General features: G+C 41.0%; 3 protein-coding genes across 4 annotated transcripts; 1 reads left to right on the top strand and 2 right to left on the bottom strand.

The window, feature by feature from the left end:
* Positions 1–13,520: 13,520 nt before the first annotated feature.
* On the bottom strand, positions 13,521–64,905 carry ABCD2 (ATP binding cassette subfamily D member 2). 2 transcript variants are annotated; one of them, XM_054838760.1, is made up of 10 exons: positions 63,460–64,905; positions 61,929–62,109; positions 56,440–56,561; positions 53,323–53,491; positions 48,953–49,047; positions 47,421–47,566; positions 29,246–29,391; positions 22,004–22,088; positions 21,151–21,276; positions 13,521–17,958 (listed from the first exon to the last, which is right to left on the bottom strand). In XM_054838760.1, exons 1-10 carry the CDS (start codon positions 64,408–64,410, stop codon positions 17,748–17,750), a joined length of 2,232 nt encoding a protein of 743 aa, XP_054694735.1. In that variant the 5' UTR covers positions 64,411–64,905; the 3' UTR covers positions 13,521–17,747. The 2 variants fall into 2 exon arrangements, with proteins under 2 accessions (XP_054694735.1, XP_054694745.1); XM_054838770.1 differs by having other exon boundaries at positions 61,932–62,109.
* A 12,857-nt stretch (positions 64,906–77,762) lies between these two features.
* C1H12orf40 (chromosome 1 C12orf40 homolog) lies at positions 77,763–98,414 on the top strand. Its single transcript, XM_054804993.1, has 14 exons — positions 77,763–77,856; positions 78,814–78,961; positions 79,691–79,724; positions 81,819–81,954; positions 82,715–82,847; positions 83,349–83,415; positions 85,211–85,411; positions 89,289–89,395; positions 93,437–93,960; positions 94,202–94,274; positions 94,940–95,000; positions 95,564–95,630; positions 96,869–96,951; positions 97,561–98,414. Exons 1-14 carry the CDS (start codon positions 77,763–77,765, stop codon positions 98,182–98,184), a joined length of 2,352 nt encoding a protein of 783 aa, XP_054660968.1. The 3' UTR covers positions 98,185–98,414.
* Positions 98,415–109,164: 10,750 nt separating this feature from the next.
* Positions 109,165–282,179, bottom strand: SLC2A13 (solute carrier family 2 member 13). The gene is made up of 10 exons (XM_054843980.1): positions 281,289–282,179; positions 251,793–251,952; positions 245,008–245,216; positions 203,140–203,248; positions 161,526–161,689; positions 156,517–156,637; positions 141,001–141,126; positions 116,995–117,116; positions 116,709–116,861; positions 109,165–115,556 (listed from the first exon to the last, which is right to left on the bottom strand). Exons 1-10 carry the CDS (start codon positions 281,842–281,844, stop codon positions 115,330–115,332), a joined length of 1,947 nt encoding a protein of 648 aa, XP_054699955.1. The 5' UTR covers positions 281,845–282,179; the 3' UTR covers positions 109,165–115,329.
* Between the last annotated feature and the right edge of the window lie 6,179 nt (positions 282,180–288,358).

Genomic DNA, 288,358 nt, shown 5'->3' with positions numbered 1-288,358 from the left:
TCATTTTTAGCAGACATCTAATAAACCCTTCTTTTCATGTTTGGGCAGGGAAAAGTACCCATCTTGCAGATTTTGAGCCGTCATCGTATTTCAGTTTAGCCCTTAGATTATTCTGTTACAGAAGTCTTTCATGAAGACATCCTGAAGGCTTCAACATGCAAGGTGATTTTAAAATGATGATGCTGTCAAAAACTAAAGCAAAGAGCAAATCTTTGACTGAAATGCTCCGTAGCAGAGCATGCTGGTAGACTGAGCTCACCTGTCTGGAAATCAGTGCTGTTGCTCAAGCCAAAGAAAGAAGTAACTGATGATCTTTATAGGCATAGGACTAAAATATATAGAGGATATATGTTCATACTATACTTATTTCTGCAAAGACCTACTCAGTCTGATTTTCCAATTAGGTTGATACAGCAGTGATTTAGAAGTTTGTCTGAGAACTTGTTATGGTTACTATTTGTGCTCCTTGCTGATAAAGCAAAACGCAGTAATCCAAGGTGCTGGCTATGCAGCGGTTAGCTCGGGTGGTAGATGGGGGCAGGACATGAAGAAGGCCCAGGCCTGTATACAGAGGATTTCCAGACTGATTTCAACTCCTCTGTCTTTCACTACTGGAGTTAAGATTTTCAGATTGAAGACCTTAAGACAGTTTTTGTACTCTGAACTAGCCTATTTACCTGGTAAAACAGTGACCATGTTTCACTGCTTGATGAACTGCGGGACAAAGTCCTTCCTCGCTTTCTTTTTTGTTCAAGTTGAAGTGCATGATGTACATGCAGGCCTGGAAACGGGAAACGTGTCCAGCTGAACTGTGAAACTCCCTGCCATGAGACAGAATCAGACCAAAATCCCCAGTGACATTCAGAAGAGACCAAGATCTGTGTCCTTGTGCAAGGTGCTCCTCCGTTGTACAAGCAGATGAGTGGTGCTAGTGGGTTGTACTTTGCAATGCAAAGTGATAATTAACAATGATAAATAAACCCTTCACATACCAAAGTCCAAGCCATGTAGTGAATAACTGGGACTATGGGAAACTTCCCCTATAGGCAAATTTTTATGTAATTGTCCACTACAGGGACCTGTCCATGCAGCTCTGAACTGTCTTTCAAACTCAAGCTAAACCACTCAGACACTGACTAAATTCAGTACAGCAGCTCATTCACCTGGCAAACCCTCTTGAGATCCATGGAAAGTTTGGTCTGAAGTGGAGTAAAAACCAGAGCAATTGACATAATACTGCTTTTAACTTAGGAGGCAATTCCTGCCTTGCCTTGGCCAGGCAGCAATGTGGGCAGCCTTTTCATTAGAAAGACAGGATTTGCCATGAAAGCCCTTTGTGCTGCCTTTTCCCTCTGACCCTCAAGTTGGGAGGCAACAAGAATAATCAATGAGTTGTGCCAGAGAGGCCTGTAGACCCAGAATCCAGCTACATACTAATACACGTCACCTCCTCCAAGCTCAGGAGCGATGCATCCCAACAAAGAGCAAGTCAAGCAAAAACACCAAGAGGCCCCTGTGGATGAACAAGGAGCTCCTTGGCAAAGTCAAACACAAAAAGGAAGCCTACAGAGGGTGGAAGCAAGGGCAGGTAGCCTGGGAAGAATACAGAGAAACTGTCCGAGCAGCCAGGGAGCAGGTGAGGAAAGCCAAAGCCCTGATAGAAATCAGTCTGGCCAGGGATGTCAAGGACAACAAGAAAAGCTTCTATAGGTGTGTCAGTGATAAAAGGAGGACAAAGGAAAATGTGAGTCCCCTCCGGAATGAAATGGGTGACCTGGTTACCCAGGATATGGAGAAGGCTGAGGTACTCAATGACTTCTTTGCCTCAGTCTTCGCTGGCAAATGCTCCAGCCACACTGCCCAAGTTGCAGAAGGCAGGGACTGGGAGAACGCAGAACCGCCCACTGTAGGAGAAGATCAGGTTCGAGAATATCTGAGGAATCTGAAGGTGCACAAGTCCATGGGACCTGATGAGTTGCATCCGCGGGTCTTGAGGGAACTGGTGGATGAAGTGGCCAGGCCACTCACCATCATATTTGAGAAGTCCTGGCAGTCCGGCAAAGTTCCCGCCAACTGGAAGAGGGGGAACATAACTCCCATTTTCAAGAAGGGTAAAAAGGAACATCCAGGGAACTACAGGCCAGTTAGTCTCCCCTCCGTGCCTGGCAAGATTATGGAGCAGACCCTCCTGGAGACTATGCTCAGGCACATGGAAGATAAGGAGGTGATTGGTGACAGCCAACACGGCTTCACTAAGGGCAAATCGTGCCTGACAAATTTGGTGGCTTTCTATGATGGGGTTACAGCGTCGGTGGATAAGGGAAGGGCAACTGATGTCATCTACCTGGACTTGTGCAAGGCATTTGACACTGTCCCGCACGACATCCTTGTCTCTAAATTGGAGAGACATGGATTCGATGGATGGACCACTCGGTGGATAAGGAATTGGCTGGATGGTCGCACTCAAAGAGTTGTGGTCAACGGCTCAATGTCCATGTGGAGAACAGGGACGAGTGGCGTTCCTCAGGGGTCGGTACTGGGACCGGCACTGTTCAACATCTTTGTCGGCGACATGGACAATGGGATTGAGTGCACCCTCAGCAAGTTTGCCGACGACACCAAGCTGTGTGGTGGGGTTGACATGCTGGAGGGAAAGGATGCCATCCAGAGGGATCTTGACAGGCTGGAGAGGTGGGTCCATGCAAATCACATGAAGTTCAACAAGGCCAAGTGCAAGGTCCTGCATGTGGGTCGGCGCAATCCCAAGAACAGCTATAGGCTGGGCGGGGAACGGATTGAAAGCAGCCCCGAGATGAAGGACTGGGGGGTATTGATTGATGAGAAGCTCAACACGAGCTGGCAGTATGCGCTTGCAGCCCAGAAAGCCAACCGTGTCCTGGGCTGCATCAAAAGAGGTGTGACCAGTAAATCGAGGGAGGTGATCCTGCCCCTCTACTCCACTCTTGTGAGACCCCACCTGGAGTACTGCGTCCAGCTCTGGGGGCCCCAGTACAAGACAGACATCGAGCTGTTGGAGAGAGTCCAGAGGAGGGCCACAAAGCTGATCAGAGGGCTGGAGCACCTCTGCTATGAGGACAGGCTGAGAGAGTTGGGGTTGTTCAGCCTGGAGAAGAGAAGGCTCTGGGGAGATCTAATTGCGGCTTACCAATATCTGAAGGGGCCTGCAGGAAAGATGGTGAGGGACTGTTTATCAGGGAGTGTAGTGACAGGACAAGGGGTAATGGGTTTAAGCGGAAGGAGGGTCGATTTAGATTAGATGTTAGAAAGAAATTCTTTACTGTTAGAGTGCTGAGGCACTGGAACAGGTTGCCCAGAGAGGTTGTGGAGGCCCCCTCCCTGGAAGTGTTGAAGGCCAGGTTGGATGGGGCTTTGGGCAACGTGGTCTAGTGGAGGGTGTCCCTGCCTGCAGCAGGGGGGTTGGAACTAGATGATCTTTAAGGTCCCTTCCAACCCAAACCATTCTATGATTCTATGATTCTATGTTAATATCCACCACTATTTAATTCACTGTTCGGTCTTTAGCATAACTACATATATTTCTCAAGAATGTTCAATTAAGTAGTCTGACCTTCCTGTATGTTTTCTTACTGCACTGCTTTTTATAGTATTTTAACCTGTGGATTGTATTCTTTCAAATGAATCTGAACTTTAACCTGTGTTACTTTCACCAGCTGCATGCTGAGCTATCTTCTGTTACCCACAATGTTTTTGTCCTGGTTTCAGCTGAGATAGAGTTAATTTTTCCTTCTAGTAGCCAGTATAGTGCTGCGCTTTGGATTTAATATGGGAATAATGTTGATATCACACTGATGTTTTCAGTTGTTGCTGGGTAGTTGTAGTGTCTACACTAAGTCAAGGACTTTTCAGCTTCTCACACCCTGCCAGGTGCACAAGAAGCTGGGAGAGCACAGCCAGGAGAGCTGACCCAGCCTGGCCAGAGGGATATTCCCGACCACATAACACCATGCTCCAGATATAACTGGGGAGGCTAGCCGGGAGGTGGGATCGCTGCTTGGAAACAGACTGGGCACTGAGTTGTTTTATTTTCCTTTCATATGTGGTGAGCAATTGCATTTGTGCATCACTTGGTTTTATCATCATCATCATCATCATCATCTTATCATCATCATCTTCCTTTATTATCCTATTAAAATGTTTTTATCTCAACCTATAAGGTTTTTTTTCCATTCTCCTCCCCATCCCTTTGGGGTGGGGGAGGAGTGAGCGAGTGGCTGCGTGGTGCTCAGTAACCGGCTGAGGCTAAACCATGACAGTTTTATAAATTGATTTTTGGGTAGCAAATACTATGATTTATGTAGTATGATATAACACCCATTTTAGTTACTAATAAAATCTTGTGAAATCTTTTCTGGGAGGACTGACATTTTCCAGGCTTGGCTCAGTTCAAAGATATGCACATAAAAGAAAAAAAATATACATATAAAATAATTTCTTTTTGTTAGATGAAATAAAGATAAAAGATTTTTTTTTAATTTTATAAAACATCAGTGTTGCCAGTTCTTGTAATTTGATTAAGAATTTCAAAGATTTGATGTTTTCCATAATGCCTGAGCTCCTGCACACCCATAATTACGCAAGAGTAAAATCCTTTTTTAATAAGAAAGTATCCAGCACTCATATTCACAAAGAAAATAGGAAAAGTTAGATTAACCATATCCTAAAGGCTCATAAATCAGAAACACAAATATAACAACAGTCCAATATTTGTTGTTTTGCAAAAACATCACTATTTTTAAGCAAAGCTGCTTGAGGTGTGGCGTTAGCAAACATGAAACCTTGCTCCATTCTTCTTCATGTAAGAATCAGAAATGTTTGAACTCTGTCACTGGAAACAGATTATGCAAGTCGTCCCCAGCATGTAGTACCTAGTTTTGAAGCATGAAGAAACAGGTTTTGAATCACCAGGGAAATGGAACTGAAATATCTCTCAGTAAGAACAGGCAGGGAAACATTTCATCACGTTCCGTAACTCGTAGGTCCAGCTGGCTGTGGCACGTGCAGCAGTGTTCCTCAGAAAACATGTTTTCCTGTATGTGGCATGCCTTGACAGCCATATCAAGGCGATGTCTACTGGATGCAGAGAGAAGACTATGCCAAAAAGGCACAAACACCATAAAACTTTACCCACGTATTTCCCAGGCTACAGCAATCAGCAGTTTAGGAGAATTCTGGTCTTGCCATTGCATTCAGGACATGTTTGATAATCACCGGGGAATACCTAAAGATGTACATGGGTGTAACACAGTGCTGGCAACGTTGAGTGGTGCTGCATCCACATGAGGCATAACAATAGCTCTCAAAAATCTTGACTACACTGGAAGTAAAGAATAATTTCACATCCATGTGAGTTGGTTGGCAGTCCACCAACAGCCTTCACAAACTGCTTTGTGTCTCACCCACACAACAGTGACCCAGTTTGGCAATTCTCCTACTCTGGGACAGAGTCCCCTCCTCAGGGCGATGGAGCGCTGGCCGCTGTGGGTACTTGTGTCAGCATATGCCACACACAAAGCATTAGATGGCCCTTGCAGTCTGTCTCTGTGCCCCACATGCTCATCGCACTTATCACAGGTCCCAGGTGGTGGCTTGGGACGAGTGTCTTCTAGCATGACAGGAGGGTGCTGGGAGTGCTGGTATCCAGGCAGAGAAACCATAGCATGCCAGAAAGGCATTCACATGGTCATGGTCGAATGTGGCCAGATGTTCTTGAAGGCATCTGGTGTCCCATAAGGACCAGGGATTTAAAGATGTTCTATAAATGGGTTAAAAAAGCAGCAATTAAACTATGTTTGGCTCATACAACGCTGGCTCATGGTCCAGGGGCTGGAAGTAAGCTTGGCTCTAACAATTTGCTACAGCTGGGCACCAACTTCCCTGCCTGTGGGCAGGCTCCTTTAGGGTGGGAATGAGGTGTCTCCGCAGTGGGAGGCGTGGTTTTCCAGCTGTTCCATCTCACCCTTGCAGTTAGTTGGGGAGTGAGCCCCTGGCCAGCAGTCCCACCTCTCTGCTCCAGCCGGGGAGCGGCTCCTCAGCCTCATTCTTGGTTGACTTCATAGCAACCCTTGCACAATCCCTGGAACTACCGCCAGGCATCTCTGTTATGTGAACACCCCCAGAGCACTTATGTGCTCAGCTTGAAACAGACTTCAAAGATGAGCTCACTGCTTCTGGTCTTCAAAAGAAAGTTGCTGCTGCCCCCAGAGGGAAAGCATTCCCTGGCTTTCCCTTTCCTCTGCCGCACCGCTCGCTTTTCTCTCCTCCAAAGTGCAGCTGTCCTTTCAGCCTCCGAGTCTTTAACCTCAGCGTGAGGTAAGGACTGACATATTCCTGTTTTCCAGTTGTGCCCGCCACGGCAGGGAGCTTTAGCAGAGAGGCAGGGTGCATTGGCAAGGTCTCCTCACCCAGAAGCCCTGTCCCCAGAAGGACACCCCGCTATTGCCGCTGGCCTCTGCCCCGCTCCTTCGCTGGGGCCAGGAGGACGTGGTGTTTGGGGCAGCCAGGCTGGTGGCTGTGTTTCCAATACAGAACAAACGTTTAAGCTGGAAGGGGAGGGCGGGGGTGTGTGTGTGTGTGTGTGTGTAACCTCTTTTCTCAGAAAAGCAAATTTTCACCTTTTTTACCACAATCTGCTAACAGCTGGATTTCCACCTCCCCTACAATTGCAGTTTTGTGGAGGTAAGTAAGAGAAGGTGGCCACAGCTTTTTTTAAAAAATAAAATAAATAAAAGCTATTTCTAGCTTCATGGCCAGAGAGTAAAGCCTGAAAATATGAATCACAGGCAAAGCCAAACGCAAAGCGGTGCCGTGGGTGTGTACAGCAGCCAGGCACTGCCAGCGTTGTGTGGCAGCCCCCTGTCCTGGGGACCTCCCCTGGCAGCTCCTCTTGAGAAAGCCAGCCCGGGGTGTAAGTGATTGTGCTCAAAACTCAGCGAATAAATAGAAGCACAAGCACAAGGGGAAAAAAATCTAAAATTTTCAGAAAGATCTGCCCCCCCCTCTTTTCACCATGGAAGGATAGGGTTGCAAGTGTGTCCCTCTAATCCCGTCTGTCATCTTCAAACTCTCCGGACCATGCACAGACAGGCAATGTCAGCGATCCGTGCAGTGGAAACGTGCCTGAAAGTGAGCTCTGACAGCCTCAGATCTGCTTTCTCTGGAAGCCTCCCTGGGCTAACCTCTTCAAAGTGCAGGAGGGAAGCACCATCTGCCTGCTGGATCAGAGGAAGAGTGAATGAGATTTAATTAAGATGATTTTTGCCTTCCAGTCAGGTTGTTTAAAAATTAATTTTAGCTCTCCTACCCCTTCAATTAAACTCGTAAGCTAGAGGGAGCAATGCACCCTGAAATATTGATTCTGCCTCTCAGATGGCAGTGACCTACATTTGCGGGTGCTCGGCCCATGAGCGAATGCCCGGGATTGTTGCTGCCCTGCCACACTGCACACAGGAGGAATGATCAAGGTGCTGGTTTGGATCAGAGTCAGAGTTTGACGTGAATCCTTTAATTTCTTTTAAATTCATCATGATTCATTATCTCAGGCAGGATCCCATATCAGGTGCATGAAAAAAGCTTTGTGAGAGGCAAGCTGAGGTTGTTTGATCAAAGCCATGCCCTAGGCAACGTGAGAGCGCTTCCCAGCCTACTACAGCTGGTTTCTGTAAAGGCAGACAGCACCGGTTTGAGTGCTGGAATTGGCTGGAAGGAAGCTTAGATGTGCTTCATTTTTCCCCCAATATTTTTCCACCTCAGCTTATCAGTCATGTCAGTCCTACACAGCAAGGAATAACTAAAGGCCAAATTCAATTCCGCTTTCATCTACACCTGCAAAGCTTACATCATCTTCACTGAAGGCTTCCTAAGTGTGGCAGATGAGTGTTCAGCTACTAAAATGTCAGCCTGGCAGATAAAGTCATGAAACTCTTGGGAAATGCTGTGGTTACCAAGCCCTGCCCATAGCAGTGCTGATCAGCATGAAGATCTGCTCCAATTAAGTAATGTAGCATGCAAACAGCGGGGAAAAGAGTTTGGGAAGCAATTTAAGATCTGTGAATAATTTTGACTTCAACTTTCACCAATTATATATTCCACGGTGTACTGAATAGTCAGTCACTTCCAAGAGCTGCTGAGCACCTTAAAATTATATTCATACAAAACACACCCTTAAATGCCTTCATAACGTTACAGATCATGAATGCAGTTGCTATTTTGTGTGTTGTGCCTGAAAGTAATGGCAATTTCTTAGCCCACTAGTAGCAAAAGGAGTTGCATATGTCATCATCAGAACGCACTCACTATCAATAATCTGTACAGGAGATGCTTGCCAATAAAATTACTCTAGCTATCGCATGAAGGGAGCAAGCCTGGCTCGGGAGCAAACCTTGGCAATGCTACGCTGATATGAGTCTGCAAACTCAGCAGTAACGTGGGCTTTTGCAAGTTCCTCTCTAATAATCTAATCAGCGTCATTAAGGAAACCTTTTAAGAACAGCTAGAGATGCCTGGTGACTCTAAGCTTCACAGACAAAACATTTCTTTGCTTAGCTTCCCTGACATGCCCTGTGTTTCACTGGGAATAAGTTTGGGTCCACTGCTCAAGGTGGTGTTTAAGTTGGCATCACCTTTCTTTCCTGCCAGAAGCCCACTGGACTGGAGTTTTAGCAGCACTTTCCAAACAGGATTCCCGAGGTTTAGCATTACATGCGGAACAGAAAATCTGAGCCTAAAAGACCGCACAAAAGCTTGTGTATTTGTGCCTGGATCTGGTGCTCAGCCAACTGCAGGAAAAACTGACTGAGGGAAATGAAGGAAGACATAGGTGATGAAGAGCTCTCCCACCTCTTAAGTATTCCTGCACGCTGATGAAGTGCATTTGTAGTGAAACTCTAGGACCGTAAGGTCTCCACAGCATGCGGCAGAGCTGTGTTCTCACCCCCACCCGAGCCCACTCTGGATGAGGACTCAGCTTCAAGTGCAGCAAAGCAAATAGTTTCCGCTCACGCACGCCTCGCTCTTCAGGAGAGCGTGCGGCCATGCCTTTTCTGCCTCCACCCACAAGAAATCCAAAAAAACTTGAAAAGATTGTGACAGTCAGATGGGATTAGAGCGCAAACCCAGATTACAGCCCGTTTGAGACCTGTTTGGGCAGGTAGATGCAGACAGCAGAGGTCTTCTGCCCATGCTCCAAGCTGGCACGGCAGGGAGCCTGCTCTGATCTGGAGCAGCCCAGCGCTGCGTGCAGTGCAGCCCAGCTTCGTGTTCAGCCCAGCACTGGGTAACGCAGGGCAGCTCCTGCGTGAAGAAATGAAGTGCCTTTTTGAGGTGGGCAGTGCTGGCTAAACGTGCTTTCATGGGTGCCGGGGCAGGGCAGCTTGGGTCTGTCTGTACTTGCCCACCTACAAACGCAGGAAAAGAGCTGGAGAGACTCATCCTTTGCGGCTCCAGGTCTTCAGTCCTTCCCTCCCAAACTCACGAGCAGCCTTTCTCAGCATGCTGGCTGAGGTGTCTGTGAAAGCATGGGGCGCTGCAGCCCTGTTGACTCCAGCAGCACTGGAGTTCCCGCTTTCATAATGACCTGTCGGCCAGGAGGGGCTGTTTTGGTACTGCGTAGCATGAGCCATAGATGCCATCGAACAACGCCTTGTGCCAAACAGGCACTTTCTGCTGGAGCACCCCAGCACCTATCAGAAGCAAAACCTGTCCTGGCTTCGTTCAAGCTTGAATTTGTCTACTTCCAACTTCTGCATCTCATTTATGCCTTTTGCATCAGCTTAAGTCTCTGAATTAGCAAAGTAAACACACATCTTCAAGCATGGCTTTAACAAAACAAACCAAAGGGCTTTGAACATGGCCTTACACTTCATGGCAGGCTAGGCAGGTATTTGATGATACACCCTTGAACTATGTCCTAGGTAAGAGCATCTGATTTGGTTTGTCTTTAATGTGCCCCTGGAAACTCTAGCCTCCACTGGAAACTTTGACAGGCAGAACAGGAGTTAAAGCCAAGAGAGTGAGAAGATTATTTTTTAGGAAATAATCCTTGGTTGGAGGGGAAGGGGTTTGGAAAGGTTGGAGCCCATGCTGGTGCATTAACCTCGGGTTTCCCAGAGGCACTCAGTGGGGCGGAGGAGCAGGCGCTGTGGGGATCCCGTGCGGAGCTGGGATGTGCAGCCCTCACCGGCACAGCTCCATCCTCCCGGAGCAGCCCAGCGCCAGAGCAGGGCGAGCGGGTCACAGGAGACTGACAAAGCCAGATCGGATTGATTAAGGGAACGTCTAGCAGACATTTTTTAATACCTTTAAAACTGATGATGCCACCAGGGGTTTTTTCCTGGTTGTTAATTAAAACCTCTCTCAGACACGCAGTTTTCAAACCTTGACTTGAAAGAGGAATTGAACCTCCCCTCAGAAGTCCCTGGAAGTAAGTCCTTACAAAGGAAGAGCAGTCCTTCTCCCAGGCCGGCATACCTTGCCTCTGCTTTCTTCTTGGCATGAAATGCATTAATCGCTCTCTTTTGCACCCATAACAATGTAAGCAAGAAGAGTCTAATAAACAGAGTCCTCATCCTCTCATGCTCAGCAATGAGCCATATGGCACATATATAAGTGAAGATTAGCGATTAGACAGGGGCTGAATTCTCTGTAACATGATTACAGTGTAAAAATAGGCTAGCAAGGGACTGCGACAGCACCTCCCTGTATGCTCATTTTGCACTAACAAGGAAATGAAGGTTTTCATAATTTTGCTTGTGGCTGCCATTTCATACCGGCTATAAAGGGATTTTGGTTTGAATAGCAGAGGTCAGACAAGGCATGCCATTATTTAAGAATTGATTATATTTTTGGGTTACCTATAAATACTCCAAAGGACATTATGAAAAGCAGTTGTGTGCTTCTGATGACCACTTGCTAGGGCTAAAAGAGGATTATTTGTTTTTCACAAGTATGGGCTATATAACTTTTTAACCACCCTGGTATTGCCAGTATAAACTGATACCAGGAAGTATTTGCTCAGTGCAAGAATGTCCTATTACCATGAGCATACACGTAGCAAAGCCCAGCTTTATTACTACTAGTTGTTGCACTTTAGTACCTTGCATTAGTACCTTGTTAGCTACCAATCACTTTAGTTGTGCAGACATTATTTCTGAAGACTTTTCCTAAAAGCATTTGCTGACTACCTATAAAAAAAAAAAACCAAAACAGATGCATTTGACCACCCACCACCCTGCTCTCTCTCTCCCACCTCCTGCCATCGCATGCAGAGCCCCGGGGCGCCAGCCCACGAGGATGCTGTCTGTCTCACTGGGAAGCATCCGGAAGGTCTGGCCATGAAATGCTCAGAGACTTCAACTCACACGCACGTTTGTGCCTTGTATTTCCTGGGGAGGAGAGCACCAGCACCCGGCCATCTCAGCACTGCACCATCCCGGCAGGAAGACTTGGTGCAACCCATAGAACAGAGATTTCCAAACACACCGGCATGGGAAACACCAACTGATAGAGAAGTCTCTCATAAACTTCCTGTATTTATAGCACAGCATAGCTAAAATTGAGAAGAACATTTTAACCGAGACACAAAGGACAAGAATATTAGAATCACTGAGTGCAATTTTTTTGGTTGCTTTAAATATTAAATAGGTTGGGTTTGCTTCAATATCTTGCTTATCATTTATGGTGAGAATAATTTTTACTTCCCAAAGACCCAAATCTTTATGACAAGCATCGTGAATCCGATCTTTTTGAAATGCAGCTCTAAAACACAAAAATATAAACTCTCTTTCAAAGACATTTCAATTGAAATAACTTTTATGACAATTTTCATGCTAAAATTGATCAATAAATAAACATCTTCCCCTTGTTGTTTGTGTTACCCTACACATGCTGTGTCAAGGCCAGCTTGTCTCTCTGTTTGATGACGACAGAAGAAAAGTAACATGATATTGTATAATTATTTTATGTCCAAGACAGGTTTCATTATTCCTTGTTTCCAATTCCTGGCTCCTCCCACAGGCTCTCTTGGACGTGATTTTCCCAGACCTCATCGCAGCCTGGTTTCTCACTGGGGCTCAGTCCCAGGACCCAGCTGGGTCCTCAGCCCTCCATCAGCCACCATCACATTCTATTTCTCCCTCTTTTAATTACCCACTTATAAACAGATTGTTCATACACAGCAAACTTGCATTGGGTGGGTGCAGTACTTTTAATATGCCACTGTTACCCTCTCATAGATGGTCTCATTTACATGAGGTTAAAGACACTAATTTAAACAATACAAAGCAGGAGCTGCAAAATGAGCCATAATCAGAAATAAGGCCATAGCGAGACAGCGTGAGGTTCTTCCAGATATTCCCCACCTACCAGAACATTTTAGCTGTGGGAAGCCTTTGAACACCTCGGGTCTGAATATTTCCTGAGTCCACTTTGCCCTGTGATACGAGCGTTGCTGTCCCGTCTTCTGGGAATACTTAACTCTTGGGCAGAGGCTCAGGGGTCCAGCACTTCACAGCGAAGGCATGGCGCCAGTCATGGTGGCCTCATCAGAAAGCAGGAATGTTCTCCAGAGAGCAGACACCAAAGCGTGTCTTACCAAAATAAGTGAAGCTCAGGTGCAACCTTGCAGCTCTCAGCTACCTCCCCCACTACAAGACAGCCTGTCTCCTCCTGATGCATGAGCCCCAGCGTGGTCCTACAGCCCCCAGAGAGCCCCCCAGGTGCTCGAATCCTGGACTTTGTTCTCATCGGTGCTCTCCCTCTGAGTGGTTGCAGCAGCTGGAGGGGAGGCACGGGGGACAGGCCTTCAGTCGCTCCTGGGGATTTAGTTCTCAAGTGCCCACCATTGCCGTGGGCTCCTCGGCTGCACAACCCAGGCCCTGCGCCACCACACGGTACCTCACCATCCCCAGCCACGCAGCTGGCTCTGGGTGCTGAGGAGTCAACCGGTGTCCTTAGGGTCCTCACAGTCCTGTTAGTCTGCAGGGCTAAAGAGACTGTATTTGTGGATCTTAATCCCTAAGAAAAAAAAATATTCTGCTATTCTGGGCCAACATGGGCACTTGTTGGTAATATTTGTGACACTGATGCTGTAGGCATAACTTTATCTTACAAAGACCATAATAGCAACCCTTGGGAGTGATGTTGGTGAGGCCACCTGATATTGTGCTCCTGACACCATCCTCGGGCACACAGCTGGGTGCCCGGCCTCTCTGCTGAGCTCCCCAGCAAGTGGTGGCAGCTCTTGTCACCTTCTTGTCGTGAATCAGGTCCACACTGAAGAGGATGGGCATGAGACATGAGAAACCTCACAGCAGCCTTTGACGCCAGCCTGATCTAGGAACAAAACACTTGTTTTAACTTGCAAACACGCAACACCCACCCCAAACTTTCCTACCCCACCACAGAAATGAGGGATGGGAAGGGGCTCCCAGAGCAGGCAGGTCCTGACTGCTTTCCGAATGATTCATAAGGAACGTCGTAAACTCAAAGTAAATGCAACATGTTTTATTTGAGGTTGGAATAAATTACAACTGTAAAGCATAATTTATTGCTTTATAAATTGTCTGCTCTTAAAAGGCATTAATATCAAACATAAACAAAACAAAGACACATTCAATTAGCAGTTCAGTTCTCTTAAGCTTCATGAACAGCTCAGTAGGGGGATTTCATTCTACATACGATTGAAATCTCTTGATCACAGGCTCATAAACTGGACTTTGACATGCATTATCATCATTCAGACATGTTGAGGGGACTGTAGACGTGTTCATTTGCTTTAGGATATAATTTTTATTGCAATTTTCCCTAAAATATCCCATTGAATACCTAGTCCTTCATTCCTCATCGAAATACAAATCCCACTGGTTTCAAAAAACTCCTTTAAAAGATACGTGGGGTTTTCTACCCCTGCAGAAGGAGGGCTTCCAAGTCTAAAACAGGAATGAGTCTGGTCCCCAAATTAAGTGAAAAACAAACTCCTCCTAGGTTAAAATACTTGAAATCCCATGTACCAAAAAAAAAAAAAAGTTTCTGCCCATTCTGAAGATTGAAAAAAATCCCAACATTATCTGAATGAACTGATGTGGATCCTTCATATTTTTACCGTACAGTTACTCCATGCCTGAGACTGGTATGAATTTTGCTCAGCACCTGTACTCCCCCAGGATGCAGACCAGGCAAGTCCAGTCTGCCCTGAGTCCTGGGGGATGGGAGGGTGCTCCCGGGAGGCTTTGCACCATGCAGCCCTGCATGCATAGACGCCGTGACACAACGGGATGCATCTGACCAGCTAGATATGGATATGACAGGCAGAAGGAAGCCCAAAAAGCCACTTCCTCAGCCTGCCGGGGAGTCACAGCTCCTGAACGCCAGAAAGGGAATGAGCATTGATGAGCAGCTCTCACTGCACCAGGAAAAAGGATCCCACCAAGGCACCCTGCCCTGCTTGGACCCCCTCCCACTGCAAGGGCCACCCCCTCCCACTGCAAGGGCCACGTGCTCCCCGTGCCTCGGCTCCCGAACAGCGTCTCCCTGAGCTATGCCTTGAGCAGGGAGCATGCACCTCTGCTCTGGCCTTCCCAGCTGGGTCCGGAGCAGCACAAAATGAGCTGGCCTATGCCCTGTATTACACCAGAGGTAAAACTCTCCAGAAACAGAACTGGAGACTCCCATCTCAATTAGCCCTTGGAACAACTAAGAAAGTTTGCAGAGAAAATCTCCAGGGCAGCTTCTCTTCCAGCCACAAAACTAACTTCAAAAATAATAAGCCACCAGTACAGAAAATCCTTCTAAAACTGGCTCAGTATTACTCAGAAAGTTCCTATTTAGACAAGCCTTCTCAGACCAGCCTCTAATATTCTTGTCATGCCTCAAGAATGTAAATAGCTGAGTGAGATGCTAGGGATACTTTATGCTATGTTACTGAATGGGAATGGTTAAGTCTATTACTGGATCCAAGAAATTGATATCGATCTTCAAGGAAAATACTATTACATTGATCTTAGTGCAATTTCAGTTTTCATTAAAATTTCATCAGTAATGTCTGTATCTTTTGTATGTTTTATGCATAATCTCATTTAAAAAAAAAACTGCAAGCAAACTTTCTTCTTCTAAACACGGTTTCCTCAGAAGATGTGTTTCTGTTGTGCCACGAGGGATGGCCAGCTCTGATCTCTGTGAGGTGGTACAGCAGATTCCAGGCGCTGCACTTGCCCATAATGGCTCCCAACAAGTCAAGCGCCATGGCAGAGCTTTGGTGGGAGGCTGGGAGCGTGCAGAACCATACCTGGGGCTGAGCACTTTTCAGTGTCCTCCTCGTTCAGGGACTGGACAACCCTGGTTTAGCTCCAAGCCACGTGGTAAAGTGTTTAATGGAGAGGTGGGGAACACTAATGCCCCTTTCTCCACCTCAGCTGCTGCCTTGGGAGAGGCTTGTGGAAAGGCAGCATTGTGGAGCTTTGCACTAGCAGAAGGATACACTGCCGCTGGGACAAGGGCATGCATATGCTGCCTGCCGGATTCATCACCATCTTAAAGAAATGTAATTCAGAAATGTGCAAGCCTTTAAAATCATCAGTCATCTCATTTATGCTCACCAAGAACAGATTCTTGGCTGACTTCTTTTTTTCCTTAGCAGTTCTGAATTTTTCTTTGAAGATGAGAAGGAGGAAAGCTAGCCTTCAGGGAGAGGGACAAGCAGAGACACTTGCAAATTAAAATGCATGCACATGAATCCACCACAGCAGTGACCTCCAGTCTGCACTTTACAACACAAACATCTTATTATCTTGAACCTTAATTTCTCCTCCCTTTCAAAGGTTCCCAAGAGCATTCCTTTCTGTGTCAGTGAGATATCCCAGGGGACTCTACAGAAAAAAACTAATGAGAGGAACAAACTGTTGTCACCAGGACAAGTACGGGGTTACATTCAAGTCACAGACTTTGGAGGAGCAGGACAGAGAGCAGCCTTATTCCATTTTCTAGTGCAAGTGCCATTGGGGATCTGTAAAACCAGCAAGACGAGCACACAGTGAGAAGGAAGATGAGCACTGAACTGGTATTTGGCAGGTGGAGTTAATTCACCTTCCCCTTGTTTGTGAAGTGATCAGAAAAAGGAAACAGTTTCTATTAACTTCAGGGTGCTCAAACATTCCCGGCTCAGCAAATACCCCCAAAATATTTCTCCTCTTCTAACAGCATTGCCCCTCTCAGACTAAGCATACCAGACAGGAAACCTTTAAGGAATCATACTTCTTCCAGGAAAAAAAGAACCAACAAACTTTGGTATTGCTACATTTCGGCTAAGGCTCATTTATCCATCAGCAAAGGCTCTCACCCGCCCTGATCTTCACTCCCCAGCTGCCCAGTTGCAGTGCGGTGCACTTGTAGTCAAAGAGAGCAGATCAGGAACTCTTAAATCCATTCCCACCTTTATTCTAATTCACCCGTTTTGCCTCCGGCAAGGCACTCAGGCCAGCACCGCCTTTGGGGTTTCCATTTAATGCACCTTCTGAGTGACTGGGGACCAGGTTCCTACTGAACTGAGAAGCAGATGGGACAATCAGCGAGTGCGTCTGAAAGCAAAGCTGTTAACTGGTGCCTTTGCTCACGAGGAGGGCAGTGCTCAGCCACTCTAACGAAATATGGCAGGCATATTAATTAGTGGTTACAAAATGCTCTAACTTTTCACAGACCTTTATAAGTGCTGAGCATTTTAATTGGCAGGACAGCCATGCCTGAGAATTCAGTGTATTGTTAGAAACTCACATTTTCCTCCGCTACGGTCCTTCCTGTCACAAAGTGTCTCATGGAACAAACAAGCGTCTACATTGTGATTTCACCAACGGAGGAACTGGGTCAGAGATGGACGCCGGCTGGATCAGACCCATAGAGTAGATGAATGACTCAGTCAAGCGAAAACTAAGTCATTTCATGCCAGGACCTGTGCTCCATCCCCCCCACCAGAGGTTACTAAATAGGGGACATAAATAATCCCCCAAAGAAAGTGATGTATCATGAAGGGCAAAGAGCGTCTGAAGCTACGCATAATGGCATAAAGTACAGCACAAGTATATTACATATTTAGCTCTATCTCTGCTTCTCTGTCGCGAGGGCAATGGGTTGCTCGGACAGCTGTCTTCTGGTCAGCCTATTATGTTATTTCCTATGGAAATGCAGGTAAAGGTATGTATGCGATTCAGTAGTAGAACAGGAGTTTGGTTTTACGTGGGCTGAAAGAATGTTTCTTATACCCAAATGAGATTTTTGCATGCATCTGCATACTCACCCAGATGCTGCCTCTGCCGTGCTCCATGCCTGAGTTTCATGCCGGGTTTGCTCTGCGTAGCAGGCATATCATACGCACACAGTGACCTGGTACAAGAGCACATTCTGCAGGCCAAGTCTCAGGCAAAAATTCACCTACAAAACCTAAGTGTGTCGGTAGTTTTTTGCAGTGAATCGGGCTTTCACTAGGAATTAACATAAGCTGCAATGACTAATCTTATACTCTGTGCACTTGCTTATTTTCTTTTCACAGTTCAACCACTTTCTTCCTTAAGACTAAAACGCTAAAGTCTTACATACCATTATTTTCTGCTGGCTGTGTTTCTCTATGCTCTAAGCCTCTATCACAATGCATGCAGAGGATAATGGCTAAATTTGCAATGCTTTTAACTAAAAAAATACTTTTAAAAACAGAAAACATAAATTATTTATTCTTCTTCATCCATTGTTTTAAGCACTGAGTCTTCTCCTAAGATTTTACACAGTTCATTCAGTCTCTGCTGCATTTTAGGAATTCCTGCAAGCTGGGATTCCAGTCTCTGTTTTTCCTCACTCAGTGATAAACGGATAGCGGTGTCCAACTGCTCGAAACGCCAGCCGCCCTGTCCGTCAAACTGCAGCAAGTGAGTGTGGTACTTCCTGCAGTAGAAATTAAAACATTAGTAATGGTTCAGGGAACAGATGGCTCATTTTTGCACACAAATTTGGATGTCTGTGTCTATTTTCCACAGTGCCTCTCAGGAAGTTGAGAGCTGTCCAGTTTTGGATCACCAGGTAAGACTTTTATTCAGTGACTCATAATCCCAGGGCACTTTTTTGTAAGGGATTTGAGTATTTCAAAGCCTGTCGCCAGGACCTGCCTAGGCCACCAAGTGAAATTCAGCAGCGAGGTGCCAGCTGGAAGCTATCGGCACTGGTGTGGGCTCCCCAGCTGCGGCGGTCACCGCCTGGAGCAGCCTTCATGGGCTCATCGAGGCCCTCCCCTGCAGTGACACTGGCAGGAGCAGGCAGCAGGGCTGTGGAGAGTCCCCACCATCTTCTGCTGTCCCTGGGCAAGGTGGCGGCCTCCCTCTTTCTCCCTCCCTCTTAGAAACATTGTCTGTGGCTGCAGTTGCCTCCACGGCAACACCATCAGACTCCTCTTTCTCCAGGAGCCTGATGAGGAGCAGCAAACAAGGCTCCCTTCTTCCTCAGGAATGCTAGTCCCAGTTAATTTTATTTACCTCACTTTCTGAGAGACATTTTACCTCCTTAGCAGAAAGTACATTCAAGCAGGCACGGTGCACCTGACACTACCGATAGAACTCTAGTTTGTTCGAATTACCCCTCAGTTTGTTCCCCTCCATCCTATAAGGCTGGATAAAGAAACCTCCAGTCCTAAAACATGGTTCAGTTTTCAAGGATCAAAATAAAGAAGTCTGTGTAGGAGTCACAGATCTGTCAGTGAGTTTCAGGGTGTGTGCACGGAAAATATTCAAAGGTGTACATGTGGAGGTTGTCAAGACCTGACAAGGCATTTATCAGGAGGTGCAAGAGGAAGACCAGAGAGTTCCCTCAGAGCTGCTGGTATGACTGTGTAATTTATCACTATAAATTATAGAACATGAGATGCATCATAAAATAGTGATTATAAATCCCATCCAGGGAATGTGACAGTTTAATAAACTCAATAGCTTATGACATGGGACTGAAAAGAGATTAAATTCCAGGCTTATATTCACCACTTCTTGCATATTATTCTTTGTGACACCAAATGCTTAACCTATCCTTCCATTTTTCCCCCACCGAAAAAAAGAAAAACCCAGGAAACTAAGATAGCTGACCGAGACATCCAATGTTTGTGGTCTAGGAAAGCAGCCAATATTTTGATTAAAAGACCAAATATTTCCTGGTATAATCTTGAGAAGGAGAAAAAAACACGTGAACCTGTTCTTTGTCTATGCAGTGCAATCCCTGTGGAAGCATACCTAAGTTTAAGTTAAAGGCATTTGATTCTTATTTCTGAACACTCAGCACTTCTGTTTACTTCTCCAGAACCCCACAAATCACCAGATTTCTGATAATGTCAGTAGTACTGTGGAGGTTACGACAACAATCCTAAGCCTTCCTGAATAGCACTAGTACTAGAAAACAAGAAATGTCAGTAGGAAACCGAACTCTAAAGGTCTTCCTCACAAGTTCTTTTGCAGAACTTTCTCCCTCTGCATCACAGAATCAAAACAGAATCATAGAATGGTTTGGGTTGGAAGGGACCTCAAAGATCATCTAATTCCAACCCTCCCTGTAATGAGCAGAGACATCTTCCCCTAGATCAGATTGCCCAAAGCCCCATCCAACCTGGCCTTGAACACTTCCAGGGAGAGGGCATCCACAACTTCTCTGGGCAACCTGTTCCAGTGCCTCACCACCCTCACAGTAAAGAATTTCTTCCTAATATCTAATCTAAATCGACTCTCCTTCAGCTTAAGGCCATTACCCCTTGTCCTGTCACTGCATGCCCTTGTAAACAGTCCCTCTCCAGCTTTCCTGTAGGCCCCTTCAGGTACTGGAAGGCTGCTCTGAGGTCTTCCTGGAGCCTTCTCTTCTCCAGGCTGAACAATCCCAACTCTCTCAGCCTGTCTTCACAGGAGAGGTGCTCCAGCCCTCTGATCATCTTTGTGGCCCTTCTCTGGACTTGCTCCAACAGCTCCATGTCCTTCTTGCACTGGGCACCCCAGAGCTGGACGCAGTACTCCAGGTGGGGTCTCACAAGAGCAGAGTAAAGGGGCAGAATCACCTCCCTTGACCTGCTGGCCAATGCTCTCAAATACGCGTTTTCTTTGGTGGTTTTAAAATAATGCTAAACTTAAAGAAAAATAAAGTAATATCTTTCTTTTTAAGTGTAATTTAAATTATTTTAAAAACAAATATCTATGCAACATTTTTTCCTTATCAGAATACCCATTTTTTCTTAATATTTTGGTCCTGATCCAACGAAAGACTTTTCCTGTCACTGTCTCCACAAAGGAAGGAGGAATGATGGGGAAATTGTTCTTCTTCAGAGAAGCAGACACTGGTACAATTTCTTTCCCTTGAGGCAATGAATTGGTAATGGATTTTTTGTCATCAGCTTAAAAAACTAAGCACTCTGGCAGTAGAGATCAAGGACTTCAGAACAAATAGTCTCTGCTAATGTCAGCTTATACCTTCTTGATCTCCTTTTGCCCTTTAAAGTATTTGGTTGTTTTATGCATTCAGTAACTACATTTATTCCCTTTGAGGGACTCCTGCATACTTAGTACTCCCTCACTAGAATGATGTTTCTCAGAATTCTAATATGTCTTTTTTAATAGACAATCAAATTTTGAAAGCTCACAACCTCTGCAGATAAAGGACACAACTGAAGTTAAAACAACAGATGTATTATTCCAATGGAAGGACAAAGAGCAGGTTAATCACTTGTCATGTTTCCCATCTTCTCCTAAGCACTGGTAAACTTCCCCAGGACAGCTCATGTATCTTGTCACCTTTACAGAACAATGTGGTGATATCTGTTGTGGCTGTGGTGTGGTGGACTAATTAATTGTCTCTTAGATACCTGCATGTTGCTAATAACAGTTAATAACTGAAACACATTTTAAAAAATAAGAGGGAGGAAAAAATATGTGTCAAAGAATGAAAAAAAAAATCAATGCTAAATGCATTTACATCACTATTAATGTAGACACGTTATCTTAGAAAGTGCAGTAGATATTGATTGAACAAGTGCCCTAATACAAAGAATAAAGGCCAATCCGCTGCCTGTCAGAAAGCTAAAAGCAAGCACCATGATAAATCCCTGAACATACTTACCAAAGAGAAGGTCTGTGTGTTATAGAAAGCAGGGATATCCCAGCAGCTTTTGCAGCTTGGAATATCTTTCCTTCAACATCAATGCTTACAGCACTCGTGCATTCGTCCAGCAATGCGTATTTTGGCCTTTCAAAAGCAGATAAAGAACATTACTCTTCTATGTTTTGGACAGTATTCCCATGTACGATGTTTAATTCAAAGAACAACGGAAAGGAGAGAGCTATTTTTGCCAGATAGCTGTCTCTCATCTACAGCTGGAAGCTGGCTAGCAAAAACATAAAGTTTCCATGCATTATTCAGGTGCAGAGCCAGCTTCCAGGAAAAGCAAGGGGGTTTTTCCTGGTCCATCTGAGTACACAGTGATCTAACTTCTATGTTCTAGTTTGACCTAGTATTATTCTGTCCTGTCATCAAGTCATGCGGTAGCTACAGCCAACTCAGAAACTTTCTATCCACAGCTATGTATGGACTGGGCTGCCTTTGTGTGCTTGCAGTCTCCAAACCAAAAAGCTTGGCTTTCAAACTCCCATAGCCTCTGCAACAGTCCATCAGAATTCTGCAATAGTTGTAGGACAGATGCAGGGAAGTTTGTGCCAAGATTTAACAAAGAAAGTAACATCTGGAGAATGTAATGCTATGTTGCCAAAAGCAAAACTTAAGTAAGAAGCATTGCCTAAACTAAAAGCAGAGCTTGTATGAATAAACGACAAGGTCTGCGATCCTATGCAACCATCTAGTAGTATTGCATATTGCATGGAGATTAGAGCCTACTACTGCTCAAACTATGACAGCAAACCTGCAAAACTCTTCCTCATTTTCAGATGCTACTTAAAGAACAAATCAAAATGCTTACTTATGGTAAAACATCCGAGCCATGCCCATCCTTTGTTTTTCTCCTCCTGATAGGACATCTTTCCAATCCATGACGGCATCCCAGCCTTTAAAAAAAATGCAAACAAAATGTGTCAGGACAATGTAAGTTTGTGAAGGAAATGCAGCTTCACTTGCAACATCTCTGCAATCTGCAACCGAAATCATAAAGATCATTTCCATTGCAGAAGAGACAGCTCAGGGTTCTGGATCACATCTTCTGAAACACCTCAATGCTTTTCACTGGCACTCAATTGGAAAAATGTCCCAAATATCATGTCAATTTTGAAAGTGAAATTTAACCCTCTTGGTCATGTAGGTATTGTCAGAAACTTTACTTACCATGTCTTTGAAAAAACTTTTACCTGTGTATAGCTAATTGTTTTATTCCATCGTGTTTGTTTTATAGAACAATTTGCTATTCCTTCTTGAAAGGTGTGAGCAGAAATTTAAAAACAAATTCAAAGAAATAAAGCGTAAAAAACATAAAGAGCAGTGCCGGACTCCGCTCACTACTGTAGGCAAAGGATAACTGCCAGCAAACTCAACAGAAACACAGATGCAGACCCAGGCATGCATTCTGTGTGCGCAGACAAGAAGCTCACATACAAAACTGCAAACAGACAGGAGGATTTTCTATACAAACTTCCCACTACCTTGTATTTAGAAATGACCCACAACTGTTATAACACTGGGTATCCTTATTTAATATTCTGCATGGCTTCTAACTGATTTTTTTCTTCATCACTTTCAGAGACATGCAACGGGAGCGTGATGCATTTTATCTGCGATCTCTCGGTGGACTGGGGTTTCTGTGACTACTCTGGCATGATTCATTCCCACTAATGAAAAACATCAAATACCAAATTACCCTATCGAAAAAGTTTTCAGTCAAACAATCCAGATGGATAGAGTAGCAAAATAGATGAGTTTTGAAAATGGCAAGTGTGGATGTAGAGAAAATCTGATAAGACATTTCTCTCAATAGATCATCTATTCATGACACAGGCAGCTGGAGTGGGGCCGAGCGAGGAAGAGAACATTTTTCCAAATCAGCCCAGAAGCACTGTAACTAAAAAATCACCACCACAACCAAAAACTCTTTTCTGCCACTGTCCAACTGAACATAAACATTTGCCAGAAAAGACTATAAACAGGGTCAAGCAAGGAGGGTGGGCTGTGTCATTTCTGATACCTGAACAAAGGTGGGCCGAGTGGGGCTTGTGAAGGTGCAGGAGGCCTGGGAGTGCTCTGCCCGTGCTCGGTGCTACACTAGGGCTTGGTAGGTCTGAACAAAACCTCAGTGAAGCATCTGGTGAGAGGTTGTGTGACTGAAAACAGGAATTGATAATGCTAGAGACTGAATTCCAAGCATTTTCTCTATGTAAATTTGTAAAATAGAATGTAATAATTTTTTAATATCTGTGTATATAGTTAAATTTAAAAACCAGGCATGCACACAGCAGAAATACATCACCCTTAGTGATCCTATTGTTCTTCCTTAGTTTTCTTCTATTCTCATTTAAGGATCCCAGTGGGCACCCCCCTGGGGACACATACAGCGCCTTCTATCAGCAGGCTCCTAGCAAAGACGGAGTTGTGTAATGATTAACTGAATCACCAGGTGGACGAACTCTGGTAAAGGGAGCAGATACACAGAGGCTGCTGCTGCTGAGCAGTCCTGGTGCTGGGACCACACAGAGAGTTGGAGGAGTGCTGTTCCACCAACACCTTCAGCTTCCAAAAAAGACTGTAAAGCACCCAGAGCGCTCCTTTTTGGCAAAGGGTTCTAGGGCAAGGGATGGGAATGGTCCTTCATGAAAACCACAGAAACATCTATGCTTCTGAACACAATGTTCAGGCTGCTGCTTATATTTTGTTATTTTTAAGCTGAGAATACAGATGAGCTCCAGGGATCTGGATCTGAGCTAGGGGGTGGGTGGGTGTGCATGTGTGCACCTGTGCCTGCGTTCATACCGTTTCTTCCTGACCAGTTGCTTCGTAAGGACTTATTAAAAGACAAAAAAGGAATGAAGTTCAAGAAGAAGCGTCATCTTATCAGTAAATCATTCTATTATTTCCTCTAAAGGTGCAAGATTTAGCCTTTGTTTACCAGGATACAATGGTCATCTCTGTGGTCACTTCAACTTACATTCTAACTGAATATTAGAAGTGCGTCTTGTCTCTTCCCGCCTAGCGCCCTCCCTGAACTTTCCTGTTTGCCACTTGGAATGTCTCAATCAACAGATAAGGAAGGACCCATTCTAATATTACCCCTTTTAAAAATTATTTTCTAAGGTCTGAACAATTTCCTCTGAACACTTAGGCATTGTAACTCACAATAAACTGACTCCCTACTGGGCATTAACAATAACGCACCTCTTGTTTCTTTTTTCTTCCTGCTGACATGGCACAGGTCAGTGAAGGTTGTTAGTGTTCTGAAAATATCTGCCAAGTCTACGGCTTACATCACCCACTGCTACATCCACTACACAAATGAAGAAATGAAATGGCTTGTCTATGAACGCAGCACAAATCTCTCAGTGGTTACAAACATAATCCTGGCTTTCAGAGTCCAAATTCCTTGCCCAGCTTCTTGTTACACATAGCCCTTGATTGCACATGGTATGAGGTAGGTGTGATGAACATTAGACGTCACAGAAATGCTTTTTGCAACCAGTAAGACAAAGAGCATGTGTAATCTGCTGGGGCAGAGTAACAGCAGTAGAAATACATACAGATGTCAGCAGCAACTAGTGATAGCCTCATGATAGCAGCATTTCATTTTCTTGCATGGTATCTTTTATAATTCCTTTTACCTCAATTTTTTGAAGGAAAAAGCAAGCTAAATTTGACAACAAAAAATGGGTTATGCCCAGGGTCTGCAGCGCTGTGAATCTTCATTCTCGTGAATCCTCACACACGCAAGACAAAGCATTCAGCTGCCATAAACCGATACGCTTAAAAGTTCCTTTTCTAGATCGACATTACAATGCACCTCATCTGACATGGACTGGAGTGGTACAGCTTCATGACAGAAGAAAGGCCACCACAGCAAACTACTGCCAGAGAATCCACCCCTGGTGAGCTTTTGAACATGGAGGCCTCTTGCACAGCGTACGTCCCCAGGCAGTTGTCAAAATGGAAGACAGCCTGGGTGCTGTGCAGGATGAATATGCAAGGGCAATCCTTAGCTGAGGAAGGAACAAAGAGACCATCAGCTGTGTGAGCCCCAGCTCAGCATGACGCTGCAGGGATTTGTGTCTCCAGATTTCAGAGCCACTGGAAAAGCTGGCAGAGCACTCCAGAGTTCCAGCTGGTACCAGTAACCAAAGCAAAACCAGGGCTAAAATGATCAGATGAAAAAATCCCAGAGAAAGGAAATGTGCTTGGCTGTGTGTTTATAGGTGGCCTAGCACAAAGGTTCCCTGGACAAGACCCAAAGATATGACAAATGTGCAAAATAATGAGGAATAATTATAATCTGGGGTGCTGAGAAACCATGAACAGGTTGAACTTGTTGAGTAACGTCATCAGCCCCAACCTGACAGGCCCAGTCATGCATTCAGCGTGCTGCTACACGTACTCATGGCTCCTCTCATGTGACAGGCTATCAGCAGCCTAAGGCTGCCACATGATGATTGACACTTGCTAAATATACACAGATTTTCAAAGCAGATCAAAAAGGAACCATGTTATGTATATCCACTGCACATCTCCATGCTCTCACTCAAGACTTCTGGACATGCCTTTTCACCATCCGTGCTGAATACAACCTTCTTTGCTACCCACATTTGGTATGAAATTATTGTTCTGGTAGAGCAAGCAATTTTGCAGGTGTCGATGGGGGCACCTTATTGATGATATAAAGGTAAGTAACAAAATGGCACTCCTCTGACATCCAGCTGGTGAGAAAAATATCAGTGTGGGTTTCAGTAGGAAGGAAATTTTGCCCCTGGCAGCAAGGGGTGCTACTGCCAACAGCAATTGCACTGGGTTCTTCTAGGGCTTGGGCTCAGGGACATCCAGAGTGGTGGTGGTGAGGAGGGGGATTGCTATTTTGGTGGTTTTGATGGATTCTGTTGGTACGGACTGTTTCATGAGGGTAACACAGAAGCTAAATGCCAAACTGGGCTACTTATTCCTGTAACCATTCTATTTACTTCTAACTGGGTCAAATCTTATTGCTAGAAAAAAGAGAGGAATTTCTGCCATTGGCAGCAACAAGAACAATGTCAGGCTCTTGTTGGCTACTTTACACTTGGAATCTGGTGACCCTTGTACTGATGCAATGTGGAAGTAATTCAGCTAAAGACAATAAAGTTATACCAGGACAAATAAATTGAGTCAGAGTTGCACACTTCTGGCTCAATCTGGCTTTTTCATAACTGCCCACAGGGAGCAGAACACAAAACTGCAAGGCATTATATTATACACGCATGACATTTGTGGTCAATTAAAGCACAACAGGGTCATGCCCTAAGGAGCCTGCTGTCCAGTAAAAGCTTAATTCTGCAGGGGATGGGTGAAAGGGGAGAAGACAGAGGTAAGGCTCTGAAGGAGAAGTTCTATAGAAAAAAATATTGAATAATGATTGATAGATAGCTAGCTCCATTCTTAGAACAGTTTATGGAAACAGTTCAAAATAGCGTGGACATATCCCATATATCCACAAGAATCTGAATAACTAAAAATTGTTTCATTCATTTTTCTTTCAGATATAGTACATTTTCAAAAAGTGTATACAATATATAAGTAGAAACTTGCTGGGAATTTTTCAGTAAAACTTTTTTTCTATTGTCAACCATCAAAGCAGTTTGCAAAAAGGAAAAAGATGGTTTGGGGCAAATCCCTTGTTCTACAAGCTTTATATGGGATTTTTCATTATTTTGCAAAGAAAAAAGTTCCAATTTTAATAGAAATGATTTTAAGTAAAAGAATAAAGTAAAAATTAGAATTAAAAAATAATTCAGCTATGTATAAACAAAAATTTCAATTGTTCATTTTCAACAAGTATTTCTCTGGCTTGCTGGTTCAAAAAAACCAGAATATGAGTCTTTGTCCCAGACTGGGGGAGCTCTAAAGAATATGTAAGCAGATGAAATCCATGCAACGTGTCAAATCATATGTCACGGATTTCCTCTCTGCTCCTACCTTGGCACTTGTCTCCTGTAAAAGTCCAAGGAGAAAAGGGAACAAGTAAGTGTATTATGGTCCTAAAAACTTCCTGGTATGTGGTAATCTCTCCCCCTGTTTTCCGGCTTTGCCCGCTTCTGTCATTTTAGATCGCAAAGTACCTAAGACATTTTTTTTAACATTTGTTTGTGCAGACTTTTGCACAGTGTGTCCTTATCCCGAGTGGAGTTTCAATAGAGCACCAGTGAACATTAACAGTATCCTCTAGACTTTTTTATAGATTGTGTGTGTCTTGCCTGTGCAGTCAGACAGGCAGAAGAGCAAGAATGGGGTCAGCAATAAATACTTTCTTTGGCAGGGAAAGTAGAGCGAGACTGATCCAAACCTGGGGTTTCAGTTTAGCAACACAGAACACTGACCCTAGCCAACGGCATCTCGTACGTGGAGCAGTTACACGCTCCAGCTGCGGGGTTATAAACCACAATGATGTGCATTCAGAGACTGCTGGGGATATGGTTTTGGCCGCTGAGGGTCATGTGTTGTTCAGTACATCTACAAGTACCAGCAGGCTATGAACGCACACTCCGCAGTGGCTTCTCACCACTGACAATTAAACTACTCCTCCTTTTCCAGCTCCCCATTCCAACACATCTGTTTGTTCTTCTGCAAACTGGGCACTTCGCTTAGTGAGGTGACTCAGGAATACTAACATGAATAATGTCAGTGCAAGGAGTAGAGGCCTTCTCTGCAATTATTCTGGTCACTGAGTTTAGCTCTCTGCCCACTTTTTCAGTCCTTGTGTCATAGTATCAGATCTGAATAGTAATATGAATCAGAATGATAGCAGATTCTTATTTTCTATTGCAACTTGAGGGCCAACAGTCATTATTACATTCTTAAAGAAGCACTAACACATGGAAAGATAAGAGTCTATCAACAGGATTGTGAGGTGGAGAAGTATTTGTAGGTATACAATTGTTGCTGTAAATGTTACCACTCCCCACTCTAAAATGTGCAGAAATCAGATGAGTGTCCATGCATACTTCAAAAGTAAAATACACCTTCTGCCTTTTGAACAGAGCAACAGGCTGCCATCCAGGAATGGGAATCTAGATATTGCCTTTGGGTTCCCAATGGCTGAAGCACTACTTTCTATCGTCAGACTGATCCTGAGAGCACACATGCAAGCACACACATTACAAGGCAATGCACCCAAAGTACCCTCTCAAAAAGGAGCACTGACAGCTGGCAGAGTGAGGCAGGGTGCACCCAGCACTCCTAATGTCAGCTCCTTAAAGGGCACTGAAGATCCTCCTTCTTCTCTCTAAATGTTACCGACCTTGTCCTATGCCTGTTTTAAAAGCATAATGATGGGGAGGAAATTCAAACCAGAGATTAGTGGCTGGTGGGAGCAAAAGGATGAAAATTATTGCTATGTTTGGGAAAAAAAATCTCCAGTTCCTTAGACACAAGAGAAGCCTTTAGTATCTTTAACCATTAGCACTGTGCCAGTGCATTTACACTGTCTCCTACTCTTAGGACAAACAACACTGAGAACACATGGCAACTTAAACAGCAAGTGATAGGTGGCAACGCTCTACTGCCAGCCGGTGTTGTTTGGTTATTTTTAACTTGTTCACCTTGGTGGTGTGGTATCAGACATTCCTTCTCATGGCACATAGTCCTGCTGATCCCACAAACCAGGGAGGTGAAAGCAGACCTGACTCTTTTCATTCACATGCTTTCGAGTTCATGTAGTCAGTGACATTACAACGTTTTAAGACAGGTTACATTTTCTAAGAAAATGAAGGAAGGCCAGTGATCTCACAGTACCATGAAAAGACTGGCCATTTCAAGAGAAGGATCATTTTCAAGGATGTTCAGCTTGATCATGGATTTAATGGGGAGGAGAGCCCTTAGCTCTTCTTCTGTTAGCATCAGGAGCAACAGCCATGTGGTTGTGCAGCTCCCACAAACACAAAAGGTCTGGATTCAGTCTTGCCAGTTCAGTAAGTAAAGGTCAGTCACACTAAGACACACATGCAAGGAACGGATTTTGTAAAGCTTTTTAGAAAAATATGGAATTTACCTCCTTCTCTTTGAACTATGTGGTACAGATGAACCATATGCAGGATACACTCCAGATCTTGATCTTGGTAGCCTTTCTCGTGCATGTCATCCACTGAGTCTGGATAAATTACTTGATCACGTAGCGTTCCAATGGACATGTAGGGTCTGAGAAACAATACAGAGAAACGGGTAATCTGGAGCTGGCTCCAAGCAAGCGCATCTTGCTGATGCTCTATGAGCAGAGTATAATGCTTTAAACACCATGTTGCTAAAACTGGAGTTATCTGTGGGTGCATTGTGGGTGAATGTTTTTCTAAATTTACCCTAGGGACAATGTATTGCTTCCATAACAGTAGATTACAGGGTAGCAACAGGGGTAGTATTAGCATGAAAACAAAATGACAGATCAGGCAGAATAAACATCCACTTCACAGCCCATTCTGAATGCTTTCACTTGGAATCAGGGAAACTCTATGCTGTATTCAAGGTTTGGTATGCTCAGAGATTTAGAAATTGAATTAAACACTCACATGTTAAAAGCAAATTGTAACAAGAGCATTGCAGCTCAAACTGGGAAAGACTTCCATGGCGCAGCAGGAGATGCTCAAGTCAGGCAGGAGAGCATTGAAAGCCTCCTTTGCACCCTACTATTCTGGACTGCCGAACTGGGACCGGGTGTAACCTAGCTGGTGCTAGAAGCCAGAGAAACACTTCTGAGTTGCAAAAAAACATACATTAGAGGTGATCAGTTTAAAACTCCCACCACCAGCCTCCCTTTGCCAAGCACAAGGCTGAGCTGTATGTGAAGCAGCTTCTGAACCACCGTGTTCCCAGACCAAGTATTACCATCCATCTTACTAATATAAGCTGCCCCCACTTTGGAGACAGAGTCCTCAATCATGGACGTGTCCCTGGTATGGCTACAGACAGTCTCCACAATGTGATGAGCTGTGCCCAGCCTCTGGTACAGCCCAGGTGCCCACAATCCTCCTAGAACAGTTTTGCAGCTCTCTAAAAGATACCAGGCCTTTCAGGCTAGAATAGCAAAGGCAATCTATCACACATCTATTTGACCATCTCTTTTGCTGCTCTAGTTCTAAGGATTTCTTGCAAAGGACAAATACCCATCCTGTCCCACAGACACTGCTGATAGTTCTTGGAAGCTGGAAACACCCTGGGAATGATCTGTGAGATTTTGAGTTTGGAAGGGAAGGCCGGAGCCAAAGAACAAACAGGCTCCGGACTCTGTCCTGCTCTCTGTGCCAAGAGTTACACTAAGTCCCTCTGGGTTCATCTGCCAAAACAATGCTGGTCTTGTTAAAGCTGTGGTGCCAGGGGATGATGACAGAGAGGAGCAGTTAAAATTGGGCCAGAAACAAGGAGGCTTCCAGGCAGCTTGCTTCCAACAACTTCACGGTGTGTTGATGAGGGGTCAGTTTTCTTCCCTGAAGAGCTCTGGACCTGCGTGGTGGGAAGGTCTCAGCCATGCAGAGGCTTTTCCTGACAGAAATGTGCAATACCTTAGTAGATGTCTTCCCTTCCCTTGGAGGTGTCTCTGCAGAAGGAGTGGATCTACCCATTGTTAAAATATACCACAGAGTAATTTGAAGGAATTCATAATGCAACAGATGTACAATTCCAGAACTAAAGCTACAACATGAACTGAAAGTCCCATTCAAACTGGCATCAGCTGCATTGGCTTTAGCACTGCAGACAGCCATGGTGAACTGCCTGTTCCTGCCTGGAGTTACACTACTTTCACCTCCAGCTGGGTGAGGGTGGGAAGGGCAGGGGAGCTGAACTGCTCACAAATATTTGGTCATCTCCCTGCTGTGGGCAGGCACCCAAATGGAGCAAAACCAGAACCACAAGTCAAATACAAGCATTGCTGCTCCTCTTTGCTCATTGTTATGCTTTCTGCTTATTGTGGGAAGAGTGCTGCTCTGGGCTGCTGCATGAACACTAGCATCAAGTGCAGTAAACCATTTACATTAATGGGGATATTGCAAAATCTCAACTCTAAACATTATGTAACTTCATGAAGTAATGACATATTACATTTCCATAGTGCTCTCCATCTAAAATCCCAAAGGGCTTTACTTCTTACATATGTAGAAATCACTTCCTTCGCTCCAGACTGCTGCCATCTCTGGGACAGAAGACAGCAACTCCACCTGGGCTCAGAAAAGTTTAAATCAGGTTGTGCATAAGACTGTGCAATTTAGGTGAAGCTGCAGGTAAGGGCAAGGAGGACAGATTTACCTATCATATAATTTGTCTGGGGTTTAATACCTTACTCTTGTGAAGTATGATACTGTAATGACTAGCAGCCCTGAGATTTAACCTACAGCACAACCGGGAAGGCAATGCTCAAAAGCACCGTGCCAGGACACTTGTTGCCATGCTGTTTATTGAGTCACCAGCACTCCTTCCTGGTACAACTGGATTTTCTTTGCGGCATCCCATCTAAACACACCTGTACTACCAAGCACACCTCTCCCCACCTAGTTTGTAAAAATTAAAGAAAAGCCCAGCCTGCAGTGGAATAGCAAATCCCATCAATTACTGACTAGCAGAGAGGAAGAATGGCTTATGGTTACGGGTCTGTCCTGGGAAGTGGGAGAGTACATTCTGCTTCTTCCATCCTTTGGGGAGCCACTCATGTCCCTGAGCGGACACTCATCTTGCTTGGCATGAGATGTCTCGTTTGGAGCCCCAACTCTTGATAACAAAGAGAGGCACCTCTGTGGTTGGTTTATCCCATTTATTTTAGGGTGGGGATAGATTGCCTCCTGAGGGTGTCTTCTCCGTCCATGGGGGACAGAGCCCAGACAACTAACTTAGATAACTAACTTCTAAAGTGCTAAAGTTAGATGAGATCTCATCTAACTCATACCCTCATAATCTCATACTAAACCAGATTTCTCTACCCATAACTTGAAGACAATAACCTCATTACCTACTGCGAGTGCCACAAAGTCAAACACACTAAAACCTGTTAAACATCAGACGTTATTGCAATTGAGGTTACATACGTGTGATAGTGAGACATTAAGGAGTATAAAATATGGGTAACTGGATACAGCAACAGTGAAATTTTGGCTTTGCCAGTAAGTTCCTTGTTAAAATACTGTTTTCATTAAATATTTAGCAGTTCAAACAGCAAAAAGAATCTTTTTGTCCTGAAGCAATACTTGAGTTTAACTGGACTTAATTGACTTCTGATGGGGTTTTTCCTTTCAGCCAGAGTGTCTGGGTTCCAGTCTCAAAGAAAGCACTCTTACAGACCCAGAAAGCAACTCCTCTGCTGTGCAGAGGTCATGTCTTTGACAGTAATAGCTCTGCAGCTCTCTTTCTTCTCTTCTCTTCTCTTCTCTTCTCTTCTCTTCTCTTCTCTTCTCTTCTCTTCTCTTCTCTTCTCTTCTCTTCTCTTCTCTTCTCTTCTCTTTTCTCTTCTCTTCTCTTCTCTTCTTCTCTTCTTCTCTTCTCTCTTCTCTCTTCTCTCTTCTCTCTTCTCTCTTCTCTCTTCTCTCTTCTCTCTTCTCTCTTCTCTCTTTTCTCTTTTCTTTTCTTTTCTTTCTCTGCTCTCTGAAAAAAGATTCCTACACTGTTTTTGAGAGACAGGATTTAAGATCAGTAATCTTTTTTTAAAGCTTTGGTATCAAACCTCCAGAAAGCTAAGAAAACTTACTGATTCTTGCCTGGTTTTCTGGAATGTCAAGGCATTTATTGGAAGAGATACTTTCAGTTCTCACAAACTGATCTTTTTTTAGTTAGTTTGATAGTTTTATTGCATCACCAGTTTTTGTTTGGTGCACTTAGTGCTTCACTATGCAGAGTGGTAACTTCATTCTGCTAGTAACAAGCCATCATCCCTAAGGCTTATGGCTTCTCCCTTGCAGTGCAGGTTTTAAAGAAAGATAATATCAAGATGTGCTGCAATCTGAAGCCTGTGGGATGAACAATTCCCCAGTGCCCTATTGACACATGACATCATTGTGTAGAATGTTGGCAAAATATTAGAGAAATCATATGGGGAGGAAGGGCAAGTGTTGCCGATGATGTGGTCTCTTTACTGCAGTTAGCTTTGGCGAGGGAGAAGGGGGCAGGTGCTACAAAACATATTGGAGCACATACCAGTCACTTCCCTTTCCAAACAGAGGACTTACACGCTGGAGCTGTGAGGCATAGAGAGGTATAATGCCAATTCAAAGGGACTGTGGATTAACACTGCATGCTGTAACCAGGCAGTACTAACATCTAGTAATTCTCTGATGTCTTGAAAAGCAGAGGGCTTCACTCTTTTGGTTAGCAAATTCAGGAAGATGACTTCCTTAGATGTCAAGAAATTTCTGTTCCAAAATCAGATCAAGCCATATCCACTTGAAATGTTTACAAATACCTTCTGAATGTATTCAAAGGTATTTTCATCTTCTATGCAAAATAAACTGTGCTGACAGAACTGATAACCTGTTCTGACATCTGCAATATTATTTTAAAGATTTATAGCAACTAATCAATATGCACTCTGAGAGTCTATAAAGCAATCTGAATGGTCAGAGCCTTAGTTGTAAGCACCCTGGAATAAGAAAGGGACCAAAATATATCTAATTAAGCAGCTGGCATCAGAAGTGAAGGGATATTAGTCCAATGTAAGTGCCCAAGGAACTGCTTCCAGGTACAGTCTGAGGCTCACTTCACGTTCCCTGGCACACGCTATGATTAACGCTTCCTCCATGGAAGGTCAAGTCTAAAAACATGTGGCTTGTGATTCTGGAATCCACCTGCATGCCCAAAACTGACAATCAGGACCTGACTTGCCATTTGCTGTTCAAGTATGTTTACAGTTATTATTGTACTATTATTCTCAGATATATGCAAAGTTATGTGGGAAAATTATGTGTAATGCAACTATAAACTCTTGACTGACCCATCTTTTAAGTTTCCATCTCTGGCTGACACAATGTGTCTCCAATAAACCCAAGTAGGAGAGAGAAAGGGGAACACTACACCTGGGATTCTCCTTTTTGGAGAAACTGCAGCTTGGATTTTCAAAGGAGATTGGGGCGGCTTCAGAGTGCAATTCAGATTGCTTGCTTTGACATCTAACATAAAATGTATTCCAAATTTAGGCACCTCTATTCAAGAAGATGATATTGGAGCCCAAACTCCAGCCATGGAGTCATCTTCCCAGGAAACTTGGAAGATCTTAAGGAGTCAGTGCTTGCACTGAAGAATCTCCAGTCCAGAAAGCCAAGGGCATGGCTCGCACCTACAGCTGTGCCCAAATGCTGTCTAATTCCCCAGAAGGTCCAGTACAGCATGGAATATGAAAGGAACAGTTTTAAGTCCAGCACAAAACACTGCAGCTACTAGAGATGCAAGAGGAGGGGCTGTATGATGAACTAGTGGTTAGCAAATCTCTTCCAAGAACTGGGTTCAGCTAAGTTATTCTCACCTTGCAGGGCATCAGATTCCCATTTTTCTAGGCTAGTGTCCAGGCTAAAGAGGAGTCAAAGGGAGGGCACCTTCTAATCTTCCCACTGAAGCAAGGAAACTGCATCTAAGAGGCAGAAATCATGTGTCTGAAGAGAGAGTTATTGGAAAGAGCCTAATTATACCACACCAATCAGAGTCCTCAGTTGGAAGGAGGGACACTTTAGTACCACTCCTTCTGCCATATATTATTTATGCTATTTCTTTTTTTCCCCAATGCTCTTTAATATAAAATGCAGTAACTATCCTAATCCTTCAGTGGCATTGTAAAAACATATTAAAGGGTGTTCTAATCTTATTTAGGTGCCTGCTCTAAGGAGAGAGCTTGTTATAGATATAGAGGTTTAATGTTTAGCTCTCAGTTTGCCACCTAAACTTCAGTAAGAGGCAGGAGTTCAAACATACATTTATATTTAGATATTCCCGTGGATTAACTCTAGGTGGCTCCCTTTACCTACTAAAAAAATTTTGTGCATAATTTTCCAAAAGCCCTAAATCTCTGCCTGACTATCTAGGGAATCCACCTAAATTTAGAACTTTCCATCACCTTGCTGGTGCCAAGATCCTAATTTTTAGGTGCTGTAATACCTCAGCTGGAATCACCTCAGCAGAACTCCACCTCTTGCCATGTTCCTGATTTAGGTCAATAGTAAAAACTCCATGGTTTTCAACAGCAGCAAAGCTTGATCAACAGTGATGCTCAAGAAATGCCAACCTCCACTAAGTAAAGTGATGTGGATGTTGTCTACCTCAACTAGAGGTAGTTGATAGCGAATGCTGTCTACCTCGACTTCAGCAAGGCTTTTGACACTGTGTCCCATAACATCCTCATAGACAAGATTAGGAAGTGTGGGTTAGATGAGTGGACAGTGAGGTGGGTTGAGAACTGGCTGAATGGCAGGGCTCAGAGGGTTGTGATAAGCGGTGCAGAGTCTAGTTAGAGGCCTGTAGCTAGTGGTGCGCCCCAGGGGTCAGTTCTGGGTCCGGTCTTGTTCAACATATTCATCAATGACCTGGATGAGGGGACAGAGTGTGCCTTCAGCAAGTTTGCTGATGATGCAAAACTGGGAGAAGTGGCTGATACACCAGAAGTCTGCACTGCCATTCAGCGAGATCTGGACAGACTGAAGAGCTGTGTGGAGAGGAACCATATGAAATTCAACAAGGGCAAGTGTAGGGTCCTGCATCTAGGGAGAAATAACCCCAGGCACCAGTACAGGTTACAGGTTGACCTGCTGGGAAGCAGCTCTGCAAAGAAGGACCTGGGAGTCCTGGTGGACAACAAGCTCTCCATGAGCCAGCAATGTGCCCTTGCAGCCAAGAAGATCAATGGATCCCAGAATGCATTAAGAAGAGCGTGGCCAGCAGGTCGAGGGAGGTTATCCTCCCCCTCTACTCTGCCCTGGTGAGGCCACATCTGGAGTTCTGTGTCCAGTTCTGGGCTCCCCAGTTCAAGAAAGACAGGGACCTACTGGATAGAGTCCAGCGGAGGGCTATGAGGATGATGAGCGGACTGGAGCATCTCTCTGATGAGGAAAGGCTGAGAGAGCTGGGTCTGTTTAGCCTGGAGAAGAGAAGACTGAGAGGGGATCTCATCAATGCTTATAAATATCTAAAGGGTGGGTGTCAAGAGGAAGGGGCCAGACTCTTTTCAGTGGTGCCCAGCGACAGGACAAGGGGCAACGGGCACAAACTGGAACACAGGACATTCCAGCTCAGCATGAGGAAAAACCTTCTTCATTCTGAGGGTGACCAAGCACTGGGACAGGCTGCCCAGAGAGGTTGTGGAATCTCCTTCTCTGGAGATATTCAAAACCCACCTGGACACAATCCTGTGCAACCTGCTCTAGGTGATCCTGTTTTAGCCAGGGGGTTTGGACTAGATGATCTGCAGAGGTCCCTTCCAACCCCTACCATTCTGTGATTCTGTGATCTAGATTCCTAATAGTTCTTTGATGACATTAATAAAATAAACAGCAAAAAACTAATGATGGCACCACCACTACAACTTTGAGAAAGTAAAATGTTCTGAATGAATGTGAATTAAATTATTTTTAAGTAGTGTTGTATCCACTACTCTCACACACAAGGTGGTACACCAAAGAGTTAGAAAATAATAAATAATATAATATTTAGCAAAATGTTAAAAAAGCATCAGGCTCAGTTTATTGCACTCTATCTAGTTCAAGGGATTTTAGGGCCAGCTAAAGTTTCAGCAACCCTTCTAAAGATATAAATAATTGATGTCTCTTTAAAATACCCTACATTGAACTCTCCTCTCCACTCACACAGAACTAGCCATGAACATCCTCTAAATATTTCAGATAGATCAGTTACCAGAGTGGAACGTAATCAGTTTATAGCCATTAACATAGTTAACAGGAAGTGAAATGTGCAGTATGAAAGGCTGAATTCTCAAGGCATATAATTAGAATCTGATATCAAAGGCTGAAAAAATCACACTAATCACTCTGTGGCTTTCTTTGCAAAGAAGCTATGTACATCCCTGCAAGAAAATAATGTGGGAGGAAATAATAACCAGAAAGGTAAAAGAAGCCTTTAATTTAAAGCACTATTCATGCTCAGGTACCATCTCATCTCATGATTTACTTATTCACCATTACCAAGATCACTTACAATATAAATAGAACTGGTCAGATGGCACAGAACTTTAAGGTGAACAATTCACAAAATTATCCAGTTCAGTCTATTTGTATCTTGTGATAGGCAGAGACAACAGAAAGAACATATGTATAATTAAAAACAAACCCCAGACAATTTCTGAAAAATATGAGCAGCTAATGCAATCTGAAATAATTATCCCTCCTCCAATGAATCAAATCAACCAGCCAGACAAATGAAGGAAAAACACTCTCCTTTTCTTAAACATCCAGTTTTTGCAGGCCCAGTCTTTTCATACCTCTGGCAGTCCTAATGATAAAAGGGTTATTTGGATGATCATGAAGATCAATGAATTGAAGAAAGAACAACGAGCTGTTCTGGACAAGAGTCTAGCTGCCAGTCCCACCAGGCATACCCCAGCCTAAGAGGTGTTTCTGATTTTTATCACAGCAATGTAATACAATGAGCAAGGCAGTTTCCCTCTTTTAGAAAGATCTCAAATTATTCATGGTTTTGCAGATGCGAAGTGATGCTTTACTTCGAGGAGAGGAAGTGTAGACACGTGAAGCCTGTAGAGCACAGGCTGCTTTTGCTCTGGGTTTCTGCAATGCTTAGTTGTTCGTGGTATCATTTTTCCATGCACTGGGATATGAATATGCAAGCAATACCAGAGCAATAGTGCGTCTCCAGTGAAACACCCTGCCAACAAGTGAGAAGTCACACACTGCGCTGACTTCCCCCTCTAATCCTCTGAGAAATACTGCATTATATGGGACAGAACATGACAGCGCAGAATACAGAGACACACCACGTATATATATGGAACATTATTATAGACATTTTATAAGTGCAATAGGTACCTGAAGTGGCCACAAGGGAGCTGTAGTAATCTCTAGCAGAAACTAAAATTGATAGGGTATAATTAATGCAAAACATTAGGTAGATAAACAAGCCTGGAAAAGTCTTCCCTCTTGGGAAAGACACGCTCCTATCCAAGCTAGGCTGGTGCACACATGCTGAACTGCAGAAAAAACCCACCTGCTAAATGCTCCCATGAGACCATGACATAATTAATGACTCAGGAACAAAGAACTGAAAATCCAGAGTTCTGGGGACTACTCAGCATTACTTGCAGAAGAGACTCATGTCACCTAAAAGTTACTCATCCAGGTCTGAGATAGTGACCCCAAGCTCTCTTTGTAGTCAACAGAGTCCTCTAGTGAACTGGTACCTCCTGTAGGTCTCATGCTTCTTAGATGTTTGTCCTAGGACACAGGACAAACAGCTGCAGTGGTCTGAACTGGAAGACTATTGTGCATTGAGGAGTTAGCGATCCGCAGAACAGTTGACCTGAATGTGCATGGGCTTGTGCTATACTTTGCTGCACCGTGTTGGGCTGTGCTGCACATGTACCTTGGCCTTCAGCCTGTGCTGTGCTGCACTTATCACTTGGCTGTAGGATAAACTTTGCCAACTAATCATAACGGAGGAGCCTGCAAGCAGCTCCCCCTTGGCACCAGCAATTACACCACCTTGCGTGTCCTTGTCTTTATCTTGAAGTGAAGCAGTATGTTCTCATGCAAACATCCTCTTGTTTGATAGTAGAAATAATAACTGAAATTGTTTACTTCTAAGAAAATCCTATCAGAGCACTAAAGGCCATAACGCCAATGAACCTTAGCATGGATGGGATCAAGTACAGCATGCCATGCTGTGACCAGAGGCCTGTTTGATGCTGCACAATGCTGGGTTCCTAACATCTGATGGGATGTAAGTGCCACAAAGGTGCTGAAAGGACTGGAGCATCTCTCCTATGAGGAAAGGCTGAGAGCTGGGACTGTTCAGCCTGGAGAAGACTCAAAGGGATCTCATCAATGTATATAAATACCTGACAGGAGGGTGCAAAGAAGGTGGAGCCAGGCTCTCTCCAGTGGTGCCCAGTGACAGGACCAGATGCAATGGGCACAAACCAAAACAGGAGATGCCATCTGAGCATCAGGAATCAATCTTTCACTGTGAGGGTGGTCAAGCACTGGAACAAGTTGCCCAGAAAGGCTGTGGAGTCTCAAGCCTTAGAGATATTCAAAAGCCATCTAGACATGGCCCTGGGGAAACAGCTTTAGGTGACTCTGCTTGAGCACAGGAGTTGGACCAGATGACCTCCAGAGGTCCCTTCCAACTTCAACAATTCTGTGATTTTGTAATTATCTATGCTATCAACTTATTCCTTATCTCTAATAAAAGGAATTTTAATTCATGCAGTACAGACTTTGAATACCTTTCTTACTGACATCAACAATGAACACTTCCGTTGGTGCACTGCAACAGCGAATCACCCTCCAGAGGTAGACAGTTCACTCATTATAAAGCTCACACAAGAACATCTAACTTTTAGCTGCCTAAATGAACGTAGACGAATTCTACCTTTGATGTATGAGTTGACGGTTTATTGTTTTAGCTTGTTGGGGGTTGAAAACTTGTATAAAAAAATGGCTAATAATCTTCTCTCTGGAAGGTGGGTAGTTACCAGTGAATACTGCATTGTCTCCAAGAAATGCAGAATAGTATCACCGTGCTGAATAAAACTTACATTTACCTTGGAAACCACAGTGAGTTGGAGGAGGGACAGAGTGTGAGATGCTCAGCCTGCAGGCAGGCAAACATGGGACTAGACCCTAAGAAATGTGTCTGAGTGAGCAGACCATGGAGAGGCTGGCGGTCCAGTTCACCTTGGAGCTGGGACACAGTTCTGGAGCCCAGGACACAGGGGCAGGCAAAAGTCAGAGCCTATACTGCATGGGAAGGACTACCACTTTCTCTTCAAGACGACAGTGTTGGCTATGTCTACTATCTGGATATTTAAAAGAGTACGGCACTGTAATGACAGCTTCTGTTTGCAAACTATAGTAAGGAGCAGGAGAAAGGACTTCTTCCCAGAGAAGATGATATAGTTGTCATTAGAGCTTTCGGCTGTCCTCCCCTCACAAAAGACAGCATCCTTTCAGTCTTTTCATATCAAGCATTTTATGTCAGGCAGGTTTGTAGTTTATTTTTCCCAGTGCTTCCTAATGTTATGTCACCAAGTTGTTTCTCATAATCTGACATGCATAAGGCGTTTGAAGCATGGTTTTTTGACATTCCTAGGTAAAATATTATTGAAATAATAAACATTTGCCATCTGTCAAAGATCCTTTGTTGCACAGTTGCAATGCAGGGCATTAAGCTGGAGGTACCTGCTCAAGCTAGACACAGTAATGGCACTTCTCTGCAGAAACTAGGTCATGTAAATGCAACCACCAGATTAGTCCCTAACATGCAAGTTTGTCCACACACTGCTAAGTTACACAGCGATCGCACTTAACCTGTAGGTGAATTTGTTCCCCTGACACTGCTATCAAAACTGAATTTTAAAGGCAAGTGAGCTGTTTGTCTCAGAAAAATAAACCTACCACAGATTAAATAGATTGTCAGTTGCTTTGCTGGATGGATCCTATAAATACCAGCCATGTATTTGGTTCTTATAATCTATTTAGTGACTTCATATTTATAAAATGTTTGTCAAGCTTAACCTGACAATGTACTTAAAAAAAATTTCAAAGCCTACTTCTTCCAGTTTTTAAATGAAGTTACATAAACAGTCTGTCACATACGTGGATGCCTGGAAAGGTGGTACAGGCAACATGTAATTATTGGTGCTGAATGAGGACTTTTGATATTCAAAAGAAGCAAGCGGGGGTGGAGGCATTGCAAACTCATGCTGGCAAGAACATGGTGTCCAAAATACATTATGAAACACAAAGCAGCTGATTGCCAGAGATCCTAGTAGAAATATTCCTCCAACTGGGCATGCTCGCATATAAAAATTTAGCTCTTCTGTAACAATGAAGAAAACATCTCAAAAGAATGTAAATGGAGGAAGCCGTGCATATTAGTGACCCTCACTTTTGTGCAGGAGCCCAAACAAGATTTATATGCTTAGTACGGAAGCAATACTCAAAACAAGAGGGATGCTGCTTTGATTACAAGAATGGATTTCACCTTTTAGTTGCATACACACCATGGTATTTAATCAGACATGCAGCTGACAGCATTTTGCATTATACTTCTGTGTGGACCATAATCCTCTGAATGATCAAGTTCTTGTATGAATCACAAATAAAGGGGGCTTGGCTTGCACCAAGTTAAGTGACCACATTGTGCTTTAAGTGAGACATCTCCATGAGTCTAGAGAATGAAGTCTCTCCATCCATCTATACAGAGGGTGGTAATAATAGAACCTCCTTCAACTGAAAAGACCACCAATAGATAAGAGCCGATACTGAAATCTCTGTACCAAATCAAGCCTGGACTTCCCTGGTGATTCAAACTTGTCAATGAGAGTCTTCATTTGTATCAAATGTGATACTGGCTTCTGTGCTTCAGACAACTGCCCACTAGCAAATGCACTGGTCTCCATATGGAGTAAAAGTTGAGTATGTATCAACACACCTCAATTCCTCACCCATGTTTAGCCCTCTTGGTATCTCCCATAGGCACAGCTTGCTCCAGGCATTCCCCCAGTCTGAAGCGAGTGAGGGACCAAAACCCCAGAGCATGATGAAGTCCTTCACAAACATCAGGTTAGCTATAGCCTTTAAGATTGGTGTTGGATTTATGTAAATACATTTTAAATCTAAACTGAACCTCAATGCAGCAAGCTGACTGAAGCCTTTGGTCTGGGATTTCTGCAACACTTCGCTTAATAATAGAAAAGACTTGTAAGCTGTGCTTTAATTAGCTGACTCTTGTGTCTGGCCAGTAAGGAAAGCACCTTGCATGGCTTGAGAGGGAGTAGAAGCTAATCCATAAAGCCATTTTCCACCTCTGACTATGAGCATAGGTGACTCTTGTTCACAATGTGCTGTCAAGAGGTACTGTCATTACTTGTCATCAGTCAACACATAGATCTAATTAAAAGCCTTCAAACTTTACAGCTGTGAGTTAGCCTTCAGTGGAAACAGAGAGGTCTCCCAGTGATCCTGGCAGAAAAGCTTCAGCTAACCTACAGGGCAGCAAGACAAGAACTTTTCTGTTCTATGTGAGACAAGACTGGACTTCCTTCAATCAAGGAGGAGAAGTGCAAGCATTTCTGTATGAGTCCCAGGAAGATGAAATGGGGAAAGCTGTGCCCTGGCTGAGCCTAACAGCCCTCTCAGATGCAAGGCCATGTTTTTTTAATGAACAGCAGAATACTGAGTTAACCTGTCTTGAATAGATTCATGTCGAGAAACAAAAAAGAAGACACAAAGTAGCAGCCAATTTGTTAAAGCAAACCTATATCAAAATAGTATGCATAACTGAAGTATGTTATGTTTTGTGTTACCACTATCTACCACAGACCTTGTTCTCATCTGTCAGATAAATGGTGAACTTTGGAAAGGAGCACCATGAACTTGATAACAATAAGTACAACAGACAGATGCAGTGTGCAAGGGAGTAGATATCTATATAGCATGACATGAACTGATGGCAAAGTACTGAAGGAACAAGTCAATGTGGCAGTGTACTATCAGCAAAATGCTGAAGGGCAATGACAATTGTCAGTGCGGTGCTGGCATGTGCAGTCACAGTACAGTTTAAGTCCAGCTGACCCCCACAAAAGGGATCATAAAGACAGAGCAGTATGAGCTGACAAGAAATTAGGATGTGCAAAATACAATATAGCATAGAGACATCCAAGCCAATGTAAATGAGGTGAGGCAACAGAACTCGCATAGGCATATTTGCACAGCGCTTCACTTGGGCTAGTGCTCTCACCAACATATATGTGTTGCGCTAGGAAGACTCGAGAGTCATGACAGAAGGTTATGGAACCAACAGAGACTGCATGAGACATTCCTCAATGCAAATAAGACAATAAGACACAGCTGGCAGAAAATTATGAATAATTTATATCAATAACCCAGTGGTGATTACAGCTTTACTGCAGCTTTACGGTGCAGAGATATTGAGGAATATTCCTGTGGTGTTGTCAAGGTAACCTGCAAGTATGTAGGTGTGCAATTCTGCTGGCGTTTATATCAGATGAGGGAGAACTGAGGAAATGAGAGCAAACATGTACAGAATCTGTGTTTCCTGACAACTGAAAAAGCTGAGACTCTTAGTTGGAGAGCAAGAAGAGCTGGAGAAAATGTTAGGAGGAGTTACACGCAAGAGCTCACTAATTCCACAGAGATGGAGTCTCCTCCCATGTTTAAGAACAACAGACTAGGAACAGGGCACAGGTGGGAGAAATCAGGCTACCTTCAGATACACTGCTGATATACTATGAAAGGTTTGACTGCTTCTTTAATTCCCTAAGTGCTACATATACCTCTTGTCATATCTTTAGCATCTGTACTCATGCTACCCACTACGTATTTTTGTTAATTATTTATTATTTAAAATGATGATTCTGAATTCTGATTTGAATCACGATTCCTTACCAACCAGAGCACCCACAAGCATTCCTTTTTTCATTCATGCTACCTTCTTCACCAGTTCATTGAGAGGAATGCAAAGAAGTGGTTAACACAAATGAATTTTACTTTGCAAAAGAGGGACAGAGAAGTAGAAGAAGGGGTAAGAGCACACACTCTGCCAGTTACTGAGCCTCCAATGAGATGTGACAACTTGTTGTGCTGTGACCAGCTCCTAGCACTGATCCATCCTTGAAAACAAGCTGCTTTTGGCACCAGTGTGATGTTGGACTGCTTAGAGCCTCTTAAAGCCTGCTTCTCTTCTGCCCACCCTCCTCTTTTACAGGCATGTCACAGCCAGCAGCAGAACCACACTCACAGAAATTCCTGGGCTTCTCTCTCCCTGCCCTCCAAAAGGGCAGTTTGTCCCATCAGTATGTGCCAGAACTGTGACTGATTAAGGAGAAATTCTGCATGGCCTGGCCCTATTTAAGGGGAGGAAAAAAAAATTAAATTTCACAATGATTCACAAGGGTAAAATCTAAAAAAAGTAGTATAATGATGCTAAGCAATCTAAAAAGTTAAAAAGATAGGCACTCTTAAGGTTCTGCTTTAAAACCTACATACTGCTAAGTAAAGATAACTACAAAGTGTTTGCAGTGCTGATGAAATTTGGAGAATACAATGAGATAATTCATTTTTTAATAAATAATACTTTTGTGTGTAGCTTTTGAACTCGGCAAAGACACACGATTTCCCACTCATTTCTGGAATACTACACTGGAACATTACAAACAGAGATGACAAAATAATCTTTTCAGCGAGCTTCTATTTACTGTGGGGTATTTTGTTACCTAGTAGTCACTGTGTTCTCCACCATTCACCATATGCAGATAAGGTTCCTACATTTGACTCAAAGACGCAAAAGGGCTGATGCAGAATTAAATCCAGCCACAGGCACACAGGAGTAAGCTCTTACCAGGCTCAATGGTAACTGTGTCCACTCATGGAGAGCCATCTCCCATGTTCTTAGACCAGAGATGTAATGTGTACACTTAAACACAGTGATGTCATTCTAATTCACCGCTCTGACAGACATCCACCAATTCAAGAGCCTTTTGCTATACCACGGTTTTCACCTACCCACCAAACAAAAAAGCGAGGGAGGCTGAATCCAGGTGATACCATCCTACCACCTCTCAGATCCTCTCAGTCCAGAACATAAATTTTCCCTAAAGTTATGCTGAAATATATACATGATGAAATGTAGGCAGGGCACTATCTTTACCAGTCTGAAGTTTTAGAATTACGTCTAAAAAAATAAACAAACAGAAGGTAATCCTGACTGAGCAGCAATTTCACAGGGTTAATAAGCAACATGGTTACACCAGCAGGACCTTCCAAAACAAGCTGCTTTAATTTCAGGACTTCAGAACAATTTACAAACCACTACAGAAATTCTGAATCTATTCTAGAGCCAGGGGCAGACAAAAACCTCAATGAATGTGTAATTTATTTACACCATAAATAAATGAACTGTTAAAACACTCAGAAGTGCAACACAGGCAGAAAAAAAAATGCCTGAACCACATAAGGCAATCCACACAAAAACCCTAAAAATTCAGCAGATCTGTTGCAAATCTGGTCCAGAAATGTGAAAACTTCAACTTAGAACTGAATCTCCTTCAAGTCATGCTTAGTATCTCAGATATTCATCTAACACTCTGTAAGCCCAAAGAACAAATACACTGGACAAAAAAGCAACTCAGGATCATCCTGAGGACATCCTAACAAACAAATCCGATTGATTTCTGTCCTATATCAACTCCTTCAGCCACATTCACCCACAAATCCCTACAAGACTCAGTCTCACATTCCCTTTCCAAATACAAGACACTTATAAGTGACAGGCCACACTTCCGAGCCTACAGAACCCATATTGACACAGCTGAACTGTCCCCCAAAGTAGACTTCAAAATCTTCAGACACAGCCAAGCTACAGAACCCTTGCAGAAGAGCCCTCTCTGTCCCCCACTGTTGCCCCATTTACCCAGACACCGCTCTTTCCCTTTGGAAGTACCTCTGCATTGCCTAAAAACCCCTCCAGGAGCAGAGAGTTCTCACAGAGCTGCAAAGCCAAGCCATGCCAATGTCACTTAGATGTCCCAATGACATCATGGCAGCACCCCTTCACCTGGCGAATGCTATTAGGATGGACTGCAATATGAGTGACACCTTCAGGGTGCACTGCAAAGATGATACGCCAATCCCTACATGGCTTCGGTCACAGAGGCTGCAAAGACGCTGGTTGAATCTCCGTTTGTGACCAAAAGTTTTGAAACGTTCTGAAGGTCTGCTGGACAAACTCACCCAGCACTGCAAAGTTAGGGGTAACAGCTAACAAAGAACTGTGTTTATGGAAATGAAACCACAGCAGATGTGATTCAATCCCCTCAACCAGCACCTTGGCCAATCTGCCTGAACGCAATGTGAATCTGTTTACTGTCACAGAATAAAGGGGACACAAGTAAAGGGGAAGAGCTGTAGGCAAGCCAGCCTCAGATGTTGATCTTGAGAAGAGGCTGAGATCTCACAAAGGACAGAATTGGCAGAAACTCAAGATTTTATGCCAGAAAAAAATTCAGAATAGCTTTTGTTCTGCCTAAGAATAAAACTGATTTTAAGAATGTCCCACTCAATGGGAATTCTGAAATATTGTTTTGAAAAACATTTAATAAAGCATTTTGCTCCAAATTGCTGAATGAAACCTTCACATGGCTCAGAAAAATGACAATGGCTAGCAATAAATTATACATATGTTTGAAAATAATTTTAGATAAATGTTCTTTGTTACCTTCACCTGCAGCAAGGAAAATCTACTCATACATACAAAATCTACTCTACATAATATTTTCTGTTCAACTTAATAGCTTGTACTTTTTAAACAAGACTACAAACTGTACCATGCGTACTTCTTTTACCCATGGGAAGAAATGAACTACAGAAAGCAATCAAAGATTCTCAGTGTTTGATTTTGCTTTTGCAAAACAACCTAGTTAGAGGTCTCGAAGGAGATATTCTAGAATCAATTGCATTAAATTATGTTCTGAGAGTCCAACAGCAAGTTAGAATACAAACGAAGCACAAAAAAGCCATGTTTCCTTTAGTGAAATGACACATATTATAAAAAAAGGCAATTTGCAGTAAATATTGGATACTGGTTTTGCAGTGTAAAAGTTGAAGTTTTGAAAATTATTTTGAACAATTCAACATTTAGGAACCAAAACACTCTCACTTGTTTTGATCTTTGGTTTTAAAGTGAAATCAGAATTAAGATCTATTATGTCTATTTCAAATTTCTTTCTGATTCTAGCCTGTTCCCATGACCCCAATCATTCAGGACTTTAGCCACCGGGGAGCATAGGCTCTGTCACGAGGGTATGTGAACCCTTTCCAATGACTGAAGATTTGCATCACCAACAAGAAGGGATCTTTTTTTTTTTTAGCGCTCTCCACACAGCTGAGGTTGTGCTTACTACCTTTTAACTTGGCTGTACATATCACAGATTGAAAATGAGAGAAGTAGGATCAAAATTCCTGTAACCAGAGAAAAGGTATCACCTTGAGCAAAACACATACCTTTGTGGTATATAAAACATGTGCTGCGGAGGGGGTTTGTAGAGAACTCCTTCATACACAGGCCATAAACCACTTAAAATTCTGAAAAGTGAACTCTTTCCACAGCCATTGGGTCCAGTGATTAAAAGATTCATCCCCTCCTGGACCTATAAGAGCAATGAAAATGCAAAGATGTTACTATGCAGTATATATGGCACAAGACAGTCTAAGACCCCTAGAGGGAGTTACATGAGCATTTATATCAAATTATCAACCCATTTCATCGATTATCTGCACATATTTATGCAACTATTCTGGAAACAGTGGCATTAGATATAATATGTGAGCTGAAATAATGAAAATAATTTCTATAATGTCTGAGTATTTCTATAAACTCCACTGATTATATCACAATGTCCATACACCACAGTCAATTATTCTAATGCAGATTAGATCCAAAGGTGTTAACGACGTACACAGCAGTGCTATGACCATCAGTGATATTAATTTAAGCTCTGGGAGCCTGATCAAATGATTTAGAAATCTTACTTCACATTCCCTTTCCTGCTTAATTACAAGTGTTATTTTGGGTGTGATGCACATGGTTTTATTCATTTGAATATTACCCTGTGTACATATGGTGTATATTTATGCATAATCACAATATCATTGTCTATGTTTTACATAAATATATTAACTCTGTTGTATTTTCTATTGGTTTTGTCTCCTGAGCCAAATGAATAAATATAACTGTCTCCTTGACCATAAAGCTGTAATTTTACAAATCTGAAATTCCTACACTGAAGCCATTGCAAGCTATCTAGGACCCTGTCCTCCTAGTTGCTAATTCCTATACCAATACAGGTGGCAAGAGGAACACCCTGCTTTAGCTAAATTAAAGGACCTGCTGGAATTATTCATGTTGGCGTTCTGATAAATTCAACTATCTTTAAAAATAATAATATCTGCACTAGAATCTGCATAATAGCATCTGCACCGGATGAATCTGCATCAGGATATATAATGGGAGTAATTCAGTCAAGGTCACCATTAAAATTGTGAGCAGGTACCAAGTGGTACCTGCAATAGCTTTTTAAAAACAATACAAGTGTTTAATGAGTAGAGTCCACACTTGGGGTTGTGAACTATGCTGTCAACTATTAGTTAATACTGGTTTCTGTGGTGATCAAGCAAAACTACAGACTGAATTTTTTCACTGTTGCTGTGAACTCAAGACTTTTAAAGGAGCCTATGTGAATCAAGCATCCCAATTTTATTGAAATTAAGTAAAGATGGATGCAGACTCCCATATACACCTTTGAAAATCTCAGGTTGGTTTTTCACCTGGCAACAGCACCAGAAATCCTCTCTTCTCTTTCTTTGAGCAGGATAAACTATGTATGTCTGCCTCTATTGAGCTACTATGCCTACCTTTCTGGACTTCCCCTTTTATCCATATGCTCCTCCAAGTACTTAACATAAGGTACATGAATTCTGTGCTGTTTATGTTAATGTGATGGCAACAATCAGAAGATTCTTGCATATCATCTTACTTTGAAGTTTAGTCTGGAAACCACCACATCGCCATTCGGAGTAATAATAGGAACATTTTCACAAATAATTCCATGATCAACATCAATAACTTTCCCTAGAAAGAAAAAAAAATAAAAAAATTAGAGTTTGTGAAACCTTCCATTAAGTGATGATATGTGACAGTTTTTGTGCACGGCTGAGAAGTATAAATTGGGGAATTTCAAACAACTCTTTTATGTGCTCCAGATTCCCTTAGTGGGAAATCTGGACAATAAATCTTAGCTAGTCAGAAAGACGCTGTCAGCAGTAGCCAAGAGTGTGCAATGAATCCTAAATTTGATCATAAATATAATGCACAATATGCATCATAAATATATAATGCACTATAAAGACACATTTATTCATATCCTACCTGTATTTACTGTATTTTTTTTTAAATAGGTGGTCAATATCAAGCAGTAAAAAAGTTCAAGGACAGCCTTAGCCACCAGCAGACCAGTTTAGCTTCTCTTGAGGATTTAATTAGAAAATGGAATATTTTCACTACCAGCTCTGAAGCTCGGAGCCCAGTTCAGTCTCCTCCAGCAACGACAGCAAAGGAGAAAACATTTAATGGCTTGCTTTCATCTCTTTTTGAAGCCACAGACACTGTAAACGTGTCTTGTAAGTATTTGCGGAAACCCATATAAAGTTTCACTCCAGTAGCTACACTTACTATTTCGATTGCTAGCAAATTTAAATATACAATCTCAGTCCGATATTTGGATACTCTGTAACACAAGAACTTTGAAACAAATTCTTCTGGAAACAGTAAAAAAAAAAAAAAAAAGAAACCAACTCTAACTCCTCAGTTGCCTGTTAAAGGGCTTCTCTAGCAGAACCCAAACAGCTGGGCTCCAAGGCAAACCCCAGAAATTACCTTTACAGATGCAAAGGAAAGAGATTTCTCTTTGTATTAGAAGGCTGCTTCTGTTATAACTTAGACTAATCTGTACAAAGAAAAACAGAACTAAGTTGATTTTATTATAAAAGGATCTGGTAGCTTTCCTTCAGTTTAGGTTAGTTAATTTTCCATTAAGAGTTTCTTTGTTCAATTGCTTCTGATTTTGCCAAACTATAACAATCTGGGCAAAAATTTCTGTGCCATGTATGAGCCCAAGCATTCTTTTATTTCCTGAAATAAGTTTTATTTAAAACAATTCTCTGGTGTCCAACATGAGATTATGGAAAACGAAAGTGGTTTGCTGTTAAAAACCAAAATGATTGCAGCTTTCTCGTCACACTGAGGCTCTATTGCCTTCAGACTCCTACAAAGGCACCTGATATGCAATTGGGAGCTCAACCACACCACACCAGGCGTGTGGTTTTTGATGGGTTCACAAAAATGCTAACAAATTTGGCCAAGACATGCTTTTGTGAAAAAGGCTCATACCAGTCACTCCAACCACATGAACACTTGCAAAGGACTTGGCGTTCATCTGACTATGTCTCTACAGAAAATTATCCTTCACAATCTCAAGCAAATTCTGCAAAATTCATTCATGTTTTTGAAGCACTTGGATAGAGTGGAGAAATTCTAGTTAAAATAAATCTATGATAAAAAATAGTAAGCTGAGTAAGTATAAAGTATAATACTCATTTCCTGACTTTGCAGTGTTTGCAAGTTTAGCATGCTTTTAAAGCTTATTTATGTGTAATCAGAAATACAATTTGACAGTATTTGTACAAGATGTAAAAAATTCTATTATTATCTGTTAAAAATATTCTAATAGTTTTCATATCAAGTTTTTCATTATCAAGTGCCCCCTCAGTAAGTTTGCAGATGACACCAAATTGTGTGGGAGTGTTGATCTGCTGGAGGGTAGGAAGGCTCTACAGAGGGATCTGGACAGGCTGGATCCATGGGCCGAGGCCAACTGTATGAGGTTCAACAAGGCCAAGTGCCGCGTCCTGCACTTGGGTCACAACAACCCCAGGCAACGCTACAGGCTTGGGCAAGAGTGGCTGGAAAGCTGCTCGGTGGAAAAGGATGTGGGGGTGTTGGTCGACAGCTGGCTGAATATGAGCCAGCAGTGTGCCCAGGTGGCCCAGAAGGCCAACAGCATCCTGGCTTATATCAGCCATAGTGTGGCCAGCAGGACTAGGGCAGTGATCGTCCCCCTGTACTCGGCCCTGGTGAGGCCACACCTCGAGAGCCGTGTTCAGTTTTGGGCCCCTCACTACAAGAAACACACTGAGGTGCTGGAGCGTGTCCAGAGAAGGGCAATGAAGCTGGTGAAGGGTCTGGAGCCCAAGTCTGATGAGGAGTGGCTGAGGGAACTGGGGTTGTTTAGCCTGGAGAAAAGGAGGCTGAGGGGAGCCCTGATCGCTCTCTACAACTGCCTGAAAGGAGGCTGTAGCCAGGTGGCTGTTGGTCTCTTCTCCCAAGTAACAGGTGACAGGACAAGAGGAAACAGCCTCAAGTTGTGCCCGGGGAGGTTTAGCTTGGATATTAGGAAAAATTTCTTCACTGACAGACTTGTCAAGCACAGGAACAGGCTGCCCAGGGAAGTGGTGGAGTCACCATCCCTGGAGGTATTTAAAAGACGTGTAGGTGTGGTGCTTAGGGACATGGTTTAGTGGTGGACTTGGCAGTGCTAGGTTAATGGTTGGACTTGATATTAAAGGTCTTTTCCAAGCAAAACGATTCTATGATTCTATATTTTCACAATGCTCTTATTGACAACAGTAAATGCAAGGCACAAAACAGACATCCTATAGTTACATAAACTTATATTGGATGATTCAAAAGTAAATATGTTGTATGTGTTCAAAGAGTCTTTGGGGAAGCTGAATATTCAGATTTTTCTTTTCTAACAATGCAGACACTTATACGTATGTGAGCACGTGTACTTTTATCCACACACAAATCCACTCTGCAGGGATTTCTGAGGTATCAAGACCAAAAGAAAGGAGGAAAAACAGTATTATAATGGGACTTGTCATAAAAAGTGTGGAGCCTGTGGCCTAGATTCATGTGGCCTAAATTCTGCGTAAGTCCTTGTGCACAATCTTTGGCTTTGGCCAATTGCCTCTGAGAGCCTATAACCACTCAGGAGCAAACGCTAGTCACTATGACTTAGGAGGAATTCAGGCTGGATGAAATGTGTTACTGTAGTGGAATCAAATCTTGGGAAAAGGCTGCAGAGAAAAAAGGAGTGGGGTATAAGACCAAAAGGGAACATGAACAGCATACTTTCATATCTGAACTGTATTTGGTTTTGTTTTTAAAATACAGTTCTCTAAAAAGAGCCCCAAAATTACTCTGTTGCTCCAGGAACTACAAACCTTTTCTCTTGTAAATGAGAAAATGTAACAGCTATAAAATGCCACTTCTTTTGTCAGCCAAATATTAGCAAGATCTACAAGATTAAGACATTAGCTATTTCCACAGCTATCCACCATGCCACGTCAGACTGTTTGTTATGAAGAACCTTGTCAGAGGACCTTTGAGAAATCCGTGCTGAAGGGCAGCACTGTTGAAATTGTTGAAAGTTATTTCATGAAGAGCACTGCGGTGCCTTCAACTCTGCTGAGGTTTAAGTTTTCAGAGGCCAAAGGGAGGGAATGAGGCTTTTCAACAGCACATAGGGGAGAAGCAGAAGGGGTCTGTTGGGAAAATTGGGGAAAGCCCATTGCAAAAGCTGCCTTTTAAGTACCTCAGAGAGAAGTTGGATGCAAGAGGGAGAGAGAGGTGGCACATAATGTAGCACGATAAGGAATAATGTACACAGAAAGTGATTTCGGGAGGGTGGAGACAGAAAGGTAGTGGCACCAGAAAGATACAGGATAGAGATGGGAGGGACAAGGTATATATTGATCAGATCATTAGGGAGGCGAGGGGAAGGGTAAAGTTGTCAGCCCATTTTCAGTTGAAATTTCCCACTATGAAAAAATGAGCATAGGCTGATTTTCAGTTGCTGAAAACAAAGTAGCATTTTTGTCAAAAACTACTGAAACCATCTGTCTTTCCCTCCTACCCCAAACAAAATAATGTGGTGTTTGAAGATGACAATGTTATAGTCTCAATTCTCTGAAAAAAATTAAGTGTCAGAGGAAAGCTGGCACTGTCCATGTAAGAATAGTAATACCACCACCAATAATATAGTTTAAATGCTTTTTTTCATTGAAAGCTTTCACAGAAAACATTTGAGCAATTTTGTGTATTAGAAAAGCACTGCATAAGGACAGAGTTACAAAATAGCATGAGTTTAAAATGGAAGGCAACATGGTCCCTGGGGTATTAAGGCTGAGAGGCTGATTTGTTGTAGAAACAAAATCTCTGTTCACCTCCTGTCCCGCTGCACTGGTCCCGCACACAGGGAAATACATACAAATATGAATTAATTACCTTTGATTTCTAAGGGCCCATTGATGTGTAATTCTGCTTTATCTTCATTCTTGCTGTTGTTTTCAGACCCCTGAATAACAGCAGTTCTTTTGTAGATGCCTCTCTTCACCTCATCGAAGACCGAAAACATGTTGTAGACACGAGCAGTGTAGCCTGCTAGCTCAGTAACCTGAGAAACAACAAATGCCTCATTTCAGATACACTTCACAGATCGTATAAATGAAATGCTTGGCCAAAGATTCACAAAAAACATTCCCAGCTATTCTGAGTCAGTACTTCTCAAATGTTACACTGAAAAGATCAACGATGCATCTTTCAACACCTATGAATTTGCATTCCTTGAGATTCTGTGCTAACCCGTATGCCACCCACAGCTCCTACCAGCCAGCAGAGATGGTTTGAGGGGGACAGATTTCAGCCTATGTAAGCTATAACAGCTGCAGTAAATGAGGAGGTTGCAGGGACTGCTCTTTTCCATGGATCAGTAGAGTCTTCAACTGGCAGAGAATAGCTATTAGCATATCTGAAAATAGAGAGCCTATCATACAAGAGAAAAACAAAATCTCTGCATTTCCCAGCAAAATAAAGGTCCACAGAAGTGAGAAAAATTGGCTTCTGTAATTATTTATATTTACTTCCCTGTATTACTGAAACCTCCTGTGGGAAAGGTGTGCTTTTCTGTCTAAAACAGGCAGCACCAGGGCATCCTAACCTAAAACATGGTACTAAAAAGAAATTACTCTTCTGTCAACTGCATGCTAAAGTACCAGAACTAAATCTGAGTTCTTGGATTACAACTGGGCATTTTTAAGATGGTGAGGTCTCTTAAAAGGATTTCTCCTGGGCTTGGTCCTTTTGTCACAATTTCCACCTGGTGAAGAGAGAAACAACAGGCATCTGGACCTGACAGCTTCCTGTTTGTGGGCAGCGACACCACCAAGAGCTCCCAAAGAACTGCCTCCATCTGCTGGCAGCAAAGGGTTAAACCCAGGCATCTTATTACGAATGTATTATTAGATGGTTTTAAAAGAATGAATTTGTATACTAAATGCAGAGAGCAAGACAAGAATAGCAAGAAAATAAGTTCAAGATTATAAAATCATTAGCCGGCTGTGGTTAAACATACATCCCATGATTGAGTTCACCTACTATGGATGTACATTATTCCAACATAAAATCCTCTACAAATTTCACTGTTTGTGCCAGATTCAGAAGTGAGTGCTAGTTCTGGCCACAAGACCATCACTCCACTGAAGGTTAAGAAGTATACAACTTCTTGAAAAAATCAGTTTAAAAAGAGTAATCACTCAATGTTTCAACTCCATCAGCTGTACATTGTTTTGCACTATTGGTTAATTGCATTAACAGCTGTGAAAAGTATTGGGCTAACAGCACTTGAGGCAGTAGGTAGCATATAGGAGCTGTAACATCATTCTCCACGCTGGAGTCTTTCTAGCAATTTCAGCAGGAGCTTGTGCCAGGACTGAGCACTCCGTACAGCGTCGGCAACGGCATTTGATGGAGAGAATCCTGCATGTGATGAATGAAACTTGTACCAACGGTGCCCCAGAAGAAACATAACTTGTAGTAAGTTTCTGAACCATGACCCTACAAACTTGCAAAACACAAAATACTACCATCTAAACTATTGCCCTGCAAAAAAATGTTGAGCCCACCTCATCTGCACACTGAATTACATTGACTAGAAAGGGATGGCTTTGGTGGGCCAGGTGGGCAAGAACTGCAACTTCACTACCACTTGAAGTAGATTGAAGTACACTGTCCTGCTTTGGAAACTCCTGAATCATGAAATGGGAATGACAATGTGATTAAAGTACCGCAGCGTCTCTGGAAGAGAAATATAAATGTAAAAATAAGATGGAAATTCATAGAACTGGTCTTTGATCTCATGCTATCTGGATTAAAATCTCACCATGTTATAAACAAAGTGAGTTTGTTCAGTTGTTCCTAGTACTGCATGGGAATTTTTGTTTCCAAAAAATAAAACCACAATGTTTCTAAGTCCTCATGTACATTATATAAATGACTTGAATGTTGAAAATGAAATAGAAATGACATCAGTGTATAATAGGTTATCTGGCAGTATCTTTGGAGCAGAGGCCAAGCTGGGCAACAGCTAAAGGAGCATAGGCCAAAATCACAGTCCATTAGAAGAAGAACTCCTGAAAAAAGCACAGACTTTGGTTTTGTCAGAGTCCATATCTGAAGGCACCAAACTACCCCTCCTCTTCCAACTTACAAAGCTGTAGCTGTTATGGCTGAATTCCAAGTAACGGAATCCATAGTCTTTGATTAGCTGCCTAGCTAATGCGTGCCTCCTCGCACTGCACTGGGAAAAGGGGTCCTCACCAAAGGGATGAGCAAAAACCAGTTAAACAAATGTAGAACCAACACTCAGAGAGAATTATTGGAGAGAATAACAGTGCTGCCTCACTTTTCTTTAACAGCCGGCACCTAGAGAAATCCCCAAGAGAGACCACAGATAAAAGCCCAGCTTTACTGGAATTTGAGTAAGGACCTGAAACAACATCTCTGATCTTCCAGATGAACATCCTGTACTTCTAGACTATCTGCTGTCCCAAAGTGGATTTTTTCCTGCTAAAATTTCTCTACTTTGCAAAATTACTTACCATTTAACAGGTTCACAAGACACCAAAAAGAGGTCTACAGTTTAGGCACCCAGGAAATAAGCATTCAATTCTCTTTGTATTTTATACAAATCATGACACTGCCAACAGAAGAGTCCCAATACACTGGAGACAGACAACCTGAATTCAGGTCTGTGCTCCAAAGAGAGGAGGAATTTGAATTTTTATCACACACATTCCAGGAACTTCTATTGCTTTCTGAAGGCACCTGAACACAGGTATTAAAAATGACATTTACATGTTGCACCACACTGGCAGCTGTACACTTTAGACTCTTTGCGGACTTAACTCTAAAGATCAAACTATCAGTTCAAAGATCTCTGTGGATTTAGTTGCAATAGAATTTGCCTTAAAAAATTGCATGCTTTTTTTTTACATTTTATATTAAATGTAAATTCTGTTTTACTTTTTTTTCTTTTCTGTTTAGTGCACGACTGATATACAGTACCTCTTTGTATGAAGACATAATCCTTTCAATAGCATCTGCTCCAGAGATCAGCAGGTTTCGTGATGTAGTAAAAGCTTCTGTTCTTTCACTAACCATTGCCTGTTTCTGGCCATCTTCCAACTCTAAAAGTAAAAAAAAAGTTTTCTGTTAAAACATCCTTCTGAAAATTATCTCTACAAAATTAAATTATGATTAGAATGTACGCCATTACAGATCAGCTTTTAAATTAAAAAAAAAATTAACTCTACAAAGACAACCTTTCAAAAATAATTGGTGAATGTAACTAGCATAGATAGCTTGGTAACAAAAAAAAGTGTAACAAAGAATATGGAATTCATCTTGTTATGCAAAACTTACTATTTTATACTATTTGTCCACATATATAATTTTCCTTTTAATATACCATTATTCAACCTATTTTTTTTAAAACATGAAAAAAGTGAAACCTAAGCACAGACTTTTAATAGCATTTTTACTACTTTTGCAATTATTCGATTTCAGCCTTACTTATTTACTGACGTCATATAAAAGGAAACATTCATATTGATAGAAATTTGGCAACATGATTATATTTCTATAAGAAAACAATAAGCTCTTTTCTTATCAAAGGTACAGTTTAAGCACAATACCTCTCTCTCACAACAAAGTTTCTGTCTTCATCTGAACAAAGTTGTGATGCTTTGTTTATGACTCTGCATCCTATTAGCAAGAAAACTCTTGCTCCAAAGAAAGTTGTTGTCTCATAAGAACATGTCAGCAGCAGCAGGCAAGGACAAAACAGCAGCAGAAATTACAGAAGATACATGAGAAATAAATATGTTTACATTTAACATATCTACGTATACTCTTGGTACCATGTGACCTACAGATTTATACAGCACAGTCAACTTGCAATGTGTGCTTCTTGAAGGAATGATGATTTAAAAAGAAGCCGCTGAGTATTTTAAGACAATGTCATTTCAGTGTTAATAGTTGCATCTACAGAAAAGAAGACAACAACGTGTAGTAAACCACTCTTAAAGATTTTTCAAGAAAGGTCTCAAGGGTTTCCTGCATTAGAGAACTTTATATCTCTCTTCATATATTGTTTAAGTCTGAACAGGGTCCGGATATTATCATTTTTTCTTAAGTTTGTAAAGTGTTTTTTTTAAAGCTTCTTTTTTAAGCTAAGCTGCTGCTAGGCATCAGGCTGGGCAGGGTAACAGGTGGATCCAGTGTGGCAACTCCTGTATTAGCAAGTGTTATGAACGTCCACCATGATGTTTGCACAGTGCTTATGGTCAATAAAATCTAGGAGGAATTCTCTGCAGGTGTGATGTGACTCTGAATTTTATGGGCTAAGTCAAGCAATGCAAAAGCATAACAAACAATATTTTTTTACTTTGTAACTGTCTCGCCTCCCTGACAAGATCAGATTCTAGAAATCTGGTGTCTAGAATCTACATGCAGTACCAAAGCCAGATGTATATTTCTGGTTTTGTTAGTTAAATCTAAATATTATTTTGTTTTCATTTACACATCCATAAAGGTATCCCTATGTAATTACATCTGAACCACTGAAATATACTATGGGTAATTTAGGAAAAACTTTTAAAAAATTCTTACATCATAATTTTGCATATATATATATATATACACACACACCATCTATATGTTACTCTTTCTGGCCTCAGAAGTTTTTTATAACAATTTTAATTGAGATACATGTTCAAATTTTTTAGCTTAAATTATACAACATCAGTATACTGTCAACTAGTTGTACGTAATCTAGCCACCCGGGACACAATGAGAGGCATGTTTAAAAAAAAAAAAAAAAAAGGACAGAAAACCTCTTGCAAAGAGAGTGATTACAAAACTCTTGCTCATGTAGTCCTCACTTATTTTAAAAAGTCATTTCCAGTCCAAGAAGAATAAACTTAGGGGACAGAGAGAATTCAGTTAATTCATTAGTAAAAAATAAATTGAAAATTGTTTGTCACTTCTCAGAGAACCAATTTTTACTAATGGGATTATAGCCCATGCAGCCCATGCTACGCAGAACCACCAAAATTAAACCATTCAGGAGTCAGGTATGGTTTAACTACACTAATGCAGCATTCCTCCTGTATGTAAATGCAGAATTTACTGACGGCTGCTTCCAGCACCCAGGCTAGCTCATCTAGCAAGAGTTTGGAGATCTCTGCCAGCCACTGCATCGGTCATTGTGGGCATACTTCTAGGGGTTTCTGAAAAATTAAAATTATATACAATTTATGAGAGTTTCACCATTGCGAAACACAAGCTCTTATATTACATGCCTAACCCACCAAGATTACTTTTCTTGAGCTTTTCATCCAAAGCATTTTTCATATGGCTGGCCTCCTGTGTTTGAAGAAGTGGTGCATTGTACCAGGGCAGACAGGCTGTCTCTGTTTCACACAGAATCTAACATTTCCCTTTTCATTTTCATTTATGTAATTGATAGTCATACTTGTTTTATAAACAAAGATAAGTGTTCACTGTGTCTAGAGAAATCAAAGTCTTGTTTCCAAAAATAGTTACTTTCCAGAAACTGATGAGAAACACGACATTTGGAATGACAATTGTTTAATACAAAAAGAATGAGAAATGTTATCAAATATCTTGGCTTTGCCAGTTAATTTCTTCCCTGAAATATGTAACAGAATTAGCAAATTTCAGTCAGAAATATCACCATCATAAAAGATTCTTTTTTTTTATTGCAGGATTATTTTTTCCTTTTTTTTCTTTTATTTTTTTTCCCTGAATAAGTGTACAAAATCTATTGCTTTACACTTTAGTCTCAGATCTGGTCATGGTGCCAGTTTTGTGAATATCTCTGATTCTGGTGATTTATCCTAAAGTAATAAATCCACTACCTGTTTCTTCAGATATGAACAAACTTGCATCTGACCTGCTGAGGCACAAAGCACTGTTCTCTCAAGCAGATCACTGGTAAGTTCAAGTCCGCTTGATTCTTCGAATACCTGTTACACTTTGAATTGGTCTTGACAGTGTTGATTTGTCAGTATTATGTTTGCAATCCATCATGACAGACCTCAGGTCTCCATAATAAGCCCTGTGCTTTATTTGGCTGGAACTCAGGGAAAAAAGGAGTTTATGACCTTTGGAAGAAGGGACAGGCAACTCAGGGAGACTATAAGGATGTCGTGACGCTATACAGGGAAAAAATTAGAAGGGCCAAAGTCCAACTAGAACTTAATCTGGTTACTGCCATAAAAGACAATAAAAAATGTTTCTATAAATACATTAACAACATAAGGATAGCTAAGGAGAATCTCCATCCTTTATTTGTTGGGGGGGGAAACATAGTGGCAAAGGATGAGGAAAAGGATGAGGTACTTAATGATGCCTTTGCCTCAGTCTTTAATAGTAAGATGAGTTGTCCTCTGGGTACCCAGCCTCCTGAGCTGGAAGACAGAGATGGGGAGCAGAATCAAGTCCCCATAACCCAAGGGGAAGTGGTTAGCGACCTGCTGCACCACTTAGACACACACAAGTCTATGGGGCTGGATGGGATCCACCCAAGGGTGCTGAGGGAGCTGGTGGGAGTGCTCACCAAGCCACTTTCCGTCATTTATCAGCAGTCCTGGCTAACCGGGGAGGACCCAGTTGACTGGAGGTTAGCCAACGTGACACCCATCCACAAGAAGGGCTGGAAGGAGTATCTGGGGAACTATAGGTCTGGCAGTCTCACCTCACTGCAGGGAAGGTTATGGAGATGATCATCCTGAGTGCCATCATGCGGGATGTACAGGACAACCAGGTGATCAGGCCCAGTCAGCATGGGTTTATGAAAGGCAGGTCCTGCTTGACCAACCTGATCTTCTTCTGTGACAAGGCGATCCACTTAGTGGACGAGGGAAAGGCTGTGGATGTTGTCTACCTGGACTTCAGTAAAGCCTTTGACACCGTTTCCCACAGCATTCTCCTGGAGAAGCTGGCTGCTCACAGCTTGGATGGGTGTGTTCTTCGCTGGGTAAAAAACTGTCTGGATGGCTGGGCCCAGAGTTGTGGTGAATGGAGTTAAATCCAGTTGGTGGCCAGTCACAAGTGGTGTTCCCCAGGGACCAGGACTGGGGCCAGTTCTCTTTAATGTCGTTATCAATGACCTGGACGAGGGGATCGAGTGCCCCCTCAGTAACTTTGCAGATGACACCAAATTGCGTGGCAGTGTTGATCTGCTGGAGGGTAGGAAGGCTCTGCAGAGGGATCTGGACAGGCTGGATCCATGGGCCGAGGCCAACTGTATGAGGTTCAACAAGGCCAAGTGCCGCGTCCTGCACTTGGGTCACAACAACCCCAGGCAATGCTACAGGCTTGGGCAAGAGTGGCTGGAAAGCTGCCCGGCAGAAAAGGACGTGGGGGTGTTGGTTGACAGCCGGCTGAATATGAGCCAGCAGTGTGCCCAGGTGGCCCAGAAGGCCAACAGCATCCTGGCTTGTATCAGCCATAGTGTGGCCAGCAGGACTAGGGCAGTGATCATCCCCCTGATCTTGATATAGTGCCCTCCAGAGCCACGCGATGGGCAGTGGCTCAGACAGCTGAACACCCAGCCATGTACTGACACCACTGCAAGTAAGCTAAATCATGTAGGGGCTGCACAAAGTCATCCTACAGGTCAAATCAAGCTTGTCCAGTTGGATAGCCCTGATTTGGAATATAATTACCAAGACCTGCACTGAAAGTAATTCACTCATTCCTGATTAAATGTACCCAACTTAGAACTGATCCTTCCACAGACATTGTAGGACTTGTGCTTAAAGAATCCTATGGAATTTGTAATACATTCTATGTTTCTAACCGCACATAAGGAAACCTGTTGAGGCAAACTTTCCCACTTGCCTTTCACTACCCCTCCTTAATTACTTTTCTTTCTGCTCTCTCCCTCTTTTTTTTTTTTTTTTAATAGCATCTGCAATAACAACACTACTTGAGTGTCCTTTCACTTCCTGGAAAGTTGTGATAGGATGTCAAAAATTACACAATCCAAGCCTGGAATCTGAATTTCACCTTCTCTTCTCCCAGGGAGTCAGGGAAAACCAGTGGTTCCTAACAGGTCAACACATAGGTAAATAATTACCTATAATTACACCATGGTTTATGGAAGGAGATAAGCACTCTAAGTTAATAGTATCATTTTGTAAAGTAGCAGAAGATGCTGCAAAAATCAGTCTGTCACCCCAACAGTGGCTAGTGAAAAAGGACTGCAATTATCATTATAATCTCATGTGACATGAGGATCCTCTAAGACCTGAACTCACGCTGTTTATCAGGCTTATGTTCAAAGCTGGATCTTTTGTATTGCTCTTTCCTTAGCTGACTTGCTATGCTTGAAAGTTACGCACAAGACACGGACACCGTAATAAAGTCTGTGAATAATAAATATGAATGGCATTCAGGAGAAGTACAGTTTTTTGAGAACATAACTTTAAAGAAACATCTAGAAATTAAGTCAAAAATGGTATTACCGCCATCTGCAAATCCCGTTGCAGTGATGATGGGCACAGCGACCATAATCATACCACAGCTACTCCACACATACTTCATCAGGAACTGCTCTATCATGATGTACCATAAACGTTTGGACAAAATGAGATTCATTTGATCTGCCAAAGCCTTGTAGCTTTTTTGCAGTTGTTTCATTTCTACCTGCAGGTAAAAAATAAAACATTTATACAATGCAACAAAGATGCACACGTCATACAAGATCACATATGTGCATGAAATAACTGGGTACTGTGACTTCTGAGTCACATCTGCTGCGTTGTACTTTATTTCCACGGTGCTGCAGTCTCACAGCAAAAGCGCACAGCTTTATGGAAGTCAGTGGACTTGGTTCTTATTTACACCATTGTCCCTTGATAACACTTTGGCAGGTTTTCAGCTTTTTTTAAGATCTCTGATATATACAAGAACAACATACCAGGCAGTTACAACAGCTGATTCTAACAACTAAAATAAAATTGATTCCACATCCTTTTAATGAAGTTGCAGCTGTAGAGTTTCACAGCAACTGAAATTCCTCGTACTGGAAAGTGTTTGGGGATCAATTATCTTCAATGACTTAAAGTTGCAGAGCTGATCCCCAAACTGCAATGCTGCTTGTTTTTACAAGAAGTCTGGAGGAAGACAGAACTATCCCAAGAGGTTTAACAAGTCAAAGACAGTTGCAAGGCAATATGATATAATGCATTCAGTTCAAGCCAGTATATGTGGGAATTGAAAAAATGTTTAATTCAGTTGCACTTAAAACATTGGTATAGGCATCTTTTGAGAACAATTGGTTCTACCAAAATAAACCATTTACATTACATAATCATTGATTGGACTGAAGGCGTAATACTTCAGGCTGGTTTCCAGCTTTCATTTTCACTTTACATGAAATGACTTTTTTTTCCATATTGTGTTTGAGAGGTGTTACAGCCAAAATTCACTTCTAATAAAAATATGAAGAGTTCCTTGATAAGGTGGCTTTAAAACAAGCCTTTAGTTTATGTAACTGTGACTGCTGAAGTACTGTACTTAAGCTATTTTAAGACTCTGATGACTACATCTTTGCTTAGCTATGTAAAAGAGTGTCAAAGGTTGTAGTGCTCTCTGTGCTATCACAGTTTTCCCCTAGACTCTCTGGTGTGCCTGGTTGCTGTTTCTGCAGCATTAAATCTGGTAGTTCATAAACATTGGTGAAAAAAAAAAAGCATGGAAAAGTTAAATGGAATGAACTGGTTGGGGAAAAAACAAGAACCGAGATTAGCTTTCTAGAAAAGCATAGGATCCACTGCAAACAGGAACATTGTTAGAGCACAAGGGAACTACGGTCCGGTCCCCCAGATACCGCCCCTGAGACAGCATTTTCCTAGGAAACGGGAAGTGCTAGCTGTAAACAGGTTTAAATGTCAGAAGGACCCAAAGTGCTCAGGGAAGGCAGCAGGGGAAGCGCAGGTCAGCTCTGGCACTGCAGAGGCAACCCCAACACCCTCCAATTTCTCTCCTCCTTACCTTGTGCCCTCGGTAAAAGGCGATTTCCTCCACATTGGCAATGATGCGCGAATGCATGAAGCGCAGATAGCCCTTCTTGTGTGCCTCCTCAGCCACCAGCTTGCCAAACTTGGGCGAGCAGGCTTTGAGCACACGGGCCGTAGCGTAGACGACGAGCCCAGCCAGTAGCGTGGGCCCGATGGGGTTAGCGCCCCGGGACCGTGCTGTGCGGATGAGGGTGTAGGAGGTGAGCACAACATCCAGGATGGGCTTGGTGAGGTTGGAGTAGAGATGCGCCACGGACTGTGAGAACATCATGATGTCCTCAGTGAGGGACTGGTCAGGGTTGGCCAGCCGCCCGTCCATGCTGATCACTCTGTAGTAAGTCTGGTTGGCAAAGTAGGTCTCATAGGCGTGATCCACCAGGCGCGTGCGGAAGGCGAGGGCCAGCTTGCACTCCAGGTACCGTATGGTGCTGTTCACGAAAGTGGCCGGGATTGCAATCATCAGCCATTTGATTAATTTGAAGACAAAGCTCCTGGGCTTTTTTTCCACAATGCTTTTCACAATCTTCCCATCGAGGGCGGCCACATAGATGGAGAGGAAGGTCCTGGAAACCAGAGCGACCGAGTGGAGGCAGAGCAAGCCCAGCTCGGCGCTCACCAGCTTTGGGAAGAATAGCTTGCGAAGTTCCAGCAGCTGCTTGAAAAATTCCGCGTTGACCGCCGGAGAGGCTCTGCTCCGGCTGCCGGCGCGGTGCGGCGCCTCCCGGCCCCCTTCAGCCCGGCCCCCTTCAGCCCGGCCGGCATCCTGCGAGCCGCCTTTGCAGCCCGCCCGCTTCATGCGCCTGCGGATGATGGGATAGAGGATTCTGAGCCCGTACGCCGCAGCCAGCAGGCACGCAGCCCTCTTCGCGGCTCCCGCCCTGCTCCATTGCACCCTCCGGGCCGCCGCATGCAGCATGTGGGTCATCCTGCCCCCGCCGGAGGCACCGCTTCGCGCCGGTCCTAGCGGGGGTGGCTCATGCCCAGCGGGAAGGTCGGCCCCGCCGGGTCTTCTTCATCGGGCCGCCGGGGTTCCCGGCTCCCTGCCGGCCGCCCTGCCGTGACAGATGCCGAATGAGCCCTGCCTCCCAGGGGTGATGGTTGCCTTCAAAGCGCGGCGCGTTGCACAACGCAACCCGGCGCCGCGCAGCCCGCCCCGCCGACCACCATTGGCTGCGCGGCGTGGGGCGGCACCGGCAGTGGCCCGGTTCCCCCGGCCCCGGCCGCTTGCTCGGGGCCTGACCGCGGCAGCAGCAGTGCAGGTCCTCCGGCGGTTGGCCCCGGGTTCACAGCGGGTTCCCCGGAGCTCGGCCCCAGCTGCACCGTTGATCCCCCGGAGCTCGGCCCGGCTGCGCGGCGGATCCCCGGAGCTCGGCCCGGCAGCGCCCCGGCTCGCCTCAGGCCGCGGCCGGCCCTTTCCTTCCGCCTGCCCTGCGGAGCAGGCACCGCCTCCGGCCCCGGCCCCGCCAGCGGCGCGGGCCCTGGCGGGGTGGGCGGGTGGACGGCGACGGGAGCTCGGGCCCTGCGGCAGCCCCAGCGGCGGCGGGCACCGCGTCACCCCCGGCGCTCGCCCGAGCCCTCCCCCGGGGCCGGGGGGGGCTGTAACGTCGCCGTGGCGGGGGGCGCCCGGTGCGGGGCGAGCGGCGGCCCGGAGCGACGCGGGCGAGGGAAGCGAGCACTCGGGGCCGGTGGCTGAGGGACAGCCTCGGGTCGGAAATGTGGCTGGGCAGCGCGGCGTCTCCAGGGCAGCGCTTTCAAAATAACGCGTAATTTATTTCCTGTCCTCTCGTCAAAAGGAAGCCGGTATTGTGCTGTTGCAGCGTTATTGGACAAAAACAACCCCGACCGATTTGCACGGTCCCTGCAGCAAAACCAGGCTAAGTTCGCACAAAGGAATTAACAGTAAAGGGAGCTGTCTTGCTGCTTTTTTTTTTTTTTCTTCCCCTAATTTGTTATTCCTACTTCTTCATTTACTTGGAAAAGGTACTGTATTTGAAATCCCAGGAAGAGAATCAGAGGACTTCAGATATTTTACATTCTTTAACACTTTGAAGATTAAGTAATAAGCTACCAGCTTTATTGTATACCAGCATCAGCTGATAGATACTTTATCAGTATATACTTTATCTATCAGCTGATACCATATCAATATAAGATAAAGCATTCGTTTAGGATGTGTATGTAAAAGCAGATTTGAAAAATGTGCTATTAGACATTTGCAGGAGTGCTGAAGAGTCCAGCCCTCCCCTAGAAATGGAAAGTGAGGCCACCTGCCTCGCTGTAACGTGGCATACGCAGAGTTAAATGAAGTCACATTACTGTTATAAAACAGCTCCCTTTGGATAGAGTGCAATGATGATGATGGCGACACAAGCTTCAGGATGAAGAAATAATATCTTTGATTCGAGAGAGAGTGCTTTGTTTGTAAAAATCAGGCACCACCTATCAAAACATCGAGGTGCCTTCCAAACAAACCCAGAAAGCCAAGACCAGTAAGACAAGACCAAGTAATACCTATTTCTCACTTCTTCCTAGGAGGTTGCACAAACTATGTTCACAATGGACTGCTGGAAAGTTACATAGAGAAGATGTGGGGTAATCTTGGAGTTTATTAGACTCTGGTGGGTTGACCATGGCTGGATGCTGGGTGCCTACCAAAGCTGCTCTGTCACTGCCCTCCTCAGCTGGACAGGGGAGAGAGAATGAAAGGCTCATGGGTCAAGATAAGGACAGGGAGAGATCACTCACCAGTTACCATCACAGGCAAAACAGACTTGACGTAGAAAAAATTAATCCGATTTATTACCAAGCAAAACAGAGGAGAGTCATGAGAAATAAAATCAAATCTTAAAACACCTCCTCCCACCCCTCCCTCCTTCCTGGGCTCAGCTTCACTCCCGACGTCTCTCCCTCCTCCCCCCCCCCCCGAGCGGCACAGGGGGACAGGGAATGGGGGTTGTGGTCAGTTAGTCACACCTTGTCTCTGCCGCTCCTTCCTCCTCAGGGGGAGGACTCCTCGCACTCTTGCCCTACTCCAGTGTGGGGTCCCTCCCATGGGAGACAGTCCTCCACCAACTTCTCCAGACTGAGTCTTTCCCACGGGCTGCAGTTCTTCACCAACTGCTCCAGCGTGGGTCCCTTCCATGGGGTGCAGTCCTTCAGGAACAGACTGGTCCAGTGTGGGTCCCCCACGGGGTGACAAGTCCTGCCAGCAAACCTGCTCCAGCATGGGCTCCTCTCTCCATGGGGCCACAGGTCCTGCCAGGAGCCTGCTCCAGTGCAAGCTTCCCATGGGGTCACAGCCTCCTTCAGGTACATCCCCCTGCTCCAGCGTGGGGTCCTCCACAGGCTGTAGGTGGATATCTGCTCCACCATCATAGAATCATAGAATGGTTTGGGTTGGAAGGGACTTCAAAGATCATCTAGTTCCAACCCCCCTGCTGTGGGCAGGGACACCCTCCACTAGATCACGTTGCCCAAAGCTTCATACAACCTGGCCTTAAACACTTCCAGGGAGGGGGCATCCACAACCTCTCTGGGCAACCTGTTCCAGTGCCTCAGCACTCTAACAGTAAAGAATTTCTTTCTAACATCTGATCTAAATCGACCCTCCTTCAGCTTAAACCCATTACCCCTTGTCCTGTCACTACACTCCCTGATAAACAGTCCCTCACCATCTTTCCTGTAGGCCCCCTTCAGGTACTGGAAGGCCACAATTAGATCTCCCTGGACCCTTCTCTTCTCCAGGCTGAACAACCCCAACTCTCTCAGCCTGTCCTCATAGGAGAGGTGCTCCAGCCCTCCGATCAGCTTTGTGGCCCTCCTCTGGACTCTCTCCAACAGCTCCGTGTCTCTCCTGTACTGGGGCCCCCAGAGCTGGACGCAGTACTCCAGGTGGGGTCTCATGAGAGTGGAGGGGCAGGATCACCTCCCTCGACCTGCTGGTCCCACCTCTTTTGATGCAGCCCAGGACACGGTTGGCTTTCTGGGCTGCAAGCGCACACTGCTGGCTCATGTTGAGCTTCTCATCAATCAATACCCCCAAGTCCTTCACCTTGGGGCTGCTTTCAATCCATTCCCCGCCCAGCCTGTAGTCGTGCTTGGGATTGCGCCGACCCACGTGCAGGACCTTGCACTTGGCCTTGTTGAACTTCATGCGATTTGCATGGACCTACCTCTCCAGCCTGTCAAGGTCCCTCTGGATGGCATCCCTTCCCTCCAGCATGTGGACCACACCACACAGCTTGGTGTTGTTGGCAAAACAAGCCATCATCCTCCATGTGCTGCAGGGAGACAGCCTGCCTCACCATGGTCTTCTCCACGGGCTGCAGGGGAATTTCTGCTCAGGTGCCTGGAGCACCTCCTCCCCCTCCTTCTTCACTGACCTTGGTGTCTGCAGAGTTGTTCCTCTCACATATTCTCACTCCTCTCTCTAGCTGCAAATGGTGCTGCTAGTTTGTTGGGTTTTTTCCTGATAGGCTTGGCCTTGGCCAGCAGCAAGTCCATCCTGGAGCTGGGTGGCATTGGCTCTGTCAGATGTAGGGGAAGCTTCTAGCAGCTTCGCACGAAGCCACCCCTGTAGCCCCCCTTGCTAGCAAAACCTTGCCATGTGAACCCAAAACATTGACTTTCTACCGGGGGACAGGATAGAGATCAGGATAGAGGTCCTTCAAGTGTTTTGCATTTTTTTAATACACAAAATAAAGCTAGAAAAATGTCTAAATATGACCTAGTGCAGTACAGCTAGTGTTCAGTTAGCAGGTAGGCCTGGTGTCACTGCAGATTATTTTGTCAGTAAAACAGCTTTTTCAGCGCACAAAGACACTGACGAGATACGCTGGCTAAGAAATTGCTTTGCTTAGGGTTTGTTCTTTTTTAACCATGATCTCCAGTTGGAAACTACCCATTCTGGCTTGTGTGTATCACAGCATACTCTTAGATTTTGCCAAACCACAGTTATTTGCAATATTCCATTACTGCAGCATTTTCTTACCAAGGGGAAAGTTCACAGATCTTTTTCGGTTCTGCATTATCTGCTGACCTTTCACTTCACAAGATGCTGGAGGACTGAAGCTTTTGGTGACTTGGCGGTTAAGTGCAGACGTACACCCCACAGTCAGCTCTGTGGGAACATTTAAGTAAAGCAAATCTGACCGTGCAGTGTTTCAGTCAATAAAAGCAATGTATTTTCTTCTTTTGAAGGTATGGAAAAAAGCCTAAACTGTTGTCTTAAATACACACTTTCTTCTGTTCTTGCTGCCTTAAGATTTTTGCTCTGCCACAGTCCTGCTCTGTAGTTCATGCACAAACTCCTCTTTGTGGAACATGGCCTTAGGTGGTAAACTTATTTTTTTTTTTAGTGGTCAAGGCAGCAATTTTGCTACATTTAGTCATGATAAAATTTCTCAGTATTACTGGAAAAATAATTACCAAAGCCGCAGTAATATTGGTGTAGTGTTCAGTGCTCTGTTGTCTCCACAATTTCTACTGCCTTTAATAAACTTTTGAAGATAAGTGCAATCAAATAAGTTCAAGTAACGTAGGCTATGGGTTTGGGGGGATGTTGATATTAGAACCAGAATATTTTGGGAGTTATCCTCTCTTAAGAACAACCAGATACTTTCTTTTTTAGTGCCAAGTGATTGTTTTTAAGTCATATGGTAAGTTTTCATCAAACATATTAAAATGACTTGTGTGCATTTTCGGAATATAGGAACCAATAACTGAGGAGGAAGAAGTAAGAGGAGCTTATCCTATTTTTATAATTATTTAATATTCTGTAGAATTTTTTTCACTATTTTAAGTCAATATTGTAGCAGAACAGAATGCCATAATTCTGCTCCCAGCTACAAAAATAAAAATGTTTATTATCCAGACAGTGCTCCTCTGATGACTGAAGTAACAGAATCGCTGTCTATAGAAATGATTTGTACTTGTATACAACCACAAAGCAGAAATGGCAACAATGCATATCAGGCTGACTAAACTCCATGAATGTTTGAACATGTAGGAAATTGAGTGTAATCATGGCAACACTAATGCCTCTTTTTTTCTCTTCTGTTTTATGCCCACTGGCTGCCACTCCAACACTTCGTCCTTGCACAACTTTGTGACCGTGATAGAGATAGTGGAATTGGAACATGCAGGTTATGTGAGAGATACCAGTCAGTCTTACTCAATGATCATTTTTGAAAACCTTTTGATTTAATGTTTGAAAAAATAAAATGTGCAGGTTTTGAAGCAAAAGGCTGCTTACCTGATACCTTATATGCTCCTAACACAGAGCCCAAAGGCTGTGACATCAATCTTTGCAGAAAACTAGAATTTTCGCACTGCTTACAGTTATCCACTGTGTCATAAAGACATACAAAATTAAAAGTAAAGGTACTGAAAATAGATATAAATTATGCCTTTTGTATCACTGCTATTTGGGATATTTAACATTCAAATACATGTATATCGTACATCAAGTACATAGCTGTTTATATGTTGATTAACTATATGTGAAATACGTAAAATATGAATCCACACAGTGCCCGTTATTTTCAATTACATACTAATACTGAGCTGTAAATAATTTCTAAAATACGATGTACTGTAATATGGTGAGCTAGGAATTCCTGGGTTTTTTCTTTAATTTTGAGCTGTATGTTTACACACTGGTGTGGGAATAGTAGGCCTTGATTTGAGCCAAATTCAACAGAGGATGATCATACAAGCCCTTATTCAAGTAAATACCTTACTCTGAAGTACTTCCAAAATTTCTATTGACTTTAATGTAATCGCTTACATAAGTACAGAAATACACCCACAGAATTAGTTTGCAACATCAAGGCAAACCAATGACAAATTAGACCTTTTCATCAGAAAAGGGCGATAAGGTATCTGACCTTTGATTTCAAATTCATAGTAGCAGAAATTGTCTTATTCTGCCTGGTTTAGAGAAGCTATTGGTTATAACCATATACCTCAGTAGAACAGCCAGACAGTGTAATTCGTTTAGGATCTGGAGATCTAAGCCAAGCGAGAAGCTTCAGTTTTAACATGACAGATGTGGGAAATTGTTGAAGAAGTGTCACTGTGGCGAGACTGGCCTGATCCTACCAAGCAGCTGGTTCCAACTTTTTTAGTCCTGAAGTGGCTGTGTGGTACCCAGACCAGGCAGAGATGTGCTATGGCAAAAGGGTAGAGAGGAGAGGGAAAAGGGGAAGGTCCTGCTCTGTTATTTGACTCCAGAGTATAGGCACCACAGAGATGGTGTAAATGGCGGGCATTCCTTAACCAGTAGTCCTCTTCCCCTTATTATGTCTTCTGTAAATTTAAATCCTGCCTGTCTTGTAGGTTATGAGAATTTATCCATAAGGCATTTGAGTAGTCTCTGGCTGATGGTACGATCAATAGCAGAACCAATCACAAACAGTTCTGACTTCTGAGAACAGCATGATTCTAGACAGAATACAGCTCTAGAAAGAAGTGCAGAAGTTGTTTTCCCTTTGCAGAGAGAGAGAGAGAGGGAAAAAGGCCAAGGATAGAGAAGGTCAGTGTCAGCTGCTCCAACCACAGTGAACTGCTGACTAATGATCTTGGACAAAGGATTACACTTTTAATATTTAGGCTTTAATACTTAAAAACTTTAATATCTGGATTTTTAAGACATATTACTCTTGTTAAATTTATTTCTTATTTCATACAGAAAACTCAGCTGAACCCAGCAATTCCAGGAAAATGCAATTATGGGAAGCATGTGTCTATTTTATGCCTTCAGAAGTCTCAAATATGTTATGTTTTTCAGTTTTTTATTTAAATCTCTAAGGGTTTCTGCTCTCAGATCATCTGAAGAAATGCTAACATTTCTTTATTAATCCTTTGCTCAAGTGCATTGTAAACACTTGGTTTTGGCAGGGATACAGTTAATTTTCTTCCTAGCAGCTGGTATAGTGCTGTGTTTTGGATTTAGAATGAGAATAATGTTGATTACACACTGATGTTTTTAGTTGTTGCCAAGCAGTCAAGGACTTTTCAGCTTCTCATACTGCCCTGCCAACGAGAAGGCAGGGAGCACCCAAGAAGCTGTGAGAGGACATAGCCAGGACAGCTGACACAAACTGGCCAAAGGGATACTGCATACCATATGACATCATGCTGTGTATATAACTGGAAGGTCAGCCAGGAGGCAGGGCAGCTCAAGAACTAGCTGAGTATTGGCTTTGGGTGGTGAGAAATTGTGCTGTGCATCACTTGTTTTATATATTCTATTATTATTGTTATTGTTGTTGTTGTTGTTATTATTATTATTATTATATCTTCCTTTTCTGTCCTATTGAACTGTCTTTATCTCAACCCATGCGTTTTACTTTTTCCTTTTTTCTTTTTCTACTTTTCCTTTTTCCTTTTCAACTCTCTCCCCCATCCCACTGGGACAGGGGGAGTGAGCGAACGGCTGTGTGGTTGTTTTAGCTGCTGGCCAGTTTAAACCACAACAACAAGCTTCATGCCAAGTGCCATAGTACAGGTATAACTGGTAAAATCATGTAGCTGGCATCAATTAGCAATGGTTATATTGGCATTGCCTGCTGCAGAGCCAGTGCTCTACTCTGCAAAAGTGCAGGCAGGAATAAATCCACGAGAATAATCTATCCTACTCATGCACCCCAAACATGAGATCTGCTGCCATCCTTTTGTCATGCCTCAAGAATTTATTTGAGGGGTTGCATCTGGTAGGTATGACAACAAAAAGATCACCTACTTCAATTTGTTCATTAACTCTTACTTGGGAGACTTCTAAATCTTAAGAATAAACAAACTGGTTCAGGCCAGTGCTCCACCTAGCACAGTATTCCATCTCTAACAGTAGCTCTAAGCAGATACCCAGGAAGAAAAAGAATTGCAGTTATGTGTGATGCTACCTCCCCTGCTGTAGCTTCATACTCTCCCAACCTCTGGCCATTTTCAGCTGTAATAATTTCATGAGACTGGGAGGTTTTTCTGTGAAATATTCCACTCTTACAAGTACTTGTCCAGTCTCTCTTCAACTCATGTAAACTCTTACATAAATAATAACATCTTTTATAAGCAGTTCCTCAGATCTACCATCGCATACATGAAGAACCACTCCTTTCTGCTTGCTTTGACCCTGGCTGCCACAAACTCCACTTGATGGCCACCTATATCTGTTCTGGAAGAGGCATTCAACAGCAGAGCTCGCTCACTCTCCAACTTCCCCATACCAGTCATGAATTTGTCAGCCTTTATCCCATATTCCCCTCATCCCCAGCCCTTGAGTGCACAGATGCAAGAACCAAATATTCGCTTCACCTTCTGTATTTTAGCCAATGGCGGGACCTTCTCTTTTATTTCACGGCTTCTTAGTTTCCTTAAAACCTTCACTAAAAGAAGTTGTCGACAGCCTTAGTTAAATCCATCAAGACTGCAGCAGTCATTCTTTTCTACATGCTTACGAGACAGTACTTCTACCTATAGAATCCGTGCTGGCTCTTCACATGCTGGCCTACATTATAGGTCCTGCTATTTTTAGTGATACAGAAGTAGGCTTTCTCAATTGCCACAGAATTTTTTTTTTTTAATATTGTGTCACATTCGCTGCCCTCTAGTCTGCAAAACCAAGGAAGTTTTAAGTGGCTCGTTACACACTGCTGCGTGAGTGAACTTTTCAGTGAATACCATTTAGCCTTAGTGCTATGCTCATGTTCATTCTGTCTTGATAAGATCATTTTGGCCCATTCTATTGTTATTTCCACTTTGGACAGATCCTCTGCTGAGTTGCCCAGAAACGATTCCTGCATAAAGTTCTCCCCAGTTTCCTCATCAGTGAATACTGATGCAAAACACCTGACTTACCTTTTCTGTAATATCCATGTCTCCTCTGAGCACCAATGTTGTACCAGTCATCAACTGGCCCTGTAGACTTTCTGGCAGGCTTTTGCTCCCAGTTGATGTGTAAGAAGAATGACTTAGACACTTGGTTCCTTTGTCTAGTTGTTTCTCAAATTCTTTTTGGCCTATGTAATTGTATTTTTGTGTTTATCAAAGTTCATGTTCCTTTCAGTTATCTTCTTTTGAATGCACTGCAGGGTTTTGCTATGGTTCAGACTGCTGCTTTGTTTCAAGTTTGGTATCCTTCAGCTTTCTCCTAGCCATGTGTAAGGATTTAATTCTTTTAGCTCCCTCTCCTAACTACTTTGTAACATGCTTCACATATTGTTCCCTTACTGGAGTTCAGCACAACTATAGAGGACTCTTTGGTCTTGTTGCTCTTTGTAGAGCACTTGTTTTTATAAAGTGGGGATTCCAGTGGAGACTCTGAGCCAGATCTTGTACATTGTTCTCCATCAAGGCAAGGACTGCACTTCATCTTGAGGGCTCATTCTGTGAAAAATAATTCCATTAGATAATACTGTCTAAGGATATAACCTCTGCTTCATATAGAAATGTGTCAATGTACTGTTGTCAATGGTAGTGTCCTGGCTGGTGGTCTGACATGTAGACCCAATTCCATGTTCTTCCAAACTTTTAATTTCAACCCACGCAGATTATGTGCTTCTTTCTGAGGTAGCTGGTTTGCTGTGTTTGGAAACTACATAGGCTTTTTACTACCTAGTCTTTGGACTAGTGTCATTATCCCTTTCCATTTATGCTCCCTCCTAACTCCTTCAAACCTAATGTAATGAATCCAGCTCAGCAAGGAGTGCATAGCAGGAGAAACAACCAGAAGAGGTGGTCTCTCATCGCACTATTTCCAATACAGCAGGGCCAAAACTGGTCTTCCATTGTATGCATGGATAGTCATTGATTCCAATATATGTTATAAGTATTTAAACCAGTGTTGATTTTCATTCTCACCACATATTCTTCCAGTGTGTGTTGCACACCTTTATATCTCCCAAATACCAAACAAATGCTACACATCTTATAGAGCAATTTGCTGTCATTTTTCTAATCTAATGCTGAGACCTCATACATGAACATAAGGAAGTCCACTGTGGTTTTCTTTAAATGTTTGGCTGAAGATTAGTGTTTTGTCATAGAATATAAAAATCCTTGGGCGTTCTGCAATTCCTAGAATTCTTTGAACTAATGCCTTCAAAGTAAATAAAAAAAGAGCTTCTGCCCCTTAAAGGTGAATGGGGGAAGGGCTTTTCATCAAATGAATTGAAAGAGAATTTGTCATTCAAGAGGAACTAATTTTTAAAGGGCAAACTTTGTTTTTAAAACAAGTTTTGCCTTCCTTTTTAAACCTCCTCAGACTCTCTCATGACTTTGCAATATCACAGAAATATTTTAAAAAGAACTCTTTTAGGGCAAAACCACCAACCAGGTTAGGATAAAACACCCCAAGGATAGTACTACTTTATTTCTCCATAAGCTGGAATGGGCAGAGGAGCATTGACTGGGAGAAGACTGTGCAACTCTCTAAACAAAGTTTAAGTGCTGGGATTGCCAAACAAAAACTTTCCTTTGGAACAGACTTGGGGTTTTTTCAGTCATGCATTCCTAGCATTAGATAATTAGGTCAATATTTAGGCATCTAAATAAGTGCATCTTGGTATTTAAAAGTACCAGAAACTCCCACCCTGGACCGAGAATTCAAAACCATTTCAGTTACTCTGCATCTTTTACATAGTTATCTACAGATGGATTTAGTTACCTAATGCTAAATATCAAGATCAAACATTTTAGGCAAAAATCAAAGTTAAAATATGTTAAATTAACACCAAAAAAACCCCAGTAATGCGGTAAAATATTTAAACCCAACTGTGAGAATCCCCAGGGCTTTTTTTACTACACATTCATCTGCTTAGTAATCCCTTCTTTTGTTATAATGAGCATTAGAGGAGGACACTTGCTGGGAAGTAATGTTACAATGGAACATTAATTAAGAAACATGAGAACCATTTCCAGTTAGTTCTAAGGAATTGTTTGGAAACACATCTTTTCTCTCTTTCTCTCTCGCTGTCTCCAGTGAGCAGGAGATTTTACATCAGCAGTATTGGTTCACTCAAGGGAAAGAAGGGTATTAAAATCATCAGGGTACAACAACACTGCAGACAGTGGCACACACTTTCCCTTCACGTAGTTTCAGTTATCTAACTTAGCTTCTTCCTCTCTGGGTGTTGGGACATAGAGTAGGAGCCAGATGAGGTGGTCCGAGTCACCCATCAGCAGATCCCCCTCTCTCTTATCTGATTATGGAGGAGTTCTGTGAGGACTTAGTCAAAGCTAGGTGCCAAAAGTTGTACGGTCAACGTTTCAACATCAGCCTTCATGGAGAAATGCGGTCTTACATCAGATAGATAGTTCACTGCTTTGTACTGCTTTGTTACGTCATTTGTATTTAGAGCTGATCTGATAATGAAGCAGCATGTCAGAGGGAAAAACTCAAGTGCTGAAGGACTACAGCTGCAACAGTTATTTTAGTTGGAAAGCTGTTCTGAAAAAGATCCTGTTTAATATTTTCTTAACAAAGGAACATGAGATGTAGTTATTCTGAACAGTGGCTGTTTAAAAGTTACAAAAAAGGGAAATCTTCAAGACTTTTTTCTTCCTTAAACTTCAGTTTCTGATGCATGGAGGAAGTCTCCTTGTTCTATATTTACTTCACTTCCCAGAGAATCAACTAAGCTTCATGAAACTCATTCGTATGGCCTTTTAAAAATTAAGGATAATGTCCTGCAATTCTTTGAAGTATGGCAATGCTCAAAAATTCAAATCAATTATTTCAAAGTGTTGACAGTCAAGGTGCAATATTTAGACAATGGAAATCTAGAGTTATGTGCATCTCAGGTCTTATTTCACTGTTTACTTGGCCTTCGGTGAAGAAAGAACTGATTCTTTATTTTATGACTATTTGAAAGGTATTTTAGCTTTATCTGCAGAAAATAATTTGAGGAGGGGAAGTTTTCTTATATTGAAAAATAATTTATTGAAGCTACCACGTCAGTTTTTCTGGATTCTATGAGCTACTGCTGTCTAATAGATTCAATAAATCAAATGTAAAGAAAAGTGCAGTCTTTTCCTTTAAATCCAGATAATGCCATGGAAGAGTAAGATTAAGGGTGGTATAGAAAATATCAATACTATGCTAGAAAAACAAAAGTAAAAGGGATTGGATTATGTCATGCCTGAAACTACCTTTTATACATAGTATTAACAAGTTAAACATTTACACTAGATGGAAATGCAAACAAAATAGAAAGGATTATTTCAAGTCATGAAATGGGTTAAATAATCTTTCAGTCTGTCATCTGTCATATTAGCTGTAGAGGCACACATACTTAAAATATAGATATATTTTACTGTGAACATTTTAATACAGTGTTGTTTGTTAGAAGAAGCAATTATCAGAAATACAGGGGATATCACAACACTGAAACACTCTGTCCAATAAGTTTATTCAGTTTAATTGTTAATCTTTTAGAGCAGCAGATGTTTTCACTTTTATAATCTTTTAGCTGTGGATTCTATAAACACCGTAGTGAAATTAAAAGTATTAGAAAGGAAAAAACTGGGGTCACTTTAGTATTAGGCACCTAATATCTGCTCTGAGCACTCTCCACATTGTTGTACTAATGGCAGTTGAGCATTGGTACCCTGAAAAATGTTAGGCTAAAGATAAGTCAGTAAGGAAACACTGCAGGAAAAGATTTATATAGAATTTTAATGGTTGTTTTTTAAACGGGTGCCTTCACTTGCTGCAAGGCTGGCAGTGAGTCACAGGGAAGGGAGCAAGGGGAGCTGCGGTGCTGCAGAGATGCCCCAGAGCACAGGGAGCACCCGCAGATCCATGTCCCTCCCTGAGGGTTTGTCACTATTTGCACACAGGAGCTCATCAGGCAGCTCCAAGGGACACAATGCCTACTAGTAGAAAATGCTCATTGATTCCCTTGTTGTCCCTAAAATACCTGACGAAGAGCAGGATGGGGAGGAAGGTGCTTCTCTTTTGCCCTAAAAATGATGGCGATTATAGCAATGATGCCACAAGCTGGGCCTGAAAGACAAAACATCAACAGCTGTGTAACACATTCCAGTAAGTGTGGATTTGATTCACTTGGGACAGCAAGAAACTTGAGATGCCCTTGCAAAAGGGCAATGGCTTCTGGCAGCAGCCTGTATGAAAATGCCTGTGGTAGAGAAGGGGTGGCAGTAACCAGAGCATCACCTCTGCCCTGTCACCCTGCTCCGCTTGGCTTTCTGCATCCTTCTCCTTTTGCTGCCTGTGCCTGTACCACCCTCTTCTCTGCCAGCGCTGGGCAGTGTGGGGGCATGGAGAGCAGCTGCCCTGGCGCTGCCAGGGAGGAGGAGGAGGAAGAAGAGGAGGTGGCCCTGCAGGAGGGCTTTGGGGCCCTGCCAGGAGGCGGCAAACTGTCCCTGTGGTGACCATTGCCTCCCCTCTCCATCCCCAGCACCACACACGGCTGCCTTCCCTGCTTCCTCGGTGGCAGAAAATGAACTGGGTCGGCGGCAGCCGGTGAGTGAAACTCTTCAAAGTCTGTCAGAAATGGCTCCGTGCTGAGCTAGTGTCCCTTCACAGAGAGGGCATAGCCATTTGCGTGACAGCCGCACTGTCCCCTCACAGACTGGGCACAGCCACGGTGCATGTGACAGACCCGGTGTGTCTTCGCAGACAGCCCCAGTGTTCCCTCACAGAGTGGCAGGGCCACAGTGCGTGTTTCAGGCCTGGTGTCCCCTCACAGACCAGGCCCGGGTGCCCCCCTGGAGCCAGACTGCGTGAAGAGATGCAGGCACCCCCCATACCAGGTAGGGTGGGTCATGTTTGGGCCCAGTGCCTCCCCTCACACTGGGGCTGGCCGGGCCTCCCCTGCCTGCACCTGTCCTCACAAATGGCAGTGATTACCATTTGGGGAAAAAGATGTATAATTACTGAGATTCACTGAAATAGTAAAATAATTACAAACTGAGTTGTAACATTTTCATATAAAAAAAGGATAATATTCAGGCTTTTTAGGTGCTATGCCATCTGCCTAGCTACTAGACTTTTTGTCAGCCATTTGAAAGTAGCTCTGCTAAACACAGCTTTATAATCAACCTGACTCTATGCAGAATCAAACTAAAATAATGCTGTACCCATCTGGAAGTCTTCCCAGCAAAATGAGGTTTCTGAAAGTTGCCTATGTGAAGCAGGAGGGAGAGCTTCAGTCTGAAAAAAAAAAAACCAGACCAAAATGAACCCCAACTTTGTCCTAAATGCCTATCATACTATTCTGTCCGTAATAAAAAGCAGCGTGTAGGAGTATTGCACTCACTTACAGCAAAATCCTCCTGCTGCTTTCTGCTGCTGTTAATTATCTGTCAGGATTCCTCGGGAGTCTGGGATTTACATTTAAGGTGTCAGAAAAACTACACGTTACTGGGGCTTCTATCCACTGCAAGATGGAATGTTATGTGCATATGTTTAGAAAGTGTGTTCTAACTTTAAGCACAGTTAATAAAAAAAGAAAAAAGTGATTCCAAGGGGATACTCCATATTTTTAACTCTCAGAAAAAAGTCCTGATCTTACTGATCCAAGGATTGCAGCCATCCTCACCCTGCTCACGGCAGAGCTCCAATTTTATGCACCATGTCCTGTCGGCAGTTCATTTAAGACTATGTTTAACAAGTGAGATATGTAGTTTAAAGTATAACTGTCTCCTATATTGCACAGACAACAGCAGCTCAATAAAACTTGTAGCGACAATCTATTTTTCTTAACTTTTTTACGAAATGTTCACAATATTCTGTAAAGTCCCAAAAAGGTAGAAACTTGTACTGTGCTCCTTTGTTTTCTTTGCTAATATGGTTTTGTAACTATGTTGCAGCATGACAAAGAAAATTAGGAGAACTGACTATATTGAGAAAGATTTCTTATAATGTTTTAAGAAATTAAGGCTTGATGAAATGTTGCATTACAGGTGAAATGCCTAAAAGCTTTTCCTTCAGAATGTTCGATGTATTTGGTAGCCCTAGAATGTGGTCCTATCCTTACCTGAGTAAACCAGGATCAGTCAAAGTGGCTTCAATAGAAAGATGTTGATTTTATCACCTGAGGGTTTGATCCAACATGACATGATGTGACATGACATGACATATTTGTGTTCTAAATTCTCAATACCATTGATGAGAAATTCAAGCCATGACTGAAGATTATACTCTTAAAATTAAAACAACAATTATTTCCATCTTTCAGGAGCAGAATCATATTAAAGCAGGAAAGGAGAAAGCAAAAGGTAAATAGTTGTAGCCATCTTGGATTTTATATTGTTATATAAATGCTTTAGTTGATTCACTTAGGAAAAACTTTCAAAGCATTTGGAGTGAGACTCAAAACCATAGTGTAACACTTGTAATCTGTTTGCCTGACTGCATGTAACTTTTAGGGCAGAAGTCTTGTTCTAGGTTTACTACGCTGAATTCCAGCAGGAAGAGGAGAGAGTAGGAGAAGGCATGACTGAGTGAATGAATGAATGTGCCCAATTTAAGTTTTACTGAATTACTTCTGTTACTATATTTTGTTGGTATGCGCTGGCACATGGGATTGCCTGAAGCCTCACAGTGACAACCACGTGGTCAGCTGGCCTAACACACATATACACAGCTATTTTTCTGGGCTACATAGAAGAATGTTAGGCTCACTGAAGTACTTTATTCCTGCATTTACAAAAGTAGGGCAGCTTATTTGTATTTTGAATCTGAAATAATAGAACCAAATTAATCCCTGGCATAGCAGAAGACATTTCAAACAGGAAAGAGAAAGAAAATGGTAGGAAAAGATAGTTATAACCATAGAGAAGTCTGTTTTCTCCTCAGCAGCTGGGAAAAGAGACAGTATAGGGAAGCTCCACCACTGCAGCTGGTACCCCTCAATGCCCAGAGCAGACACACTGGCATATACAGGAGGAGCTAAACCAGGCTGTCAGTATGGAGACAATCTCTGAAGTGAAAACCTTAACCTTAACCTAAGGGAATGTGGGAGCAACCAGCATCGCATTGCCTCCATCAGTTTCCCAGTCTCCTGGAGGCCTGTGAGTTCTCAAAATACCTGTTTTCTCAGGGATTTATTGGTCTAAGATACGTAATTTATTTTACAACTATGTAATTTGCTTCTGTGGAGGACAGAAAACAGGAAAGGATCCAAGACAGGATTGTGTTTAATAATTTAGTACTAAATTACTAAATTACTAAACACAGTAGTAATTTTGTAATTGCTATTGCACCATTAATAATAATTTAGTAATTTAGAGGTGATGGGAAGAAAATATCTGGGACATTGAAGGGACATGGATACATTTTGGTGTGTGGACTCCAACGGAATATGAATTTTGAAGTGTTGATTTGTACACAGGCTGAATTTACAGTATTGCAGTTATTCTTCTTAACAGATGAACAGGTATTTTCCATAGATGATAACATCCTAGAAAGCTAAAGATTGCAATATAATAAATTATACTGGAAGATAGTTATGAATGAACATATTAGGTATATTAGTTACATGTAACCTGCAATCATGAGGGGAATTACATTTCAGAAGAAAAGCCAATGCTATTTTGTGGTTTGGCGTAGCCTTCAGCCTTCAATATCCTTCTTGTGGTTAAAATAAAGAAATCTTACTGTTTTGATTTATCCATCTGCTGTGCTTGATGCTAATGATTTTAGGATAATTATTAATAATCTCCTATAAAATGGAGATTTTTGTTTTCTAAATTTTCTGGAATTATCTGCCTGATATGTTCAAAGTGTCAGTCATATCTCTTTTTGTTCCTTGCAACAAAAAGCCTTTCCGAAGCCCCAGTCTTAGAGTTTTTTCTTCTTTACTTTTTTCTCTTTTTTTTTTGTCACAAGACAAGAAAGAAAAAATTGGAGAACAACCAACTCTTTGTGTCATTACAGATGGTCGTGTGTATGTAATCTTGCTGAATTATTTGCCTACTAGCTTTTAAGCTGCCTAAAAAGCCCAAGTTTAAATTTTTTAAAGACTTTTTCCTTGCAGCATTTTGGTATGTCTTTTATTTTAAATAAATATTTTTAATAATCGTACACAAATTTTGAGGCATCAGTGTTTAAGGACTAAGTTTTTGGCATCAAGAGAACAATAACTTATTTTGAATATGACCAAATTATACTTGCAGGCTTTTTCAAGGTAATGAAAGTAAACTAAATAACAGTAGACAAAGTGTGAGAATTCAGAGGGATTTAATCATGTGCTTTTATTAGTAGTAATTGTTTACTAAGTCTTGTATGCTAATTTCAAAAGAATTTTGTATGCTGCTAATGTGCTGTTGAAGTTTCTATCAAAAATCTATTCTCTCTTTTAAAAAAATTAGGAATTCTTTGAAAAGAAGAAACTTAAATCAAAGATGAAGCTTCTGGGAGTATCATCTCCTAAAAGTTCAGCAGTCAGCTTAGATCTCCTCAATCTATATGTTGTTAACCAGATCTCAACCAAAAAAGACACCACTGGTGAGTTTAGTGTAACAGTATTCTGACTTTGCATTTGACAGAACCAGTTATCCTTAACTATTACTGCTATTATTTTAGTTCTTGCTCTTCTACTTATAACTTAATGCTAAAATAACTGTTGTTCTATTTTTAAAATAAAAAATTGTGAGTAAATACAAAAATTATGATTGAATAAAAAGTCAGGACATAAGAGGAATCAAATAACATTGTCTACTGCCTACTTCACCTTGAAAGCCTTGTACACTTATGCACCTTCCTCATTCCATTCATTAATTTTACCATTCATCCATTTCTTTTTCCCTTTGCCATTGAATGGGTCCATTTGTATTCCAATTCATAACTTTTTGGGGGCATCTGGAATAGTCTGACAGTTCTACCCAGAGTATCTTTCTTAAAATCCATCATTAAGTTCCTAAAAAACATCTCTACAACTTGAGTCCTAACTCTTATCCTCTGTGACATATTCATAAACCAGATTATGGATAATTTGTTGTCCTGTGCTCAGGAAGATTAGAAGGTGACTGAGGAGGGCAACAGAGCCTGTCTACACACAACAACTGACCGTAAATAATTTTATAATATAATGCCATTTAGAATAGAGCTCCTGCATTGCCAATAACAAAGAAAGCAAAAAAAAAAAAAAAAGGCTTTAAATGGATTAAGAAACTTAAAAGAACAGCTTTTGTACTCTAATGAAAATTCAGGAAGCTCAAAACTTTCTCCAAGCCCAGCGCTGAATTCCCAAATACTTTCATTGCAGAGAAGATGAGGAAGCCAGTCCACATTGATATCTCTGAAGATGTTAGAATACCAGTTAGGAGGCACAACATAGAGCTTCCCGTGTCACCATTACGTACACAACATATATCAAACTTAGATGACACCCAGAACAGGTACTTGTATAAAATAGGCAGTAGTTAAGCTATAGCAAAGTTCTGGAAAAGGTATTTCATAATGGTCTTATATTTGGGGTATTAAGTAAACATAAATATACCATTCTAAGACAAAGAAGTTTCACAATCACTCCTGGCATTCCAGTGATACTCTTACTATAAGAGAGTAAATAAATGTATTCTAAGTAAAAAAACCCTGTACATGAAGCTGAGAGATTTTTAAAAAAATAATGTTTCTTTACTCATGTCATGTACATAAACTAAGTTTATCTCACAGAGCAGGCTATTCAAACAGCATTTTCCACATACACTGTTTTCCCATCCAGCTTCAGACACACTAAAGTGACTGACTCACACAGTGGCTGCTCATAACTGCTTAAGAATCAGGCCTTTTTAAGATATGTGGAAAAATATTCTTAAATTATTTTGAAATTCATACTCAGAATGTTTTTAATCATATAGATGTTGTACTTCATAGGTTGTTTTTATTCATTTTACAAGGTTACAAAAGCAAGTATTGGACAGCAGAAGGCAGCATCTCTCAGAGAAAGTAAAATACCAACATAATGTAAGTAAGTTTACTGTTCTCACTGATGTAAAGCTAAAAATGAGCAGCAATGACTGTATATTTAAGTGATTTTTCAAAGAATGACTAAATCTCATGGATACTGAAACATATGAAGTCCTCTTCTTTAAGGCTATGCTGATATATTATTTGCCAGTCATATTTTGTATTTGTTCCTGTTATTTCTTACATATTTCTTGAAAGGCTTAACTTGGTTTAGACATTTTCCAAAATACTTAAGAATATCTGTGCTCTAAGCTAGTCACAAAGGGCAGAGATTGTGGGAAAGAGACTGAGGCCAACGGCAGGTAAATTAAAAACAGTATGCAGAAATGTGAAATGATGGAATGTGAGAAGCAGAGACAGAAGTGAGTCTTTAAGAGGAACTTGAGTAGAAAACTCAGTGGATGCAACTGGGAAGTTCATACACTTACTGAGGTTACAGTGAAAAACATTCTCTGGATGGAATTTAGGTGCTTTTTTATGACCCGTTCCACTGTTGTGTAAAAAACCAACCAACCAAAAACTCCCAATCAAGTTAGTAAATCTGTTAGAAGACACTTAGTTTAGGTTACTCATATCTGCTTAATACTATAGGTCCACTGACTCCTGCTATTCATATCAGACAGGACTCTGAGGAAAAGATGCTTGCAGAAGATGTTCGCACAGTATTGTTCTGTATGTTCTTGGCCCATTCATATTGCCAAAGCATGTTTTGCTAGAGTGAGAAAGATGGATATTCTTCTAGTGTTAGAAGTTCCTTTCTTTTGAGTCAGGAAGAATTACTTAGTATGGGTGAAAAGTTTAGCTGTCTAATGTGTTTTAGACAAGATCACCATGAGTTGCCACTGCTTTTTGGGATATCACATTAAGTCAGCCTTCTTTTATGTCTCTTTTTCATCTGTTTCTTGAAGATGGAGAGAACATATTTCAGATTTAGCATGGCCAGAAATAATGGATCAAAACGATAGCTAAGTTTCTCCTCAACTTCCATTTGTATGGATAGATTTACATCAGTTCATCAAAACACATGATAATGCAGTGTGCACACACAGAAAGCTAATTTAATATATGGATCAAAAAATAAAGTCTAAGGCCCGTCTGTTGCAAAGAAAAGTTTTTAAAACTTCATAAGTTGAAGTATAGCCAAGTTAAGTAATTAAGATATATCCATTTTATTAAGCAGAAAGAGGAGCTATAAAATTAATAATTTTCAGCTTTCTGGGAAAATACAGTTTTGTGGTACAAAGATTTTGTGCAATTAATGTACAAGGCTTTTGCACTCCATTAGTATTTCATGCTGCTTTCATTGGATAAACTGGATTACCGGCATTACTTCCATGTAGCTGTGGATACAGTGACATTTCATGAGTTTTGCCTTCAAATTTCTCCTTGTGGTCTGATCTGCTTGAGATAGCGTTGTTGATCTCAAGATGTGCTGGAGTTCTCTCCTCAATGGAGTAAAATATTTTTCATTTTACTACTTAAAACCCAAGTCAGCAGATCATTTACCTACATGTCTAAAGCTAAAAATGAATGTATACCCATCTGTTCTCAGGATAACATTTGTGTGCATGCTTTAACTTAAGTAGGTACTTATGTGTTTCCCTGAAATAAGTCCTTATTACCTTAGGGTTTTGATGAAAAAATCATGTCAGAATACACGAAAATTTTCTCTTACATGTGGTATATGTGCAGAGATGTAAAAGATATAGAAAAGTTTGATTACTTTGAACTTCATGCTTACATCAAAACAGTTTTAGATAAATAAAATATCTCTTTGCTATGTTTTGTCTAGTTATCACAAGCAACAGAATTAGCGTATGCCAACTCTAGTATGGAACATGAAGACAACATAGCAAGAGCATTTATTGCCTGTCCATTGTCCTCTTCTGTTTCTTGGTCCTCTAATTGTACACAATTTTCAGAAGAAAATTTCAACACAAACCTAATGGGCAACACCTGGGAACATATCTATGAAGAGAAGCTGCAAAACCAGGTTTGATTAATATTTTGTCATTTCTGCAGAATTATTTTAAACTAACTTTCATTTATTTGGGGTGTAGAATTAGTGTAACAGTGAAGATAATTATGAATGATCAACATTTCTTGTAGGCTCGTGACGATTAATATTCCATATATACGAATATATTTCTTTTATTGTTGTGAGATATGCTTAACTTGAGCTTTAGTTCACTGAGCTCTCAGTATCACTGATATCTGCAGAGAGTTTGTCACATACCACTGGCTTTCTTTTGTTTCTGGCTTGTAAAGTTGGTTAAAGAAAGCTGAAATGTATTACAGTTATAAATACAACTTTCTTAAATGTACAATCAATATAACTGGGTATTGTATGATCCCAGGTGATCATACAGTGTCTCAGTGAGTAACTTAGTTCTTACAGTATTCTCAATGCTCCTAAAAGGATTGAGAAAAGCTTGCTGTTTAATTCAAGTTAAATTTAAGAAATTATTTGAAGTTATTTGTTCTGATGCATGTTTTAAGAACCCCAAAGTTAACAGAAAGACGAAAAGAATCATCCTTAGAAAAGTAATAGCAAATATAATGGGGCTCTCATAATATGCTTTATTTTTAGAAAAAAATATTATTTATTTTATTATTTATTGAAAATAATAAAACTAATTCTGTGTGCATTGGCAATGGTATTTTAAAATCTTGAGGTAAGTGAGGAAGGATTATGTCAGGGCTTCAGAAGGGGACATGTTGGGTTGTTCAGGGAATGGGTAGGCCGAAACCCACAAGAAGCTGACCAGGACAAAGGAGCCCAAGAAAGATGTTTTCAAAACACAAGGACAGTCCACCTCAATGTGCAAGAGAATGAGTAGGTCCTGGAGGCCAGTTTGGCTGAATCAGGGAACTCTTGACTAAGCTCAAATGCAAAAAGGAAGTGTACAAGGAGGAATGGGCCACCCAGGAAGGCTACAGAAGCATCCCCTGAACTTGGAGGGGTGACATTAGGATGGCCACTGCTGAAACTCACAACAGGTAAGAAGGGAAGCAAGGAGGACTTCTGTAAGTATGTCATCAGCAAAAGGAAACCAAGGAAACAACGTGGTTCTCAAGCACAACTACAGGCAGGGCGGAGAATGGATTGAGAGCAGCCCTGAGGAGAAGGATTTGGAGGTGTTGGTAGATGAGAAGCTCAACATGAGCTGGCAGCGTGTGCTTGCAGCTCAGAAAGCCAACCATATCCTACATTGCATCAGAAGAAGCGTGACCAGCAGGTCGAGAGAGGTGATTCTGCCCCTCTACTCCACTCTCATGAGACCCCACCTGGAGTACTGCATCCAGCTCTGGGGTGCCCAGTGCAAGAAGGACATGGTGCTGTTGGAGAGAGTCCAGAGCAGGGTCATGAAGATGCTCAGAGGGCTGGAACACCTCTCCTATGAGGACAGGCTGAGAGAGTTGGGATTGTTCAGCCTGGAGAAGAGCAGGCTCCAGGGAGACCTCAGAGCAGCCTTCCAGTACCTGAAGGGGGCCTACAGGAAAGCTGGAGAGGGACTGTTTACAAGGGCAAATAGTGATAGGACAAGGGGTAATGGCCTGGAGCTGAAGGAGGGTAGGTTTAGATTGGATACTAGGAAAAAATTCTTCCCTGTGAGGTTGGTGAGGCACTGGAATAGGTTGCCCAGAGAAGTTGTGGATGCCCTCTCCATGGAAGTGTTGAAGGCCAGGTTGGATGGGGCTTTGGTCAACCTGGTCTAGTGGAGGGTGTCCCTGCCCATGACAGGGGGTTGGAACTAGATGATCTTTGAGGTCCCTTCAAACCCAAACCAGTCTATGAAAATGCTGTCTACTGCTAAATAGAGTTGATGACCCAGTGACAAAGGACATGGAAAAGTCCGAGGCACTTCAGACCTACTTTGCTTCAGGCTTTTCTGACAAGGTCTGCTCTCTGGTACATCTTCAAGCTCAGTAGAGAGTATGGGGGAGACTGGTACAACATAATAGTGAAGGAACAAGTTAGGGAATCCTTAGTAACCTGGACGTAAAGAAATGCATGGCACTGGACAGGGTGCATCCAAGTATATTGAGGGAGTTGGATGACACCACTGCAGGGCAGATATCTGTTATTTTTGAGAAACTGTGGTGATCAGGAAAGCTTCTCAGTGACAAGAAATACACAAATGTTATGCCTATCTACAAAAACTTAAGCATGGTCTGGGGAAATATCATCTCACCTCTGTCCCTGAAAGGATTATGGAACTAGACCTCCTGGAGGCAATTCCAAGGTACATGAAGAACAAGAAGGTGACTGGGAATAACCATCATGCCAACCTCTGTCCCTGAAAGGATTATGGAACTAGACCTCCTGGAGGCAATTCCAAGGTACATGAAGAACAAGAAGGTGACTGGGAATAACCATCATGCCAAGGCCATGCTGTTCCTGAGGAACCTGATTGCCTTCTGTGATGAAATTACTAGCTCTATGAATAAGGGAGAGCAGCACATACCATTTACCTTGATTCTAGGAAGGCTTTTGACAAGGTTTCCCTTGGTATCCTAGTAGCCAAAGTGGGGAGGTATGAACCAGATGAGTGACGATAAGATGGGTGAAAAACTGGCTGTTACCATCATACAAAAGTAGTTGTTTGTGGGCTAAAGTCTAATTGGCAACAGGTCAGTAATGGCAGGGATCCCCAGAGATTAATACCAAGTCCTGTACATCTTCATTAGAGAGTTGGACAATGGGACAGAATGCACCCTCAGCACCTCAGCAGGTTCATGCATGACACCAAATTGGTAGTGAGCATTACAGTGGCAGGGCTGCTATTCAGAGGGATCTTGACAAGCAGAAGGCCACTAGAAACTTCACAGAGTTTAACACAGATAAATACAAAGCACTCACCTCAGGAGAAGTAACCCCCTGCATCAGTGCAGGTGGAGACTGACTGGGCAGGCAACAATTTTGCAGTGAAGGACCTGAGGGTGCTGGTGGACAGCAAATTGTACATGAGTCAACAGTGCACCCTTGTAGCAGTGAAGGCCAACTACATAGAGGGCTGTATTAGAAAGAGCATAGCCAGCAGTCAAAGGCAAATGATTATCTCCCTCTGAGCAGCATATGTGAGAACACATCTGAAATACTGTGTCCAGTTTTGGGACCCCCAGTACAAGAGAGAGATTAACAAACTGTAGCAACAGCAGTGAAGGACCAGAGAAATTGTTAGGGGATTGGCGCACATGATGAATGTGCAGAGACTGAGCAAAGAGGGTTTTCATAGCCTGGGAAAGAGAAGGCTATGGGAGCGTGGGGTGGACTAACTGCTGTCTTCCACAGTCTAAACAGACTTACAGACAGGACAGAGCCAGAAGTACACAGTAAAATGGCAAGAAGTAAAGGTCACAAGTTTAAACAATGGAAAGTCTGTTTGTATAAGGAAAAATATATTGTCACAAAAGTAGCTAAGCACCAGAACAGGCCATCCAAACAGGTTGTGGAATCTCAGTCCTGGACAGTCCTGAGCAATCTGGCCTAACCTTGAAGCTGGTCGTGCTTTGAGCAGGTTGGACTAGATACCTCTTGACATCCCTTCCAGACAACAGCTTTCTATGATTATGCGATCTTCAGTGGAACTTCAGCTTGTAACAGTCTATCAATCAACCTTGTTCATACTATGGGAGGATGAGATGCTAAAAGGACATTTTGCATATCAACAGTTATAGACAAATACAGAAAAGTATGAGTTACACAGAATCTAGATGGGGTGTAAGGACGTTTTGGCTTCTACTGTAAAGATAAAAAGAAGTAAAAATAGTGGGAAAACATATATGTTGTTTGCAAACACAACTTTAAAGTTTAAAACACTGTAACTATTATGTCCAGAGTTTGACAGCTTCTACTGTTTTCTCAGCCAGGAAATAGTTCTGATCAAGACACTTGGATTACAAAACCTCCAACTGAGTGTATTTTCAGGAGGTCTGATACAGTGCCTCAGGAACTGTTTAATCCGTCGCATAGGTAGGCAGTGATTTTACATTAAAGGGAGAAATAACAGTCATGTTTAAGTAAGAAAAATACTAAGATAATCTGAAACTTATTGTTACTTGATTTTCATTGATTTTTGGTGCTTTTCAAATGGAAATTCAAATTAAATGGAAAGACTGAACATACTGAGCTATTTAAATTTGCTGAAAGGCAGCAAAATGTGAATTTTAGGTAGGTGCTTGGAACTATGATCTATTTTTTGCAACATCACAAACATGATGGTGTTACAGAATTCACCCTGAGAAGCACAGATTTACTAAGAGGCCACAGGGACGGTAGCTGCCCCAGCTCTCGTTAGTTCTGGTCACTGTTGCAAGTGCTTGTCTGATGACCTTGATGCTGTAGCAATGGAGCAACTTCACCTACATTGTTTACACTTAGGCTTCCAGGAACAAAGCATTTTTTTCCTTCTCTTTCATATGGGATCCTACTATAGCTTTTTTTTTTTTTAGAATTGGTTCAATAGTACTTTTATGAGAATATACACTTTTAAAAAAAAGAATGGATAGAAATCTAGCATATATTTCTTTTTGTATGTGCTGATTAAAAATCTTTTTAATCACAGAGGGCTTAGGGCCAGACTCATTTATACTGAACATTTTACTTCAGTTTCTTTCCAGGGGCTCTTGCCTTGGATCTAAGGGTCTTAAAGGGCTAATCTTCCTTTACTCTTTTCATTCTGTAAGTCTGCCATCTGGTTGGAAGTTCCTATCAGTCTGTAGTTTGGGCTGGATAGAGCCATAAAAAGGCCATATATTATTTTGTGGTTCCTGAAGTACATATGGCCTGTTTGCCTGCAAGTCAAGTGACTGATAAGCTCACTGACCACATGATAACTACATGAACACATCAACTTCCAGTCTTAGCCACCTTAACTTTCTCTTCTGGCTTAAACTCTTCCAGCATAACTTAAAATGAGGATAACATTCACCTTGCTGTATATCTTGGTGAATTCCCAATTAATATCTTTACATTAAAGCTCTACCTAGCCTTATCTTGCCTACATCTCCCCTTTCATCTCTCCACAGGCCCTCAGGCCTGCACTTGCCTGCTTATGGCACCTCCCTTAGTTCTCTGCCCATTCATGGCTCACTGACGTAGAATCATAGAATGGTTTGGGTTGGAAGGGACCTCAAAGATCATCTAGTTCCAACCTCCCCTGCTACGGGCAAGGACACCCTCCACTAGACCACGTTGCCCAAAGCCTCATCCAACCTGATCTTAAACACTTCCAGAGAAGGAGCATCCACAACCTCTCTGGGCAACCTGTTCCAGTGCCTCAGCACTCTAACAGTAAAGAATTTCTTTCTAACATCTAATCTAAATCGACCCTCCTTCAGCTTAAACCCATTCCCCCTTGTCCTGTCACTACACTCCCTGATAAACAGTCCCTCACCAGCTTTCCTGTAGGCCCCTTCAGGTACTGGTAAGCCACAATTAGATCTCCCCAGAGCCTTCTCTTCTCCAGGCTGAACAACCCCAACTCTCTCAGCCTGTCCTCATAGCAGAGGTGCTCCAGCCCTCTGATCAGCTTTGTGGCCCTCCTCTGGACTCTCTCCAACAGCTCCATGTCTGTCTTGTACTGGGGCCCCCAGAGCTGGATGCAGTATTCCAGGTGGGGTCTCACCAGAGTGGAGTAGAGGGGCAGGATCACCTCCCTCGACCTGCTGGTCCTGCCTCTTTTGATGCAGCCCAGGACATGGTTGGCTTTCTGGGCTGCAAGCGCACACTGCCGGCTCATGTTGAGCTTCTCATCAATCAATACCCCCAAGTCCTTCACCTTGGGGCTGCTTTGAATCCATTCCTCGCCCAGCCTGTAGTCGTGCTTGGGATTGCGCCAACCCACGTGCAGGACCTTGCACTTGGCCTTGTTGAACTTCATGCGATTTGCATGGACCTACCTCTCCAGCCTGTTAAGGTCCCTCTGGATGGCATCCCTTCCCTCCAGCATGTCGACCACACCACACAGCTTGGTGTCATCGGCAAACTTGCTGAGGGTGCACTCGATCCCTTTGTCCATGTCGCCGACAAAGATGTTGAACAGTGCCGGTCCCAGTACCGACCCCTGAGGGACGCCACTCATCACCGTTCTCCACTTGGACATTGAGCCGTTGACCACAACTCTTTGAGTGCGACCATCCAGCCAATTCCTTATCCACCGAGTGGTCCATCCATCAAATCCATGTCTCTCCAATTTAGAGACAAGGATGTCGTGCAGGACAGCGTCAAATGCCTTGCACAAGTCCAGGTAGATGACATCAGTTGCCCTTCCTTATCCACCGACGCTGTAACCCCATCATAGAAGGCCACCAAATTTGTCAGGCATGATTTGCCCTTAGTGAAGCCATGTTGGCTGTCACCAATCACCTCCTTATTTTCCATGTGCCTGAGCATAGTCTCCAGGAGGGTCTGCTCCATAATCTTGCCAGGCACGGAGGTGAGACTGACCGGCCTGTAGTTCCCTGGGTCTTTCTTTTTACCCTTCCTAAAAATGGGGGTTATGTTCCCCCTCTTCCAGTTGGCAGGAACTTTGCCGGACTGCCAGGACTTCTCAAATATGATGGCGAGTGGCCTGGCCACTTCATCCACCAATTCCCTGAAGACCCGCAAGACATCTCCTTTCCAACTGTTCTTCAAATCCATTTCTTCGTATTGTCCTTCTTTTGTTTTCATCCATTATATCCATAAATTCTTATACCTCAAGAGCTGGCAGTTCTCCTGGGAAGGGAGTTTCTTTCACTCTGTGTGAAAAGTAGAGTATAAACTTATATAATCGTTTAATGTAATTGTAACATACTGGTGACGTAATCAATGTGCATACATCTGAGAGCTGTGGCACCTCAAGTTCGTTAAATATTAACTAAAATTTTTAGATGTCTTATAAAAATAGCAGATGTCTTTCACTCTGAATAGTGCTTAGCTATTTCCTCATCTCCTATTAACTTTTACTTAGCATTACAAAATGTTCAGCTGGAGTGAAGAAGGAGCCTCTCAATTGCTTCACAAAATGTTTTTACCTTCCTCACATAGATCTATCCAAGCTTCTCCAGAAACAAACTCTAGTGTGTTTAGCCTTTTAAAACTCTTTGGGGGTGTGTCCATAAGTAGAGGATACTAGTCTCTCATTTAAGTTCTCTAGGATCTTCATCCAATTCCAAAACATTACAGAATTTTTCTCCAGTAAGAGTTTTCTCTACTACATCTCAGTTTTCAAGTTCCATTGATAGCATTGCTCAAATTTTTTTAAAGAAAGGGCATTTTTGAATGGCTGCCTTTACCAATTTTCTGTGCTTCAGAAGCCTCTCAAGTTTTTGCTCAGATTTTGAAAGGTCAGTCAGCAGATCAAGCCTAGAAAGAAGCAGCAAAAATGCTAGATTAAGAGCCAAGTGAAAGCATGATAGCTTTCATGCTAATGATGCTAGCATGACAGCATCTTCAAAACCACTACTATCAGAAGTAGGGTAGGGAAGTATGGGCAAAACAAAATGTCTGACTGGCCTCCTGACAGTGGAATAGAAAAATTCTGGAATTCAGTAATTAAGCAGTACACAGAGCTTATTATGGGCTTTCAGTACAGGAGAGAGCTGTGGTCTTAAAGAACAAACTATTTTTATGAACAGAAGAAGCTGTCTTCCTCCTTTTTTTTTTTTTTTTTTTTCCCCAAAGTGGCCTTCTTTGGCCAGCTGGTGGAGCAGCAGTGACATACTGTGGCTGATTTTATAAATCACAGTTCCCTAGTCAGGAGGATGTGCTCCACGTCATCATGAAATGTCTCTAAATCCCTTTTAAATCAACCTTATTTATTCCTCAAGTGGGAATAAAATACAGCACTCTTTTTCAGTTGAAATAAGGTACATTTGGGACAAAAGCAAGTGTGATGAGCAGTAAAGTCTTTGAGATTTTTTTATCATCAAGTTATCATAATTTGTTGTATTAGCAGTTAGTATTTTGATTATTTATGTACTGAGCAAACTTCTTTTCTTTTCTACCCTCCCCACCCCACCTCACCCCCAGTCTAGACTATATGAATTCTGCCAGGAAAAATCCAGTCATAATGACCAGTAACGAGTCAGAAAACAGTCAAGGATTAAAAGAACCATTGTTTGATGTAGTGAAAGAAGCTGCAGAATTGAAAGCTCCCCAAGATGGGAGTGATTGTTCTTTTCTGGCACTGTTTGAAGATGAGAGCCAACCAATCCATAATAATCCTTCCACAAAACATTTTAATCCTTTTGTTAACCAAAGCAGTACTGCCATTTTTTTCATTGATCCTGATGATAGAAATCAAATGACCAACAGAAATTATCTTTACGATACTGGAGAAGCTTATCCTGCAATCCATGCAAAAACAAATTCTGTAGACAGACATCTTGAAGGCATTTTCACAGCTCCAGAACAGGTTTTACTTCAAAGTAACAGTGCCTCAAGTGCAAGCTACAAGAAAACCAGTGGACTTCATAAAACCCACCTGCAGGACTGTCATGAGAGACAACACTACTTCATACCCTCTGAAAAACCTGCAAACCTTGATAAAATTGGTAAGTGTCAATATTTTAAGGACATATATTCTGGGTTTTATTCTCCTTTTAAAGACATATGTTTTTATAACCAGGAGTGTGTCAGGTCTGACCAAAAACATGTCATGAATCTTCAGAATGCAGTAATTTAATTTTAAATCCAATTATTAAAATTATTTTTAAAAATTGACAGAAGAATTTATTTTCAAATCACATTTATGCTATTGCATTTTAAAATCAAGATTTACTTTTTTTATTTTAGAGACATTTGCTTATCACCATGATCAGTGGGTTAACTTAAAGGAGAATGTGCAGAACTATTCAATAAAAAAATGGTGAGTACGATAGAACTTATCAGTCTATTAAGTAGTAATGACTGCAGAGACCTTGCTGAATTGGAGAAGTCCTGCTAAGAGGACATGAAGGCAAAATTCTAAACAGTATTACTGAAGACCCAGGTTTTCCCAGTGAAAACAATAGTGAATAAACTTTTGTGCATGTAAGCCCTTTGCACCATAATGGGTACAGAGAAAAGCTGCTTCATGGGACAATTCTGAGTCCCTGAAGTTAAGCTGCTTCTCTGACTTGCCCTCTAAAAGGCCCTGTCTGCTTCTACTGACTACAGAGGAAGTTAGTGTCTTCCTTGGGCTAAAGTTAGCATATGTGAGTGCCTCATGTTTTACAAAAGATGGTTTTATCAAAGGCTCTGATCCATAACACCTTCTGTTTTACAAAGCAGCACTATCTTCTGTCATCTCTCATATTATATTTTGCATTTCAACAGAAATGAAGTTTGTGAAAAAACAGATTCTCGGTGTTAAATCTCAGGGTCAGAAATAAGTTCAGTGATCTCAATAGTGTAAAGCATTTTATGTTTACTGAAGACAAAATAAAAATCGAAGACAAAAAAGTCACCAGTAATTACTTTAATTCAGAAAGAAAATAAAAGTACAGGGTGGGGAAGTCACTTATCAGAGAACTCTGTGTTTGTATCCCTCAGTGATGACAAGTCTGTGAAAGAATCAGCCTGGAAACAGAACCAGCTCTTTGGATTTGAAGAGGTAACTTTTTAAAGAGACATATTTTTTTCAAAACTATTGTTTGTCTCATTCATTTGAAGTGGAGAAGGAATGCCCACAACAGTTAGAAACTGAATTTAGCTTCTCTGAATTAACCTCTGTGGGAGCTTCTTTTCTCCATGGTTTACATAGGGAATCCAAAGGAACAGCTTCTAGTTCAGTGGTTCAGATAGACAGTCCTTTCAGGTCCATGATTCACATGGTTTGATTCACACCTAAGCTGATTCCTGAAATATATTGTGTAAATTACCCATTAACCCTTAAGATTGGATTCTGCAGGCAGTGCCCAGACACTATATGCAGGATACTTCAGTATTATAAAGGAGCTTTATGCTACTATGCATATAAAGAATCTTGTAGATATTTTGCCCGTAGAAGTCACCCAGGTACATAGAGTATTTCTCAGGGGTTTTGTACCTCTTAAAATAATTCATGGTACAGTGCAGTGACTCCTTTATGTAATATAGAAACTGAATGTTCCTCACTTAACCTGAGGTGCTGATCCAGGTGAACCCTCACTATTAACACTTATTTATTTTTAAAAGTTCACAACAGCACAAGAGAAAGAGTATAAGTTTGGCGTGAGTTCAAATCTTCACGAGATGGAGAAGGGTTAGTACCATTTATACATTCTTAAGTCAAAAAACAGATGTTTGTCTACATGTAAAACTGAAACAGTTACTTTTGAAGCCAGGGAGAAGTGTTTTGATCTTTTTAGGATGTTACATTTGATGAAGGCTTGTATTTTTGATTCATGCAGCACTGTGTAAAGAAGCCTAACATTATGAGGTAATTAAGAATTATCTGTATTTGCTTTTCCTTGAAGAGACAAATTCAGGTTAACTTCTCTCTGGTGAGTATTACACACATATTTTTCATTGTCCCATTTCCTCCAAAGTTGTCCCCTAAACTGAAAATCCAGCTCTGAAATTAGGGGAAACTGCTAAAAAAATAATAATAAAAAAAAATCCACAAAAGAGGTCAAGAGTATTAATCTGAACACAACTCAAGTTTACCAACATTACCACATATTAAAAGTGTCAAGCAAATGCAGTCATTTTCTTTCTTTCTATTCCTGTACACCTCTGTTGGAAAAAATCTTGGACATGTTTTCTGTATTAATTAATATCTTCATTAGATGTTTGACATGTGCCATTTTATTGGTCTAATCTTTACTAGTCTCTGTTCTCTTCCACTAGACTATATGCTGTCAGTCCACACATGGGCAGAGAGAGGGGCATCAGCAGAGAGATCCTACATCCTTTTTGCTGCATCAGTAGCTGTAGGGGTCAACTCTGCTGGCTGCGTTTCAGAGCTGAGGATCTCTCAAGGGCCTCTAAGGAAAAAACATCGCCATGAGCCCATGTAGTTGTATGGCAGCTGATGTGTGCAGGGAGTTTGCTGTGTTTCTCTCTGCTTCTCTCTCACTGTAGAATCCTTCCTTCTTTTCACAGAATCATGGAATAATTTGGGTTGGAAGGGACCTTTACAGGCCATCTAGTCCAACCCTCCTTCAATGAGCAAGGACATCTTTAACTAGAGCAGGTTGCTCAGAGCCCCGTCCAACCTGACCTTGCTTTTGGGTAGCACAGTTCTGCTGCTGGTGCAGACTGCTGATTAACAGCATAGCAGAAGCTTTGGAGCACCCATCTCATGCTTTGTGTTGAGTTGTCCTGAGAGGAGAAGAATTGCCTATTGCCAAGACCTAGATTGACCTTGCTAACACTTTATTCATTAAACAATATCTTAAAACTGCATCAGAAGTAGTAATGTTTAATTCTACATGTTGTACTTTAGAGTTGGAGGTTTTTGGTGAGTAACCTCTCTTTCCTCTTCATCTCGTTTTTCAGATGTGGAGTCATCCCTCAGCAGCCAGTCTCCCAGCTACTCCCCAAGGCAGACAGAGAGCTGTTTCAGCTCTAGTCCTGACACGGTGAGTACTGCCCCTCTCTGGGTTTGCACAGCTTCGTTTGAATGACATCGGTACGCCTGAGTGTATCTATGGGTGGATGTAGCTGGAATTGTCTTTATGGTTTGGTTTTGTACAAGGCAACTTCATGTGTCAGGAAAACAAGAAATGATTAGCTGTAAATTTTCCTAAGTAGTTTAACAGACATGTGGTCTGGTCTCTTGATAACACCAGGCCCTGTGGAATTACAATAACATGACTGTGGGAAGATGCTAAACAAGCGTCTGCTCTCTTCCTTGATGTACAGCTGCCTTACATTACGTGCCTGTAAGGGAGGAGGATTGGACACACTGGGTGTTTTCAGCCATTCTTGAACACAAAAACCCCACGATGTAAGAATTTATAAATTCTGTGTGAGAGTGAAGGTCTGCCTTACCCACCTTCTCTTCAACAATGGCCAGAAATACACTCCCAGAGAAAGAATGAAAAAACCCAAACAACCCAAACAACTAAAACCAGTCAGTTCTGGCCTTTCTCTTTATTTCATTAACTTAGTTATTGGTTAGTCATTAACTTAGTACTTAGTTACTGAACAATTTTAACAGTTGCATTCACACAATTCTGTTCAAACAGTCTGAAGAGGAAGACACAGCCAAAAAGAAGGAATATCTGAAGGAACAGTCCCTGAAGATAGACGGTGCCAACCCAGTCTCAGCCTCAGGGAGTACAGAGCCCCCCAGGACCTCTCACACCAGACTCGTACCTCTCCAGCCCAGCAGTATTTTGACTAGAGAAGCAGCAAACCGTCTTCAGGAGAAAGACTCTATTTTATGTGCCACGGAGGAGGAAAATAAAGACCATGCTGCCCCATCTGAGGGCAGCTTGTTACACCAAACCCTTAAGAAAGAATGCGTCACTCACAGTACCAGGCGCGATGGTTGGTCGCAGACTGAGAGCTCTGTTACAGAAGTAGAGAAAGTGGATGTTGCCACCCAGTGTGACCCCACACCGCTGTGCAGCTGCCAGAGCTCCCTGCCCTCTGCCTGCAGCCCGGGGGAGGTCCCCCCACCCAGCGCCACGGGCACCACTGGAGGGCACAAAATGCCAGCACATGAGGCGCTGCAACCTGCAGGCACCAGCAGCGCAGCGGGAATAGTGGCGTGTTCTCCCGAAGGCGAGTATCTGAGTTTGGCTGGCAGAAGGACTCTAGAGGTGCTGAACTACATCGATATAATGAAGGTGAGAGAGAAGCAGTGACCAGCTAGACTGGCACGTAAGCAATAGAGGAGCTTTGTCCTGTTCTCTGTGTTTCTCTTAATTGGCATATTTTGATTTTTCTAGCCTGGTTAGACAAAATAATTTGTTGCTGTTTGTTTGCTTTAAATCATTATTAACTCTGGATCTCTATCTAACTATTGCTGTCTCTAACTATGGATTTCTATAGATCTCCAACTGTTAACATAGGATTTTACTATAGCTTAGTAAATAAACTTTAGGAATTAGATTGGCTTTCCCACCATATATCCATGGGATTCTGTAGTTTGGGATTGACTTTGCTTCTTTTGAAGATAGTGGAAAGATTCTGTTTCACTTCAAAACATATTTGGTGTGGCTCTTCAGAACTATTGTCTGATTCTTATCCATTTTAAAAGGCAAACAAGTCTTTGCCATATGTTTGTACTAAATATAAAAATGGGAAACAAGAGAAAACGCATATCTGCACACAGAGAATAAAATGCAGTATTAAAAGAATTAATTTATTAATTTTTACCAAAAAAACCCCACCCGAAGCTTAGTCTTCCTTCCACAGCAGATCTATTGATTCATTCTCTGGCTGTTAATACTGACAAATCTTTTATGTATTTCTGTATTTTGCTTGCAGATTAAAAATCTGAAATGCTTTCCTCTTCATTTCAATATTTGTGTGAAGCTACATATCACAACAAACAAAAGTTTCTGATAATACTGTTTCTAGGTTATATTCTTTCCTTCTAAAAATGTTCCTAGTAAAGCTGGCAGGGAGACTCACCCTGTTACTGACATCTTCTACTTAAATATCTGTATACCTTTACTTATATATACATATCTATATCTCTTGTTTGTGTATATATATGTGTGCCTGCATGCAGGGATTCTGTTCATTACAAACTGGCCTTGTGCAAATGCTCTGCTGGAGACTATTCCTTAAACAGTGCAGGAAATTTGCTTTTATGAGGTTAATATGTTGTGCTTTCTCCCCTGGAGACAGCTGTTAAAAGATTCACTGCCCTTATTCCGACCAGGTCAGTTTCTTTTATTTCTACATTTTGTAATAAAAGGTTTTGCAGATGAAGGGCTGTGAATCGCCCAGCCCTGATGAGACCCGTTGTCATTCTTTGTCTCCATTCTCATCATGAAACTAGTGGCTGTGTTTTCTGCTGGCTTTTATTTCTGAAGCTAAGAGCCATTTTTGAAAGAAAGTCTACATAAAAATAGCACCTCAGAAATGTCAGTGGACTTTTCTGTACTTGGAAGAAAATAGCATTGTCTTTTATATATACGAATTGCATATATGGGAAGTGGTTCGCACAGCCAGACCTGTGAAATGCGTGACTATCATTTAGCCTATTCACTGCCCACTTCCTAAGGCTTGACATAAGCAGATTTTCTTTTTTAGGTTGCCTCAATTTATTGTCAAAGCAAGCTCCCTAGTCATTTTTTTTAATCTGAAACTGCGTTGTTCATCTTCTTCACAGGACCTATAATTTATTTGAATAGCAGCTATGATTTGCTGCAAGCTCAGCCATTACTGGTGGTTTGTAAGGCAGAGTTGTTCATTCAGCATGATGAAGCCCATTCAGATTGTGCCACACCAGCAGCAGCGCGTGCTGGCCTGAATTAGGACATCTCTAAGGCGGGCGTTTTCCCAGCAATCCTCCATACCTGGTATGGACCTGTCGGCCGTTCCACTGGTGCGTGTCCAGCTTCACGGCCCTCCCCACAGCCAACGCTGCTCAAACTTGCTTGGTCTGCAGGCCTCCTGCAATATGCCATGGCAGGGGCCAGTAAACCGTGTTACAGCTAAAAGTTCTGGCCCTGCATACTGTAGATTTGAGACTTTTTTATTAGACTGGCAGATGTAAAATTGCCACATGGCCTGAGAGCTCTCTGGTGGCTGTGCTTAGGGAGATGCTGAAGTGGCCCAACCCAAGGTAAACTGCCATTAACTTTATGTAAGTTATACTCCTGATTTCTGTGAGAGTGGCATCATTGCTGGGACTTTTAAGTTTTATAGCATCATGGAATCATAGAATCATTTAAGTTGGAAAAGACCCTTAAGATCGAGTCCAACCATTAACCTAGCACTGCCAAGTCCATCACTAAACCATGTCCCTAAGCACCACACCTACACGTCTTTTAAATACCTCCAGGGATGGTGACTCCACCACTTCCCTGGGCAGCCTGTTCCAGTGCTTGACAACCCTGTCAGTGAAGAAATTTTTCCTAATATCCAAACTAAACCTCCCCGGGCACAACTTGAGGCCTTTTCCTCTTGTCCTATCACTTGTTACTTGGGAGAAGAGACCAACAGCCACCTGGCTACAGCCTCCTTTCAGGCAGTTGTAGAGAGCAATCAGGGCTCCCCTCAGCCTCCTTTTCTCCAGGCTACACAACCCCAGTTCCCTCAGCCACTCCTCATCAGACTTGTGCTCCAGACCCTTCACCAGCTTCGTTGCCCTTCTCTGGACACGCTCCAGCACCTCAATGTCGGTCTTGTAGTGAGGGGCCCAAAACTGAACACAGTTCTCGAGGTGCAGCCTCACCAGGGCCGAGTACAGGGGGACGATCACTGCCCTAGTCCTGCTGGCCACACTATGGCTGATACAAGCCAGGATGCTGTTGGCCTTCTGGGCCACCTGGGCACACTGCTGGCTCATATTCAGCCGGCTGTCGACCAACACCCCCAGGTCCTTTTCCACCGAGCAGCTTTCCAGCCACTCTTGCCCAAGCCTGTAGCGTTGCCTGGGGTTGTTGTGACCCAAGTGCAGGACGCGGCACTTGGCCTTGTTGAACCTCATACAGTTGGCCTCGGCCCATGGATCCAGCCTGTCCAGATCCCTCTGTAGACCCTTCCTACCCTCCAGCAGATCAACACTGCCACGCAATTTGGTGTCATCTGCAAACTTACTGAGGGGGCACTCGATCCCCTCGTCCAGGTCATTGATAACGACATTAAAGAGAACTGGCCCCCGTCCTGGTCCCTGGGGAACACCACTTGTGACCGGCCGCCAACTGGATTTAACTCCATGCACCACAACTCTTTGGGCCCAGCCATCCAGCCAGTTTTTTACCCAGTGAAGAGTACACCCATCCAAGCCATGAGCAGCCAGTTTCTCCAGGAGAATGGTATGGGAAACAGTGTCAAAGGCTTTACTGAAGTCCAGGTAGACAACATCCACAGCCTTTCCCTCATCCACTACCTAAGTGTTTTGTTTTACAGAGAAGCAAGCTGCCCCAGTTCAGGCAGATACTCCTGATCCCCAGAGCCACCCTCTGAGTGGGACAGATTCCCAGTTTGTTCCTGTGAACCAACTGGACAAGGAGTGCAGGTCAGAACTGGGAAAAGAGAACTGGTTGCATCATATGGACATCTGGGTGTAGGGCGGGGGTATGAAGCAATACGTCTTTATTAAGTTGCCTCTCATATTTCTCATAACGTAGAGCCTTCCAGTGGTTATAGCTTATTTTCACTGCAGCCACTAATACAGAAACTCTCCAAATCTGTCTGGTCCCAGCCAGTTCTCAGCCCAGACTGCGCCATTTCCCAGTAAGGACTGAAGCTAGGCAGCTCAGTGCCAGGCACACATTTTCTGACTGGCTCTACGTAAGAGCTGCATACATGTCTAATGCAATAATTCACCACTTGGGATATGTCAATCACCATAGATAATCATGTTCCAAAGCCTTTGGATGAGAGTGTATAAAATCCAATTACCTTACAATTTTTACCTGTAATTGCAAAGCAATCAGAAGAAAGAAAACTATCTTTGTCGTATGGGTGCTGGCAATGATGGTGTGGGATAAGGTGGTGTGCTCTTTTTAGCCCCTAGAGAAGGATTTTAAAGTATGTGCATTATTATTATTATTATTGTGATAAAAGAATCGTGCTTCCTCCTTACCTCAGTGCCAGTTTCCCCTTCTGCTCTGGTGCTTTCTTTCAATTTTTTTTTTTTTTTTTTGTGACTTTCAGGAAGAGCTGATTTTTTTTTGGTTTAATAGGAATCTCCTCTCTCTCTCAGGGGTAATCTCAAATTGTGCTTTCTTCAGCTGATACTTCAGCAGCTGATGCTATTTAAGCCTCTGGCATTTGTAGCCTGCAGTAATGACCACATCCAGGGACCACAAGCTTTCCCTGAGGCAATGGCACAGGCAGAGACCATCCTTGTTCATCCATGTTGATCTTCCTGGAAGCGTGGGGAGGCCACAGAAATGTATATGCTTTTAACTGTGTTTGGTAAGAATTAGAGATAAGTTGAGTTTTGCTGGGGAAAAGGACAGAAGGGTTCCTGGTTTTAACCAAAAACCGGGAGCATTGGTTTAGCATTGGCACTCGAATGCTTCTAAATATAGATGGACAGAAAGAGTCTCTCATTGAAAATGTTACCCTAAGCTTCAGTCAGAAGCAGTTTTAATACGCAGCTGGTAACCCTTTTCTCCTATGAAAGCATCTCTAATTACAGTAACCTACAAGGTAAAGACTTGGGCACAGTTTCTGGGCAAGCACCAACAGAAGTTTTGTTTTGTTAATGGGGCAGTTTGTTGCTGGATGTAATTATGCCAAGAGCCTCCACAGACTTTGCAGAAATCCTTATTTCATTTTTGTGAAGGATTATCATTGTGAGAAATGAGATGCTTAAATCTTCATACAAGTGATTACTTCTCAGGTGGAAACTGTTTGTGAATAGGCTTTTTAATGGTTTTTAGCAGAGAGCAGATTCAGGAAGGATGAAAATATTCAGCTCTCTGCATCCAACCCCTCATCTGTCCCCACAAAAGCGAATGACCTTCCTGCAACGCTGCTTCAGCCGCTCCTCGTGGACAGCCTCCGGTGAGTTAGAGGTGACAGTCCCAGTTACCCCAATCAGAGCTCCCTTCTCCAGGGCTGGTGATACTGAACTCCAACAAGGTCTCATACCTCTGTGATCAGAATACTAAACACTTCCTCTCACCTAGCCACACTGCTGGAAATTCACATCCTACAACTTGACAGTGCTGCAGCTCTCTGGATGTGAAACCCGACAGAGACCAGCTTGCTCACACACAGCACACAGATGGCTGCAGAGGATGCTCATACACCAGCTCCACATGAGGCAATGGGGAATCTTGGGCCAAAAGACAGAGGGATGGAGAGTTAATGAAGAGAAGGCAGGAGGCTGCAAGAGGAACGTTGTATTATTTCATAGAGCTGGCATAAAACATTTCCAAATCAACTGTGTTTGCGCATGCTTGCAGAGAGAGGGCTGTGATTTACCACTGCTGCGCCATGCTCAGCACACAGGCGCTGGCCGGGCCAAAGGAACCAGTACTGTGGCCGTTCATAGGCCAAGCCAGTATGTCATATTGCAGAAGATTTACTCTGCTCCCCGGGCTGGAGTAATTCTCAGGAAACAGGAGGTCTGTAAGGAGATTTGCTCTGAGAGAAGCTGCATTCCCTGCAAACGGATGAATTTTTGGAGCACCCCGGACCAGCTGAAACCGTCAGGGATCTTTGAGCTTGCCCAGTCCTCAGTGGGAGCAGGATGCTCCGGGCCACTGCCATCACAGCCCCAGGCTGGGGGGACAAACCACGGCAGCTGGGTGACCCCAGAGAAGCTGCGCCTGCTCACAGTGGCTGCTGCAGACGGAGGCAGTGGTTTCTTCCCTGTGCTGTGAGCAAGGCAGGAGCCTGGGGCTGGAGGAAGGGGATGTAGGCGCGTGAGGAACAAGGCTGGGTGCTGCTGCCCTGCTCTGCCCCCACCTCCTCAGAGCACATCTCCTGCCTCTGCTCACCCACGTTTCCCTACAGCAATGAAGAGCAGTAGCCTTTCACCCCAATGCCAGCTCGTCCCTGGGCGCCACAGCCGCAGTGCCTTGTCCGTGGCAGCGCCTCAGGGCTGGGCTAGCAACAGGCTCCAGTCGCTCTCCCACCAGAGACCTAGGGGGTCCCAATGCCCTCAGTGTCTCCCTGTGAATCCCACCCACCATAATCAAACTTGACATATAGAGATAACGTAAAGCTATGTCAGCTGGTACTAGGCTGGGGGTGGCAGTCAGCCACCACCCAGCTTACAAAAACTTTGCTTGCTCTTGATTTTTCTCATAATTTTTAGCAGCCCATGAGAGGAAAGTGGCAGGGAAACCAGCACGAGCCCCAACGTGGCTCCAGTGCAACATGGTGCAGCTGCCTCCTCCTCTCCCCTGGCCAGCCAGGGGGGTTACGGGTACCCTAAACACCGGGGAGAGCACGGGAGAAGCCACGTAGCATCGGAGAGCGGCTCTGACTGCAGTCACATCTCAGGACAGTCCAGTAACGGGGCACACTGTTGTATCAGATGTCCTGGTGAAACAAAGGAGCTCATTGGGAGCAGTCAGAGAGGGTTGGATCCATCATGCTGTGAAAAGATTAAAACAAGTTTAACAGCAAGGCTGTAACTCCAAAGCACCACTTCCCAGCAGGGGCCGGGTCACTCGCTGCAGGCCACGACTGCCACTTTGGGGATGAAGAAGTCATCTGGTGTTTGCAGGGCAGCACGTTACGTGACTGCCAACAACCTCCCCTTCCACAACTACAGTGATGCTGAGCAAAGGCTTTGGACAGACAGACAACCTGCGGGGGGGATTGGGTGACTGCTGCCCGGGGACACGGGGTCTGACCAGCCTCAGCTGTGGAAATGGCCTTGAGAACAAGGAAAAGCTGCAGGGCAGGAAGGCTGCAAATGCCGCAGCACTGCCCAAGGGGACCAGAGACGCGCATAAGACGGGTCCGGTGGGGCAGCATCAGCCCTGAGCACTGTAATGCAACCTCCCCTACAAATTTGGAGGTTTAAAACAAACGCAGGTCAGGTGCACTATGGCTGCCTGTTCCGTACCTGTGCTTTGTGCTTCCTCCTTCGTATGAGGAAAGGCTGAGAGAGCTGGGTCTGTTTAGCCTGGAGAAGAGAAGACTGAAGAGATCTCATCAATGCTTATAAAAATCCAGAAGGTGGGTGTCAAGAGGATGGGGCCAGACTCTTTTCAGTGGTGCCCAGTGACAGGACAAGGGGCAATGGGCACAAACTGGAATGCAGGAAGTTCCAGCTCAGTATGAGGAAAGACTTCTTCATTCTGAGGGTGACCAAGCACTGGGACAGGCTGCCCAGAGAGGTTGTGGAATCTCTTCCCCTGGAGATATTCAAAACCCACCTGGATGCCATCCTGTGCAACCGCTCTAGGTGATCTTGCTCTAGCTGGGGGGGGGAGGGGAGGGCAAGTTGTTGGACTAGATGATCTCCAGAGGTCCCTTCCAACCCCTACTGTTCCGTGATTCTGTGATTTGCCTGGTGGAGTCTGAACCAAACCAGTCCACACCCCTCACTGGGGCTTCTGGCTGTGCTGGGAGCCTGTGTCACACTGCCGGGGAGCTGCTATCCCCGCTGATGCTCCAGGAGCTTCATGGTGCTCCTCCCTTGAGGGATGTATGACTACTGCAGCAGCTGGGGTAGGGCTTTGCATGGGGCTCCTGGTGGGGACCTCTTCCCTAGGAGACTGGAGGATTCTTTCATCAAAGGTCTGGGCATGATGATAACATCAGTAACACGAGGGAGCTGGTGAGGAACAATACTGACAGAGGCTACAAGCAAATGACCAGCGATTGAGTCCATTTAAACACAATGCACCCAAATGTCCTCAAGCGTGAGGGCGCCCTGGTAAGAAGGAGAAGGGCAGGACGTGTGGCAGAGCAGGGCTCGGCCTGGAGCGTGGTGCTGAGGGCTCACCCTGCACCTGCCCCTTGCCACCAGGCACAAACGGGCAAGTACAGCTGGGGACGGGGAGCTGAGCATGGGGACGGGGGTAACTCTCTCACTATATGTGGTCTTAATAGATTAAGCAGTGAACGAACTGCAGTGTAGTTGCTAAGAAATGTTAAAAAATAATAATTATTGAAGAACAAACCTGTGAATATCTGAGATGCTGGAAAGAACCCACCTTTTAGGAAAAATTTAGACTATTCAATCTGCTTATCTAAAGACCAAAAGGAAACCCAATTACTGCGTAAAGGCGGCACCGCAGGGAGCAAACACAGGCACTAAAGGACTCCAGTGTGGTTGATCTACCAGAGGGTGACAGTGCCCAGTGCCTCCTGTCCTCCCGCCCTCAGAGGGGAAGGAGGGGGCAGCGAACAAGCATCACTGGTTCGCAGGTTGAGACATCCCGGCTCTGTTCTCACTCCGGCACGGCAGGACTAGCTCTGGAAAGCACCACTGCATCCCGGCTTGCTCGGGTGCTGCGATCCATGTCAAGGTGCTCATGCAGAAGCCGCTGCGTCCTCAGCCCAGTGCCCACCTTCCGTCTTCCCTTCCCTCCACCTGGGATGGTTTGACCACGTCCCCTGCCATCAAGCGGCGGTGTAGCAGAGGTGCCATGTCCCACACTCTTGCCTCACTAACCATCCCCCATACCTTATGCCCTGCTTCCTTTCGCCAGCTCCTGCTAGGGATTTGCTCCTTGCTCTTTCTGCCCATGTTTTCTCAGCAACCTGATGCAACCTCAGTTTCAGGTATCATCTTCATTATGAAGTTTAGTTAATCCAGCCCCCTCTGCCCTCAAACTGCTGGTGCATCTCCAACCACCTCCCCAAAACCCTCACTGATCCTTCAGGCATGAACCTCTCCATCCCCCTTTCACCACCTTTGATGAAATTTAAGCAAAGCATAAACTCCCTTTCCAATAGGGCACATGGTTCACCGCTTTGCTGAAGGGGAGGACTTAATTTTTCCTTCTCACACCCGAGGCCCCCCAAGGGATGTACTCCCCAGCACCAGTGCACTGCAGCTTCTGCTCTCCTTACGCTATGCGCAACTCCTGCCTCCTTGTGCAGATCTGTTTATTCAACATGATCTTTTTCTGAAGAATAATCCACAGAATAGGGTTTTCTTGGAAGTTTTTCATCTCCCTGGCCCCTTTTCTCATTGCACTAAAATGCACCTAAGCTTGGTGGTATTCTAAACATCTTCTGGGTCATTTTGTATGCATGCTTCTCTTTCTTCCTTCATACAATACACATCTTACTGCTCTGTATAAGACACCCTGATTTTCTTTCCAGCATTATGGATTCTATTAGCACTTCCGTGGGATATAATGGTACCAAACATCAGAGCGTACTAGCTAAGGCAGAGGTCGCACTCATCTGAAAACCGGACAGATCCCTGTATCTTCCTGAAACCTAGACCCAAACATCTCCTAAAACCCATCTAACCAACCAAAAGCCCCACCTCCAAGGGTCTCAGAGGGGATTTGTTGGCTTTTTTCCTATCAAAATCAAGATGCAGAAAACACATCTGGTAGTTCTGCAGTTAGGTCTCAAAAGGCAAAAGCTTTCATCGTATCAGCTCTATGCAGAGCTTCTCCATCACATGCACAGGTATTGGGTAGGTGACATGAGTCGAACCTGCCCTGGAGACCAGCTAATGAACAGCCCCACAACGAGACTGGTGGAACTGCTTACAGCAAATGTGCGTGACTGTTTCCCTGTGGCTTTCGGCTAGCGGCTTGATGGCTTGAATGGGTTAATCTCTGTGTCAGGGATAAGGGCTGAGAAACCATTCATTTCGGGTCAAGCAAATGTGCTGGAAGTGAAACTGCAGGAGCTGAGAGTCCGAGAATGCTCATGCAGGTAGCTCTGCATGGGCAGGGGGTGGCTGGAAGGACGCCAGCTCAGGGGATGATCACTGGCAGGTCTCTTCAACCAGCCCAGTGTGACAGCAAGGGACCACTGAGATCAGAGAAAAAGGACTTTTTTTTTTTTAAGTTTGTCTTTAACTTCCCCAGCTGCTTCCTACAAACTGCAGCAGCCATGAAAGCAAGCACTTCTCGCGCGCACAAAGCAAAGGCCGTGCAGGACCGTAAGGATGATTTTGGTTCGGATGCAGCACCACCCGGCCTGGATGCCTGGGAGGTCTGACCCTGAAAATGCTCACAAAGATTTGAGAGCAAGTACTGCTGCTGCCTGCAGGTCAGTTCTGCAGGTGGCAGAATCCATTCAGCAGAAATCCATCCATCAGTAGTTGTTTTGTGACAGTAGCTGGAGCAGAGGGGAATGGGAGAAGGCAAAATATTGGAGCATTTGACAGCAGCTTTTCATTATCCCACAAAGCCGCTGGTGTGGTTTTGGTGACAAGCAATATCTGAGCTGCAACCACTCATGACCTTTATAAGCACTATCAGCCAGAAACCTAAAAACACCACCTGTCAGTGCAAAATGATCAGCTTCCTCTCTCCCCTCTCGGAGATAAGCTCTGCCACAGATACAGGTTTGCCAAGCAGACTCCTGCTGCCAGCATCTCCCCATCAGCTGTACTGCCGTGCTCTCTGCATCCTGGACCAAAAGGCTACAGCTCTGCCAGAGGCAACTCTGGATCTTGCAAGGGTTTGATCCTGTTGCCTGTGGCAGGTGGAGGGAACGGGACCCACTTCCACCCCAACTAGCGGGTGCGATTCCTCTGCCACCCGGGGGAGCACAGCCAGGGCAGCCCCAGCACGGCACGGCCACGGTCCTGCTGCTCTTCGCTAATCATCAAACCAGTTTAGGCAATTCTCTCAATAGAACACACAGAGTTAGGACACTTCCCCATTAGAAAATAGCAACTTCTGCCCTTTCCCCAGTCGCTAACCAAGTCTGAAGGTATAAATTGCTGTCACAAAACTGGTCTGTGTTTGGGCAGGGAACATTGAAAACCCATGGGGGGACATCGGGACAGTCGGCAGCTCTGCGTAGCTACGTTCAGCTCTTCAAACAAACCCTCCGGGAAGGAAGGGACACTTGTCCACTGTGCCATCATCACAGAAACAGGCTCTGGTTTGAAACCCATCATATTAAGATCATATTCAAAGTTATTCTTACCCTTCACTTATTTTAGACAAGCCCACGGGCTATTTTAGCTCATTTTCCTGAGCAATGCAATTTTGCAACTCTAAAAGGTGACCCAAATACCCAAACAAAGGAAACCTTGAGAAAGATTCTGTAATTAAGTATCTCACCTTTTATTTTGTTCATTTACACTTCTGGCACTGACAATTCTTTGAAGATATTTATTTTTATGTAAAGACCAAACTTAATTAAAGCAATCAGAACTCAATTAAATAATTTTACATCACTTAAGTTTCAGGAAATGTACAACACTTTCATACATTATAGGCTTGACTGGTTGCAAAAGGAAATGGCACGTTTGACATGGTTAAGAAATAACTTGGACAACCTGACAATTAGTTTTGCCAAAACCTGTTTTGTACCGAATACCGTAACATGCGCCCAGGGATCACAGTGTGCCTGATGGCGTCATGTGCATGTCAATATTCAACATGGAAGTATTACTGTCAATTTGGTCTCCAATAATGTCTCAAATATTCTACATGGAATTTGTCACAGGAAGATCCGGTTAACACTTTTGTAGGGCTGCGAGATTCCCGATGGAAAGCAGAGATGCGACTCGTGCCACTCCCCAGCCATGCCCTGGACCAGCAGGACACCGAGCACATGGAGAATATCAAGCGTATGAACAACCCTATCGATTTCATGGGGACTACTCGAACACTTAAAATCGAACAGATGGCAGGTGGGCCTGCGGTGTAACGCAGCATCCCAGCACCACGAAACCACCTCGTTTCACATCTGCTGAGGATCCATGAAGTTTCTCCTGCAGAAGTCACGACGATGGTCATACATTCAGTCCTCTCCAAAGTCTGTGTGAAGTTTAAGGCAGCCAGAGAAATTTGCCTTTATTTTAACACTTCAGAAACCGATGTTTCCTTTAGAAATAGGTGGACGTTATTCATAATTAATCAGTGCGCCCCATATTTATATAAATGTAGTAAAAGGCCAAACCAAATTTTGACAAACTGTATCTCAACAGAATCAAGGAGTGTAACAGAACCAGAGTTGAAGCTTTGTAATTACACGTGCCCGATCATTCACATGTGACATACTGTCTAGGGACAATGTGAAGAAGCGGGGATTTGGATAAACTCTGTGTTCTTGAGGCCTGATGCTGGTCAAACTTCCCCTGGCGTGAGTGAGCTCTACTGAAGCCGATGAGTGAGCACCTCTGACGAGAGGTGTGAGTAAGATTAAAAACATGCCGCTGGTTCACACTAACAGGTCATTGTGGCTAAAGTATATTCTCATATACAGAACTCTGGAACACCATTAACACCCATTTACAAAACACTACAGTGATGGTTATTGGCACATAAAAAACTCCTTCTCTATATGAAAACATACACAAAATAGATAAGAACTGCCATTTTTTTCAGACTTTTAAAATCTATATATAGTTGCCTTTAAGGAGGTTTTACCCCCAGGATCACAAACAACAATATTTCTTTAACAATGTTCACCTAGATTTTACTGTGCTGACATTTGTAACACTGTCACAACCTAGACCACTTTGTGGATTATGCTTAACTGTACTGTACACAAGGCGATGAAGATCGATAGAAAACCACTAAGATTTTTGCACAAAAATGTGACTTGTTAAAATCCAGAGAACGATGGAGTCACTTTATAGGCAGCAGCTACATGTAAGCTGTAAATGTTACCCGCAATAAAAACACATTTTGCCATAAAGCACATATTGTGGCATTATCTGCTTCTGGCCTGGTACACAAAGTTCGATTTTCTTCCCAATGCAGAGGAATGGGTTTGGTTAGCTCGACTCTCTCAGAAAAAAAGTGCACAAATATCTTACTCTTTAAAGTGCTTTGCAGAACTGTCTCTTCTGCCTTGATTTCTACCCCGAGATCTCTCGATGCTATGAAGGCTCTGCCTTTCTCACTTAGTGATGTTCGGCTAACAAAGCCTCTTACGCAAGTACAAGTAAAATTTCAAGACCAAGTTAGAAGAGTGTTGACGTTGAGAAGTAGAAAGTTGGGTATAAAGCTGAGAAGTACAGGGTCTATCTTTAATTAGCCCATTGCCTGTGGCACTGCACCCAACACCCTCACGGCAGAAGGAAAGGTCCTCGCTCAGGGCCTGTCGCAGGCCCTGAAAGTCAAAACTTCTCCCCAGTGCCCAACACGAGTGACTAAGAAGAGCAAAAGAGATTTCACTGAGGAAAAAAGTACTAGCTTTGCAAACTCAGTTGCCATCTTCTCACTTCCGGGTGGGCATGGGAGAGGAGCACTTGCGTGCTTTTTCCCCCCCGTTCCCACCCAAGGGACCAAGTACAGTCCCTTGGTCCCACCATCCTTCTCCTGCATGGGAGAGAAGTCAGAGATGGCTCCTTTTGGCTACGACATCCATCTCTACCGAAACGTGATTTCGTGGGGTTTTTGATGCATCATTTCTTTCTTTTCCTCTCCCAACCCTAACTCCTACATCAGTAAAATGCTGCATTTTCCAACTCATGCAAAAAGAAGCTGGCGTTGGAACAATGTTCCTTGGAATGTATCCTCTCTTGTCCCAAAATTTCTGACACGGCTGTCACTGCAACTCACAAGGTAGCAACATCTATGAGAGCGATCTAAGGTGCATGCGTAGCAATGCAACTTCAGCCCCCCAAATGAGTCCTGGGGCCTTGCTTTGTGTCTATCTCTATTTTCAAAACAGGTTTGCTCCTCTTGTTAAAAACCAGTTTTGATCAGAAAAGTGACAAGGGGAAGAAAGAAGTGGCAAATTCTCTCAACCCCCTCAACACTTCAGATTTGCAACATGGTGAACAAACTACTGTGGGTGAATTAAATTTAAAAAGATTAAAAATGCATCAGGACTTGTTTCTTTTATACTTGCTCTTAGACCAAAACGTGTAGAGTCAGTAGATTAATCAGAATTAAAATATCTCAAATTGTTGTGTATAATCAATATGCCCAACTCTACCAGCAGTATTACTCTAGCATTCCTGATGCACAGAATACCTGAATTAAGTGTGCAGTCCTTGTGAAGAAACTATTTCACATCTTCTGCAGAAAGCTTTCAATAAAATGATATTGTGCTTAGACATACTATTTATGCTACCTAATAAATTAAAATCCCATCATAAGAAATTATTCAGCTACACTGTATTTTTATTCTTTTATCTGGAATGTTACTAAGTCTACCTTTAGCAAAAATCTCTTAAAACTTAAAATATGCACAAATATAAAAAATCTTTGCAAAATAGAAACATTTTATTTAATCTTCTTCATACATTATAAATGTTCACAGATTCTAAAAATAAAACCCTAATTGCGTAAGATTAATTTCAAGTATTTGATCTCATTTTTATTACACATGACGCTTGGTACTAGGTTCACGTTTCTAAGGTATGGAATGTTGTCTTGGTGTAAAGCAACCCTGAAAGAAAGACTTAAACCCAACTCTTTGCGGGTGGGAAAGGGGGAGTGACAATAAAGAAGCTGAAATATTTTGCACCCTCACAGCCAGTAGCAATGATGAATAAAATGCACGTGTTTCAATTGTTTTGCCTTGGGATGCGAACCTTCAGAAAACTGCTTTTAGTAAGTGTTGCATGAGAAAACAAATCCAGTGCCGTACGCAACTGAGCGCCACTTTTGAGAACGCCTGTGAAACAAGGCTGGCAGAGAAAGATGGTCTGCTGCTGCTAAAAAGCCCCAGCACTGCCTGCAAAACAAGAGAGACTGATCTTGTGACAGCGATCTTTCCAGTGACTTTGCTTTGGTTACGCCCAATAAATGCAGCAGTTTCCTCTACCTGTGGACACAAGGGCAACGAAGCGTGAGGTCAGCACCGACACTGTGCTGGCGCAGGGACACCCTCCCTGGCTTACACCCCGCTCCAGCAAAACACGTCAAGTAAGGGAACGTTCATAAGTGTAATGCTGAGCACGGGCTTATGCTTTTGGGGGCATTAGAGCCGTAAATCCCTGTTCTGAAAAGCCAGTAAACACCTACTCAAACCTATCTCTACGTAGGATACCACATAAGCACAGATTAGGTGTTATACACCTATTCACATGCTGTTCTGGATGACAAAACTGTTCCAAATAAGGGTCTTCAAACACTCATTTTTCAGTTTAGGAAGAAACCAATTTGCCCTTAAAACTATTTTGTTCTCATCTGCGCCAAGTATCACTTTTTCTCATTTCAGGTACTGCACCTTCAGTGAAGGTTTCAAAGAGGTGACAGCCTAACGGAGACATCCCGCGCGGGTGCATTGGAAGATAGGTCTGGAGACCCGAGCATTTTCAACAGCTGATGCTTTCAAGCATAAAAATATTGTGCGCTTAAAGGGGAGGCAAGATGGAAGGCGTGAGAATCCAGCCCTCTCACCGCACCAGGAGGTGTTCAAGGTCGGATCACTCTTCGCAATGATTCGTTTGAAATTCCCTCTGTCCACTATGCTTTCCCCTTTTAGTCCCAGTCAAGTCACAGAAGGATGCTTTAAAACGTTTTCTTTCCAAAAATATTTCTTTGATTAATGAAGTAAAAAAGAAAATAACGCAAAATACACCCAATTGCTGAAGTTCAATAATTGGAGAGTAAGAACTCCCACCACAGAAGATCAGATAACAGAATGTCAGACTTCTTTACAACAACAAACCCCCATGTTATCCAATAAAAATAATTTAGTAACAAATGTCCAGTCTCAGTTTTGATAGTAATCCTGCATTCAAAATATTTTTCAACCCAAGAAAAGCCCACAAAGCAAATCTATAAAAGCTAATGAACCCAACAACTTCGTTAATCTTTACACAATGAAAAAGAAATGTATTTTTACCAAATAAATGGGGGGCAGCCCACAGGCAGAGGAGGTTTTCCACATTCTTTCATGAAGCAAATGTTTCAAAGATAAGAATTTGAATTGTTGATGCTTTCAAACTCTATCTCTGAAGACTTTAAGCAGTCAAGGGCAAGGAAAAACAATAACATAGTATTTTTCTGTAGCTGCATAAAATTCAATTTGCCAAGACAAGAAATCATGGCAGGTGAATAAAATACCATTCATATTTTCATTACCAGGCTGAAGGCAGCCAAGCTGATTTTTGTGCTTGACATTTTCGTGACAATTTTGCAATGCTTCGGTAAGGCAATTAATATGAGATGTAGGCTTCTGCCCATTGCTAATATTTTTCTTTAAATCCAGCAAGACACCGGTTGACTAAGGGCATTTGAAGGAAAAATGCACTGGGATTCATTTAATCTGCACACATGAAGGTAAGCTGAAGGCAACATGATTATTCACGAGCAAAAGGCGCAGGAGGGATGACCACTGTGCATTTAGCAACACAAAACCTCTCCCCCTCTTTTCTTTCTTTTAGCTAAACATATTTTGTTTTCAAAACTAGGCATGAGCCTGAACATTCAAATGCAAAAAAGGAAAACAAAATTATTTTTTTTTCCAACTAACTGAAGCCTCTACTTTGTACCTAGCACTATATACCAGTTCATTTGTATGTGCGGCCACATACTTAGTTCTGCTTTCCTGCTGTCAGGCAGTTAATTTTGGCAGTTTCTCACACAAATACCAACTCCTGACTGTAGTGTGTACTCAAGAGCAGCAGTGGCTACACAACCTGGTGTAACACAGACATACACCACCCTAATGAACCTCCGCCCAAGTGACTATGGCTCTCTACTTGTTATCTCAAATAAATAAAAATGGCAATTCTCTTCAGATAAATTTGGGAAATGTTCCCTTTGATAGATATAGCAGATATTTGTATTTTCCTAATGAATTAAACCTTTTAAATGGCTACCGTTACTGCAGCTTATGCATTCATCATTTGTCGTAGTGCACAGCAGAGCTCCTTGCTAGGCTGCTATGGGATGGGGATCTGACAGATGTTGGCTGCTTTCTGATTAGCTACTCTATTATTTTATCTTTTGTCAGTATTGAAGACAAGGACAACCACTGACCATCTAGGATAGCCTTCTGCATTCATCTGGTACAGTGCACCCTACTAAATACCTTGGGACGGTGCAGTGTCGCGCACGTTTGGTGAATTCACATAATTGTGGAATGCAATCTCTTTTGGAAGCCATTGCTTTCAGTTATCGAGAAAACACTAGCATATTGAATTTCCTCCCAAATGGAGCATTTTTGAACATGAAGGCATTTTTAACTAGACAGTAGAAAGGAGAACCAGACCAGAAGCAGGGCAGTGAGGTCATCAGAGAGCTGCTTTTCCCCCAGAAGGCCTTTAAATGATTAAATACATCAGCAGCTGAAACTTATTCCACATCAGAAGCATCATTGTCAGAAAGATGGTAATTACTTCCCTTCACCCGAATATACTCGATATACCTCCCCTCATCAGAATCTGACATACCACATGTACATAGCCTGTTTTCAAACAAAGATTCAATTTCCTCTAGCTTTTTCCCTTTAGTCTCAGGAAGGCAGCCGTAGATGAAAACCAGTCCCAAGGCAGCAAACCCTGCGTAGAGGAAGAAGGCTCCTGCAATGTAAAACAACATGCACAGTTGGTTACAGAAGTTCCCATCCCTTCCCTGCTCCGGAGCAGAGGGAGCGGCAGAAGCAGCACGCTGCGAATATCAAAGGGGTGCGTAAAAGCAACGGTTGGAGCGGTATCGTTAAAACAACAAGCTGCGGGGCCGTGGGTGTAGAAGAAGGCTGCTTTATTGCATGAGTAAATCAACAAAAGCACTTTCATGTCACGTGGAAGATACTACACATCTTTTCTGGGCTAGTCGTTCTGCTGTTAAAATAAACAGCAATTAAACGGCTGCATACCCAATAAAAAAAGCAGCTATGAAAGGCAAGAACTTTCTTAACTAACCTTAACAGTGAAGGGCACTCTGAGACAACCCCCCAAAATGAGAAACTTTACCAAAAAAGAAATAGCCAGGATTAAAATAGTGCTTGTGACTCTTGCACCTAATTATTATTTAAAAGTCCTCTGCAGAGACAATTAACAGTGAGAAAGAGCTTGTTCCCCCTGCCACCCACCTTACCTAGGGGGGCAGAGAAGGTACCAAAGGACCAACAAACATTTACCTGCCATGTGTTTCTAGACTGATGACTCAAAGGAATGACAAGTAGAGCTGCAAGGCTCTGTACTAGTAATGATGTGAAGGTCACAACAACTCCCTAGCAGCTTAATGTAATTTAAATGACTTGTACTGGAGTGGCTGAGCAGTAATCTGACAAACTCTCTGCAGGCTCCAGCAGACAGGATTTAATCAACAGCTAGGAGCGAGGCAGTAGCATCTTACACGGCTATTTCTGCAAGGACTATCTGATATTGGCCTTGGATGCCATCATAAACTGGAAAATGGCAGATGCTGGCTCCTTAAGTTGGAATCAGCATATTTCACTAAGTCAAAAGGGTTTTTCTTCTAGCTTCCCTCTTCTAATCAACTGTCTATGTTCTCAGTTAAGGACAGACAGAAACGTTTCTTATGAAAGCTGGACTAAACTCTATCATCCAGGCAGGTTGTATCAGGTCTCTAGTCTTACTAAACCACTGTGGGTTGAGAACACTGCATTCACAGTTGACATTTCATAACAAAACTGAGTGATCCAGAATCAGTAGAAAACCTACGTGCCAACAGTAGTGCTGCATCTATGAACGCATACTGTTTCTTACCATAGTACGTCAGGTATTCAGCCGTATGCAGAAATGTCAGTGACACGAGCACGTTGAAAACCCAGTTGATTCCAGAGGAACACGCATTTCCTGTACTTCTAGCCCAAAGTGGGTAAATTTCAGAATTGATGGTCCAGGGCATAGGACCCATCCCTAAGAATTAGGAAAAAAGATCAATCTCAGTTTAATGGCTGGACTCAAAAGTAAATTTAACACGTAGTCTCACTATTCAACATTTTACCTTTACAATTTTTTAACTTATATTCAAAAACAAATGTTTGCTTACCAGGTGCAAAGAAAACCAAGTACAAAATAAGGCCCAGAAGTGCTGTCCAAGAGTATGGAGTGGGGCAGAAATTGTATGCCCAAAACAAATCTTCCTTTTTGAATATGGTTTCATTTGAACACCTGAAAAATAACAAAAAAACTTCATATTAAAGAATTTTCAGGGAAATGGGTGACATCTCAATATAAACATGGCACGTAATATCTTATGAAAAGCTGTCAAATGTACAATTAAGATGAAAAAACTCCATCCCTGTTAATTTATCAAGATCTTTGAGCTAAGTCCTACATTCAGAAATGTGCTTTTTCCCTAGCCTGGTCTTAGAAAGAGTAACCAGCAGAACATTCCTGAATTTAATGACTTGGCTTGTATCTACAGATCTTCTACAAATGACTAGTTTTCACTACACAAGTGGTCATACCAAAGCCAACAAGACCATTCACATGAATATTGCACAATGCAAAAAATGCCGCAGCAGCAGGACTTTGAGCTAAAGATGCTGCACGCAAGGATTTCAGGCCAAATAGTTAGTCCTTACATCACTGATGAACTAACTATATGCTGCACACGTTGGTTGTAATCAGTAATGCCTATGGAGTGTACCAAGGTCAAGTGGAGTTATAAGGAAAAGAGGCATATACTTTCTCCTCTACACAGTGAAATAATTTAGAAGGCGGCAGTATTTCTAATTAGACAATAAAAATAAGAACCAGACCAGAGGTAAATTGTACCTGAGCTACTGAAAGAAAAAGTGTCTCTATTCAAAGGACTATGAGGAAATTACATTATTTCTAGGAATAGATACAAAATCAGATATTTCCATCTGACTGCCAACAACATAATACATTTTAAAGGAATACTGGCAACTATATTTTTTGTTATACATCGGTTTTAGGGTTTTTTTAAATTAGCATTTGTTTAAAGGGACAACAAGTCATAACTGTAACTAGAGAAACTTTTCAGCTGCAACCACATCAATTGCTACAGTTGAAAAACTGTACGTTTGGGACAGAAGACAGGCAGACACCACCCTTTCATATGCAAACAATGTTAATTACTTGAAGAGAAGAAATCGCAGTCAGCTGAACATCCATCTGGGTTACAGTTTCCAGATCAGCTGAGCGCTTATGTGAAGGATATGACCCACTTGACAGTAGGAAAACCAGAATGAAGATGCCTGCAATGGGTCACAGCTGGGCTACAAGTAGCAGGATGGCAGAGCAACAGAGATCCTGAAACGTTTCAGAGGACCTACCACCACTGCAGTCAACTTTCCAAAGCAACTTTCTGTAAAACATTTGTCCTCTAACTTTTCTGTTAAGAAATGACCAGCCAGTACTAGGTTGAACAGGAATGTGCTAAGCACTGGTGGCCAACTTAACCACTACCGGGCAGAAATCTTCCTTATGTCAGCATGGATGTACCAACAGGACAACATTCAAAGCAGGATATATCACCGTGAACTCCCAAACCCTATTTCAGGACAGCTAGAAATCCAAAGTTCAAATACACTTAAAAGAGAGAGGTTAACCCAACGTATCCTGGAAAAATTCACATCTGAAACCCCAGCCAAACCCTAATGCTGCTTTAATGGCAGTAAGCTGTAAGATTTGCAGTTCCACCTTGCACTTGAGCAGAACCAGACCAAGTGGAGTCAGCAGCCCCCAGAGAAATGCCAAGCCCTTGACATGCTGCCAGCAAAGCAGCAGTGCTGGCATGCACCCTTCCATCCTGCCGCAGCCCTGCCTTGCCAAGGTCCCCCAGAAAGCCCATCTCATCCAGCGCATACAGAGTCACTTGATGCAAAACACATAGAAAACAGGCCAACTGAGCATCCCTCTCAAAGATACGTTCCTCGTGCCTGGATACAATAGGCTCATGGCCCCAGCTGCTATCTGACCACTGGAGCACCCATCAGCCTAAGACACCAGCAGCTTCCATGACAGAAATTTTTCATCTTTTCTCAGCTGACAGTACTGTTGCCATCCTTGCTGCTGCTGCTTCTTGCTTCTAAGCATCACCCCAGTTCCTTCTTATCTCACTTTGCTCTTTCACGGCTCGGCTCAGCTCAGCTCAGCATTTCTTTTTATGTTACGAGTGTGAGACACGGATCACTCCCTGTTAGTGTCCACCCTGATGCCTCCCTACCGTTCTATGTACCCCTCACTGTGTGCAGGTTAAATCAGGCCCAGGTACAAGACGTACAGAAGTCTGAAATGTGCTGGAGAGCTATCCATATGTTTAAACCAGCAGTTCCTTACACGTTAAGGAAATGGTGTTTGAAAGATTAATTACTGAACACCTGCCTCTCACTCAGCCCCGCGTAGCTGCCCACTGCATCTGCCCCACTGCGAGACCACAGGATGGCTCAGTTTCATACCATTTTAACAACATCAGGTTTGCTGCTTTCGCTGTTACTCTAATTTCATTTGCAGGTGTTTGGTAATGAATACAAGCTGATTAGCATTTTAAAACATCTTGATGCTGAGATTGGTTTCTCCATTCTGCCCAGCCAGATCGGCAGCTCCTCAGAGAGGAGCCTCATGCTTTCTCTCAAAGACATACTTGGTTTATTATCTTGCATCCATCTCCATCAGCGCAAACCAACCTGCTGATTCACACAGACACAACCGCCGGGAGGTCTGGATATTTCCTTCCCCTACTATCTTTCCCCAGATGTGTCCTACTTTTGACAGAGTGGAACACAAATGATACAAGGGAAAACCAGACGTCTCCAAAGCCTCCTATGGCTGAAGCCACTCATCTATGCTCCGCTCTCGGCCCATAACTGAGAGGAAATTCTGTTGCAAGAAAGCAGATTCAGTGCATTGAAAAAGGAAAAATAGCACTCCAGACTAGATTTAACAGAAACCTTGCAGTAATAAACTGTGCTTTGCTTATCCTTCGGTACTAAACCAGCATGGCACACAAAGTAAAAGCAAAGATATCTGCATTTGCTGGCATCTTGCAGTGCTGGGTACATACAAAAATAACACTCTTTCAAGGCTGGGGATTTGTTCAAGCTCTGTTACTGTGCTGATTCTACTGCAAATTTGCTATTTCTACAAGATCTCTTATTTTGCTGAAGCATATATTAATAATGACTGTATAATGTACTATCAGATAAAATTCTGAATTTTGTCCTGCATGGAGAAAGCATCTATGATGGAAAGCAGATGAGCAGCTACCCATCACTTCACAAGCTGAAACGCACAGAGGAAAATGCCATGTAAACAGCTTACCAGGGAAATGATGCAGTCAGATACCAGTGCAAAGAGTCTGTAAATACCAATATGCTGGGTAATTGTCATATCAGTACAAACAGTGCAGACGCACTGTATCATTTCCTCTGAAATTGCCACCAAAGTGAAAACATGATAGTGCTACATTGAAAATCTTTACCATGAATTTCTTTCGTTATATATTTTCCACAGATAATTTAAGACACACATCTGTTCTAATTAGTGAAAACCTAACCTTCCAACAATTGATAAGAACAATTCGACTTACTGGAAATAAATCAGAACAGCAGTAGACTTCTACATGACAGGCATTATATGCTTGGTTTCATAATCACAGAATCCATCCTTTATCTGATATGGTCTGTAGTTCAGAAGATCTAAAGCTTTGCTCTCCACCTCCTTAAATTACCTTTATACAGCACATAAAAAAGGTATGAGAAGAAGGGCTGGTGTGGGTGGTCTAAAATGCTGTTGCTAACAAGGGGATCAAACAGGATAAGAGCACTTCCTTGATAATCATTCTAATTTTTCCTAATAATTGAGCCAATTTGGCTGCAGAATAATTTTCAAGCACAACACTGAAAACCTCAGATAGGGACATAGCACATAGCACAGGCACGTGAGCACAGCACAAGACAGAGACCCTGCTGATTTTCTCCTCAAATCTCCATTCATTTTTGCTTTGCTGTAGAGCGAGGACTGCGTAGCCTTAAAGATATGGCTTTTGTGGGAATTAAATGTTTCATTCTGAACAGTTCATATATTTTTAATATGAAAGCTGCTGACTTCTCATTGTCTTTTAAGCCCTTCAGAAGCATCTTAAATGGATTTAGATCAAAAGTCTTAAAAGGTCAAAATTCAAATCAAATCAGGCTAAGGAAGTAAATTACTTCTAAAAAAAAAATCACTAATGTGATCATTCATCTCCTTAAAATGCTTGTTGGAACAGGCATATTTCAAAATTACACATTCTGCTCTGAGATAAACTTTAACATCAGGTGCTGATGGTACAGAAAGATTTTAGACCTAATTCACAGTTTCACTAATCTCCTATTTCTTTGTTCTAACAAGAGTAAAACTACTTAAGGACTACTCTTATGCCAGACTTTTGTGTCTGGGTTATCAAGAAGATGCTAATCTACAATTTACCAACTTAGTCTCCAGTGTTACAGAAATCTATTGGATTAAAAAAATCTCCTTTAAAGAGATTTTTAAAGTCTCCTTGTGTAGAGTGCTGGCGTTTATATCATGCCTCTCCAACTGAACAATACAAATTTATGCCAAGCTTATTGAGTCTTTTTTTTCACCAGAAGCCTGGTCATGGAAAGAAAAGGGGACCAAACAGAAGTAATGTAGAGTAGCTGCTTCTTGGACTGAGAAAACCTTTTTGTGGAAGGTGCTTGGGAACAACTAAAATTCTTTATCCACAAGCAATTACTCATCCTGTGGAAGAATCTGGACCTTGACATTTGGGTTAGTTCTCAAAATTTCAAGCCCCCTTTTTTCTGCTAAATATATTTAGTTGTCTGAACAGATGCCTAACTATCTTTAAATTACTTAAAAGACAGAATTTAGCAAGGTACTAGATTAAATATAATAATTTCTTTGTAGTCAGACATGTAACTAAGGAGAACTTTGGAAACCACCTCTATCCTGTCCATCAAGTGGTCTCTCTAATCCACCCATATACATTCAAAATAGTTACATTAGCACAACCCATAGAAACCAGTGAAACCATAAAGTATAGTTTCACTATATATCTATATATTCTGATTTAAAGAAAAATCTCTGCTCCTTTCAGTGCTTAATTTTATATACACATACATAAGATGCTATCTGAAGTATAAAGCAAAGTGTAATTCTTTCCTGAAGGTGAACAGATTAATTTACACCTGACTAATGTCTGAATCAATACGTCCTAAGCTTTCTCACAGTTCCTTAGCTACTGGCTTCTGTGCCTCAGAGAAGACGCACTGTAGCTCCACGCCTCTCCGGAGAAGTTTGCTTCCACCCCTTTTGACTTTGTAGTCTACACGGAGAAATAACTCATCCATTAAACCAGATGTTGCTAAAAATATGCAGATGAAACTTCTTACGCCAGATGATGGCAATTGAAAAAACACAGAAAAGAACAAACAGATGCAGCCTTGAAAAAATGTACCCATAAAATTTCATGGTATTCAGCTAGACATTGCTTAACCTTCATTACATAAAAATACCAGCCACGTTTTGGGACACTCATTGAAGCCTTTTGCTATAACTGGCAAAGATTTTTTAAAATATTAGCACGCACTTCAAAAACTTGAAAAAATAGTTTAGTTCACAGCAAGAAAGCAAATTGCACCTCAGCAGATTGCTGATGCATTTGCACATGACTGAAAAACAGTCTTTACCATGCTGAGGCCCCCTGCTATAGGATCTATCTGTTGTACCTATTGAGCTGTGGGTGATACCCTGCACAAAAACCAGCAACCAGGGCTCTTTAATGGATAACAGCTATAGTAATTGCCGCTGTCCAAAATATGTCAAGAAATCTTAAACTAAAGAGACACAGACAGTTCCTTTCTCTATGCAACGCTTTCCATGCCAAGAAAGTTTAGTGGCAGCTACCAGGGCTACAACAATACAATACAACAGGAAAATTATTTTCCTCAAGCTGAATGACTGGCACTTCATACTCTGCATCTGGGAAATTGAAAACACATATTCAAAGACAAATAAAAAAAAAATAAAACCCAGAAGCTTAGTTGCTTTGCCCATTACAGAGCCAAAGAGTTTAGAGATGCCTTCTTTACTGTGTGCTGTAGAGTAAGAACTGAATTTCTAATAAGGTTTAAATCAGCATTTCTTACAGATCTGCTTGCAGGCAGCACATAACATATATAGAAATAACTGTCAATTATTCACACTGAGCATCTTTTCCCTTACTGGCTGTTATCTTCTGATCCCTCTTTTATCTTCTTTCTTCGAAAAGAAACAGAGACTCGACAGACTGCTAAAGTCTCCTAAAATCAATCACAAGGAATATTTCACTATAGCCCATACACACTGTTAAATTAAAAAATTACTTAATATTTCATTTACCCAAGCAGAAGAACTTACTGAAACAATTATTTCCTAGAAACACCTGTCTCTAAGACAAAACTGCATTTCTTCACGCTTGGATGGGTGTACTCTTTGCTGGGTAAAAAATTGGCTGGATGGCCGGGCCCAAAGAGTTGTGGTGAATGGAGTTAAATCCAGTTGGTGGCCGGTCACAAGTGGTGTTCCCCAGGGACCAGGACTGGGGCCAGTTCTCTTTAATGTCATTATCAATGACCTGGACGAGGGGATCGAGTGCCCCCTCAGTAACTTTGCAGATGACACCAAATTGCGTGGGAGTGTTGATCTGCTGGAGGGTAGGAAGGCTCTACAGAGGGATCTGGACAGGCTGGATCCATGGGCCGAGGCCAACTGTATGAGGTTCAACAAGGCCAAGTGCCGCATCCTGCACTTGGGTCACAACAACCCCAGGCAATGCTACAGGCTTGGGCTGTAAAGCTGCCCGGCAGAAATGGACCTGGGGGTGTTGGTCAACAGCCAGCTGAATATGAGCCAGCAATGTGCCCAGGTGGCCCAGAAGGCCAACAGCATCCTGGCTTGTATCAGCCATAGTGTGGCCAGCAGGACTAGGGCAGTGATCGTCCCCCTGTACTCAGCCCTGGTGAGGCTGCACCTCGAGAACTGTGTTCAGTTTTGGGCCCTTCACTACAAGACAGACACTGAGGTGCTGGAGCGTGTCCAGAGAAGGGCACGAGAATTCTGAGATTCTCAGTCATGTCAGAATGCACATGTGTATGAGACTTAGTACACTGTTCTGATTTACCTCTGTTCCTGGCCACCTGGTCACAGATCAATATAATTTTTTTTTATATATTATTATTTATTTAGCTAAAAATCTTTAGAGAGTTTGAATTCAAAGACTTCCATTTTCCCAAACTGAGAAATTTCTGCTTTGTAACTGCATCTGAATTTGCCCAATAAATAGAGTGCTGGAGCTGTTATTCAATCTGAATAGACTGAGCAATAGAGTACCAAATGACTGAAAACAGGAACAATTTTTCCCCATGACAAATAGTTCTCCAATATTAATCACATGAAAAGGGTTCTTAACTGTTTGTCGTTCTGGATGTTTCACTATTTGTAACCACTGATCAGTGGATTCTGAAGGGCGGACAACACACTTCCTGTGTCTCTTGCCAAAGGAAGAAGTTCAACTGTCTGAAAGTGCCTGTTAAGATGTTCGTTAGCAGTGGGTCTGAGCAAGCAGCTTTTGTGTGATTAGATAACTCTAATCTCCCAATGAAAGTTGTTCAGTTTTGGATTTGTTTCTGGACTGAAGGTTCTCCTTCATACTGCTGTATCCTACTCCTGTCCTCACAAAGTTCAGCCTGCTACTCCATAGACTTCTTTTGTCCTGTACTGGAGCCTTCCAAGTCCTGCTGGCCACTTCCAGGCCGTTGGCTACAATTTCCCACTCCGCTGTCACACCACAAGTGTTTCAAGCTTCATTTTTCACCATATATACCAGGAATGGAGAGAAACAAATCTCTGCTACTACCAGAACACTGTCTGACAAGCTTCTCTCATTGTCCTTCACACTCTCCTTACCTTGAGAAATGGACTCAAACCAGGAAAAGGCAGAATAACATTTATGTTAGTGTTAAAGTCCAACCGTAATGATTTCACAACAGCTGACAGCACCCATTAAGTACATATGTAGACTACTCCCAGCTACAGCACACTTAAAAACTGGGAGCAGAAATAAGCAAATACTTGGGGTTTTGTTATAGGACATAGAATTACCTTAATCACACAACACATAGATTGACTTATTTTTCTTCCCAAGCTTTCTCCTACTCTTCCAAAGTATCAGACAAAAACAAAAATATCAGGAAACATCTGATGTATCTATGCTCTATAGAGTACCCTATCCTAGTCCTAATTCTGATCCTGACTCGACACACTGTTTACTCCCGTATAAATTAAAATTAACAAGTAATAATTAAATTGTACACTTTCATAATCATGAGAAAATCATAAATAATTCAAATAATATATTAATAATGTGTAAACTACGAAAAATAATTATCTGTTCATTTAAACAACTAGCAGTCATGCCTCTAGAATTTTAATGGGCACAATTCAAATCAAAACCTAATGAAAATGCAAAACCTTCATTAGTTTTGTGAATAAGCATCTTAGCTTAATATCACCGTCCTTCATGCATTTCTACCTATGATAATTTTAACTACTTTAATCATTGGACAATGGGTCAGAGTTTCAAAATATGGTATTTTGTGTTTCTTTTAAACATTGGACACTTCCAGCTATTGAGCAGTTAATAGTACAAAGTTAGCTGTTCAGGCAAGAAAAACAATGAAGGAAAACAGCAACTTTGTTTCATTTTTTTGTGAAAAGCTTCAAAATTGCCCCATTTTTCAACCAAAAAAAAATCCAATTATAAAAAAAAGGAACAGAAAGATCATAAAATAAAATGTTTTGGTTTTGTTTAAAGAAATAATTTTTTGCATGTTTTGTGGAAAAGGATTATTAAATATATATATATTTAAAGACAATGAGCATCTTATAAAAGTACTTTTATTAAAAAACTCAAATATCTAAATATATTACTGCACAAACTAAGTGCACAGAGGTCCATTCTATATCCATTTATATCCAAGTTTAAGACTATACTCAGAAAACAGCTGGCAGATGACTTAGTTAACACTCAGCGAAGGAGTTCACAGATTGAAATCATAGCTGTAAAAATTAGATGTGGTATTCTCAAGTTAGGAAGCCATGACAAAAATGAGTTTATTATGTATACCGGTAGTTATTTCCGGATAGATTCTTCATCAAACTGAGTAAATGGTTTAAAGATACTTTTTTTTGTAAAGACAGAGATTTTTTTTTTAATATATATTTGGAAGAGCTTTTTCTCAATTTAAAGTATGACATACTTAATAGCTTGATATGTTGATATTTAGTTGCAGAAAATACTTACCCAGAATATCAGAGAAAGCTTCACTGGAACTAGAGGTCATACAAGGTTAAAGTTACAGCAAGGTAACGTTAAAGGAGAAGCAGAGCCCACATCTGCTAAATGTTTTTATGAGAAGACACAAGAATATATTTTTGCAACTTTGAATATCATTTTGTTTGTTTGCAAGCTAACAAAGAGAATGAAAAAGCAGCAGTGAAAGAGTGCGATGCTTCCAGTAAGGCTCAGAAGGCAACAGCAGGCAATGTAAGATTTTTGCCCTTTTCCCCTCCTCTGAAGGATGTACTCTAATGGTTTACAGTCTCTTACACCCATGTACTTTAAAGACCAAGACCTTCAGTAATTTTTCCTGCTTTTGCATTTGCAGAATACAAACTCTGATCTCAAACCACCACCCCCTACCCCCCAAACCCCCCCCCCCAAACCAAACCAGAACCAAAAAGAAAACAATCACAATGTATCACAAGCACAAAACCATCTGGCAATCCTTACTGAAACATTCTTAGAATGCACAAAAAGCTTGGGTTTGTCCCTTTTATTGACAGGCATACCCTGTTGATAAAGTTTGTGCCTCTACAAGAGATTGTGCATGCTGGTCCACTGAAATTTCATCTCTCACCACAAAACTTTATTTGTTCATGTTCTCGAACAACTTTACTAACCCTAAATCTTATATCTCTCTTGTTCCTCCTTTAAGACAGATTTTACTGTTTCTTGCAGCTTCCAACCTAATGATGTGATGAAAACTCTAACCACTTTAAAAACACAAAGGTGGGCTCCAGTAGAGTGCCATCAGCAGGTCATGAAGCCTCCCAGATTCCAGTGCTGTATTTAAGAAGTCTAAGACAATCCTCACAAAGAGCAAGATCCGGTAAGAGACAGAGAAACAGTTAGTTCAATCCTAATTCTCATACTGAAAATTTTTGTTGGGTTAAATGTTGTAGTTTTCACTAATTCTTTCTTTCAAGTATCACTGACTCTCGAAGAACTTCACTGAGGTACAGATAAGAAAAGAATGTTTAGAAATTTGGGTAAATACGATGGAGGTGATACTGCCCAACATTTTTAAGCCTTTGTCATGATCTATAGATATTTTAGTACTACAGTAGTATCAAGAAATGTAAGAAAAACACTGCATTCTACCAAACAGAGTGGAAAAAACACCATAATGTGGTAAAGGGCAAGACCCACTGCTGTAACACCTAAAGCATCACACATTTGTGTGCAGGTCTGGATGGAGATGTGATGTGTGTGATGGGGCTGTGACTCAATGACGTGACTTCCACGTGCAGCAGTCGGGGGAACAAGAGAATTATTGCTACCACTGCCTCGGCAACTGCCGTAAATCCTCTCTGCCCCTTCCACCCTGTTCACAGCAATCAAGCACCAAACTGGAAAGAAACGTCTCATGCCACAGCATGGGTGCAGGCACACGGCAAGCTCTTGCAAGAAATGGCATCTGGGAATATTTAATTGATCATGAAATAAATGCCATTTCACAAATTTTAAACACCATGAGCACAAAGCCATCTCCACATGACAACCAGCAAAAAGGTAGCGCAGAGGCATTCTGGAAACAGAATGGGCTATTATTTCCCTCCCAGCAGCCGTCAGGGTTGAGAAAGACTTGTGGACTCCCTGTGACCCCAGAATGTACTTTACAGTTTGTCTAGTTGCTTTTCTGTGGTTATACAGAAATAGTTCACTTTTGGAACAACCAGCTTCAGCAGTGAGCACACATATGCAACCCGTGCCTTCAACCAGTCATGGCCGGCTTCCCTTATTTCTCTGGGAGGAGGAGTGCTCATTAATAATTTGGTCTTTTTTTTTCTGATAGACGAACTTTTGGGGGATCTCACGGAGCTAACCATGGTCACACGATGCTTTCCACTGAAAACCAGATAGATTTGGCCACTCTCTGTTATTCACAGGTGCCAGGCAGGAGGGCTTCATTCTCTTTGAGCTCTTTCAGGCCAAAATGCTCAGAAATGTAGGACTCATAGGTATTTTTTGTTAAAGATAGACTGGCATGATAGACCAGTATATTAAACATTTTGGTTGTGTGCAAACCCCTCTCCATAGCTCAGCGCTCCTGGTCTCACCCCAGAGCAGTACTGCTGCTCCCAGCAGTTTTGTGAGCAAGTTCTGGGTCATCCTTGCTCTTCCAGTTTTGAGAATTTATGGATGGAGCACCAGTCTCCAGCCAAATTACTGACAGAACTGGGATAATCAAATTGGAGAATTTCTAGCTTCTGTTTCCAAAACTAAAAGCATTTAGTCTTTCCAATTGTATCTCCTCGCAGCATGAATATTTAATGATTAGATTACTGAAACAAATTGGTCTGAAAATTATGATGTCAAATGCAGCATTTTAGAATTTCATGTAAGTTTACTATCAAATGAATCTCTACCTAATGTTTAACCTTGTTTGTCTTTTCACCTGATTTTACATTTAATTTACTTAATAATCAGCATTTGTAAAGTTCTTTTGTGACAACATAAATATGAACCAGCTGCCTATTCACCGCAGAAGTATCAATTCTCCCAGGCGACACCTCTTTCCTATGGTATATGAAGACAGATCACCTCAATGAATACCGGTGGAAATGGCTGAGCGTAGGGCTTATTAATAACAAGTATCAATATTTTAATATTAAAGTATTATTAACAGAACAATGTGCAAGAATTGCCAGCATGACGCAACAAATTCTATTCCATAAAACACAGGCAAAGGCCAGCTGCAAATAAGGAACAATAAGGAACAGCATCTCTTCTCCATCAGTCAGAGAACTACAAGACAGCTGAAGGTCAAAATTTTAGACTTCTGAAGTTGACTAAGACAAACCCTAGCCAGACTTCTTGTTCTTACTTGTGCTTACAAGTAACCTTTATTGATGCCTGTGCTGCTCATGGTGTGTCAGCAGTATTATCAAAGGAACGTCATCAGCATTTCAAAAGCATCACTTGAGTTACAATTGCCAAAAGGAATTCTAAGCCCATGGTCAAAAAAGAGCAAAGACAAAGAAATCAGGGTGGTGGTTGTAACTCGGGATGAAGGTAACTTAGCAGAAATACTGACTGGAAGTTCAACCTCCAAATGAAATACGTTCTATTTCAGTCTTACAGTCCTGTTTTTTCCAAATGCTTCCAAATACTCCAGAAAACAATAAAGAATCAGAACAAAATTTATTGCTTTTAATTATCCCAAAGTTTTAGACATGGAAAGTTATTGTACAAAACATGCTCTTAGATTGAAACCTGGAATATCAAGTTAGTAGGGAATGACAAGATTTTATAGTTCGATTCAGAAAAACAAAGCAAATCCCACCCAAACCCCAAACTCAAAACACAGATGCGACATGCTGACACAATTATAACAAGTTACCAGATGTGGCACTGAATGGTGAGCATTACCGATTCAATTCATCATCCAAATAACTTATTTGCCAAGTTCCAGTCCTGAAGCCCCCGAAAGGCTGCCTGCCCTGCAAGCAGGGAGCCCAGCAGGCAGCCCGGGTCAGGCTCCGCTGCTGCAGGCACACTGCTGAGATTTTACAGCTACTTCATTTACTGCTTATACCACGCAGCAGTCCCCGTGTCTTAGAGTCTGCCAAACTGGCTCTGCGCAGAAATGATTTTCCGTAGAGCTGGTAAAACCTCAGAATCGCAATCAGCCATGTATTTCAATGGGAAGCGAAGAGAGAACAAAATATTTATCCTTCTGAAATCAAAAGGAAAATGTGTGGGGGTAAAAATAATTTTATGAAATTGCTTTTTTGTTGTACTTGAGACAAAAAACTATAAGGACAAGGAGTTTAAAATATAGATCAATACTACATGTATTAGCATACCTTTTTTAGCGCTTCCCTGCTCTATTTAATTTCTAGTTGTTGACATACAAATAAAGTTTATATTTTAATAGTTCTAACAATAACCTTTTGACCAACTTAACCTTCCATCTGAAGTACTGAACTGTTACATTCAATTTCCGTAACAGCAATTTAGACACAAATACTACATTTTAACTATAGCCAGCAACAGTCTTTCTGCCATTACAACTGAAATGTACCCAGACTAAAAATTTGAGATCTTGCATTCATCGTTTTAAACAGATGACAGAAGAGTATTTTTAAAAAGGAGCTGTTCCTTGATTCCAGTAGGTGGCAATAGCTGGTGCTTCAGAAGGAGAATGAAGCATCGCATCCCTGCTCACACAGCCTGTACTGGGCAGGATCTGAATTAAATCGACCAACAGAGCTATCCAAAAACCGATTCTTCCGCTGTCAGCCCTAAAATTCACTGGAAATAATTTATGTCATAACTGAAAATGGAGCCCCAAGGAGATTTAGATAATACTCTAAGGCTACTTATAACAAGATAATTATTTCACACCTGATTTATAAGAGTGAGCACTTAACAGAGAGTGCCGCTCTGCTTTGATTTGTGCATGCAGGTGCAATACCTATGCCAAATCTAAGGAATTTTATAAAATACAGACATTATAAGTGGTTACACTATCTCTAGTTTATAACATTTGTAAACATCGGGTACCAAAGTCTTCATTGCTACATGAAACTCAAAAGTTTGGGATCTGGCAGTAGAAGAACTCAGCAGAAATCAAAGTAATCATCTATTTTCCATGGCTTCATGACAACTAAAAAGAACTTTACATAAATAAGTGTTTTTTAACAATAGTTATTTTGCCAAGAAAATATGCTAAATGGGAACATACATCATCTGAATCACAGGTCTGAACAACTAAATAATCATGCAGAGCCTCAAACTCATCTCTCATTATCATCTCTGCAAAGCTAATCTGACAGCTGTGGAAAGCTACAGGAAAAAAGAAAGTCTATACATCCTACAAGCAAGAAGAAATGCCCAAAGTGCTGCTGTTCAGACGTACAACCTGCCGTCCAACAGACTGCCCATTTCCTAGCCTGTGCTAACCAACAAGCTGAGTTAAAATGAGGTCACGACTTTAAATGAAATGAATCAATAATTCCAGCTCATCTTGTGCCAGTGAGGGATTGATCTTACTGCCTCTATTCTCAAGGAAATGAACCACACATGCAGACAGCACATACAATAATTTATATGAATTAAACTCATCAAACATATTGAATTATTCAACACTCCTAATGCAGAAATGTGTTAATTTATTGTCCCTCAAAAAGAAAAAAAATACTCTGAAAAATTCATCCTTTTAAGAAGGGAAGAGATTGTAATTTTACTATAACAGATGATGTGATTATTGAAGAATTACTTATTGTGAATAAAGGTGCACAGGATTTGCATTAGGGATGCTGTTAAAGGTACATGCTGCTGTATGAAGGGCTGGGTTCAACCCTGCTTAATGTTATAGAATCATAGAATGGTTTGGGTTGGAAGGGACTTCAAAGATCATCTAGTTCCAACCCCCCTGCCATGGGCAGGGACACCCTCCACTAGACCACGTTGCCCAAAGCCTCATCCAACCTGGCCTTGAACACTTCCATGGGGCATCCACAACCTCTCTGGGCAACCTGTTCCAGTGCCTCAGCACTCTAACAGTAAAGAATTTCTTTCTAACATCTGATCTAAATCGACCCTCCTTCAGCTTAAACCCATTACCCCTTGTCCTGTCACTACACTCCCTGATAAACAGTCCCTCTGAAGCTTTCCTGTAGGCCCCTTCAGGTACTGGAAGGCCGCAATTAGATCTCCCCGGAGCCTTCTCTTCTCCAGGCTGAACAACCCCAGCTCTCTAAGCCTGTCCTCATAGCAGAGCTGCTCCAGCTCTCTGATCAGCTTCGTGGCCTCCTCTGGACTCGCTCCAACAGCTCCATGTCTGTCTTGTACTGGGGCCCCCAGAGCTGGACGCAGTACTCCAGGTGGGGTCTCACCAGAGCGGAGTAGAGGGGCAGGATCACCTCCCTCGACCTGCTGGTCCCACCTCTTTTGATGCAGCCCAGGACACGGTTGGCTTTCTGGGCTGCAAGCGCACACTGCCAGCTCATGTTTAGCTTCTCATCAATCGATACCCCCAAGTCCTTCTCCTCAGGGCTGCAATAAAAAATTTCCAACCACGTGCATCTTTTGAAAATATTTTCTGCCCCAAAACAAAGAAAATTTCAATTTGGTAAATTAATTTCACAGTGTAAAAACCTAAAGGAATCTGCTGAGACAACTTTCACCACGGTTTTTTATTTAAATCTGAACCTGAGAGTCAATAACCAAATACATGTGAAAAACAACTATTGGAAATAGTCCCCTCAGAAAAAAATAAAATAAAATCCACATGCTCCCAAATATGAGTCAGTTCCTTTTGCTTTGGCTCCAATGCAGAAGGGGAAATCCCCAGCTCTCTCCTAGCAGTAGCTCCCTGCATGTTCATGCTCTCTGGTGAGGCATCCTGCTCTGCTCCTTGGTCTGATTCCCTTGGTAGGGGAGAGCACTGGGGCCATGCTCTGCCCCTGCTGCCACACTGCTGCGGGGAGAACCCCCTGGGTGAGGCACGGAGGCCTTTCAATCTGTCCCTAAAAAGATGAGCAGCTGAAGAAGCTAATCAGCAGCAGGCTCCTCTGGTCATTAAAAGACTCTTCTTGAATGTACATTCTGTAAAAGAGGGAGAAAAAACCTGCAAGAATTACCCATATAGCCTAAGCACACTGACAAGAGAATGCCAATTCTCTGATATATGTTGGCATTTATTTTTCTTCACTTTCCTGCCTATCTCCTTCATCATCTAAAAGCAAACATGTTTTTTAAATGGCAAACAAGATCAGTGTATTCTAGTCCCATCTCAGCTGACCACAGAATGACTGAAATGAGCAGAAAGCTTGCTCCTTCAACAGGATGCAAATTCAAATTTTAAACACCACAGCATCTTCTTCCTTGGACCACTTTTAAGTGGTGAAGAGCATTGACTCAAACAGTTTTCCATTTAAACAACACAATTTTTCCTGACACAAACCAGCATTTGGAAATGTTTTAGCTCAAGGGCCACTTCTGCTTTTCTACTGCAGTTACCTCAATGCTATAGCACCTGAAGTAGTTGTTACAACAACTAACACAAACAGCTGTCAGCATCTGTCTCTTCATCACTCTACCGGAATGCCTTTTAAATAGTAACTTAGAGTAAGATCCCAAAGCAGTGTTCAGCAGCAAAGTGCAATACAAACAGGTAGAGAACAACACAAACTATTTTCCAACTAACCAGACCTGCTTTAAAATCCTATTTTGTGCTGGGTGTCTCTAACAAATAAATTTTGACTTCAGCATATAAACTAAAAGTTTCCAGAGTCAGAATACATTCACTTCATAACAGGACTGACTAGGAGTATATTTTGTCCTTCTTTTCAAGCATCCAGAATTTGCCATTGGTTGAGTAGATATAATGAGTTAGATCTATTAATAGCAATACCTAAGCAATTACCCTAAAGGAATGTAAATAGTTTCAGTTTAGATTATCATGTTGGTCTGCTCATTTTTTTGGACCTAAAATGCAGAGCACCTTAATTGTTCAGGCATTAGATTCAAAAATAAAATAATACAAAATAGGTTTTCTTCCCCTTAAAAATGAATATGAAGGGACTGTATCATCTGTTAATGTTACAAAAAAAATCCATCCTCAATTTAAATTATTTAAGTACATATATAGATTGTACCACATTTTTAAATACTTAAAAGAGATCTTATCATGGTTATCAGTCCAGCCGTGTAATAATTTCCTTTTAAAAGAAGAACTTAAAAACCTGATGCCTCAAAGACTTGAGCAGAAAGAGTGGCAGAAAGGATCAGAACATTAAAATTGCACTTATTTTGCTACCTACTCCTGCATCACTGAGAGCACAGGCTTCATCTATGAGGATACAATATTCTGCATCACTTTACCCTTCTATTCTTCCTATTTGCTCTTACTAGTTAGCAGAGACGGCATTAAAATATGCACAGAAGATTTCTTAAGTTCCTCCTCTACCTCCCCAGCTCTCCAGAATCACACCGGTATTTGCAACAATTAGACTGTGATACACTGGCTAATATCCTTCTCCTAGAAAAGACCTTGTGCCTTAGATTTTAGGCTGACAAAGTCTGTAATCAGTATCAGATCTTTCTTTTATTTCTTTTTTTTGCATACTTCGCTAACATATATTAGATATACTGAAGTACGTACTCCTAATCAAATAGCACAAATAGCATTGCGTCCTGCCACCCAGCTACTGCAGGTTTCCATACTTAGTGGCAATGGGGAACATAATCAGAATTTAATTGTATTTGAATCATAGAATGGTTTGGGTTGGAAGGGACCTCAAAGATCATCTAGTTCCAACCCCCCTGCCATGGGCAGGGACACCCTCCACTAGACCACGTTGCCCAAAGCCCCATCCAACCTGGCCTTGAACACTTCCACGGAGAGGGCATCCACAACTGCTCTGGGCAACCTGTTCCAGGGCCTCACCACCCTCACAGGGAAGAATTTCTTCCTAACATCTCATCTAAATCTACCCTCTGTCAGTTTAAAGCCATTACCCCTTGTCCTATAACTATAAACCCTTGTAAACAGTCCCTCTCCAGATTTCCTGTAGGCCCCTTTGGGTACTGGAAGGCTGCTTTAAGTTGTCCCTGGAGCCTTCTCTTCTCCGGGCTGAACAACCCCAGCTCTCTAAGCCTGTCTTCACAGGAGAGGTGCTCCAGCCTTCTGAGCATCTTTGTGGCCCTCCTCTGGACTCGTTTCTTGAAAACAGAAATATTTTGGTTTTCTTTTCTAAACGATCCTGGAGGGGAGATTCTGTGTTCTGGTTTCTACTTAAGTGATGAATATTTCAATTTACCAAACATTTAGCATATTGTCCAGACAGAAATTTTGCTTAGACCACTGATTATAATCGCAGCTTTTCTGAGTGCTGCCAATATACATGCAGATATAAATATTCTGTAGATCCTGCTACTTTCCTGAATCATTTACTCTCCCTCTACTACATTTCTACTTTACAAATGTAAGAACCATAATCCTATGTAAAATCTTCATCTATCAATCTGAACAACTAGCAAGAGAAATGCTAGTTTCTGCTCTTAATTGCTGCTGCATTTAGAAGCACTTTTCAATGCAGGCCCTTGTAGAAAGATTCCAAATCATCATTTTAGCATAAAATCTTCTACCAATACTTCCTGCATGACAAAACGAGCAATGTCTACTCACGGACAGAAGAGTACTTCATTCCTGGAAGGCTGCTCTGGTGCTAGCCTTTCTGTGGTAACAGGAAAGGTTTGTAGACTCGTTCCCCACGACATACTGAAAATAGATTCTCAGTCTTTAAATGTGTGAATACACACATACATTTTTGGTGTCAGTAAAGCAATCACAGCATTTTTTACAAATGTACTTGTCACGTAGCAAAAGCATCTTTATAAGACAGTGATTAGCAAAACAAGTGTAATGAACTTATTTATGTCTGTCTGTATTTACAAGTGGCAAAAGGAACCTGACATTTGTACACAAATCTAATGTTGCTAGAAAGAAAAAGTATTCTGATCACTTTAGCAGTCTCATCTGCTATGCATTAGACAACAGGCAGCACTGTATGAATGTAAAGCTCCCCAGAATACTCCCGAGGCTGTGACAGGCACTGGCATGTCCCCCGTTGGACATAAACCAGGCTGTTGTCTGAGAATCCAGCTAATGAACTCCCATGTTGTTTTTTTTAACCAATGGAATCTAGTTAGCGTCCAGGCTCGAATGCCAAGGTCAAATGCCAAGGTCATTAGGCACATTCCTGTGGTAGAAACTCTCCTGAAGCTGGGAACCAGGGTTTGACTGCCTGCCTGACCTGCTGCCTCACATTGCTGGGTAATTTAAACCAAATTTTTCCCGGAAGAGGTTTCTGAGATACAGCTAAGCTCCTCAGCAAGCTGATGGATACAAGCAACAGGCGCACAGTGACACATAACAGCATTACTGAGCATCTGTAAACATGCCATTAATTTTACATGGAAGGAAGGAGCTGAGGAGAGCACTGGCCAGAGGAAAATTAAGAGCTTTCCAAATGCAGAGCTCTTCTTGCACTCAGCTTTGCAATGAATGCCCTGAGAGAAGGGAATGCTTCTTTATATCGATGAGAGCAGGATTCTTCATGAAGCATTAAACTCCCATGGCAGGAAGATGTTCCTTTAATGAAATTAATAAAAATGGCTGAAGAAAGCAAATCACTCAGTTCCTCTCCCTTTATAGATTTCTGTTCCCAATCGTCCTCCTTTGGGGACTGTGGAGACCTGCCAGCTAATTTTGTGGACAGGATGGCTTCTAGGCTTGCCTCTGATCTGCAGATGATGTTATTATTTCTTCATAATTGTTTACTGTATAAAGTCAACATCTTTCCCTCCAGAGGGAGATTGCTCAGAGTCATTCATAAGAGCCTTTTAGCTCACAGTTGTGGGCCTACTGTGGTCTTGACAACATACGTCAAGGTTAATGTCATGTCAAGGCACTATTAGTAGCTCCTTTCCTTGCATGGTTATTCTTTCAACTGTAAGAATATTAATGCAATTTAAAGTTACTTCTAGAACATTCTTGGCTGGCCTTTAGGGTTACTGCAATTACACGGATAGAAGTTTCAAGGTTTCTGAGAGTAGTGTGGGAGTAATTGCAACTGTGGGGAAAAAAATCAGATCTCGGTTTGTGCTCTGAAAGCAATCACCTCCACGTTCAGTCCTGCCTGAGAGACGGACTCTGCCTGTGACCTCTGTCATGCCACCTGAGCTTCATATTGGAAATTTCCCATTGCATCCCCATCTGTACAAGCGAGATAATGCTTTTTATCAACTTTATGGGGATTTTATAATTTGATGTTCATGAAGAGAAGAGAACTGCCAGCCTTTCTGCACTACAGCTAAATGCAAAACTTCCCTAAATCTTGGAGAACAGAATCCCAACGCAGAACCCTCAGACCACAGAAGGCACAGCTCTTCTTCTTTTATTACAAAGTGAATAATTTAAGAATATTCTTGCTCACTGTCTTGAAACCATCCTTTATACATCCCTGGAAGCAGAGCTGGAAGCAGCAAGGTTTGCATGTCAACAGTCGTGGTGTTAACTGGTGCAGTAATACCAAGGGCTGCAAAACACCTGACTGTGCTGGTGCCCTGGGCAAGACGCTCCTCTCCATATTATTCCAATACCAGTCAGGCTTATGTAATTGATTAAATAAATTTAAAAAAAAAAATCTGTATTTTTTGCCTTACATCTATGATCTTACAAGTGCACCCGCTGCACATTACCCATGCTGCTTCAAGGCCTGAGTTGGACTTGGTCAGATTTATTCTTATGTGATCTCCCTCCCCAAGGCCACTGCTAGCCACTGAGTTCCATATATTCAAAAGAACTAAAATGCTATACTCTTCTTGAAAAACATTTGGACGCTCTGATTGTCTCCCTAGGTTTCTATGACAACCACAGCAACATAAACAGCCTTGCTGGCAGTCACAGAAGACCAAAATCTCTGCTCTCCCCTCTCCTCTCCCCAGAACTTCTCAATTTAGAACATACCGTAACTGAATAAATATGATTAACAATAAACATAGAGGTGGTGTCTAGTACACCAGGCTGGCACTGGGGAAACTTCTTGCAAATAGAAATACATTACAGTATTTTATGATAACAGTCAAAACGTTGCTCGTTACATCTGCGTTATCGAAGTACCTTGGGATCAACTGTGAAGAGCAGTGCAAAGCTATAAATATATAAACAGGAAGGTTTTCTATGTCAGCTTGCGCGGCTGCAGAGTTTTAAAAAAATATGACAAGGGCTTCTCTGTCAGTGCCTCTAAGCACCTCTCACCTTGCTGGTAGGTTACACATCAGCCCCTGAGCGAATGTCAGGACGGTTGGGGTTAAGACGGCTGCAGAGCTATGTGGCTGCGCGCACATCATGCGATGTGACCGTAGGCACCTCTCCATGGCTGCAGCTCCCAGCTTTCCAGCAGGAAATTCATAAACAAAATGTGATCGCAGCAGCAGTGAAATGCTCTGCATGGCACCGTCAATGCAAGCCCAGCAGAAGTCGTTTCTCTGAACCTCCTGCATCAGGCAGAATAGTCAGAGCTGCTGCTTTTGCTAACACTCAGGCAAGCTGAGGTCCAACAAATCCCAAATAAATAGCTCAGGTCTTCCTGCTCTCCTGAGCAAAATGGCAAAATAAATTGGCCATATGAGGTCAGTGCAACTCTGGAGGTTTTAAGCCATTAAAACCCATTCAGCCAATACTGGATGGGATGAAGCCATCAGAATACACAGGAGGTATGAAGAGACTGCATGGTTATCAGATGTCCATAGATCACAAAATCATCTTTCAAATTGTTAAACCAGTTTCTGATCATAAAAATGCCACGTATTTTTAAAAGAACTGCCACTGTACATCTAACACGTGACAAAGTAACTTTGTGAAATGAAGAGATGTAATTTCAAGCATCAGCACAGACGTAATTTCTTCACCAGTGCTGTTACTTTGTCTGAGGCACTTGTTCTCTCTGTTGCTGCCAAAAAGACACAGATGATTCCTGCTGCTCTGAGACACAACCACGGATGTAACCACCCCGTTTTCACTGCAGCAATCTTCTCACTTGGAGAGGAAATCCTACGGCTTTGTGGGACCGATTTTGCTGTAAAGCAGACTCAGGATTTGAGGAAGGAAAGCTGGGGGGGTATGTGGCTGTGAACCCTTGGAAGCCAAAATCTATGGGGATTCCCTGTGGACCAGTATGCAGAAATACACGGATCTGTGAGGAGGAGTGAAACTCTTGCCTGTTCCACAGGGCTTGGAAGGCACAGCAGGTGCCGCCTGACATTCCACAGCTTGAAGGACCGGCTTTTAGAAAACTGCCTGATTACACAGACCAGGTGGAGGTGAGAGAAGAAATTAATGAAACAAACACTAGAAATGGGGATGAACATACAATCTTTGGAAAAAGAAATGTGGATATTTCATTGGTTTTCCTTCTTAAGGCAGGACTTTGACTCTAGTGACTACCAATATAACAAATTTAAAATTGTTTTGTTTTCTCTTGACAGATTTTGAACAGGGCCCTTACGCTACGGAATTATTGTACATATGGAAATACTGTATTTCGCAATACAGCAAGGAAATATTTCTTCTTTCCTATCCAGTTTGCGCCAATAGGCTGTACAGCAAGGAGTGCTATGTGAGTGAATCGTGAATATAAAAGGATTACTGATGCCCGCAATTACTACATGTAAACAATAACACGGCCTAATAGTTTGATTTTATCTATCGACTATTCATAACAAGTTTATGTTTCCATTTATGTCTTCCTGTATGCTAGTATGATTTTACTAACTACAGACGTGCTACTTAAAACTACAGCATATGTGAAATGAATGTTAACTTTGGAATACAAAGAGAGATCTGTTACCTTACAAATATGAGAGTCCAAGTGCTGGTGAGCGCATCACGATATTAGGTAATAGGCAAGGTATGTTGCATAATGCGCCATTCAAGATAGTCACAGAACAAGCAAGAGGGATGAGATTTTGTAGTTTTCACAGTTAGTTATTAATAAAGATTAATAGCCTCAAAATATCACAGTGCTTTTAAATGATGATTACAAAGAATATAAGCTACCCGTTCCCGCATCTGGAATGAACTACTAGGCCTAACATTCTAATAGTACTGAAACCAAAAGGAGAGCAAATTTAGAGCCACTTGAAATTAATGATTTTACAATTAGTAGGTATTTTCATACTTCCAACCTCTGTCCAATATGACTCTCTGCCACTAAGGCACTTGGTTTTAACTTCCAAGAAATACACATGAAAGTTAAAAAAAAATAAATAAAAAAGCCCAAACCGCCACATGGAATCTTTGCATATTTCCCAAGCATGTTTATGGCATGTGGGTGGCATAGATGAATTATGGCGAGGAGGTCTCATCAGCAGTAATTACACATTTTATCACCAGTAATTATATAATTCCCTTGTGGCACTGAACCATTCTAAACTCTAATCAAAGCCCTAATCATTATTAAAGTATTGATAAAGCCCTTACAGTCCATTGTTTCAACTCATAAAGCTATTCCTTAAGAATAGTCAATACCAAAAAACTTGAAGATTGCTGTGACTTCACAGGAAATGTTTGTGCTGCTTAAGAAAAAGAGGTGTGATGTATTTTGCAGTTGCATCAGGACTTTTCTATGAATGCACGCATTCTTACACCCCAAGTGCAATGTATGGCATGATGCTGCTTTTCAGGACAGGAACACAGAAATCTGTGGCCACAAACCATGCTTTTGACAATTTGACTTTTCAGATTTTTATCATTTTAGATTATTCAGCTGAGCAACTCAGTTTCTTTAGTAAGTCAATATTAAAAGTGTGGTTTAATTAAAGCATTTAAAAAGAAAATTAATTCAGAGGCCTTTAAATGTATACCTAGGGAATATGCCCCTCAAATGAAGATATCAGGGAAAAGTAATTTTCATAATTGCTAGTGTACTTTTGCCATTCTTTCTAAGTGGCAGACTATACCGAATTGCTGCATACATCAGCGCCAAGGCTTTTATTTAGAACAGTTGTTAGAATGTAATCACCCATTTTTGACAACACCAAGTTGGTTTTTTCTTCCAGAACATCCTAAGAGTAACATTTTATGTAAAAGCAAAAGTGTTCTCAATAGCATAAAATACACCATCAGTAGAGCACAAGACTAGAAAATCTTGAAGAGTGACATACCTGCCCCACGCTGCTTTCATTGTAGAATCTTTATTGACAGGAATGCATGAGGACTCAATAACACTTGATTTATTCAATTTGTAGCAGAGACCACAGTCTGGATCTAACATACATCCATTACAATAACTGAAAGAGAAAGAAATAAATACTTAAGCAACACTTTATTCATTTGTACATGTCAAAACCAGCACCTCCTCATCAATCTTGGGATGCACATAGTCAAGTTGTCAGTGTTGGAAACAAGATAATAGAAACTGCCCAAAACCTACTACAGATTGCTTTCACCTTCTAACACCATTTTGGTGGCCCAGTTGTAAACCTCCCAGTGACACCTCATCAGGCTGTAGAACTCACTCATGGAATGAATTTTAATTATAAAAAGACAAATTGGGGTTGAAAAGAAAGAATCTTCTACTTCTGTGTCAAAGTAACCTGCTCATTGATGTGGGGCGAGCAGTGGACATTGTCTACCTGGATTTCTCCAAGGCTTTCAATACAGTTCCCCACAGCCCCCTCCTAGAGAAACTGATGCATTATGGTCTAGACAAGTGGTCTATGTGGTGGGTGGGGAACTGGCTGACGGGACGTACCCAGAGGGTAGTGGTAAATAGTTCTTTTTCAAACTGGCAACCTGTCATAAGTGGGGTTTCCCAGGAATCAATCCTGGGTCCAACGCTGTTTAATATTTTCATGAGTGATCTGGGTGATGGGATCAACTGCACCTTGATGAAGTTTGTGGATGATGCCAAACTGAGTGGGGAAGCAGACACTTCAGAAGGGAGAGCCATCCTGCAGGAAGACCTAGATAGGCTGGAAAAGTGGGCTAACAAGAACCTTATGAGGTTCAACAAGGACAAGTGTAAGGTCTTGCACCTGGGAAAACATAATCCAGGAGTGTAGCACAGACTGGGATCCGCCTGGCTGGAGTGCAGCTCTGTGGAAAGGGACCTGAAGGTCCTAGTGGACAAGCAGCTCAATATGAGTGAACGGTGTGCTGCAGTGGCAAAGAAAGCCAACAGGATGCTGGGTTGCATCAACAAGGGCATCACCGGCAGAGATAAAGAAGTCATTGTCCCACTCTACTCAGCACTTGTCAGGCCACACCTGGAATACTGTGTTCAGTTTTGGTACCCAGTATGCAAAAAGATGTGGACTGGCTGGAGAGGGTCCAGAGAAGGGCCACCAGGATGATCCAAGGACTGGGAAGCCTGGCATATGAGGAAAGGCTAAGAGAATTGGGTTTGTTCAGCCTTGAGAAAATAAGGCTTAGGGGTGACCTCATCACCATGTTCAGTACTTAAAGAGTGGCTACAAGGAAGATGGAGACTCCCTGGAGTTATGTGGAAAAGCTGAGGGTTAATGCATGCAAGTTGCTCCTGGAGAGATTCCAAGTGGACTCTAGAGGAAAATTTTCATAATGACAACAATCAGCCATTGGAATAATCTCCCCATGGAAGTGGTGAATTCCCCAACACTGGACACTTAAGATTTGGCTGGATGGAGTGCTGGGCACATGCAAGTATGTAGTGCCAAAAAATACTTCACCTGCCCTTCAGGCAGTGCCTTATAGGCATCTAGTGCCCAAAAATACTTCTGCCACTATAGCGTGTGCAGGGCTCTTGCAGATCATTCCTGTGCATCACACTTGCTAGCTCCATACAGATATCTCTGATTTCCTTGGTAGTCTCAAAGAGCAAAAGATGCTTACATTTAGGCAAAGTTTCTTCAATGCCATCGTGCAAGCTATTCAAGTGACTAGAGAGTAAAACTGTTCTCTAGATTCCACTGGTTGCATTGATCACATCCCTACTGACCACTGGAAGCCCAGACATCAAATGTCCTACAGATACTTCTCTTAGGTGTCAGTCTAAAACCTGCCCCTGAGAACAAACTGAGTGGGATTTGGGCATGCGAGCTATGAAGATATTTCAAAACCCTTCATGCAGTGCAAGTTATCTGAAAGCTTCTAGCACAAGCTTCCCTAGATCTTGCTCAAGACCATTGCTACTGTGGTTAAACTACCCAGGTATTTACCTTCCCTGGAAGCCATTCAGAGACACATTCTCATCGGTAAAGCCCCTGATATATTCTAAGGGATAACTTTAGGAGTTAAAAATAGGAGAATGAAAAATGGTAAAACATGAAGTCTGGAAATTTGAAATTAAAATTAAACTTTGAAATGTAACATCTGGAAATGCATAATTAAGGTGACCAAAATAGCTTCAACATATATCCCTGTAACCACAAAACCAAAGAAATAATCCTTTCTGAGTGTGTATCTTTTTCATAATAATGACTTAGTGAATGAAGAAATAATCTGCTTAAGCTACTATATCATTATGAGAAAAAGTAAAAGTATATCAAAGTATAAAGTATAACAAAGTCCCAAAAAACTGAATCAGTAAAGCAGATTACATGGATTTAAAAAGTCAGAAAGTACATGCTTAAAATCCAGTCATTCAAACTTTTCTTACTGTGATGTTTCTGAAAGAGTTATAATGGGGTCAATTCACATGGTAATTGGAAAAAAGATGGCTGGGAAAGTCTTAAAAACAATGTACTCATTTGCATTTTCCTATTTCTCCCAAGTTTCAGAAATGTGTGCTCTTTGTTATTGTATGCTTTGTAAATTATCAAATTACTGCAGAATTTCCATGTTGTCTACTTTTTAGAAAATAAATGTATTTTAAGTACACCTTCCTCTTGCTTAACTGATAGGTCAAATTCAGGTTTGAACAGCTTTTGTTTGTTTTATATTAGGAAAGCTGCATTAAATCAGCTCTTTAGATAGAGATATAAACTGCAGAAAGCATTTTTTCAACAGAGATGAAATAAAACTTTCAGGTAGAAGTCAATCATCTCACTGTAGGAAGCATTTCTTCTCTTGTAAAGATAAATGAGAAAATGATAACTCTGCAATTATCAATTATGAAAGGAAAAGACAATTCCAATATTACATTAGCGAGATTTAGTTACATTTTTTTAATCAATATTGGGATAGAAGACAGTAGATGAATAAAAATAGTTTTATAAATCACAAGTGTGTTTAAGTATGTAATAATAATATTAAAATAACTAAAAAATTATATCATTTTCTAGTTAAAAGAATCCTATGATATCAAACAGGATGCTGATATATGATTTGTAAATTTTGAAATTGTAGAACATCTTCCACTCAAATTATGTTGTATATCAAAGTACCTTTCAACAACAAGAATTTCTAAGAAGACCCGGGGTACTCGCACATCCAGCATGGCAGCCTGGCATAGAAAGCAGACATTTCCAAATGCTACATGCTATCAGGTGCAGCAGTGGATTTTTAAGTCAACTATATGGAAATCATAGTCGATGTGAACACCACGTGCAAAATTTAACAAAATAAAGGGGACTTTAGGCAACAATTCTCTTTAGAAAATTTCAGGATTCAAGTTTTCACTGTATTCTTTTTAGGCTTTACTTCAAGTAGAAATATAGTCAAATACCCAACACCAGCCAGAACATCAGCAGGACACAGGAATGCAGAGGAATGACAATTAGACACAGCGATGAGTGTCATCTTTATAGTATTGCCAGCAGAGGACAGGATGGGGACTGGATGCCTTATCATTTCCCTCAATGTCCTCACAAAAATCGATACATGAGATGAATGACAGAACTGAACCGTGCATTGCCAGTTCTGTCCTACTGGGCTCACTCTTTGGATCACTCCACATAATCGCATATGGTGCTGGGTATCAGTAACCAGTCAGCTGGGAAGCAGAAGGTACCTTAATTCTTCCTCCCTCCCCATCCAGAAAAAAATTGAGAGATATGATTACTGATTACAGTGTCTGCCTACATGGCTGTTAATTCAGCTGTTCCTCGGGCTTTATTGGGTATGCACAACTGTGTCTTCCAGTTGGCATTCAAGATAATAAAGGCTGCTGGATTTCATGTCATGCCAAATGTCAGAGGTTATAGTTACTCATAACAGTTTAAATAATTTAAAATTATTATTTTTCACAGCTTTTCTGAAGCTTGTCTTTCAGGTTGAAAAGTTAAATAACGAATATTTAAAAACCCTTTGCCTTTGGGTTAGGATTTTCTGCCATTTGCTATACAGTGAGTTCATACAATCAGACTTTTGACTTTAGCTTTTAGAGACAAGAACAATTTGTGTCAGAGGAAACCCAGAAATTCAATATACAAGACTTAAAGCCCTTTCAAATCTAACTCCCAGCAGACTTAGGGTAGGCGGTTGCTGTTCAGACCATCTAGCATTCTTCTGTGCCCCGTTTTATCGCTGATATAAAATTTTTATGTTGACTTTGATGAGGTAGGTAGTCATTGCTTTTTCCAAGATGAAGATCAATGCTTTTTTCCTCAGAAATTCCAACATATACACATTAAAACTGTTTCATAACACAATAAAGCAATCTGTATTGGTTAATAAAGACTAATGATCACTGAAGATGCAGCATGAAATAAGAAAGGAAGATATTGTTTAATAAGCAGCAATTTAAAAACAACCAAAAAAAATCATGTGCTGAGGCTCTTTAAATTTCTCTCTCAAAAAATGGAAGTAAAATATATAGTAGTTTCAGGCTTCTGCTCTTCTGCACTCTAGCCCTGTTATTATTTGTCAAACAAAAATAGTTACACAATTTGAAATTGAGCTCTGTATTGGCTTTTGTGTGGCAAGGTTTTGGTAGCTGGAGGGGCTACAGGGGTGGCTTCTGTGAGAAGTTGCTAGAAGCTTCCCCTGTGCCTGATAGAGCCAATGCCAGCCGGCTCTAAGACAGGCCCGCCCCTGGCCAAGGCCAAGCCAATCAGCGCCTCTGTGATAACATATTTAAGAAGGAAAACAAAAGAGTTAAAAAAAAAAGCTTTTGCAACCGGAGAGAGGAGCGAGAAGATGTAAGAAACTCTGCAGACACTAAGGTCAGTGAGGAAGGAGGGAGAGGAGGCGCTCCAGACACCAGAGCAAAGATCCCCCTGCAGCCCGTGGTGAAAACCAGGGTGAGGCAGGCTGTCCCCTGCAGCCCATGGAGGAGGGGTGAGGGGGTGTAGAGATTCCACCTGCAGCCCGTGGAGGACCCCACGCTGGAGCAGGTGGAGGCACCTGAAGGAGGCTGTGGCCCGTGGGAAGCCCACGCTGGAGCAAGTCCGGGCCGGACCGGTTGCCCCTTGAAAAGGGGATCCCACGCCAGGGCAGGTTTGCTGGCAGGACTTGTGACCCTGTGGGAGGGACCCCACGCTGGAGCAGTCTGCTCCTGAAGGTCTGCACCCTGTGGGAGGGACCCCACGCTGGAGCAGTCTGCTCCTGAAGGTCTGCACCCTGTGGGAGAGGCTACGCTGGAGCGGTTCGTGAAGGACTGTAGCCCGTGGGAGAGACTCCATGTTGGAGCGGGGGAATGTTGAGAGGAGTCCTCCCCCTGAGGCCAAAGAAGCGGCAGAGACAATGTGTGCTGAACTGACCGCAACCCCCATTCCCTGTCCCCTTGTGCCGCTGAGGGGGGAGGAGGTTGAAGCCGGGAGTGAAGTTGAGCCCGAGAAGATGGGAGGGGTGGGGGGAGGTGTTTTAAGACTTGATTGTATTTTCTCATTGCTCTACTCTGTTTTGCCTAGTAATAAATTAGATGAATCTCCTCTCTACGTTCAGTCTGTTTTGCTCGTGACGGTAATTAGCGAGTGATCTCCCCCTGTCCTTATCTCGACCCAAGCCTTTTGTTAGACTTCTCCTCTCCCATCCCGCTGGGGGAGGGGTGAGTGAGCGGCCGCGTGGCACCCAGCTACCGGCTGGGCCTAAACCACGACAAGCTCATATTCTTACATACATGCTCATAGTGATGTAAATAAATTAGGACACACAATATACCAGGAAAATAAATGCCCAATATAATACTTAGGGACATGTAACTATCCACTACAGCTCTCCTTCCTGTCCTCAAACGTACCTTCTTATTAGTCCTACCCAGATATACCCAAATATATGTCAGAATATAAATCTATAAAAATACTGATACTTCTTCAAATCTGCACCAGAGATCAGTTATGGCCTTGAAAGCTCTATACCAGAATACTTCAGGATGTCTATGTTAAGAAGGAAACTTGCATCCAATTATAAATGGGAGATATGTTTCTTGTACTTTATAATGAAATATTTATATCCATGCTAAGGTTATGAGCTAGTGTCTTGGAAACAGGTTCCTCTGTGAAGAGCCAGTTGAAAATTCCCAGGCAGGATGGTTCTCAATCAGAGACTGACGAGTCATCAAGATTGAAATACCTGAGAGAGATTATTTGATTTTGATGAAACCAGGCAACATTACAGCAGAAAGGTTTTACAATGTGCCTAGTTCCCTCCCCGCTTACCAGCTGGGCTCCTAGGCAACCCAATGAGAAGGCAAGCATCTAGACTTCAGATGCTTCAGCCCATGTAGCAGAATAAGAACAACCTGGAATGTGAGGCTCCAGAAGCCCAAAGGTGCCCAGCTTCTTTGCAGCTCAGTGGCATGAAGTCTACACAAAAGTCTCAGTAGCTTGGCCCCTCAGTTTATTGGGAACTGCGATGGAATGGGATTTTGGGGTTCCTGCCTTGTTGTCAGACCACGTTTATTGACAAGCTGATGGACCATTAGGGGACTAGATATCCCCAAATCTGCAATTCCCAACTCCGATTCTGCCAACTCAATCGAGGCTTCCATGCTTTTATGTCGTCTTCATCTGACCAAATGGGAATATCTGATGTCTGCACAGCCTGACAGCACTAACTTCAAGGTCCCTTGCTAGCAATTTCTTGCCAGCCTGAGTACCACTAACTTTCAGGATGCTCTGCTCTGGAGCAGCCTGCCCAATTAACTGTTCCTGAGGTTACAGGTTGATCCCAAAGGTCACAATTCCTTCCTCTTTCACAAAGAAGTTAAAGTATATAGATGAGTTATTAATTTGGTAGCTGTGCACATTTTTCTTGATACCAAAATTACTGGGGTTTTTTTCTTCCTAAGGGTGTAGTTTACTAACCTCTAGTGCCATCTCTAAAAAGATCGAATAAAATCTCTGACCTGCTAAACTGACCCTCCAGATGCCAATGAAAAGTTCACAATTGCTTCTTCCCCTGCTTTCTCCCCTCTGCTTAGAATACTCTATCCTTACACTTGGTTTGTCATTATATTTTGTGCTTTAAATTTGTAAAATGACCTTGTAAGTAATGACTTTCCTACAACTCTCAGGAGTCTCTTAATTTGAGCTGCAAATTGTACCTTGCCACTTTTTGTCGAGTGATTTAGCAGTAAAAGGCCTTTGCCCAGTGCCCTTGCTCTGCAAGTGCTGTGTCTCTTTTTGTCTGATTATTTTGTCTTTTTCAGGCTGAACCTCAATTTCTGAATTGTTCATTTCAAAGCATTTCATCAATTCTCACTTTTGCCACATTTTAAGAAACTTTCAATTTTGCCTTCTATATTCTGTTATCCAATTATAAAACTACATTAATAAGTTACTATCATCCAATTACAGTAATACAAACTGAGCTTGATAATATATTATGAACTGTGTAATTCTTTTCCAGAATGTAACACCTGATTTCATAATATTCTACACGGGTAGCGTGAACAGCCTGTCAGAGTATCAAAATGTCCACAAATACAGATGCGTCTTGGGGATGGACTCCTTCTACTTGTTTTGGATTCATCAGTCTTCACTGAGCATATGCTGCACAATCAGCCTGTGTATGTGAAGAAGTAGCTATATGTGAAAATCTGATACACTTGCAACATGCAAGACATTTTGCTCGTGCCCTGTCTTCTCCACAGAATAAATTCCACCATTGTGAGCTTGTTGAACTTACTGCTCCTGCTCTGCATGATGCAAGTAAATTCGTATTGCTGAACAAGGTTTTCCTCATAGAACTGCAGGAACAATAAAAAAAAATCTCTGTCAGGAAAGCCTTGATGTAGGGACTAGAGGGTCTTGCAACATCTACTGAAGATTAGCACATACCACCCAAAGAGAACATAAGCTGCAAATCACCGCAGGCTGGAAAGGAATGTCACTTTGATTGTGCTGCTTTCTACTCTTTCCAGCTTGCTGTTTGCCAGACTGGAGACAGGATCCTAGGCCTGGTGGATCTTTCATCCTACCTGGTATGCCCTCAGGTTTAGTCTTTGCTCTCAAGATTGGTTATGCACACAATCCTCTACCTCCCTTAGCATGTGATGCAGTTGCTTTCCAGCTCCTTACGGAAAAACAACAGATCGGAATCAAGCTTTCCTTGCCTCTGTGCTTGTATTCTCCCATCTACAACCAGAGAATCTCTTCCTCCAGCCCCAACTGAAAGAAAATGGCCAAGACAGCTGAGCTGAGTATCACCAGTCAGAGTGTGCCTACCCAACTGGACTCAACAAGGGACAGAGGCAACTGATGAATCCAAACAAGAAAAACAGCCAAGATATTTAACTGAAAAACAAATGTAAGGATTTTTGAACAAATATTGCAGTAGATTTATCAGCTCTGTTGACATGTGAGGACATTGATGCATTTAGCTTTCAGCCAGCTATACAATTAAAGAGCTTAGTAGTTTTTTGGTAAATGGCTTGCTTCATTTTTATACACAAACTCATTTCAGTTAGGTATTAGGACCTTGTTTAAAACTGCCTGATGCTTGTGTCTGAGGTCTTGTGCTGTTTGCACATGCTTCACTGCACCTCAGGCATGAAATCAAGCACTTCGTTATACTTCTGATGATTCCTGTGTTGCTTCCAAAAGTTAACCATTAAATTCTGATTAAATATCGCTGGCCAAGAATAAGGGATGCTTTAAGTAGTTAAAATGTGTGGTAACTGCAAGATACCACTCCAAGCTGTCACACCTGGGACACAGAAAATACAATATTTAACAAAGAATGAGAAAAACCCACTCGGACTTCAAGAACACTTTCCCACTATTATCAGAGACCAAATGACAGAAGTATATTTGCTGAGGTCTACTAGCAGTCTGTTAGGTAACACATGTATCCACTCAGTGATGTTCATAAGGAAAAGCTACCATTTATAATCACAGTACTTGTACACTATCTGCAGTTCTGTAATTTACCACATAGCTATTCCAACAGATCTAAATCACAATTACATTCAAGTATGATCAACCCTTCCTCATCTTCAAATCAGGCTCCTGCTCCATCTAGTCCACGGAGACTGTTCTTCAGTGACTCCTTCCTAGGTAAGTTCCAGACCAGTACTAAATCCTTATCCTTCTTGATATGCCAGCCACATACAAATACAGTAGCTCTCTTCAAACTTTCCTTAAACCCTCTTTTCCAAAGACTCACATGCCTCAACTAAGAAACACAATCTATATAAACTGAGCAACTGGTTTTGGTTTCTTGGTGTTTGCTACTTCTGCTTCAGACCCGAAGAGGACCCCAACGGCTCATCCATTTTTCCTACCTATCGTAGTCCTAGAAAGGAAACTACTCTCTACAAACCCTGCTTTACTTAAGTCCTTAGATCATCATGGCTACACCACTACTACTATAAGCACCTTGACAGCAGACTGTGCTGGAATGCTGACGCCACATGAAAAGTGTCTGATCTACTCATGCATAGGTATCAATCGTCTCTTGTCTTTGATGATCTTTTTTCTGAATTTATATAGCCCCCAGCACAACAGCTTCCTGATTTACGCCTGCAACTGAGCAACACAAACAATATATAACAGAAACAACTGACTTAGATGTGCCTTTATTTTGAGTGTAATGGCAGTCTCCTTAGAATACTGCTTTTAAAATTACTCTTCCAAAGGGACCCTACACATAGATACTATATTCCCAGCTTCTGGGCACATCAGATACAAGCCTTGTTCAAACTTGATTAAAATCATCCTTGCGTGACTAAAACCTGCAGACCATATAAAGTATAACACCATCGCTTTGGAAGATTTTACAAAATAATTCCCTAAGCATTGTTTCAGTTTTTGTTAAACGGCAAAATCTTAGAAGTATTAGCGGAGATGTGAAGCATTAATAGGTTACTATATGAATAACGCCTTGTTCCCTCAGTAGTGCGGGGTTTGATTCAAAGACAAAGGAAGCGGAAATGTTAACAATGGTTACAGGGTCTGCATTACACTCACAGACATAGTTCAGGTAAGTCACTTTTCAGACCTTTGTGTTTAAATTAACAAGAGGAATTTTTCCTCATGCACATTAAAGATGCTTACTACACAGAACTGACATATTCCTTCCTAACCCTTATGATTTTAAATTAAATTACAAGTTTTGATTGACAGGAGCAACATGCCAGCAAATGGAAAATTATTACCAAGTGATAAATCCTTATATTATCTACTTAAGATATTTCGAGATTATGTTGAGGTCATTTTACAGTTCTACAACATAAACTGTCTATCAGAATTTTAATTACATCTCAAAAGAGCTGGCAAAAGTATTCTCAAACATGTTTATCTTTTTACATACTCATAATTTTCTGAACTTAATAGCAGAAACACATTACTATATTTATTATTGCTATTCTAAATTACCAGAATGACCAGTAGCTCAGTTACTTTAACATTAGAAACATAAAATGAGAATCACACTTTAAAAAATACTGGTTCTATGATACAGTGACAATATGAAGAACACTGATGTCTAGTTCGCAGATAAATCAGATTATCAATGAGTTAACTCAACAAAATAAAGTACAATAGCTAATATACTTACTATATGTATCCTAAGGCTATTAAATTCAATAAACTCAATTTCCATTACTAGGTTAGCTGAGTTTTTCAGGACCGATCCCAATTATACACTTTTGCTAAATTCATAAAGAAAATATATTTCTTCCTATTAGCTATCTTGTAAAATTGCTATGTAAGAGTACTAAATACTGGTGCCTTCATCTCAGTGGTGTGTATTTGTACAATGAGCTCAGGAACATTAACCACGTGAGGCTGACTAATTCAAAGATGAACAACAGAGCTGTTGTGTGCCCAGCACAGCTGGCACCGCCTGTGTTATTTTAATCAAACTCTGAAGACAATCTGTTTGGGAAGGAACCTGAGTAAGTTCTTATGCATATGTATCATTTCCCTAAGATATGAGGGTTAACCTAAGCTTAACACAAAAGTTACCATTTTCATGTAGTAACTGAGGTGAAAAATATTGCTTAAGCAGAACAAGTTCACATTATGTCTTCTACAGCTGACCAAGTCTAAAGAGAGACAGACCCATGAATGAAAGGAGACAAAAAAGACCAAGAATACAAGGCAACAGGACAACAATCGTTTCCAGAAATGGATGAACATCCCAGAGAAAGGTAGAGTGGGGCAGTGACACTTTTGACTAAAGATTGGGAAAAGGTAGTAGGGTAGCTAGTGCACTTGCCCCAACCTCGACCTCCTTCCAGAACCAGGCACAGTACGTCCCAGTAAAAATGGGAACATGTTTATAGAGTTTTAAGTAGTCAGAATAATAATAGGAATGGCTAGCTTATCTTTTCATTTCTAAGATGACAAATTTTGGGATGGTGGTGTTTTGTATTCCTAAATTTACCTCTGACCTTCTCTGTGGCCCTGATGATAAGTAACAGATCACAGCTGCTGAAGAGATTAAGATCAAGAAAAGAGGCGGTCACACTGCAAATATCTATACAATCTCACACGGGCCGGGTGTGAAAATGAAGTTTAATTTAAGGATGGCACACAGAGAAGCGTTTACTTTGCCCTTCCTCAGTGAGACACCCACCCACTTCCACCTGTGAGGAGGCACAGAGAATTTCAGTGTTCAGGGTGTCCTGTTGGGTTTGCGTTATTTCCATGATGTCCTCATGACATATTCAAATTTTCTTCGCTGATTTATTGATTATTTTTTAGCTGTTGATCAACTATGATATTGGATGTCTCTACACTAAATGAAAATATTTTACTCGATATTTGCAGCATATCTTACTGGTTCATTTTCTGCAAGCACGTACAGGTAACTTGTACGTCCGTTTGCACAGCACAGCTCTTTCAGAACATAGAATTCAAGCCCTAGGTGCTTTTTTTTTTATTTGCTAGTCTGTTCTATCTTCATTGTTATTCTAGCAGCAGGAATTAATCTGTGCAGAGGAATATGGATCTGAGCGAACAACAAACAGACTGTTTGTAGTAGCTCTAAGGCTTCCATAATGGACACCCACACTTTCTCTAACCCAACGGATTTGCAAACATAAAAAGCATTTTTACCCTGCCCGTACCAGTGAAACTTCTGTCAGCAAAATACATTTTACTGATGTTTTTATAACTTATAAATACATTTTGGCAAAGACAAATACCAGTCATATTTAGGAAACATCCCCGTACTCCAAGACAGCCAAGCTGCAAACAGGTTTAGACTGGCTAAGTCTACCTCACCTCAGAAAAGCACTGCATCACCATTAGGATGAAGGAGATGACTAGGGAACTGGAGCATCTCTCTGATGAGGAAAGGCTGAGAGAGCTGGGTCTGTTTAGCCTGGAGAAGAGAAGACTGAGAGGGCATCTCATCAATGCTTATAAATATCTAAAGGGCGGGTGTCAAGAGGAAGGGGCCAGACTCTTTTCAGTGGTGCCCAGCGATAGGACAAGGGGCAACAGGCACAAACTGGAACACAGGAAGTTCCAGCTCAACATGAGGAAAAATTTCTTTACTGTGAGGGTGACTGAGCACTGGAACAGGCTGCCCAGAGAGGTGGTGGAGTCTCCTTCTCTGGAGAGATTCAAAACCCGCCTGGTCACGATCCTGCACAACCTGCTGTAGGTGATCCTGCTTTAGCAGGACTAGATGATCTCCAGAAAGATCTCCAGCCCCTGCCATTCTGTGATTCTGTGACTATGAGCTGCATTTGAGTAGGCACACCTATCTAAAAGTCGCTACAGTGGCTACAGGAAGATGGCATTACGTGATGATCTTCTGAAGCCCTGCTGTCTTTTGCTTTTCCAAAACCTTCTTGAGACCTTGCAAGATACAGTGGTAAGCAATATGAGACACCAGCAGCCATACCAAAGCAAGCTAAGACATGGATTAAACAGCAAGAGACCACTTAGCAGTCTCCATCTCTTCCTCCTTCCGGGACCGTGCATGTTATGACAACGTTCTGCAAGTGTAGAAATTTGCCACAGTTGCCACTAATTTAAAAATGGATTGCATAGGGCATACAAAAGACTAACTTCCATCTTCTAACCCAGGTGGAATGGTGAAGATACCATCTACTTTCTCATGACAAAAATATTTTTTAAAACTTCATTCAGCTTATTGACCATGTGCACAAAAAGCAGGGTTGCCTATGCCTTGAACAGCCACTTTTCCAAGTCGAATATCATTTATGGCTACGTGTCATCCCCTCCAGAAATAAAATAGATGAAGGAATAAATTAATGTATATTCTTTATAGTATATTATATATATTCTGTAAGAGGTTGGCAGAAAGGCACGTCAAAACTAAGCTCCTTTGGGGAGATTGCTGGAGACAAAATGTTTAAATTTCTTTTTCTTCCCTTGATCCATGCTGAAAGCAAACAGTATTTTTTGCGCTTACTGCTATCTTGGCTGAGACACCTGGAATTTGGAGGCTTCCTGGTACTGAGTAAGTGCTGATATCACCTCCCAAAATGGACAGTAATATTCATGATGCTGAAGGAATATTATTCCTCCAGCTCTAGCAGGATCAGGGTTTGGTGATGTTTTGAAGCATGAAAATTGATGTCCCAAATACAGTTTTAGATACACAAGTGTGAAAGTTGTTATTAACCATACAAATGGCTAGTTTTTAAAAATCTTTTTAAATAGTGGATGCTGTAGCCTAATTCCGTGATTTGTGGGCAACTACATCCATTTATTAGTTTCAACTCTCCTGGCTTTTGTGTCTCTTTACCAAGGTATATTGTAAGATTAAAATAGAAGCACCTAAAGCTTTTTCATACATTGGTCATCATTTCACATCCCCTCACACATTCATTTTTATCTTTAAGAGAGCTCCTTCTATTTCAAAATACTCCCAAATGAAAATATTGTATCTTTTATTCTCTTTCCCGGACCCTTTGAATTTCCATCATATCTGCTTTTGCTCACTTCATGTCAGAAACAGATTGAAGTAGTCCAATAATTCATGAAACAACATGCCTTTACTAGAACTACCTGCTTTAATTTTTCATGCTTTTGCCCAGAAGTGCACACTGAGCAAGCCACAGCAAGTCTAAATTTCCTTCCTGACTAGCTGTGGTTAACTGAAAAATGAAAACTGTATCAAATATTTTTTCATTACTTCTTAAGGTGGACTAGCCATATTTCTTCTATGCAGATTTTATATTGTTTCAGGTTATATAGTCATCTAGCTTAATTAGATAACAAATAATGAGTTCTGCAAATGGTGCATCTGTGCTTCCCAGACATCCTTTCTAAATAGTTAAGTTCTAGGCAAACCCTTTTGTCATCCTGCTATCAACATTATCCTATTCTGAAAGGAGAGCACTTGAAAGCTTTTTCTTGCTATTTGAAAAAGTTGTATAGGCACATCTCAAAAATTGCAAAATATAGTTGACTCTGCAGTAGAAAACAAGTGAAAATACAGGTTTGTGCATGTAAGGATCCTCATATCTGCTAGTATCTAATGTTGCAGTTACTAGCATCTATTTACACTCTTTTAAAGACCTTCTGTCCCCTTCCCAGGGGTCTATAAAGCTTCAGATCCTCAGGATCTTTCACCTAAGACATTGTGCTGGCATATGAGAAGCCCTGAACCATACTTCTAGCCAATATCACTAGAAAACTAGAAGCATTCTTCTTATTTCTTGATATTTATCTCTACTGCAAACACATGTAAAACAGATTTTGAACATAAGTAAGAATTTCATCAGCCATCTAAGTAGTCTTCTCTCAATAGGGAATTTTCTAGTCTGCCAGCTAAATGAACATAAGAGCACTCACATGTGAATAAAAACCACAAAATATAGAAAATGACACATTCCTAACACCCTAGAAGTAATGTTATCTGAAACTATGATTGCACATGAAAGTGCATCTTCTACCCACTATAGAAAAAAAAGTCACAAAATCACATTTGTTTTAATTGTTAATTGGTTTGTAATTATCTGAAGATTATTTTTTTTCCACTCAGGAAGACAAAAGGAAAGGAACAAATCTTGAAGAGTTTACAGCTGTTATACATGACAAATCTACAAGTAGATGAACAAAAGCAAGCATATTTACAAAATACTTTAAAAATATTCCTAATTTTGTGTCCACTATAAATTGCAGCAGGTGTAATATAACAGAGGAGATCTCAAGTGTGTAGTCTGCCACTTAACCACCTTATTTAGTCCAAGACTCCAAAGGGTTATTCAGAGCATTTAGGCAAAGAGTCTAATTTTCTCTATTGAGGGAAGTTAGCATTTTAACATTAGGTATATAGCTTAGTTCCTTGTACTAGACTTTGTTAATACTTCTCTATTACACTAGGTTGTAAAACTCAATTAATTGGAAAAAATCTTCAAGAAGATCAGATGAATGATCATGAAATCTCACCTGTATTTTGTGCAGGTAGAGTTTTGATGTGAAGGATCTGGTGGATTAAGTGTGATTCTTGGCGAGACCTGAGCTGATAGCAAAAATCCCGAAGCTAGGATAATGAGTGCTACAGCAGTACCTAAAAATACAGATAAAGAACAATGTGATACTTTTCTCCAGAGCACATGAAATAATTCTCTATTGAACTGAACTATGCTTGGGAAAGCAAGGCACCTCATTACTATGCAAACAGCATTCGCTAAGGAGTTGTGATGAGAACCTAAGAAAAATACCCTTTGCTACATTCACATCTTGATGTTAAAGTGCATCAGGTTTAATGTCCAGATATTAAATTAATAGGTTAAGACTTTTTTTTTTAATATATGGAATTGAAGACTGCATGACTGAATGCATATATTCCTTTTGGTGTTGAAAATAATGCTGTAAATGTAAAATTTAACAGTGATTTTGAAATCATCACATTTCTTCCCAGTCCAGACTTGCAGGCCTTCCTGTAAAATAGATAATAGCATCAGCTCTTTCATGGACTCTACTTCCCTTGTGAAATGAAAGAAATTTGACTTTTCATTAAAAAAAACCACCAAAAAGCCCAACTGCGATTTCTGATCTTGTTTCAAAGAGCACACACACATAACATCTGCTAGGAAAAAGCCCCCTTCCATTTGCTGTTGTCCCCCTCAACAAATTCCTCATACATGAGCTGGGCAAAATGACAAGAGGGAAGATGGGAAAAAAGGTTCATACTTTGTACAATAGGGCATTTCTATAACATAACCCAGTTTTCCTACCTTATTTGTCAGATATATCATTTTAATGAAAATTGATATACTTCACTGCTCATGATACTACTGCAGCTGTCCCAAACTCAGACTTATAAAACATTTACATCTTGCTACTCAACGAGGCATCTAATTCTATGTTGCATAAAATACGCTGTGTACCTATTTGTATACTTAGTATTTATGTGGCATGTTTTATTTGAGAGGTCTTATAGAACATGTATAGCCTGATCTATAGACTACTAGTACTAAAAATATAAAACTAGCTGTAACTTTATTTGTGAGGTGGTTACTAATGATCTAATAACATTATCCTTACCATACAAAATAGACTCACAAACCACTGAAGCACATCCCAGTTAGAAGGCAGCATACATTTAGAAGTGTGCAATGATACAGCTTAATGGTTGAGGGCAAATGAAGGATACTTTATTCCATTCCAAAAACTCATCATCATCCCTTTGCTCTGTATGTTAGAAGCATGTAAGTAATTTTCTCAGAAATACATATGTGCGAACCTTTAGAAATGCCAGTACATTAAAAACCTTAACATGTCACTCTGGTAATCTTTAAGAAATTACACAATATCTGGTGTTTATTTTGGGGCTTGGTTTTTTTTGGTATATAGAAGGCAGAGGGGATGTTTTGGGAGTGGGTTTGATGGTGGTTTTAAGGAGAAAAGCAAGAGTTTCCTAGCAGGCAAACCCACCAATTATGTGAAAACCTTTTTCTGCGATATAAATAATATCTTAAGTACCAAGATCTGTGTAATAAAATTATTTCTTAATGTGTCTGTGCAGCAGCCATGGCTAAAAGGCATGAATATGCATGAACTGCAGATGATGGGACCACACATTTGCCTGAACCGAGGCAACTAAGACTTTAAACTCAATCACAAACTATATGTGGAGAAAGCACCTACCCACCATCAAATGTGATTTCAATTTATTCTACACATGGCTTTGTACTGCTATGGCTAGTAGGTATTCTAATAATCCCAGTTTTCTGCGCTGGCTGGATATCGCACTAGATTTACTGCACTTTCAAAATGCCATAAACCAGACAGCAAATATCTTTAGACAGGACCTATAATCTTATTTATATTCATTCTAAATATGCTTTGTCTGTCTTTTAAGTTAACCAAATACACTAACACTCACTTCCAGTACCTCTGCAAATGTCTTATTTCTTTGGAAAAGTACAGAAATGTAAACCTGGCAAATGAAGTTTATTACATATTTTCATTCTGTGGGAAGTTTGTCTACGATGAATAAAAACATATAATTACATACATCATTAGCTGAGATTAAAAAGAAAAAAAAAGAAAAAAATATCCTGAAGATCTTTTAGATCCTTGCTGTTACAAAAAGAGATACAAATTGTCCAATGCCCAAGTACTACCATGCTTTCAAATTGACAATTTCTGAAGGGGAAAAAGGAAAACACAAATAAAATGGATACTGCACTTGTCAAAATTCCTGCATGTTTCCCAATTAACAGCTTTGAAGAAAGAAATTAACTGAAGAAGAGCAAAAGTAAGATAAAGAAATTATGCCAAGATATAAAATGAATGGGAAACCAAGAGGAATCAGTAACTGTACTAAAGAGAACTAAAAAGGTGTGATATTTTTTCTTGGCAGAAGCAGTTTACTGTAATTTTCCTAATGCTTCTGGATGTGTCTGAAAAGCTCAATTTTTCAAAAGCTGGTAATATTTTGAAAATTATAAAGATACATTAAATTAAATGTAAAATAGCTCTTTCCAAAATGTTTTCAGAAAGCAGAAGCTGCACGAGTTTACAAAATTAAATTACAGTATGTCATCTTTTAATCAAAATATTGTTATTATCTCTCTACTGATTATTTTCATAGGTCATCATCTAACAAACATCAAATCAATTAACCTTTACCACAGAAAACCCCACACCCATGCAGCAGCAGGCAAAGGTAGTAGGTTTGTCTTCATTTTATGTAATGGGAGACTTGGGCATACCTGGCTTCTCCAAAGACCAGAGAAGCAGCCAGTAATAATTCAGTGTGAAAGTCAATGTCCTTAGAAACGCAAACCAAAACAGAGCACTAAAATGTAAGTTTAATCCATGAGAAAATTCATCATGGAAAACAAATACATCAGCAAATTTAGTAATTATCACTTTATTAAACAGCCCTCTTGCTAAGGAAAACACATCATATCCACCACTACCTAAATCAAAGTGTCAAACATTGCATAAAAGCAATTCTAAATCATACAGAGAAATGACATACAATTTCATTACTGTCATTATTTGTATTTTCCTTAGGAAGGGACCATATGATAAAGAATGCAGCAAGCAATGCAGCATGGGTCAAGTGATGCTGCAGACTGACAGCCAGCAACTGACCACGGAAGAAAGACCATTTTTACTAAATAATTACTTTGTGTCCAAATATCATTAAAAAAACCCCCTGTATTATGCCCCTTTGTTAATTCTCTGTCTGTCTTCTACATCCTCCTCTGTTCTATGACTAATCTGCTTTGTAAGAGAAACTTATACCTACATTTCAAATATATGACCTTTGAATATGTTAACCAGAGCCAAAAAGCAAAGAGTTCTGTGATTGTATGAAAAGTGGGAATTACACCAATACAGCTGGCTCCACATAAGCAATAAAATCCTCAGGGGCTGGCCAGACATATGAGGTTATTGGGGCCAAATAAATAAATAAATACTCCTTTCCAATAGAGTATAAAAGAGATGCAGCACCCAAGAACCAGACATACCAGTGCAGTGCCAGGAGAGACTCACTTTGCAGACAGACAAGGAAACAGGCAAGTACCACAGGGGAAATACGGTATTGAGCACAGGGAATGGTACAGAACTGGGTCTTTCTCCTCTGGAAGACTTGGCACTGGCTGGAGGCATAGAAGAACTTATAGGGGAGATGTATTTTAACTGATCTGGAGGTAGACTGTGATAAAAGTAGCGGTTTGAGAATTTTGTTCATTTGTTTTAAGACGTGAGGAATGTGCTTTTCCAGTCTCCTCTGTCATGACCACATTTCTGAACCTGGATCATGAAAAACACTTCAGGTTTCTTGACTCCAAATTAAAGTGGTAACACACCAAATACACATTTATTATAACTTGGAATATGAAATTGCCTCCAAACCACATTTTAATTTACAGATTTGTGTAACTGTATCAAACCAGATGCAGTACTGTGCCATCACTGTTCTGCCTGTATAAATGCATTCAAATACTGCAAGTCTAGATTAACTCCCATCCCTTGGGAACTGCAGATGGCCAGCGACTTGGCAGGTGGTCCCTCACTCTGCTGTGTTGCATTAACTAGAAGTTTGGATCCCTGACAGCAACAACAGAACAAAATATGGAGACATTAAACCTTCCCAGCTAAACACTTGTGAACATTATTTCAAGAGGAGCAGGAATGGTTTCTTTTTTCCGAACCTTGTTCTTGGAAACGTCTGAACCTTTCAGACGTTCGGCCAGGGGCAGGTATTGCTCACAGATCACTTCAGCCAGAACGAGCACGTAATGCAGGAGGAAGCAGGGACTTAGCAGGTAAATGGCAGGATGCAGCTGAGCATAGGCAAGACTGCTCGCTCTGTCTTTTCCTGCTTCTAAGAGATGGCTACATGATGAGTTTTACAGTGTTTAAATATTTGGACAAAATGTAGAAATCCAGAATTCTGTCTTTTAGTATCTCATACAGGAGATGAATTAAAATGACGTTAGGGTAGGTAAGGTACTTACTGTATCCTATTTGACATAACTATGAAAAGAACTGCATTACTTTTTAAAAGGTGTCACAATGGCTATGCAATATGCTTTCTCCAGTAGTACTTGAGAAGATGTTCTGAATTCCAATTAATGAGCCAGAAATTACGTATCACATATACACACGTGAGATTTAAGCTGTGAAGTTCCAAGCATTTGTTTCCTTATACTGAAAGAAAGGTGTAAAAAGTTAAATGCAAACATTGTCAAACATGGCTTGAGGGAGAAACCACACCCAAAAAAATAACATGCTAAACCTCTATTTTTTTAATTAGCCTTTAACTGTGGTACCGTACTACTAGTCTTGAAAAGCTGTCTGATTTCAGGTAGAAGATGGGGTCAACACTGTTATTGTAAAGAGGACTACTCTGATAAAGTTAGCACTTGAAATTTTATTTTCATTTTATTAATAATTATGCAGAATATACAATACACTAATTAAGCACTCACCTGCTAAGCTCCCAAGTGTAAGTTTCCGGCGACCCATTCTTTCAACGAGCCAGACTCCCACGAGAGTAAAAATAAAGTTTATAAATGCTGTCAGTGCAGCCAGCCAGATCGCAAGCCTGTCGTCTTCAACTCCTGACATCTGCAAAATGGTAGCACTGTAGTACCTGCGAGTGGAGGGAGAGACAAATACGACCACCACTGATTTCAGTTTGGCTCATGGTATAGTTTCTGATTTTAAATCTAAAAACATCATAACAAATATCAAGTGTGACCTCCTGCATAATGCAGTCGCAGACTGACACCCAATTACCCTGGCAAATCAGGCATAACCAAGGCATAACTTGCGCTTGACTAAAGTTTTGACTGGAAGACATCAAGAGACGAATTGCCATTCTCTTGTCTGTTTATATTTTCAATGGTCAATCAGATTCTGCTAGAAATGGGGTTTGCATTTTTAATTTAAATGAATCTGGCTTTCAAATCCAGCTGTTGCTTTGTGCTCTATCTTTTTTCTGCCAAAACATGCAGGATTTTAGCACTCTGCGTACTGTCTAGGGAAAGATAGCTCAAAAATCAAATACATTTTCACTCCCGCTAAAGGTCACAGAGAACTCATCTATGGCATCCAACACGTTGCAAGTGACACTTGCAGCCTCCTGGTTTTAGGTTTTGCAGTTTTATTTCACTGAAGCGCCCCACAACCTTCTCTGTCATAATACTTTTGTCTTAACCAGATCACCATTGCTATGAAATGCCTTAGCAACACATTGCAGGGATGTGGATCTGCACCCAACAGGAGCGTCTGACAGAAGTTTCTACTTCTCTCTAAAGGGAATCAACTGTTCCACACAAACAATAACTCATAAATAAATCAACTGAGCAAAATGAAGAGGGGAAAAAAAGGAAGCCTTCTACCATTTTTCACAGAGATCAAATGAACACAGATATTGGGCCTATGTTCTCAGGGAGAGCTAAATAAACCTTCAAGAAAACACATGAGTAGTTTTGTTCATGTTGCAGAAGCACTTTTCATCTTGTTCTATTAATTTGTGCTAAGTGAAATACTGAATATTCATGCCCATAAATACCTAGCAGCCTACAGGCTTTCACACAGTAATAACCATCAAAAATGTCAAAGCTTACTTTTTTTTTTTCCCTGGTCAAAATGCAGCTTGCTTTAAATGTCCCTTTGTTGTCTTAATGCCCAGATGCGTTATCCTCAGAAATTTTAGTGGTCCGCATTTTTCTATTCTAAGCGTAAAGCACTTTTTATTTCAAATCTATAATGGACAATATGCTCAACTGACTATTGCAAAAGTGCTTGAGCCATTTAAGACACTACCAGCCATAAATGACTGCACCTATGGCTGGATGTTACATTGGCTAAGACAAGGTATTTAGATCCTCCCAGCTCCCTTCCTCAGCTCCTCTTCCCCACCAGTACAGCCATTTGAGGCCATGCCTACACGACCAATATGTGGTGCAGCAGGAGAGGACCTCCAGAGTGGAACTGTTGGTACTGAGGACTTGGTATCTACACGCACATGGGTTTTGAGCCTGGCTCCATGATCTGCTTGCCTGTTAGCAACTGTAACATCTTGTCCAGGCTCATTTTGTCTGAAAGAGCTGCAAACTCGGAGATCCCGGTAAGGGTACAAATCTTGGAGAGACAAAGATCCATGAAGGATAGACACCATCTGAATTAAAACACTAATGCTAATGCGTCCTCACTTCTTAAGGCTCTCTAAATTACACTGCTGTCTGTCAAAACTTATATTGTACTGCACTGTTCCAGTCACCAAAATCATCCAAATAGTCTCTGATTTCCCAATACCACCTTCTTTTTTCTTCTTAAGGGTAGTAAAATAACAATAAATGTCAAGTCTTGGCCCGCTGACACCTACTATGAAAATCCTATTTACTTCCAGCAGACAAGGCTTCAGGAAGCCACGTTTAACTCCACACATCTAAATCTTCCCAAAATCCAATTCTACTGCAAAGTCAGAAATTGCCAGTTGTCAGCAGCAATGTATAGCGTACTGATTCTATATGGTTAAAAAAGCAAATAAAGAATCACACAAAAGCTCATCGATGTCTACTGCCTGATATATACAAACAGGCACCTTCTGCCCCCGACATTCCTTCTGGTTGCTTATTGCACTCTCTGGTTATATATTCTCAACTAGAAGCTTACTGTTTATCCATAAACAAACAACATATTTCATTTCTATGGAAAACAAACCAGGGAAATTTAGATTCTGCAATCCAAATGCCAAGCTACAAATGCCTGGGTGCTGGGCAATGACAGTCATGTTTATTATGGCATAGCAATCTAATTTCAAAAATTTAAAAGAACACTTGCATAGATTATGATAAATACTAAATATATTAGCTTATGTTTACCTATTTTAGTATGCCCATTTTTTTATACCGTGTGCAGCCCTAACTGCCTATTAACATAACAAGATGACAGATCTTTATAATTTCTCCTTGACAAGGAAAAAACCTACGTGGCAGAGAAAGGTCAAGTTGTGATATTATACAACCATGGTGAATACTGCAGCTCCTGCAGGGAATGCAATTTCAGTGACAAAGTTCTGCAGTCTAAGTTTATTTTATAAAATGTAAAGAAAATGACAAAAGCATATATGCATCCTTGAAATTTCTAAGCAAGTACTGTATCTTAGAAAGCAAATAAATACAGACAATTAGAAAGCCACACAAAGTAACTGAGTCAGGCATATACAGAAAGATTTTAATATTGATCATTTCTGAGGAAGTCAAAATTATGAATTTGTTCTATCAAGAGTTGCTGTACGTTAAAATAAAAGAAACTGAAACATTTCCACATTCAAGAACCCTCAGACTAATCCTTTGGCTATATACTGAAAATGCCCGGTATTGGAGGAAACGAAGCACTCCCAAACCCTTTCCTCCCTCTTCTCCCTCTTTATTTTTTTAAAGCAACAATATCCAATGTTTAAAGAAAAGGAGAATTTGCCCCCTTCAGGCGGGTATTATGAACAATTCCAGATGCATCAGGGTTCCCAGGTTAGTTCATTCAGCAGCAGAGAAGCAGCCCACCATGCCAGGCTTTGTGTAACTCTTGATCCAAAAAAAGTGACTGTCCATAAGCTGCCATCACAGCTTTGCCCCCATCTTTCAGGAGGGGCTGCTCCAGCCCATCTGTTATATCAAGTCTACTTCAACAAAGTTTCTGTCTAACTTTTATCAGCCTTTTTGGACAGAATTTGTAATTCTTGTTAAGTTAATGAAAAAATCTAAATAACTCAGAAGTACCTTTCAACATCTTGAAAACATTTACATTTTTGCTTTTAAGAAAACAAAACCAGAGTACTCTGGCACTGCTTTACAAAATGTTAACATTTTCTAGCACGATACTTTGGAAATCACTGTCCAACTACGCAAACTACTCAGTCCAAGAAGATCAGTCCCTAGAGATAACAAAACCCTTTATCTTTTTTTTTCTCAATGCAATTGAAATAATGCAAAGTGAAATTGCAAGTAGTGCAATACCAGAAAGCAAATGATTAAATATTGAAGAAAATCCAAATTGGTGGCAATTTCAACAGATTTACATGCTCTTTTTCTGCAATTGTGCACGAACAAAGATCCTCTCCTTCTGCTCTATCAGTTTATTGTATGTTACAATTACTGGACTAAGATTGACAAAAGCATTCATAACAAAACATGCTCCACGTTGACAAAATTGTGTTTCATTTACACTTTCAACCTGTTTCTCTGCTCCTTTAGGAGTTACTAAAGTTTATTCCCATCAAGTTTGATGATTTCCAGCATGGCAACTGCATTAGATGTGCCCAGGCTGGGCCAGGAACACAGCATAACCCAACCAAGGTACCAAGGGTGCTGCAGTTTCCCTGGCCCTGTGCAGCACAGCTGTCACACCGAGGAAGCCGGGTGACAACCTCCTCCTGCCTATAGCCCTGACTAGAGTGACTCGTGCTGCCAAGCATGACACAGCATAGTTATCTAAAAAACAGCAATATGTTACAGCATATATACACAGAGAATGCGGAGTCTTGTTCCTCAGCTGGCTTTCAAAGTGGTAAAAGGTTCAGATGAGAAGCAGCAGGTCCCCATTTTCAGGTACGGACACTTGCAGGCTGGCTATGGTGCCATCTACCAAGCCAGGCAGCTGCATTAATAGGAGACTATGCCAACACCAACTGGGAAGCTGGACCGTTTAGACACACACCATCTTGCAAAAAACATTTGAGGGAATAATGCTAATTCAAATCTCACAATGGTTTGAACAAAAGCGTCCCACTCAACTTAGAAGTCTTCTAATTTGTTTCATGTTTCCCTCCTTTTGCAAGCTATCACACATCCCTGTAAATAAAACTATAGTGTTCTCCAAGACAGCTTGTTCTGACACATGCTTTGAAGATATCATAGAATCATAGAATGGTTTGGGTTGGAAGAGACCTCAAAGATCATCTAGTTCCAACCCCCCTGCCATGGGCAGGGACACCCTCCACTAGACCAGGTTGCCCAAAGCCTCATCCTGGCCTTAAACACTTCCATATTATTCCATATATATTATGATGATGAGGAAAACAGGTTAAATCATCCTTAACATTTCACCTCTAGGTGGTTTTACATGTTGCTAACTTGAATAGCAACAGCCCAACAAATGGCATTGCCATGGCGTGGAATACAGAACCTCCACTGCAATACAACGTTTGACGGCGGCCAGCTTAGCTTGCCGTGTCCCACTCGCTGCAGGTGGAGGAGTTGGGGAAAGACCCTAGGCTTCTACATACAGGTCCTGAATCATTCCACCTACTCAAAGGCCTGATGTGAATTTGCACGTGATATACTTTTGCTGGGAACTGAAAATGAATTTGTATAATAGTACTACTGTTATTCACTGCTTTAATCCTGCAAATGTGTGTGTCTTCCTCTTTAGTCTTTTGTTTGCAGCTTAAACACAACAATCATATCAGATTCAGAGGTGCTCAAGGAACAAACATGAGCCAGGAAACTCCCACTGCAATTACTGGCACTGGAAAAAGGCCAGGCACATCGAGAAATTGCAGTTTAGTGAAAGGTGGACTATATAAGCTTGAGAACAGCTTCTAAAGCAAAGCAGGCTTGTAGAAAGAGCAAGCTTGCATCTGCCTGTCCCACCCATTTACACCTATGTTATGAAAGGGATTTAATCAAGAAAGTTTAAGCTGGCACTTTCATTACTAAGGGCCTGCAGAATTACCACGGCTTCACCAATACGTTAAACTGTGGCAACTCATCTGTGTAGATAAACTTACAGAAAGAGGAGAAAGCAAGAGCAGCATATGGGAAATTAGATGCCAAATTACTCAAAATGAAAACAAGATAGGAAGAAGTTGATATATCTGCAAGGAGTCAAAGACAGTAGATGCTCCAGGTGTGGAGGCTCTCCGACAGGAGGCATGCCATGGCCCTGCTAAACACCATATGAAGTCTGGGGAAGGGAAACAGATGCATTGGCAAGGTGCTGTAGAGGCAGCAAAGTAAAAAAAAAATCCTTTGGTTAGACTTGTTTGAAATAAGGATTGCAGAGCAATATAGCAGCATTTGATGATATAATTGGAGTGTTGGATAACGTGGTTCAATTTCCCAGCTTCACGTTCTGCACAATACGGTGGTAAGGGAGATGCGGCAGTTTCCATTCGCAGAGGTTGCATTCAGAGCAACCATGGACACCCGTGTGGAGACCTGGGCAGTTATTGAAGCTCTGCTGCTCCCCTGTCTAATCATATCTGCCTAATCTCTTACCTTGCTTTTTAAACTCCCTGCTTGCGCAGGGGGATTGGACCAGATGACCTCTAGAGGTCCCTTCCAACCTCAACCAGTCTGTGATTCTGTGAAACACAATTTTGCTCAGCTCCGTCCTGAACTCCTATAATATAAATTAGTAATATTAATATCAACAGTAGCACTGATATTATGAAATGTCTGAGCACAGATCTACTTTTCAATGGGAATTGCCTTTGTCAGACAAAACTTTCTTGATGCTGAATCTCCATTAGCTATGGATGATGAAAATGGAAAGTCACAGACAGGATAAGATCTAACCTTATCTTTGACATTAGACATATAATAAAGTTGATCGCAAAAGCTGTAAAAATCCATTTCATCACTATGATTTGGCATCAGCCCCAGGACTATCACATTAGTCAGTTTACAGCCTCTAGATTTCTTAAAAGATTAAAACCTTAAAACATCAACCATTAAGTTGAAAAAGGGAGTATCGAACAACCTCAACAACCCTCTAAAATCCCATATGGTGACAAATGGGGCAAACCTGTACAGCCAAACTAGTTCTGTCAGGTCTTGTACAATCCCCTCACAATCTCTGCTCTCCTCTGATCCAACTTGATTGTAAACTTTTTAGTCATCTTTTCACTTACTTTTGAAAATTATGCAGACAGCCTCTTGCTTGAAATCGCATGAATTGATTGCTTTCCCCTTTAGCACGTATACCACCTTCCTTCTGTTATTTTGAAAACATGCCTCATGACCTATACTTGTGCCCTACTGCAGACTGGCAGCACCCAAACCAACACAATTAGCTTGTCTCAAGGTTCTGATCTGCGCAAGACTGTTTCAGTGCCAGTCCCTCCTGCAGCACGCTCTGCTCTTCTCTAAAATAGTAACAACTATTATGTTTCAAAAATGTTAGCAAACCTGATTTCATCTTCTGCATTTAAAAATCACAGAGAATGTGCACAATGATATTTACACAAGAAAATATTGTATATTTAAATATATATGACTCCACATACAATTATATACACACACAAACTTTGTGACTAATATCATTCCGTTAAATGTAATGCATCTTGTTTTACTTCACATCATGAATTGCTTCAGCAGGGCAGAAGGGGAAATTTTCTCATACCTACTGCTGTCTTCCATAAGATTCTTAACAACAATTTCAATCAATTATTGCTGTTTGTGCTTATCAGCGGTATCTCTCATGGCAGAGATGACACGTTTGTACATTGTTGTACAGGCACAACAAGTCTTTTTTCATCTATCCACTGGACGTCAGTAAGACCCTTCCAGCTCATTAGGTCCTAAGGCAACCGGACTCCAGCTATAAAACAAGATGACCGGATACACATACCTTTAGTTTTAGGTTAAGAAGGCAAAATATCTAAGGACTAGATCCTGAAATCTTACTGAAGCCTGCCAATTCATAGCAGACACTGCTGCTTTATAGCACTCCACTTTAAGATTAACAGTTGAATATTTTTTCCCAGACTTCTACGTCTGAAGTCCTGAAAAGCTCTCTGAGGAAAAGGTTGCTGTATCATCTCAAAGTCTATACTGGAGTTTTCAAAATGAGTGCCTGGAAGGCAACTGGGAGGAGTGCCAGTGTACACTTACCTACTGTAATTATACCTTCAAATTCCCCATTTAGTAGTAATGATGTATTGTGTTATAAATGCTTTCAGCATAGAGTGAAATGACAGTGATTGCCATTTATTACAACCAGTACTTTTTGATAATAAAAAACCTCAGCATTTGGGACTGTTTGACAGATAACTCTATACACCCAACAGGTTCTCTGATTCACCACACGTTATGCACGTGCAAGGCACATGAAGAGGTTTTAAGGATTACCATTTAATTATGCTAAGAAAACACACGATTTTTTTTTAGTGTCCAAAGAGACTGAATTCTATAGCTATTAAGCAAAGTAAGCATACCGGTGTTTGACAGGGATTAAAAATACCTATAAAGGCTTAAGATCACAAAGATACACAAAGGAAATCACTTCCCTAATTTAATGGGATACTGTCACACAGCTATCGGGTCATTTGAAAATACTGTTACAGTATTTGCTATAAGATCAGAGAAAAATTCCTTTTTGCTTATTCACTCTGCATCAGATGATACATCTTTGCACAGCCAGAATGCTTTTCATGCTCAGTCATTTCACCTGTTTATGTGGGTCCTTCACAGGTCTCACCTGAAGCTCTGGGGAAGGGAAACTGTTTTCTTCTTCATGGTAGAAAAATGATAAAATACAAGGAGGAGTTAGAACTATTATTTAAAAGACTAATACAAAACTCCTACATAAGTCTGTAACAGACAAAGTGCTGTGTAAATTCGAGGACAGAACCCTGTAGTTAAACCCATTGAAGAAGTAGGTTGAATTTAAGTGGTGAGTTAAAGAGTAACAGGCAGAGCTGGAAATTAAATGGAAGCACTGGAAGGAACAAAGCCTTGACCACCCTCCTTCTCTTCCCAAAACAGAGATGCAGTTTCCAGCACAGAACAAATAGGTTGGAGTCTGTAACACCTATATGCTTAGCACTGCAACAAAAAGCAAAGGAATGTCAGCTTTTTCACCTTGTCTTCGGTGTCTTCACTTGATATATAAGTGCCTAACTCTTCAACAGAACATTTATGAAAGAAAATCACCACCATCATCCTATTTTATAAATGGAGACCACTGAGGCTTTTGGGAAGAGGAGGAAGACAGACTACTATTGGCAGTTATCCACCAGTACTACCTGCAGCAGAATAATGACGCTCCAGAGTCTCACTGCAGATAAGTGCTCTCTGCAAATTAATAAATATAAAAGAAGGGAAAGAAAATCCCCCAGGTGTTTCACAAAGTATACCTTGTTCAATTATTCATTTATTCTGACAACTTCATTTTAATTTAAATTATGTTTAATATTCCAAGGTATTCTAATGCTGCAAAGCACTAATGCCTGCCATAAGCTGTCTGGGAAACCTAAATACCAAAATCAGTCCTCATTAAAATCAATAGACTTGCTAAATGTATGTAGCATTAAAAAAATAATAATAAAAATATCAAGCTAGCCCCTTTGCTTCAGCCAAGGCCAGTGGCAAACAAAGGGACTATATACACTACAGTATCACTGTAAGAGCTAGGAGTTAGCAAGCTGGGAGTAATGGGATCTCAAAAGGTAATAAAAAAAATGAAACAGGCTTTCTTTTGAACCTAGTTCATGAATGCTTTCTCAAGAAAGAACAAGCTTCTGTGCTAAATATTTATTTATCTTTTGAGAAAAAAAATATACTACTTCTAATTTTTGCTTATGAGTAATATAAAGATAAGATCATAATTTAACCCCAATTTTTCATCCATGGTTTAGTATCTGAATGGAATCATGCTAAATGTCCCAAACTTCCCTTCCAGGCAGGCAGAAGGAAAAATCACAGAAGGAAAATCATATGATAATAAATGCACTATGAAGTGTTTTAAAAAAAAAAGTAATTTCAATGTTCCTTACAGGATCCAATCTTTCAGTCATTTTTCAATTAAGAAAAAAATTGGGGTTTTTTTCATGCACAGTAAGGCAAAACGTTATTCAGTTTGCACTGCACTTCTTTTCAGATAGTACATCTTCAAAATAGTGCACCTCTAGTTCTTTTATTCACCCCCACAGCGTCAGATTGCCCACATATGCTCTGTGGTTCTTTATATAGGACGTCAACCCTGTTGGTGGACCTTCCTGAGGAAACTATTTCCATTTTGTTAGACAGCATTGAAATAACTGCCTAAAAGTACCATACTGTCTCACCTACCACTGGCGTATCTGTGCTTTTTTTTTACATTTTTCCTAATTATAAACATACAACAAATATCTATGTATTTAGAATAATAATTCCAATATATACAAATGGGAACTACATAAAAATGTCCATTTAAAAATAGCCCTTTCCATGGCAAAGATACATGACTCAATCCTGAGAGCATTATCCCCACCATTCCCCTTAGCAACAAATTCATTAATATCTTCTTGTAGAAGGACATAAGCATTGCACAACTAATTGGGAGAATGCAGCTAGTTCAGAGTGATTAGACAGGACTTATAGCTCACAAATGATACCTCTAACATTTTCTGCCAGTTCTTCAAAGATCATGGTACTGTATACACCAGAGATGGCACTGCATCCACACAGTGAAGACAGGTACTATGGACTTAGAAGCTGCAGAATACACATTAAATAAATGAATCTCTGCAAAGCCCTAATTTGTCCTTTGGTGGTGTAATGAAATATGACACAATCTCTACAGATGTGACCACATCACTGCCCATCTACTCTGCTACTGATTCCAGATTTCTGCTCACTTAGCCCCATGGTGGTTTGAGCCCTCATGCTCAGACCAGCTCCTGCCCCTGTTCCTCTGTCCCAGAAGCTCTGTTAGGCTCCTGCTCTCTCATCCTACCATTTCACTCCTTGCACAGAGCAAATTATTTCTGAATGCTTCATCTTGCACTCTTGCTATTCACTTAACCTTTTTAAAATGTAATTTAAAAAGCAAACAACACCCCCCCCCAAGAAAAAAAAAAAAAAAAACAAAAAACCAAACAACCCCAATCCCCTCCTTTACTCTTCCAATTCTTGTATTTTCAAGTAAGGGGTATGTTATCAAAGCTCAGCAACTAAGCACAGGAGACTAGATTTCAAAAGAAAAATACTTCCTTCCATGAAACCACACTTTATTCTTTTTTTTTAAATGAGTAAGCTTGCTTACAGGCAACATCTAAAAGTTTAGAGTTTTAAATGTTCAGACAAAACCAGAAACAAGATCTTCTCCCAAATCTGTAACTATCTTACTAAAAACTAAGTCTTGCATATATAGAACTTTATTTCCATATTGAAATGGTACAAATGATCAAAATAATTTGTCTATGGCATACAAAAACTAGTTAATATTCCAGTGACACTACAAGTATTAATTCATATGTGAAATCTTATTAATATTCTATCCTTTTCAATTTTAATTAGAAGATGTTGCATTAATAATATTTATCTTGCAGAGCTTGGCATTTTTAGAGTTCAACCCACGAGAATGATTGTAATGAATTCTTGCTAAGAACCCATGAAATTGGTCTAAAATAATGAATAGCACACTGTAGTATCTTTTGATCAGCACAAAAAACTTAACAGAGACATCATAAAGCCTTTTGTGGCTATCAAGCTATCTATTTATTTATTTTAAGATACTGATTGACCTTCTAATACAGATTTCCTAAGAACTTTTAAATCCGAGTCTTGCCTATTTTGTAGAAATCAATCGTTAATTGCTGTATCAAGCCTCCTTTCTCAGATCACTGAACTATACACTAGTGTCAACTTTAAAACTGAAGAAACCCACAACTGCCCTTCAGCTTCTTCCCAACGTCACAATTATCAAAGCCAAGGGGCCAGAGAAAACGCTGCTCTTACGAGCAGCTAGACAGCTCAAAACCAACAGAAAGTCCTCTACTGTCTTACAGGCGCTGGGTTTCTTTGGATCAGGTTTCAAATACTTGAACACAACATTCCTGTCCCTCCAGAAGAACAAGGCCAGACAATGGGCTGCACTTCTGGAAAGGCAAGAGGATGCACTAGGGAAAAACTAATTTAACCACAAATTAGGCTACTGAGATGACTGACTGTCAAGGGATTTCAGCAATGAAAAGAAAAGAAAACAGAAAAAGACATGACCAATAGCAGAATATATTGCTGGGGACATAGGGCTGGACAAAGGACAACAGAAAAGAGAAAGTCAACAGTTAACAACCCAATGAGGAAAAAGTTAAGCAAGGCTGACAAAGGCCCTGGCACGTAGCGTGCGATGGCAGCGCCTGAGCACACAGCAACGCAGCCAGTGCCATGCCACAGAAGCCTCTAGCATCCCTAGGGCTAGGGAGGAGCTCTTAAAGCCACTGTGATGACCCTAACACATACACCCAATGACGTTGGGATAAATTGTGGGAGCCTACTTTAAGGATGTTCTTTAAGGATTTTCTTCTCATTCTGAATTAGTCTATTACAGCACCACACACAAAAATTAAATAAAAATTAAAATCTGTTGGCATCAATCCCATAGTCATTCAGGGAAAACTCCGTGATGAGCAATGAGGAATAACAGCATGCATATGGGCACATGAGTACACCATAGCTGCAGTCACTACTGGGCACAATGCCCTTACTAGTAACAATTTTAAGCATATGTCCTATGTAAGAAAAAAAAATAGTTCTGGGAAATAACTGGCACAAAAGTCTTCCCTGGGCTCAAATGCGCAGATGTACCCACATTATCAACAGTCATTTCAGGACTGTTTAAAAAACAAACCCAAAAGAGTAATTCTGGAGTGACACCATCTGAGCTCATTATTCATGGTGGCAGATGAGATCCTTTTTTGGAGTACTGGTTTTGGCAAAAATATCCTAAGTTGACAACCTCAACTGACCATTCTAAATCTGCATTCAGAATTTATATTTTTAAGATGTTTCTGGCACCAAATGCCAAGAAATGACAACTGTTCAGTGTCTTTCAAATTCATGCCACTCACTTGTGGTGCTTTAATTGAGATTTCTAAATCCAATCTCAGGTTTTAATATTCATATAATCAAATATTACCCTTGCAATACATTTCAGACATAGAGTGCACACAGACTAGATCTCGACAGACTTGCATCTTCTCCTTCCTTAGAAAACAAAATTAATTGCACAGCAAACTTAAATGCATGCAGTGTGAATATTAATTTGGCACTGTCTGCTTCTATTACACACAGTCTTTTCTGTTGTCTTTCGTCCCATCTGTTCCAGGAGAGAAAGGAAAAAATTATGGCAGACTCAAAAAATTCCTTAGAGCAGTATCACCAATGTACACAGATTTATTTTTTATTTTTCCTTTCATGTTCAGGATGGGTAAAACCACAGAAGTAATGTTAATGTAGCATATAAATGACAATCAGAAAACCAAAGGGTTTGATTTCTGATGTTTGAATGATTAATCTATCTGAATGCAGCATCTAGCTGCTGCTTTGAAATTTCCTCTTCACTTTCAGCAGCAAAAATTACCTCAACAGCCTAGTTCTTTGCCTCTCGCTTACTATGAAGTAATCTGCAAGCATCCTAAGTATGCGTTTCTGCTTTTCTGCCAATAAACAAAGCATCACCCTCAAGTTCTGATGCTCTAACCTGAGATTCTCAAGTTAGACCTCTTCCTACCCACACTGTTTTGCTCTGTGCCCTGAATATACTTTGTGGAGATGTTCTGCTTGGAGCAGAGGTGAGAAGAACCAGATTCTAATTTCCAGTCCAAAAAGTTTAATACAAAAATGTAACGCCATCAGCCGGAAAGACCCAGAACAAGCTTTTAGTATGAAATCTAGAGAATCACTTGCACAAGCTGAGCTCCTTTCAACAACTGTGCCTCACCTGGTGTGCTGGATGCCCAAATCACCAAGCCCTACTGCACCTTAAAGTGACCTTTCTGGCTGCTTTTGAGACAGACCTACCCCAAGTTAAACACCTCACTCTAGAAGGAGATTCATGGCTGAAAATGCAAGAGAAGGCAGATATCGCCCTGCTCTAGAGGGAGCTATTTCTCCCCTTGCCAACTCCGACAGCATTGGCTTGCTGGTCCTCTGGTCAAGCCACTGACCTTTGTGAATCCCCTTCACAGACACCTCAGTCCACTCATGTTCTATGTGAAGACCTCAGGAATTTTACCCAAGGAAACTGAATTTATTCATTCCTCCATGGATTCAGCTCTTAGCTTGTACCTTCTTAATTGTTATGCGGGTACAACTATGTTTTGCCACTGCCGTGAAGTTTGTGACTTCTGCACCAGCTGCCATTCATAAATGCTAAGTAGAATTATCATCACACTTTGGATGCAATGAGAAAGTTAAAGCAGCTATGAAATAGACCTTTAGCAGAGGACTCCAATATGTTTCTAATGTACTGTGAAAAATAAAACTGCACTTAGAAAAGCACTAAGTGGCTATTTTGGGAATATATGTTTCAACATAGTCTGCACAATGAAAGCAAAGCAGGGTGTTGTGAATGTCCCACCCGTTTAAGAGGACAAACAAGTTGCTCTTTTCTTCAAAATGAAATGTAGCAATTAAGCACCACATCATAATTATTAGAGCTACATAAAGCACTGTGAAGACTAAAGTAATAAAGAGTTAAAGGCTAATGTAATAAAGGATAAGATTCTCTACAGTGCAGAATAGTAGCCTTTTAATCTATGAACCATATGATAGGCAATAGATTTCTTTGATAATCTCTAGAGCATGTTATACACTGTATGCTTCTATTCAACAGGGAAATTTTGTTCTAAATTTATATAGAGAATTTCTAAACTGTTCTTATGACTTCACCACATAGGAGAGAACTTACCATTTATACCATGTATACAGGTCAGTATTAAGTGTGCATGCCACCGTTTACTGTTATATGTTATGTATAATATTTACATATACTTTGAATTTAAAATTCAGTGAAGTTGCTAGAAAACACATATAAAACAAAGTTTAAGATACAATTGCATGAAAATTTCTAACACAAAGTCAATAAATAGCTGCAAAGATTCTATGCTAGATATTTTTAAGAATCCCTTTGGACACTACATTTTAACCTCTCTCTGAAAAAATCGCCGTTACTTGTGAACACCTAGTAGAGTATAGATACAGAATGGTCTTTGTATTTAACTGCTTCAAACAAATACTTTCCATATTAGCTGTCTGTTTTCCTGTGTTGCCTCTGGGTAAAGATCACTTTCATGTTTATCATTTCCTTGTTGCAACTAATTAAGTTGCCAAGTTTTAAATCCGTGGCAGCTTCAGACTAATTATTCCATGTGCAAGGACAGCTTGACTACATACCATTTATGTTCTGTCCTTCAGAGTTCATCGTGTGAACTCAAGGCCAAGATCAAAAATCTAAATTTTAATCCAAGTTCTACGACTTTGTAACCTTGGAGATGTCATTTCATTCCTTTGTATTTGTTCCTCCACTGCAAAAGCTTTTTAAATATCTGTTCCATACTTCTCATGAGAAGATTTGTATGTAAATAATACTTGAAAACAACTGGAAAAGAGAAAGGAAACAAACGTAGGTGTTGATCAGTTCTCCTAATGCTCACCAGAAGTACCCCATGGAGCTCTGTGTTACAGCTTAGGAATATGCTGAACAGCACCAGTGATGTTGAAAAGAGGGAGGTGAAGAGTGAGATTGTTTTTCAGGGCAATGAAAACGAAATCTGGATCTTCCTCTTAAATTGTTAAAATGCTGAAATTGTCTTTTGCTACCTTTCAGACTCCAATACGAGAGTACTGTCAAGATCATCTTTCACTCCATACGAGGAGTCTTTTCTGCAAAGGATGACTGGAGGGACTGGCTCCGTTTTAAAGATAACATGCAAAGTTTCTCAACAAAACTTTATCACTGATGTGCTCAATTGACAAGTACTTGAAAAAAATGCTTCAAACGGGTACACTAGTAACATCAGCACTAAGCCCTGCACTTGGCAAACATGAATCACAAAAGCAAAGTGAAGAAAAACTATTCTTTTTTTAATTAAAGAAATGGAGAGAAAATATGATGAAGAATAATTACATTTCTTTAGTTGTGTATTAATTCCACAATTTAATGAAAAATTAATCTAATCATAACTTCAATACAGAATCTATTTGTCCTGGTTTCAGCTGAGAGGGTTAATTTTCTTCACAGTAGCTAGTATGGGGCTGTGTTTTGGATTTGTGCTGGAAACAGTGCTGATAACACAGGGATGTTTCTGTTATATAGACCTGTTGTTGTTGAGCAGTGCTTACACAGAGCCAAGGCCTTTTCTGCCTCTCACACCACCCCACCAGCGAGGAGGTGGTGAGTGCACAAGGAGGTGGGAGGGGACACAGCTGGACAGCTGACCCCAACTGACCCAAGGGATATCCCATACCATATGACATCATGCTCACTTTATAAGAGGTTTGGGGAAGAGGAGGAACTGGGGGGCGGCGCCATTCGAAGTGATGCCGTTTGTCTTCCCACGTAACCATTACATGTGATGGAGCCCTGCTTTCCTGGAGATGGCTGAACACCTGCCTGCCCATGGGACGTGGGGAATGAATTCCTTGTCTTGCTTTGCTTGTGTGTGTGGCTTTTGCTTTCCCTATTAAACTGTCTTTATCTCAACCCATGGGTTTTCTCACTTTAACTTTTTCAATTGTCTCCCCCATCCCGATGGGGGCGGGGGGAGTGAGCAAGCAGCTGCATGGTGCTGAGCTGCCGGCTGGGGTAAAACCACGACACTATTTTATATCCATCAATGTACTATCTTACTGGAGTTCAATTTAACATACCAAACAGTAACACCTCAGGTTATACAATTCTCAGCCAGTTACAGAACAAGGGGCCTCAATGGGAGTTAAGCAGAACACGCTGCTGTTAAGATTTATTACACAGACCTCAGCATGACGACAGAGCCCTGGGATTTCCCATGTTACTGCTGATCCATCATATCAGGTGTACATTTACAACAATAACAAGATTTAACAGCACCAAAAATAAAAACTTTAAAATGCAGGTAGCCTGCTGCACATTATTGTAGGAAGTTACCCTCTTTGAGCTCTAACATCATTTTAGAACATGAAAGATCTGATTTCTGATAGTACCAAACCAGGTGAGAGTCCTGAACAGGACCATGGTGAAAGGAATAAAGCATCTGAGAGGAGGCTGAGGGAGGTGGGTTTGTGTAGTCTGGAAAAGACTACAGGCATTTTCCACAACCTAAGCAGGGCTCCTAATGGAGTCAGTCTCAGTCACAATCGTTGAAAGCTGCAAGAAGTGAAATTCCAACTGAAAATAAGGGAACAAAGGTCTTTACCATGAGAGTGGTTAAGGACCAAAACAGGTTGCCCAGGGAGGCTGAATCCATCCTTTGAGATTTTAAAATCTCGACTGGGTAAAACCCTGAGCAACCCAATCTAACTTTGAAGGTAGATCTGCTTGGAATAGCAAGGTAGACCAAATAATCTCTAGATGTTCCTCCTAACTTAGACTACTCGCCAGAAGTTACCTCAATATCTAAAGGCTGCTTGGTCATCTTCACAATCAGCCATTTAAGACATGCAAAGACAATTTCTAACTTTCTTGAGATTCACCTAAAAGAAAGGATGAGAATGAAACTCCTAAATCAATCCTGCGCTATTGCAGGAAACCACAACGCACTTCATAACGTCAGCTAAACTCCACCTTACATTATGCTCCATAACCATCCTCTTCCAGCAGTTAGGAACTGTCTTTGGATTTCAAACCCATATTTATCATCAGTGGCAATGAATCCTAACTTTATTTCAATTTTATTAGCAAAAGGAAACCTTTTGCACTAAGATCTATAACAAGAATACTAAATAAGGCAAGATTAATTAGACTTTCCAGTACAGTACCTTTTCTCACAACCTTCTGTCACATCATCTTCGCTTAGACCTTTACTCATCTTATGGTTCTTGAGCAATGGCAGCTATTCTTGCATTAAAGCTGAACTAAAAATTTTTCCTGTGAAAAAATCCCAAAACTTTCCAGATAAATTTTCGACATTTTATTGTTCTAGAAAAGCCACTTATTTATTCAAAGAATAATATCTGGTTGGTCTACAGCTTGGTTTTCCTTCATTAAATCAATACATTGTATCCTATTTATCCCATTTTACTTTATCAAAGTATTCTTCATACTTTAATTAATTTTTCTTTATTTGCTTGCACTCCTTCTGTATTCAGCTACTATTCTATACTAATTTTTAACTGTAACCTCTTGAAACAAGAGCTGTCCTTCTGCTCTATATTTCTATGCCACTCAGTGCAGCACTGTCTTGCTCCACAAATAAGCCTTTGAAATGCAACAGTAATATAAATATGTTTTATTAGGCTTGAGGCTGGTTAACACAAAATTGCCTGGTTTTCTTACCGTTTAATGAAACAATTCTATGTTTTCCTGTATTAATATGCCAATAGTAAAGCTGCTAATGGATATAATGTTCTCTCTTTCTGAAACTTTCTATGATTCAGCTGTTACTGAGTTGGGGAAGAAAAAAACCCAAAGTACCTTTTCATGACTTCTAGTAAATGACACACTAGTTATTGCTAATTTTTTTCCTTTTTTTTAAAAAAAAAAAACACTACCAAGTATGTAAAATATAACACAATGTATGCAGAAAGCCAGAAAAGTCAAACGTTCAGATTTGTGGAATCAGAGAAGAGGAAAAACAGTCCTATTGCTACAGTGTAAACAATGAAGAATGAAGATGACTATGCTGTCACCTTCTTCATACGGTGAATTGTGTTTTACACAGAAATTGTTTTTATACACATTTTTCATCACTCAATCACACTCAGTGGATTAAAACAAATGGCAACCTACACAAGGTTTTTTTAGAACAATCTTTAGGGGTTTATGTTAATAATGTAGTGAATATCAAATACCATAATATCACCTGAGTTCTCTTATGCAGGCAAAGGTAATTCACCTCTAGTACTTACAGAAGAGTATTCTACCTGTTTGAGTATAATCTAAAGAAATTAACAGTAAAAACATGTTACCAAAAATGTATAGAATAACTTTGATTCTTTCTTCTGCTCTTTTTTTCTTTTTTTAATAACGATGATGATGATCTGTGCACTGCTTGTAGATTGTAATGTCTAAACAAACTCCTTTTGGTTTATATTCACACTTCATCCAGTAGGTTCTACTGAACTGATTATCTGGTGAATACTTATCATTTCTTATTAGAACTGGTTACATGGAAATCAGAATGTAAGTTTTATTAAGATAAAATAATAGAATTGCATAAAAACTCCAGTGAGAATATGGATGAAATTCTGTTAATGCCTTGTTAAGGTCTCTAGAGAAAGCCAGTCTTCTTGACAACTTTAATTTAAATCCCACAACTGGGATTTTGCTTGAAAATGTCACACTGAACATAAATTTACTTTACATTTGAGAATTTTCATGACAGGTATATAGAGAACTTAGGGGCATACAAGAATTTGAACTGAAATATTTTAATGAAGTAGCAATTACAGGACAACAGGCATCAGCTTTCAGATAAAGTCAATTCTCCCCAAAGGTCCTTTTAGAAATAGCAGCCTTGAATAAAAACTGCATCTCGACTTAACAGTCCAGCTGATGGAAGATGACTGCCTTCACGGCATGCAAGACAGATGATTTACTGTTTCACAAAATATTCTGCATCAGACAATTGCGGACTATGACTATGTATCCTTGTTGCATCGGCTTTGTTGGTCTGCTAAGGAGGACTCTAGGAATAGCACTGGAATAAAGGTACTTCTCTTCTCAAAATGGCCAAGATAAATTAATCCCAGAGGGGCAGGAACACTGAAACCCATCACATAAATGAAATTTCTATGAGTTTCATTGGCACAAAGGAAAGGTCTTCTTGCCTGAGGACATTTAAATCAGCAGTCCTGAGAGCAAGTTTTAATTTACAAGAGGAGAACCAAAAGGCAAATGGAAGATGGAGATCTAGAAAAATACAAAGCAGCAGCAGTTCACTGAGCAGACACACCTGACTTCAGGACAAGGGAAAAGTAAAAATCTCCTCATGCAAAGCTATTCATGGATAGGCTTTTCCTCTTTTTGAGGGAAAAATCCTGACTGGAGGTAATCCACATATATGATAGGAGAGTGTTCTCACATTTTGCACTGATTGTCCTGGCCATATTAAGTTCCTGAGATATGGCCTAAAATGTTTGGAGAAAACTACTTCTTGTGAAACTGTGTACTATATTTATTACATATACACATATATTTATTATAGTATTTATTTATTTAAGAGTTAACAGACTTATTGTATGGACTAGGATCAAGTAATTTAGCTTCTCATCTATTTTCTCTCTCTCTCTCTTTTTTAAGGTCAGACAGAGCTAAATTTGTGAGCAGGTGATTGTGAATGACTAGTAGGATGATGCTGCTTTTGTTCTGCTCATTCCCACTCAGAGCAAAGCATCTCTGCATGTGGGAAATATGGGTCATCTTGTTATCTCTGCATTCCCAATCATTCAATCAGAAGGCTGTGGTTTTGTCATAACCCAACTTTTGTGATTTGGAGTGTTTCACAAGATTTTAAAAAGTACAGTCAGATGGATGGTAGCAGATTAGTCACACACAGGGTCAGCCAAACAGTGACTGGCTGACAATAAAAAAGCTAAAAAGTTAACAAAAACATAGGATGTACAACAGTCCCTCAAAAATCCAATGGTCTATTACTATCTGATATAAAGAAACAGTTAATAAGATACAATCTTATTTGTTCTGAATATTTCCAATGCCAATATAATAGAAGTTAACAGATACACCAGCCTGCTAAAACTCCACTATTCATCTGTACTCTCGCTTGTGCTTCTGTCTGGTTTTCCCTGCTGACTGCTGCCTTTGTCTTCACTCTTCTGGGCTTTTTATTTGGTCCTAATTCCATCCCAGAATCTATTTAATGCATCAGGAAAAACAGCCAGGACAAACCCAAGTAAGCTGTGTTTAAGAGACACACAGATGGATTTTCTTAAACCAAAGCTTGTTTGGGGATCCTTGCCAAGAAAAGAACAATACATGTAAATACAGTAGCAAGACTCCCCTGTACAGATGCAATTTCACTGTTCCCCATAACTGCTTCTAATAATATCACATACCTGCAACAACATATTTCCATATTTTAATGTGCAGAGATGTTAACAGACTTCTTGAAATAAAACTTCTGCAAACAGTGATCTCTTAAAGCTAAGTTGCTATTTTATTTTCTAGCTCTACACAACATACTAAATGTGCATTCTTTTGCTTGAAAATTTACCTTTTCTTCTCAGTCTGACCTCCAGCCTCAGCCTTGGACTCTCCACACCTCTCTCTACATCATGCAAAATTTGGTCTTGTTATTGTCATCTCACTGTGACCACTGGGGCTTCAGTAGGCCCACGGCTACCAGCCAGGGAACAGCCTGGCACTCTTTGCAGAAGACTGACTTGTTGATCTGCACATCATTTTAACGTGAGAAGAGAAGATCGAGGGCGCTTTTGCAATTGCTGGCATAATTAGCACTGTCTGGCAAACAACTCAGGTTACCAAGGTGTTATAAGTATTTAACGTAAGACAGCAGACCAGTGAGATCGGTAAATCATTATCATACCTGAATTGTCAAATTCTCAAATCTAATACTAGAGAGTCATGTATGTTCTTCATTTAAATAACTCACTGGTTAAAATAAAGCATGCTGCAATATAAAATATAAATATTCTGGGGTCACAAAGTTAAGATAAGTTGTGATAACTATTGTACCCTCAAACACCAACACTGACATTGCAACTGCCAGGCTGTACTTGTACTAGCAAAAAAAGGATGACATCTAACCATTTTCCTCACAAAGAATTTAAAATCTCACTTTCATTTGTTAAAAAGGTTGTCATATATCATCAGTAAGGCTCCTTTCTCTCATTGCAATAAATAGAAAGGATTATCTATGTGGTTTGTGGTTTTTTCCCTTTAAATGGAAAGACTACTTTATTAGAGAAATGAGATACTTATGGCCAGTGCAGAAGCTGCTGCCTATGACGTTTGGCTGTGCAAGACTCTGATCTTCCTTCTGGAAGGGAAGCCTGGATAAGGACAGAGCAAGCTTTCCATCAGTGGACATCAGGGGGAAGGAGGAGTGGAGAAATCAGATCATTAGATTCCACACTGGGATAAAACCAATTACTTAGAAGAGAACTGTCTGCAAAATTACACTGTCGGAAGCAAAACATCACATAGCCTCATTCCTAAAGGTTGACTGCATTACTGAAATATCTGTCTCCACCACTGGGAAGAACTTGGTGTGCTAAGTGTTGTACAAATACAGAACAATTCAATGACCTCTCCCAGAAAGCTTGCAATGTAAACAGAAGGCAAAACAAAGAAATGGATGCTGATGGATGGGGAGAGATGAGATAACAAGGAAGCACTACTAATCCCTGACTTGCGACAATGTTGGCGCACCGACACCATGGACCTCTACTGCTCATGGTGATTTTGCTTTGAGAAGGTTGCTTAACTTTTTAAGAAAACTTGCATTGCAGGGGAAAAGGAAATTAAAGGTGAATAGCTTTCAACAGATATCACAGCTAAAATGCCTGCTCTGGGGAAATACAAGATTGGCACAGCAGAGAAAGGAAACATCAATTTTCCCAAGTGGTCAACTGTACAACTGCAGAGCGTATCTACCTGACAACTTTGTCCCTTAAGGAGAAGTTAAGCTCTTTACACCCAGCCCATTGACTACAGTAAGCTGTTCTGCTCACAGGGATACATCTAGTGGGTTGAGACCCGTGTGTTGAATAAGCCAGAGCTCAACGTACTGTTCTTAATCAAAAAACACTGGAGCATCCTAGTTCAGAGTAGCTCAAAGCCTGGATCATCGTGGCATCATCATGTTGGAAAGAAGCAAGCACCACCTCTCATTGGCTTACAACAATTTTTATCAGAAACACTTCTGAGAGAAGCCAAAAGGATACATGCTTTGTGCTTGAATGCTGGAGATTTGGGATCCCCCGAAGGTAAGGTTGACAAGCTGCTCTTGCTTTAGACTGCTGCCACCCCTTACCAGACTCAGTAACATATTCTCCAGACACAAACCTTAAGCCAGCTGCCTTTTCATTCAAGTCCTTATCTCAGGCTGGCACTCAGAAATCTGAGTGACGTAACAGTCTGCATTTGATGGGAATAACTGTTGCACTGGGAGTTGTCAACATTTATTACAGGCATAAAGAGACTGCCACATAATGTGAGGCTGGAGAAAATCAGAACTTGTACAGTTTTAAAGAGGCAAAAGTGTATGACACAAACACAGTTTCTGAACAAGGAATACTGATAGAATGTTAGCTTTTGCTAATTATACTCTCACATGAGGGGGCATGGGAAAAATCAGAAACAACATATAGGAAAAACAGATTGAAAAAAAATAATCTGGCAGACCTGACTATGTAGGCTGTAGTTTCAAAAATTTCACAGCATTTAAAATATAACAAATAGTAGTATGCACACAGGAAATAATTGTGCCCTTTTAGCATCAGAGCGTGCCTCTCTTCAGTGTTCTTCACAGATATTTGCAGACATGCCACGGAAGAAAATTTCCTCAAAGCCTGTGTCACAAGAATGTCAAATGAATTACTGCATAATTCACAGAAAAAATAATTTACTTTGTTGGGCAAGTAACAAACGATTACTATTGTTTGACGTATTGCCCTTTGGTGGCTAATACGTAGCCAGAGGATTAGAAACCAAGCCTTCCTTAATGCTGCTGGGGAAATCTGATCCCACAAGTAAGGTGACATCTCCTGAAGCAAAGGGCCTGCTCTGCCAGTCAAGTCAGTCTTCAAGCTTGGTGGACAGAGAACATGAGTTTAGAAGACTGCAGGGTCAAAACCTTTGAACAGTGCTGGACAGATAAATACTTGCTCTAATGCCTTCTCACCACCTGGTCACACAATTTTTCCATCTTCTTCAAAAGCTGGTAAATCTATGCCCTTTATATCAGGCATCAGTGCGATCTCCCTCATTTCTTCAATGAAGACAGTGCCATGTTACTATCAATCGATTCCATTTGACTCACACGTACAGTGGTCATTAAGATTCCTGTGTTTACCATTCATATATTTTGTAAATAAATTTTATTTGCAAACACTGCAGGCAGTTAAACACGCAAACCGCCTTTATCAACATCAATAATACATAAGATAGGAATGTTTTACATGTTTATGTTCCTACCCACACATTGCACAAATAAAGCAAAATGAAATCTATCTATTTCTACATACTTGAACAATAGCTTATTTTAAAATTGTCATGTCTTCAACCTTTCTTTACCTAAAAAGACTCCATGTACTTCTCATTTATCTTTAACCTAAAATTTTCTATCCTTTCCTCAAATCTCCAGAATTGCCCAGAGAAGGGAAAAGCCTACAGACTTTAGATACATGATGCACATAATTGCGCATAAGAACTAACACAATTGATACATAAGAACTAACACAATTTTAGCATTTATCTGTTGTTAGATTTATAACGCATATAAACAACAATCACGCACACAATATAATTAGGCATTGTTACCCTGAGAAGAATTGTGAGGTGACTCTATCTCAGCACCTTCCCTTAAAAACCTGGAAATGCAGTATAGGTACCTAAGCAGAGGTGAGGACAAATTAGCAGGGAGTCTGTTCTTACAAGTGAAAACCAGACTGCCACAATGAAGCAGCAGAAGATTCAGTGCTAAGTGTTGTTCTGCTTTATTAAGGAGAGCAACTCATTTCAGCATTACGTTTTGCTCCCATTCGCCCCCTTCCGCTCCTCTCATCTCATAATACCTCTAATTTTGCATAGGGAAAGAACTCCCTTATAGAGTGGTTTCTGTCAGGCCATTCCCTTCCACAAATACAGGTTTTGCTGGGTTTAGGTACCTCTGTACAGCTCAAGGAAGATTAAACCAGGCAGCAATGTTCTATTTCTGACTTCAATGACAACATGAAAAAGCTGCTGGTTTAAAATCTTGCATATAACCAAACATTCATTTAGACACAGAAAACAGACGATACCTTGAATTTTCAAGAAAGCTAACTGACATAGCAAAACAGCCAAGCCATGTCATATTGCTGTACTCGATCATTAATTAGTCTAATGAACACTGAAACCCCACCAGATAGGATGAAGTTGTTACTCAGAGCAGCAGATGTGATTCTGATCTGAAACCTCTGGGGAGCGTCTGTGACAGCAAGTGTAGCAGTCAGTCTGAAGAGCAGTGCCACAGAGGAAGACATTTCTGCCATGGAGGAAGAAATTAGCCCTTGAATAGCAGTTAATTTGTTCCAGACAGAGAATTTTGCTCTTAGGAAAGGAAAATGTCTTTTATGAAACCAGGATAAATCCCCAAACAAGTAAATTATTTCAACTCTATGGAGAATGTCTAGTTTAGAAAGATACTGTAAATAACAGTTGCTTATAACCTCTTCATAACTATATTTAGATAGAATAAACAGTATAATAATAATAATAAGCTAATGCACAGAACCTAAGATATGCTTACATCAATAAAAATGTTAAAATGTGTATGTCAAATTTACTTCAGTGCTTCTGTGCACGATGCTTTACTGTGCAGCAAGCATGGAATCGCTGAAAGATTATGTTGTTAGTAAAAGCTAAAAGCTGACTTACTGAAAAGATGAGCCACAGATCAGTGCTGATACTGCAAGAGAAGATGAAAGACAGACCTGGGAGCTGCCCAGGCCGATGACAGTCATACGGCTCTAGCCACCCGGCACGACCCTGCACATACAACTCCAAATACTAAAAGACTCAGGGAGACCAAGAGCTTTACAGGAGCTGAACTACAATTTCTTCCAAGCTAAAAACTAGCCCAAAGCGAGTCTCTTGACTTAATTAGAGAAGCTCAAAAGTATGAAACCTTATCACTTTGTGAATACTTTGTGAATACTGTTATAACATGCATCTACAAACACACCACAAGAAGCTAAAACGTGTCATTTAACAGAAGGGCAGGAAATTGCTAGCCCGAGTTAGAAAATGTGCTTAAAGCTGCTTGCAAATGTATAGACCAGTGTGTTGTTTGTATGCCCTTGTAAGAAGGACAGGAGGCAAGATAACATGTTCTTTGCAGGAATCTCCTGATTTCATTTGTCCCTTGGCTGAATAACTTTCAGGAATAACTTTCCTTCTGGAAAAGAAAAAAAGTTTTTTCCTGCATGGTCAATAGAACAAGCACAGCTTTCAGAGCAACCCGAGAAAGAACAAAAGTTAAATAATCGGATCTTTTCTTTCACACAACCATTTGCTTCAACATATCCTCACAAGATGCTGCAGAAACGAGGGCTCAAGTGTTGTGACAGACAATTAAGAACTATTTGTTTAGTTTTCATAAGGCAAAAACCTGAACATGGCTCTTGCGTTCTGCTGAGAGGAAGGGCAAGTGATCTAAGCTACTAACCATGGAATTAATTTTTTTTTTCCAACAAAAGGTTTCCAGTACATTTGTAAGCACTGTCCATCTCAGATAATGTGTTTTTCTTCTCTCTTTCTGTACTTTCTTCTTTATTTCCCTGTATTTCCCTTGCTCTCTATTAATCCCCTCTCTAGCACTGTCTAGTCTCCTTGCCACTCCGGCTGCTTCCAGTAGCATATTACACTATTAAGGGAATTAAGATTTCCAAAACTGGACAGAAGTCCACTACCTTGGATTGTTTATCTGCATTTATTGCCTGGTTAATATGCATTTCTGCATTCAAGAGCTTCCATAGATGGTAGTAGCATCAGTTACAGCTATGCAAGTAAGGAAAAGTCACTGCAGTTGCTCAAACACAACTGAAGACACAGTTGGAGATAGAATCTTTTGCAGAAATGCTTAAAGAGGTGATCAGAGGAGAGTTTGCAGAGGGAGAAGGAATTTGATGAGACAAGCATTCGTTTAAATTATTTTCTAGCTAGTTCAAGTTAACAAATGTCAGAAATCAACCAACAATGAGATCCAAATACCTGTGGAGACCAGATCAGTATCTTGCAGAGCCTGTGTCCCAGATCTCAGCACAGCTAATCATATTATATATACCTTACTATGAGAAATCCTGTTTCTGCCACTATTCAGAATTCTGGCAGTGCCTGCGTTTATTGGCCACAACGTGACAAGAATCATAAAAAAACCCCTTCTTTGCTGTAGCATATAACTGTTCAAAATAAGACTATATACCCTGGAAAATACAATGAGCTAAGTCTTGCTAATTTTACTTATTCAAAATTCTAATAAAGCATATAAGATCGAAAACAGTACTATACTGTCTTTGATAATTTTCAAATTATAAATGTTTTAACACAGCGATTATTTCTCTATTATTATATGAAAGAGAAAAAAAAAAAAAAAAAGGAAAATGACTTGGAATGAGTGCATGTTTCCCTTAACAGCTATCCTACTTCACTAAAAAGTCAACTCTCCATTCTTGCGTACACCAGAAAAAACATCAGCCTGTATCCATCCTGTCTTTTATTTCCACTGTAAACGAATGACATTACAGGCATGTATCACAACTCGAGACAAAAATGTAAACTTGGTTCTTGAATATTAAAATTAAGATGGTTATTGAAAAATCTAAAATTTTTGAATGTGAAATTGAGAAAGTGCCATCACTAACAAACATAATTTACACTTCTCGTTCTTCTGCTCCTGTGTGCAAATGGGTCATAGCTGCCAACTCAGCATAGCACTAAGATTTCTTTTAGTACTTTGCATCTCACTGTGGTATTAAACTGTGGTTACACTCTGTTTCAGTCCTTTGTTCTCAGACTCTGTGAAGGGCTCAGAGGTAGGGTAGATGGAGATTTTTAAGGTTACATTAAAACTTTGATAAAAAAATAGCCAAATTGGTCCAAGTCTTATGGAGATCTTACCCAGTTCCTTACAGCCCTGGATGCCAAAGTGCATTTCAGTACTTTTTGCAGTCCTTTAACCTGCTTCCCTCTCTCACCCACACGCAAGGGCAACAAGTATTCCTTTAGTACACAGAAGGAACTGTTTCTCCATATTAAAAAGGCCAGTAGGAAAGGTAACATTTCCAGGAACGAAAGCATATGTGACAAACGTTCCTCTTCTCTCATGATGCAGATCAGAAAACCCAAGAAGAAAGCTGGGACTTGCCTCCTTTTTCGCCTGACAATCTGGTCCTCTTTTCTATTCACACTCAGTGGGAATCTATTTACAAGACAGACACTGACGCCACTGTCTCTTGTGTGGTTTTAGACCATTTGCTTTAAAAGTAGCAAATCAAAGAGGAAATACAAGAATCTAAACATTTCCTCATGGTCTTTGGCAAATTTTAATTGTTTTGAAGACCAATTTCATTATTTTGGTACTAAATCCATGATTTACAGACCTGAACTGGTAACTTTATGAAGTTTAACTGCTCAAGTTTTCTCATCTCCTTCCCCAGTCTACTGCAGTCTATTGCAGAAATAATATAACTGAGTAAGCAGGAACAGGGAGTAGAGTGGGGTAAGAAAGCCCAAATTATCCTGACTGATTATTTTTATTGTGCTTTTGTTTCCCTCCCCTGTTTGTATTAGCAGTCCAGTATTTCTCTGCACTACTCTTCCCTTGTGAAACATAGAAAATAATTAGCCACCTCTGTAAAACGCATTAAATTCTGCTAATAATAATGTAGCCTCACAATTTTTTTTCTATTTCCAGGACATCTGTAAAACGTACTTTGGGTGAGCACAATATGTAAGTGGGTATTAGAAGGAAATAAAATATCACAGAAGGATTTTGCTCTTTCATGAAAAAGTTCCTAAATCACTCTCTGAAGTATTATTACTGCCCACAGACTCAATAGCCCTCTGGGAAAAAAACCCCAACTATTTTAAGCAGTCACAGGTGAGTCCCCCCTCACCTGCAGGGGCTTAGACTCAACTTGCACCCCTCCAGCTCTTACAACACCTGACCTTGGGAGCCACTCCGGGAAAGAGCCGGCCCCTCCAGAGATGAGGAGCAGAGTGCTTCTGAGTTTCCCCATCCTGACATCCCACTCCTTCCCTGGGCTCTCCCCGTTACCACTCATTCTCCTCGCTGGCCTTACACACAGCATTTTTTCTCACCGCACTGAGGATTTAAGAGTCTCTTTGGTGATTTCTTATTTCCTTTCAATTTGGTGACTCCATACCATACCTCCCATGTGGGCTATTTTGACCATAGCGATCTCTTTGTTTTGCAGACTGCTCACAGTAACAAAGTCTTGGTTAACCTTTAGATGCCACCATGTTTTATTTACGATCCATTTCTCGACTATTTTCATTTATGGTAAATCGTTACATCACACATAACCTTTCAACCTTTTTTTCTTTTTTTTTGTTTCTCAAGCTCAGTGGCACAAGGCATTTTGACTAGCCTGCAGCAGCTTAACTCTTATTGACAGACTCCAAAGAATCCAATTTACAGAACTGGTTCCTATGCCCTTAAAGTAAAGGTGAATAAACAGATCTAAAGGGCATCGTATCTCTTATTCTATGTTTGAATGGGATCAGTAATATATTTCACTGAGGTTGTTCATGTTACCGTATCAGGCAGCACCTAACCAGGTGACCTTTTATAGTTTAATTTGATGTCTTTTCAAGATTGGTTACATTGTGAGCTTTGAATTGTTTCATATTTATATGTTCCTTGTTTTTGCTTTAAGACACTTTCTTATTGCTAAGAATACAGTCCAACATTTGAATAATACATGCCCTCCACATTTTCACAAGTGAGAAAACCTACAACACAAACAAGACCCTCTCCTCTTACTACTCTACTGTACCTTAAGGAAAATTAAAATTAAATTGGTCACTGATTGGTATCTGATTTCCTGGTAAGTCTCAAAACCAAAAAATGGCCTTTGCTAGAGATAACAAAAATGTACAGTTCAACAAAATTATGCATATTAAACATTAATAATTGCAAAAGAAAGACATTTTTACAAGATTATTAGAAATTACAAAATTACAAGAGAAACTGTTGAGACCAAACTGCTCCAGGAGCTGTCTAGACAAATAATACATTAAACCAAACAACCCAACCAACCAGTATTGCTATTTAGGGAACTTCCTCCAGCAATCATTCATGAATGATTTATAAACAACATCACTGCTCTGACTTCATTTCATTACTCGGCTTTACATACGAACAATATGAATGAGATACATTGAACTAACTTAACAGCTACGCCATGTATATATTAGATATAAAGCAAAGACATTTTACTTCTCGTAATTGCTTTACTGTAATTGCTAATAACCCGAGCCATACATTTCAGCAAAGACTTTGCTCCCACCCACGCAGTTCACACATTTCCTCTTGTATGGCCCCACAGCGAAGTTAATACTGGATTTGTGACATGAGAGTTATTACCAAGGCAACAGATAGAAATCAAACAGCATTATGATTTCACTACAGACAAAAGGGAGAATAGAAGCCCAGAAGAAAAAAAAAAGAAAAAAGGGAAAAATTTCTATTAAAGACATAAATCCTTCAATAACCACAAAAGAAATGGTAGAAAATATTGTTTTGAATACATTTTTTTAAAGAAATACTTTGTTTGCAAGTTTTCTCCAAAGTGACAGTCCTTCTTTAAATATGCTTTCACAACCTGAAGAACTATAGGAACAGATTTTATCACTCACCATTTAAAAAAGCAGTTTAAGGCAAAACAAAAGTGCAATCAGCAGGACTATTAGTTGTTTTTCAATGTTTTAATACAAATATCTCAACATTCTGGCTAATTTACCACCAAAGATTACCTTAATTTGTATGAAAAACTGAGTGTAAAAATTGTGCAGTTGTGCACAGAGTCCCTGCTGAGCAGATTTCATTAAAAATAAAACATGTTCCAAATAAGAAGACAGATAACATAGCAAGTTATTTTAAAGGAAATCCTGCTAACTCCTATACAGTTCATGTGTTTTTGGAATGTGTTATAAAAATAAACATTAATATTTCCAAATGGGGATATTACAAGCTTTTGTATAAGTAACATTCAACACAAAACTTAAAAGGAATTTACTTCTGTGACAGCACTACACTGAAAAATGCTGATTTTTTAAAGAAACTTGACTTTGGGTTTTGTTGTGTTTTTTAATTTTTTTTTTATTAATTGAAGTGTCAGTTAATACTCAGAAGAATCCTTTTTAATACATCTGTGACATTTTAAAAATAATTAACCAAACCATCAGGCAGATCCTCTAGGAGATGGGTTCAGACTGTGGCTAATAATTTGGTGCTGTCATGCCATGAGGTTTACTTTTACTCATGCTATTCCATTCTTCAGTATATACTCTTCTAGCCAATAACCCAAGACAGTAGTAAAAAAAGATAGGAAAACAGAAAAATATTTCATGTGGTAGTTTTTCAATCCATTGAGTTAAAGGTCCAGGGTTGGGGAAGAAAAAAACCAAACCAAAACAAAACACAAAAAACCCACAACCAAACAGGCGTTCAGCACCAGAGAAATAAGCCAAAGACTAATATTTAAAGATTTATGAAATGAAAAAAAAAATCAATCCAGTTTCAAAACAGAATGAGAATCTGTAGTCAAGTGCCAGTTACAGCACCTCACATCAGCACCCTGAACCTGCTTCCTCTGCAATTTGAGAAGGGTTTTTGTTGTTTCTTTTTAAACCTGAGGAAAATTATAATGCAAATAAATATCCACCTCAATATCATTTAATGTGTTTGGCAGTCTAGGATATTTTAAGTTTGTCTAGGTTTTAGAGGGGGGTTGTTTGGTTTTGTTGGGTTTTTTTAATAACAAATGGATAGAATGTAAGAGTTATCAGAAGAAAAGTGGGATGTACGAGTTTAAACTAAAGGAAATCGGCCTTTTCTTTCAAACTTACATTTGTCTTCTATTGCATGTCTACTAATTCCAACACCAAAAAAACCCTAATATTTTATTTCTAATACATTCTCTATTGTACAGTTTACGCAATTAGAAATGATGAGTGTTCCCTACTTCCCTCGAGACACTCAATCTAATATCTCTAAGTACTAAACAACGTTCTGATAATCATTCTAGATATCACTTAATTTCATCCCATTACTCCCATTACATAACATCTTGAACCACTTCCCTGATCCTCCTGTGACTCAAACCTTCAAAACTTATCTGAATTATCTATTCTTTGATCTCCAATACTTAGGACAAGGATGTATCTGTAAAAGCCATCTTCCAAAAGCTCTGGCTAGTTAGACTGACAAAGCAAGCAGCTTCTTAAATATGATGAACATTTTATAGCTTTAATCTAATTAACAACTCCATCATGATTCATTGGTATGTTTTGCTTTTTTTTTTTTTTCCTTTAAGTGGCTCAAGGCTGTCATTTTCCTTTTCTATTTCAAAAGGAACGAGAACACAAAATGCACAGAGAGCTGGCATTAGCAGTGAGAAGCTTCAGCCCGAGAAGGAACCTTGAAGTTCGGTGTATGACATTGCCCAAATAACCCAAGCCACAGATTTTTGTTTTGTTTGTTTTATAGTGAATTACAAATCTATACTTATAAACTGACTTGGATTAATTTCTGGCCATCAAACAAGGTTGGCACAACAGGAGAAGAAAGATTCACTTTCTTTTTAATGTTATTTTTAATTGGAAACTTAGCATAGTGTGGTTTTACTGCTAGCAACACTGATACAGAGGTGACTTGTTTTTAATACAGATTACTTGTATCCTACAGTCTTACTTGTATCCTAAACACCCTCTCACAATTATTTCAACTGATAAATTACAGCCTTTAGAGCTAAACCATTAAACCCTTAAGCTGCTCAGGGTTTTGTAGGCCACCTCCAACAAGCACACACAAGAATATTTAAGAAAAATGTTTCACTCTTTAAACAAAACTTCTAAAGCACAGGAATTATCTTTAAAACACAGCAAATGATACATAAACTTTAGCAATAAATATGGTGACAGCCTTACAAATGTTCAAGTTTACTGAACTGCGTTCTTGTGCCTCAAGCACAAGATACAACCATCTAGATAACTCAATCTTGCAGTTTGCTGGCTAAGTAGAAAAGCAAAATGAAGGCTAAGGTCTAACTATTCCTCATAGTTCTTGCACAGGTTTAGAGCTATTTAAGATGTCCTTATGTATGACCTGCTATTTTCTCTCCCTATTCCTCTCCATGACTCTAAATACCAATACTCACTACCAGCCCCCAGCCTCTCATCAGGAAAGGCCAGGATTTGTCCAGGTCATGTCAATTCACAATAGAAGCAGTCAGCAGCCTGTTTCCTCCCTGTGGAGCAGAGTGTTGATTTTTTTTTCCCTCAGACCTGCTGCAGGTTTCCTTAGCCAGCTAATGCTCTGTTTGCTTGTTTGGTTTTTAGTTCTTGGATACAGCTATTGGCATCCTGTCATCAACACATTCGTGTTTCAGTCACTTCCTAGCAGATTCACTAAGTGCCCCTTACCAGGTAGTAGTCCCTTCCCACGATGGTATTTTCTAATGACCGAGAAGAAGAAACAACATCAGACTCCTTCCCTGACCTGCACCGAGGGGGAGGTGAAGGCAAACAGAAAGAGGGCATGGAAAGGATTGACTCTGCCAACACGGCCATTTCCCAGCTGTTGTAAATACTGCCCGTGGTTCCTGTAGACAGCATTTGATGAAAGGGTGTTTATCATTTCTGTTCCCAGCTTCACCAGAATCTTAACTGCTGGCTTGTAAACTATTTCTGCCCAACCTAAGGCCTTGTACTTCAAGCAACACTTTCATCTCCGAAATGGAGTTTGTCCTTGGTCAGAGTTCCAAAGCCACGACCTCTCTCTTTAGGCTGTGTGATAATTTTCCAAATTTAAGTGGAAAGATTTCCACAAAGAAACTAACTGTTCAGTTCGGACCTGCCAATTTACTAGGGGGGAAAAAAAAAAAAAAATAATCTGTGTTCCAGGTCTCGGAAAACTTATAGCATATGCTAGTTTCTATGCAAGAAACTAGTATCCAATAAGGACAAGTTGGTGGCTAACAGCTGTTTGGTGCTTTTTTATTTATTTTATTTTTAATACACTCTTTATTTTAAAAGAAACAAGCTCAGCTGTAATAACAGTACACTGCCTATGGAAAAACAGTCACTGAATGTGCAAAATTTCCAAATACCAGAGCTAGGGTTTCATTTTCCTTCAAGTACCATGAAACCAATTCAGGTGACTTCCATAAACTCTCATTTAGAATGTTTTACATTGAGTAATATGAAATTACTTTATTTATTAACTACAATTTGTTCCTCTCAAGAGCTGTTATAAGTTAATCATGTTATTTCTGCATAGCACACTGAACAGGGCCATTTTGTGTAACAGGAGAGTCACCTTTCCTAGTGAGCTTGACTAGACTAGACTTCCAGTTAGTTGTTTTTCCAAAAATATTTACAGTATATCTAAAAATCATTTGTATGCTATATAAGTCCAAAGATGCATGTCTTTACTCCACTGAAGTTTTTTACATTATGAGTTTCCATGCAGTACTATATAAAGCATCTTGCAATATGAAGGAAGGACATAAGAGTAAAATTAAGGGTCACTTCTCCAAAAAAATATTTTTGGAAGGATTTATTAAAATCTAATAAAATATTTAATGGATTATTAGCTGAAAAGCAAGCAGACCTGCAACAGGGGGTTTCTTTTTGTTTCATTAAACATCTTCTAAAGCCTAAGGGGAAAATGGAAAATTTAAGAGAAAGCTATAAACTGGACAGTTTACTCACCAAAAAATATTGAAGGATGAAAACCTAAGCAGGAAGCAGCCTTAATGTTCTGGAGTCATCAGAGAAAATTAGACTTGTTAATTACCAAGAAGTCTCAAAAATATCTTGACAATATTACAAAGTCTGTATCTGAAAAAACATTAAAGTAATTGTCCCTCCTTCAGTCAGACTTAAAGCACAGTTGGGTCTGAGAATATTCAAGAACAATTGAGGTAGCAAGTTACTGGCCATGCAAAAATAAAGGCTGCACGGCAGTCTGCTTGGTAATTACTGTGGCCCAATTTAAATCTAAGTGGAGACTACAGTAAAAGATAGATTGTTCTTCAGTAACTGCTGTGCAACTTGGATGACATTTTATCATTGTGTAACTTTTGGGGTTTTTTTTGTTTGTGTTTTTTTGTGTTTTGATTTTTGTTTTTTTAATAAAGTATGCTACTTTCTGGATTTTGTTTTAAAATGCACAGCCAGAGAACACAATAGAAACGTACACAACCTTAAAAATCAATGCCTGAATACAAACCACAAGAAAAATGTGAACCATTGTTACTTTTTGCCAGTAGAACTTTTGTTTACAGATCTCAACAACTATTTTCCAATATCCAAATCAACAGTCAATGCTCTAGCAAAGTCTCATTTCAATGACCAACTTAGTCATTATAAATCTGGCATAATTTGTACATACATTAATGTATCAATTATAAATCTCTCTGTGGCTGCTGATGCTGAAGGAGTAGAGAAGGTTGCTACTACTTGTGCTGTAATTCACGAAACAAGGTATTTATTCAATGATCTTCAACAAAAAACTGAAAGGTTTATCTGCTACCTATTCAGTACTTCATTTCAAAAAACTTTAAAAATGGAATTTAAAGGCAAGTTTCTCAGTCTTGACTTTCACCGTCCCTCTGGGGGTCAGCCACAAGTCCCTGTCGGGGCAGCCACCCCCAGGGGCAGAAGTGCCAAGTGCTGCTACAAGCCCTGCTCTGTCCTAAGGCTACAGCGAGGTGCATGCAGCCTCACGCTTGCTCAGAGAACAGATGTGAAGGTTTACAGCTCCTCGTGGGTTCCAACTCTGCAATTGCTGCACAATAGACCTGGCAATTAAACCTGTTGGGAAACGTCATCCCTCACTACAAGAAAGACATTGAGGTGCTGGAGTGTGTCCAGAGAAGGGCAATGAAGCTGGTGAAGGGTCTGGAGCACAAGTCTGATGAGGAGCAGCTGAGGGATGTGGGGTTGTTTAGCCTGGAGAAAAGGAGGCTGAGGGGAGCCCTGATCGCTCTCTACAACTGCCTGAAAGGAGGCTGTAGCCAGGTGGCTGTTGGTCTCTTCTCCCCAAAAAACAAATGATAGGACAAGAGGAAAAGGCCTCAAGTTGTGCCAGGGGAGGTTTAGATTGGATATTAGGAAAAATTTCTTCACTGACAGGGTTGTCAAGCACAGGAACAGGCTGCCCAGGGAAGTGGTGAAGTCACCATCCCTGGAGGTATTTAAAAGACGTGTAGGTGTGGTGCTTAGGGACATGGTTTAGTGGTGGACTTGGCAGTGCTAGGTTAATGGTTGGACTTGATGATCTTAAAGGTCTTTTCCAACATAAACAATTATACGACTCGATGCGCTTTGCTTCCAGTAAACTCCTCTCTAGCCTCTATTAAACTTCAGAAGTATTCTGGCTTCTTTCCAGTCCCACTCCTGTTCTCTTTCATTCTCTCATTTACATTCAGTATGATATTCGTTCACTTTTCATGTTAATTGTTTTAATATTCTTATCTTCAACCCTTCAATTTCCACTTCTTACATAACCTCCTCTTGTCCTCTTTTGTCTTTTCCTTCTTTCTTTTATCCAGCTTTTTTTCCTCTCTCATTACTCTGAGCCTTTTTTCCTTCTCCATACAGTATCTTCTTCAACTCCCTATTTCTCGCCAGCTGGAAAAAGATACTTCTTTTTATAATCTCTTTTTTTTTTTGTTCTTTTGTTTGCTTGCATAGATTAAAGACTGTCACAGCAAGACTGTCAGAGCTCAAAAGCATCTGTGGACCAAATCCAAACACCAATACATTTTACATGTGGATTCACTTAACATTTAGGAGATGCAAGGATATCTTAACAATAAAAAAACATTTTATTAACTATGAATAACAGATCACATGCACCAGCAAAAATACAAGCTTAACAAAAATGCTGAAGGCCATAAGCTCTCCCTGTTGACACATTATATCACTTTTCTGTTGCAGAAAGCTTTTCTAACACAATGTAAAAAGATAACGGCAAATTACAAAATTAGCATCAAGCTTAGTGTTTCAACTGCAGAACAAAATATTTTGTTTGGCTTTCATCGAGTTCGCTTAAAGTTTCGTGAGAATAAGAACAATCAAGATGATACAGCTGTCTCTTCAATCTTATCTCAGATTTATAGTCTTGAGGGCACAGGCAGCCTGCATGAACGTCCATCAGCTCACTCAAAACTAGCAAGCCCCCAAAAAAGCAGCAGAAACTCCAGCACAGGCCACAATACCTACATGCAGTTCTGACAAAACAATACTGAACTCCCTCCCCATGTGTTTGCTTTATTTTTTTTTACTGCGATGAAGCTGCACAATACCAGGAATGTTTTCAGAAGTCCTAGTCCTACAGGAAAATGTGAGCATATAGCTAAAGTATCCATGTAGTCTCTTGATGTTTTTCACCAAACAATCTGAAATAGTCAAATCCTTCAAGCCTCCTCTTCCTCCCACCCCCCAAAAAAGGAATTTCTTCCTTTTTTAAATATTATTTTCTTTTTTTTTAAAGAAGAAACTGATGAGAAAAATTAGCTTTACGTTTTACCTTAAAATGGCCCTCCTCCCCCAAGTTTTAACTAGGGGCCACTGTGGGCTTGAAAATATCTGCATACCACTGTTTTAACCAAATTCTGGGCTATGTTACTATTAAAAAGCTAATTTGTAGTACCTGCTTTCCTGAAATATAACTTCCTTCACAGCGCCTTTTTCAGTCTCCTGTCTGGAGATTTGTGACTTGAAACAGTGAACTTCCGTTTTCAAGATGAGAAAATACCAGAATGATAAGAAATTGAAAAGTTAAACCATTTCAGACCTGCTTGCATCAATGTGAGAGATGCTTGTCTAAAATTGTATGACTTTATCTTTTACAGGTCAGTTAAGCTGGCAAAAGCCATGACAAAAAGGAAACATTTTTTATACTTCAGGCACTCTATCTAACAGCAGTACCCTTGTTCTTAGGAAAAAAGGAATCAAAGCAATAGGTCACAGAGCTTTATTCTTTTACTGACTAAATTTATCATGCTAGAATTTGTTCCTGTGACAGTCAATCTCCTTAGCCTATTTTTACATTTTGCTTCTCTTTTAGATCCACCTCCTCAATGCAGAGGTTGCTCCTCATGCCGTTCTCATCCGTTCAATAACATCCTGTTCGTGATGAGTTTCCACTTCCTCATGGTTGGATGTTATGCACATTCATGGTTGATTCAAATATAATATGAAAATATTTCTGTACAAAAACTAGATCAGTTTATTGCACGACGGGATGGACAGAGCACAGTCCTCAACAATTCTTACAAAAGCTCTAGTTTTCCTCTTCCCACCCTCAAGAGAAATCCAACTACATATGGACTTCGTTGCTTTTATTGGCTTCACTACTGATATCTGATTTTTAACCAGAAAATATATAACAGATTTCTGAACTCTTAAGCATGGAAGCTCTAGATTTTTGTTGTTGTCTCCATGTGTTTCTGGTAGGTATTCTTCTGCTTTTTAGGATCTCTTCTACTCCTGGGTACACTCAGTGATTATTTTTAGACTCCTGCAAAATTCCTCTATATAATTTCCTACCTCTGCCACCCATACTTTTTGATTCAAACTTTTGTTTTCTTAAGTAGAAGAGTTACTCAGTAAAGCATATACAAATTGGGGAAGTATTAAATCATACTACAACTGTTTTCTTACTGATATTTTCATTTCACTTTCCTGCTTTGTGATTTGATTATGTTTGGGGTTTTTTAAATGAGTTTTTCAGACACACACACAAACTCACTCCTATGACTTCATTTTCTCACAGTAAAATACAAGTTTTAACAAATTCTTTTATATCAGAAATAGTGGAAATCCTCAAGCCAGAAGATTAGTACAAGTCAGGGCCCATTATGGATGCTGCCATGTTAAGGTCACTGGTCACAGGGTAGAAGAGTCCCATAGAAATATGTAAGGGGAAAGGGGGCAACCAGAGGCTAAATTCTCTGCCAGAGAAAGCCAGGCAACTGCAAGTTGGGGTCATCAGCCTCTTCTCCTATGGCCTAGAAAAGGGTATAGCAAGAGAAGAGGATTCACAGCAGCGCCAAAGTTACAGTGAACACTGACCATCAAAACATTTTGGTAAACAAGAGGCAAAATCACTGAAGGAAAGTCCACACAATCCTACAACCTTTAACCATAACCAATGACTGTTTTCCTGCTGCAACAGAACAGCAATCCCAGAACGACACGACCAAACATTATGGAGAGGAAAATAGTGCTTAGAGAGTTAATACAATCTGACAGTTCCTTAAGGCACCATTTAATTACTGCATTAAAAAGCAATCACCAATTTCTATGTAAGCAAACCATCAATAGCTGCTTACTTATTTTTGAAAAATGTCCTTTCATGTCTGTCTTGCATACCTGATAACTAACAATTTAGTTATACTGGATTATTAAAAAAATACTAGATATTGCAAATAGTTTACAAGCCAGTCCTTTAACAACAGTGCCTTCGTGTGTTTGTTACAGGCATTTTCTTATTTTAAAGCTAAGATTTAACTATGTTTTGTAGCTGTAATTCTGTCCTCCTACACATCCACAGGCAAATTAGGTCAATTCCAAACTATTTGTAAAACCTCCTACACAAAAAGGAGTTTGAGATTTTAAAACATATTAAGTTTAAAATAAACAAAGTCAACCTATCAATATCATAAACCTTGTGAACTGTCAATTTTTTTGTTCTAGCCTAATAAGGCATCCTAAAGTAGTAAGAACCAAAATGTGAGAATGACTGTCCTTGGCCAGAGGTTACATCCCTATCGAGTTTAATAACACTTTAATAATGTTTATTATATAAATTTCACTAATTAAAGTCTAAACTTATTTCTACATTTGGCATCATAACATCCTGTGGCAATGAGTTCCTCTATGTAATCATGTGGTGCATGAAAAAAATGTTTATTTTAAACCTACTGCTGGGTAAGAGCTAGGAGTCATCAAAACTGTGTTGTAAGAAATGATGAATATTATGCTCTCCCCATCTTTGCCGTAACATTAGTAGCTTTATATGCCTCTTGCGTTTCTTCTGAACTAATTTTTTTTCCAAGCTGCAGAGTCCTAACCATCCTGTTCAAACATAGGTATCTCTGTCCCCACATATAACCTGGTTTATCCTTACTAAAAGAAAGGGCATCTGCAATTGTTTGTACTATTCCAGACTGGTTATGGATGTCATCATGATGTTTGTACAGAACTATAGTGCAACTTTCAACACCTCTTTTTTTGAGTAGTAACAATTTAGACTGCCATGCATGTTAGTTAGCCATTTTGTTACAGTAAGGCAAGCATTACCGTATAATATTGCCATTTTATTCACTTGTTATCTTGTATTATCTTCCCGCAACTGTTCATGTTCACAGATCTGAGGGTCTTAATATCCTGAATGGTGTATCAGTACAAGCTGGTATTTTGCTGTTTAGCCCCTTTCACAGACTTATTAAAGCAGCAAAGATCTCCACATAGATCCCTGTAAGAGTCTACTCTTGGCTTATGATAACTGATCTTTTATTATTATCTTTTTTTTTCCTATCTTAGAAAGTTATTAACGTGAGAGGGCTTTTCTTTTACTTTTGTGACCACCTGGTTTCTTCAAGAAATGGCAGCAGCTGTCATGGACTAGGATAGTTAGTTCATATGGGATACATAGTTCTAACATGCCCATGAACTCACATCCAACCGATTTGCAAGCTATAATCTGTCTACAACATTCATGTTTCTTCTTTATTATTTTTATGTTCTCCACGTACATGTTAATTTTTCATATTTGTAAACACACATCTTCTCATTTGATTCTATGACAGTTTCAATTAATTTTGGTAAGGACAGAAATAAAACTTTCTGGGCTGTAGCTTCACACAGGTTATGATACATTTCCAAATTCAGTGATTATGTATTCAAATTACTCCAGACCTGTCGGGTGTACCCTGATTAGTCCAGGCAATTTGTTACTATTTGTTTTAATCAGGTTGTTCTAAAAGTTCTTCCTCTAACACTTAAATTTGAAACAGACCATCTGAGACATCTTAAGCAAGCTCCAGTGGAGGAAGCTTCATATACCCTCCATAATTAACACAAATGCAAAAAGAGTCTTTGTAAGATTTGCTGCTAAAGATTTATCTTCTGCTAGTGTTCTTACAACGTCTTGATCCTTCCTGGGCCAGGAGACTAATAGGTCTCTTGCTTCTGATGTACCTGAAGAATTTCTCGAAGTTCTTTCTGTGCCTGTCTTCTGGTTTTCACACACAACTTACCAGTTTTGCATTCTCCTGTTTCCCACATTTGGTTACAATTCCTACTTCATAAATCCTCTCTCTACCTGTTACATATTTCCCTCCTTTCCAGTTTAACAATACTGAGTTTGTTTTTTCCCCCCCACCTTGTGATAGATGGCAGATATTTACTCTAATATTTAATATGGTAGTTCTTGACATCACTAAAAGCTTAACCTTTTAGCTGTTCCTTTTAAGTCTTTCCTAACAAGCTTGCTTCCTTAGACATAGTTCTCTTCATAAGATGTTACTGTAATATATTTTACACTTGCTTTTAAAACAATATGGAAATCATATTTGTTACAGTTACTCTTATAGGGTAGCTCAACAGTAATTTCAACTTAAACGAGGTCTTGTGCACTGCACGTTTGTCAAGAGCTACTCCTCTTGTGAGCTAACAGCTTATCAGAAAACCCAACGTATTGTTCTTCACTTCTACGTGTACTGAGTCTTCATACATGCAACAGAACCATGTAATAACAGGAAATGCTTCCTCCCTCAGCATCTTACCTCCTTTAGCACTTCACAGTAATTCTCCATCTTGTTTACATGGTCAACAGTCTAACCCTCATTGTATTTTGATCTATTTGCACACAAACGTAAACCATAAGTGTACTTTCTTAAGTAGACATACATAGCTTTGGCCATAAACCTTAATATATAATAATGCATCTCCCAGAGTACAGTTTGCATTCACATCTCTATATAAATGTCTGCCTTTATACTAACATCCTCTCGTACCAATTTGAGACACCAAATATGTCAATATCTGGATTTCAAACAAGCATTCCAGCTCTCACACTCAACTTTTCACATTTCACATTTTGTCCAGAAGCCCATCTACAACTTCTACTGGTTTAATTGTCTTTTTCTTATAGTTTATAAAGAGAAGCAAGCAGTAAATACATACATGACGGTGTTAATCCCTGACAGTTGTTGAAACATCTGCAGACCACAACCCACAATTAAGGCTCTTCGAGTTGGAGGGTATGTTAGCATTCTGCAGATCACGGGTCCAGCTTAAAAAAAAACAACAACAAAAGAATACATAATCGTTCTTAAGTGATTGCTATCAAGACAATGTTTCCCAGGCATAACAGGCTTTGCACCTTAGTTTCAAACAAACTGGGATTATTTCAATTGTTTTGGAACAACTTGACCATTTATTTCAGTTCTGCTTTTCTGCACTGTACTACAAAGATGATTTTCAGAAAGCCCAGGCAAAAAAAATGAAACAATTTTTGTACACAGTGTATACTACTGGTGGCAAATGTACAGCTCTCCTATATCATACTAACAGTTTGCACATCTGCTGCAACTGAGTGTACTCAAAGTTATCACAAAATATCATTGTTGTTTCCCTTCTAAAAGCTCTCACTGTTATTGAGAGGTTATTTCAGACATGCCACTACTCACTGCTCAGCTCTGGATCTTGCAGACAAAGTGTTCTCCCTTGTCCCCCAAAGACCCAATTTCCACAAACCAGTTGCATGTGGGGGTACTTTGAAGGCATGGGATAGATCTATTCTGCACAGCTGGAAGGCCAGCAGAGGGAGCATAAATTAATTAATTTTTTTCCATAACTTTGGTAGCAATGGTATGAAGTTGCATTCAAAAAGCAGAAAAGTTTCTCAATTAAGAGAAAAAACAAAAACTTCTGGCAAACAGAGAAAGTTTTCTTCTCTGTTAATTTTAAATTTTCAAAGTATCATACATATTAAAAAAAAAAAAGTAATACAGAAAGCTATATGATATCAGTCAAAAATCTAAAATACTTGACTCCATTATTCAGTTGAATTCCTTTCTGCCCAGAGTAGTTTACAGGGCAGAACATAGTCTAGTGAAAAATTCAATGTTTTATACATCTTATGACATCTGGTATACCCACTCAGAACACCTAATATAGATCACAATATGTATAGTTGCCATCTAAAAAAAAAAAAAAAAAAAAAAAAAAGGTGAAGAGGATCTACATTTTTACATTTTCAAAGTCCTTCCTGAACGTACAGAAAAATAAATGTATTGATTCAGTATAAAAACCTATATGGGTCTGTTAGTGAAGAACAATTTACATGCAAAGAGTTTCAGCTTCAGAAAGCTGACAATCTGTGAACAGTTTCAAGAGCAGAACTCAGGAAGGGGGTTTAGAGAACATTTTCTTCTTTAAAAGATAATCAGACCTGCCTAAGAAAAACATTTTCACTGAAAAATTATGGTATTTCTAATTCATGTCTGAATTGTACCATCACTTTCTTTATTATTTCTTTATTATTAACAGCAGAATGTGGTCTGACAAATTTTCCATCTGGTTTCCAAGTAGCATTAACATTCAAACAGTACACAGTCCCACCTGTCCTGCCATATAGTCACATCACTACCTTCAAAATGTCTCTGAGTAAAATCAACCAACAGATTAAATAAAGCCAATCTATATATCTGGTAAGATATTCTCAAACAAGACACATGACATCACAGGGCAGACAAGTATATCAAAGGGTTCAGTAGTCCAGTGGCATTTCCTCAGTGGAAAACCAACCAAATCAGCACTTACTACTAGCTAGGGGCTGTCCAGAGCTCAGACATACCCTTGCCTCGACTCCAAGCTTCACAAAGGAAAAAGATTTACTAAGAAATGCAACTATGAACTTTAATTCACAAACAACAGCCCTAAGGTTTTCATACTTGGCATCACACCTGAGCATGGAGGCTTTGGGCTTAAAAAACTTTATCTTGCAACAGATTTTGCAACATCTGTCATGACCTCAAGCTGCTGAATGCCTATGACAGAACTTCTGTTCTTCATAAACTTCCTATAGACTTCTTAACAGAGTTCAAAATCCATCTTTATCTTCAAAGGACCTTACAGCCAACCTAAATCTTGAGGCCCACCATCAATGACTATGCTCATCGAATAAACTGGAACTCTACAGCAGGGGTTGTTAGGAAAGGAATCAGAAATGTCCTAAGGAACGGATGCAAGGTTTTTAACAATTCCTGATCTGCTCAGCTATTTGATGAAAGTTATATAAAACTCTATTCACAATACGGCATTGTACAAAACAATTGGAAAGAAGGCATTAAAATAAATAGCTAGAAATTAAAGCAGCTGTTCTCAGACAATGGCTTGTAACTCAAAGGGAGTCATGAACTCTCAACAAAACTCCATCACACAAATCAGAAATTTTAAGACCATGTAGTAAAGTTTAGACCTTTACTTTAGAACTTTAGACCTTTAGAACATCCAGTGAGCTAAATTCAGTAAGCACTCGGAATTTTTCAGACTTAATTGTATCAGGAAAATGATGCTAAAAATCATCATACTGGTTCAAGTCAGAGATTTAAAAGTCTCACTCCAAATCTGTACCATGGCAACCACACATATCAACAGGCATACACAAAATTAAAGGATTTTCTTTCATAAAATTTACAGCCTTCAGGTTTACAAACCAATAAACAGAATGAAAGAAATAAAAGAAATCTCTATATTAAAGGAGCTTTACAAACTGCACTAAAAAACCCAAAGGACTTTGACTGCAAGGTGGCTGTTTTTATAACAGAAAATGAGTATGAAACTTTTATTAAAATTATCTAGCCCTAAAACTAACTATTCTATTTTTGCATTTTCCTATCAGCAATCCTGCCATCCATCTTCTGTTGAATTCATATATTACAGCCTTCTTAAAAATAAACAACTCCAGGCAAAACATGGTTGTTAACAACAGAGAATGGGTCTAAACTAAAAAATGAAAAACAAAACAAGTTTTCAGAATTAAATAAATTTTTCTTCTGAAAATAAGTCTTCTGAAAACTGAAATCGTACTTCAGGAGTTTCTGATAACCATTAAATCTGTTGTTAGTTATTACAATAGATTAAAATAGCGCATAACAATAAAATCATTAAATCTTTAAAAAATGGAGCAACATAATTGCTCACAGAACCATAGGGAAACAGATGATGCAAAAGATACAGCACCAAAAAATTAAACATTTGGTAATTTTTACAATGGAAAAAAAAAATTTCTCTCCAAAATGTCTGGGTTTTGTTTATGATACTTCTGCCTTAATTGCTGTTGTTTTCAGCTAGGAGATTTAGAAACATTCCTGCATTTGAATCACTTCATTTGAACTTGAGAAACCACTGATACGTTTGTTTTCCTTCTTCTAATCTATGAATAAAAATGAAGTCAAAAGGATGAGACCTCCTAATGTCATGATTAATTTAATGAGACCAGATTTGGTTGGACTTTTTGTGCTGTGGTTTCAGATAATTACTTTATCTGATGTAAATTTCCTTAATGCATATGTTTACAAGAATTCAAAAGATGCTACAGTAAAGGGCAGCTGAGGCTTGCTCTAGTGAGACTGCAAAATGGCAGCAATAGATAAAGAGCAATAGAAAAATAAGGATACTGCTGTCCTAGAAGGTGACATTACATGAAGTGGTGATACGTGAAGTGGATTGCTGCCATCTAACCGGCTTTTTCTTAGCCTGGTCTAAACTACCCACCTAACTAGACATTCCTCCTTATAAGCGAAAGGCAAAAATAAGATTTGGAAATTTGGCTTCACATCCAAAAAAACCCCAACCTTATTAGCTTACACTGAGCTAAACAGGGTGGGAGGAGCCGTTCTTGTCAAATCTTTACTGCTGGAAAGCAAGTGATGTTTTCCAAACGTGTATTTCGTAAGTGGTTATCTGAAACTTTTAATGCCAGCTGCCTCTAATTTAACTGTTATTCTTGTTACTAGGCATAACCCACAAGTTATGTTTAGAAATGGTAAATCACCTGGTAAGGCATTTTGATTTTCCTCTGTAGGTAAAATGGATTGTATGATGATAGTAGGAGCTTAGGTGTGATCCACTGCCAACTAAAAGATACAGATACTTCTCAAAAACAACAAAACAAACACACCTTAGTTCTAAAAGGAGTTTAAATAATGAAAGCTAAAAAGCAGAAGAATGGGTATTAATGATATCTCGGCATCACCTTCTGAAAACGTACTGCATACACTTCCAGGAAAATAAAAATATTGTAGATAGACATAAAGCCAACCTAAAAATCCCCCAGCACATGCAGGCAGACATCTGGTGCCTGGAAACCTTGTAATACCCCATCCCTCAAATTCTTAGTACAATACCTGGCAAAATTTTACTGCCAGAAAACTATGGTTAGAGACTGGGCTCTGCCAAAGTCATTTACAGGTTCAAACATTCTTTTGCCAGCTAATCTAGGTAACAGCTTGTAGCAACAGCTTAAAACTATGTAGCGCTGCTGCTGCTGCCAGCATTTTGTGCTCTTGCTGTAGAGGATTGTTTCCAAAAAGACAGGCTTAGCCAAGCAACAAGACAGTCACTCATCAGTTTAGCATCAATTAAGCTCAAACTTCAGATTAGTTTCTCAGACCCGTTCTTGTCCTAGTGTCAGTCAATACCCTCTCTTCGATCCAGATAAATCTTCAAAGAACAGTTACAAATGGGACCAAAAAAAGAAATTTCAGACTGGTGATCTGGACAACAGAAGACAGGCATGGGAACCGTTTCTGTTTTGCCTTTCCTTACAGAATGACAGCTTCCAGCCCAGCTTTCTCTGCATCATCTGCAGAACATTCCTCCAGCTAAGACTCCTCCACTAAAGCATTTAGAGGTACCTATTATTTTCTGCATATGAATAATATATTAAAGCAAACACAGAATCACAGAACGTCAGGGGTTGGAAGGGACCTCTGGAGATGATCTAGTCAACCCCCTCCCGCTAAAACAGGATCACCTAGAGCAGGTTGCACAGGATCGTGTCCAGGTGGGTTTTGAGTATCTCCAGAGGAGACTCCACAACCTCTCCGGGCAGCCTGTCCCAGTGCTCGGTCACCCTCACAGTAAAGAAGTTTTTCCTCATATTGAGATGGAACTTCATAGAATCATAGAATGGTTTGGGTTGGAAGGGACCTCAAAGATCATCTACCTCCCCTGCCGTGGGCAGGGACACCCTCCACTAGACCACGTTGCCCAAAGCCCCATCCAACCTGGTCTTAAACACTTCCAGGGATGGGGCATCCACAACCTCTCTGGGAAACCTGTTCCAGTGCCTCACCACTCTAACAGTAAAGAATTTCTTTCTAACATCTAATCTAAATCGACCCTCCTTCAGCTTAAACCCATTACCCCTTGTCCTGTCACTACACTTCCTGTGTTCCAGTTTGTGCCCAGTACCCCTTTATCCTTTCACTGGGCACCACTGAAAAGAGTCTGGCCCCATCCTCTTGACACCCACCCTTTAGATATTTATAAGCGTTGATGAGATCCCCTCTCAGTCTTCTCTTCTCCAGGCTAAACAGACCCAGCTCTCTCAGCCTTTCCTCATCAGAGAGATGCTCCAGTCCCCTCACCATCCTCGTAGCCCTCCCATTGGACTCTCTCCAGTAGTTTCCTGTCTTTCTTCGACTGGGGAGCCCAGAACTGGACAAAGTAGTCCAGATGTGACCTTACCTCCTTCCCTCTCCTAGCCTATTACATGATTATTTTCTAAAAGTATCAACTTCATTCATTCTCTCCTTTCTGTAAAATTTACAAGAAAATAGAAGTAGCTTTAAGATCAAAATTGCATTATTTATCCTGAGCAGATATAAACCAATTTTACTTAAGTATCAAGCTCTTCCCCACTGTCTCACAATGTTTCCAGTAACATTGGAAGAACAACTCCCAGCACTAGAGGAAATTTCCTACCTCATATAGTTCTCTAATCCTTTGAGAAAGCTCGAAAGGTTGCTTGCTTGAGTCTTTTTTTTTTTTTAAACTGCATAGCCCCCCCATCAGTCAAGAATGAGAAAAGACTGTCAGCTTGCTTAATAACTGAGTCTTAGTATTTTTCAGTTTTCCACAGCAAATACATCCAAAGGCATAACAGACAGCCTACTCTAAAAGCAAATAAAAGCTAACTAGACATAACCACTTTGGTTCTAGAGAATTAAGTAGTGCAACGAGTTTTTCCATGCCTAGATGAACTGAAAGGGGTTTTTTGTTTGCTCAGGAAACCTAGATTTCAAATAATCAGTCCCTCCAAATGATCTTTTTTAATCCACACATTGAGAACAAAAACAGAATAAAGATTTTTTTTTTTTTTTGACAGCAAGTTGAGTTGGTCTTTTGGGAATCCTGAAAACAAAGCAATTTTCTTTTATCTGTAAAAGGGAAAAAAATATCTTTCCCTTGATACCACATTCTTTGATATAAAGTTTTGGTGACGGAAAATCTATATGACCGAGTACTTGCACAAAGGTGGCAGCAGATAAGAATAGCTTTGAATAGGAGAAGAAGCAGTGGCAAGTAGGGAAGAAAAAAAAGGAGTGCATTTTGGCTCTGTACGACATGTTCTTTATAGAAAACAGAAACTACTGTAATGAAGTCCTTTAAAACTGGAGAAACCATGACAAAACATTGTTGTGGTTTAACCCGGCAGGCAGCTAAACACCACACAGCCACTTGCTCACTCCCCCCTGCCACAGCGGGATGGGCGAGAGAATCGGGGGAAAAAAAGGTAAAACTCGGGGGTTGAGATAAAGACAGTTTAATAGGACAGAAAAGGAAGGGAAAACAAAATAATAATAATAATAATAAAACCAACAACAACAACAACAATAATAATAGGATATACAAAACAAGTGATGGTCAATGTAATCGCTCACCACCCACTGATGCCCAGCCAGTTCCCAATCAGCGGCCGCTCCCCCCTTCCCCAGACAACACCCTTAGTTTGGGGTTGTTTTTTATTCAGCATGACACCGTATGGTATGGAATATCCCTTCGGTCAGCTTGAGCCACCTGTCCTAGTTGTATCCCCTCCCAGCTTCTTGGTCGAACCCACCTTCTCATTGGCAGGGCAGTATGAGAAGCTGAAAAGCCCTTGACTGCTTGGCAACAACTGAAAACATCAGTGTGTTATCAACACCATTCTCATCCTAAATCCAAAACACAGCACTATAGCACCTGCTAGGAAGAAAATTAACTCTATCTCAGCCAAAACCAGGACAAACAGATAACAGAGAAGCATGGTCATTTACATGATGCCAGCAGGAGCTGAGAGAAGTGGCCACAACGACCAGTGAGAGTCTGTGCGGGTGGAAGAGGGACCCTGTGCGGTACTGTCAGACTTGAGGGGTGGGGGAATGAGGGAGGGGGAGGTTTACCTGTTTCTTTGATAGGAAAACTGGGGTAGGGACAGAGAAAAGCAAGGATCACATCCTGCTTTCCTTCTCTGTTGGGTTTGCATGGCAAGGTTTTGGTAGCAGGGGGGCTACAGGGGTGGCTTCTGTGAGAAGCTGCTAGAAGCTCCCCCTGTGTCTGATAGAGCCAATGCCAGCCGGCTCTAAGACGGGCCCGCCGCTGGCCAAGGCCAAGCCAATCAGCGCCTCTGTGATAACATATTTCAGAAGAAGAAAAACACTTGGACAGAGAGAGCTTTTGCAGCTGGAGAGAGGAGTGAGAAGATGTAAGAAACTCTGCAGACACCAAGGTCAGTGCAGAAGGAGGGGGAGGAGGTGCTCCAGGCGCCAGAGCAGCGATCCCCCTGCAGCCCGTGGTGAAGACCATGGTGAGGCAGGCTGTCCCCCTGCAGCCCATGGAGGAAGGATGAGGGGGTGTAGAGATTCCACCTGCAGCCCGTGGAGGACCCCACGCTGGAGCAGGTGGAGGCACCTGAAGGAGGCTGCGGCCCGTGGGAAGCCCACGCTGGAGCAAGTTCCAGGCCGGACCGGTGGACCCGTGAAGAGGGGAGCCCACGCCAGGGCAGGTTTGCTGGCAGGACTTGTGACCTTGTGGGGGACCCACGCTGGAGCAGTTTGCTCCTGAAGGTCTGCACCCCATGAGAGGGACTCCATGTTGGAGCAGGGGAACGATGAGAGGAGTCCTCCCCCTGAGGATGAAGAAGCGGCAGAAACAACGTGAGACGAACTGACCACAACCCCCATTCCCCGTCCCCCTGTGCCGCTGAGGGGGGGAAGGTTGAAGCCAGGAGTGAAGTCGAGCCCGGGAAGATGGGAGGGGTGGGGGGAGGTGTTTTAAGATTTGATTTTATTTCTCATTCCTCTACTCTGTTTTGCCTAGTAATAAATCAGATGAATTCCCTCTCTAAGTTCAGTCTGTTTTGCTCGTGACAACAATTAGTGAGTGATCTCTCCCTGTCCTTATCTCGACCTACAAGCATTTCGTTATGCCTTTTCTCCCCTGTTTAGTGAATGAGGGGAGTGAGAGAGCGGCTCTGGTGGGCACCTGGCCTCCAGCCAGGGTCAACCCACCACACCTTCTAGGTGTGGCAAGCTCTTTAGAAATAAAGCAATAGGTATTAAGGTGGACCTGTGTATACCTTCAGCCTACAATGTGGTTTTAGCAAACAAATATTTCTTTTCATAGTCTGCTCTAGAATCGCTTTACATAGGAAACAGTATGTGACCCTCACTTAAAGCTGGAGAAAGCAGATGAGGAAAGATAAGATGATGTAGCTAGCATTACGCAGGCACAACCAAAATAAGCCAAGTGTTTTAACAGCCTGAAGAGCTTCCCACTCCACTCTCTCATCAAGTAATGAACTGCAGTGCAGAGCATTTAGCAATCTGGAATTAGAAAGCTTTTTTTCTTTCATTTTAAGTTGAGGAAAGACACTTAAAAGAAAATTGCAGTCAGGGCAGTTTCAAGAGTGCTTTTTTTCTTTTTTATTTTTTTGGTGTTGTTGCTGTTGTTTTTCAATTAAAAGAGCATTAAAAAAGCTGATGACTCAGAGTTCCCTCCAACCCAGTCAGTAACCTATTCTCAAGCTGATCCTCTCAGCTGTTACTGTATTAACACCCGTACAGATATTGTATTTTATTGCCTGGGCCACACACTTCAAGCTTTACATTTTTTGCAATTTTTTTCTGCCAAAATCTTACTTTAGTGACATTATTTTTACCCCCTCTATCCTTTATTTCCAAATGAAATATTCCTGTTCCTGCCCTAAGCCAGTAGTTTAACAGTGAAAACAGATTTCTACTCCTTGCCCTCCAAAAGAATGAGACACAGGGACACATTCCCAGGAGAGAAGGGGAAAAAAGGGAAATTTAATAGAACTGAGAAAGGAGCTTGGAGGTCAACGAAAGCCTCCATGGGAACCTATGGATACAATCTGTTGCATATTCACTCTTTTATTAACTATTAATAGCACATTTAGTTTAGACCATCTCCTTTAAGAAGTTTTTAAAAAACAATTTATCTAGGGGGCCTAAAAAACTCCTCTCACTTTTAAAAACTGAGATGCCATTAGCATAAGAGCTTCATTAAAAATAAAGTAAGGAAAAAAGCTAAATCAGAGATAAGGTCCACATTCAAACAGATTTTAAAAACCTGGTTTGAAATCAATATCATCTTAGTCCAGCTCAGTTGGGTTTCAAAATTACCAGAGAGGAGAATAATCAAAAAGTCATTGTAGGCTAAAGTCAAAGTACTTTAACTTTGGCTTCCTAACAACAAGACAGCACCATCAATGGACATATAGATGACAGACAGCACAGCAGACTAGTCTGAAGCTAAAAATAATGTCTTAAGAAACTGCTTCAACATTTTATTTCTTTTTTTATATTGAAGCATTTAAACTTGAGCAAAAATTTGAATTCCACTGAAGACAGAAGGACAGATACACCCTTAAACATTTCACTGAACTGCAACCTAATATCATACCTTATCTAAAAGTACTAGCTAATTTACTACATTTTAGTATTAACCATCTTCTGTCAGAAACACAAATGGCTCTAAGACAACCATTACCGCTCAACAACAGCATGTTTTTCAGCAGAGAAGGCCAAACATATTCTGGGAGGAGGAGCAGGAGCAGCAGTTCTTCCCCTCTACGCAGCACTTGCAAGACCCACAGCTCAAGCAGCACAACACCTTGCTGCATGAGTCTGGAGGAGAACCACGGAGGCGGATGGGGCTGGAGCACATGAGATATGAGGAGATGCTGAAACAACTGGGATTGTTCAGCTTAAAAAGAGAAGGCAAAAGGAAAAGCCTCTGCTGTCTACAGCTATCTAGTGGAGGGCCAAAGAGAAGATGGACCCAGGCTCCTCAGAGGTGTGCAGGGGCAGGATGAAAGGCAACAGACAAGTTGGAATGCAGAAAATTTGGACCGGTTGTGAAGTCTCTTGATTTTGTACCATGGAAGTGGTCAAACACTGAAAGATATATGCAGACAGGTCATGGTCAAAACTTCACTGAAAAAGGTGCTGAGCAACCTGCTCTGACTTGTCCTGCTTTGATTAGGGATTGGATCAGACAACCTTCAGACGTCATCTACATGATTTGTACATGAAACCAACATCATTCTATGATTTGTGCTGGTACTGGTTATTACAACCAGTAATAACGAAAAAGTAAGTTTGGTACTTGACAGTAGTCAAAAAAAAAAATCAAACTGAATATTAGGAATTAACAGACTATCATGACGCTATACGATAGTGCACTTCATTCTACTTCTATTAAAACTTTGTTGGCTTTCCAATATGTATTAATAGTATTATTTTCACAGTTATCTTAAGCAACAGTGACTGAAAAGCATCCTTACATATAGAGCCTGTAAAACCCAGACACCTCCATAGCGCCAACAGCAGATCCATCCTCTTTTTGCAATTTCAGTCCTAGGCTTCATTAATCAAGAACCTGTCAGTCACACTCAACTGACAACTTTTACCCTGAATTTATAACCTCTGCAGAGAATACAAATCAATGTTGAAATCAGCAAGTGTAAAATATTCAATTGACAACTCACATAACTGGTATGAAATATGACATAGCAATAGGGAGACCTTATTTCAGCCTTTCACTATATAGAGGGAGCTTACAAGATAGATGGGGAGAGACATTTTACCAGGGTTTGTAGTGATAGGACAAGAAGTAATGGTTTTAAACTAAAAGAGATTGGATATAAGGAAGAAATTCTTTACTATGAGGGTGGTGAGGCACTGGAACAGGTTTCCCAGAGAGGCTGTGGATGCCCCATCCCTGGAAGTGTTTAAGGCCAGGTTGGATGGGGCTTTGGGCAATGTGGTCTAGTGGAGGGTGTCCCTGCCCATGGCAGGGGGGTTGGAACTAGATGATCTTTGAGGTCCCTTCCAACCCAAACCATTCTATGATTAAGAGCTGTACATAGTTCTGGTCCCCTTTGCTTTCTCACCCTCAACTCAAAAAAAGAAATGTAGTAGAAATGTGAAAGACTGAGAAATAGGCAAAAAGAACAATGAAATTAATGGAACGGTTCCAACACACAGCAGTAGTAATACTATTTTTACTAGGCCCCTGGGTACTAAACTGCATATACAATTATACCATATTAGTGTACTTATATCTGGATTCACAACAAGCTAATATTAACAGTCTGTTTAGTGTGATTCTACCTTTGTTAGCATAATAGGCCTCTGCTTAACTACAGATGAAAGCAACAGATGAAGTACACTACCCTTCAAGATGGAGAAAAAAAGATTAGGAGTTGGGAATACAAGAAAAGTTTCATAAAAATCGAAAGTGGCACAATGAAAGTGAGTAGAGAACATGGTTGTTTCAAGATAAGACAGAAAAAGGTCTGTATGAAATGTCAGATGCAAAACCAAAAGCATAGTTAAGATCCGACACGAATTGGCCAGTATCAAGACAGAATTGCAGTGAGATAGACTTTACCTGACACAGCATGGCCATTTTTACCAAAGTGTGAAAAATCCACAGTGCAGTGGACATATGGTTCTTGTCTGTGGTCCGAAAGACAGGGACAAAGGCCCAAATTCTTGATACTGCAGAATTTATCTTGCTGGACCAGTGTCATTGTTTAACCCCAGCTGGCAACTAAGCACCATGCAGCTGCTCGCTCACTCCTCCCCACCCTCAGTGGGATGGGGAAGAGAATAAAAAAAAAAGTAAAACTTGTGGGTTGAGACAGAGACAGTTTAATAGGACAGGAAAGGAAGAGAAAACGTTAATAACAATAATAAAAGAATATACAAAATGAGTGATGCACAATGCAATTACTCACTACCCGTTGACCGATGCCCAGCCTGTCCCCGAGCAGCAATCACACCTCAGCCAGCTTCCCCCAAGTTTAAATACTGAGCATGACATCATATGGTATGGAATATCCCTTTGGCCAGTTTGGGTCAGCTGTCCTGGCTGTGTCCCCTCCCAGCTTCTTGCATACCCCCAGCCTCCTCACTGGCAGGGCAGTATGAGAAGCTGAAAAGTCCTTGACTTGGTGTAAACATTGTTTGGCAAAAACTAAAACTCTCACTGTGTTATCAACACCATTCTCATCCAAAATCCAAAACACAGCACTATACCAGCTACTAAGAAGAAAATTAACTCTGTCCTCACCAAAACCAGGACAAGCAGCGATTACAAATCAACCATCTGCTGAAGTATTGTCACTGGCTGAACTATATTTACAATATAAAAATGCAGAGAACAGATAATAATCTCTTGGGCTATGATCCTAAGAAGTGTTTTTATCATGAGAACTGAAGATTATGAAAAGCTGATGTTCAGTAAGAATTTTCAAATCTTGCAATTTCTGGAGGATTCACATACAGCCTATTTGAATTTTTATGTTCCATCCACTCTGGAGTTTAAGAAATAAAAAAGTACTTCACAATAAAGTATGATTATTCACAATTTTGAATCAGATATCATTAGCATCAATGCAAAAACAGCATGGAAGCAGTTTACTTCTGTTTGCACAAAGAAGAAAGCCTAGGGAGAATCAGATTAGTAACCTCTTTTGATTTATTTTATAATGCTATCAGTGTTAGCAACAAAATTCCTCCAGCAAGATGCACAGACTGTTCTTAATGTACCTTCACCACGAAGTAAAGTCTTATTGGTTTCCAGGAATTAGAGAGAGACTGCCTCTGCATAAACTTCAGAGAGTTCCTCAAGAGTAATTCTGGTTAGTGCCAGTGAGACTGACAGTAAGTAGCTGGATCTATGTACAATTGTTTATACAGCTGAAATATTTTTTGCCTGTTGATTAATAGGAGAACATACTGTGGGCCTTGCTTCATTAAATCATTGTTTTAAAAGTAATTTCCAAACCTGACACACAGATGTCCTCTATCATCAGCTGTGACTAACGTGGTGAACAAAGGCTCCTAGATAAAACAAAACTTTAAAAAAAAAAATACTATAATGCTGCACAAAACAGGAGGCAAAAGGTATCTTCCCACATCATGATGCTGGTTTTAGAGAAAATAGAATTAATACTCCATAATGGGCAGTTCAAGTTCTCTCTATGGAATAGATCTAATCTGCAAGCTGCTTGTCTTACACCAAATGGAAAAACTTCTGATCATTTTCAGCACAATGAAGAAGGGATAGCATTGCCTAAATGCCATGTTTATTAGCAGTTTCTTTATAAAGTATTTTAAAAGGTAATTCTTTACAAAGCTGTTGAAAATCCAGTAGAGTGTAAGATAATGCTTGATCTCTTTTCGCCCGGTTAAGTATGCATGGCAAGATAGAAGCATGCAGGACAAGGATCTTTTCATTGCTTCTGTGCAACCTCACAGATCTACCAGATAGAAAGGAAGATTATAAAGACTGTATTAAATTATTTAGAGACCTGAGGCCCATTTTTCAAAAAGATACATGAATTCTAAGAGATTGCCTCATTAAGTAGTAAGTAGATTTTTATGCTGATTTTATACCCTCATCAAGTTAACCCACTATCTAAAAGAAAGAACAATATCCAAATGATAGACATTGTTCAGAAAACACTAATCTGGGTCTATATATATAAAAACCCCTGGTATTTATGATGCATCTCAGTCTCATCTTGTACTCCCCTACTGAACTCCATCTGCTTTAAAATTTTAAGGACAAATTTTTAAGTTTTGGACAGACACCATGTTTTTAACCTGTGTTTCTTATGCAGCTGCTTACAGCTGGTCCTTAATTACAGAAGACAGCCCAATAACACAAGGAAAATGGAACCATTAAGAGTGGAGCCAAGCCCCACCAGAGCCACCATTTTGAAGAGCCACATTTCCATTCCATCACCATGTTCGACCATATTCAACTCAAAGCATTTAAGCAACCAGTCATTTCTCAGACACCTGCAGTGATCTGAGCCATTTCAATGTCAACAGATAGACATTTCTTTCTTTGGCAACAGATACTAACAATAATGTTAAAATACCACTTCTAAATATGTTGCAAGAGGATTATTGTCTCAGAATAAAAAGGGAGCATCAGGATATCTTCAGTGTTAAGGGTAAAAGCAAACAAGTTTCAGTGTGGTAGTAGGAAGAAGCATGACACACTTTGACCTGCAAGCCAGTAAGAACAAACACGAGGCTCACAGGAAAACTGGAATATTTCCCCAAAACTTAAACACATTTTGATGTAACTATGAAGGAGTCGCACTGTTACTGCTTAGAAGATGTATGAAGATCAACTGTTCTCCAAATACACCCTGGGCAACAACAGGTCAGCGTTTGTACTCAAAAAATCCCACTTTAAAGGAAGAGCACACACATCTACTGAACTCACAAAGGCAATCTGCTTCAGGACCACAACACTGGCTGTCTGCACAGACCATGATAACTTATCATGTGAAAAGAAACACAGTTTATCACAGAATAACATCTAATTTTTCCCAGAGAGGGTCAAAGCACTAAGAAAGCCCCTGCACACCAAAAGATGAAGGGGAGGTTTTAGGTGACAGTCACAGCACAAACTCTCATGGGCACATTGCTGTCTGCCAGGACGGGAGGAGATGCGACTTCAGACAGACACTGGTGTGCTGGTAGGAGGCCCTTGTGGAGACATGCTATAAAAAGCCAGCGAGGTTTGGGAGTAGGGGTTATTTGAACTGTTTTTGTTTGGCAAGGGTTGATTTCTTCCCACCATTATTCTAGTATAAGGACAGCACTGCCAAACAGCAGAGTCCATCCTCCAACTGCATTCTCAGGGCTGTACCTCCCACGGAAGCAGGTACGGCTGTCCCTCGCCCCTTCCCACCACTGTCACCCACCAGGTACTGCAGGGCTTAGTGCAGACAGCTCTGCTGCTGCAGACCCTGGGGCCACGTCAAGCACTGGGTACTGGTAAAGAACCAGCTGTGCCCTATACCAGAACATCATGCAGGACAGACATGGTTTTGATTCACTTCCATACTATTTTAAGGAATAGAAGCTCACATGGGAAAATTATGGGTTTGTTTTCAATACAGGGCAGATTTGATCAGGGCTCAGACTACTCTGCGCATGGGTACTTGGGTTTTCAGCTCCGAACAAGGGCAAAAACCACTGTGCAACTCAAACTGCCCTGCAGCACCAAAGAACACGAGAGAACGTGCCCTAGTTGCTAAATGAAGACTAAATAAAAAATAAGTAAAAACTGTATTGGCACCAAAACAATCCTTTCTTTTGAGTTGGTCTACATATACCCTCCAGGCTATAACAGAAAATCACTATTACAATAGAATCAACATAACCATCTACTGAAAACAAACTCTTTGATTCTTTGGGTTTTGTGGGCACTACTAACTCCCCAAAGCTATGTCCCTGGGTCTACATATCTGTGCCAGCAACCTGCTTTCAGGTCATCCCAGCTGTCCCTAAACAGGCTACATGGGAATATGTTATATTCAGCTTCTTCCTAATTTCATTTGCTAATTCTCAGTTTTGCAGGGAGACAAAGGAGCAACGATGGAAATGGAACCAACAACTGTGGTAGTACCAGGGCATGTACCGCAACATCAATAAATGTATTTCTTTATGTAAAATATACAAGAGAATCTACACATTTGGCTAATCGTTGCCTTGAAGATGTGGCCAGAACCTGCCATTTAAATATTTTTGGTCTGCTTAGGTTCCAGGCCAAGTCTGTTGGAGTTCAGAAGTAATACCTGGGGAAAAATCATCTGCACTACCCACACCTTGTTGACATTTTTAAGGTTTCAGCTTAACATTACAACAGCCTGGTTGGCATTGCATTGGGTCAGGAAACAATGAAAGTTAATTTTCAGTGTCAGATATAAGAAGCATCTGCATCTTTATACGGATACCAGGAAAATATTTTCATCTTTCTCAGCAAGAGGATCATTGCCCAACTGTGCCTTCTGCCAGCTGTCACCAACCTATTAAGCAGGCTGAAAGGAAAAATTCTTGGGCAGGAAGTCTGGGGGAAACTGGTAAACAGAGAGAGAGCAAAGCTCGAAGAAAGTTGCAGTGTTTGGGCCACCTACATTTCAGGGTGGATATCCAAATATCTCCATTCACTGACCTTGTATTTTCTGGCTTTCACTGAGCTGCCACTTAGTCACTGTGAGAAATCACTACTTCTGATCATGCAGGCTGTGAAGCTAATCTGAGAAGCTAATTCAGTTCCATTCTCCACCCCTGCACCTACACAGCTAGGATAAAGACACCAGAAGAGAAGAGAAGAGGATGAGACAAGACTATTTCAGTTGGAAGGGACCCACATCGATCATCTAGTCCACCTGCCTGACCAACTCAGGGCTGACCAAAAGTTAAAGCATGTTATTGAGAACATTGTCCAAATGCCTCTTAAACACCGACAGGCTTGGGGCATCGACCACCTCTCTAGAAGCCTGTTCCAGTGTTTGACCACTGACGTGGTTTAGCCCCAGCCGGCGGCTGAGCACCATGCGCCGCTCGCTCACCCCTCCCCCGGCGGGCTGGGGAGGAGAACGGGAAAACAACAGCAAAGCCTCGAGGATTGGGATAAGGGCAGTTTACTGGGACAGCAAGGGAGAGGGAAACGATCAACAACAGTACTGATAACAGATACTCTAACAAAGAACAATTTACCCATCCCACGACCGACCAGACCGACCAACCGGACACTCAACCCGTCCCGGAGCCACGCCGAACCCGCCCCTGCCCGACTAGCCCCCTTTTATGGTGAGCATGATGTCACACAGTATGGAATAGCCCCCGGCCAGCTTGGCTCACCTGTCCTGGCTCCTTGTGAAATTAACTCTATCCTTGCCAGAACCAGGACATCACTGTCTAGTATAGTTTACCTACAGGGAATGGTGGACGTTTAAGATCAAATATAGCAAAACTTGCAGAGTAACGCTGAGATGCAACAGCCATCTGACTTGATCTCTGCATCTGACACACTAAAACACAAATGAATCATTTGCATTGTCAAAAATTACTCTACTGTAAATTCATACTTAATGTAACACACTAAGTGCAAGCTGCAAGAAAAGTTTGGCCATAGCAGAGTAACTTCGAGATCAACTCCACCACAAAGAAAAGTAGTTCCCTTAAGGACAGAAAATACTATGAAGTCCTCCCCTTGGAGAAGTCCTAACTTTGACTGGGGTAAGGGGAGGATACACATAACACCACCACCCCCCCCCAATTATCTTTGGGTTTAACAATATGCCTGTACACAAAGTTGTACAACTTATTTTAACACAGAAGCTCACTGATTTATGAAGAAAATGCATTCTCCTGGGCAACACGCAGTTCAGAAAGCAGTATGACTACGTGCATCTCAACAAGTGAGGCAGTGCAGTAAGCGGGGATCACCAGGTTGAAGCCATTCAAAGCTGAGGTCCATAGATGTACACAATGTGCTATTTCTAAGTTTTATATCAGACTAAATTTAGCCCATTCCTCTGGGCTGAACTTTGCCACGCGTGGGCTGTTAGTAGCTGCGCTGAGACTCTATCATTGATTTGAACCTTCACATCTCCAAAAGTGTCCAAGCACACTGGATGCATCCCTGGACCAGATCTCTGGTTTAATTCCCCCTGAAGGAAGTTACTCCATGGGCACTAACACCACTATGCAATCTGAACAAACAGTACGTAGGGGTGACAACAGGAGGTGAGACGGGACTCTACAGAGTTACACTGCTGTTTGGAGACAAAATGCTAATGCAGATGCAGTCAATGCCATCTTTTAGCAGCTGACAGCAACTGGAATGGTTCTGCATAAAACCACACTAGGAAAAAAACAATATGAACTGCTCCTATGAACTATTATGGTTTTATTTAAAATTAATTTAGAAGAAATACAGGACAAAATTAATTCAGGATTTTGTAGTACTAGCACAATGTATTCAATCGTGCAGCAGCTCCCTATGGGCTTGAGTTTTATTATTTTTTCCTGACTTTTTTTGCCCCCCAACCCCCCCCAAGATTTGCAAGTTCAGCCTAAAACCTGAGAGTCACCTCAGGTCCTTGACCATTATTGTTGATAGCTTTTGACAAGAAACAGATTTTTTCCTGTAGAATAATTTTTTTTCTCAACAGAATTGTAAGATCCTATCCCCTCCAGTAGGGCTGTACATCTTTTTACTAGACAAGCTTAGTAAATAATGATAAAAAACATGGGGCTTGGGGAAGGAGCAGGGGAAAAATAAAGGCAAGTTCTGAGAGCTGGTTATGTTCTATGACCTCTTCTTGAGTTCTGGATTTTCAAGGACAATTGACATACACGAATAGAAAAAGAATTTATGATTTTAGAATAGATCCATGAGAAGAGGTATAAAAGGGCTGAATAAGTTGGCTTTTACTTTTTAAAATTAATTTAAAGAAGCGTGTACCATGTTGCTACTGAAAGCTCTTGGAAACTAGAAGTATGCTTTCAATTCAAATAAAACACAAATCTTGTCCATTAGGAACAAATTTAGGTACACATTATTGTTACTAAGCTAACGGCAATGTGAACACAGAAGAGATTAACTTATCAATGTTACTGCAATGTGTCTCCATACTCCCAACTTCAGGGAAGGCCATTATTTAAGTGCATTATAAATTTAGCAGTTTCAGATACAAGCCTTCACATCAAATAGAAATTACTTTCTGCTGTTCAATGACGACACTAACTTTTCTTTGGACTGACCTGCACACACCTTCTGACCACTCAAAAACAAGTCTCAAGGTAGGCGTCCCATCCTGGCAGTCACCCGCAGCATCCCAGCTCACCTCCTCCTTCCCAGCCTCGCCCTGCAGACGCCGCTGGCCGTTTTGCAGCAGCAGGAGAGGTCTCGGCTCCCGCACGTCTCACGCTTCCCTCGCCTGTTGGTGCCAGTTGCTTGGAAACACCACAGGAAAGGGAATTTTGTATTGCTTTTAGATAATGATGAGCTCAATTGATAGTGGCTGACTGAAGATGTCATACTTCTAAGTTTTTCCGTATTTCAAACCATCCTTTGCAGTATTAATAAAAACCCACACACATATGAAGAAGCTGAGCAAGAGCCTGGACTGAATTGGGATGAAGGAAAGCAGAAACCTGTGGCTGTGAGTCTAGTTGGAATTTACTGAAAGAAAAAAAACAACACACCAAACTTCTCAAAGAGGTAGTTTTGAAGAAAATTATTCAGTGCTGTCAGATGAGAGGACTTAGGAGAAGATGTTTACTTGTGCCACAAAAATATAAACGATGTCTCCCATGTTGACTCAAAGTACATGAGGGCATTTAGAGCTGGCATTTTCAGGTGCCAGACTCTGAAGAGAAATGCTGGCGCTCTCACTTCCAGTCTACACGTGGGAGTTTTCATCCAGTGGCTCTTTCTGCTTGGATCACTGTGTATGGTGGGCAGCAGCTGGCTGACAAGGTCATCCAGGTGACAGCGAAACCCAGCTCACTAAAGGGAGCATTTTCCAGGAACACAACAAACTATATTCTGCATCTTTAAAGTAACATATAAGAATGGAAGTGGTAGAGTATCACTTATCACTAAAGGAAAGCACACAAGTTTCTCATGAGAAATACTGAGGCTAGGCTGTAACTCACCATTCACAACAGACAATGCGAGAAGCAGCAAAGATGTGGGACTCAGCAATGTTTCTATCAGCAAGCAACACCTAAAATTCAAAAAAATAACTGCAGCCTCTACAAAATCATCATCACCATCACAGAATCATCATAGAATGGTTTGGGTTGAAGGGACCTTACATCTAGTCCAACACACTGCCATGGGCAGGGACACCCTTCACTAGACCACGTTGCCCAAAGTCCCGTTCTCTGGGCAACCTGTTCCAGTGCCTCACCACCCTCACAGTAAAGAATTTCTTCCTAATACTTAATCTAAATCTACCATCCTTCAGCTTAAGGCCATTACCCCTTGTCCTATAACTACATAGCCTTGTAAACAATCCCTCTCCAGCTTTCCTGTAGGCCCCTTCAGGTACTGGAAGGCTGCTCTAAGGTCTCCCTGGAGCCTTCTCTTCTCCAGGCTGAACAACCCCAACTCTCTCAGCCTGTCTTCATAGGAGAGGTGCTCCAGCCCTCTGATCAGCTTCGTGGCCCTCCTCTGGACTCACTCCAACAGCTCCATGTCTTTTATGTTGGGGACCCCAGAGCCGGATGCAGTACTCCAGGTGAGGTCTCACAAGAGCAGAGTAGAGGGTGAGAATCCCCTCCCTCAACCTGCTGGTCACACCTGTTTTGATGCAGCCCAGGTCACGGTTGGCTTTCTGGGCTGCAAGCACATGTTGCCAGCTCTTGTTGAGCTTCTCATCCGCCAACACCCCCAAGTCTTTCTCCTCAGGGCTGCTCTCAATCCATTCTCTGCCCACCCCATAGTTGTGCTTAGAATTGCCCAGGACCTTGCACTTGTTGAACTTCATGAGTTTCACACAGGCCCACCTCTCAAGCCTGTCAAGGTCCCTCTGGATGGCATCCCTTTCCTCCAGTGTGTTGACCGCATCACACAGCTTGGTGGTGTTGGCAAACTTGCTGAGGGTGCACTCGATCCCACTGTCCATGTCACTGTCAAAGATGTTAAAACACCGCTGCTCCCAATATCAACCCCTGAGGAACGCCAGTCGTCACTGGTCTTCATTTGGACGTTGAGTTGTTCACCACAACTCTTTGAGTGCAACCATCCAGCCAACTCTTTATCCACCAAGTGGTCCATCCATCAAATCCATGTCTCTCCAATTTAGAGACAAGGATGTCATGTGGGACAGTGTCAAATGCTTTGCACAAGTCCAGGTAGGTGACGTCTGTCACTCTTCCCTTATCCACCAATGCTGTAACCCCATCATAGAAGACCACCAAATTTGTCAGGCACGGTTTGCCCTTAGTGAAGCCATGTTGGCTGTCACCAATCACCTCCTTATTTTCCATGTGCCTGAGCATAGTCTCCAGGAGGGTCTGCTCCATAATCTTGCTGGACACAGAGTTGAGACTGACCGGATTGTAGTTTCCCAGGTGTTCCTTTTTTTCCCTTTTTAAAAATGAGGGTTATGTTTCTCCTTTTCCAGTCAGTGGGAATGTCACTGGACTGCCAGGACTTCTCAAACATGATGGAGAGTGGCTTAGCCACTTCATCTGTCAGTTCCCTCAAGACCCGCGGATGCATCTCATCAGGTCCCATACACTTGTGCACCTTCAGGTTCCTTAGATATTCTCAGACTTGATCTTGTCCTACAGTGGGTGGTTCTTCATTCTCCCAGTCCCTGCCTTTGCCTTCTGCAACTCGGGTGGTGTGGCTAGAGCACTTGCCAGTGAAGACTGAGGCAAAAACGTCGCTGAGTACCTCAGCCTTCTCCATATCCGGGTATCCAGGTCTCCTGTTTCCTTCCAGAGAGGGCCCACGTTTTCCCTAGTCTTCCTTTTATCACTGACATACCTATAGAAGCTTTTCCTGTTGCCCTTAACATCCCTGGTCAGATTTAATTCTATCAGGGCTTTAGCTTTCCTAACCTGATCCCTTGCTGCTCAGACAGATTCTCCGTATTCCTCCCAGGCTACCTGCCCTTGCTTCCACCCTCTGTAGGCTTCCTTTTTGTGTTTGAGTTTGCCAAGGAGCTCCTGGGAGCTGGGGAGGCAGCAGCTTGTGAGAGAGGAACAGATACAGAGGAGTGAACCCACACACATTCCAGCAAAGGAAATCAGCACACGTTGCCCTTACTGGAAAAGGGACACGGGAGGGTAGATCTGGCTCTGGCACCCGGAAGCTTTGCAGCTAAGTCAGGCAACTGCTTCTTCTTCTGTCCTCTGTACAGATGGCCTTCCATCCTATGCTGCTGTGAAGCCGAGTGTTTACCTCAAAAACATCCAGTGACCCCCTATAATGTAGCTCACTCACATGTTCTCAAATCTTTCACCAGTTTCCATTACAGCTACAGAGAAACAGTATTATATGGAGGAAGTACAAGCCTCCAAAGATGCAATACATGATGCTATTTATATGAGAAGAGAAGCTGAACCTTTTTTTTTTTTACATTGATTCTTCCAGATAATTCACTCTGTAAACTAACCTGTGAGCATAAGTCTAGAAGAAATTAAAGTAACGTCATCCCACTGTGCTACAATACAGGAATTCAGATTTTAAACAAATGACCTTCCTTAGTAAAGGACAGCAACTCAATTCTGTGATTGAGAAGAGCAGTATTTCACTTCACCATTCACGTCTGATAGATGGTATTGCAATGACATTGATTTAAAATGGGAGGCTTTTCTATTCTCAGTGGACAAAGACAATGATCACAAATGTCACCTACGTGACACACTTCTTCCTGGGCCTCGGGTAGAGAGAAGCTCTCAAAAGCAGCCGATGTGACATAACAATAGCAAAAACATATAGTTCTGTCTAGAAAAGAGACATCAACATTTAAGTAACCATTTCAGACTACCAGCATACAAAATGAGCACCAGTGTGCCTTTTCTTCTGTGCAAGGTGACACTGAGCCATCCTGACTCTTCAGTCTGTGAAGCTCTACCAATACGTACTGCTGTAGGAGAACAATCCCCTAACTCAGCATTTGCTATCAAATTTCATCGTGTAAATTAGGTCTCTCAACACCCTTCCTAACACCACACTCTACTTATACTTTGTTCCTCCCAAACACCAGGTACTTGCTTTATAATCTCAAAGCTCATCAATGACGCTAACTCCCTGTGACATTACACTACAAGGACCAACTGGAAAGATTGTATAGATTGTAAATTTTCCACAAACACACTGAATAACTTTCAAACAAGTAAACAAAATGCTTTACACTAAAAACAATTTAAGTTATTCCAATCTCAAGCACTGTGATGCACATCTAACATCTGTGTCTCCATCATCTTCCCTTATTTTACAAGGATGGAAAAAAATATTTAAGAAGGTAATAAACACATTAATCTGTCAGTGAAACAGTGGCTTTTGGCTGTTCACATTTGGTATATGCTGGAAGGCAAGTTTCAAAGACATGTAGACACTAAAGAGCAAAAAACCAAAATGAATTACAGCATGACAACAGCTTTTCAGTTAATAAAAGGAGAACATAGATTTGTTTATTTTTCACTTGCTCTTGCTTTCTCAGAGAGCACCACAATGATATCAGTGGTCTGGCATCAAAGAAAAAAGTAAAGTGAATCATAGAATCATAGAATGGTTTGGGTTGGAAGGGACCTCAAAGATCATCAAGTTCCAACCCCCCTGCCATGGGCAGGGACACCCTCCACTAGACCACGTTGCCCAAAGCCTCATCCAACCTGGCCTTAAACGCTTCCAGGGAGGGGGCATCCACAACCTCTCTGGGCAAATAATAATGCAAGACTTTTCAGATTGAACTATACAAATAATTCAGTTGCTCCTTAAAGTGCACTTCATGTTTCGTACACAAAACAGAGAAAAAACGCCCACAGACTGTATTTTAAAAGAGTTTGTCTTATATTCAATGGACATATTCAGTTTCAAGAAAACGGAAGAAAAGTAAATTTAACCTGGAAATGCATACAGAACATGAGCATTTCAGCCATCTCTTCCAGATGTACCAAAGTAGTGTGTCTGATGGTCTTCCTTGCCCCAGAGGTAACAAATCTTTCTGGACGTGGAGGACATGGACAGTCCAAAAAGGTTTAAACAGAAAGATTCATTAATAATTTATTCTTGGTAGGGAGGAGAGAAAACCAGTGTCATTAAAACACCACACTTCTAACAAGTGAGAAAGCACTTCCCTTCTCCCTGCCGTTTTTCAGAGTCTGGTTGTTCACGCTAATATTGTAGATCCTCAGAATTACTGGGGAAACTTCAGCTGTGGCTTTTATAAGCCCAAGTTTGTTTTTCATTCCGGTATGCCAACACTGTCGTTGCATGTGCAAAGTGCCCAGATTGATCTTTTGGAAAGTACATGAACTCAGGGTAGGATACTGCTGAGATGCACCACTGCATCACTCATTCACAAATGATGCACTACACTAATGGAAATCGTTTTACTGAAAATGTTATCTGATGGCATAACACTATCACAGAAAGTATCAAACATCCATCCTAACCCCAGAGGTGATCACTTCTTCCTGCTAACATACAGGCAAAGTTTAGGACATTGTTTCCAAGGACTAATGCACAAGACTCTGTATCCTTCTGGATGTGACATCCTTAGTAAATAAGTTAGAAAAGAAAAGAAAATTCATTTAAGGCAGGCTGACATGACAGATATGAATCAAAAATAAGCATGGGCAAAATTTCAAGTTCTGATTTCCCTGAAGTACAACAAAACCTGCAGTTGCAAGCAGCAAGTCTCAGTTCAATTTTTCCTAAGCATTCCTTGTAGATACCAATTTATTAGCCATTGTTATTGAAACTAGAAGAAACAAGAAGTACCCATCCCTATAAAGTATCACAAAAATTAAAGAAATCAAAAGACAACAGTAGGTCTCAAGAAATAATAAAAACAGGTTAAAGAAATGAAGAAAATATAAACCAACTAAAAGCTATAGGACAACAAACATTCCCCAGAGTGCATCATTCAGGAGGTCTGTACTTCAAACATGCATCGGGGATTAATTTGTGACTCCTGTTTTGACTAGAAAGTTTTTCATACAAACATATGTTTCACCTTGGAACCAGTCAAGATGTAATGCATGTGGATTGTCTGTCTGCATCTGTCTTTGGGGATGCATTGACCTAGTTAGCCATCTCATGAAATTGTTTGTGATCATTTCTTAAGTTTTTTGAGTTCCTTAGTATTAATTTTTAAAGAGACTGTAGGAGTGTTACTGTGCTGTGCACAGCAGCTCAGCTCACATAAGAGCACAAGAACAGGCTCTGTTGATAGTGTTGGGTTTCTAAAAGACTTGAGAAAAGCATGACAGCACCCTAAGCTTGTGAGAGAGCACAAGTCAAGCACCAGGCTTCAAATGCAACAGTAAAAAACCAAGGAACTCTTTATGTAGGATTACAGAATTAAAATCATCACTTGTGTTCCACACTGTAGTTAAACTATGGTTAGAGCTTATGTATGCGTAACATACTGAAAGTGTGCACGGGGAGACCAGACAATTTCATGGATGATAAATCCAAAATCATCAGAAAATGGAAGAGTACTTGGGTAAGATATCACACGTGCTCATGCTGCTCTACTCTTTCCTAGATATTTGCTGTTGGCTACTGCTGAATCAAGATTGGGATAATGGGACTACATAAACAAACACGTAAGTAGAATTACAGGCAATTTAATTCTTTAATTTCCATAAATGTGTGAATGCTTCTCTTCACTTCTGCATGTCCTTCTAACATTATTGCTGAATGCTCTTTTGGTGTTACCAACACATACATTTTGTTAATTAAAAAAATCATGCAACTCTCTGTCTGCAGTCACTTGAGTCCATACATTACCTTTAGTAAATGAGACAAGAATAGTCATCTATAGCAGCAGATTTATCACCACTAGAAGATGCCATGTAACAGCAAATAGTAAATGATGTAAACACATTTCATAGGTGACACATGCAGTGTGTGAACTATATATTGTGTCTCAGAAAGGTGTTGTAGTTAAAGCACTTGACATCTTGGGTCTAGTCTCAATTCTACCAGAAATTCAATCACACTGCCTCAACTATTCTTTCTGTAAAACAGCAGGTTGGCCTTGATCTCTCATCAATGAAGCTGTATAAGGACCACTACCTATAGGCTATCCAGTACCTAGAATCTTAGTAGTGGAAGAGTTAGAGGGACCGAAGCCTTTATTTCCAGCCTTGTTTTATACACTCCCCATCCAAAATACTTCAAATGAAGGAAAACAGGAGAAGGTGGTTTGCTTGAGCTTTTAAGGAGTTTGGTTCCATGCTGTTCATGAACACAGTGCCATTTTTACGGTTCAACAATAAATGCTTTACAAGAAGAAAAAGCACAATTTTCTTGTTTTCAGGATCACCACTAACCCACAATTACAAGTTACTTTAACCAAGCACATAAGAAGTTTGCAGATGTATTATCACAGGAGTGGTCCAGTTATTGTAGTAATAGATGGTCTTGCATGTTTTTACTAAGAAATATAAACAACACAGGAAAAACATATACAGCCCTCACGGGCTACACCCAATGTTCTCTGCTCTAGCTACACAGAAAAATGAATCACTGGGAAAAAAAAACCAACATGCAGACTCTCCTTAAAGACAAATAAGAGTTTGCACTTCATATAATCAAATCCTTCAAGGAAATCACTTGCAAAAAATGTTTCCAATTGAATAACTACATTTAAACCCTTCTTGAACTAATTGAAGTGTTAAATACAAGTTTATTCTACAGGTAAAATTTGGATATAATGCATTACTGCAACTCAGGCCCTAAAGGCAACTTTAAATTTTATCGTAAAAACAATTTATTCAAGGTTTATATTCTCAATGGAACTGAAATTGTAGATGATACTTTTTCTCTTTGTAGCTATTTCAACTATTATAAGCTGCAGCAAAAAATCCTGGAAAAACCTACTGTGCTTATCACCATAGCAACAAAATACTACACTTTTGAGTATGATATTGTATAGGGTTTACACAAAATTGATGAGTAGTTTTCAATGGTTATATCTTACAATTCTAAGAAGTCACAAATTCTGTCTAATATACCACTAAAGTCTCAATATCATTATTATAAAATGCAAAAAATTAGGTCTAATATTGATATCAGCATAAAACAATATTCAAATATGCAAAAACATTAAGAGTGTAGAGGGGAAATTTTATCATCAAATGAAATTAATACATTTAAGGAGGAAAAGATTGTTTGAAATTATCCAAGTCATGATAAAAGAAAACTGATTTGAAACTGCTGAGCTAAAATTGAACCCCGCTCTTCAGATTCATGAGGTTCCAAACTACTAGGTGGGAAAAGGCATAAAACAGGTCTTGCAGATTAATTTCTCCCTACTGGAATTAGAGAAGAAAGGAACAGAAGTTTATCAGCAGGGCAGAAGAGTGCAAGCTTATTAAAACTACATTTCAAAATAACTCTCAGTCGATCTTGAAAACCAGTTTCAGCTGATCAGAAAAAAAAAAATTATAAACCCAAAGCATATTAGAAGCCCTTAAAGTATTTTTGTCATGTAGTATCTCCTAGCATGCCCATTATAAATTGCACAGTCTAGTAAAATGCAGCCGCATCTGTGAAAGACCCGTGAATGTTTTTTGCAGAATTCACATTTTAAATGGATCTGCCTGCACCTGAACAGAGAATATCTTGCCCTCCATCAGTCACATTTTGGGGGTGTTGTCAAAGACAGCGTTATACAGACCAGCTGATATTTTGTATTTTGAGCCAGGCTCACACAGCACAACAGACGTCTGACTGCAGATGGTAGGGAATGTTTCTCAGATGAGAACGGAACTCTAAACTGAGCGATGACTTCTCAAATTTGTAAAATACAAATCATCTGCCTCAAAATAACTAAATAACAAAAAAATAAATTCTACCTCCTCTGTAATGCTGCTGGGTTACACTACAGTTGCATTCAAATATGTTATAAATTAAGCCACATTTCAAAATGTGTCTTTCTGTTTATTTCAAGGATTAACATCTAATACAGCATGTCAATAAATATTTAAAATCAAAACATTACCATTATGCAGCCCTGGAGTACACAGATTACTTCTAGGCTTACAACATTATTCATTAACCATAATTTGGTACATTTATACACAAATACATATCATATAAAACTGGGCAGTTTTTCCCTAATAAAGCATTCAACGCTACAGCTTCACTGGCTCCTGGCAGCTCAGATATCCACAGCCCTTTCTTTAGGTCTCGACTCTTCCCATCAGATGGGAACTGGTGCACTCAAACGCCCCATCCCAGCACCACACGCAGCAGTCAGCTGGCACAGACCATATGTCTTTTCATGGTATTTCTCCTGTTGTCTTTGACACTGAGCAGTTAACACCAATTATCTGAATTACCAAGGACAACCAAGTGAGCATCCACTGCGATGAGGGAAATGAGTGTGCATTTCATAGATACTACCAGAATCTCTGCAAATTTAGGTTGATATTTTCACATTAAATATTCTCAGGTTATAACTTTAAGAAAATCTTGACTGTTGTTGCAAAAGAAGATTTCATGAAATGTGACATTAAGATCAATTAAAAGATCCAGTTTCAGCCTGGGATGGGTACCACACGTTCCCATCCTGCCACATGAACGTAAACAAACATTTCAGGTACCTGTCAAGCTCTGTGTCTGTCACGGTATGGCACAACAAATCAAAGTGTATGAGTGACCAAAAAGATACCATTTGGTTTTTACATATGCACACACTATGCTTAAATAACAGCAAATTTTGGCTGGAAAACATCATCTTATATATGAAACAGGCTGCCCATACTCCCTTCTTAAAAAACCAAAACCAAACCTCCACAGATATTGAATCCTCAGGCCCCTATAGTCTATCCTACTGATTTTGGGAAGATTTGGAAACCAAAAAAAGTAAACAGCTTGAAGGATACCAAGTATGACAGATGAGGGCATGATGATTAATTTGAGGCCACTCACTCATGAATAGGTGGTATTTGGGTATTCTATAATGGATCATTCTTCTGGGAATGTGCTTCAAAGGGATGTGAAGCTCAAACAATTCAATCTAGAGATGAAATGGTGTCTCAGACCTCTTCCATTGTTATACTGCATCGTAATTAGAGTAGGATAAACACTTCTCACTATATTCAACCTTATTTATTTGCAACCTGTTATCCCCTACCCACCCCACCAATCTGGTGTTCTTTAATTTACCGCTTTAATTTATCTTGTGTTATAAGACTCTGATGCCTCTTGTCTACGAGTACTGCTAAAAATAATCATCACTTAACATTAAAAATTTAAAGTCCTAACAAAATATGAAAGATGCAAAGGTAATGCAAATCATCGTTAAATTTTAAATCTACTTGATAATAATAAAAGATTTGTATAGCATTTATATGCAGACTCCTGGTTTTGCTACACACAGTGAAAAGCAAAAAGGAGAAATTAAAGGAGGGGAAAAATAAATATCAGAAAGACCTTACAATTAAAAAAATTTAAAAATTAAGTATGGGGCAATATAGATGCATTTTTCTCCAATAAAACTTTGGCTATGAAATGAACTATTCTGCAACTGTCACCTTTATTTTAGACTAGCAACAGTCAGAACCACCTACATTTTAAATTTGCTTTTATTGCCATAGAAACGTATGTTTGCTTTAACTAAAAAGGAAGTCTCCTGGCTCATACCCATATTGTCTACTTTCTATATCATATGCTACAGAAGATGTAATTTATTCATTTATATATCTATATTTGAAGTCTTAAGTGAGCTACATGCACCTCAGCTACAATGAAAATCACATGCGTTTTGTGTTACATAAGATATTTATACAACATTCATATTTAAATGAAATTAGTGCAATCTACTCCATATAATCACAAAAGGATATAATTACTTTAAAATTATTTATGCTCTTAAATCGATCCGATTTCAAGTATACTTCAGCTGACTTTTGCTTCAATAGTAATTTAATGTTTAGAGTAGTCATGCACCATTTTATTAAATATTTATAATTAAATCTTTCCATGTTCAATAAGTGATGGTAAACAGGTCAAAACACACCAAAGAAAATGGTATTTTTGTTCTCGTTATAGCCACTGGCGCCAAGAAGAATGCACATAAAAATTTAAAGATGTTTAGCGCTGATAAAAAAATCAAATATATTCATGCAGATTTAGTACCGAAAGAAAGATCTATGCTCTTTCTGCCCTGAAGTACAGTTCTACAAGGCAAAGAAGTGCCTGGAAGTCCTCACAGCCCCAATTTGCATGGGTTTGGGCACACAGACAACCCACGAACGCCAGCAGGGTTCCACCACCCTCTGCCCACTACTGCAGACTGGATGGTGAGCAAGGCTATCATGTGTTACAGCAAAGATGTTTGTTTCATAACCTACGTTAAAAACCCTCATTTCACTATAAAAGGACAGAATAAACACGCAGCATGCTCAATTAAATGTATTTAAGCAGTTACAAGCAATACAGCGACTTGAACTCTCGGCAGTTTCTTAGCAATTCTACAAGCTCCTTGCAATGGAAAAGGGGAAAAGTAACCACGTGCTAGGTTTGCTGACACTAAATATTGGCCTGAAGTCAACTCTATAAGGGGGGAATTGGATGCTCACTATATACGGCAGGGAAAAGGAGAAATTTTTCAAGCCCTCGCAACATTTAGTCACAGAATAATTTTAAGATTCTCACAATATTGGAGAAAAAAAAAATTTCTTCATTCATAAATCCCCACAGCTGCATTGTGACATAACTTAGACTAGATAACAACATTTTCCATATGACTTTTTGTAAATATTTGAATATCCATAAACACTGAACTATACTGGTTTTGAAAACATTCTTTCTTATTCAACAGAAATAGAAATACTGAAGTATGTGCAGAATTGGAAAAAAAAAAGTTCAAAACCACCATTATCCATAAATGCAGCATTTACCTCTGAATGTTCACAGAAAAAACCCAAGCATACACAAATTGACCACTACTAGAACAGTGGAGTGATCCCTTCCTCGTAGGAAAAAGACATTTAACAGAATAGTGGTTTCCTGGGGTGAAAAAAAAGTACTAAAAAATGACAAACACCTTTCAGTGAAAGGATTGTTGTTGGTGGGTTTTTTTATTTTGTGTGTGTGTGTGGGGGGGGGTGTTTTGCAAGGTTTGGAGGTTTTTTTTAGCAAAAGGGAAACCTGAAAACAGGGGTGCAGAGGGACTAGTCTTACTGATTCTTTTAAAGTCTTCTTATTTTGTTAATTGAGCTATTCCGAGCTTTATTTGTACAGATGTTTCTAGAACATAATCGAAATACTGTTTAATATTTGTGAAAGCCACAATTTCCAAAGAGTTTATACTAAAAATTTCAAGTTTGCAATGCATTTGTTACAGCTTCACATAGAAAAATTCCTAAGCACTTTAACACTTCCAAAACAAATATGTCTAAGGAAACTGCAGTTTCCCCACAGACAACTGACAAGCAGAAAGAAAGTCTAAATTAATTAGATAAATAATTCATTGTGAATTATTCATGCAGTATTAGTTATCTCGCATGCACACACTCATGCTTCAACCATATAAACCTCCCCTAATCTACATGGACATTTTCCAGGAGACCAGTAATATTTTAGAACAGAAAATAGTAAAATAAACTTCCTAGAACTTACAGGAACACCACACAAAAAGCATAAGCCCACAGACACATTCATTCAGACGATAAAAGGGAAAAGTGGTGCTCACCCTTTCTGTTCTGGAGTGCCATAACATGAGGAGGAAGCTCTTTCCCAGGGATTTGGCTCTCTAGTAAGACTAGCACACTGCTACGCAGTTATTGAGTATCACTATGGCTTAGGGGATACCATTTAAAAGAACAACTAAAAAGGAAAGCAAAATTCTAACTTTTTGCTGACTAAAACATTATGAATGAAACACAATTCTGAACTCATTCACCACTTGTAAAAATTATGGTCAAACAGAATTAACATAAAGAAATCAACTGTTTCTATCTCCTGGATAAAAGCACCAGATCTAAATACATATTCTGGTCAAATAGCGAACAAGGAAGTACTACAGCATTTTTCATTTATTTTCATAAGGAAGAAATACCATCAACTTGCTTTCTTAGCACAGGGAAAGCTCAACAATATTTGTGTAAGGGAGCATTCAAAATTGATAGTTTGGGAGTCTCAGCAGCAAACTACATTATTCTTTCCTTTTTTTTTTTTTTCCAAATCCATCTTCAGTCAAACAAAACACAATCCACACATGGCAGCATGCCAATTGTGATAGACTTCACGTTGGTTGACATGATTTACTGAAATGCTCAGTGCATGAATACTTTGGGTTAACTATCAGGAGGTGTGCAAGGATAGCTGCTTATTCTGAACCAAACCCTTCAGGTTTGCTAGAAGAATAGTGTCTTGAAAACAGAAGAGATTAAAAGAACCCCACAACAATGCTGTTATTTTAAAAGGCAAGAGAAAAAGACGAGGAAAAAAAAATCAGGCAGACAATACCTTGGTGAAGGTCTCCAGAAAAATAAAGCCTGACTAGATTGGGGGGGGCAGAATATGGCCTTACGTAAAAGCAATTTTCTCCCTGATGGTTTCTTCCTATTAACAAAGTACTCCAATTTAAACAGGCTGTATAAACACTGTATTCACCTGACCACAGAGCCCAAGAAAAACTACTGTTGTTGAAGAATCATTAACATCTGATGGGTGGACCAAGTTCTGCCCTTGTGCAAAGCCTGACACCTTGGAGGCAGCAGAGGAAGAGTCAGCTCTGCACTGTTGTGGTTCTTGGAACACTGCTAAGTAATACTTAAAAAAAAAAAAAAAACCAGCTTTTTAATTTTAATGATTATCCTGAAAAGGCTGAAATGGAACCAACAGGTAAAGTTTGCTCAGCTACTTGTCTGTGGCGTTTACATATAAATATTGTTATTAAAAACCTTAAATCCATTTTAGTGTTTCCACTCATCTTCACAAGGTCAGAGAGCAAAGAAGCTGCAAGACGATGATCTCCAACTTTTGCCACAGAACCTGCTCTCAGAGCTAAATAATGAATCATATTACTAAGCTTAGTGAAGTGTTATAATTATTCCTCTGCAGTCTAAAAAAAAATTTCCCCCATGCCCATTAACATTTTCATACAACACTATATTTTGTCTGAATCCCTGCTGAATGTAAACAGGCAGCTCAAGTGGGAGCATTCGGCTTAGAATTGTGTATTCAGTGCAGATGCTGGATCCAGCAGGGAAACGATGAAGAACCGGGCCTTCTTTTTTTTTTTTTTTTAATTAACTGAGCTCTTGAATATCATTAGCAGCTCTAGAGGCACCATAATTTTATTACTTCTTAAGAACAATATACATAAATATAAAAAGTAGATCCATAATTTTAGATGAGAAACAAGTACAACAGTGCAATGACGTTAGAATAAAACAAAGGCCCAAAGAGCAAATTCTGTTGTGAAGGCAGTGTGTGCCCACCTGTCGCACAAGAGTACGCAGGAAATTCAAAATTATATTTCCCATTTCTAACACAACCAGGGTGACCACACTCCAGGCATCCCACCTCAAACCAAATCAGCTCTCCAGCACACTGACTCCAGGGCTGGGAATCTTGGTTTGGTCCATTCAGACCAAAGAGGTAGGAGCCTGGCAAGCATGACGGCAGCAAAAAATCCTCGCGTTGCAATTTGGAAGAGGTTATTGCACAGCCATTGCTGGCAAGGCTGGCCCACTGCCAGATGCCTCAAGGCACCAGCTAAATGCTGTAGCTTTTCTTTAAGCAGATGTATTCTGCCCTTTCATTCCTATCCAGACTACCTTTTACCAACACAGGCTTTTCTCTCTCAGCCCACCTCACTTGCTTGGGCTCCCTTCCCAGCGTAACAAACTGTGTGTGGTACAGACAGTATTGTGGTGGTTTAACCCAGCCAGCAGCTAAAACAACCACAAAGCCGTTCGCTCACTCCCCCCCATCCAGTGGGATGGGGGAGAGAATAGAAAATGAAAAAAAAACCAGAAGTAAAATTCGTGGGTTGAGATCAAGATAGTTTAATAGGACAGAAAAGGAAGATGATGGTGATAATAATAATAATAATAGAATACAAAACAAACGATGAACAGCACAATTTCTCACCACCCAAAGCCAATGCTCAGCTAGTTCCTGAGCTGCCCCACCTTCCAGCCAACCCTTAGTTATATACTGAGCATGACATCATATGGTATGGAATATCCCTTCGGCCAGTTTGGGTCAGCTGTCCTGACTGTGTCCTCTTCCCAGTTTCTTGGGCACCCCCCACCTTCTCATTGACAGGGCAGTATGAGAAGCCGAAAAGTCCTTGACTGCTTGGCAACAATTAAAACATCAGTGTGTTATCAACATTATTCTCATCCTAAATCCAAAACACAGCACTACACCAGCTGCTAGGAAGAAATTTGACTCTATCCCAGCTGAAACCAGGACAAGTATATGGGTGCATCCCACCACTTAGTTTCTCTCCCATTTCTGTACTAAGGAACGAGTCTTATTACTGTTCAGAAGAGGTTTGCCTCCCAACAATGGTCTGGGGTTTTTTGTCCCGTTCCCCCTCCCCCCCTTCCTATTTCTAGACTTTTCTGCTTGCATCACTCCTTTACTATTACTCATGTTATGCACATCCATTTTTCTTTTTGTTGACCAAGAAAAAGTATTCACCCCAAGTCCTTCACGTTCACTTCTACCAGGAATCTTTTGGTCCAGCTTTCCTAAAATCTCACCACATGCCACACTACTTTTGTGGTTTTCTCCCCGGACTAACTGGGAAGGAACTATTTTAGGTCTATACCGTTACAAATGCCTTTTAAAGTTTATACTATTATATAGCAGACTTATTAACAACAGGCTAAGTTATACAGCTAAGCACTACTTCTTGAAAATCCAAGCAATGTGTCTAGCTTGCCGCTTTCTAGAAGGCATGGAAATTGGGGCCAGAAGCCAATAGCTTCTAGAAACTGATCTATTCCAAGTCAGTTGGACTAGCTTGTTTAAATACAAAAAACAAGTAGTTTTTGTGCTAAAGGAAAAAGATACTTTCCTATAATTTGAAGTACTGTAGCTAGCCCTAATGGACAATAAACAAGAAACAATGATAACACCTGAACAACCAGCCAAAAATGCCTAATTTTGGCTGTTCAAGAAAGGAAAATAAACTACTCTAGTTAAATTTGGGTGGGAGGTGTAGGAATTTCCTTGTTTTTTAAGCACAAGTTACAAATTCCTATTCCCCTGGACACGACTGAAACAAAAGACATTATCCTTCAGTGAGTTTTTGCTTTAGAAGAAACACATTCTCTCTTGAAAGGATATCAATCACTAGTCTTATTCATCCAACATTTCTTCCACTCTGAAACATGTGTTTTCACAAAACAGACACCTGTTCCTAAATAAAGCACAGGGAGCAGCTGAACGTTCAGTGATGCTCCAGTATTTGGAGTGGAATCCAATACCATTTCCAGACAAAGCAACCTCAGATGAAGAGCAGCAGTTAATAGTACCTCAACATAAGCAACTTCAGCTTCCATCTGTGAATAACGTCATTTGGCTTCAAACGAAATCATTACGCCCAAATTTATTTTTGAACTGATAAAAGACGAAGTCGTCTTAATTTTCTTTTATTTTCCAGACTTGTAGCTTGAATTTTCCGTAGCCTTTAGAAGCTGTGAACTAACATAAAGCTAGTAACACTGCCAATGGAAAGCTAATTTTACTGCCAGAAAATTCATGGAGAATCTGAAGTGGAGAAAAGAAACAAAACCAAACTAAACCCTCCTGCCTCACAGTGCTTCCCTATACTTCCATGAAGTTTTACAGTGTTTTGATTTTTCCTGCCTTTTTGAACTGCTGTACAAGAAGTCTGTCTGGACTTCAGGCAAAGAAGAGTTTGTTCCAAAACATACATCTGAAACAGTCTACCCAAAAGAATCTGATCTTCAGACAGGCAATTAACCACCGTTTCCAGATAAACATTCGATTTATGTCAGCACATTGAAAACCAAGGTGAAAGATTAAGGGATTGGTTTTGGTCATAAGCCACCAAAGGAAGGCCTACTTGAAATGCCCTGCCAGGCAAACATACTAACACCAGGATTCCTAAAGCATACAGACGTTCCGAAATTCACAGTTAGGCATGCAAACTGAAGGTATAAGCAAAGCCCTAAGATACCAGGATCAAACTATTACTTTTAAAATATAGCAGTCATATTTCTATACAAGACAGAAAAAGAATAATTCTTCTTTATACTCTATATTTGTCAAAGGTCGTATTTGCAAGAATAAGTCAGCCTTTTATAAGACTCTAAGGATAAAAGGAGAAGTAAAAATCTTCTTATCTCTTTATCAATTTTTAAAACAGTAATTCATACTTCCAATACTCCTTGCCAAGTTTTATAGAAGACTTTTTCTTGTTATCTGATTGTACACCGAATTGAGTTAATATACTTTCTCAAGATCAAATGTCTCCATGTTTTATTTGCCTGCATTGCATGAATTTTAAATTATCCAGAGGACTGCTTTTTTTATGGGTTCAACTCAAAACAAATTCCAATGCAGACATACACAGGAAGAATTTTTGTTTTTAAGGGAACAAAGAAATAATTCTCCACATCAAGTGGTTAAAATACAAGAACTAAATGAAGACGTTCCTTTCAAGTACCTCTTTCATTGGCCACGCTTCCTGCAAGATCCAAAGGCAAAACCCACCTGGCACGGACCCTGGCATTTAGTATTGCCACAAGCAAGAATTTCAGGCTGCCACAACTACCAACAATATTGGATTTGGGGTTTTCTTCAATATATCCTTAGCCCAACTCCTTTGTTTCTTTTGCCCCAAAGACTTCCATATAATTTCATGGTTACAGGTAACAACAGCCACTTAATATCATAAAAGAGGAATTAACTTCAAATAATGATTTGGGTGCCTGCAAGTGGAATGATTCAGAGCTCTGCACAACCCTACCAGAGTGTCGCAGTATTACCAAGTTTCATTTAATAGCATTCCAGCTGATGTCCAATAATAATAAGCATGTTTATATCTTTTTCAATACCAGGCATGTTGGGCGATGGCCTAAGATAAAAAGAACTCCCAGAAGTAAGGGGAGAATTATGATTAAAAATGAAAACACTACAAGCTTCCAGTATATCCCTAGAAAGATGCATGTCAAACAGTTCCAGCCAAAGCCATAACCAGGAATATTAGCAAGTAACAAGACGATGCAAGAAATAGAAATACACTGGAATCAGGAAGGACTGAGGGTCCAGATCTCCTCCCTGATAATATCCTATTTTAACTGTCAGTTAATTGGGTAAAGTTATGAGCTGAAAACCTAATGGTAATGAAGTGATTTTACCTTTATATCATAATACATTTATCTCCAACAGGGAAATACAAAACCTAAAAAAGGAGACCAACTCACTCATCCAATAGGAAATTCAGCAAAGTAGTAAAGTGAGTCATGCCTACAGGAGCGAAAGACTGGCATGGACACACTTTTCTTGGTCTCACAAAAAAAAGCTAGGCTATTACAAAAAATGTATTAAAAATAATGAAAACACAACAAAATGTCTCATCTAGGAGCAGCAGCCATTACATTACATTCTGGTACAGACACAAACTGGTAGGTTAAACAATATTACAGTGTAACAATCAGTTTCCTAAATCACTCAGTGAATTTCACAGAAGCAGAATGGTTCCCTGCACCATTGAGCCCCAGCAGTTTTACATGGCCAGAATTACTAAGCATAACATGCGCAAAAAAGACATCTTCATGATCAGAACTTGACACATATACATGCATGAGAACAGATAATAAAACGTAAAGGTCCACAAGAATAGCAGATAATGTCAAGAGTCTCGACCCTAATTCACAAGTTAGAGAAACGTGGGATAAATAGGGCTGGGGGAGATTACACTGCTCTCCTAGTGTAATTATGATCCATGGTTACACATCCTTCATCTACTCAAAAATAAATGTCTAGTCTTAATGCAAATGATGTTTGTTGCGTCAAGACGTTAAGTTAGTACTATACTCATCACTACTGATTTCACGTGAAATATCATGCATCCTGGCACATCACAGCTACTAGAGGGGCGTGAGGAAAAGTCACGCAGTTTGCAGGTGCTTTCACCCAGAAAGACAGTACAAACTGATACTTTTCTATGATTTGTTTTGAACACTGGAGTGTTGTCAAACACATAGGAAATTAATGATCTATTTAAAATGTCTCTGTTGGATGCTACAATGACTTCTCTCCAGTCTGAAATGACCATTACAGTGGCAGCCTGTAACATTTTTACAAAAGGTGTGCTAGATAGCTTTATAGTTATGCACAAAACCACCATTGTTAAATTCACTCCAAAGTGTTTGCTCTAGAATTAGCATTACAAATCCCGCACTCTAATTCACTAGGAGCACAAGTTACTTCATCTTATACCTGTGTACTTATACCTGTGTCAGTGCTTACCTGCATTGCTATGATTTGATTGCCTGTTTTTAACTAGTATGCAGTACAGAATCTCTGCCTTAACTGTACTAAAAACTACAATTCAGCAGCAGTGCAAGTCAGACACGTTTTGCTAGGAAGAGTAGCTCCAGAACCCTCTCCCAGCAATGTCTTTGATTCTTCCCTCAGTTACAAACCTCTTCTGACCATTCTCTTCCCTTTTCTCTCCCCTAACGCTTCAGAGCCTGAGCCAAGCACCGGAGAATCTGCAAGATCCACAGCGTATTTGAAGGGGAAGGCCACTTTGCACCTATAAACTATTGTTTCCACAACTCTTGGGGAGCACTCTTCTTTCTAATGTCTTCCTCATTAGTCCTTCTAACCCTTGATTTTCCTATCACCAGCTCCCTTTTGCACTTCAGCCCCACCATCTGAGAGGGGGATGACATTAAAAGATGATCACTAGCTGGCCTCAACCAAGATTCAACTTGTCTTGCAATGTTACTGCAGAATACAATGTTCCTCCCCTTCTCTTCTCAAAATGCAAGGTTACACCACCAAAAGTCACACTGGGAGTACAGAACAGAGCCTGCAAAAGCAGTATTTATGATTGCCAGAAAAAATGTCATTTACATAACCAGTCATGGGGAAAGTGTTTGTCAAAAAGATACATCTTTTTCCTGATACCAATCTGAAGATGCTAAAATATAAGCTGCTAAGCAGTATCAGCAGCAGCTATTTGGCTGAATGGATTGGAAAAGATAAACAAATATGAATCATTCACTTAACAGGTATCCCACATTGGTACAAAAGACTTCTGAAACAGAAGTTTGTTGCTGAAGGCATTTTTATTATTTTCAATGCAGAAGCTGCTGATGACCATGTGGAAAATGCAATGAACTTCTCTGGTCTTGTGACAGACATTAAAACCAAACCTTTAAGTTAGTAGCTTAAAAAGCACAGATGAAGTTCCCCTGTGATTCATTATTTCCGTGACAAGAATAGTTGATGAAACAGTTACAAAAGGCATTACAGTTTTTAGTGTGGGACTGGAGAATATGTTACAGTTACATTCTGTTACTCCGTTGCAGAGGAGGAGTCAAACACAGACTTATTTTCACTTTGAAAAAGATGCCCTAAGAAACTGCTAAAGATGCTCTTGTATCAATTAATGAAAAAGAACATCTGTTCTTTCTCTAGAAAGGAAAAGACAGGAAAGGAAAAGACACTATTACCTAAAAGTTTGCTGGACAATTCCCAATCTACAAAGTTATCTTTCCTTGAATGCCACGTACACACACTGTCAGTTTAGGGTCATTAAAGCTTTTTGTAAAACTGGAATGAAGTCCGCAATGTCTGATAGGAATTACTACCATCATTTGTCATTGCTATTAATTAACGTTTTAAAGCATTGTCTGCCACAAATAGGAGAAACAAATACAAGAAGTACGACAGGAATATATCAAACAAACAAACAAAAAAACCCCAAAATATACATAGCAAAATGAAATGTAAAGTCTTTGCAGAAGCACACGAGTTGTCAATACCTAAACGCCTGGCAACGAAATCATGAACAATAAGTTGCTCCTGCACTACGCAAGCCAGATTCAATACTGACAATCCAGACAACTGCTCAAGAAATGAAAGTAATTACAATTTAACACCACTCGCAAATACCACCTTTAAGTCACAGAAAGATAACAAAAATAATGTAGGACACACAACATACCTTTTTATAACAATGAAGACTTTGAGTTAAATAGGATGAAGTACAATTATAACCAAGTTACGATCAAAACCGAGAATGACTGTAACTATCTAATGCCTATTTGCTAAGCATTTATAACAAGCGGGACAGCATATACTTGTAACTACCCTCATTTTTTTAATGCCCTTTTGTGACAACTCTGAAGCTGTGGATTACTGAGAGGAAAACACTGATTCTGTGTAACCAAGATTTCTCCTAGGAATGTGATTGCTTTAACTAAACTCCAGGAACACAATAAGTTATTAGGGCAGGGGAATCAAGAGACCTACCCACTCCAGAAAGCCAACAACCTCATAATTAGTGTGCCAGTCCAAGTTACAAATCTATAGAGGAATGATTTAACAACTGAGCTGGAGTCAGTTCTACCGCAGTCTTGCACCACCACATTTAATTTATAAATAGTAAAACAGCAGCATGAGGGAAGATTTAAGAGAGAGAAACAAGCTCATACCTTATAGCCCAGTGACTAAAAATAAGGGACTGGATGGATCAAACACCTGTTCCTTTTATTTCTACAAAGCATGAAAACTGTAATACTAGACATTAAGTGGCTTTCCACAGAATTGAACAGTCCAATCCCCAATTAGGATCAAGAACCTTGGCACAGGACTCTTAAATCCAGGCTGTTCTACGAATATCCACTTCAGCTTTTTATCAAATCAGCTTCAATGAAATTCATTCCCCCATCCCACCCTGAAGAACTGGAAATAAGTATCCAAAGCCTCAAAAACATAATGGGAGAAAAAAAAATCCAACCCTGCTTCACACCAGTGATGAATATTTTGAAAATCCCTTCACTAGTATGTGTCAAATAACTTTTTCCAGATACTTAACTATTTATTGTAAGGCTCGAACTCAAACTCAATGAGGTAATGAGAGTAGGTATTATAAGACATTGAATCTCAATTTACACAGACATAAAATAACTTTCATTTTTCTTTCCACGAGCTCTGAGAAGTTATAGTATTTGCCTATCAATGTTTAAGGAAGCAAGAATTAAGATGAGCCTCCCTTAAGAGCCTTACTTGAGATTCCCACATTAACACTTTCAGCACAAAGCAAAGGAAAAATAAGTAGTGGACAGAAAGTCAATGGAATTGTAATCTTGCTTTATAAGTATACATATAAGTACATACATGAAGTTTTGCGCAATCATGGCATAAGGATCCAAAAGAGGAAACATAGAATTTTATTTCGATGCCTTTAGATGCCCCTTTAGGGGCAAACCAAAAGGACTGTCAGAAGCTGCCTTTACTGAAAAAGAATCTCTATGTTACATGCCTAATTTTGTAAATCTTTCCAGAGGCACATCTAGGATATGGCCTCTGGATAATTAAAGCATGTAAAATGCCTTTTGACCTCCCTAGTGTCTGCTCAGCCCTTCCCACTGATGAAAGAAACCAAACTTCATTTTATTTATTTCCATCTTCAAGATGTGCATTCTTAAACTGAGTAATTTTTTGAGTGCAATTCTCACATAAGCGTAGGTGATATAAACTTAGAATCTTACATAACTTTACTTTTTCCTCACTTAAGAAATTGGAACCTAATTTAAACCTGTAGGATCACAGAAACATCTTGTCAATTTTGAAGCTACCAGTATATGAAATATTTCAAACGATAGCAAAACAGACAAGAAAAAGCAAAACATCAAGTTCCCACAGGCTACGACTTCAACATTTCCTCTGATTTTTATCTCCTCATTGACAGGCAGAGAGGGCGACAAGCATTCAGCATACCTGCTCCAACTTCTTTTTCTTCCTCTTCAATGTTGTTTTTGATACTGTCGTACTCCTCATCGATTGCCTGGTTGCCACGCATTTGAGACAGAATTCTCCGTGCTCTCTGAGTCTGGCCTTTCTGAATGAGCCAGCGGGGACTTTCAGGAAGAAACAGGAATCCAAGAAACTGTATAACTGCTGGAACAGCTGACAGACCCAGCATGTACCTGGAAATAAGTCAATAAATAAATATCTAATATTTGCCTACAAAAACATGCTATGAGAAGACTCAGTTACATCTACGCAAGCTGTAAATTACAAGTCAAACCCTTGATTTCTTTATCACCAGAAGTCAAGCAGGCAAGAATCATATTCTGCAAATATTTTAGAGAACAGGACCCTCATTTTCAATTCCAGGAAATCTCAAGGACATGTTGACTATTTCACCACCACTGACCCTACAGCCACTGGTCCCAAGCCACTGGTACTGCAGACGGCAAAAATGAGACTGAAATCCCGCTAATTGTTTTACAGACATATTAAAAAAAAATAACCCCAAAACCAGCCAATGAAAACTTTGGTCAGTAATATGTATACACAGACACAGGTGACCAAGGAATACTCTCTTGTGTAAGCAGATGCCTGTTTTATTTTTGAACATTTCTGACTGTAAGCAGAAACACTGAAAAAAATTAATTTCACCAGCATGGCAATTTACACCAGATCTTTTAGGCAGTCTGCTCTTAAATCTCCAGCCAGCTGCAATGTTACGTTTTAAATCAAAACTGCATTTTAGATGCCCGGAGGAGGGGAAGGTTACTATATACAGCATTAAGGCTAGTTTTCTACTCTACAGAGAATTACCACTGGCCAGAGAGTTACACTTCCAGGTGTCAGCAATGCACCTGTGATGACACCCACAGATAATTCACTCTGGCTAAAGCCAGGGAGAAGACAAGCTGGGGAAGACAAGCATATCACCAACTTTCATGGTTGGCTCTGGTCTATACACTTCATATTTTTGTATTCTTTCAATAAAACACTAAGAAGAATAACAAGAATTGCAGAACAATGTATAACTTTGTTCTGCTTTTTAAATCTGACCTTTTCCCATTTGCGCTTCACTGAGATTTTTTTCCACTTCCATTAAAGACTTTAAATGGTGCTAGAGTCACCTGTACATTATTGCAACTATCACAGGTTTCACATCGGTGGTTATAATCATTAAAACACTTCCAGAAACTAGCCCTCAGACTGAATACTGATGTAGTCTGTACTCATAAACAGGTTCACACTTTGACATCAGTCGGGAGATTTGCTAATCTCTCCTCTAGCTCCTCTGTTCATACCCCAGGATGCATGTTTTCACATAGACTATCCAGCAGTCTCTCACCTGAATGTTTTTATAAAGCATGCTATGAAATGAGATTGCTAATAGAGTAGGAATGAGCACAACCATTAACAGAAACTTTGTTTGAGGGCAATGAGCCAAATGTATTTGTCAAGTCCAAATGCATTTTGGATGAACGTGGAAAAAGACTTTCTTAGAGGCATTTGTAGATTTAACAAAGAAAAACATGAACAATACAACAGGGTAGAAAACTGGAGAATGGGGAAAAGAACACCCAAAAGGTAATGCAAAGAGGATGGCCATCCTGGGACAATGTGCATCATGCAGGCCGGTCTTCCCATCCCCAAACTGAGCCCTCCAGTTCTTCCTAAAACCAACAAAAATTTCCAAAGATCATACAAGTAAATCTTGGTCTAGAAAAAAATCTGTGAGCAAGTCTCTTATTTTCTATCATTTGAAGAATGGTATAGCTCATCATTAGTTTAAAAAAAAAAAAGCAGATGGAAGAAAATAAATTCAAAACACAAAGCTTGTGGAAGGATCATTAGTTGAGTAGTCTTCAGCCAATGTATCTAACAAGTGTCACTAATTCACTAATGTTCTCATTCCTCATTCACTAATGTTCTCATTCATTTTGTCCTCATTTCTTCCTTTGCTCTTCCCTCTCCACAAACATTTTGGTAGCTGTATACAGAATCACCTTTAGATATCATTGAAACTCAACAAATTGCATATTCAATATCTGCATTACAGTAGTATTTAGAAAGCCTCTTCTCTTTCAAATGAAGAGTAGAACAAAACCATAGATATTAAAAACACAAACACTGTAGTCTGTCAAACTGCAAGCAAAAGCATCTTTTAATGCATCTAAATAAGCAGATTTACACTCATATTACCTAATTTCTGCTCCTCCAAAGCCCTTCAGTCCCTTAAATGCAGCAGAGCCTCCAGAACTAAGCAGCTGGGTACCTGCAGTCATCTTAGGAGGCAAAATCAATTGAGGCTCCTGAAAGCTTGGATCCAGCCCGTTAAGGCTACCAGTAGGACTCTATTGGATTGTTTATCACAGGCACGATAAAAACAGAAATGTACAGAAAGTGCTCGCTCACTAACGTCAGTTTCCAATTGACATGTTTCTGGTCAAACTTGAGTACAAGAAGCAGGCCAGAAGGAAAATGTTCAGTTAAGAGCATACATCCATTGCAAGTTCAAGAGTTGTTGCAATCTGCAGATCAAGCAACTTTAATATAACCAATTTAAAGTAAAAGCAGGCAATTTTAGACATTTCATGCAGTGATCCAGCTTTCAGAAATCTAATATAGTTCTTTCCTATACAGAATACAAGACTTTGCATTTGAAGCCAGATGTCTAGCAGGCCTGAAAAAATCCAGCATGAAATTTAATAAGTCTGCTGTAACATTTCTCCTTCTCAGACATACTGTTGCAGTATTATTAAGATGGCATTAGCAGGGTTTATAAAGCTAACCTGAAGTAAGAGGTCAGGTTAAATATTTGTTTTCTTTGGTTTATTTTTAATTTAATATCCAGCATTTCCAAGAACAAGCAGAGCTAAGAAAAAGTAAAGTTTCCGTATTGTTTTTTGGAGCACTTCAATACTTAGCAATTCAGTCGCTAAGAGTTACAATAATTGCCATAATTTTCCTTCTTATATGTGATGACTTAGGAGTGAACATGTGTTATTTCTCCCCATGTGTTTGCTGGCCACTCTTTTGAGGTGTCAGTACTCTTCTCTGCTCAGTCTCAGGCTGCAGTAAACTAGCTGAGGACAGACAAGTACACAACCCCCAATTAACAGCTCCAGCATCACAGCTCAGAGTCCTTGGATACTCCATCCCTAGCATTGACGCAGTTTCTGCCTAATGCATCGCCAACGGTTTTGCTTCGCTTCACTCCACTCGATCTGGCAGAGAAGTACTTGGCATGTACATAAAACGTAGCATTACTGCATTACCAAAAGTTATCCAGCACAAGCCAGCAGGCTGCAAGAAACAATTACTCCTAGCTACTCAACACACCATGCTGAATCTGAAAGACTGGGACCACCGACATGAGAGAGAGCTACAAACCAGGAATAGCAAAGGATCACTAAGATGGCTGTGCAATTGGAGTGTATTGCATAAAAGAAGAGGCTGAGAAATGGATTTGTCCTGCCCAGAAAAGAGATGATCAAGAGAAGATCTAAATGCATCTTTCCCAACTGAAAAGGAGCTCATAGAGAAGATGGAGACAGACTTCCTCAGATGTACACTGTGAAAGGGCAAGAGTCAACAGTCACAAGTTGCAACAAGGAAAATTCATATCAAAGATGAGGAAAACCAATTCTTCACAGTAAGTGACTGAACATCTGAACAAGTTGTCTTGAGAAGTGGAAATGCCCATTACTGGAGACTTTGAAAAGTCAGCATCTCACACAGCTCTGACCAAACACCCAATCTCTTAGTCTTAATCAATCCACAGGTTCTAGATTTTGCTTTTAACTTTTTCAGTTCAGCTAGGTTAAAAGGCCTGAATTATACCAGAGCAGTTTATTTTTTTTGTTCCAAACAGAATAATAAGTTACACCAATGTAGAAGTTCTCGGAACAGTTGTGCAGCATTTCAGTGGGTGGGGGCCTCATTCCTATTTAAGGTATAGTGGCATATCATACAATCATAGAATGGTTAGGGTTGGAAGGGATCATCTAGTTCCAACCCCCCTGCTGCGGGCAGGGACACCCTCCACTAGACCATGTTGCCCAAAGCCCCATCCAACCTGGTCTTAAACACTTCCAGGGATGGGGCCTCCACAACCTCTCTGGGCAACCCGTTCCAGTGCCTCACCACCCTCACAGGGAAGAATTTCTTTCTAACATCTAATCTAAATCGACCCTCTTTCAGCTTGAACCCATTACCCCTTGTCCTGTCACCACACTCCCTCATAAACAGTCCCTCACCATCTTTCCTGTAGGCTCCCTTCAGGAACCGGTAAGGCGCAAAAATTAGTGTTTTAGAAAAGGATTAAATCTGTATTTGACAATGATTATTGCCTTCCACCTAACCTTCAACTTCAGCTAAATAGATTTATAAAGGAACATATCAAAAGATGGTATCATGTGTGTGTAACAAACTGGAATGATATTTTTCACTTAAATAATCATTTACATACAAATGTACTTGTCAATCCTGTGTCACTGTTTGATTCGGAAACTGATACATCCTATACCACAATGCTAGTTCTTTGACTGATCTTTTCCAAAGACGACTAGAAGTCTGCTTTTGAGCTGCAAAAATTCAAGCTAGGGAATATCTTAGTTTATCTGAACAATTAAACAAAAAGCACAGCTCCAATAAGATCAATACTTGTCAGATACTTTGTTAGCTTGTATTTTTCTTCCAATATGCTGGTATTTACTGAAACACAAAGATTACAAACACATCCTTACCTCCTATGTGTCAGTGCAGTAATGGGGGAAAAAAACCAAAACCAACACTATTTACATCCACAAAAGCTTCCCCCAGCTGAATCCCTAACCATTGAGGTAAACTGAACTCAAAAAATCTGCCTAAACAGAAAGTGCACAATGGCTCTAACAGTGACTCAGAGCTCCATTTCTAAATAAATATCTTTACTTGTCCATTCCTCCCATCCAGCCCCATGCACAGGGAGCCATTACATTAGCAAATTATTTAGGCTAAAAGTTAATTTAAAATAATAAAGCAACTACTGAATAACTGGCATCAGGGATCAAATACTTCAGCTTGTATGTTACCTAGAAAGGTACTAGTGCATGCCATTAACTCTTCTCAAAATTGGGCATATTTCTTTACCTGCAGAAAGGGATTAGCAATCCTATAAAACTAAGCTTTTCTTTCAGTGAAGGCTGTTTCTAAATTCTCTGTAAGTGGACACACAGTCTGCCAGAGAATGCAGCTGCATTATAATGAAATAGTCATCAAAAGTGTCATGTAAAAATGCAAAATGCTATTTACATGTGAGCTAAAGTAACCAATGCATTTTTAGAAAACACAAAGCAGAGCTAAAATTTAAAATTAAATTAAAATTAAACAAAATCAGCATGAAGTCACTTTTTTCTTAAGGTCAAAATGTGACATCATTTTACAAAAGAGACGAAGGACAAAATCACATGGACAAAAAGTAAAAACCTCAAACTTCTTGCATCTTCAGACATACATAAATTAAACTGTAGATTAAATAAGAAGAAAACATTAACTTTTTGTTTTAATGCATATTTCTTTACATACTATAAGAATATCAGTTCCCAAGTTCTTCTGTGTATCAAGTCCCAAATTAATTGTTCCTAACTCAAACCTCAAATGTCAGTGCACCTAGAGATCCCTATTCAGCTCCACTGGAAGCCAGAGAACACAGTAAAATTTATGTTGCAAGTTTTTGGAGGTGGGATGAGTATCCTTCAAATTAGGATTTTCAAATAATAAAATGATTCCAAGCTGTAGCAACACAAATCAAAGGCCTTACAATAACATGCATCCCCTTCCCAAGAGTGTTTCAAGAGAAAAGCACACATAATTAAGTACAAGTTTCCAAAAGTTGGAATGTATACTGTAAGTTATTCCTCCTACACATTCCTGTTAATTATTTTTTCAAGTCAGCACTGCAAGTAAAATATTGAGCCACTGAAATTTCTTATCTCTCTCAAATGACACATCACCATGAAGGAAGGTATGAGGCTGCAGTCCAGAAACACTTAGCGATGTCTACAGGAAGAGTGTAATATCCAGAAAGTAGAGTAAGAGAGATTCGTATTATTCTATAAACTAAACTTTTAACTATAAAGTTATGCTACAATATCCTTCACTTCAATTCTGATTGGATTACTACTGCTCTGATTAAGAATATTCAAAATACACCTCTATTTTGCACATACAGCATCATACTAGAAATTTGCCTTTTGAAAAATCAGCACGTAATTATTCTAAATGCAAAAGACAAGCTACTTTCATAAACATCATGACAATCATTCAAGCTTGTTGATGCATATTTACTGCTCATCCATTTTAAAGTTTAGTAAAGTCAAAAGCCCTAACCATACTGTGAATATTAAGCCTGAGTGAAAGCAGTATGGATATCATATGGTGAGGCACTGGAACAGGTTGCCCAGAGAGGCTGTAGATGGCCCATCCTTGGAAGTGTTTAAGGCCAGGTTGGATGGGGCTTTGGGCAACGTGGTCTAGTGGAGGGTGTCTCTGCCCATGGCAGTGGGTTGTATCTGGATGATCTTTAAGGTCCCTTCCAACCCAAACCATTCTATGATTCTATTATCATTTAGCAAGACTTAAGTACTAAAGATTCATTTCAGTATACAGTTTTACTACTTTATATGTAAACTCTGTTTTACCAACAAGAATTATAACAGCTGTCAACCAAATCACGACCATGCCAGTTTTGCTTTTAGCAAGGAAGACTCACAAACCTCCATCCATCCTTCGCGAGGTAGCTGAAGATTCCATCAACAACGCTTGCAAAAAACTGCCCTCCAGTGATGAACAGAGTGTTAATGGTGACTAATCTGCCTCTTAAGTGTGGTGGAGCAACTTCTGCGATGTACACTGGCACAGTCATAGATGCTACACCTACAAGAATAAATTAAATTACAGTTATAAAATCAAAAGAGATACTACACCCCTTTTTCATCATAAAATATTATACCATTTAAATGGAACAAGCTGGAAGAATTTGATTTCCAGGTTCCAAAAGATGAAAAGAAAGAAAATACACCTACTGAACTCTAGAAGCATACCCAGAGCAAATGGGTACACGCACTGATTGGTAACGGCTGTATTGCAAGTTCAAGGTTTGATGTAATGATCCAAGGAATAACTCACTTCAATTCACGTTGCATGTATATTAAGATTAAATAAAAAGCATAAATATATGCATAGTTTTGAAATAAAGAGATGCTGTGATCCAAGTAAGTGCACATAAGTCAAAGTGACTAACTGAAGATACCAAGTGTTCACAGCTCTGAGTTCAAACAGAACTTTAGTATGTTTTCCACCTCTAAGAAAAAGCAAGGCCAAGCATCATCATTATTATTGCATAATTTCATTACTGTTATATAGAATGGATTGTTTCCATTGGTTTAAAAGTATTCTATATGCAGTGCTAAAAACTCTATCATAAGGGAGCAAGGACTGAAGCTAAAGCACAGGTGCCTTTTATTCTGTCTTAATACTGGTACTATTTCCTATGAACCGTGCAATGGCTCTAAATGACCTATTTGTGCAAAAGATAGAAATGCCCATGTGGAACACACAAAGGAGCCTGCACACACACACAAACCATAAAAGCAGGAGTTCAACAGCATATAAAGAGCAGAGCTGGGTGCATTACACACTTCGGTGGTCCAAACCCACCAACAAATTCATGGTCTCATATAAAGGAAATTTGTATCCCTAGTTCCTTAAGAGAACCAACAGTGACAACCAACAGCAATCTTTTTTGTAGATAAAACTGGAAGTATGTTGGTGGCACACACACAAAAACACATTTTGACTGAAGCCAGCTGAGATACAACTTGAACACAGTAAGCACGGTCGAACCGCAGCACATCTTCCAGCCTGGGGCAGCTCCACCAGGTCCACACCGACAGCCCCATGCCAGCACAGGTCAGTGCCGCACCCTCAGAAAGAAATGGGGTCACCTAAAGACATGCATATGGCTCCTGAAGCACGGCTGTGGTTCCCAGCTCGTGTCACAGCAGAAAGGCTTCGTCATAAAATGGCGGAGGCTTCGGCCAGCGCCCCGCTGACTCACTGAACTAAGAGCACAAAATCATCTTTAGCAACAAGGTTAGCCTGACAGAACTGCTGGAAGCCTCCAAAAGCTCAAGTGAGGAATATAGATTGTTTAATAATGAAACGGCATTAGAAGATCTTTTGTTACGATAGGTAAATGCTCACAGCAGCCTCTCAGTGTGATAACCCAGTTCCCGGCAGAGCCTCCCAGTATGGGCCAATGCCTCCTCCTCCTATTGAGTGAGCAACCCATACGGAATAAAAAAAAAAAAAAGCACATAAAAGTGTCAGGAAAAAAAATAAACATTAAAAATTTATCCAACCATTTTTCAAAGCCAACCAGAATGCACCACAGAAAAAAGCATTCAAATAGCCCTTTGCGTGTTTGGTAAAGAAGCAAATTTTCAAACCCAGCCCACCATTAGGGATATTTCTCTCACATCTCTCACATCAGCATTTGAAGTAATTGCAATTAAAGCGATGAAGATAGCACACATATAAGGGAAAAGCCTTTATGGGAAAGCAGAGGAGCACGTCTGCTTTCTGCAAACAAAAGCCCCTGAGGACCCACACGAGGCAGCGGCTCATGCCGGGGCAGAGAAGAAGGGCCCTACAGCTGTGGCAGCCCTGCCCGGGATGGCTGGGCCATCCTGCTCCCCCGACCTCCCCTCTGCCTCACATGCTCATGCTCGTTCCCCCGCTGCAGCATGGCCATCTTACCCCTGCCAGGGCTGGCCTGCCAGGACGCCCGGCTCCGCTGGCCAGGCCCAAAGCCCGGTGCCCCGGTCTGCCAGTGATGGGCAGCAGAGGCCTAGGAAAGGCTCAGCAGCAAAACGAGCATCCAGTAACGGTACACCCCAAACAAGCTTCCGATAATCATCAGCTTTGGGAATTCGTGGCTCGGTGGACCAGATGCTTTGTATCTCTAGAGGGGTTTTCTGAGGCCCTTCATTTTTTGCTCTGTGCTACTCTGTTAAGATCAACTAACAAGCCATGGTACCTCAAAGATGGAAAGGACAAAAAAAAAGGGGGGGGGGGCGGGAAGGGAAGTCTGCTTGCCAGGGGCTATTTTATCATTTGGCCCATAAACACCTTCCCTGCTGTTTGCAAGAGTAACATGAAAATGAGAGATGATTGAATGCAGAGCAGCAGGAATGAAATGAGATACCAAGCCCTCCAACAAGGAGCCGACAGGTAAAAATATGGTTGTGTTTCCATCTTCCAAGGGACACAAAGAACTTTACATCTTTCTCTTGGAAGCTACTGAAAGTCAGTCCCTAGCATTCATCCTCCCCCATACCCTGCAAACACGGACACCATTAAAAGCTTTAGAAAAATAACATATACTCCCAAGAAGGATATCTTTGAAATAGATAATCATCTAGTGAAGCTAATTTCAAAGGTAAAGATGGCAACATCTTTACATGGATTTTATTGGAAAGCAGTTACAAAGATGTGCACAACCAAAACCAATATATGCCCTGTAAAAAGGCTACTTTTTCCCCCCATTCAAACCTTAATGAAGGCTGACTTTACACAGTATCTGCAGAGAAATCTTGTTCAAAACACGCCAGCCAAACCCGCTTCTCAGGCATCCAAAAAGCAGAGCTACACCATTGACACAACCAACAGCTATCGCCAATGTTCAGCGCAGACCATCAGCCTTGGGACACAGCTAGAACCCCCATTAGCCCTGGCTAATGCAACACTCGGGAAATTAAAGCCTCCTGTTATAACATAGGGGTAGTGGAAAGGTTAAAACATGTTTGTAAAGTGTCTTGAAGAAGGGGTACCATGACAGCAGGAGGTTTCCTGTTTCTGCTGTGTTCTTGCCACAAAGTTAATGACTACAGGAATTAGCAGAGGAAGGTGAAGCTTGCACACATCAACAGTCCTGTCACAAGCTAGCCACTGATACCAGCTATTCAGCTGGCATTAATACAATAGTTGAAATTATTTATTATCAAACCTGCAATGAACAGCACATGGTTTCTTAGGAAAACCTAAGGAGTTAGAGCATTAGTTCAAAAATCACACAAAATCATTTAGATTGACAGGGATATTTGGAGATCATCTAGTCCAAACCCCATGCAAGCCGGGTCGGCTAGAGCAGGTTGCCCAGGAACATGCTCACTTAGGTCTTGACCATCTCCACAGATGGATCTCAAACCGAAATGATTCTGTGATTTTGCAACTTCCATGTCAGCTTTCTCGCTCGGAGACTTTTCACAAAATTGCTGTCAAATCCAGTCTTTTTGGCTTTGTACTCAGACCTTTCTACTTCTACTGGGCTTCCCAAAATCTATAGGTTCAAAACATCCAAAGAAAAACCTCAATTCAGAAGACAAACTTGGGTTATGTATTTCCAGATATCATTTAAATATCAAAACATATGCTTTGCTACTCTGAGCCTGAAACAGAAGGCAGCAGGAGGCTTCGGGAAATGGGAGGAGGCAATTAGGAAAGCCTCCTTAGTTGGTCTGGCAAGCATTCACACACAAAAGCAAAGTTCTTTCTAAAAAAAATCACCAGAAGTAAAAAAGACTATTCTGAAACAGATCAAATTAAGGAAAAAAATCATACCACTTTAAGGAAATAAGGAAATGGACTCTATAATGTTATTCACATCGCAGATTTGTTTTCAATTGCCTTAGAATGCATCAATGTCCTCCGGATTTTCCTCCTCTAATTTAAGACACACTAGAACATAGGAGAGTAAGTTCTTGTGAAAAGGCATAGTTGGAAGCAAGACATTAAATGTTAATAAACTATAAAAATCTCTAAAATACATAATTAGTATTCATTATGTAGTTATTTTAATAGATAGGTATTAAAGAAATTTGAAAACAAAGAACAGCTTTCCTAGCAAAACTCATGCTTAGGAATAAAGAGGGCTGACGGTTAACTAGAAGTGTTAAGGAGGCACATCCAGGAGCTGGAGTCTCTGCATCATGGTTCTGTCCCTCCTTCCCTCCAGCTTGTGCTGACCCTTTGCACCACCACCATGTAAACCAGGGAATACAACCAGCTAAAAGGATATCCACCTGCCCGTTAAGGGGTTTTTCCCACTTTGCTCCCTTAAACAGTTCACAATGAGATCAATAAGCCTATAACGGGCCATAGGCAGGACTACGTATGATAACAGAGACTGGCCTGAACTGCTATGGGACTCCAGACTGTCTCATTGGAAACTAAAATCAGGATGTGAAATAATCACAAAAAAACCCCAAAAAGCAAAGATATCCCTGATCCTATTTCAAAGTACAGCAACTGACCCATTAATCTGTGTCTAACAACAAAGAATCATAGAGTCATAGAATGGGTTGGGTTGGAAGGGACCTTCTAGACCATCTAATTCCAACCCCCCTGCCATGGGCAGAGACATCCTCCACTAGACCAGGTTGCCCAAAGCCTGATCCAACTTGGCCTTCAACACTTCCAGGGAACAGTCACAGCTCCTTACAGAAATTTGTATTGTTAGGAGTTCCAAATAAACAGGCAGAAACAGAAGTTACTAAAACATTTCCTTTCAGAAGAATACTCATGGGAATGAGGCATTCTTCACTAACATATAAAGCTGTACTGAGATACTTAGCCAAGGTAACAGTTTTGGGTTTGCACATATCTTAGAATGAACTTCTAAGAGCAAATTTTCATTAAAATGTTAAACTTTAATGCAGCCAACTTTAAAGTTCACTTCATTAAGAAGCTGCCCATAGTGGTTTGTACTACTTGTAAGGATTCCAAGAAGCTTTTGCAAGTGATTCCACAGACAGAGGATTTCTGGAGGCAACCTGATGAAGAAGCAAGCTTATGGCAATGGGAATCAGGAATTAAATATTAATAAACAGCTTAATAGAGGTTGTTATACTATGAGAAAGTTTGAATATGAATTTAAGGTTTGGTTGTTATTTGTTCGGATTTTTTTTTAATTAAATAGTAAATTCCAAAGGGGGTGAGGGAAACTTGCCAAGCTACAGCTGAACACCAGGCTAATGTTTTCTTCCAGCGACTTTACAGGAAATCTGATAAACTTCTTACATCTTGGATATTGGACATGCAATCTAAATTTAGTGCCTTGAAACACTATTGATCCCAGAAGTACATCAGATTATACAAAGAGACTTTCATCAAGTATTTTCTTTCAGTTGTGTTCTCACAAATTATACTCTCAGCTTTTTACTTTATTTCTGACAAGAACACCATCCTTGCTAACCGATAATTTTATAACATTGCTCACATCTGAGTAGTAATATTTAAGAGGACAGGGGCAACACACTGGTTAACTTTTTGAAATAAGTGACAAGTTACAAAATAATTGTATATTCTTTACTGTAAATGTAAAGAAGAATCCATTTAAGTAGTTAGTGGAGAGAAGAACATCTATCATGACAAACGGATACATTTTACCTGCAAAGGATATTTATTTTAAAAGACCATTAGCTTTCACAAACACACATACAGTAGCTGCACCAACAAACAGTCACCTCTATTCTACAGACAATTCCACAATATATTTTAATTATACGGCTCAACCTAACCAAAAATTAAGCCTTTTCATAGTCTTGTAGGGCCCTTTTCTGTTGTTACAGTTAACACTTCAGTTTTCAGTAATGACAGTCAAGCTAAGGGGGTATTAGAGTGCCTCATTAAACATGCTAATAGGAAATACTTGAGAAAGCAGCACATTTCAACACTGTTCTAGTACACTAACCCCTTCCCTAGCAGATAAAGCTAAAATCGTCATTGAAACAGCTTGTATTTGACTGTGAACATCAGGGGAAAGCACAAGTCCCCTCTAATGTCCAGGCTTTCCACCCACTGCATGTCTCTAGTAAAGGCATTATCAGCACTTTATAACTGGTTACTGAAAGTTATTTGAAGGATGAATGGAAGCACACCTTCCCATTTCAATCTCTCCCCTATATCAGATTAGAAGAAGTCCATTTCTTAGCAGTGGTACAACTGTACTCAGCAACAGCAGAGCTCTGAGATACATAAGGGCAGCGGGACAAACCACTAGCACTAAAATCACATTGCTTTGTGAGAACATAAATCACAGTAACAGGCAGATTTAGGTGCGTCTCCTCTAGAATAGGGGTCCAACGTCAGCAGACTTCATGGTAGTCTTTTATTTTATTTAAACACTAATTTATTAAATCAGAGAAAGCTGGTTCATCATAGTTAAAGAACCTGTACTGTTGAACATCTAATGAACTAAATAATTGCATATTTTTATGTCCCTATCTAGCCACCAGCCCAAACCAGAGCGACTAATATTATACTTAGTGCCAAAAACCTATGTTACTATGTGGCATCCAACTGTGAAGCAGTCCAAGGCCCTGAACAATCTGAAGAAAAATAAATGAAGCTCCCCGTTAGTTGATATTGTTTTATAGAACAATCGTATCTTAATGAGTCTGGATGAATAATTCTGTCGTGTTGATCACGAGAAGGTTTTTCACTGTTGTGGGTATCAGTAAGGATGAAGAACACAAAATCCTTCTTCACCTAAAAAAACCCTCAAATTCTGTCCACTAGAAACAACCACAACCATCATATTGCAAATGCAAACCCCCAAAAAGATAGCATTAGCCTTTGTGAATTGTATTACACACAAGAGTAATTTCAAGTTTCAAACTCTCCCTGGATCAAAAGATACAGATGCAAACCCAGCTCATAAAAAAAAAAAAAATTAAGATGCCAACACAGAGTACAATTCCTGTATCATGAAAGTGCTAAGACCTATTTCTGACATCTCCAGGACAGTATCGTGCAAGAGCAGCATAAGGAAACTGCGTATCATAGTAGAGACGCATGAATATTCAATGAATTGAGTAATCAAGAAGGGACTATTTATCACAGTACTTATTTTGCTACACTGAAATTCTGCAAGCCAAAGAATCTTTTTAATCTGGAAACTAGGTGGTTATGAAATGGGAAAAAGTAAGCAAGCATGACACTTGAAGCAAGATAGACAAGAACCTACCCTGCACATGTTAGAGTGTGAAAGTTCATTAAAATAAAACCTAGTTCATTCAGTTTATTAAAAGAAAACTTAGTTCATCAAAAATTTGAAAATATACAAAAAATTTGCAGGAATCTTTAATAACACGCACGCAGTAAATAAAAAAAATACTACCCACAGCCAGAAAACTGCAGACATTCAGTTCTACCAAATAACATCCCAATGTAGAGGGGGATATAAAACATGCCACAAACTGTGGTTACGAAAAGAGTAAGTAGGTAAGCGAAAGGGGGGAAAAATACGTCTTCTCTGGGAAAATTGTCAAACAGTAGGAACAGAAAGAGAATTTTACATGAAAGCAAACAGAACTGAGAACGTTTTTAAGGTCAGAGGAAAGTAACTATTTGTAAGTGTTAGAACCACCTTAACTGTAGGGTCCTATTCAACCTCAGCCTCAACATTAGTACTATACAGAGAACAGTTCATTTTGGGAAAAGAATTTTTAAAACAAGTAATTTTTTTTTCTACCCAAAGTTATTTTAAGATTATTCAAGGTTACAGTAATCCAAAAAACATGGAGACAAGAGAAAACTTACTTTGAGTGGCAAAGTCAGAAGGAGAGAGTGGAATTTAATTAACCAGAGACAAAATAATCAAGCTAAACATCCAGAAAATTTGAAGCAAAGATCTTCACAACTTTCCAAAGCATAGAATCGTAGAATTGTTTTGGTTGGGAAAAAACCTTTAAGATCATCAAGTCCAACCATTAACCTAGCACTGCTAAGTCTGCCAGTAAACCATGTCCCTAAGTACCACACCTACACGTCTTTTAAATACCTCCAGGGATGGTGACTCCACCACTTCCCTGGGCAGCCTGTTCCTGTGCTTGACAACCCTTTCGGTGAAGAAATTTTTCCTAATATCCAATCTAAACCTCCCCTGGCACAACTTGAGGCTGTTTCCTCTTGTCCTATCACTTGTTACTTGGGAGAAGAGACCAAGAGCCACCTGGCTACAACCTCCTTTCAGATAGTTGTAGGGAGCAATAAGGTCTCCCCTCAGCCTCCTTTTCTCCAGGCTTTCCCCAGTTTCCTCAGCCGCTCCTCATAAGACTTATGCCCAAAGAAAGGCAACGGAGCTGGTGAAGGGTCTGGAGCACAACAGCATGCCTAGCACTGCAGATGTCAGGTCACAGTTCACACTTCCCAGCAACCCAGAATTAGTTACCCATGTTCAGTCTTTATGGCCAGCATATATTCCTTTTAATCCAGGTTCTGAAACGCCTGGTCAGACATCTCCCCACTCAGTTGGCCTAGTTCCTGAGTATCCTACTGAGGGACCTCCTCCTCACAGCGTGCCATACTGGGAACCTCTGCTTGTAGCTCATGGCTGTAGATCCCATTCCAGAAAACTAGCACGTTTAAAAAAAGTTACTCCATGCTGCCCAAATCTATCCACAGATTTAGCTTTAAGATTTACCCTGTTTCAGGTTACTTCGAAACATTAATCAGAATGATTCCTAAAAGAAATCCAGCTAAAAGACAACGTTCTAAAAATGTAACAACTGAACTGGTAATTAATAGACCTAGCTCATCAGTGACAGTTTCTTCAAAATATATAAGCAAATTACCTGGTTGCTAACCTACACGTACATTTTCAATAAGCAGAAGAGTTAATCTTTTTTTGGGTCACCTAAACAGCTATCAATTTGTATTTAGCACCTTTAACATTGAAATGGATTTTCCCCTTTTTCTAAAGTGATCCAGACCGAGGCAGATGAATTATTTCTGGAACAGCATTTTTAGGAAAGCCTAAATAGAAAAAACTCTATCTCAAAAAGTATGTGTGTGTGCACACAGGTATGCAGGGGAGGGAGTCCACTAATTCTCAATATTGAATTTGCTACGACTGCCTCTACTTGAAAGGTACCAGGAATTGTGAAGAAGTGCATTTCTGAACCATTATAACAACACAAGATTAACAATCAGCCCTAAAAATGACTTAAAAGCTACCTAAAGCAGCTAGTAAAAAGTCCTAATTTGTTTTATGAATTAATTTTGATCAAGCACTATTTGCAAAGAATCCATGAACTTACAAGCAGTAGATCTTTCATTGTGAAAGAGTGAAGCAGCAGAGAGCAGCAGAGATTTTTATACTACTCAACGCAACCTTTATTTTTACCATAGTGCAAAAGCTTCTCACTTCAGAAAATAAGAGCATTTTATTTTTCTTTCACTTGAAAATTATAAATACAACATAGTAGTTTTCTTTATGACAGCTTGTATAAACATGTAAGACAAGTACTACTTAATCTACTTTAAAAGTGAAGCTTTTACTTTAAATAAATAGTAATTGATATAAGCAGTGCTTTTCTGTAGACATTCTTCAGGACGTGCAGACTATGCACTACACATGCTGCTCACTTACACCTAGGAAAAACAGGCAGATGAACTTGGTGAAGTGCTGAGGCAGTCACAACCAAAGATAAGGAGCCGCTTCCCCAGCCAGTGGCTCCTTCCCTTCCAGCAAGGCAGCAGATGAGGACGCATATCGCACCTCAGCTACTCGGTTTCCCATTCAAGACTTTTGTTCTGGTGGCTGACGCGGACCTGCGCTAAAGCACGAGATCACAACAAGCACTAACTGAGCAGCGGCCAGCCAGCTCTTTCTGTGGACTCAGTCAGGCGAACAGCAATTTCCAGCAGGGGAGTACGGTTTTATAACGGCCCAGAATGATTTGACACAACTCATTTGCATAACCACCCATACAGGCTAGAAAGCCAGCATTATGAACACCATGCAATCATTACATGGTTAAAAAAAAAACATATAAAAAATCCCACACCAAAGACCCCACAACAACAGTTGAACGCTTCAAGGATTAGCAAAGATCTTCAGTGCAGAGAAATTTTATTTCCAGAGGACAAGGGTGATAATTTGAAAGCTATGCATAAAATGAATACCTCTTTCCAACTTTGCATTTTTGTTTATAAACCACTTTTTTCTTTCCTAGTTCTACTACAGTGATGCTTTACCCAACTTACAATAATTCTAGGAGAAGTGATATTTAAGCAATCATGAGCAAGCTTCAGAAGCTAAACTACGGCTCAGCTAAAAGCATGCCTTCAACTTATACCTGAAAGCCCCACATCTTCAACTAAGAAGTAACTTAGTTTTAACCATGCCTCCTTCTACCAGTGCAATCATTAAAACAGTTAAACCAGTTAACTTTTCTGTAAACTACTTTAGGTTTCACTGAGTTAACCAGAAGTCCAGCAACTGACTCCAAACAGCTTAAGAGGAAGACAGGCAGAAGAACACATTTTCTTACCTACCACTTGCCATTAATTTATTTTAAAAAAAAGCATCTAGAAAGACTAATCTCATTGCAAACTCAGTATTTTAGACAAAAACTATGGAGTAACATTGAATATGTTCATTCACTATTCTGGAAAGCCATTCATAAAAATACTGTCTGTCTAGTTTACATTCCCAGTAATTTTGTGCTTGCAGTGGGTAAATACATTGCAATCATCAGGGCAGAAAACTGTATTTTGATAAGAATCACTACATTTAGTTACCCACTTGTGCAAGAAACAGCATGCTCTGTAGGAAGACAGGTATCAGTTATATGGTTTTATAACTATTGCTCTAAAAACCAAACATAAGTCCTGTAAGCCTTTTACAGCCTAAGGCCTGATTTTAAAAAATAGGTTTCAATTATATCGTTATAACGCAAGTAGCATTCATAACAGTAATGTAAGTATAACTATCATTGTAATAAAACAAGTCGCAGTGACTGCTCTGTTTCTTGCTATGCTAGAGGCTTCATACACAAACAAGATTGTGTTTTATTATCTCTGCATGGATCACTTGTGTCTGTCTTGTTTGTGTCTTGATTGTGTAGACACATTTTTTTGACTATAGGGGAAAATAAAAGGTGTCTGTATTTGCAGTATTGGAGGTTGGAGGGGGTGTGAAAATCAGCATAGTACTTCTTCCTCAAGATACCTTCCAAGGCACGCACGTTTTGCATGCTAGGGAGAGTAAGGGCGTTCCCAGTGCAGAGAGGTTTAAGTCAACATCTTTAGTCTATAGTCGAAGTGCTGCACAGTTCTTTGCTTTATGAGAAGCAACTCAGCTTAAATGCCTAGCTTTCATGCAACTTCTCCCCATGGCCTGCAGTCTCCCAGCTACCATTTCAATAACAGCTGCTTGGTGCCAGTGAAATGCAACTGTAACAGGAGAACATCCTATGGAGGAATCCCAGGTAAGGATCTCTCCAGTAAGGTGGTTAAGTCTCACAAACGGTTTTGACTATTATGCCAAGGATCTTGCACTAGGTTGTCCCTAGTAGAGGGACAAAGTAGTGCTGAACTTCTTCAGGCCATGTAGGTTTACTCCTAGACAGGACTTGAGATAGTCTAGATCAGCAATCACAACTGCAGGACTCACAGTGTACTACTCAAGCTGTCAAGGGATGCAAGGGTGCTTTAACCTATTTTGGTGTGTATTTACTTCCATCAGTTGCTTATACTGACAAAAAGGAGATGTGAAGAATGAGGCTGATGCATTAGTGGGAAAAAAACCAAGACAGTAGATGTCAAGCACTAATGGGGAAAGAAGGAACAGATCAACAACTCCATTACCAACACCTAAGGGACAAAAAGATGAGGGAAGTCTCAGCTAACCAGGAGTGGGTGGATGCTGCAGGTGGGAAGAAACTACTGCTACATTTTAGCAGGGAAACAGACTGCCAAAGAGCTTCCTAAAAACAAGGCTGGCACTCTTAAGGCCTCAGGGTCAAGACTGGTAGAGGACAGATCGTCTCAGGAAAACCAGAGAGATGCTGCTCTCATGGCTTTCAGTTTTTGACAACTTGCAGTCCCCCAGATGCATCGTAATGGATAGCTGTCTTCCAAACAGCAGATGCAATCCTGCTAACAGGGTTGCTTTACTCCAACTCTTACTTTGCAGACTTCCTCATTAACAATAGTAACTCCTTATTAATAGTGCTCAGAGCAAACGGATGTGAGAACCATGGATCACAGAAGCACGGCTCCCAAGGTCCACCCACAGAGTGGCTCTTTCCTGCCCTGGTTTTGTTCTCTGGGCATATTAATAGGGGAGGATTCAGGAAAAGCTGCAGGTCAGCCTGCAGTGAAAGCTGGGTAAACATTGTGGTGTTCTCAGTAAATCTTGTTAATTGATACAAGACCCTGGTAACTCTAGACAACATAAACATTAAAAGGAAATAAAGATGAGTATCTAAAATGCCCTTCTGTAACTCAGAGCACTGCACTGATTCTCTCATCCGGCAGTCTGCTGTGTTGCCTCTATCCAACAAGATAAAAGCGAAAACAAGCAATTTTATGAAGAATTAAGAGTTGGCATTTAAAATGGCATATCTGATGGTCCCATGCTAATTAACATAGATGCAGCAAATATCCTTGTTAAGATAAAATCTGCTTTTCCTGTGACTTGCACTGCACAAGGTGCAATAAATCACTAAGTCATAAGATGACTAACCAGACAATGAAACAATCTGCTGTTTCAGTTTGCTGCCCCCCAGCCTCTAAGTGCCCCAGCTTTTTTGCACCTTGAGGCACAGCTACTATGGAGAGCCTCCTGCTAATTTTATTTAACTCCTTCACATCTGCTCCCACAAAGAAGCGGATTCCATCCTTAAAACTGAAAGGTTTACCATTAAAAATGTAGCCCCCCCTTTCAAAGTGACAAGACATTCTCATGTCAGGTTCCAGTTTTAAGTGAAAAGATTTATGCACCAATGAAGAAAAAACTACTAAATCCAGCATATCTCTGAAATACAAACTTTGGAAGTTCTGCACTTACAGTATTACTCTACTTTCCCAGAGAAAATTTATTAAAAAATCTTTATATTTGAGGACAACTGAAAATCCTAACACCAAAGCAGGAAGGGAGCTCTGAATCCTCACAGCACTCTTTCCAAAGAAACCATATATAGTAATTACTGTCTCCCATCTTGTTTTGCCCTATAATTTGGTCACAATTCACCTGATCTTTTAATTAAGTTTTCATAACACCAAATCTAATTGAATCATCAATTACAGTAAAACCTAGGTACATATAATTGAATTGTCATTCAAAAGAATTATTTTTATTTACATTTTAAAAACATTTCTGGTCTACATCCTGTTCCTTATTTCCCAAAACAAAAGGCAGGGACTGCTGACACTACTGCAGGAGGGCAGCATCAGGAGGCAGAATTAATCACTCACTGGAGAAGAATCATTAAACTGAGCACTAATAGAGTAAACGTGAGTAGGAAAAACCAGTTGTGATAGCTTCTAATAAAGCACTAGGAACTGTCAACGAAGCACAAAACAGCTCATAGGTAACTGGATCTCTGAATTACTCACTACCCACTCCTACCTTCCCAATTAGTACTGTTTATACTTGTATGCAGTAAGAAAATAATAAAACCACATATTTTTCCAATAAAATTTTACAATCCATTGCGAAGCACACACATTGACAACAGGTTTATATGTAGATGAGGTTGGGAAGAAGCCTCTATTCTAGAAGAATGCTACTCTTCCTGCCACCAAAGACAACCTCCTTAATAGCAGAATCCCCTTCCTTAATACTCCTGACCTACCGCAGCAATATAACAGCCAGAAAAACTTCCCACAGGCTGTGCTTCCAATGCAGTGTGTGCTTTCAGCAACTCAAATGTCTATTGCTTGTTATCTTCACATGCAGCGTGATCCACCCTTCAAATACTGTCAAGTTCACATCCACATTCATCTGCTCACTCTGAATTTCCATTGCTCTGCTTTCTTAGTTTAAAGGACTTTTTAACTGCTAAGACGTACAGACACTTTGAGTAGTTTCAATATACCATATCAGAAAACTCAAGCTTAGGTGTGAATTGCCGAAAGTATTTAGTGGCAAAGTCCTTTAACGACTCTTGTGCCAACAGCTGGTAAGAAACAGAAAAGGCTTGTGGGAGTAATTGAAGAATAAGCATGTCATATTATGTTCTGGAAGTTGTCTACATTACTCCACTGAGATACATTTTAAATATGCTTTACAGAGTTGGGTTGATTTTAGGAAACCTTATTTTTCTGTGCAATGACAAGTATGTGATAATTTGTATATACGTATCTATTAACACATGGTTTGCACTTCCAGTTAAGTAGCATTTCCTACAGTTACAAAGCCAAGTGGGAATTACATAACAGCCATTAATTGTAATTTGTAACAAATAATTTATCAACATTTCAGTAAGATTTGAACATCAGTCTTGCCTGAGCCCAGACTTCTCTGACTAGTACCACCAACAGCACTACTTGTCTAAAGACCAAATCAGCAAGGAGGGAATGAGGAGAGAGAAGATCTGACTGTAGAGGAAATTATCTGAGAAACTGAAAAAATCAGACAAAGTCCATTCACAGAAACCGTAGTGTTGAACAGGTTATGACTGATAGAATTAAAGATTATTATTTGTTTTTATTAAATTCAAGAACGCCTTTATGAAAATGCAAGCGTCAACCCTGCCTCACAGAAGGAAAAATGGAGGCATAAAGTACCACAGGCAGTTTAAGATCAAGTGGCCAGCAAGCGACAAACCCAAGAATTACAGACTAGTCTTATGTTTACTCAGCAGAGCATGAGACATGACAGAGCATCAGACATTTGGGTCTCACAATGCGCAAGTCATTGTACTTTCAACAGGCATTTTCTTATTGCAATATTTAAAGTTAGCAAGCCTTCTGAGTGACAAAGTAAAACACTTGTGTACGTGTATTTAACATAAGGCTTGTTGTAATTCAGCCTTGAGACTATAAAATTGCATGACACACAAAATTTCATGTTATAGCAAGATGAGTTAAACGCTGTATGTCTCTAGCTCTTTGTATCAGCATGAAATAATACTTTTTTGTTGCTAGTACAAGAACACAATAGTGTCCTTGCTACTATTGCTTCTACAGCACACAAGCAAACTGTACGGTTTCCAGCTGCTAGGACAGGTAACCCAAGGTGGCATTTGCATTGGCAGAATTCACCGCGACTTAGAAAACCGATGGCTACAGATCCTCTAGCAGGACAAATTTGCAGAGTACAGAATACACAGAGCACTTGTGAAAATGAAACGCAGCAGACCAGATACTTCTTGGTCTATTATTGCTTCAGGGATGTATGTATTTTAGTGACTGATAATGCATGACAAACAAAAATCCAAACCAAAGAACATGCAGAGCAACTGTGAAAAGGAGACACAGCAGACCAAACACTTCTCAACCTATTATTGCTTTAGGGATACATGCATTTTAGTGCCGATAACATAAGACAAATAGAAATCCAAACCAAAGAGAGCCATACATTGCCTCTGGATGATTCAGCTACATTGGGAACATATTTGCACAAAACTGAGGAATTGTAGTAAAACATAAAAATGCCTGTGTGCAAACAACTGAATCATTTGCTTTAAGCAAGAAACAAAGCATTGCTGTAAGCAAAGTATCACAGAACATGTATATAAGCATTTGCAAAGAAATATGATGTGCTTCGTCTTCAAATATCAGCTTAAAAGTCTTAGAAACTTCTCTAACAAATCTACCTAAAGTTGTATTTTTCAGTTGTAGCTCAGTGTGACGTCCATATCTACCTTACAGACCTAATTTTATATGAACCTACAACTACCTGATGAACAGATTCATATCTCCTGTAAAATACTGTACTAATTAGTAGTTTATCAAGATCATGAGGTAAAGAAATTAACATTGCTGTAATGTCAGCAGAATCACATTGGCTTAAAACTCATGAAAGCATGTTGGAGTCAGGCCTGAAGCTCGCTCATTGCCACAGCACAGATGAAAATTAGTTACCTGTGCAGGTGTTAGATCACACAAGTCCGCATTATCTAAGCCAAGAAACTTACATCCCTACTTGATAAAAATTTAACAAAGAAGAAAGAATTGAGCCAAGAACTATATATTCCCGCTTGATAAAAAAAAATTTAAAGCAGAAAGAATGGCTCCATACCCCAAAGCAATTCTTCGTACCCTCTCCAGAGCACAGCTGTGGAATATGTTCCCAACACTAATCCTGAAAATCTGTGCAATTGGTTTACTGTATCCTCTTGCATAGCCACCTTCAATCACATTTTTTCTCACCACAAAAATACAAACAACTCCTATTTAAAATATCCACTAATATAATTTTATTTCATTGCTCGATTCTTCCTGCATGCACAGAGTTCTCCAGGTGTCTGGATTCCTACTTCCCACCATGACCTACTAGGAGGCCTGGCTCAGACATTCCTTCTCACCAGCATGGGCCAGGAAAGACAAGTGTGGCAAATGAGTTACTAAAGTTCGACTAATGCTACTTTAGCACTCAGAATTCCAGTTCCCCCTTCTTTGCACCAGTGCAAGGAGCGTGGTGTCCCTATATCCCAGTCCAAATGAAGCTCCCTCATAGGGGAAACCTGGAGGTAAGAAGCTATTGCAGCTAGACAAATTGAAAAACTGAATAGTTTGACTGCAACAAAGTGGTCCATAAGAAGTCTCCATCACACCTAGCACGCACAGCTTCACTTCATGTATCATGGAAAGAGCCTCTAGGAAGAAAAGCAGAATTAACACAAAATTTTGAGACAGCAGGCTAACAAGTAGGCCAGGCTTACCCCCATCCAACCAGCACACAGCCATAGGGATTTACGTCTTAGCAACCCATCTAAAACAGTCACACACACAAATCCATACTCATGGATCAAAGATACAAGGGAGCATCTGACCATGAGCAGAGACTCTACTAAGCTAGTCAGAAACAGGTTAAGATTCTAGGTAAGGAAAACCAGAAAACATGCACACAGTCCCCTAGAAGTTTCACCATTACAGGGTGAATTACTGAGAATTAACTTCTGAATAGACTAAACAAATACTCTAAACAGACAGCTCAGATCTTGCTAAAGATACAGTCGGTATTACAGAGGAGATAGGCCTGCTAGTCTTGAGCTATGAGGAAAAACCTTCTCTGCACCGCTGCATTTATAAGCTCGGCGCACTGTTTCCTTCTGTGCAAGGGAGCACTCCACATCTAAGAGGATAATGATTAATCGCCCAGATAGTACTTGGGTGTCAGGCGAAGCAATTAACTTTGAATCAGGGAGAGGCCCCGCAGACTGATAGAACAGTCAGCTTTTGACTCCAGGAAAGGAAGATTCAGAAATAGGTAAGGACAGGCAGAATCAAAGCCAAAACGCAAGTTGCATCTTTTCTTACTTTAAAGTCACCATCAGCAGACACAAAAGAAAGCAAAACAACAATAGAGCTTGGCCTAAAAATTATGCCTCAAAACTACAGCTTTTTCAGAAGCACACACACTGTTGGACATGATAATATTTTGTTTACCCTAGCTCGTAAAACTGCAGTCTGGGGTCAGGAGAGGAGGGAAGCCCTAAACCTGCAGAACAGCAAGATGCACAGAGGTAATCACACAGAACATACAGGTGTAGACAACTATTGTGCCCTGCCCCAAAGTTAGATTTTAAGATTAATAGTACCTTCTCGTCCAAGGTTTCAAAGAATTTAGTAAAGTACATTCCCCCTCACTAAAAGAGAAGTTGCCATTATTTGTGTAATGCTTCACTCAATGTGTGCCCAGATTTCTGCTATATGCACCAATGATTTTTTCCGGGAACATGCCAGTCAATCATTACAAGAGAAAAGATCTACATTCTGTGCCTTATTTCTCCTCCTACCAAAAAACTATATACAGGACAAAACCAGACCCCAGTATTCAGCTCAAAACATTACCACAGTGATTGAAATCGCCTATGTACAACATTTAGTCTTTTCCACCCCATTCTTCAAGATTCTGAAGTTGTCCATAGCTCTGGCTTCCCATTCGTACCAAGCTGTCCCAACGTGAATTGGACTGGGGAGGTCAGCAGCGCCTACGATTAATGCAGGAGCAGGGAGTCTATGAGGCAAAAGACTTAGCTGCTGAACTCCATAGTGAATAAAACCAGACTTACTTTTTCCCCTCAGGCAGATTCCCCTTTCCTGTGCTGACATAGCTACCACTGACCTCAACAGTCCAATAATCAAGGACCTGCGAACAAACCAAAAAGGTCACTTCTATGCAAACATTTGCTGAAGTGCATGTTTAAGTTACACACAGCTTTGGTGTTAACCAGTACTTACTCCATGCTCTACATCATCTATTACCACACTGCCTCTCTCCGATGTTAGGCTCTCCCTAGGATCCATCATTGCTCCAACCAATCCTAAAAAAATTAACCAACCAAATCAAGAGAGCAAGTACTTAGTGGCGAGTCCCATCTATTTTATCTCCTTAACCTCACAGATTAAACAAAACTTCCTAGGTGGGCAGCTACAAACAGAAAATTAAGTTCAAAATAACAGTTAGGCAGAGTAAGTCCTAATACAGCTAGGAATAACAAATATAGCACATTGATCTGAACCTTAATTACACAAAAAATACCAAAAGCAGCAGTGTTTCTCTTCTATTATCACACATTAGACAATTAGATTCCAAAGGAGTACTAGCTCTGACTCAAGACATCTGACTTTGGGGTCCTGATACACCATCCTCCATCAACTATACCAGAATTTAGGCTCCCAACTCTCCCTGTTCCCACCTGCACTCCAGTTAGATGTTCAAACAGGCAGCAAAAACACTCCCTGCCTCCAACACCCCATGCAGGCTCTATGTTGTAATTATCTTTCTAGATTTCTGAAGTTGCTCCAGCCTCATTGTCACAGCTTTCATCAATATATTTAGTTATCAACCACTTTTCTTATAAAAAGATCAGGAATAAGTAATTTATCAAACATATTTATTAGCTCCAATACACAGCTTTTGCATTCAACTTTCTCTGGGCACCTTTAAGATTATTTTTTTCTTCCACAATTCCCTGATAATTTTTGCTGCTGAATGGTGCCTATGCTACAACTGCCGGTTCAGCAGCATGAGAGAAAACTGCTCAGAAAGTAGCTGTCTTCAGCATCAGGATCACCTAACTCTTTCTTAAGGAAATTTCTGAATCCTGACTGCCTGTTCATTTCTGAATGTGCAGCTGAAGAGACAGTAAATCCACAACTGTATTTTCTCCAGGTTAAGTACTGCTGGTTCACCCAGGATTAGAGCTGTCAAAAAGTAATGGGCTGCACTATTTGAATCTTTCATAATATTGGTTAAAATCCCACAGAATCACAGATAACTACCAAGTATTGTAATACTATTACATGCTTCAGACAAGAATCAATGGTAATTTGGGGGAGGAAAAACAGAGGGGTGGGAACAGGAGCTCCCCGTATCCAGCAGTTGGTCTGTTCTGGCTTTGGAGGCTGAACCGCAGGGCATGGGAACAGAATGGCCCCAGTGCCCCTTCTGCCTTCCTGCTCCTCTGGGCACAGCAGCTCTGCTCTGGTACTGCCCTAGGGAAAAGGAGGAATGCCTGCAGCTCCACTCCTCCCTCGCCCTGGGAAGGACCTGGCTGAACTGCAGAAGGCAGAGCACAAATCACAATTACTACTGTCATTTTCAAATACTACCAATACCTAATTTTTTTTTCTATTTGATTACAATAAATGTGATTGATAGCTTATGAATGACGGCACTGCTCTGATAGTAATGTATCAGCCGTAACAACATGAAGTCATTTAATGACACTTACTTAAGGTCACCTTCATGTTTCTATGACTGTGTCGGCATGAAGAAAAGAAGAGTCAGACAGGAACAACCAACAGGTTGGGGGGGCGGGGGGAAAAAACAGAAATCCTACATCTACCTGTTCATTATGGGTGCAATCAGTTCAAGATGGACTTAAATTTCAAATCGTTGGTGCCTTCAAGGAGGCCTAAGTTCAAAGGTCTTATCTGTTGAACCAACAGTAGGAGCGTTAAAACTACAAAAATAAACCTGGAAAACTATCAGAAGTTACTAAGCAAGACGGGGAAGTGATAATAGCACAAGACAGACAAATAAAACAGCCTCTCTGTATTTGTTTAAAAGAACAGCATAGAGAAAGTTGTTCCTTTAGGATTTCTCAGGGAACTCCACACAGCCCTGGTGGGGCTACTTTTCAATATATTTTTTTCTTCTTCTTCTTGGCTGGAAATCCCAGCCAGGAAAGAGATTTAAGAAATGCAAATGTTATAAGTAATAAAAGATAAAGGTCTAGGCAATTCAGAGGAGAAAGATTTGTAGGTAGATTGTTCAAGGCTTTATAGGGTTTCTATACTGTTCTGGCACAGAATGTGTATTTGAGAGAAAGAACGGGAGAGAATTTCTTAGAAGCAATCAGAAATTAAAGACCTTCACATGCCAGTGATCACTTCAGCAGAAGTTTCTCTCACAGCAGCACTGACAGGAACACGTTCCCAATTTACAAGACCGCACACCCCACCAGCATGGTCAACACAACATGTGTAACACCAGGCATGCTCTGCTGTTCTTTCCAACTTGGAACACATCTCTCTGGGTTTCCACAGTAGGACAGGAAAGCAGAAGAGCTGTGGCTAAGCACAAAGACATCCCTAATGCTTACTTCCAGGTGCTGGAAAATAATCTTCCTTTCCCAAAGTGATTATGTCCATAGGTCCATTAAAACCACAATTACTGGGTTTGCTTTCCTGAAAGCTTGCAAAAGAAGCAACAGTGGAGAAAACCATGCGCATGAGGCTCCTGACCAAAACAGAATGGAAACAGAAGGGCTGTTACTCCTTGTTTCTGTCCAAGACAGAAAATGTTAGCCTGCAGAAACTCCTATTGTGGGAAAAGACTGGAAAATGCTTGTCCTAGGGGTCTCACTCATGGTATAGGTTTCTAAAGCTATTTAATTTTGTCTAGACTATGAAAATATGGACTATTGCCAGGTGGATCTAATATTGGATAGACATTTTTGGTTACACAGCAGATCCTCTAGCATTTCTGGCATCTTCCTTTTTTGTGTCTATCGTCTGGACATCGACAATCACTTCATTACTGCCTCAGAGGCAACCGAGCAGGCAGCTGTATGTGCTTGGCTGGCTGTTGATTCTATTAGAGAGCTCCTCAATGCTACCAGCTGGCATGAGACCTGTGAAAACTCAGACCTTCTCCAATACAGGGTGTTGAAGAGAGACCAAAAAGTTCCAGATATGAAGCCTGAAGCAACTGCCTCCCAGAGAAACCCCGCTTCTCCCTTATGACCGTTCAGCCTGTCAGTCCATGTGCTAAAAGCATCAGGTATCACCAGGGTTTTCCACACTGCCCGGAAAATCTTTTTGCCTTGAATTGCCTCATCACTCAGGAGCAGAAGTGGAATGCACTCGTTGATGTAAAATGCTTACTAGTAAAGGACAAGCCCCAAGGTCAGTGCCAAGTGCTTCTGGAAAACACCACCTCTAATGAGAGTCAGGAAGCCTTTCAGCTTAGCAATGGAGTGCAAACCTCCTCCAAAGAGCTGCTCCCCTGCTGAATTACTCTGGGAAAATTAGGGAGAGGGGAAGAAAAGCTCAAGCAGAGAAGCTGGGGTGACAGCTCCTGAATATATGCAACTGGAAGATCCACCTCAAGGGGAGAGGACCCCTGAGGGACAACTAAAGGACAAACCCAAGGTAAAAAGTTGCATGTATCAATAAACATACACCTTTTTTATTTTAAATCCACACAACTGCTTCGGTGCCTGAGCCCACGAACACAATGGCCACACAGAGATGGCTGAACTCCCAGGAAAGTCAACGCAGGAGCAATCCCTAGAGCACACGTGGGACTTCAAACAAAGATTCGATGCTTGAAGGGGAGGAACATGAGAAGCAAGTCTATCCCCAGTTGCAGAAGAGGCAGGCTTCAAGCACCCTTGGTATTTACCCAAATAAGAGACCAAACCAAGGGGAAGTCGGGACCACGTTTGCTAAAACCATGGCTGAAAGCATGCTGTGGCTGATCCACAGCCAGTCAGACGTGCGGGGGGACCCCAAGGTCACAGTGTTAATTTTCATCCACGTAGGCAGCATGTCCATACAGGACTCGCGAGGGAAGAAGGGACAGACTCCCTGAGCTAGGAAACCCAGCTTCAGTGACTGGGTATATAAACAGTCAACATGAGAAACCACTCATGAAAAATTCACCTTCAGAACAGGCACTTGCTTTGAATAAATCCTTAATAAAACCACATGTCTTAAACCTCCAACAAATCAATGCAAGATCAGAAATGGAAAGAACAGGAAAATACGTTTTTTAAAGCTTCATTTCTTCAATTATAATAAGCAAAATACATTTTAAAAGAGTTTGCATTCAAGTTGCATCATAAGACCTAGAAAAAGGTGGTTTAGCTAAAGCAGTGAAATGGCCACACAGCTATCCATAGCTCTCTACACACAAGATCTCTACAACACATTTAATAATTGCTTCTCTTGCTATTTGTTCACAGGCATAATCGTTCCAAAAGAAACCAAAGGGAGAACTCTGCTCCCCTGATTTTCAGCGGTCACTCGTTTTAGGCTTTCAGCTCCAATGACTGTCCCACCTGACCCAGCCTCCTCACAAGCTTCACACCAGCAACACTGACTGTACAGGTCAGATACAAAAACTCAGCTCTTAACCAATGAAGACCTGTAAAACAATTTTGCAAACAAAGCTATCCATCAGGCTCATTATACCTCCGTGGTACCAGCATGCAGCACAGCCACAGTCATCCAGTTTGAGTCCAGCCATCTTAAGTAGCAAACAGCTACAATTTTCAGGACTTCCATAGGATTTGCAACCCAAAAGCTTACCATTTTTCATGGAATAATCCCTAAGATTCCTCAAATACTACATTTTAAAAGAAATTAATGCATTTAGAAATACAATATAGTCTATAAAAATCCACTTAAGAGCATACAGCTGCTATAATTAATTATCTTGAAGTCTACTGATAATAAGATAAGGAAAAAAGATAATTTAAAAGCCTCCCTTCTTTTTCGCATCTACTTTCAGTGCTTTTCCTCTTTTCATTGCTTCTCAGGATAAAATTGGTAAAGTACATACTAGTATGCTCAGAATAAAAATTAAGTGCATATTCTGACAGCGCACAGGAGAACACAGCAGTGCACAGGAGAAGACTTGCTTCTTGGACTGTCCTCAGATGTCCTGCCTTGTGCCTGTGCTGATGGGACTGGGATAAGCTTCAGCCAAACAAGTCACTCAAATCCAAGAGTTCCAGCTGAATGATTTGCTGTCTTTAACATCATGGTAAGTGGATGCCACTGGTCTCTTGTTCCTGCAGCAAACAAAGCATTTTGAAAATAAGCCCACCTATGGTGCCCACATGAATTTTTCAAGATAGGTAAGCTGCCTAGGTTTAAACACTGCAAGCTTCCTTCAAGTTGCCTTTTTGTAAGGAGTAAAAGGATCACAAAAGTTTCAATTTTATGTCACATATGAACTGGATGCATTGGATTTTTTCCAAAATGAACAAAAATACTTAAAATACAACAGGAATTATGTTCTGATAGAACAGTTTGACCACGTACAGGGAAAACTATTTTACAAGATTCCCATGTTTTAAAGACAGAAAATCAATGTCAAGGTTTATGAACTATGGGATTATTATTTTTTAAGTTAAACAAAAACAGCAGCAAAAAGCCCAAAACAAAAGTAAAAAAAACTAAAACAAAACACCATGCTTATGACTTTAAACAGTTTCTAGAAGAATCGAAAGTCCAAAAATTCTCTTAGATGTAAGTCTGTGCTTAATATTTTATTCTGAAATCGTCACTAAATATTTACCAAAGGTAGCAATATTTATGTATAAATTGCTGATCTTTTTGTATTACACTGTCAGACAAAACAAGAATGGAGTCAGTGCTTGTTGACATGACAGTGAACTGAGCATAGCACTGTGTATCCTGTCCAATGCACACAAACTTAGAGGACTTCAAAATATACAGTTTTTCATCTTAATGTAATCCTGGTAACCTGCAAGATCACAGCTCGAGTCAGAAGCTAATGTATCCTCTCAGATGCTTTTGCACAAGAACAGATTAAGATCTTAAAATGCAGAGGTCCAACCCTGAGCACACACAGTAATGTCAGCAGCTACAGATCCTGGAAACTTGGGCGAGCATCTCTGATCAGTGGCAGTACAAGAGTCGATTCCAACAACATGGCTATTTGTCTCTCCATTCCCCTCCATCCATACTACAAGCTTATATTAACAAACCACTGTCTCTGGAGGAAAAAACAGCCTATGAATCTCTGGATTGAAAATTCTAAGCATCTGCCAGAAGCAGCATGGCATATTTGGGGGCTGAGGGTGACTTTCCCCTCCAAAATGTACTAAGGTATAAAGTCCTTTTAAAAAATCTGGCAGACACTCATTTATAAAACCAGACTGAAGCTTTGGAGCTTCCCATGGGGGATTGCGAGGGGGTGGGGAAGAGATGTATCTGTAATTTTTTCCAAGACAAAAATACACAGCACCTGAAAAAGCTCAGTAGTACACTAAAAAAAAAAAAAATAAAACAGCACACATATCCTCATCTTTAATAGGCAACAGGTCATACTAGTTATTTTCCAATATTTTCACAGCATACATGGTAGTTCAGCTGATACAGTGGACCTTTATTTAACCACTGTAAAGATGACACAGAGCTGGTACTACATGACACAGGTCCTTTGGTTAAATTTGGTTATTTTTGTTATTTGCTACCGGACCTTACTGTCAGTAGAAACCAGTCCCACCAGGGGAGCCCTGAACCATATGCCAGCAGTTTGCGCTCCTGCCTAATTCTATGTACAATCTTGTTTTCTCTGCTCAGAAAATGACCTACATATGCAGTAAAACGATGCTACCAGGAACACTACACGTCACATTCAAATACAGCCTTTAAAAAAAAAAAATACTACAGACATTTTGGGTAGAAAGCAAACACTGAGCAACAGGCTCATGTTCTGAAGATATAGCACATACCAGCAAAGACAGGGGTCAGAGAGAAGACCAGGCACTTAACCAGTCAGGTCTCCATTGCATTGCAGACCTAGTAACAAAGAGCGTACACACAGAGCAGTCCTGAAAAGTAACCCTGCGTTCACAAGGGCTTGGGTATTGTGTCCATTAAGTAACACCTAAGCCACACATTGAATAAGAAAACAAAACACTTAAGAGCTCATCATTAATTGAACACCATCTATTCTGCATGCTGAACAAGACAGGAGAATCTAATCATCCAGTTAATGATTGTACATTAAGATAGAGATCAACTCTGCACGAGCCAGCTTAATTCTGTCACTTCCTGAACTCTGTGCAGCTCAAACAGCTTTTCTTTCACAGCTGGTACATAAATGTTCTTGAAAAAGTGATCTGAACAGCACACTACCTGAAACACCATGCTAACACCCACATACATCAGCCGCAGGCTTAAAACCTTCAGCATCCTCAGATGACGGATAAACTGCTCCCATTGCAGACTGGTGAGTGGTGGAAACGCATCTGGCCAATGGGTTCAGACAACAAAGTGACTGGAATATTAGGGCACTGGACCAATTACACTCTAAGAAAGAAGTGACTCTGCAAACATACCTATGTGTTATTATCCTTTCAAGTCTCTATTACGTTTAGTCCCAGTGCTTACTTTACTCACTCTCCACCTCCCTTCTCACAGCAGCAGGTTTTCGCTCTCGTCTATGGCCTCGCCTAGCTGCAACCTTGGGTGTTTCAGTTCTGGCCTGTCCTCAGACTTTGGCAGGACAGACCAAAGGTGAGCCAAGTGAAGAACCTGGCTTTCCTGCCAAGCGTGCAAACTACAGCAGCCAACACCAGGCAAACCTATGTTGACCCTCAATCCCGTACCAAGCGTTGCTGGTCAGCCTTCAGCACCAGGCTAAGGCGTTTAGCATTATCAGATGCAAAAGGTCCAAAATGCTTTGTACCAATGACATTTTTCCTACAAACCGCTATCGAGCACATGTGATCCAATTTCCTAAATGTTTGAGTTTTGCCCACATTTGCTGTAGTGAATATTCACCCAAATGTTGCACTCCTGACACCAGGCTCAGCCAAATTCCTAAAGAGTCAGGGACACCAGAACTGCTTGGAAAGGGGCAGGCACAGAGGGAGGGAATGATGGCCATAGTTCTTATGAGCTATGTATTTAGAAATTCAGAGCTGAAAAGATCTAAGCATATTCTGAGCCCATGCTGAACATGGTTTTCTTTTTTTTTCTTTTTTTTTTTATTTGCATTCCCTATATTTTGTATTTATATTAGGGTGAGGGAAGGGAAGGGAAGGGGAAAGTAACTGTTTTCAACCATAAAAATCTATTCAACATTTGCATAAAAGAGGACTTTGGATTGTCCTTGAGAGAAGGTCTTTATTTTCCAGAAACATCTCCTCCTGTAATTGCTGGGGAGAAAAGGAGAGTTTTTCTATCTCAAAACAGCTCTACAGAAAATGGTAAGAAACAGACAAGACAGACAATGAGAGATGTTCCTCATTTCAGCATATATACTGTGGTTTTCATCCTTGAAAGTTCAACTGTAGCCCTTTATAAGTCACAGTCACGAGAAAAATGGCCATTTTCTCACATGCACGCAACTAACACAGATCTGCGCTGTACCAGCCAGGGTGGAATGAAGTCCCATAGGTAACCACCACTGCATCTGCTTTTACAGCACCTCAGTACTGCCTGCGACACAGTAATTCATTTATTAAATGCAAGTGAATGCATATTTCTAGAGTAGATCTCTTGATGTGCAGTTGGCAGAGAGCTACAGGAAAGAAACCTCAAAAACGTATAAAATTTTGCACAGTTAAGAAGTTTTTACTGGTTTGCAGGTAGGAAAGCGTTTCGTAACACTACACCACTGCACCCTTATATTTCAGCAGTTGCATTGTCACTGAAGTCTCACATTACTGAGTGACCTCCTTACACCAACACTAGGAAGTTCTTGCTCACTGTGGGCAGTAAAATGATAGTCAGAGGGCTCCAAGAGAAGAAAGGGAAGAAACTGGTTAAAAGTTCCACCAATTTCTAATGCCTTCATGAAAATATCCAGGCTCCCTCTGCTGGGATATTTAGTGTAGATTGTTGCAGTATGTTATATGAGAACAGTTTTGAACCACAACTTTTTATTTTTCTTTTGTAAAATAAACCTTGTTAGGATTGGACTCTGCAATTCTTGGAGTCTCTTGTGATGCTTCAGTGAAAACAGTTTAAGGTAATGCTTTGTTTCTGGCCATAAGCTCTATCACATAAAGAAGAGCAACCTTTGATGAAAAGGAGAAAATACCATAATTTTTAAAATACAAATTAGTGTCTTTGTGCTCCAAAATCCTCAGAACGTTTCTGAGTCCTTACTTCAGCTCTCCAGAGCCCGAGCAGAACCATTGTCTCCGTCCCTGGTGTAGAAAGAGGCAAAAGAGAGATCTCTCTCCCCAGCCCACACAAGAGATCTACGGCTGTACTAAAGAATAGCCCCTAGCTCCCAGTTTCTACTTCTGTGTTTCATATATTAATTATATTAAGCCCCAAGTCTCATATCCCTCCAACAATACCAATGTCATTTATTTGCACCACTGTAAGACAATTCCAACATGCCTATGTATCTCTCTGCAAGACACACATACACAAGAGTCAAGCAAACCATCCATCCCTTTCCTCTCTCTTCCTCCTGAAGTTATCAATGTAACCAGTTACAGTCAAAGAACACGAGAAGCTTTACAAACATAAAAAGACGTCAAATTTGATCTTTTTAGTATCTACCACTAAATGTATGTACCACATATTGCCATCAAAATACCTGTTCTACCACCTCATAATCAAATTTAGTTTTCTTGTCTCCTGAACATTGTAACAAATGTTATCAACATTCTGCAGACTGAAGTCTTGATTTAAAAAAAAAAAAAGCATGTGGGGTAGCATTTAAAAAATAAAAAAGAACCACCCAACCTGTGGCAGGAAAACTGCAATCTGAAGATGTCCCTTACCGTACAGGAAAACCAGCATGAGCCCTTTCAAGGACAGAGCCAACTTTATTTCTGACAGCCCTTATTATGACTCACTAACTTTTCTCCTTAATAAGGCCACAAATTGCATCACAGCAAGTCTGTCTATAACAAGCCAGAGAATTCAAAAAATTTTTCAATGGCTAAGACATAGAACTTTGCTATGCTGAGGAAAACAAGTCTAATTCTCAATTTGTCCTGTGGCTTTTAGATAGGAAGATCACAGTAAGCAAGATTTACTTTTTTTTCTTATACATACAAGGACTCTGAATGACCTCCTGCAGCCCATCTTGGATGATGATTATCATTCAAATTACTGCCTGACAGGATGGCAGCTGCAGAACAACCAAAATTCCAGGGATATTTAGGATACAGTTGGCACAGAAACTAGTCCCAAATGTTAATGGAAACACTTCTCAACATTTCAAGTTCTTTGGGACAACTATAAAGTTCTACCAGAATCTAGTGCTTGCAAGTTATGCAACACATATAGGAAGGCAGCCTAAGAGCAGCAATTCATATTCAGTTCTGCAGAATGCTATTAACGAAACCCAAAGCCTTCCAAAGCAAGTGTCATCTCATTTGACCACAGACCACTTCATTTGGGACCTCATTTGGTCCCAAAAGCATTCCTTCAGTGCCCAATGAAAAGGAAAGCTGTGTGGGGAATTAGAAGAGAGGTATTTACAGTTCAGAAAGCCAGGCATGATCTCCTCCTCGCTCCTGACTTCCCAGAACCCCCAGAAATGCAAAGCTTACGGTGTGCGCTGTTGACACTGACAGACCACCCTAAAGACGAATTGCAGAAAGGATGCGAGACCATTCTCCCCGTGCAGAAACCAGACAACTCTCCCCTAAACCGGGCTAGGACTACACCCCCTGTAAGTAACACCAAGAGGGCAAGCACACACTCTCTCCCTTCCCACGCCCCGCCGCGATGGCCGGCAGACCCCTCTCCGGACCGCATTGCTATGCGTTGCCCTGGCCAGCAGCCGAGCGCTTCAAACCCGCCGCTGCGAGAACCACGGGGGCCAATGTTCGCCTTTTGTTTGCGGGCTGTCTTACATAAACGGGAGGTGGACGCGCGGGTTTTAGGCTCGGTTAAACCTGCCTCCCGTGGGAGCTTTTCCCCGCCGGGGCAAGAGCTGGGGTCCCCCCGGGGAGCAGGGCGGACACGGGGCGGGAGGGAAGGGGTGTGCTGCAGCAGCCGGCACTCACCGATGCCCAGCCCCACCACCACGCGTCCCCCCAGCAGGGTCTCCTTGTCGCGGGCGGCGGCCAGCACGCCGGCCCCCGCCGTGAAGAGGCCGCTGGCCAGCAGGATGCAGGGCCGCCGGCCGCACAGCCCGTTGAGGACGCCGCCGGCCAGGGCGGAGAGGGCGGCGGCGCCCACCGTGCTGGAGACGAGCAGCTCCTGCCAGAGGGCGTCCAGGTTGAGCTCCCTCTTGAGGAGGAGCAGGGCCCCCGACACCACGCCGGTGTCGTAGCCGAAGAGGAAGCCCCCCAGGGCGGAGAAGACCGACACCACGTAGACGAAGCCGGGGGTCTCGTCCTGCTGGAACTGCCGCCGCGCCGCCCGCTCCAGCTCGCCGCCCGACGCCGCGCTGTTGAGGCTGGAGCACGACTCGGCGGCGATGAGGCTCCGCTCGCCCGCTGCCGCCGCCGCCGCGCCCGAGCCGGCGGAACCGTCCGCCTGCTGCCGCCGCTTCTCGCCCATCAGGTTGCTCAGGCTCCGCAGCGTGTACTCCACATTGTCGCTGGCCTTGCGGGACATGGGACGGCCGCGGCGGCTCCCGCCCCGGCCGGGGGAGGGCAGGGGACTGAGGCGGGCAGCTGCCGGGCAACTCTGGCTACGGCGGCGGGGCGGCGGCGGCTGCTGCTGCTGCTGCTGCTGGCGCCACCTGTCCTCGCCTCGCCCGCCCCTCTCAGGCCGCGCTCAGCCGGGTCACATAGTCCACCCCGCCGCCGGACAGACTTGAGGGGAAGTTGCCCGCCGCGTCTGCCGCTCCCAGCGCCCAGGCGGAGCTGGAGGCGGAGGCGGGCGGGGACAGCAGCGAGCGCGGCCCGGCGGGCGCCAGGGGGCGGGCCCGGCCGCCCCCTCTGCTCCGCTGTGGCGCGCACTACTGCGCAGACTCAGTCCACAGCGCCTGCGTACTAAGCGCCGCGACGCCGCCGGCCTCGCCCGCTCGTCCTCACGGGAGTTGCTGGCAAGTGTCGGGGCCGGCGTGTTGCGCTTGGAGACGCCGGGATAAGGAAGGAAGCCGGCCGGCCGGCCGGCTAGCTAGCCAGCCAGCCAGCCAGCCAGCCAGCCGCCCAGGCAGCCGCCCAGGCAACGCCAGAGCCGCCCAGGGGGGCAGCTCCCGCAGCCCGCCGCGGTGGTGGCACTGGGGCGGGGGGTGTTGCTGCTGGGCAGTCCCTGTCCGTTGCGAGGTGGAAGGGGCTGCCGGCCTCGCCCGCCTCCCTGCGCGGCTTCATCGCTCTGCCGGGGGCGCGTTGGCCGAGCGGCTGGCATGCGTAAAAATCCCAGTTAATTTAATAACTAGATCATTTTAATAGAGACAGCATTTAAAGTTCGCATTGAAATTTTCTAAAGTGCTGGGTGACAAAGAAAAGGAAAATTTCGACCAGTTGATCAGAGAGGCGCTAGTTTGTTACCGTATAGAAGAAAAGTTTGGAGCTTGTTCACATGTTTATACTTCAAGCGGAGCATAGATAATCCCATCTTTAAGCGGTTTTGGGAGGGATTTTCACCAGGAGGAAGACGAAGATCCGGTCGGAGCAGAGCCCGGGGGAATCCTGTCAGCGCTGGCGGGGGAGCGGCGCCCTCTGGTGGCGGGGGCGCGACAGCGACATGTCCGTTTCCTCGGGAAACCGGGGGAGCGCTCCGGCTGCGATGCAAACATACGGAAAAAAGAAGTCACATCAGAATGTTATCGCTTGCGCTTCATTCTGTGTATAGTGGCACGTATTAAAGTAAACAAAATTCTCCTCCTGACCTGACTGTCTTCTGTAAAGATCCTCGTAATGAGGCCAGCCAGTAGATGGAGAATTTCAGTAAGTAATTGGATCAGTTATTCCCAGCCCAAACCTTGTGAACAGTACTAGTCATGTAAATTTAAAAATTAGAAGAGGGAGCGAAGTCCAGTGTGGCCAGCTGCACACAGCCTCTTTGGTGGTTTGTCTCTGCCTCAGAGCAAGCTGTGAAATGCTAATACTGTGGTCCGGATAATACCAACTAAATAAAATAGTGAGCTGTAGTTACTAAAATGAATGAGAATAACAGTTGTGTATGTAGTTAATCCAGTTAGTGACAGATGTGGCAGTGGACTTATAACAGGTCAGCTTCCACATTTGAACACGTGAGAAGCCCGAACTAGGTAAAAACTAAACACATGTTAACATTCAGTTATTTTTAATCAAGATTTGGATAATATGGTGTGATTGGCACAGACCATTCCTTATTCCTTTACAGACCATTAGGGCCCAAGCCAGCACTAGAGCAAGAAACAGTTCCGGGTTGTAGCATCAGGAATGAAGTTACGTTGTGCTACAAGAATCTGTCCCCTCAGGTCCAGCAACTCTCCGTGAGCAGACTGGCTTACATTTCTACGACGACATCAGGAAAGAGCGCTGTAATGTTCCAGAAGTCTCCAGACTTGCCCGACAAGCACAGCACTCAATACTTTTTATATGTAAGCCCCAAATAAAAAATATGGGACACAGTGCATTAAACAGAAAATATTCACACCAAATCTCTAGCCAGCTAGAAGGAATACTTTCACAGAATATTGTCACAACAGCTGGCTATCAGAAAAACAACCTGTCTTTTTAACAGCCATCTCAGAAGCTGGAGGCATTCTGTATGTTAGTTAATAGAGACTCAAGAGAGCTAACAAAAAGCTTTTTTTTTTTTCCATTGCTGGCCCAACACAATCACAAACAGATATAATTTCTCATCAGATCATGCTGTCAAGCTTAGTTCTTAAAAGGATTCCCTGAAGAAACACAACAAAGGAGTTCAGCTGCAGGACATGCGACACTGAAGACTGACGTCATGAGAAAGAGGGAGGATTTGTTTGGTTTGCCTGTAGATTTTCATTATTGTGATCATCTCTCCATAGTACTGGATTTCTGATAAGAGCTGACTTATAAATGATTTCACAGTAATGCAAAATGTAGTAGGAGTGATTTTAGTAATCTAAGATGGGGGGGGCAGATCCAAGGAGGATTTGGGTGGATTTTAGGCATACCATTATGCTTTCAAGAGATTAAATGTTTAATTGAAACACTGTTTAAATTTGCAGCACTGCCTCATTCTCTCCTTTAAGGTGTGTTTGGACAATTGTTTGTCAGGTGATGTTGTGAACTAGATCAAAGAACTGGTCCAGCTTTAAGAAACTCAATGTTTTGTGTTTCAGCCGAGAACAGGAATAATTACAGGATTTTACTGGTTTTATATTGTTGATACATGGCATACCTCAGAAAATTTCTTCCAGAAAACTACTAAGCGCTTTGTGCATGTGCCCAGAACTCCCCCAGACCTGAGTAGCTGGGAGTTAGCGCCTGTCTCTTTGTTGGCACTCAGAAGGAGGTGGATGAATGCCTAAATCTCCTGGAGACTTCAGTCCAGCCAAGATGCACAGCGAGATGCTGTAGGTCTTTTATGTGATAGCCTAATGGTTGAGAGCCTCACCCAGGAAGTGGGAGACCCGAATCACAGATTTGCTTCAGCCCAGGAGGATTTAAATCTCTCCCTCATCTCTCAAGAAGATTGTAGGTTAAATGGGGAAAAGATGGATTCTTAAAGGAAATGAAATTACTGTGCAGACAAGGCTGTAAGAGCCATGGGGCTAGACAGACAGTGAGGCAGAAGAGGATCTGAATCTGTGGCAGAAGAAGGTCCAGCCTTGTCAGTGCTGGTTATATTATTTACATGCAGCTGTGGTTGCATTAAAAAAGAGAATAATACAAGGAGCACATCCCCAAACCAAGAATTCTTCCCATCTCAGTCAGTGCTGTGGGGGTAGGCACGAGGGCTTTAGCCTCATGTGGGATTTAGCAATACAGTCTGCAACCTCTTGTGGTTTTAGGCTCCTGAACTAATATGTTGTTCGTTAGTATTATGACGCTTTAAAACCTCATAAGCAACCTGCTCTGATACTCACATTATTTTACCACAAACAGAGTTGCTATGTAAGTTGAGAAATACCACTGTATTGGATTGAGGGAAGTCACCTAGCTGAATATGCAGAAAAGATCATCAAATACCATTTATAGTAGCAGCAGCAGCTTATGTAATGTCTGAAACCTTGGAAAAGCACTGATAGTAATGCCAAAACCTTTTCTTACAAGTTAAGTTTGCGTGTAGTTCTCAAGGTTCAGAAACCTTTTGTCTCCACAGAATTATACATTATCGGTGTGCCAAGGAATGTGGTTAGGTACCATTTTATATGGAAAGTATTTCTGCCCTCTGACAAGACAAAAACCCCGATCCTGGATGACATCAGTTCGCTGAGTTTGTGAATATGTACTGGTAATATAAGGTTGGGACTATAAGGAATATTCTAGTTTAAAAAAGTAAAACAGGAACTGTAAATAGGAATTTAACACTAGAAACAATTTGAAATGAGCTGTGTATTGCCTTAAAACTTGCTTTTGTTGCAAAGCTCATTCTATTCTCTTAATGTTGTTTGGTCTCTTTGGAAAGAAGACACTTTCAGATATATGTCATAGTTTTCTGATCCCCATCTAACATTCCTTTTCAGGCCATTTTCACTATCTTGACAGAGTCATTTTGTTCATTTAGCTGTCTGCATCTCTCTCAGCTCTCAATGCAGCATTAGTTGTTTGTAGTCCTTCCAGAGTTTGCTTTGGGCTCTCCTTTATATGCACAGATCCCGATTAGACCCTACTCCAATATCTCAACAGAAGTCGCCCTTCGTATACGCAAGCTCCCCTCAACTGGACGCTGTTAGGTGGGACTTTAGTTCCTGGCTGTCCTGGCTGCAGGGTGACTTTTAGCCAATTATTTACTTTCTACCTTGGTTATCTGAATCTGAAAACTGGGACAACACTATTCACCTCCTCTGTAAAATCCTTTAAAAATGAAAGTAACGTCGGAATTTATTAGTAAGGAACCTGCCAACACCATCCTACTGGTCAAGTGTTGAGAGATGAATTGCTTAACAAGTAGGAAGAGTTCCAGTATTAGCACTGGAAAAGGGTGTGGATGATTATGACTGCAGAGAGAAGCTGACAAAACCGTGGGATGACGCAGTCCTTGCCTGACAGGCAGAGCTGGCAGCAGTACAGCTAAGGTTGCCCAAAGCTTCACACCGCAGGCTGTTTTAATCCCATGTCACTTCACCAAAGTAATCATCTGAGCTCACATTTTGCATCATTGCTCGCTCTCTCTCATGCTGAATATATGAATTCCAGCAAACCCACTTCAGACCCATTGAAAATGCAATTGTAAGAAACACGTGGGTTTTGAAGTTAAATTTTTCTATTTTTAAGATCTCCAGCTTTTTCATGCTTTAGAGCAGGGACTCGATTTTTGGCAGGAGAATAGTTCCTTTCTGCCTTTGGCTGTCAAAAGAAAGCTCTAACGAGATTTGACTGAAACAGACCCTCTGACGGAGTCAGCAGCAACATGTGTGGGATTTCGCGTGCTGCCAAATCCACGTGTGCCCCACGCGGCTCTGCAGCCGTTAAACTGATAGCTGCGTGCTAACCTCTGTGTAGGCGTCCAGAGGTGAGATTCAGGCAGCCCATTTAAATGCGCTGCTTTAAAAATCAGGGCCCAACGTGTGCTGAGAGCCAGTGGAGGTGCAAAATGGAAGGGGGGAAAGACTTATTCTTGCACAATTTTGAATTTTATTTGGACTTTTATTATTGTACAATTTGGAATTTTTATATTCACATACTTGAAAAGATGGTTTGCCATGTTACAAGCCTTACCAAGCCATTACTGCCCTATAAAAGTTATAACTACTTAGTTATGACACCTGGCAGCATAAAAATGAAGGACTTGGCACACAGCACAGGGGACTTCCCACAAGATACCAGGGAAACACTGCTCTTGATACACCGTATCTTCATATGTCAAGAAAAAGTTGTTTCTCTGCCAAACAGAAGCCTCCCTACGTGCTGCAGAAGGCAGAAGGCGGCCCAGAAGAACGGGTCATCTGAGCTCAGATTCCTGGGGTCAGAGAGTTACTCTCTCTTCAAACACTTAACCTCTGGTGGACACGAAAGACACACACAGGAAGAAAAGAACCACATGCAAAACCATTGGATTTAGTCCAAACCCTCTTAAATCTATTGTTCACCAAACAAATCTGATTTATGAGAGTCCATTTCTCTAAAAGGTGGACAGTACTTTTAAACCAAATCCTTCTACAGATTATATAGGACCCGCACATCAGTTGTCCATCATTTAATGAAATAAAACCGAAAAATAAATTGGAAAGGCTTTTAGGCTTATGTATGACTACACACCCTTCTGCATTCCTAGAAAAGTAACAGCTAACCCAGCATGAGTTCAGTATTTTATAAGCTCTCACCTCATCAAAGCAAAATCTAACCATCAAATTAAAGTCCCAAGAAGTGGAAACCATATGTTTTAAGCAGCAGGTTAAAAGCCGGCTTTGCTGTCAGCCCTGACATTGCGTTGCCTCTGAGCAGAACGCTATACAGAAGTGCTTCATCCGCAGTTGCAAATGAAACTGGAAACAGACTGGGAGGAATTCTGTTACTGACTCATTAAGTTGGTCATACCCTCTGGATCTGACAGATGGCGAATCCGTCAAAACTTGTGTGGTGGTTTTTTGGAGAGAACTGTACAGTGAGGGATTAGCAAGTCTGAAAAGGAAATTGGACCACATGAATTCCCTGTGCAAAGCCAAATACGCATGGAGAGTGCCTAAAGTCGACTGATACGTGCCAGGGCATCATCCTGGCACGTGGAAGATGAAAACCAGCACTTTCCATGGCTGGGAAACAGGATGGAGCAGCAGCAAACTGGGACTTTTACTTGCTTCCTTGCTTATTTCTTTCTGTATCTGTACTTCAAAAATCCTATTTCCACCAATGTAGATAGACATCTTTTTTCATCTATTTTCTTAGGCTGGGAATATTAAAATCTGCTACATTTTTTAGGCAGGTCATCTGTGAAATGTTTCACAGAACTCCCTCTAGAAATTTTAACAAATTCCCTGACAAGCATCACACCTGCCACAGTGATAATTTCAAGGATAACATTAGACACTTGTGAAAATTGCATTAAT

This window comes from Grus americana, chromosome 1 (assembly GCF_028858705.1).
Source record: "Grus americana isolate bGruAme1 chromosome 1, bGruAme1.mat, whole genome shotgun sequence".
Classification (NCBI taxonomy): Eukaryota; Metazoa; Chordata; class Aves; order Gruiformes; family Gruidae; genus Grus; species Grus americana.
This window is presented reverse-complemented; position numbering and strand designations above follow the sequence as displayed.

Bases quoted from the DNA above. Each gene is read 5' to 3' on its own strand.
- ABCD2 (XM_054838760.1), bottom strand. From the start codon at position 64,410: ATGACCCACATGCTGCATGCGGCGGCCCGGAGGGTGCAATGGAGCAGG. The intron at 49,048-53,322 runs GTAATTAATTCA...TTTTCTTTCTAG, and splicing joins TGGGCCCTTAGAAATCAAAG to GGAAAGTTATTGATGTTGAT. The intron at 22,089-29,245 runs GTAAATTCCATA...TTTTTTTTAAAG, and splicing joins CATAGTTCAAAGAGAAGGAG to GCTGGGATGCCGTCATGGAT.
- C1H12orf40 (XM_054804993.1), top strand. From the start codon at position 77,763: ATGGAGAGCAGCTGCCCTGGCGCTGCCAGGGAGGAGGAGGAGGAAGAA. The intron at 83,416-85,210 runs GTAAGTAAGTTT...TGTTTTGTCTAG, and splicing joins AAGTAAAATACCAACATAAT to TTATCACAAGCAACAGAATT. The intron at 95,001-95,563 runs GTAACTTTTTAA...TATTTTTAAAAG, and splicing joins AGCTCTTTGGATTTGAAGAG to TTCACAACAGCACAAGAGAA.
- SLC2A13 (XM_054843980.1), bottom strand. From the start codon at position 281,844: ATGTCCCGCAAGGCCAGCGACAATGTGGAGTACACGCTGCGGAGCCTG. The intron at 245,217-251,792 runs GTTTGTGAGTCT...ACTTATTTCCAG, and splicing joins CTCGCGAAGGATGGATGGAG to GTACATGCTGGGTCTGTCAG. The intron at 156,638-161,525 runs GTGAGTGCTTAA...CTGTATTTTTAG, and splicing joins TACACTTGGGAGCTTAGCAG to GTACTGCTGTAGCACTCATT.